Here is a 288,358-nt window from a genome sequence, read left to right on the forward strand (position 1 = left end):
GTCACCCTGCTGGTTTAACAGGACCTCCTCATTCCCTTGCTGGTTTAACAGGACCTCCTCGTCACCCTGCTGGTTTAACAGGACCTCCTCGTCACCCTGCTGGTTTAACAGGACCTCCTCATTCCCTTGCTGGTTAAACAGGACTTCCTCATCCTCTTGCTGGTTTAACAGGACTTCCTCATTCCCTTGCTGGTTTAACAGGACCTTCTCATTTCCTTGCTGGTTTAACAGGACCTCCTCATCCCCTTGCTGGTTTAACAGGACCTCCTCATCCCCTTGCTGGTTTAACAGGACCTCCTCATCCCCTTGCTGGTTTGACAGGACTTCCTCGTCACCTTGCTGGTTTAAAAAGGACCTCCTCGTCACCGTGCTGGTTTAACAGGACCTCCTCGTCACCCTGCTGGTTTAACAGGACCTCCTCGTCACCCTGCTGGTTTAACAGGACCTCCTCGTCACCCTGCTGGTTTAACAGGACCTCCTCGTCACCCTGCTGGTGTAACAGGACCTCCTCGTCACCCTGCTGGTGTAACAGGACCTCCTCGTCACCCTGCTGGTGTAACAGGACCTCATCACCCTGCTGGTTTAACAGGACCTCCTCATCATTGGAGCTTACATCACACCCCGCTAAACACCCCCCAGTCGTACCTGACCCCCCCCCCCCCCACAACCCACACAGCCAGCCACCCCTCTCACAACACACACAGCCAGCCACCCCTCTCAACACACACAGCCAGCCACCCCTTTCTCCCTCACAGCACACACAGCCAGCCACCCCTTTCCCCCTCACAACACACACAGCCAGCCACCCCTCTCCCCCTCTCAACACACACAGCCCCCCCCCCCCCACAACACACACAGCCAGCCAGCCACCCCCCCCCCCCCCCCACCCCACAACACACACAGCCAGCCACCCCTCTCCCCCTCACAGCCAGCCACCCCTCACAACACACACAGCCAGCCACCCTTTTCTCCCTCACAGCACACACAGCCAGCCCTCCCACAACACACACAGCCAGCCACCCCTCACAGCCAGCCACCCCTCTCAACACACACGACACAACTGTCCGTAACTTCTTTAAGATACACCTATGGAGGGGTCAGACTACTTTAAAAGACAGGGAGGGTCACCATGGACAGAGTAAGCCTGGTCAACATCAACATCATGTTTGAAGCTGGTGTACAAAAACCGAAAGTAAAACACGCAAAACGAAACATAAGAATAGAAATAGCATAAATAGAAAAAAATCTACCACTTTTTAAACTTGCTTTCAAGGACAATGACAAATCTATAACACACAATTTCTACGTGAATTTGGTTGGTTCGCCCAAAAAGTTGAATATTGCAGCTAGTTTAGCCTAATCAAACACCCGTCTCAAACAGAAAGGGATGCTATGTTAGCTAGCTGACTATAGCTATCCAACACTGGAACTCTTTCCAAGTAAAAATAAGCTTTTGGTTTTTATAAATGTATTGAAACCAGGGCCTGCATGTGTTACTGCTAAATTGCTTTCTGTACACTGTACTGCATGATTGTAGCTGGTTTAGCAACACGTTAGTCCTAGTAGCTATGTTGACTGTGACATTAGCTAATATGGTGACGAAGAAGTAGGCCGTGTGTAGCGGTTAGCGGTTAGCGGTTATGGAATGCAGGTTTGGCGTGGAAAGGTTTTTTCACCTGGTCACAGAATAGCGCTTAAGATCCGGGAAGGAATTATACAACGAGCAAAGATCATGCTGTTTACTCTTACATGCCAATGGCATGTACCAGATGCTCATCAGGCTCTGCTCACACTTACTGGTCTGAGGCCCAACCCCCACTCTTACACTAGTCCAAACCAATGACATGTACCAGATGCTCAGCAGGCTCTGCTCATGGAAGGCAACAGTGTTTGGGGGGTGATCAGGTATATTCATTCTGCCGATTCTGTTAAAATGTTTCTTAAAACGGAAGCAAACGGAACAAAAACGAGGATAAACCTACCTACATTTGTCCAATAGAAACTCTCATTAGCAACTGTTTTGGATGAATGATTACACCCTAGGTCAGCTAGATGCAGGCTAGATACAGGTACAATACACAGGTTTAAGGACATCATTTTCCTTCCTGTTGCATCATGGGGCACGGCGGGCCGCGTGATCAAATCAAACTCGATCACAGAAAAGTTGCAGCTAGCAGGCTGAAGGATGAAATGTGTATTCCTGTAAAAGTTGCAGCTAGCAGGCTGAAGGATTAAATGTTTATTCATGTAAAAGTAGCAGCTAGCAGGCTGAAGGATGAAATGTGTATTCCTGTAAAAGTAGCAGCTAGCAGGCTGAAGGATGACACGTGTATTCATGTAAAAGTAGCAGCTAGCAGGCTGAAGGATGAAATGTGTCTTCCTGTAAAAGTAGCAGCTAGCAGGCTGAAGGATGACATGTGTATTCATGCGGCAGGCTGTACATTTGGCTGTGTGTGTGTTTATTTAAAACTACGAAGCACGTTCCTCTAGTGCCTCAAAGGGTCTTCAGTCTGGAGCTTCAGGACCGCTGCACCGCTCGCTGCCAAGTCCCACAGACCTTCTCTCGCTCGCACCCCACTCTCTCTCAGCTCTGAGGCTCTGATCGCACGGCCAGCTTTGAAACCTGAGAAACCTGGACAAACCAACTCTGAAGGTATAGGCTGTGTCCAAAATTGAACCCTGTTCCCTAGATATGCACTACGAAGGGAATAGGGTGTCATTTGGGACAAGTCTCATAGGCCAGGCGCTCGCTTTCACAAGAAAAGAGGGTTGTTAAATCAAAAGCTTTTTCTGCTTCAACTTCTTTAAAAAAAAAAAAAAAACTTTTTCTTTCCACTGTAAAGTGTGTATTTTGAAGAAGCTCAAATCTCCTTCAAAGTTCCACAGTGTGTTCTCGACAAGGGGGGTATGAAATCTCACCGGATTAGTTGAGGGACTTTTATTTTGAAAAAGCCTCTGCTGCTGGAACGAGAGTCACTTCCCTGCCCCCACTGACTACCGCTTCGTTCTCCCTCTGGGTTGTTTCAAGCAGTGTGGCAGTAAGACAAAAAGTTGTGTGTAGCACCACCATCATTACTCACCACACCAGGGAAAGTCATTGTTGTTGGCAACAACAAAATCCGTTTCATTAAAATGTTTATGAATGTGAATAAACTTTGATATGCAAGAAAAAACGCAAGCAACTAGAAGCTTTCTCCTGACTAGTAACTAGTTAGCTTTACATTTACAGTTTAGTAATTTTTTAGCTGTGTCAGGGTTTTTTTAACTAGCTAACGCTGGGGAATACTGGCTGTGTGAAAATCTGATAGTGAATGTTTTGAAGAATACTAGCTAGCTATAGAATTACTTGCACAATCAATGTCTGTCTTCATCATAGTTAGCAAGGCATGTTGCACCAGTCAAGTTTGTGGTGACATCCCTGTCCCTGTTCAGTATGGGGTGATATCCCTGTTCAGTATGGGGTGATATCCATGTTCAGTATGGGGTGATATCTATGTTCAGTATGGGGTGATATCCATGTTCAGTATGGGGTGATCTATATGTTCAGTATGGGATGATATCTATGTTCAGTATGGGGTGATCTATATGTTCAGTATGGGGTGATCTATATGTTCAGTATGGGGTGATATCTATGTTTAGTATGGGGTGATATCTATGTTCAGTATGGGGTGATATCTATGTTCAGTATGGGGTGATCTATATGTTCAGTATGGGGTGATATCTATGTTTAGTATGGGGTGATATCTATGTTCAGTATGGGGTGATCTATATGTTCAGTATGGGGTGATATCTATGTTCAGTATGGGGTGATATCTATGTTTAGTATGGGGTGATATCTATGTTCAGTATGGGGTGATATCTATGTTCAGTATGGGGTGATCTATATGTTCAGTATGGGGTGATCTATATGTTCAGTATGGGGTGATCTATATGTTCAGTATGGGGTGATCTATGTGTTCAGTATGGGGTGATCTATATGTTCAGTATGGGGTGATCTATATGTTCAGTATGGGGTGATCTATGTGTTCAGTATGGGGTGATCTATATGTTTAGTATGGGGTGATCTATATGTTCAGTATGGGGTGATCTATGTGTTCAGTATGGGGTGATATCCATGTTTAGTATGGGGTGATCTATTTGTTCAGTATGGGGTGATATCCATGTTCAGTATGGGGTGATCTATATGTTCAGTATGGGGTGATATCCATGTTTAGTATGGGGTGATATCCCTGTTCAGTATGGGGTGATATCTATGTTCAGAATGGGGTGATCTATATGTTCAGTATGGGGTGATATCCCTGTTCAGTATGGGGTGATATCTATGTTCAGTATGGGGTGATATCCCTGTTCAGTATGGGGTGATATCCCTGTTCAGTATGGGGTGATATCTATGTTCAGAATGGGGTGATCTATATGTTTAGTATGGGGTGATATCTATGTTCAGTATGGGGTGATATCCCTGTTCAGTATGGGGTGATATCTATGTTCAGTATGGGGTGATATCCATGTTCAGTATGGGGTGATCTATATGTTCAGTATGGGGTGATCTATATGTTCAGTATGGGGTGATATCCATGTTTAGTATGGGGTGATCTATATGTTCAGTATGGGGTGATATCCATGTTCAGTATGGGGTGATCTATATGTTCAGTATGGGGTGATCTATATGTTCAGTATGGGGTGATATCCCTGTTCAGTATGGGGTGATATCCATGTTCAGTATGGGGTGATATCCATGTTCAGTATGGGGTGATATCCATGTTCAGTATGGGGTGATCTATATGTTCAGTATGGGGTGATCTATATGTTCAGTATGGGGTGATCTATATGTTCAGTATGGGGTGATATCCCTGTTCAGTATGGGGTGATATCTATGTTTAGTATGGGGTGATATCTATGTTCAGTATGGGGTGATCTATATGTTCAGTATGGGGTGATCTATATGTTCAGTATGGGGTGATATCCATGTTCAGTATGGGGTGATATCCCTGTTCAGTATGGGGTGATATCTATGTTTAGTATGGGGTGATCTATATGTTCAGTATGGGGTGATATCTATATGTTCAGTATGGGGTGATATCTATGCTCAGTATGGGGTGATATCCATGTTCAGTATGGGGTGATATCCATGTTCAGTATGGGGTGATCTATATGTTCAGTATGGGGTGATATCCCTGTTCAGTATGGGGTGATCTATATGTTCAGTATGGGGTGATATCCATGTTCAGTATGGGGTGATATCTATGTTCAGTATGGGGTGATATCCATGTTTAGTATGGGGTGATATCCATGTTCAGTATGGGGTGATCTATATGTTCAGTATGGGGTGATATCCCTGTTCAGTATGGGGTGATCTATATGTTCAGTATGGGGTGATATCTATGTTCAGTATGGGGTGATCTATATGTTCAGTATGGGGTGATATCTATGTTCAGTATGGGGTGATATCCATGTTCAGTATGGGGTGATATCCATGTTTAGTATGGGGTGATCTATATGTTCAGTATGGGGTGATATCCATGTTCAGTATGGGGTGATATCTATGTTCAGTATGGGGTGATATCTATATGTTCAGTATGGGGTGATATCCATGTTCAGTATGGGGTGATATCTATGTTCAGTATGGGGTGATATCTATGTTCAGTATGGGGTGATCTATATGTTCAGTATGGGATGATCTATATGTTCAGTATGGGGTGATATCCATGTTCAGTATGGGGTGATCTATATGTTCAGTATGGGGTGATATCTATGTTCAGTATGGGGTGATATCCATGTTCAGTATGGGGTGATATCCATGTTCAGTATGGGGTGATATCCATGTTCAGTATGGGGTGATATCCATGTTCAGTATGGGGTGATATCTATGTGTTCAGTATGGGGTGATATCTATGTGTTCAGTATGGGGTGATATCTATGTTCAGTATGGGGTGATATCTATGTGTTCAGTATGGGGTTATATCCATGTTCAGTATGGGGTGATATCTATGTGTTCAGTATGGGGTTATATCCATGTTCAGTATGGGGTGATATCCATGTTCAGTATGGGGTGATATCTATGTGTTCAGTATGGGGTGATATCCATGTTCAGTATGGGGTGATATCTATGTGTTCAGTATGGGGTTATATCCATGTTCAGTATGGGGTGATATCCATGTTCAGTATGGGGTGATATCTATGTGTTCAGTATGGGGTGATATCTATGTGTTCAGTATGGGGTGATATCCATGTTCAGTATGGGGTGATATCTATGTTCAGTATGGGGTTATATCCATGTTCAGTATGGGGTGATATCCATGTTCAGTATGGGGTGATATCTATATGTTCAGTATGGGGTGATATCTATATGTTCAGTATGGGGTGATATCCATGTTCAGTATGGGGTGATATCTATGTTTAGTATGGGGTGATATCCATGTTCAGTATGGGGTGATATCCCTGTTCAGTATGGGGTGATATCCATGTTCAGTATGGGGTGATATCTATGTTCAGTATGGGGTGATATCCATGTTTAGTATGGGGTGATATCCATGTTCAGTATGGGGTGATATCCATGTTCAGTATGGGGTGATATCTATGTTTAGTATGGGGTGATATCTATATGTTCAGTATGGGGTGATATCCATGTTCAGTATGGGGTGATATCCATGTTCAGTATGGGGTGATATCCATGTTCAGTATGGGGTGATATCCATGTTTAGTATGGGGTGATCTATATGTTCAGTATGGGGTGATATCCATGTTCAGTATGGGGTGATATCCATGTTCAGTATGGGGTGATATCCATGTTCAGTATGGGGTGATATCCATGTTCAGTATGGGGTGATATCTATGTTCAGTATGGGGTGATATCTATGTTCAGTATGGGGTGATATCTATGTTCAGTATGGGGTGATCTATATGTTCAGTATGGGGTGATCTATATGTTCAGTATGGGGTGATCTATATGTTCAGTATGGGGTGATCTATATGTTCAGTATGGGGTGATCTATATGTTCAGTATGGGGTGATATCTATGCTCAGTATGGGGTGATATCTATGTTCAGTATGGGGTGATATCTATGTTCAGTATGGGGTGATATCCATGTTCAGTATGGGGTGATATCCATGTTCAGTATGGGGTGATATCCATGTTCAGTATGGGGTGATCTAAATGTTCAGTATGGGGTGATATCTATGTTCGGTATGGGGTGATATCTATGTTCAGTATGGGGTGATCTATATGTTCAGTATGGGGTGATCTATATGTTCAGTATGGGGTGATATCTATGTTCGGTATGGGGTGATCTATATGTTCAGTATGGGGTGATATCCATGTTCAGTATGGGGTGATATCCATGTTCAGTATGGGGTGATATCTATGTTCAGTATGGGGTGATATCTATGTTCAGTATGGGGTGATCTATATGTTCAGTATGGGGTGATATCCATGTTCAGTATGGGGTGATATCCATGTTCAGTATGGGGTGATATCCATGTTCAGTATGGGGTGATATCCATGTTCAGTATGGGGTGATATCCATGTTCAGTATGGGGTGATATCTATGTTCAGTATGGGGTGATCTATATGTTCAGTATGGGGTGATATCCATGTTCAGTATGGGGTGATATCCATGTTCAGTATGGGGTGATATCCATGTTCAGTATGGGGTGATATCCATGTTCAGTATGGGGTGATATCCATGTTCAGTATGGGGTGATCTATATGTTCAGTATGGGGTGATCTATATGTTCAGTATGGGGTGATCTATATGTTCAGTATGGTTAGGTGGAGGTCACAGGGGACAATAGAACACATCTTACATAACCTAATCCTATAACCCGTGTTTCCATCACGCCTGTAAAGAGTGCATACTGAACTAAATCGACCAATCTCTAGATGTGTGTGTGTGTAACAGCATCACAGTCTGTTTCCATAACCATGTACAGGATACAGGCTCCACAAATCGCTTAATGGAGAGACCGATCGACAGACCAATCTCTAGATGGGGTGGGAGTTAACGCCCAAGTAAAAGCCAAAACAGTAGCTTAGCCTCAGAACATTAAGTGTTTTTTTTCCCCCCTTTTAAAAAAAGGGAGGCAGTTTTTTTTCTTCTTTTTTCTCACCATAAAAGAAAACCCCAGAAAACAACACGTGGTAAACCTTGCCACAACGCTGGAACAAATTAGGCCCTAACTGCAGTAGCTAATCAACCCGGCCACAATTTACAGGAGACACACAATCTGGAGTTTGTGTTCCAAACCAACGGCTCTCAATCTCAACACACGAGACGACTGGATGGCTTTAGAAAGACCCAATCTGGGATATTTTATTTGAGAGTAGTTACATTTCACCAGCCCGGTGTCTCAACTTAAGTGGTGGAGGCCAGGGCTTGAGAAATGTAACCCCTCTCAAATTAAAAATTGTCAAAATATCCCAGATTGTGCCTTTAAAAGTTGCTGAGCTGTTTCATGTGTTGAGAGATTTTCCTTCTTTACGGCGAAGAGCTGTTGGTACTACAGTCACAGGCTGCTGGGACACAGACACCATGTAGTTGAGTGACTTCGCGCTGTCATGCTGGAAAACGCACCACATGAGTCCTAAATGGTTTCCCCTATATAATGCTCTAGTTGAGACCAGAGCCCTATGGATCCTGGTCTGAAGTAGTGCATTATAGGTAGCACGACTATAGGGTGCCACTCGAGACACCGTGTAGCTTAGCAACAAACTTGTCACACTGGAAAGCAGACCACATGAACTACCCTATAGATCAGGCCTGGGCAACTCCTGTCCTCTGGTGGCCTGATTGGTGTCACACTTTTACCCCCAATTCCAGCTAACACACCTGACTCCAATAATCAACTAACATTGATCTTCAGTTTAGTTTAGTTTGATTTAAAACGCAGTTAGTTTAAATCAGGTGTGTTTCTAGGGATGATGGGGGAATTTTTGTGACACCAATCAGGCCCCTGAGGACTGGAGTTGCCCAGGACTGCTATAGATAGAAGGCGATTATGAAAGCTAACGACAAGTGAAAGGGGAGGGAGGATTTCCTTCAAGATGGCACTGACTCTGCTAGGTCCAACAGAACAGAGTGGTAGGTAGGATATGCTACTATGGTATATTACCATCAAATTAAAATCTGGACCTTAAAGCCAGTTCCACTGCTTTTTAAAATATTTTTTTTTTTACGTTCTTCCTGTCTAGTCAGGGATGGATTTTTGACCTGGGACACCATGTTGGTGCAATTAATTATTAGGTAGAACAGAAAAGCAGCAGTAGGTAAGATTTGAATTCTCCTGGTATCAGAGGAGGCTGGTTGGAGGAGCTATAGGAGGATGGGTTAATTTTAATGGCTGGAATGGAATCAATAGAATGAACAAATGGTTTCCATTGGTTTAAAAAAGTGTTCAATTTATTCCGTTCCAGTCATTACAATGAACTCATCCTCCTATAGCTCCTCGCACCAGCCTCCTCTGCCAGGTATATGCTATATATTAACTTACAGCTGTTCAAACACAGAATGAAACTTTGGAAACTCAACAAAAAACAAATCCCAGTGGGATTTTCGTTCTCTTTTCTGGGAACTGGGTGAATGTGTGACAAGTTGTGTCACATGGGGCGCTGGTCAAAAGTAGTGGACCATCTAGGGAATAGGGCTCTGGTCAAAAGTAGTGCACCATCTAGGGAATAGGGCTCTGGTCAAAAGTAGTGCACCATCTAGGGAATAGGGCTCTGGTCAAAAGTAGTGCACTATATAGGGAATAGGGCTCTGGTCAAAAGTAGTGCACCGTCTAGGGAATAGGGCTCTGGTCAAAAGTAGTGCACCGTCTAGGGAATAGGGCTCTGGTCAAAAGTAGTGCACTATATAGGGAATAGGGCTCTGGTCAAAAGTAGTGCACTATATAGGGAATAGGGTGCCATTAGGGAGGCAACCAGTAGCAGGGACTTACTGTTACCAACCACATCCCTCTGGCACAGAGCCAGATCACCACTCACTGTCACTTCTGAGACTCCAAGTCCACAACGCTCAGTGTGAAGACCGACATGACCAATCATTTGAGAGTTAAAATGTCTTAATTTATTTCATTTATTCCTCCTTTCGGGTTCACTCTTTTTCTCCTACATTTTCTCTAATTCCTTATCCGTCTCTCCCTCTCATCTGTCATACCGCCCCCCCCCGCCCCCCTCTGTCCTGCTTATGTCCAGCCCAGCACCAGGCCAGGCGTGTACAGTACAGCTCTCAGCCAGCACCATCAATCCCTGCCCTGCCGCTGTTTGAACAGGCAACACAAACTAAGCTCCTTCCGGGCTCCATGATATGCTGGTCCAGCCCAGCTCCTCTACCCTACCACAGAGCTCCTCTCCCTGGGTATATCCTCTCACGGTCTCCCCCTTACCCTGGAGATTTTTTTTATTTTTTTTTATTTCACCTTTATTTAACCAGGTAGGCAAATTGAGAACACGTTCTCATTTACAATTGCGACCTGGCCAAGATAAAGCAAAGCAGCTCGACACATACAACAACACATAGTTACACATGGAGTAAAACAAACATACAGTCAATAATACAGTGAAAAATAAGTCTATATACAATATGAGCAAGTGAGGTGAGATAAGGGAGGTGAAGGCAAACAAAATACACTGCTCAAAAAAATAAAGGGAACACTTAAACAACACAATGTAACTCCAAGTCAATCACACTTCTGTGAAATCGAACTGTCCACTTAGGAAGCAACACTGATTGACAATAAATTTCACATGCTGTTGTGCAAATGGAATAGACAAAAGGTGGAAATTATAGGCAATTAGCAAGACACCCCCAATAAAGGAGTGGTTCTGCAGGTGGTGACCACAGACCACTTCTCAGTTCCTATGCTTCCTGGCTGATGTTTTGGTCACTTTTGAATGCTGGCGGTGCTTTCACTCTAGTAGTAGCATGAAACGGAGTCTACAACCCACACAAGTGGCTCAGGTAGTGCAGCTCATCCAGGATGGCACATCAATGCGAGCTGTGGCAAGAAGGTTTGCTGTGTCTGTCAGCGTAGTGTCCAGAGCATGGAGGCGCTACCAGGAGACAGGCCAGTACATCAGGAGACGTGGAGGAGGCCGTAGGAGGGCAACAACCCAGCAGCAGGACCGCTACCTCCACCATTGTGCAAGGAGGAGCACTGCCAGAGCCCTGAAAAATGACCTCCAGCAGGCCACAAATGTGCATGTCTGCTCAAATGGTCAGAAACAGACTCCATGAGGGTGGTATGAGGGCCCGACGTCCACAGTTGGGGGTTGTGCTTACAGCCCAACACCGTGCAGGACGCTTGGCATTTGCCAGAGAACACCAAGATTGGCAAATTCGCCACTGGCGCCCTGTGCTCTTCACAGATGAAAGCAGGTTCACACTGAGCACATGTGACAGACGTGACAGAGTCTGGAGACACCGTGGAGAACGTTCTGCTGCCTGCAACATCCTCCAGCATGACCGGTTTGGCGGTGGGTCAGTCATGGTGTGGGGTGGCATTTCTTTGGGGGGCCGCACAGCCCTCCATGTGCTCGCCAGAGGTAGCCTGACTGCCATTAGGTACCGAGATGAGATCCTCAGACCCCTTGTGAGACCATATGCTGGTGCGGTTGGCCCCGGGTTCCTCCTAATGCAAGACAATGCTAGACCTCATGTGACTGGAGTGTGTCAGCAGTTCCTGCAAGAGGAAGGCATTGATGCTATGGACTGGCCCGCCCGTTCCCCAGACCTGAATCCAATTGAGCACATCTGGGACATCATGTCTCGCTCCATCCACCAACATCACGTTGCACCACAGACTGTCCAGGAGTTGGCGGATGCTTTAGTCCAGGTCTGGGAGGAGATCCCTCAGGAGACCATCCGCCACCTCATCAGGAGCATGCCCAGGTGTTGTAGGGAGGTCATACAGGCACGTGGAGGCCACACACACTACTGAGCCTCATTTTGACTTGTTTTAAGGACATTACATCAAAGTTGGATCAGCCTGTAGTGTGGTTTTCCACTTTAATTTTGAGTGTGACTCCAAATCCAGACCTCCATGGGTTGATAAATTTGATTTCCATTGATAATTTTTGTGTGATTTTGTTGTCAGCACATTCAACTATGTAAAGAAAAAAGTATTTAATAAGAATATTTCATTCATTCAGATCTAGGATGTGTTATTTAAGTGTTCCCTTTATTTTTTTGAGCAGTGTATATATATAAATAAATAAAAATATAAAAAGGCCATGGTGGCGAAGTAAATACAATATAGCAAGTAAAAAATAACACTGGAATGGTTGGTTTGCAGTGGAAGAAGGTGCAAAGTATAGATAGAAATAATGGGGTGCAAAGGAGCAAAATAAATAAATACAGTAGGTAAAGAGGTAGTTGTTTGGGCTAAATTATAGATGGGCTATGTACAGGTGCAGTAATCTATGAGCTGCTCTGACAGCTGGTGCTTAAAGCTAGTGAGGGAGATAAGTGTTTCCAGTTTCAGAGATTTTTGTAGTTCGTTCCAGTCATTGGCAGCAGAGAACTGTAAGGAGAGGCGGCCAAAGGAAGAATTGGTTTTGGGGGTGACCAGAGAGATATACCTGCTGGAGCGCGTGCTACGGGTGGGCGTTGCTATGGTGACCAGCGAGCTGAGATAAGGGGGGACTTTACCTAGCAGGGTCTTGTAGATGACCTGGAGCCAGTGGGTTTGGCGACGAGTGTGAAGCGAGGGCCAGCCAACGAGAGCGTACAGGTCGCAGTGGTGGGTAGTATATGGGGCTTTGGTGACAAAACGGATGGCACTGTGATAGACTGCATCCAATTTATTGAGTAGGGTTTTGGAGGCTATTTTGTAAATGACATCACCGAAGTCGAGGATTGGTAGGATGGTCAGTTTTACAAGGGTATGTTTGGCAGCATGAGTGAAGGATGCTTTGTTGCGGAATAGGAAGCCGATTCTAGATTTAACTTTGGATTGGAGATGCTTGATGTGAGTCTGGAAGGAGAGTTTACAGTCTAACCAGACACCTAGGTATTTGTAGTTGTCCACATATTCTAAGTCAGAGCCGTCCAGAGTAGTGATGCTGGACAGGCGGGCAGGTGCAGGCAGCGATCGGTTGAAGAGCATGCATTTAGTTTTACTGGTATTTAAGAGCAATTGGAGGCCACGGAAGGAGAGTTGTATGGCATTGAAGCTCGCCTGGAGGGTTGTTAACACAGTGTCAAGAGAAGGGCCAGAAGTATACAGAATAGTGTCGTCTGCGTAGAGGTGGATCAGAGACTCACCAGCAGCAAGAGCGACATCATTGATGTATACAGAGAAGAGAGTCGGTCCAAGAATTGAACCCTGTGGCACCCCCATAGAGACTGCCAGAGGTCCGGACAACAGACCCTCCGATTTGACACACTGAACTCGATCAGAGAAGTAGTTGGTGAACCAGGCGAGGCAATCATTAGAGAAACCAAGGCTGTCGAGTCTGCCGATGAGGATGTGGTGATTGACAGAGTCAAAAGCCTTGGCCAGGTCAATGAATATGGCTGCACAGTACTGTTTCCTATCGATAGCGGTTAAGATATCGTTTATGACCTTGAGCGTGGCCGAGGTGCACCCATGACCAGCTCTGAAACCAGATTGCATAGCGGAGAAGGTATGGTGGGATTCGAGATGGTCGGTAATCTGTTTGTTGACTTGCTTTCGAAGACCTTAGAAAGGCAGGGTAGGATAGATATAGGTCTGTAGCAGTTTGGGTCTAGAGTGTCTCCCCCTTTGAAGAGGGGGATAACCGCAGCTGCTTTCCAATCTTTGGGAATCTCAGACGACACGAAAGAGAGGTTGAAAAGGCTGGTAATAGGGGTGGCAACAATTTCAGCAGATAGTTTTAGAAAGAAAGGGTCCAGATTATCTAGCCCGGCTGATTTGTAAGGGTCCAGATTTTGCAGCTCTTTCAGAACATCAGCTGACTGTATTTGGGAGAAAGAGAAATGGGGAAGTCTTGGGCGAGTAGCAGAGGGGAGGGCAGTGCTGTTGACCGGGGTAGGGGTAGCCAGGTGGAAAGCATGGCCAGCCGTGGAAAAATGCTTATTGAAATTCTCAATTATAATGGATTTGTCGGTGGTGACAGTATTTCCTATCTTCAGTGCAGTTGGAAGCTGGGAGGAGGTGTTCTTATTCTCCATGGACTTTACAGTGTCCCAGAACTTTTTTGAGTTTGTGTTGCAGGAAGCAAATTTCTGCTTGAAAAAGCTAGCCTTGGCTTTTCTAACTGCCTGTGTATACTGGTTTCTAGCTTCCCTGAAAAGTTGCATATCACGGGGGCTGTTCGATGCTAATGCAGAACGCCATAGGATGTTTTTCTGTTGGTTAAGGGCAGTCAGGTCAGGAGAGAACCAAGGGCTATATCTGTTCCTGGTTCTAAATTTCTTGAATGGGGCATGCTTATTCAAGATGGTGAGGAAGGCATTTAAAAAAAATATCCAGGCATCCTCTACTGACGGGATGAGATCAATATCCTTCCAGGATACCTCGGCCAGGTCGATTAGAAAGGCCTGCTCGCTGAAGTGTTTCAGGGAGCGTTTGACAGTGATGAGTGGAGGTCGTTTGATCGCTGACCCATTACGGATACAGGCAATGAGGCAGTGATCGCTGAGATCTTGGTTGAAAACAGCAGAGGTGTATTTGGAGGGCAAGTTGGTTAGGATGATGTCTATGAGGGTACCCGTGTTTACGGAATTGGGGTGATACCTGGTAGGTTCATTGATAATTTGTGTGAGATTGAGGGCATCAAGCTTAGATTGTAGGATGGCTGGAGTGTTAAGCATGTTCCAATTTAGGTCGCCTAGCAGCACAAGCTCTGAAGATAGATGGGGGGTAATCAGTTCACATATGGTGTCCAGAGCACAGCTGGGGGCAGAGGGTGGTCTATAGCAGGCGGCAACAGTGAGAGACTTGTTTTTAGAGAGGTGGATTTTTAAAAGTAGGAGTTCAAATTGTTTCGGAACAGACCTGGATAGTAAAACAGAACTCTGCAGGCAATCCTTGCAGTAGATTGCAACACCGCCCCCTTTGGCCGTTCTATCTTGTCTGAAAATCTTGTAATTAGGGATGAAAATGTCAGAATTTTTGGTGGTCTTCCTAAGCCAGGATTCAGACACGGCTAAAACATCTGGGTTGGCAGAGTGTGCTAAAGCAGTGAACAAAACAAACTTAGGGAGGAGGCTTCTAATGTTAACATGCATGAAACCAAGGCTATTACGGTTACAGAAGTCATCAAAAGAGAGCGCCTGGGGAATAGGAGTGGAGCTAGATACTGCAGGGCCTGGATTCACCTCTACATCACCAGAGGAACAGAGGAGGAGTAGGATAAGGGTACGGCTAAAAGCTATGAGAATTGGTCGTTTAGAACGTCTAGAACAGAGAGTAAAAGGAAGTTTCTGGGGGCGATAAAATAGCTTCAAGGAATAATGTACAGACAAAGGTATGGTAGGATGTGAATACAGTGGAGGTAAACCTAGGTAATGGGTGATGATGAGAGAGATATAGTCTCTAGAAACATCATTGAAACCAGGTGATGTCATCGCATATGTGGGTGGTGGAACTGAGAGGTTGGATATATAGTGAGCAGGGCCACTACAGTGAAATAAGACAATAAACACTAACCAGAACAGCAATGGACAAGGCATATTTACATTAAGGAGAGGCATGCTTAAATCGAGTGATCATAAGGGTCCAGTGAGTAGAGGTTGGTTGGGGTCACGGCGATCCAGACAGCTGGCCGGGTAGCTGGCTATCGGTAGCAAGATAACATAGGATGGAGGTCTGTTTTTTTTTGTTTTTTTTTTGTCACCTCGTTCGTTTCCGTCGGTAGATTAGTGGGGTTCCGTGTGGTAGAGGGGATCGATCCAATTGGCAAAATAGATATAGTGACCCAGGAAAAAAGAAAAAAAAAATTGTCCGGTATATTTATTTAGATAGCAGCCGACAAGACAGCTAATAATTAGCAGATGGGTATTCAGAAACGTCGCAATGGAAAAGCCTGTTGAAACCACCTCGGACAATTACGTCGGCAGACCAGTCGTGATGGATCGGCGGGGCTCCGTGTCGGCAATAAAGGGTCCAGTCCAATTGGCAAAAGAGGTATTGTAGCCCAAGAATTCGCTGGTAGACCTCTTCGGCTAGCCGGCAGATGGGCCTAGCCCGAGGCTAGCTCAAGGCTAACTGGTGCTTGTTTCGGGACAGAGGTATTAGCCAGTAGTAGCCACTTGGTTGCAGCTAGCTAGCGACGATGATCCGGTGTAATTGTCCAGAGCTTGCGTCAGGAATCCGGTGATGTGGTAGAGAAAAAGCAGTCCTATATTCTCTGGGTTGATATCGCGCCTGCAGACTGGCAGGTATTGGCCCGAGCTGAAGCTGGCTGGTGTCCGAGTTAAGGGTGAAGACCGCAGCAGTGGCTAACTAGCTAGTAGCTAGTTATCTGGCTAGCTTCTGATTGGGGTTACGGTTCTAAAGTATAAAAAATAGCAGATCCGTACCACATTGGGTGAGGCGGGTTGCGGGAATGTATATTCAGTTCCAAGATGGAAAGTGAAATTAAAATATATATGAAATGTATACAAAAAATACGAGGACTATTTACGCGGGACAAGACAAGACAAGACAAACACACGTCCGACTGCTACGCTATCTTGGAAAAATACCTGCCTCATTGCTACCAGGCTTTGATATAACCACCTGACATGGATTTGTTCTCAAATACAAGGCACCTGCATCTAACAGCGCTGTTGATGGGAAAAATCACACACAAATCACACACACTGTTTACTGTCTCCAATAGACATAACAGGCCCCTGACCGGTCAATGTTATGACTGGAGATGGGTCTGGATCAGGGAGGGAGGGGCTAGGTCTGGGAGGGAGGGGCTAGGTCTGGATCAGGGAGGGAGGGGTGTGGGATGGGTCTGGATCAGGGAGGGAGGGGGGTGTGGGATGGGTCTGGATCAGGGAGGGAGGGGCTAGATCAGGGAGGGAGGGGCTAGGTCTGGATCAGGGAGGGAGGGAGGGGTGTGTGGGATGGGGCTGGCTCAGGGAGGGAGGGGCTTGATCAGGGAGGGAGGGGGTGTGGGATGGGCCTGGATCAGGGAAGGAGGGGCTAGATCAGGGAGGGAGGGGCTAGATCTGGATCAGGAAGGGAGGGGTGTGTGGGATGGGGCTGGCTCAGGCAGGGAGGGGGGTGTGGGATGGGTCTGGATCAGGGAGGGAGGGGGGTGGGAAGGATCAGGGAGGGAGGGGGGTGGGATGGTGCTGGCTCAGGGAGGGAGGGGCGTGTGGGATGGTGCTGGCTCAGGGAGGGAGGGGCGTGTGGGATGGGCCTGGATCAGGGAGGGAGGGGCGTGTGGGATGGGCCTGGATCAGGGAGGGAGGGTGGTGTGGGATGGGCCTGGATCAGGGAGGGAGGGGTGTGTGATGGTGCTGGCTCAGGGAGGGAGGGGTGTGTGGGATGGGCCTGGATCAGGGAGGGAGGGGTGTGGGATGGGGCTGGATCGGGGGGGGGGGGGCTAGATCAGGGAGGGAGGAGTGTGGGATGGGCCTGGATCAGGGAGGGAGGAGTGTGGGATGGGCCTGGATCAGGGAGGGAGGGGTGTGGGATGGGCCTGGATCAGGGAGGGAGGGGGGTGGGAAGGATCAGGGAGGGAGGGGTGTGGGATGGTGCTGGCTCAGGGAGGGAGGGGGGTGTAAATATTAGTTCAAATATAAAGGTGTAAATAAAGGCATATAAATATAAATAATAAATAAATATGATAATAATACAAATAAAGGTGAAATATTTTTTTTTTAACAGAATTACAATGTCTCCACCTAGTGTTTATGAGGTACATGCGGTGTGTAAAAGGCCAGTCTGGTCATGTGATGCTAGCAGGGTGTGATGCTAAAGATGTATCTTACAGATTTCAACAGGCTCTCAAATACTTTAGGACACCAATCTTTATGACAACAAAATGTCAGACACATCTATTCAACAGGTAAATAAGCACACCATGTTCACTGAACAACATGAACTATTATACACAACTATACAATCAGTTATTTGTGTTACTATAAAAGTAACAGATTAAAAAATTGCTTAAAAAATACTCAATCCTCAATACTACCATTCATTAAGTTAACAATAATGCACCTTAGAAAAATAATCATGATTTTTTTATGTCATCAATATGTCAATTTATATTTTTTTTATACAAGCAATCAGCATTTGTAAAAACATTTCTCCAAGGGGATATGAGCTTCTTTTTTTTAAAAGACAAAGATTAGCAAAAACTAAAAGCTCAATGGATACATTTAGAAAAGTGTTCCATGTCTTTGGGATCGTTTTAGTAATACTTCGATGCTACTGAAACCTTGAGAGAAAAAAGATATACTTTATGTCGCTAAAAAACACATACGGTCTGTACACACACACACAGTACCAGTCAGAAGTTTGGAAACACCTACTCATTTAAGGGTTTTTCTTTATTTTACTATTTTCTACATTGTATAATAATAGTGAAGACAACAAAACTAAGAAATAACACATATGGAATCATATAGTAACCAAAAGAAAATGTTAAACAAATCAAAATATATTTTATATTTGAGATTCTTCTAAGTAGCCACCCTTTGCCTTGACAGATTTGCACACGCTTGGCATTCTCTCAACCAGATTCATGAGGTAGTCACCTGGAATGCATTTCAATTAACAGGTGTGAATTGTTAAAAGTTCATGTGGAATTTCTTTCCTTCTTAATGCGTTTGAGCCAATCAGTTGTATTATGACAAGGAAGGAGGGTATACAGAAGATAGGCCTATTTGGTAAAAGACCAAGTCCATATTATGCCAAGAACAGCTCAAATAAGTAACGAGAAACGACAGTCCATTCCTTTGAAGATAAGTCAATCAATAATTATTTTATAATGTTGACAGTTTCTTCAAGTGCAGTCACAAAAACCATCAAGCGCTATGATGAAACTGGCTCTCATGAGGACCGCCACAGGAAAGGAAGACCCAGAGTTACCTCTGCTGCAAAGGATAAGCTCATTAGAGTTACCAGCCTCAGAAATTGCAGCCCAAATAAATGCTTCAGAGTTTAACAGACATCTAAACATCAACTGTTCAGAGGAGACTGCAGCAATTCGACCATGAAGGCCTGATTCATGCAAAGAAACCACAACTAAAGGACACCGATAAGAAGAGGAGACTTGCTTGGCCCAAGAAACACGAGCAATGGACATTAGACCGGTGGAAATCTGTCCTTTGGTCTGACTTTTGGTTCCAACCGCCGTGTCTTCGTGAGATGCAGAGTAGGTGAACGGAGGATCTCCGCATGTGTGGTCCCCACCGTGAATCATGGAGGAGATGGTGAGGTGGTGCTTTGCTGGTGACACGGTCAGTGATATATTTAAAATTAAAAACACTCACTGAACCAGCATGGCTGCCACAGCATTCTGCAGCAATACATCATTCCATCTGCTTTGCACTTAGTGGGACTATCATTTGCTTAACAACAAGACAATGATCCAAAACACACCGCCAGGCTGTGTAAAAGCTATTTGAGAGTGATGGAGTGCTGCATCAAATGACCTGGCCTCCACAATCACCCGACCTCAACCCAATTGAGATGGTTTGAATGAGTCAGACTGCAGAGTGAAGGAATTGCTGTAAACAAGTGCTCAGCATATGTGGGAACTCCTTCAAGACTGTTGGAAAAACATTCCTCATTAAGGTGGTTGAGAGAATGCCAAGAGTATGTAAAGCGGTCATCAAGGCAAAGGCTGGCTGCTTTGAATATCAAATATATTTTGATTTGTTTAGCTTCTCTAGGATAGCGGGCAGCATTCAGAATTTTGGATGAAAAGAAATTAAACTGCCTGCTACTCATGCCCAGAAACTAAGACATGCATATTATTAGTAGATTTGGATAGAAAACTCTGAAGTTTCTTAAACTGTTTGAATCATGTCTGTGACTATAACAGAACTTATTTGGCAGGCGAAACTTGAGGACAAACCATTCAGATTTGTTTTTGTTTTTTTGAGGTGACTCTCTTTTCAATGCGTTTTCATTGGGAATCCAGATTTCTAAGGGACCTTCCTGCAGTTCCTATCGCTTCCACTGGATGTCAACAGTCTTTAGAAATTGGTTGAGGTTTTTCCTTTGAGAAATGAAGAAGTAACACTGTTCAGAATGAGGCTCCAGTGAAGTGTACTGTTTGTTAGAGGCGCGTGACCAGAAAGCATGCTACACGTTGTTTTCCTCCGGTATTGAACACAGATCATCCAGTCTTCAATTTTATTGATTATTTACGTTAAAAAATACCTAAAGTTGTATTACATAAGTAGTTTGAGATGTAAGGACAAAGCTTACAGGTAACTATTGAGATATTTTTTAGTCACGTCGCGCAAGTTGGAACCAGTGTTTTTCTGGATCAAACACGCCAAATAAATTGACATTTTGGATATATATCGACGGAATTAATCAAACAAAAGGACCATTTGTGATGTTTATGGGTCATTTTGGAGTGCCAACAGAAGAAGCTCGTCAAAGGTAAGGCATGAATTATATCTTTATTTCTGCATTTTGTGTCGCGCCGGGTGAGTTGAAATATGATGGTCTGTGTTTGGTTGCTGTCCTCAGATAATAGCATCGTTTGCTTTTGCCGTAAAGCATTTTTGAAATCTGACATGTTGGCTGGATTCACAACAAGTGTAGCTTCAATTTTGTATATTGAATGTGTGATTTCAAAGTTTAATTTGTATAGTAATTTGTTTGAATTTGGCGCTCTGCATTTTCACTGGATGTTGGCCAATTGGGACGCTACCGTCCCACATATCCCAGAGAGGTTAACACTTTTTTGGTTACTACATGATTCCATATGTGTTATTTCTTAGTTTTGATGTCTTCACTATTATTCTACAATGTAGAAAATCGTAAAAAATAAAATAAAAACCTTTGAATGTCCAAACTTTTGACTGGTACTGTATTTCAACTTTGACATTATGACCAAAAATCTAAATGTAATGGATTTTTAATGCAGGCTGTAACGCAATAAAATGTGGACAAAGGGGTCTGAATATTTTAAGCCAAGGCACTGTGTGTGTGCGAACATAACACACACACACACACAACACATACATACATTTCTCTATAAATAATAAAGAAATGGTATTTGCACAATTAGGCATAAATAGTGGAAGACTCTTAGGCAGCGTTTCCACAGGCAGCCCAATTCTTATCTTTTTCCCAGTAATTGGTATTTTGACCAATCACGTCAGATCTTTTTCAGAGCTGATCTGATTGGTCAAAAGACCACTTAGTGAAAGAAAATATCCGAATTGGGCTGCCAGTGTTAATGCAGCCTTATTGGACAGTGTTAAAGGGAAGTGGTCATAAACTAGTGATTTTTTGTGTGTGAGAGAGTGTCCAGCAGATCGTCCGTCTCTAAAACCTGGTTTCGTCGAGGACTGCAGGGGCAGAGATGTTCCCATCCTCTGGGTCTGCCGGGACCTGTCAATCAAAAAAACAATCCGCCAATCACATTCCAACTAAAAAGACTATTCTGATTAGGGTTGCAAAATTCTAATAACTTTCCCAGGTTTTCCAGCAATCTCAACTGGAGGTTTCTCTGCTTATTCCCTTCTGATTCCGAGGCATCTTACAACCGGGATTTCAGGAAATCTGGGAATTTGGAGTTACCAGATTTTTTAAATTTTTTTATCCTGATGCAAAAGCAGTATTAGTCTGAAATACAAGCAGACCAACTGTTTGAGTAACCATAGCAGATAAATAACTAAAAGAACACGCTACATTAATATACACATACAGGTACTAGGAACTACACATCAAAAAGGTTAAAGGGTTAAAAGATTATCACATACATCTTATTCAACATACCGTAGGTGAAAATAACCTGTGTCTAATCATGTAATCTGGAGCGTGGAGAGTTGAGGGAAGTGAAAATAGAACAGCAGTAGGATTCAGATGAGGGGCGGAGGGTTACGTTTTTTAATTTCCCAAAAACATCCTAGAACTTAGATCATCTAAAGTAAATTTTTAGCCAATGGGGGGGGGGGAAATTAAGATTATTTTTGCACTACAAAGCTTCCAGGAAATTCTTGGTCAAAAGCAAAAGGTGTACAGGAGAGTGAATCCTAACTTAAGACTTGACACCGATGTCGAATGGGGAGACTAAAGCTGAAGTTAGGATTCACTCCGAAGAGAATAATGACAGGGAAGCGTGTGGTGATTATTGGTTGGCTGTGCCCCCTACCTTGGCCCGTCTGAGGTTCGAGCTAAGAGTGTAGGGGTTATAGGGTATATGGGTTAGTGATCAAGCCTGAAGAGAAGCAGAAGGGCAGTCTGGCTTGTTGATTAGAGCCGTGGCCCCGTAGTCCTGCTGCTGACCAGAGAGCTCTCCGTGTTCCTGGAACATAGTGTTTTTTATATTTTTTATTCACCTTCAAATTTTACATCAGGGGTTAATTGGAAGTACTATAATGTTATGGTCGCTGTCGGGAAGAACACCTTGCATCTCCAAAAATGTTACTTCTCAGGAAAAACAACAATAAAAACAATAAAACAACAATAACAAATCCTCCATGTACGACGTTGTAAACAAACGGCAACACTTGACTTGACCCTCAGTGTCATAACACGTTACGACACGATCATAATCATGTCATAACAGCTGACATAACACTGTCATGACCCATATATTTACAATCGTTCTGACATATATTGCGTTATTTTATGGCTCTCTTACATACGGTATTTTATTAGGGTCCCCATTAGCTGTTGTAAAGGCAGCAGCTACTCTTCCTGGGGTTCCACACAAAACACAATAGAGTGACATTGTTGATTTAATCAAATAATTTGTTTCCTGCCAAGAACTTTCCTTTTGTTTGAAAGTTTGTTTCTTAAATTCGCTGTTGTTGTAATGAATACTTTAGTCATGTTTTTGTTCATATTTTAAATAAATTGTAGAAAATAACCTTTATGACACTGTCAAGAAGCATTATGACCATCATAATAATATAAGCCAGATTGGCCAATCACGTACATGACCTTATGTCAGTCATCAGTCAAGAAGAGGATGTCTTGTCCTGCTCCTGAAATCTAGTCCTGCGTTCATCCCAGTCATCAGCAACAGAGCATTGAGGTAGCATGTCTGACATCAATGTGTGCTCAATTACAATGATAATTTAATACGGGTCAATTTCAGAAAATGCTATATAAAGTAAAAACATACTGTTGAGACGAGTAGACTATGGTGCAATGGAATGTTTTGCCTTGTGTGGTAGGTTTTGACACTTTTGTCAGTGTCATAACCAGCCATAAAATAAAATTGTGCATTCTGAAAGTATTCCGACCCCTTCTCTTATTTTACATTTTGTTACGTTACAGCCTTATTCTAAAATTGATAACATTCATTTTTTTCCCTCATCAAACTACACACAATACCAATTAATGAAATACTTACATAAGTATTGAGAATCTGTGCTATGAGACTTGAAATTGAGCTCAGGTACATCCTGTTTCCATTGATCATCCTTGAGATGTTTCTACAACTTGTGGTCATTTCAATTGATTGGACATGATTTGGAAAGGAACACACCTGTCTTTATAAGGTCCCACAGTTGACAGTGCAAGTCAGAGCAAAAATCAAGCCATGAGGTCGAAGGAATTGTCCGTGGAGCTCTGAGACAGGATTGTGTCGAGGCACAGATCTGGGGAAGGGTACCAAAACATTACTGCAGCATTGAACGTCCTCAAGAACATAGTGGCCTCCATCATTCTTAAATGGAAGAAGTTTGGAACCACCAAGACTCTCCCTAGAGCTGGTCGCCCGGCCAAACTGAGCAATTAGGGGAGAAGAGTCTTGGTCAGGGAGGTGACCAAGAACCCAATGGTCACTGACAGAGCCCTAGAGTTCCTGTGAAGATGGGAGAACCTTCCAGAAGGAAAACCATCTCTGCAGCACTCCACCAATCAGGCCTTTATGGTAGGGTGGCCAGACAGAAGCCCCTCAGTAAAAGTCACATGACAGCCCATTTGGAGTTTGCCAAACGGCACTTAAAGGACTCTTAGACAATGAGAAATAAGATTCTCTGGTCTGATGAAACCAAGATTTGGTCTGAATGCCAAGCGTCACATCTGGAGGAAACCTGGCACCATCCCTACAGTGAAACATGGGTGGCAGCATCATGCATGGACTGGGAGACTACTCAGGATCGATTGAAAAATGAACAGAGCAAAGTACAGAGATCCTTGATGAAAACCTGCTCCAGAGCGCTCAGGACCTCAGAATGGGGACAAAGGTTCACCTTCCATCACGACAACAACCCTAAGCACACAGCCAAGACAAAGCAGGAGTGGCTTTGGGACAAGTCTCTGAATGTCCTTGAGTGGCCCAGCTAGAGCCCGGACTTGAACCCGATCAACATCTCTGGAGAGACCTGAAAATAGCTGTGCAGCGACGCTCCTCATCCAACCGGGCAGATCTTGAGAGGATCTGCAGAGAACTCTCCATATACAGGTGTGCCAAGCTTGTAGCGTCATACCCAAGAACCCTCAAGGCTGTAATCGCTGCTGTAAATATGATATTTCCATTTTTGTAAAGAAAATTCTGCAAAGCTGCTATTGCTTTGTCATTATGGGGTATTGTGTGTAGATTGTTTTTTCATCAAACTATTTAATCCATTTTAGAATAACGCTGTAACGTGACGAAATGTGGAAAAAGTCAGGGGGTCTGAAGACTTTCCGAAGGCACTGTGTCACAATAGGTTAAATATATGTCATGACTGTGTTATGACCATATTACGACAGGTTATGACAAGTTATGTCAGCTGTTATGATCGTGCCATAACGTTTTGACGCGGGATGTCAAGTGTTACCAAAACAAACATTTACAAAACTTCATTAGTTATTTTGAATTGAGGGGAGTTACTGCTTTCAATAAATTACTAGGTTTTCCGAGAGCGACCTGATCAGGTTGTCCTATTGAGGTCACAACACCTAGCAAAGTGGTCACATTTTACGACTTCTGACTTACTGGAAAAAACGTGCCTGTCTGAGAGATATATATTTATATAGTAAGGGGTTATTAACAGACATACACACGACACAGAGGACATTAAACCACAAAGAGGACATTAAACCACACAGACACACAGACAGACACACAGACACACAGACAATCCAGCATGAGACAAGTCATTCTAGGAGCAACAACAAAATACTGTGAGGTGAATTGAGGCGCATTACTGCACCAGACATGCTTACATAGCTACACAGAAACAGATTTAACACACTGCCATAACCCCCCCCCCACACTTACAGCAGCCTTGGCTAACTGGTTGGCCTTCTGTCTCTGCAGGTCTGACTTGATGAAGCCTGGAGAGAAGAAATACATTTCTTAGAAAGTTGACATGCATGTTTAGGGTTTATGTAAGACTAGAGAGGTGTGTGCCAGCCATTTTGATGCCTGCCTGCATCACATGACCTTTCAGCAGATCCCTCTATACAATTCCATGATCAGGTTTTTTACGGTTCAGGTCAGTGGTGTCCAATTAAGACCTAGACAACCAGGTGAGGGTTCCTAACTAATCAATTAAGACCTAGACAACCAGGTGAGGGTCCTTAACTAATCAATTAAGACCTAGACAACCAGGTGAGGGTCCCTAACTAACCAATTAAGACCTAGACAACCAGGTGAGGGTCCCTAACTAACCAATTAAGACCTAGACAACCAGGTGAGGGTCCTTAACTAATCAATTAAGACCTAGACAACCAGGTGAGGGTCCCTAACTAACCAATTAAGACCTAGACAACCAGGTGAGGGTCCCTAACTAACCAATTAAGACCTAGACAACCAGGTGAGGGTCCCTAACTAACCAATTAAGACCTAGACAACCAGGTGAGGGTTCCTAACTAATCAATTAATACCTAGAAAACCAGGTGAGGGTTCCTAACTAATCAATTAATACCTAGACAACCAGGTGAGGGTCCCTAACTAATCAATTAATACCTAGAAAACCAGGTGAGGGTTCCTAACTAATCAATTAATACCTAGACAACCAGGTGAGGGTCCTTAACTAATCAATTAAGACCTAGACAACCAGGTGAGGGTTCCTAACTAATCAATTAATACCTAGACAACCAGGTGAGGGTTCCTAACTAATCAATTAATACCTAGACAACCAGGTGAGGGTTCCTAACTAACCAATTAATACCTAGACAACCAGGTGAGGGTTCCTAACTAATCAATTAATACCTAGACAACCAGGTGAGGGTCCCTAACTAATCAATTAAGACCTAGACAACCAGGTGAGGGTTCCTAACTAACCAATTAAGACCTAGACAACCAGGTGAGGGTCCCTAACTAACCAATTAAGAACTAGACAACCAGGTGAGGGTGAAAGTTCCTAACCAATCTGTGTAGTGAAAACCCGCAGTCACTCCGCCTTCGAGGAGGGGAGTTTGATACGTGGACCAGGTGAATACATCATTTGTTTCACTGTGTTGCTTGTCAAATAGCATGAATGAATATTCCCTGTAGCAAAGACAGTAAGGTACAGCTTCCACTAGAGGGCACTCAATACAAAAAAGGTACACCGTACTATGATATAAATCCTTTAATAAAAAAGCGGGAAGGACTAATTCATAACACAATGGTTTATGACTTTGTTAATATTACAACACGACAAAGTTCATTATCTATGCCATGGCTCAGATTGACAAGTCAACTCATGATCACCAATTATTTACATGTTTAATTGAACCTTTAACTAACTATAGTTTACCTTATGTACTGCCCATGCAGTAACCCCTCTGTTGCTGACCCTTAACCCTTCTAGTCATAATATAAATAAATAATTAACATAAATGAACTTGGGACTTTGGCCCTGGTCTCCAATAACCAGTATTTACTTTTTAAGAGGAGTTTAGGGCTCATTGATTTATTACTTCAATTGTTTTATAGTTCTCCCCAAAATACTGCCACCGCAGTAACCCTCTGGACTGACCTTTAACCCTTCACATCATTAACATAATCATCTAGTGCAGGGTTTCTCAAACTGGGTCCTGAGGCCCCCACTGGGTACACGTTTTGGGTTTTTTGCCCCAGCACTACACATCTGATTCAAATAAAATCAACTAAATCATCATTCTTTGATAATTTGACCATCAGCTGTGTAGTGTAAGGGTCAAAAAATCAAACCGTGCACCCCCCTTTGTGCTCCAGAGGACGAGGTTAGGGATAGTCTATTGTCATGTTGGTGAACTTGGACTTCAGCCATGAGGTTCTCCAGTAGCCAGTATGGATGGATTTAAGGAATAACACAGCAGCTCTCTGGCGTTAAACCTTCAGGCCCAATCAGTAGGCTCACTTTCCTCTCATGTGGGTGAATGTGGACTTGGATTACAGTAGCCAATGGCACCCTATTCCCTATGTAGTGCACTACTTTAGACCAGAGCCCTATGGCAACCTATTCCCTATGTAGTGCACTACTTTAGACCAGAGCCCTATGGCACCCTATTCCCTATGTAGTGCACTACTTTAGACCAGAGCCCTATGGCACCCTATTCCCTATGTAGTGCACTACTTTTGACCATTATCATCATCATCATCAGAAAAAGGTCTTTACCTGTGAGGACCGATCCGATGAAGAGGAAGACGCAGAGGAAGATGTTTCCTGCCAGCGTCCCGTAGTTATCTATGATCTTCCCCTGGCAGATAGTGAACATGATACCAAACACCTGTGTATATATATATAGACAGAGAGAGAGAGAGCGAGACAGAAAGTGAGTTATCAATTATCTTTCCTTGACAGATAGTGAAAATGATACCAAACACCTGTCGGGGAAAGTGGCCCTCTACACCAGTAGTTCCCAAACTGTGGCACGCACCAAATGTATCACTGCCATACTTAAACTGGTTAACAGTGTTGGGTAAAGGCTATTTCCCTGACATCTGGAACCAGGGACTAATACTAAAAATATATAAAATAATAAAGACAAATTTGAACCAAACAATTATCGTGGCATTTGTGTCATCAGCAACCTGGGGGAGATATTCAGCAGATCACTGCACGTTCTGAGTGAACACAACACCCTGAGCAAAAGTCAAATTGTAGACCAAATTATCAGACCATATGTAGATCTTACACACCCCTAATTGATAAAACATGTAAATCAAAACAAAATTCTCATGCTTTGTAGATTTCCAAAAAGCATTTGATTAAATTTGACTTTAATTTAAAAGTGGTGTGGGAGGTGGAAAAAAAATGTAATCAAATCAATGTACACTAATAACAAATGCAGTCAATATTTATTTTCCCAAGGCTGAGGAGTAAAACAGCGGAACAAATTCAGTTTAAGTCTATTTAATATTTAGATAAATGAAATGGCAACAAAAGAAAAATGCTTGAGCAATCAACAGCGCCCGATCTCACTCTTAACGACACGTATGCCTCCTGTAGTCAGATGACCTGGTGCTGTTGTCCCACACAAGAGATGGTTACAGCAACCATTAGATCATCTGCTATAGTTCTGTCAGACCTGGACCCTGACAGTCAATCTCAACAAGACAAACATTCTGATATTCCAGAAAAAGGACCGGATGTCAGGGAAACTGATATACTTTTTTACTGGGCTCTACTGAACACACGTACGCATAACGGGCAACGTCAAGCTGCAGCGTCACAGGGAACTTCAACCTAGCCATGAATGAACTGAAAGACAAAGCAAGCAGGGCTTTCTATGCCATTAAACAATGTATTAAATTAGATGCACAAATTAGAAACTGGCTCATAACATTCTAATCAATAACAGAACCAATACCACTGCACGGCAGTGCAGTGGGGGGTCCACTATACGGCAGTGCAGTGCTGGGTCCACTACACGGCAGTGCAGTGGGGGGTCCACTATACGGCAGTGCAGTGCTGGGTCCACTACACGGCAGTGCAGTGCTGGGTCCACTATACGGCAGTGAAGTGTGGGGTCCGCTATATGGCAGTGAAGTGCGGGGTCCGCTATATGGCAGTGAAGTGCGGGGTCCACTATATGGCAGTGAAGTGTGGGGTCCACTACACGGCAGTGAAGTGCGGGGTCCACTATATGGCAGTGAAGTGTGGGGTCCACTATACGGCAGTGAAGTGCGGGGTCCACTATATGTCAGTGAAGTGTGGGGTCCACTATACGGCAGTGAAGTGTGGGGTCCGCTATACGGCAGTGAAGTGTGGGGTCCGCTATACGGCAGTGAAGTGTGGGGTCCGCTATATGGCAGTGCAGTGAAGTGTGGGGTCCACTATATGGCAGTGAAGTGTGGGGTCCACCATATGGCAGTGAAGTGTGGGGTCCACTATACGGCAGTGAAGTGTGGGGTCCACTATATGGCAGTGAAGTGTGGGGTCCACTATACGGCAGTGAAGTGTGGGGTCCACTATACGGCAGTGAAGTGTGGGGTCCACTATATGGCAGTGAAGTGCGGGGTCCGCTTACGAAGCAAGAATTTGACAGACGGGACAAACACCCGACTGGAACCCTGCATGTGGAATTCTGTTAGAGCATCCTCGGAGTACAGAGAAACTCCAAACAACGCAAGCAGAGTAGAATCATGCCAATTCCCCTCTGATTAATTTCCAAAAAAAGCCAACAAATTGTATAATCTTTAACTGCTGACCCCTACTCCTACCATTACTAAGTCCTCCAATGTCAAGAGGTGACCATAGAGAAGAGTCCCCTCAATCATCTGGTTCTGAGGCTTAGTTCACTAACCCCTACCAATCCAACAAAGCCACAGGACAGCACTCAAATCATCACAAATCAAAAATATCACCTATTGGAAAGACACCACAAAAAACATCTAATGCTACTTGTCTCTAAACAGACAGTACATGGTGGCAGACTATCTGACCACCGTGACTGATAGAAAACTGAGAGAAACAATGACAAATGTACAGACTCATTGAGCACAGCCTGGCCATAGAAACCGTCCGTTACAGACCGGTCCGACAACCCAGAGAGGACAGCCTGGCCATAGAAACCGTCCGTTACAGACCGGTCCGACAACCCAGAGAGGACAGCCTGGCCATAGAAACCGTCCGTTACAGACCGGTCCGACAACCCAGAGAGGACAGCCTGGCCATAGAAACCGTCCGTTACAGACCGGTCCGACAACCCAGAGAGGGCAGCCTGGCCATAGAAACCGTCCGTTACAGACCGGTCCGACAACCCAGAGAGGACAGCCTGGCCATAGAAACCGTCCGTTACAGACCGGTCCGACAACCCAGAGAGGACAGCCTGGCCATAGAAACCGTCCGTTACAGACCGGTCCGACAACCCAGAGAGGACAGCCTGGCCATAAAAACCATCCGTTACAGACCGGTCCGACAACCCAGAGAGGACAGGTTGTGCTCACTCTAACCCTCAGAGGTCCTGGCAGAGCTGTACTTTCTCCTACACTAACAGAACTATGTAGACTTACAGGCAAATTTTCTTTGCTAAAATGTTAAATATAAAAATGTTAAAACTAAAACAGAAAAGGAAAAAAATCCAATATCTATTTGGAGAAAAACACCTTTGTACCATATAAGCTGCAAAATATGTAACTTCCTGTCACACCCGCAGGGACAGCCAGTGAAACAACCAACCAGACCAATTATATCTGTGTATTTCATCATTGTCCTCATTCATGTCTTACTGTAGTGTCCTGTTAAATTGTTACTACTCACTCAGTATTATTTTTATTATTATTATCATCCATCTGTCATCGTTGATTTGATACATGTCTATATATGTTTGCTTTGGCAATGTATGTGATAACACCATCCATGCCAATAAAGCCTTTCGAATTTGAATTGAAAGGAGGTACAGAGAGCGCGAGACAGAGAGCGAGAGAGAAAGAGAGTGCACGAGACAGAGAGAGAGAAAGCAACAGAGCGAGAAATCGAGAGAGAGTGACAGAAAGGGACCGAAATAGAGAAGTTTCGGGAATTCAGAGCAACAGCAGAGATCGTGATTAAATATTTGTTTAATAATATAATACTTGTCTATTATTGAGTTAATACAAAAACAAACTCAATAGGAACTACCAGAACCAGGCTCGCCATCTTTATTTGGGGGATTTGTGTGTATCTTTTTATATTGTTTGGTATTACTGCACTGTTGGAGCTACATGAAAACATAAGCATTTCCCCGCACCTCTGATAGCATCTGCAAAATATGTGTATGTGACCAATAAAATTTGATGTCAAAGTGCTTTATTAGGCAGATGCATATCAGATCCAGGGGATGAGCTCTGTTACTGACAGACTGATCAGATTCAATAGCAGCCTCAGAGGCTGATGCTGCCTTGTATGCTGATTCATATAGACAGGCTCCTTGAAGACAGCCTCTAAAAAAGGCCCCACCCTTACATATCAGCCTCCGAGGCAGCTATTGAATCTGATCAGCCTGTCAGAAATGGAGTTCACCCGACTCTGTAAATATCATCCATAAAACGTGAAGTGTCCCTTGCAGCTATACACAAGCTAACAACCACCATAGATAACAAGAGGACCTGGCTAGCATGTCCAAGTGACACGGTATGGTCAAAATGCTTCATGACGGTGTCAAAAAGTTTTTTTTTTTTTATATGATTACTTAGCTATTTAAAATGAAAAGAAAAAAAACATGACTGTAAAGAATTCACTACAACAAAGGATTTAAGAAAGCAAACTTTCAAACGAAACTTCTTGTCAGGAAAAAACTGATTTGAAAACCATTTAGGTTTTGACAGGCTTATTGGTAGGTGTCATAACCAGCCATAAAATACAATATCTGTCACAACAGGTTTAAATATATGACACTGTTATGACCACATTAGGACAGGTTATGTCAGTGCTTATGACATTATGACATGGTTTTGACTGTCGTAAAAAGTTGACACTGGGTGTCAAATAAAGTGTTACCCAGATTGAAATCATATTTCATGTTGCCTAAAACAGTGTCAGTTCCACTTTATCTACATATCTGCATCAAAACAGACTACAAATTACACTTAGTCTTACATATTAGACATACACAAGTTGTGTATTAATAAACCAAGAACTTTGAGGGGAATACATAGTAAGTGTAAGTTACATCGAAAATTGGAACGACTAAATATGATAACAATAAGGCAATAAGATAACAATTTTGTATAGCTATCAAAGTAGACATTCACATAAAAGACATTAACAATAATTGGCTTTTAAAACTTAACTTTCTTCTGTACATACAGTCCACTATGCCTGAAGCCTAATACAAGAAGAGTCAGAATGGGAACAAATTAAACACCAATTCTGTCAACCGCTCGCTGAATCTCGACAATTTGTGCCTCCTTCAAAATTGGGCCGATGCAGTGAACTGGACAGAATTATCAGATGATATGTTCCACTCAACTCATAGATAGTTTATCCAGTGACCACCGTATTAGCTACTGAATGAAATGTAGCTAGCTAGTTGGTAAGGTGGCTCACACTGGCCATGCAGTATCCAATCCAACAAGCTAAACGTGGACGCCAAAAGACCCAGCTATCGAGACTTGGGAGCTCATGGGCGCACACAGGCTACATTAGCCAACTGGTTAGACATGATTACACCACAGGCTACATTAGCCAACTGGTTAGCCATGATTACACCACAGGCTACATTAGCCAACTGGTTAGCCATGATTACACCACAGGCTACATTAGCCAACTGGTTAGAAATGATTACACCACAGGCTACATTAGCCAACTGGTTAGACATGATTACACCACAGGCTACATTAGCCAACTGGTTAGAAATGATTACACCACAGGCTACATTAGCCAACTGGTTAGACATGATTACAGCACAGGCAACAATAACTGGCGACTAGTTCATTTTCAGACAAATATTTTCAAGTTAGTTTAGGAGGGTAACAATTACTGAAATGTACCTAGCTAGATGACTGGCCAGGCAGTAGCTACCCATTCGTGACCTATTCTTTGATACATTTGTGTTAACTTAGTCATATCAAGCAACACATACAGACCGTTTTGTGGAAATGTAAAAATAACTATTAGTGGGCTCTGTTTTGTTTTTTATGATCGGACAGTGAAACTAAAAAAGACTGGTAGCTAGCTGGTGAGGCTTTCATAACACATACATTTAAACCTGTTACGACATATATTGCGTTATTTTATTTCTGGTTATGACACCTACACAAGTGTCAAAAACCAGAAAACATACCACACAAAGCAAAACATTAAGTTACACCATAGCCTACCTGTCAACAGTGTGTTTGAGATGGAGAGATAGATATAAACAAACACCATTCGGAAAGTATTCAGACTCCTTCCCTTTTTCCACATTTTGTTACATTACAGCCATTATTTAATATTTTCGTCAATCTACACACAATACCCCATTATGACAAAGTGAAAAAATGTTTTAAATGTTTGCTAATTTATTAAAAATAAAACAAAAATACCTTATTCACATTCGTATTCAGACTGTTTTGCTATGAAATTGAGCTCAGGTGCATCCTGTTACCATTGATCATCCTTGAGATGTTTCTACAACTTGGAGTCCACCTGTAGTAAATTAAATTGACTGGACATGATTTGGAAAGGCACACACCTGTCTATATAAGGTCCCACAGTTGACAGTGCATGTCAGAGCAAAAACCAAGCCATGAAGTCAAAAATAATTGTCCGTAGAGCTCCGAGACAGGATTGTGTCGAGGCAAATATCTGGGGAAGGGTACAAAAAAAATGTCTGCGGCATTGAAGGTCCCCAAGAACACAGTGGCATTCATCATTCATAAATTAAAAGTTTGGAACAACCAAGACTCTTCCTAGAGCTGTCCGCCCGGTCAAACTGCGCAATAGTGGGAGAAGGGCCTTGGTCAGGGAGGTGACCAAGAACCCAATGGTCACTCTGACAGAGCTCTAGAGTTCCTCTGTGGTGATGGGAGAACCTTCCAGAAGGAAGCCACTCAGTAAAAAGGCACATGACAGCCTGGTTGGAGTTTGTACCTAAAGACTTGAACAAAGTACTGAGTAAAGAGTCTGAATTACTTATGTAAATGTAATTTCTGTTTTTTTTTTTTTATATATATAAATTAGCAAACATTTTTTTTAAATTTAAAAAACATGTGCTTTGTCATTATGGAGTATTGTTTGTAGATTGGTGAAGAAGAAAAAAGCTTTTTAATCCATTTTAGAATAAGACTAACATTACAAAATGTGGAAAAAGTCAAGAGGTCTGAAAACTTTCCGAACGCACTGTATTTCCATGGATACCAAAAGCTCTGATCTGCTCACTGTCTGCAGCAGCTGCTGTGTGTGTGTTCGTGTGTTCACCTGTGCAGAGCAGTTGAGCAGGCCTGAAGAGGTGCCTTCACACTCGGGGTAGGTCAGCTCCACTCCAAACTCAAAGCCCAGGGGCAGGTAGCCTGTCATGAAGAACCTGCACACACACACACTTATAATAAAGCGCTATATAGACATATGGAAATATTATAACACGTATTACTGCTGTATATACAGTACCTGTCAAAGTTGACACACCTACTCATTCAAGGGGTTTCTTAATTTTTACTATTTTCTACATTGTACTTATTAATACTTATTTTCCACCATAATTTGCAAATAAATTCATTACAAATCCTACAATGTGATTATCTGGATTTTTTTTTCTAATTTTGTCTGTCATAATTGAAGTGTACATATGATGAAAATTACAGGCCTCTCTCATCTTTTTAAGTGGGAGAACTTGCACAATTGGTGGCTGACTAAATACTTTTTTGCCCTGTACGTGTTATCTGCATACAGATGAATGCTACAGCTTTTTGCAGATAGACCAAAATTATTTATATAAATAGTAAAGAGGACAGGTCGCAAAATCTACCCCTTTGGGACACCTTTAGTAATATCGAGGTAACTTCACATAATCAGAAAGCACACATTGTATCCTGTCTGAGAGACAGTAAGACGTCTATTTCTCAAATGTCTGAAGGACTGCCAGTCAGAGGTAGAATCAGTTGATCTAGCCTTAACCCAAGCTAAGCTTTATCCTTAATATTTTAAATGGGGCATGTTGATCTAGAACAGAGTTAAACAGAAAGGTAAAACATTGAAGGGCCTGATCCGAATCAAAGATAGAGGACACACCCTCCCAATCATACAACCCCAGGTCATACAGGAAATGTTGTTCATTGAAAGTTCTGAAATGTCCAATGACTATTACGAAGAGACACGATTTAGGTAGCTTAGCATCTCTAATGCAAGCCAATGGGAACAATGGTCACTGAGCTCGTTAGCAAAGATTCCATTGGCTGTGTACTTATGAGGGGCGTTTGTTAGAATGATATGCAAATATTTTTCATGGTGTTTTAAGTTGGGGCAGCTTGGTTTAGTTGAGTTAAATTTAGCTCAATACAAATATATTTTAGTCTATCTGATACGGGCAGAGAGAGCGAGAGAGAGAGCGAGAGCGAGAGCGAGAGCCAGGTCTTACCCCAGAGCTCCAGCGGTGAGGAAGACTACCCAGAGATGTCCCAGACTGAGGGTGAAGGCATAGACCAACATCCCTACGAAGGACATGAGGTAGACCGTCAGGGTAGTCTGTCTGAAAGACACAATCAATACATCAAATCAGTCATGGTCTGGGAAACAGACGACATTACACACAATTCACAGGATCCACTGATATCCTAGACAATCCACACTGACAATTTTTATTTATTTTTTTAACCATGTAAGCTAGCTGAGATCAAGTTCTTCTTTACAACTGCGACCTGGCTAAGATAAAGCAAAGCAGTGCGACAAAAACAAGACAGAGTTACACATGGAATAAACAAGCGTACAGTCAATAACACAAAAGGAAAAAAAGAACGTCTGGATAGTGTGTGCAAATGGCGTGAGGTGGTAAGGCAATAAATAGGACATAGTAGCAAAATAATTACAATTTAGCAAATTAACACTGGAGTGATAGATGAGCAGATGATGATGAGCAGATGATGGTGTGTAAGTAGTGATACTGGTGTGCAAAAGAGCAGAAAAGTAAATAAAAACAATATGGGGATGAGGTACGTAGATTGGGTGGGCTATTTAGAGATGGGCTATGTACAGCTGCAGCAATCGGTTAGCTGCTCAGATATCCCCAGAGACAAATCCAATACACATAGATCCAAATCAACACACATGGGAGCTGTGGATGCATATCAGTTGTAATAATCCTGGCATGTCAGTTACAGAGTAGCGATGAATAACTGAATAAAATAGATCCTGTCAGCTCCATGCATTATATTTCCATCTGCAACGTTCAGAGCGAGTTTCACTTCCCTGAACACACCCACGTGGGTGTGGACAGAACCCGTGTTGTCGAACACACCCATGTACGTCTTTACACAGTGACTGCCAACCAATGAAGTGGGAGTGAACAACTCCTAGGGATGTCTCTATTTGCTGAGAGGATAAAGTGGGAGGGAACAACACCTAGGGATGTCTCTATTTGCTGAGAGCATAAAGTGGGAGTGGGGCAGGAACAAGGTAACGTAAACAATGTTGGTGAGACTAATTTTTATTTTATTAATATATTTCGGGCTACCCTACACATAGAAAATGTAAAACTGGACGACATTGTTAGGGTTGCAAAATTGCGGAAACTCTCAAAATTAGCTGAAATTGCAGTTGAGAGATATCCAGGAGTAATGAAGAAATATAAATAAAAGTATAAAAGAAAACCAGACTCCTCCAACCAGGATTTCTGAGAGAAAACAACTGAATTTGGGGAAAGTTACTGGCATTTGTCAACCCTTCTTACAGTATATGTGGTTTGCATTTGTTCTGAAACTAGGGTCTGAAAGCTTGGTATTCACATGTCTCCAACTTTAACATCCCAACTGGAGGCCAGACTGAGACAGGTGAAGGAACTAAAGGAGAATGCAGATAACATTGTCCTAATGAACTGAATCTGTTGGCATGATGGGCAGGTTCAGATGAGGACATCAAGCAAGTATAACACGTTCTCCCTCTCTATCCATCTTAGGCAAACTAAAACAAGGTGGCATTCTCAGCCGGCCACGGAACTAAACGGGAACTACGGAGCCCTCAACACAGATCCCTGCGGTCTACAGAAAGCTCCTCAACATCGGAAAAAGCTTACAGCCAGAATAGAGACATCTGTACTGTAGTAGGAACTATTACTACACCTTGTGTTCTCAGATCTCATACGTCTGTAACCATGTACTCACCTCTCTCACAGTTCTTCCTCTTCAGCGGGTATCTTTACAGCACCAGTGTGGAGTCTACCACTTCACTTACTATCATCACTATACTGGCAGCAAAGGTTCTCATGCATCCCTGTTTAAAGAACAGGCAAAGACTTGTAACTATTGCTGGTTATCTTCTTGTCAATACGGGGGCGCTGTTTTCACTTTGGAAAAAATCGTGCCCAAATGAAATGGCCTCGTACTCTGTTCTAGATCATACAATATGCATATTATCATTACTATTGGATAGAAAACACTCACGTTTCTAAAACTGTTTGAATTATATCTGTGAGTAAAACAGAACTCATTTGGCAGCAAACTTCCACACAGGAAGTGAAAAATCTGAAAACGAGGCTGTTTCAGGGCCTGCCTATTCAACTGGCTTTTATTTATCGATATGCATGCACTTCATACGCCTTCCACTAGATGTCAACAGGCAGTGGAAGGTGGAATGGGGTGTCTAGCTTGATCTGAGGCCGAACAAGAGCTTTTGGAGTGACAGGTCCGGTATTTTCTTTGTCTTCGACGGCGCGCGAGGGACCTCAACATTGTCTTCTGAAAAGCGTTTGGTATACACGGCGAATATCTCCGGCTCTGATTTTATTTGATACATATGATAATATCATAAAGTAGGTTTTTTCAACCGAGTTTTATCAGTTTATTCAACGTTTATTGGGACTTTGAGTTTTCCGTTCTTTGCGCCAAGAAAGGATGGGAATGTTAGCAACCTTGGCTAGCATTGTGGCGTGAATTCGACAGAAGAAATGGACATTCTAAAACCAAACAACGATTTATACTGGAAATAGGACTCCTTGTACAACATTCTGATGGAAGCTCAGCAAAAGTAAGACAACATTTATGATGTTATTTCGTATTTCTGTGTAATATGTTGATGTCTATTCTCCGCCGTGTTGGTGAGCACTGTCTCACAATAACCCAAGCTGTATGTTGCGGTAAAGTTATTTTTAAAAATCTAACACAGCGGTTGCATTAAGAACCAGTGTATCTTTCATTTGCCATACAACAAGTATTTTTATGTAAAGTTTATGATGAGTTCTTTGGTCAGATTAGATGAGTGTCCAAAATATCTCCGGACATTCTGGGGAAATGTTTCTACGTATTCACAATGTATAACCACGATTTGCAGCTCTAAATATGCACATCTTCGAACAAAACAAAATGTATTGTATAACATGTTATAAGACTGTTATCTGATGAAGTTGTCCAAAGGTTAGTGATTAATTTTATATATTTGGCTGGTTTTTGCGAAAGCTACCTTTGCGGTGAATAAATGCGTTTGTGTGTTTGGCTATTGTGGTAAGCTAATATAATTCTATATTGTGTTTTCGCTGTAAAACACTTAATCTGAAATATTGGCTGGATTCACAAGATGTTTATCTTTCATTTGCTGTACACCATGTATTTTTCATAAATGTTTTATGATGAGTATTTAGGTATTTCACGTTGCTCTCTGTAATTATTCTGGCTGCTTTGGTGCTATTTTTGATGGTGGCTGCAATGTAAAACTATGATTTATACCTCAAATATGCACATTTTCGAACAAAAAGTAAATGTATTGTATAACATGTTATAAGACTGTCATCTGATGAAGTTGTTTCTTGGTTAGTGACTAATTTTATCTCTATTTTGTCGGTTTTGTGAAAGCTACCTATGCGGTGGAAACATGGTGAAAATATGCGCTTGTGTGTTTGGCTATTGTGGTTAGCTAATAGAAATACTTAGTGTTTTCGCTGTAAAACATTTTAAAAATCGGAAATGATGGCTGGATTCACAAGATGTTTATCTTTCATTTGCTGTATTGGACTTGTGCTTTCATGAAAATTATATTATATGATATCCCTGTCCCGTTAGGCTAGGCTATGCTAGTCAGCTTTTTTGATGAGGAGGATCCCGGATCCGGGAGGGTGATGAAGTAGAGGTTATAATTTAAATGACCCAATGGCCAGCTTAAGGAGCTTTGAAAACCAGACGTCACGTCCTACCATGTACAGTGACAACACGTGTTACATGGTAAACATTCTTCCTGACCTAGCGACCATGTGAGGAATGGGTTCACAGGAGGAGCAAAGGACTGGACGACAAAAATCAAAATCTCATTTTATTTGCCACATGAAATACTTACTTACAAGCCCTTAACAAAACAAGTTTAAGTGTTATGTAACATTTTTACTAAAATAAACTAAAGTCAAAAAAAATAAGACCTTGGACCCCTGAGGGGGTTCTCTCTGAACTCATGGCCAGTGACCCCATGGGATCAAAGGTTAGGGGTCAGGGGTTTAGAAGAGATAAACAGGCTGCACCTGGACAAACAGAGCTGGGCCCTGTCCTGTCCCAAGCACACAGCCACACACACACACACACACACACAGCCACCACACACACACACACACACACACACACACACACACACACACAGCCACCACACACACACACACACACACACACACACACACACAGCCACCACACACAGACACACAGCCACCACACACAGACACACAGCCACCACACACAGACACACAGCCACCACACACAGACACACAGCCACCACACACAGACACACAGCCACCACACACAGACACACAGCCACCACACACAGACACACAGCCACCACACACAGACACCACACAGACACACAGCCACCACACACACACACACAGCCACCACACACACACACAGCCACCACACACACACACAGCCACCACACACACACACAGCCACCACACACACACACAGCCACCACACACACACAGCCACCACACACACACACACACACAGCAGGAAACAGAGGGACAGCCACAAACATGAAAACAACAAGCTGGAAACAAGAAGAATACCAAAATCTAACAATACAAACCAACATCCTACACAGTCAAGGAGATAGAAGTCTCACACATCCGGCCAACAACATGAAAGGATAAAACATGAACAGTACAAGAACTGAAGACAAAAGCGTCTCACACAAGTCATTGGTGAAAAAGCTTCACAGCGAGTTTCTTTCCCAGTGGGCAACACTAGCTGTGATGACATCATAATCAGCTTCGTTCACTGGATTGGATCACAGCAACTCGACCATCTTCCTGTATCTCTATACTCCTTTCCCCCATTCCACCTTCATTCTGAATGGATTTGATGTGTTGTTGTGACCCATGTAAAATGCACTTTAAAATAACCTGGACTTGACTTACTTGTATGTTTTGGTTCTGTCCAGCCAGATACCACAGATCAGTGATCCCACCATGCCAGCGATAACGATGGTGAGACCTATCCTCCCTGCATTCAACTCTTCACCCTGCGGGTCAGGACAGACAGGGGAGACTAGGGTTAGTGTGTGTGTGTGTGTTTGCACTTGTGGCTCTGGTCTAAAGTAGTGCACTATAATAGGGTGCCATAGAGCTCTGGTCTAAAGTAGTGCACTATAATAGGGAATAGGGTGCCATAGAGCTCTGGTCTAAAGTAGTGCACTATAAAGGGAATAGGGTTCCATTTGTGAAGCAGAACCATTGTGCATGCTATTCTAACCAACTACTGACTAGGTTGGAAACAGGTTTCCCTGAGCTACTGTATGTTGAGTTTTCATCAGTATTGAACGGAGGATAGTGAAGCTATACAGGTCACATCACGTGGCAGAGGGAGTGACAGTCTATCTGTAGGAGATAAGATATCATACTACATGTGCATATTACCTCAACTAACCGGTGCCCCCGCACTAACCGGTGCCCCCCGCACTCTGTACCAGTACCCCCTGTATATAGCCTCCATATTGACTCATTGACTCTGTACCAGTACCCCCTGTATATAGCCTCCATATTGACTCTGTACCAGTACTGCCTGTATATAGCCTCCACATTGACTCTGTACCAGTACCCCCTGTATATAGCCTCCACATTGACTCTGTACCAGTACTGCCTGTATATAGCCTCCACATTGACTCTGTACCAGTACTGCCTGTATATAGCCTCCACATTGACTCTGTACCAGTACCCCCTGTATATAGCCTCCACATTGACTCTGTACCAGTACCCCCTGTATATAGCCTCCACATTGACTCTGTACCAGTACCCCCTGTATATAGCCTCCACATTGACTCTGTACCAGTACCCCCTGTATATAGCCTCCACATTGACTCTGTACCAGTACCCCCTGTATATAGCCTCCACATTGACTCTGTACCAGTACCCCCTGTATATAGCCTCCACATTGACTCTGTACCAGTACCCCCTGTATATAGCCTCCACATTGACTCTGTACCGGTACCCCCTATATATAGCCTCCATATTGACTCTGTACCAGTAGCCCCTGTATATAGCCTCCATATTGACTCTGTACCAGTACCCCCTATATATAGCCTCCATATTGACTCTGTACCAGTACCCCCTGTATATAGCCTCCATAATGACTCTGTACTGTAATACCCTGTATATAGCCTCACTACTGTTATTTTACTGCTGCTCTTTAATTATTTGTTACTTTTATTTCTTAATTGTATTTTTTACTTTTATTATTATTATTTTATTTTTTTGTAAGTAAGCATTTCTTTGTAAGATCTACACCTGTTGTATTTGGCAAATGTGACAAATAAAATGTTATTTGATACTGAATTCTATACTGATGCTGATCTGGTCAATAGGTTTAGGGCAGTGGTTACCAACTGGTCCATTTCCAAGCCATTCCTAGTCGATCACCAAACATTTCTGTAAACAACTGTAAAGCCTCGTTAACAGATCTGTAAGGTGAAAGCAACATGGTGGATTGTGGAAGCCGCACCACTACACTGATTATACAGTACGTATTTCAGAGCCTTCAGATATTCAAACACTGAATGGTTAGTGCCAAGAGGGAGGGGGAGGGACTGAATTAAGACATCTATTATTTATTTTTTTATTCATTTTTCACTGTTGGCGGTAGGTGTACTTGATTCAACAGGCCTAGCGCCAGGAAGGCAAAGTGTTCCCATTTTGAACCATTTCATGTGTCTGAAGGTAGAACTCCACCTACCCAGCAGGCCCAGAGTCCAAATCAAGCGCACCTATAGGCCTACCGCTGGCCAATCACATCGTGTCTGTACAGTTTCCTCGAGCCAGACTAAAATAAAAACGCACAGCAAAGTTGAAAACGTTTAAAACCATGACCAGAGAGACTCAACAAATATAGCAAAGAGCTGCTGTTTTCATAAGTTCATGTTTAACCCCTAGCCACCAGCCACCTGGCAACAACCCCCTAACCCCCAGCCACCTGGCGACAAACCCCTAACCCCCAGCCACCTGGTGACAACCCCCTAACCCCCAGCCACCTGGCGACAACCCCCTAACCCCCAGCCACCTGGCGACAAACCCCTAACCCCCAGCCACCTGGTGACAACCCCCTAACCCCCAGCCACCTGGCGACAACCCCCAGCCACCTGGTAACAACCCCCTAACCCCCAGCCACCTGGCGACAACCCCCAGCCACCTGGCGATAACCCCCTAACCCCCAGCCACCTGGCGACAACCCCCAGCCACCTGGCGACAACCCCCTAACGACAACCCCCTAACCCCCAGCCACCTGGCGACAACCCCCAGCCACCTGGCGACAACCCCCTAACGACAACCCCCTAACCCCCAGCCACCTGGCGACAACCCCCAGCCACCTGGCGACAACCCCCTAACGACAACCCCCTAACCCCCAGCCACCTGGCGACAACCCCCAGCCACCTGGCGACAACCCCCTAACGACAACCCCCTAACCCCCAGCCACCTGGCGACAACCCCCCAGCCACCTGGCGACAACCCCCCAGCCACCTGGCGACAACCCCCCAGCCACCTGGCGACAACCCCCCAGCGACAACCCCCCGGCGACAACCCCCCAGCCACCTGGCGACAACCCCCCAGCCACCTGGCGACAACCCCCCAGCCACCTGGCGACAACCCCCCAGCCACCTGGCGACAACCCCCTAAACCCCTAACCCCCAGCGACAACCCCCTAACCCCCATTCACCTGGCAACAACCCCCTAACCCCCATTCACCTGGCAACAACCCCCTAACCCCCAGCCACCAGGCGACAACCCCCTAAACCCCTAACCCCCTGGCGACAACCCCCTAACCCCCATTCACCTGGCAACAACCCCCTAACCCCCATTCACCTGGCAACAACCCCCTAACCCCCAGCCACCTGGCGACAACCCCCTAAACCCCTAACCCCCTGGCGACAACCCCCTAACCCCCAGCCACCTGGCGACAACCCCCTAACCCCCAACCCCCGGCGACAACCCCCTAACCCCCAGCCACCGGCGACAACCCCCTAACCCCCAGCCACCGGCGACAACCCCCTAACCCCCAGCCACCTGGCGACAACCCCCTAACCCCCAGCCACCTGGCGACAACCCCCTAACCCCCAGCCACCTGGCGACAACCCCCTAACCCCCAGCCACCTGGCGACAACCCCCTAACCCCCAGCCACCTGGCGACAACCCCCTAACCCCCAGCCACCTGGCGAGAACCCCCTAACCCCCAGCCACCTGGCGAGAACCCCCTAACCCCCAGCCACCTGGCGAGAACCCCCTAACCCCCAGCCACCTGGCGAGAACCCCCTAACCCCCAGCCACCTGGCGACAACCCCCTAACCCCCAGCCACCTGGCGACAACCCCCTAACCCCCAGCCACCTGGCGACAACCCCCTAACCCCCAGCCACCTGGCGACAACCCCCTAACCCCCAGCCACCTGGCGACAACCCCCTAACCCCCAGCCACCTGGCAACAACCCCCTAACCCCCAGCCACCTGGCAACAACCCCCTAACCCCCAGCCACCTGGCAACAACCCCCTAACCCCCAGCCACCTGGCAACAACCCCCTAACCCCCAGCCACCTGGCAACAACCCCCTAACCCCCAGCCACCTGGCAACAACCCCCTAACCCCCAGCCACCTGGCAACAACCCCCTAACCCCCAGCCACCTGGCAACAACCCCCTAACCCCCAGCCACCTGGCAACAACCCCCTAACCCCCAGCCACCTGGCAACAACCCCCTAACCCCCAGCCACCTGGCAACAACCCCCTAACCCCCAGCCACCTGGCAACAACCCCCTAACCCCCAGCCACCTGGCAACAACCCCCTAACCCCCAGCCACCTGGCGACAACCCCCTAACCCCCAGCCACCTGGCGACAACCCCCTAACCCCCAGCCACCTGGCGACAACCCCCTAACCCCCAGCCACCTGGCGACAACCCCCTAACCCCCAGCCACCTGGCGACAACCCCCTAACCCCCAGCCACCTGGCGACAACCCCCTAACCCCCAGCCACCTGGCGACAACCCCCTAACCCCCAGCCACCTGGCGACAACCCCCAGCCACCTGGCGACAACCCCCAGCCACCTGGCGACAACCCCCAGCCACCTGGCGACAACCCCCAGCCACCTGGCGACAACCCCCAGCCACCTGGCGACAACCCCCAGCCACCTGGCGACAACCCCCAGCCACCTGGCGACAACCCCCAGCCACCTGGCGACAACCCCCAGCCACCTGGCGACAACCCCCAGCCACCTGGCGACAACCCCCAGCGACAACCCCCAGCCACTGTACCAGTACTGCCTGTATATAGCCTCCATATTGACTCTGTACCAGTACCCCCTGTATATAGCCTCCACATTGACTCTGTACCAGTACCCCCTGTATATAGCCTCCACATTGACTCTGTACCAGTACTGCCTGTATATAGCCTCCACATTGACTCTGTACCAGTACTGCCTGTATATAGCCTCCACATTGACTCTGTACCAGTACCCCCTGTATATAGCCTCCACATTGACTCTGTACCAGTACCCCCTGTATATAGCCTCCACATTGACTCTGTACCAGTACCCCCTGTATATAGCCTCCACATTGACTCTGTACCAGTACCCCCTGTATATAGCCTCCACATTGACTCTGTACCAGTACCCCCTGTATATAGCCTCCACATTGACTCTGTACCAGTACCCCCTGTATATAGCCTCCACATTGACTCTGTACCAGTACCCCCTGTATATAGCCTCCACATTGACTCTGTACCAGTACCCCCTGTATATAGCCTCCACATTGACTCTGTACCGGTACCCCCCTATATATAGCCTCCATATTGACTCTGTACCAGTAGCCCCTGTATATAGCCTCCATATTGACTCTGTACCAGTACCCCCTATATATAGCCTCCATATTGACTCTGTACCAGTACCCCCTGTATATAGCCTCCATAATGACTCTGTACTGTAATACCCTGTATATAGCCTCACTACTGTTATTTTACTGCTGCTCTTTAATTATTTGTTACTTTTATTTCTTAATTGTATTTTTTACTTTTATTATTATTATTTTATTTTTTTGTAAGTAAGCATTTCTTTGTAAGATCTACACCTGTTGTATTTGGCAAATGTGACAAATAAAATGTTATTTGATACTGAATTCTATACTGATGCTGATCTGGTCAATAGGTTTAGGGCAGTGGTTACCAACTGGTCCATTTCCAAGCCATTCCTAGTCGATCACCAAACATTTCTGTAAACAACTGTAAAGCCTCGTTAACAGATCTGTAAGGTGAAAGCAACATGGTGGATTGTGGAAGCCGCACCACTACACTGATTATACAGTACGTATTTCAGAGCCTTCAGATATTCAAACACTGAATGGTTAGTGCCAAGAGGGAGGGGGAGGGACTGAATTAAGACATCTATTATTTATTTTTTTATTCATTTTTCACTGTTGGCGGTAGGTGTACTTGATTCAACAGGCCTAGCGCCAGGAAGGCAAAGTGTTCCCATTTTGAACCATTTCATGTGTCTGAAGGTAGAACTCCACCTACCCAGCAGGCCCAGAGTCCAAATCAAGCGCACCTATAGGCCTACCGCTGGCCAATCACATCGTGTCTGTACAGTTTCCTCGAGCCAGACTAAAATAAAAACGCACAGCAAAGTTGAAAACGTTTAAAACCATGACCAGAGAGACTCAACAAATATAGCAAAGAGCTGCTGTTTTCATAAGTTCATGTTTAACCCCTAGCCACCAGCCACCTGGCAACAACCCCCTAACGACAACCCCCTAACCCCCAGCCACCTGGCGACAACCCCCAGCCACCTGGCGACAACCCCCTAACGACAACCCCCTAACCCCCAGCCACCTGGCGACAACCCCCCAGCCACAACCCCCCAGCCACCTGGCGACAACCCCCCAGCCACCTGGCGACAACCCCCCAGCCACCTGGCGACAACCCCCCAGCCACCTGGCGACAACCCCCTAAACCCCTAACCCCCAGCGACAACCCCCTAACCCCCATTCACCTGGCAACAACCCCCTAACCCCCATTCACCTGGCAACAACCCCCTAACCCCCAGCCACCTGGCGACAACCCCCTAAACCCCAACCCCCTGGCGACAACCCCCTAACCCCCATTCACCTGGCGACAACCCCCTAACCCCCATTCACCTGGCGACAACCCCCTAACCCCCAGCCACCTGGCGACAACCCCCTAAACCCCTAACCCCCTGGCGACAACCCCCTAACCCCCAGCCACCTGGCGACAACCCCCTAACCCCCAACCCCCGGCGACAACCCCCTAACCCCCAACCCCCGGCGACAACCCCCTAACCCCCAACCCCCGGCGACAACCCCCTAACCCCCAGCCACCTGGCGACAACCCCCTAACCCCCAGCCACCTGGCGACAACCCCCTAACCCCCAGCCACCTGGCGACAACCCCCTAACCCCCAGCCACCTGGCGACAACCCCCTAACCCCCAGCCACCTGGCGACAACCCCCTAACCCCCAGCCACCTGGCGACAACCCCCTAACCCCCAGCCACCTGGCGACAACCCCCTAACCCCCAGCCACCTGGCGACAACCCCCTAACCCCCAGCCACCTGGCGACAACCCCCTAACCCCCAGCCACCTGGCGACAACCCCCTAACCCCCAGCCACCTGGCGACAACCCCCTAACCCCCAGCCACCTGGCGACAACCCCCTAACCCCCAGCCACCTGGCGACAACCCCCTAACCCCCAGCCACCTGGCGACAACCCCCTAACCCCCAGCCACCTGGCGACAACCCCCTAACCCCCAGCCACCTGGCAACAACCCCCAAACCCCCAGCCACCTGGCAACAACCCCCTAACCCCCAGCCACCTGGCAACAACCCCCTAACCCCCAGCCACCTGGCAACAACCCCCTAACCCCCAGCCACCTGGCAACAACCCCCTAACCCCCAGCCACCTGGCGACAACCCCCTAACCCCCAGCCACCTGGCGACAACCCCCTAACCCCCAGCCACCTGGCGACAACCCCCTAACCCCCAGCCACCTGGCGACAACCCCCTAACCCCCAGCCACCTGGCGACAACCCCCTAACCCCCAGCCACCTGGCGACAACCCCCTAACCCCCAGCCACCTGGCGACAACCCCCTAACCCCCAGCCACCTGGCGACAACCCCCTAACCCCCAGCCACCTGGCGACAACCCCCTAACCCCCAGCCACCTGGCGACAACCCCCTAACCCCCAGCCACCTGGCGACAACCCCCTAACCCCCAGCCACCTGGCGACAACCCCCTAACCCCCAGCCACCTGGCGACAACCCCCTAACCCCCAGCCACCTGGCGACAACCCCCTAACCCCCAGCCACCTGGCGACAACCCCCAGCCACCTGGCGACAACCCCCAGCCACCTGGCGACAACCCCCAGCCACCTGGCGACAACCCCCAGCCACCTGGCGACAACCCCCAGCCACCTGGCGACAACCCCCAGCCACCTGGCGACAACCCCCAGCCACCTGGCGACAACCCCCAGCCACCTGGCGACAACCCCCAGCCACCTGGCGACAACCCCCAGCCACCTGGCGACAACCCCCAGCCACCTGGCGACAACCCCCAGCCACCTGGCGACAACCCCCAGCCACCTGGCGACAACCCCCTAACCCCCAGCCACCTGGCGACAACCCCCTAACCCCCAGCCACCTGGCGACAACCCCCTAACCCCCAGCCACCTGGCGACAACCCCCTAACCCCCAGCCACCTGGCGACAACCCCCTAACCCCCAGCCACCTGGCGACAACCCCCTAACCCCCAGCCACCTGGCAACAACCCCCTAACCCCCAGCCACCTGGCAACAACCCCCTAACCCCCAGCCACCTGGCAACAACCCCCTAACCCCCAGCCACCTGGCAACAACCCCCTAACCCCCAGCCACCTGGCAACAACCCCCTAACCCCCAGCTACCTGGCAACAACCCCCTAACCCCCAGCTACCTGGCAACAACCCCCTAAACCCCTAGCGACAACCCCCAGCCACAACCCTCTTTAGGTAAGGGAGAACAGGGCTTTGTTAAATAACTTCACCCTTCAGTAATGTAATCTCTCCTGACCTTTTACTATACTTCTAGAATGTTTGTACTGTTAACCAAATAACACACTCATTATTGTATTCTAGAATGTTTGTACTGTTAACCAAAGAACACGCTCATTGTTGTATTCTAGAATGTTTGTACTGTTAACCAAAGAACACAGTCATTGTTGTATTCTAGAATGTTTGTACTGTTAACCAAATAACACAGTCATTATTGTATTCTAGAATGTTTGTACTGTTAACCAAATAACACACTCATTATTGTATTCTAGAATGTTTGTACTGTTAACCAAATAACACGCTCATTGTTGTATTCTAGAATGTTTGTACTGTTAACCAAAGAACACGCTCATTGTTATAGTGTTGTCAATGTGTTTCAGTGCCCACATACTGCACTGTAGGACTTACAGGGCAGTGTAGGACTTACAGGGTAGTGCTCGATGATCATGCGGTTCAGTAGCGTGCCCACAGCATAAAAGCAGCCCACGTTCAGTCCTGTTGGTGAGAGAAAGAGCAAGTGAGGCACAGCCGACAGGGACTTTCAGAGAGCTTTCTTAGAGAGCACCCACAGCAGGTTATTGTCACGATCGTTGTATGAGTGAGACCAAGGTGCAGCGTGAGTAGAGTTCCACATATTTTTAATAAACTGAAAACTCACCAAAACAATAAAGCACAAATGAAACGTGAAGCTATACAAAATAGTGCAGACAGGCAACTAAACATAGTCAAGATCCCACAAACACAAAAGGGGAAATGGCTACCTCAATATGATCCCCAATCAGAGACAACGATAAACAGCTGTCTCTGATTGGGAACCATATCAGGCCAACATAGACATACAAAAAACCCTAGATTTACATTTAAGTCATTTAGCAGACGCTCTTATCCAGAGCGACTTACAAATTGGAAAGTTCATACATATTCATCCTGGTCCCCCCATGGGAATTGAACCCTGGTCCCCCCGTGGGAATTGAACCCACAACCCTGGCGTTGCAAGCGCCATGCTCTACCAACTGAGCCACACGGGACCTAGATAACCCACCCTAGGCACTATCACGCCCCAACCACAGAGATAATAAACAGCTTACTACGGTCAGGGCGTGACAGTTATAGTATTACTCTACTATTACTGTGGACTTCTCACACAGCAGGAGACAGTAAAATCCCTGTTGTCTTTGTTCCAGATGGGCATGTTTGTTGACGTTCACGTGTGTGCTAACCCTATTACAGGGGCTGAGTCACTGGCTTACTGGTGCTCTTTCATGCCGTCCCTGGGAGGGGTGCGTGAGTGGGCTGAGTTGAGTGGGCTGAGTCACTGGCTTATTGGTGCTCTTTCATGCTGTCCCTAGGAGGGGTGTGTCACTTGAGTGGGTTGAGTTACTGACGTGATCTTCCTGTCTGGGTTGGCGCCCCCCCTCCCCTTGGTTTGTGCTGTGGCGGAGATCTTTGTGGGCTATACTCGGCCTTGTCTCAGGATTGTAAGTTGGTGGTTGAAGATATCCCTCTAGTGGTGCGGGGGCTGTGCTTTGGCAAAGTGGGTGGGGTTATATCCTTCTTGTTTGGCCCTGTCCGGGGGTATCAATGGATGGGGCCACAGTGTCTCCTGACCCCTCCTGTCTCAGCCTCCAGTATTTATGCTGCAGTAGTTTGTGTCGGGGGGCTAGGGTCAGTTGGTTACATCTGGAGTACTTCTCCTGTCTTATCCAGTGTCCTGTGTGAATTTAAGTATGCTCTCTGTAATTCTCTCCTTCTCTCTTTCTTTCTCTCTCTCGGAGGACCTGAGCCCTAGGACCATACGTCAGGACTACCGGGCATGATGACTCCTTGCTGTCCCCAGTCCACCTGGCCTTGCTGCTATTCCAGTTTCAACTGTTCTGCCTGCGGTTATGGAACCCCTACCTCTCCCAGACCTGCTGTTTTCAACTCTTAATGATCGGCTATGAAAAGCCAACTGACATTTATTCCTGATTATTATTTGACGATGCTTGTCACTTATGAACATTTTGAACATCTTGGCCATGTTCTGTTGCAATCTCCACCCGGCACAGCCAGAAGAGGACTGGCCACCCCTCATAGCCTGGTTCCTCTCTAGGTTTCTTGCTAGGTTTTGGCCTTTCTAGGGAGTTTTTCCCAGCCACCGTGCTACTACACCTGCATTGCTTGCTGTTTGGGGTTTTAGGCTGGGTTTCTGTACAGCACTTCGAGATATTAGCTGATGTACGAAGGGCTATATAAAATAAACTTGATTTGATTTGTGTTGTCGCTGTATGTTGTAGTACTTCGAGGCCTTGGTGATGTCTATGGCCCAACGTCAGATCCAGAGCGGTAAATTCAAGCGGTCTAGAAAACAACATCTTTCCTCTGCCTCCTTCCACCACACAGTTGAGACTCTGGGTGACATGAGGCATACGCATGTTCACCAGAAGTACCAGGACAAATTGGGACACAGCCTGCCATACCAATCACAGTCTGGGTGTGCCACGATTGGATTAGAAACAACAAAAAAATGGTGGTTTGATTCATTCAGAAAATTTCCACCTTCAGTTATATGGTAATGTTATTTTGTGGCTATGACGACTGAATGCTACAATAAGCTAAATAAATATGTTACAATCCTTTCATTCAAGTGTTTGTGAATTGCCCCCATTTTAACAAACTATATTATTGCGGTTTCTGGTGCAATATAGAAACTATTTGCTAGTCATGGACAAACTGTATGCTGTTCTATTAAATGAAGTAGCTCTGATTGTGGTGTTTATCAGTAAGGTACACAGCAACTAAGGCGAAAGTAACACAGCAACTAACAGTGAGGTACACAGAAACTAAGGTGAAAGTAACACAGAAACTAACAGTGAGGTACACAGAAACTAAGGTGAAAGTAACACAGAAACTAAGGTGAAAGTAACACAGAAACTAACAGTAAGGTACACAGAAACTAACAGTAAGGTACACATTTTTAGGATGGCCCACATACAGCATAAGTGAAAGTTCCCAGTAACAGTAAGTGCCTTAATACATATATCCTCTATTATCGATTGTTTTTCAGTAACAAACAGTTGTTCCTACCAGGATAATTTGTCACTTCATAGTTGTTCCTACATAACCAGGATAATTCGTAATTCTTTATAATAGTTGTTAGTCCAGATGTGACCCTACTCTTTCAGCACCGTAAAATACAGTGCTTCCATTAATATATGAGACTGATTAGTAAAAAAATTAAAATAAAATAAAAAACATTGTTTTACACGTTGACATGCGACCAATACATTTCCTTGTGGATCTGGGAACAGCCAATCACGTCCTAGCCGGCACAGAGTCCTTTCCCATAGGATAACACATTAATGGTGCACCTGTGATGCAGAGTGGGAAAAATAGACACATTGCTGAGCGGCAGGTAGCCTAGCAGTTAAACGTGTTGGGCCAGTAACCAAAAGGTTGTTGGTTCGAATCCCTGAGCCAACTAGGTGAAACATCTGTTGATGTGCCCTTGAGCAAGGCACTTAACCCAAATTTCTCCTGGAAGTCACTCTGGATAAGAGTGTCTATTAAATGACAAAAAAAAAAATGTAGTTCACTAGGTAACTGTAGGTCAGGTGGAACAGGTAACACACTGGCAGACAGTTCACAACTAGCATGCCTACTTGAAACATAATACCCGAGACAGCACGGGATGTTTTCACATTGTCCTCCAAAAACTATGATGACTGCATAACCAGGATGGCTCAACTCAACTCAGTAGTGATACAAGGGGTTAAGTACTGACCGTATGTGAGAATGAGGAGGAGGAAGGGTTTGTTTCGGAGCAGCCTGAGGATGGAGGCGGTGTAGGAGTACTGTTCTGGAGGGATACAGCGAGCTGTGGCCTGGGCCTGGGTAGGAGGGAGTTCCGGACGCTCCTGGAACGCTGAAGAGAGAGACAGATGGAGACATGAGTAACATAGTCAAAAAGAACGTAACGGGATATTTAAGAATTAGAGTGAGTTATACAGAGAAGATTGACTGTGACATAGACAAGTAGTTGTAGGATATTCTATGAGTCCTAAAAGTGCATTGAAATGACTTAGGAACTGTGCACACTTCGAAGAGGCGTGTGGCCACTTGGAAACACCAGTTAGACCTCACTCTCAAACCCTTGTCCTTTATTGGTATGATGTTGCACCTACTCCAAACGTTCCATGAATATTCTTATCATGTACGAAGAGTATATTCATTTTTATTTTTTAGTTTGTCATCACCTTTTTGTCCTGCCATGTTTAAGTATTTCCATAATTTTCCCTTCAAGAAACATTTCAAATGTAGCCGTATCCGTATAGGCTAACTCCCACAAGAGTAAGGGATTCAGATCAGCTTCATATAGCCTCTAGACGGGGCTGCCCAACCCTCTTCCTGGAGATCTACCGTCCTGTGGGTTCAGTCCAACCCCTAATTTAACACACCTGATTCTACTAACTAGCTGCTCAACAAGACCTTAACTAGCTGAATCTGAACTGCTAAAGTAAAGGGTCTGAATACATGTAAATGTGACATCCAGTTTATTTATTTTGTATAAATTTGCAAACATGGTAGACCTCCACAAGTCTGGTTCATCCTTGGAAGCAATTTCCAAACGCCTGAAGGTACAGGGTGGTGGTTCATCTGTACAAACAATAGTACGCAAGTCTAAACGCCATGGGACCACACAGCCGTCATACCGCTGTCATGACGTTGGCCAGTGGGTAAGGTTTAAGACCACCCCATAAATACCTTTCTCCCTTCCCTCTCTCTTGACTCTGAGGGACTCTTCAATAGCCTTGGTTAAACATAGAGTCTGGGAACATCAAACAAGTTGAGGGAAAGGAACCATATTCCGGTAATAGAACCAGTTGAAAATATGCGTTGGTACTTAATGAATATGATGTCATTTCAGTTGTCATCTGAGACATTATGACTGATTACAGGAAGACCTAAACTGTATCTGGGAAAGTCTACACATTATAGATGTCAGATTGACATGGAATTGTTGTGCAATTCAAATGTTTAAATATACAATTATTTGTGAAAAGATTAAATGTAATTTTAGCTTCCAAATGAGAGATTTGGGTTTTCATAAGGTTAGGGCTCTGCTCAATCAGTGGCCCGCCCCTGTGAAGAGACATGGGTTATAAACTATGAAACACACTCGTCTCCCTCCACTATATAAGCCCTTGACAAAAATGTAACCTCCGGTTCCGGGTACATTAGGATGATGGTCTGATGTCAGAAGGATTCAGATAATAACTACAGAATGAAGCCAACCTCAGCGTGAGCTTTGGTTGCGAATGGTATGAACTTTGAACTCTTATTCGCTACAGAAGTGATACCTCCGTTGAGTTAGCAGCGGCCGCTGTAAACGTGGGCTAGGAAAGGACGGAGAGTATCCCGTCTACCACATGACGACACGTTTCCCGTTCACCAGAGACACTCTTCAAAGGACTCTGATGGGCAACACGGCCTTCCATCTACCACCAACCTATTGAAGTGCAGCTCCGAGTAAATATTTATTGCATTTTCCTTTTCCAAATGTGCGGTAATTTAGAATGCATAAGATTCTGTATTTACGATAGAGTAGCTGCCTACGGCCCGATAGAGACATCGCTTCTCCCTTTGTTCTTCAGTCTTCCCGCTCTTTCACTCAAACTCCTTTTCTTTGTGTAACCAGCTGTCATATATGTTCCCTCCGCTAGAGACGTTTTCCATTATGACATATTTTGTATTCATTCTGTGTATATGTAATTCTGTGCGATTAGTTAGGTATTTAGTAAATAATAAACCCAATTTTGTATTGCTGATTCAACTTGTTAGCCAGGGTTCGTGAAGATAACCAGGAATTTACAACTTTCAGATGAGACTGAAATAAGGTGACGATTAATATTGACTGCTATTGATGTAAAATATGACTAGGTCTTTAAGAGATTATTCGGAAGAACTGCTCTATAAATATTATTTCTTCAGTGGTGCCCCGACTTTCTAGTTAATTACATTTACATGATTAGCTCAATCAGGTAATATTATTACAGAGAAAGGATTTCATAGAATAGCATGTCATATCACTTAATCCGGCACAGCCAAAGACACGGCACCGCTCAGGAAGGAGACGTGTTCTGTCTCCTAGAGATAAACGTACTTTGGTGCGAAAAGTGCAAATCAATCCCAGAACAACAGCAAATGACCTTGTGGAGATGCTGGAGGAAAGAGGTACAGAAGAATATGTTGTCACGAACCGGCTCGAAGCCCATAACAAAAAAAGGGAGACAACGTGGAGATAAGGAATAACAAAAAATATTTATTAACTAAGGTAAACAATAGTGTGTCTGCATGGAGAGAGTCTCTCAATGAATATGGAAGAGGTCTATCCTGGGACACACCCGGGCCCAGGTGTTTCCCATGTCGCTGACGACCCTCCCGGCCCACCGGCATCCTAATAAGGAAACAAGAGCAAAGAGAGAATATGGCAGACAGAGTGGCAGGGTCGTCACACTATATCCACAGTAAAACGAGTCCTATAATCGACATAATCTGAAAGGCCTATCAGCAAGGAAGAAGCCACTGCTCCAAAACCTCCATAAAGAAGCCAGACTACAGCTTGCAACTGCATGTGGGGACAAAGATCGTACTGTTTGGAGAAATGTCCTCTGGTCTGATGAAACAAAAATCTAACGGTTTGGCCATAACGACCATCATTATGTTTGTAGGATAAAGAGGGAGGCTTGCAAGCCAAAGAACACCATCCCAAATGTGAAGCACAGGGGTGGCAACATCATGTTATGGGGGTGCTTTGCTGCATGAGGGACTGGTGCACTTCACAAAATAGATGGCATCACAAGGAAGGAAAATGTGGATATATTGAAGCAACATCCCAAGACATCAGTCAGGACGTTAAAAATGGGTCTTCCAAATGGACAATGACCCCAAGCATACTTCCAAAGTTGTGGCAAAATGGCTTAAGGACAACAAACTCAAGATACTGGAGTGGACATCAAGCCGTGACCTCAATCCCATAGAAAATGTGTGGGCAGAACTGAAAAAGTGTGTGCGAGCAAGGAGGCCTACAAACCTGACTCAGTTACACCAGCGGTCAGAAGGAATGGGCTAAAATTCACCCAACTTATTGTGGGAAGCTTGTGGAAGGCTACTCGAAACATTGGACCCAAGTTAAACAATTTAAAAAGGCAATGCTACCAAATACTAATTGAGTGCATGTAAACTTCTGACCCACTGGGAATGTGATGAAAGAAATAAAAGCTGAAATAAAATCACTCTACTATTATTCTGACATTTCACATTCTTAAAATAAAGTGTCGATCCTAACTGACCTAAGACAGGGAATTTTTACTAGGATTAAAATGTCAGGAAAAAACGGAGTTTAAATGTATTTGGATAAGGTGTATGTAAACTTCCGACTTAAACTGTAGATATGAATAGGGGTAAGGTGACAGGGATACTGGAGTGATGGAGGTAGATATGAATAGGGGTAAGGTGACAGTGATACTGGAGTGATGGAGGTAGATATGTATAGGGGGAAGGGGACAGGGATACTGGAGTGATGGAGGTAGATATGAATAGGGGTAAGGTGACAGGGATACTGGAGTGATGGAGGTAGATATGTATAGGGGGAAGGGGACAGGGATACTGGAGTGATGGAGGTAGATATGTATAGGGTTAAGGTGACAGGGATACTGGAGTGATGGAGGTAGATATGTATAGGGGTCAGGTGACTAGGCATCAGGATAGAAATAAACAGAGTAGCAGCAGTTTGTATAGTAGTGGGTGTGTAGAGTCAGTATAAATGCATATTATGTGTGAGTGATCAAATGATGGAGTGTGTGTGTGTGTGTGTGTGTGTGTCACCACTGCTCCCATAGGAGATACAATTCATTCAGAAAGTATTCACACCCCTCTACTTTATCCAAATTGTTGTGTTAGCCTGCATTTAAAAATGTGTCACTGTCCCACATTACAAAACCCCATAATGTCCAAGTGGAAACATGAGGCCAATGGTGACTTTAAAACAGCCCGGGACCTAATTGACAGAGTTAACAGAAGGAAGCCTGTACAGAATAAAAATTATTCCAAAACATGCATCCTATTTGCAACAAGGCACTAAAGTAATAATGCAAAAAAAATGACATGTTTGTCCTGAATACAAAGCATTATGTTTGGGGCAAATCCAATACTTTACTGAGTACCACTCTCCATATTTTCAAGCATAGTGGTGGCTGCATCATGTTATGGGTATGCTTGTAATCGTTAAGGACGGAATGGAGCGAAGCACTGGCAAAATCATAGGAGGAAAACCTGGTTGTCTGCCTTCCACAAGACACTTGGAGATGAATTCACTTTTCAGCAGGACAATAACCTAAACACAAGGCCAAGTTACAGTTTTGACTTAAATCTGCTTGAAAATATATGACAAGACTTGAAGATGGTTGTCTAGCAATGATAAACCACAAATGACAGAGCATGAATACTTTTTTTAAAGAATGGGCAAATATTGTACAATTCAGGTGTGCAAAGCTCGTAGAGCCATCATCTCTGCCAAAGGTGACTCTAACATGTATCGACTCAGGGGTATGCATACTTCTGTAAATGAGATTTCTGTATTTAAATTTTCAATACATTTGTTTGTATTTTTTTTTTATATCACTTTGTCATTATGGAGTATTGTGGGAAATCTATTTCATCCATTTTGAATTCAGGCTGTAACAACAAAACGTGGAGTAAGTCAAGGGGTATGAATACTTTCTGTAGGTCAAACACGTCCAGTTCACGACTCCTGTCAGCAGGTGTTTAACTATGAAGATACAAAGTCTACAAAGACCGTCGCTAGGGGCTATTTCTATAGTGTGCAGGCCACAAGGACGTTCATTTTGGGCTCCTGAGTGGCGCAGCGGTCTAAGGCACAGCATCTCAGTGCAAGAGGCGTCACTACAGTCCCTGGTTCGAATCCAGGCTGGATCACATCCGGCCGTGATTGGGAGTCCCATAGGGCGGGGCACAACGTTTGGCCGGTGTAGGTCCTCATTGTAATTAAGAATGTGTTCTTAACTGAATTGTCTAGTTAAACAAAACGTTACATTGATTCTTTTTTTATTTTTAAATCATGGCTTTCAAGGGTCTAAAAGACACAGAGCAACAGTAACAAATACATGTCTGTGTCCAGAATGGCCCCCTATTACCCATGGGTCCAGGGCAAAAGAAGTGCACTATACAGTGAATAACGTGCCATGTCGGACTCTGCCTTAGTCGTCGACCCAAAGGAATGTCGACTGTGGAATCCTGACTGTGACGTGCCTCAAGCTGACTTTCTCTTGACAGAGCAGGCTTTCAGCGAGGAGTCTGGGGGTGAAGAAATGCTGCAGATGTCTTTGTGGTTCTTATCTCGGAGTTAACCCTCCCTGGGGGGGGGGGGGGGGGGTCTCAACCAGCAGGGGTTATCAGTGAACTAGCCCTCCCTGGGGGGTCTCAACCAGCAGGGGTTATCAGTGTACTAGCCCTCCCTGGGGGGTCTCAACCAACAGGGGTTATCAGTGTACTAGCCCTCCCTGGGGGGTCTCAACCAGCAGGGGTTATCAGTGAACTAGCCCTCCCTGGGGGGGGGGTCTCAACCAGCAGGGGTTATCAGTGTACTAGCCCTCCCTGGGGGGGGGTCTCAACCAGCAGGGGTTATCATTGTACTAGCCCTCCCTGGGGGGGGGTCTCAACCAACAGGGGTTATCATTGTACTAGCCCTCCCTGGGGGGTCTCAACCAACAGGGGTTATCAGTGTACTAGCCCTCCCTGGGGGGTCTCAACCAGCAGGGGTTATCAGTGAACTAGCCCTCCCCAGCACGAGTCTACTCCAACTCTAACCTAGACTGTACTCACTGAACTGGAACCCACAGCTACACAGACCCAAGACAACACACTCCCAATGCAACACACTGGCTACTGGGACCTATCTGTGTGTGTACACCTTCCCTGGAGACAGCAGCAGAGACAGCTGTCTACAGGACAATCAGAAAGTTGATAGTCTTGGCGCCGTCTCTCTAGGAATGGGTGAACACAAGTCAATAACACCTCCACTTACCTCAGACCCAAGACCCTCACTAACCACAAACCCTCACTAACCCCAGACCCTCACTAACCCCAGACCCTCACTAACCCCAGACCCAAGATCCTCACTAACCACAGACCCCAGACCCTCACTAACCCCAGACCCTCACTAACCCCAGACCCTCACTAACCCCAGACCCTCACTAACCCCAGACACAAGATCCTCACTAACCACAGACCCAAGATCCTCACTAACCACAGACCCTAACTAACCACAGACCCTAAAGGCCCTATGATAGACTAGTGTCCTGTCCAGTGTTCTTGTACATCAAACAGAAACAGGAAATAGGGGATGTTCTAACTTGGACAAGGCTACTTACAAGACATTGAAACTAAAAGGTTTGTTGGAGAGGAATCACACGATCTTAGAAATGGCCTCCCGAGTGCTGCAGCGGTCTAAGGCACTGCATCACTACAGTCCCTGGTTCGAATCCAGACTATCACAACCGGTCGTGATTGGGAGTCCCATAGGGTGGCGCACAATTGGCCCAGCGTCATCCGGGTTTGGCCGGCATTGTAAATAAGAATTTGTTCTTAACTGACTTGCCGAGTTAAATAAAATAGACTTACCCAGAAAGACTGATCTGTAATCACTGTCGAAAAGGTGATTCTAACATGTACTGACTCAAGGGTGTAAATACTTATGTAAATTAGATATTTCTGTATTTCAATGTACTTAAATCCCTGACAAAGCCCGGAAAATGCGATGCATTATTTCGCGTCAACATATTACACTCTTCCAGATAAACATAACTGACCTTCATCCATTTAGAGAGAGAGATTCATAGACCTAGAGGCCATTGTCTGAACAAGCAAATATTGGAAGGTTTTTAAATGGGTTTTGCCTCAGTCTTGTAATTGGTTCTTTCAAAAACTTATAGGACAAACAAGTACATCTTACCATTCCTGTCAGGCTATTAGTCTTCAGCTAGCTGACAAAAATAAAGAAAGTCTTTCAAGGATAAAGATTAAAAAAAGAGACAAAAATAAATAAATCTCAGACCCAAAAGGAATGTCAACTGTGGAATCATGACTGTTACATGACTTGCGTAAAGCTGACTTTCAGACTAGAGTCAGGGGGCAGATATCTTTGTGTACAGATGTCTCTGTTCTTATCTCTAATCTTCCCTGGGGTGTCTCAGCAAAGAGTACACTCCTGCTGGTTAAGTACTGTCAACTAAAAAAAAAAAAAGAAATTTCAGTCCTCACTGAACAGGCACCCCGAGGTACACTCAAACTCAAGACACTGAAGGCCCTACGATAGACTAGCGTCCAGGGAGTGTACTTGTACACGCTATAGGAGATAGGCTTCCTGCCCTGTGTACCATTCCGGCTTGTACAAGGCTACTTATAAGACATTGAAACTCGTTGGAGTGTAATGAAGCTGTTCTAGATATACACAGTTCCCTAGTACTCAGCTACTGTAGTATCCATGTAAAGTACTGAGAGTCAAATGGACTGAAAACCATGGCAAGGTAAATGCTACATTCAGGCTAATATTCACATCTTAAAACTCATTGTTGTCCTCTTCCAGATTCACACACATATATATAAAACACCTGAAACATGCCTGTCAACGATTTCTGTCCTCTTTCATCCATTGAGAGACACAGCATGAATCTAGACAGCCGTCTCTGGCGTCCCACAACATTCTCCAGCTAGACAGCCGTCTCTGCCGTTACACAACATTCTCCAGCTAGACAGCCGTCTCTGGCGTCCCACAACATTCTCCAGCTAGACAGCCGTCTCTGGCGTCCCACAACATTCTCCAGCTAGACAGCCGTCTCTGCCGTTACACAACATTCTCCAGCTAGACAGCCGTCTCTGGCGTCCCACAACATTCTCCAGCTAGACAGCCGTCTCTGGCGTCCCACAACATTCTCCAGCTAGACAACCGTCTCTGCCGTTACACAACATTCTCCAGCTAGATAAGACTGTCGCACAAAATTCCACACCTGGCACACACTTTGCAGGGCATAACTCAGGCTCCCAGATGGACCAGACAGACAGAGACAGACAGACAGGGCATCTAGCAGCCAGACAGGGCATCTAGCAGCCAGACAGGGCATCTAGCAGCCAGACAGGGCATCTAGCAGCCAGACAGGGCATCTAGCAGCCAGACAGGGCATCTAGCAGCCAGACAGGGCATCTAGCAGCCAGACAGGGCATCTAGCAGCCAGACAGTCTCTAGTGACCAGTAAATATTCACTAGGTAGCGCACAACAAGAAGCCAAAAAAGGCAGCAGAGCCTTGCTCAGACAGCATTAACCCTCAGTCCAATAGATCCTCTCTGTGCAGACTACCTGCAGGCTACATCCTCCTTTATCATCAGATCCTTTATATAGCACTTCACTAGCAAGACATTATTCGAGTCCCAATCAGCACCCTATTCTCTATATAGTACACTACATTGGACAAGGGCCCACAGTGAACTAGGTATGGAATAGGGTGTAATTTGGGACAAAAGACTGTAACAGCTATTGAATGAAATCAGGTCATATGAAAAGAAAATAAACCTCAGAATGAGTAGGCTTAAATTGCACAACGTTAGCTGAACAGGTCATAGTGCAACCTGTATGTAGGTTACAGTGATAATGGTTTGTGATGGGGGGGGGGGGGGGGGGGGGGAGCTATATTTTGCAATATTATATAGTTATGTTGACACCAAGTATCGACTAGTAAAAAATATTTTTGATTCATACAACGTTTTGCTAGGTAGCATTAGCTAGCGCTAGTCGGCTGTACCTGCGCCAAAACTCTATTGGTCTATCCTATAGCTTGTTCTCCATCTTCTTTTGAAATACAGACATGTTTTCAGCGTTTTAGCTTCCATGACTGATCAAAACAAAAATAACTCTCATGCTCTCTCGTCTCTGTAGCAGACATGCCGTGAGCAATTTGGACCGTCAAATCCCAATAAAATACCAGTAGCAAATCTCAATAGATAAAGAATCGTGAGAGTAGCAATAATATTGTGAGGTCCCCTGGCAATTCCCAGGCCTAGTATCACAGCGCTGCACTACCGTAGGTTACAAGGTCGCTGTTCGTTCAAGTAGCTGGTGATCCGACGTCTGCATCTAGAAAGCAGAGATATCCCCACGTCAGATTAAAGCGGAATTTCCACCGCTTTTCGTATTCATCTCCAGAACCAGATCAGAGTCTACATGTTTCACATAACGTTCCTGATCTTGCCCTTTAATTCAGATCTATTGATGAATCACCAGTGCCTCATTGGAATAGGGCCTACAGGAAGTGAGTGTAGATCCATGCCTGTCACTACATGTACACCTGTAGGCTACATAGTGCATTATAATAAGTGTATAATAGTTACCCATGACGACCAGTATGAAGAGCAGCGTAGCAACTCCTGCTGTGATGTAGAACATGATACTGATGTGATAGGCCAGCTGATCCATGTCCTCACTGTTAGGCACCAGGATGGGAGGGACCAGGAAGCCAATGGCTATACCCAACTGGAAGAGAAGACAGACAGTACAGCTTTAACAGAAAACACAAACGTGTATAGTGAATATGCATGTTGGAGACAGACATAATTTGGCAGACAGCTTTTCATTCAATCTAGTTACAGTAGCACTACACCAGTGTAAAATTAACCTGGCTCAAACGTGATACTACACAGTGCATGTTGGTCCATCCCTTCCAAAAATGTCCAGAAGTGACATCTAGTTTTTGAAAAGCCACAAAGTGATATAACCATAGAGACTCTATATGACCAACACATACTGTACACATGTTGAGCGATTAGGCCTGGCTCGCAGTCTGCGTTCCAATTCATCCCAAATGGTCTTCGATGGAGTTGAGATCAGGGCTCTGTCCAGGCCAGTCAAGTTCTTCTACACTGATCCTGACAAACCATTTCTGTATGGACCTCGCTTTGTGCACGGGGGCATTGTCATGCTGAAACAGGAAAGGGCCTTACCCAAACTGTTGCCACAAAGTTAGAAGCACAGAATCGCCTAGAATATCATTCTATGCTGTAGTGGTAAGATTTCCCTTCACTGGAACTAAGGGTCCTAGCCTGAACCATGAAGCCCAGGACCATTAATCCTCTTCTACTAAACTTTACAATTGGCACTATGCATTTCGGGCAGCTAGTGTTTTCCTGGCGTCCGACAAAACCAAATTCGTCCATCGGACTGACAGATGGTAAAGCGTGATTCGTCACTCCAGAAAACCATTTCCATTGTTCCAAAGTCCAATGGCAGAGAGCAATAGAAAGGCAGAAAGTTGGTTTACTGACTTGTTGGAAAGATTGCATCCTATGACAGTGCCATGTGTAAAGTCACTGAGCTCTTCAGTGAAGCCAATCTACTGTCAATGTTTGTTTATGGAGATTGCATGGCTGTGTGCTTTTATACACCTGTAAGCAACGGGTGTGGCTGAAATAGCCAAATCCACTAATTTGAAGGAGAGCCCAAATACTTTTGACCATGTAGTGTTGTATCTTGAACAGCAAGTCATCAACAGGTAGTTGAATGGAGAAAGCCATGTGGAAAGACATTTGCAACACAAACATGGAGAGTGAGCGTGACACAGAGCCCAGAGACACAGAGCCCAGAGACACAGAGCCCGTACCTAAAAGAGGGGCTACTTCGGTCGCATGGACGTGGTTTGGGTAAGAAAAGTCTGACAGACCAAAAAACCGACCTCTGCAAAATATGCCGCAGGCCGGTCCCGACAACAGGCTCAAACCACTAACCTCTTACCACCTACGCAAGAATTATGTGAAACAGTACAGATGAGAGTCTACGGATGAGACCCAAAAGTATAGCCGAGAGCTCTAAACAAACCCGACTCAGACGTTTGCAAGAGGCTTTTGCCCGCGGCACACAATATTGCAAAGAATCACGAAGATGGAAAGAGTTAACAGCTGCCGTTGCAACTTAACATGGCCCCAATTTACACGGTGGAGAAACGGGGGTTTCGTGAGTTGGTGCTAACACTCGATCCAAGGTACCAAATGCAAATTGATAAGACCATGTATTAATGCCAAAATAACATGCAAAACATGCAAGCCCCCAAAAATAAATAAATTAAGCCTGTATTTATTTAATTTGCAACTACCGTCGTCGCCAAAAGTTGAGAACGGCACAAATATGAATTTCCACAAAGTTTGCTGCTTCAGTGTCTTTAGATATTTGTCAGATTTTACTATGCAATATTGAAGTATAATTACAAGAATTTCAGTGTCAAAGGCAAAGAGTCAATATTTTGCAGTGTTGACCCTTCTTTTTCAAGACCTCTGCAATCCGCACTGGCATGCTGTCAATTAACTTCTGGGCCACATCCTGACTGATGGCAGCCCATTCTTGCATAATCAATGCATGGAGTTGGTGGGTTTTTGTTTGTCCACCCGCCTCTTGAGGATTGACCACAAGTTCTAAATGGGATTAAGGTCTGGGGAGTTTCCTGGCCATGGACCCAGAATATCGATGTTTTGTTTACATTTACATTACATTTAAGTCATTTAGCAGACGCTCTTATCCAGAGCGACTTACAAATTGGTGCATTCACCTTATGACATCCAGTGGAACAGCCACTTTACAATAGTGCATCAGATCTTTTAAGGGGGGGGGGGGCAGAAGGATTGCTTTATCCTAGGTATTCCTTGAAGAGGTGGGGTTTCAGGTGTCTCCGGAAGGTGGTGATTGACTCCGCTGTCCTGGCGTCGTGAGGGAGTTTGTTCCACCATTGGGGTGCCAGAGCAGCGAACAGTTTTGACTGGGCTGAGCGGGAACTGTACTTCCTCAGTGGTAGGGAGGCGAGCAGGCCAGAGGTGGATGAACGCAGTGCCCTTGTTTGGGTGTAGGGCCTGATCAGAGCCTGAAGGTACTGAGGTGCCGTTCCCCTCACAGCTCCGTAGGCAAGCACCATGGTCTTGTAGCGGATGCGAGCTTCAACTGGAAGCCAGTGGAGAGAGCGGAGGAGCGGGGTGACGTGAGAGAACTTGGGAAGGTTGAACACCAGACGGGCTGTTCCCCTAGCCAATTAGTTATCACTTTTGCCTTATGGTAAGGTGCTCCATCATGCTGGAAAAGGCATTGTTCGTCACCAAACTGTTCCTGGATGGTTGGGAGAAGTTGCTCTCGGAGGATGTGTTGGTACCATTCTTTATTCATGGCTGTGTTCTTAGTTAAAATTGAGTCAGCCCACTCCCTTGGCTGAGAAGCAACCCTACACATGAATGGTCTCAGGATGCTTTACTGTTGGCATGACACAGGACTGATGGTTGCACTCACATCGTCTTCTCCGGACAAGCTTTTTTCCAGATGGCCCAAACAATCGGAAAGGGGATTCATCAGAGAAAATTACTTTACCCCAGTCCTCAGCAGTCAGACCCCTGTACCTTTTGCAGAATATCAGTCTGTCCCTGATGTTTGTCCTGGAGAGAAGTGGCTTCTTTGCTGCCCTTCTTGACACCAGGCCATCCTCAAAGTCCTCGCCTCACTGTTCGTGCAGATGCACTCACACCTACCTGCTGCCATTCCTGAGCAAGCTCTGTACTGGTGATGCCCCGATCCCGCAGCTGAATCAACTTTAGGAGACGGTCCTGGCGCTTGCTGATCATTCTTGGGCGCCCTGAAGCCTTCTTTACAACGTTTGAACCACTCTCCTTGAAGTTCTTGATGATCCGATAAATGGTTGATTTAGGTGCAATCTTACTTGCAGCAATATCCTTGCCTGTGAAGCCCTTTTTGTGCAAAGCAATGATGACGGCACATGTTTCCTTGCAGGTAACCATAGATGACAGAGGAAGAACAATGATTCCAAGCACCACTCTCCTTTTGAATCTTCTAGTCTGTTTTTCGAACTCAATCAGCATGACAGTGATCTCCAGCCTTGTCCTCGTCAACACTGACACCTGTGTTAACGATAGAATCACTGACATGTCAGCTGGTCCTTTTGTGGCAGGGCTGAAATGCAGTGGAAATGTTTTTGGGGGATTCAGTTCATTTGCATGGCAAAGGGGGACTTTGCAATTGTTTGCAATTCATCTGAAAACTCTTCATAACATTCTTTAGTATATGCAAATTGCCATCATACATACTGAGGCAGCAGACTGAAAATTAGTGTTATTCTCAACTTTTGGCCACGACTGTAGTAGCTAGACAGTTAGCACTATTGACTTATGATCTATGGTACGTAGGCAGGTAAACATGGCAAAAATAACACAGCATGTATTTATTAATGTATCTAGATAAGATATTGTAGTCAGGCAGCAAATGAGATGTCAAATCGGCAACATTTCATTCATTCAGTCAGTGTATTTTATCATTATTATTATTTATAATTATCATCTCGCTTCAGCTCAAATAATGGCCGACATCGATTTCAAGAAATGTTGCGTACATTGTTTTACGTGGTTGCATCATATTTCTTTGCATACTTTCCTTTGAAGCTTCCATCGAATGCGTGCTTCAAAATACGTTCAAACAGAGAGTACGTATTCAAGAAGTGCCCTCCGTGCTCCGTTTGGAATACTTTGATTTGGACTCATGCTCCAATTTGCGTGCTTGAAGCGTGGCAGTACGCATTTTGAGCAACACCCACTGTTAGTCTGCAACACCTATTTTTCTCTCTGCGTTGTTGGGAAGAGCCGTCAGTAAGCGTTTCACTGTTAATCTACACCTGTTGTTTACCAAGCATGTGATTTGAATTGATTTTAGCTGATAGCTTTAAATGACTGACATCAGACGCTTTCCCAGCCGACGGTGTGAAGGCAGTTGGAAATACTCTGTGGTGGATAAGGATCAAATGATACATCTTTATGCTTTGGGACCGTCACCCGTTTAGGGGATCAAATATCCACTCACTAGTGGACTTGGAGCTCATGGATTAGCTCAATGCCGATTAGATACAACATGTGACCCTTGGTCCAAAGAGTAAAAACACACATTCTATTCAGAAAGCGGATGACGTCACAGAGTTCTTGCCACTGTGACCTATTCAACCCAACTCTAACTCTCTAGGTATTTAAAATACTAACGATCCAAAACCACTTGCAGTTGGCTGAGTGAAAACTGGACAGGTTAGGTTTATATGGATGAGATGGATTTCAGAGTAAGATCATTTTTCATTTGTTAAATTGGCAGCTAAGCACCAACCATCATGTCACAAAATGAAGACATTGATATTTACTGGAGATAAATAGATCTCAGGATCATCATCATGCACATTCAGCACCACGTAGCCACCAAGTCACAGTGGGAGGACCAGACAACATAACAAGTACCTTAAGTATCTGTGTTCATCAATCATTTAAGAAAATAATTGTGAAATCTATCATTCATTTGGATGTGTTGTCAGGGCTCTAATGGAGGGGATGAGGGGGCATCCCACAAAAATATTTAGCAGTGCGACAAGGAGTTTTATTTTGTGCGACTATGAAAATATAAATTGTTGTAATGATAAGGGCTCGCTGTACCGTTGTTTCAAAAGTACCCATTACTAAAGTGAAAACAGCTTGCGTCTAGCTCAAAAGATCCCATTTTACCGGCGCAATACTTTATCTTCCAGTAGAGGATCGCCGGGAACGCTTTCTCCATCCATGTTGTGGGCAGTTCTAAAACTACTCGCACAGCGACGTTGTTAACCTTTTCTTTTACACTTTATTAGAGCATGTTACCTCATTGGCTAGCTAGCTAACAACCTGTTAACTTTACTAGTATATCCAAACATTTGAGGGCACAGAAAGATAGCATCTTACGGAAATCAATGATCATAGATTAGCGATGTGCAGTTTAAGTTATGATTCGTTTTTCTGAGGGATGTGTTAATTTGAGTTGTTACTTTGACCTACAAGTGCTGGCTGCAATAGAGTAGCACAGTACGAGTCATAATACCCATAAAACCTAGTGGTCAAAACAGGGAAATGGCTCCAATCGTTTTTTCCACCATTAATTTTTCCCAATAGGGGATTTTAGAAACACTTAAGGGCTATGTTGTGTGGAGGCTCACCCTGGCGTGACGTTTTGATAACCGTGTAAATCTCTCACGGACAAGTTAACTTATCTATTTAAGGCTCTACTATTAGCTGATGTACGAAGGGCTATATAAAAAATAAACTTGATTTGATTACTTACTGATTTTGAAAATAATAATTAGGTAGGCATCAGGTGGACCTTGTGTTGGGGACAATAAAATGTGCAGTTGTCTCAACACAATGCCACAGAAGTCAGAATTGACATGCTGACTGCAGGAATGTCCACTAGAGCAGTTGCCAGAGAATTATGTTAATTTCTTTATCATCCCTCCAATTTTGTTTCAGATAATTTGGCAGTACCTCAAACCAGCCTCACAAACGCGTGTAACCATGCCAGCCCAGGACCTCCACATCCGGCTTCTTCACCTGCGGGGTCGTCTGAGACCAGCTAACCAGACAGCTGATGAAATGTCAGTCTGTAATAAACCCCTTTTGTGGGGGGAAAAAAAAAATCATTCTGAATGTCTGGGTCTGGCTCCCAAGTGGGTGGGCTTGGAAGTGGGTGGGCCTATGCCCTCCCAGGCCCACTCATGGCTGTGCCCCTGCCCAGTCATGTGGAATCCATAGATTAGGGCCTAACGAATTTATTTCAATTGACTGATTTCTATATATTAACTGTAACTCAGTAAAATCTTTGGAAATTGTTTATATTTTTGTTCAGTACATTTACAGCATTACATTTTCATTTTTTAGGGCACAATATGTGCTTCTAAAGTAGTTACAGCCTATTTGAGTTCTATATATATATCATTTAGAGAATAATAATATAATTGAGAATAATATCAAGATAAAATAAAAACATAAAAAGAAAAGTGTTCTGTATAACAGAGGTCATCAATGTGGTCAATTCAGAATCACAAAACATTGAGGGGGGAATAGATTTTCTCATGGGTTAAAGTAAATATTCATATGTTTGCTATTTATTTAATAAGTAGTTGTATGATGGGAGTATCCATAAACAATTACTTTTATTGAAAAGAGGAAAGGGACAGCTTTATTTCAAGCCTATTTAAGTTTAGGTCAAGCCATGTGCTATCGAGCATCTTACTAACTAATGCTAACTAGCATTAGCATTGGAGGGCTGGTTGTCACAATCTGACAATCAACCCCATTGTAACAATGTACCCAGTAAGCTAGAGGACGTTGGAAAGACACTTAGAATAATTTTTGGGGACAACACAGTACAGTTTGATTCAGTTAAATACAGTACAGCTGATTTTAACTCTATTGTATATTAGAGTACAGTGCAGTTGCAATCAGAGTACAGTAGGGTTTCATTCAGGATAGTACAGTAGGATACACTCGACATTACTGCATTGTACTCAGCTGTGCTCTACTGTATCTTAATTTATTTTAAAATGTAACCTTTATTTAACTAGGCAAGTCAGTTAAGAACAAATTCTTATTTACAACGACAGCCTACCCCCAGCCAAACCCGGATGATGCTGGGGCAATTGTGCGGCCCCCTATGGGACTCCCAATCATGAGCCGGATGTGATCCAGCCTGGATTCGAACCAGGGTGTCTGTAGTGACGCCTCTTGCACCGAGATGCAGTGCCTTAGACCGCTGCGCCACTCGGGAGCCCAATGTGTGGTCCAAAATTGTGAAACGGACCTTTAAGATTCCTTCAGGTATGGTCCAATCTGGACCTGTTGGCCAAAAATGCTGTCAATTGACAACGACTGAGTAAGCAACATTCTCTCACACACACTTGAAAAAGCAATCAATGTTTTCAACAAAAACAATTTAGTTAACAAAAATTGTTAACAACTTTACTTTTCTCTTTATGAAATTATAAAATGTCTATTCAAATTTCAGATGGTTAGTTTCTTTTATTAAGCATTGATACGACAAATTGTAAAAACCACTATCAAAGCAAATATTCAAACATTTCAGCACAAAGTTTTAGAACACCTTGTCGTGTCTGACTATTAAATGTGAAGACTTATTTTATTTTATCAAATAATTCTGTAATTATTATTATATGATTAGTTTAATCACGTTAACTTCAATTGAGTTGGGGCACCACGGGAAAATGTATATAGAGTCTACTTCCGAATTGACTCCTCAGATATTTACAATTAGTCTTCTATTAACGTATCAATATTCCCTCATCAGTTCTCATTACTGAACGTCGCATACCTTTGGATATCTGCACGAACCCTAGCCTAAATGATGAATCCGCTATACAAATTGGCTTAATTATTTACTTACTAACTAACCACAGATACATAAACAGTGGATATTGGTTACTAACAACGTATTGATAAGACCCTATTGGGCTAAACTGGTATGACGCTTGGTAGACAATGGAAAGGGGTGGGACAGAAAGAGCGGGAAAGACTAAATGGATTCACTACACAGTTGATAATTATATTAATTGAAGTGCTAATCCGTCGCACATGAACAGCCGCTCATTCGAAAATAATTGCAATGTATATACACTGCTCAAAAAAATAAAGGGAACACTTAAACAACACAATGTAACTCCAAGTCAATCACACTTCTGTGAAATCAAACTGTCCACTTAGGAAGCAACACTGATTGACAATAAATTTCACATGCTGTTGTGCAAATGGAATAGACAAAAGGTGGAAATTATAGGCAATTAGCAAGACACCCCAAATAAAGGAGTGATTCTGCAGGTGGTGACCACAGAACACTTCTCAGTTCCTATGCTTCCTGGCTGATGTTTTGGTCACTTTTGAATGCTGGCGGTGCTCTCACTCTAGTGGTAGCATGAGACGGAGTCTACAACCCACACAAGTGGCTCAGGTAGTGCAGCTCATCCAGGATGGCACATCAATGCGAGCTGTGGCAAGAAGGTTTGCTGTGTCTGTCAGCGTAGTGTCCAGAGCATGGAGGCGCTACCAGGAGACAGGCCAGTACATCAGGAGACGTGGAGGAGGCCGTAGGAGGGCAACAACCCAGCAGCAGGACCGCTACCTCCGCCTTTGTGCAAGGAGTAGCACTGCCAGAGCCCTGCAAAATGACCTCCAGCAGGCCACAAATGTGCATGCGTCTGCTCAACCGGTCAGAAAGAGACTCCATGAGGGTGGTATGAGGGCCCGACGTCCACAGGTGGGGGTTGTGCTTACAGCCCAACACCGTGCAGGACGTTTGGCATTTGCCAGAGAACACCAAGATTGGCAAATTCGCCACTGGCGCCCTGTGCTCTTCACAGATGAAAGCAGGTTCACACTGAGCACATGTGACAGACGTGACAGAGTCTGGAGACGCCGTGGAGAACGTTCTGCTGCCTGCAACATCCTCCAGCATGACCTGTTTGGCGGTGGGTCAGTCATGGTGTGGGGTGGCATTTCTTTGTGGGGCCGCACAGCCCTCCATGTGCTCGCCAGAGGTAGCCTGACTGCCATTAGGTACCGAGATGAGATCCCCAGAGCACTTATGAGACAATATGCTGACACATGCACCCTTGTAGATTTTTTGCTAGATAATCCCCCGTTAAATCTCCTGGAGGTAAGGAATGTTTTTCAGCTAAACTAAGACAACTCTGAGTAGTTTCACATGAACAGTTGGGCCTCAGTGATTCACCCCATTTGGTTAATACATTTCCATACTGGCTGAATAACTTAGCCGTCAAAGGATATGTAAACTTTATTGTATATATTTTTTTAAATAGGGAAAGAACTTGATCTGAGGTTACTTGTTGCGGTGCGTGGTGAATTAATTCATGATAACTTAAGAGAATGCAGTGTCCTGGTTATTATTTATTTATTTATTTTTTATTTATTTTTTTACACTTCCTTATTTGGAAAAGGCACCGACACTTCTGAGACACCTTGTTGCATGGTAACAATGGGATAACGTGAAATAAGAGAAAACCCGTCTCATTATTTAATTACCAGTCTCAAAGTTAATTTGTGGGCCTGAAAATGAGTGTTATCACTAACTAGGAATAAGTAAAGGAAAACCAAAACAATACTTATGAAAATAACAAACTGACGTGAGAAGAAGCAAAGTCTCCATGAACACCAGCTAGAGGTCAGAGGTTAAATTACTCTGTGTTTCAAGACAACATGTGATGAATTAAGACAACTCTGTTAATGTGCAACAACTCAGTAGTTAGCTATAGCTGGTGTTCCAGTCCATTTGCCTAACATATTACCATATTAGCTGAATAACAGTCTACACTGGTGTACACTTCCTTAGAGAAACGCAACTGTGAAAAAGTACTACGCTCTCATCTGGGTTTTAGCCAGATTGTGTATTTATATAAATAACACAGTAAAAAGTTTAGACACCTACTCATTCAAGGGTTTTATAATAAGAATAGTTAAGACTTCAAAACTATGAAATAACATTTGGTTACTACATGATTACATAAGTGTTAACTCAAATTATATTTTATATTTGAGATTCTTCAAAAATAGCCACTCTTTGCCTTGACAGGTTTGCATACTCTTGGCATTCTCTCAACCAGCTTCATGAGGAATGCTTTTCCAACAGTCTTGAAGGAGTTCCCATATGTGCTGAGCACTGGTTGGCTGCTTTTCCTTCATTCTGCGGTCCATCTCATCCCAAACCATCTCAATTGGGTTGAGGTCGGGTGATTTTGGAGGGAGTGGCTTCCATCTGGCCACCCTACCATAAAGGCCTGATTGGTGGAGTGCTGCAGAGATGGTTGCCCTTATGGAAGGTTCTCCCATGTCCACAAAGGAACTCTGGAGCTCAGTCAGAGTGACCATCAGGTTCTTGGGCCTTGGTCAGGGAGGTGACCTTCTCCCCAGATTGCTCAGTTTGGCTAGGCAGCCAGCTCTAGGAAGAGTCTTGGTGGTTCCAAACTTCTTCCATTTAAGAATTATGGATTGGATGCCATGGTGTTCAATGCTGCAGACATGTTTTGGTACCCTTCTCCAGATCTGTGCCTCGACACAATCCTGTCTTGGAGCTCTACGGACAATTCCTTCAACCTCATGGCTTGGTCTTTGCTCTGACATGCACTGTCAACTGTGGGACCTTATATAGACAGGTGTGTGCCTTTCCAAATCATGAGCAATCAATTTAATTTACCACAGGTGGACTCCAACTAAGTTGTAGAAACATCTCAAGGATGATCCATGGAAACAGGATGCACCTGAGCTCAATTTCATGTCTCATAGCAAAGGGTCTGAATACTTATAAAAATAAGGTCATTTCTTTTAGATTTGTGATTCTTTTTACTATTTTCGCTTTGTCATTATGGGGTATTGTGCTAGATATTTATTTATTTTTTACGAATCCCCAGCAATTTAAGGATAAGGCTGTAACGTAACAATGCGGAAAAGTCAAGGGGTACGAATACTTTCCGAAGGCAAGGTATATGGCCTCTATACATTTACATTAGTCATTTAGCAGACGCTCTTATCCAGAGCGACTTACAGTAGAGTGCATACATTTTATTACATTTTACATACTGAGACAAGGATACCCCTACCGGCCAAACCCTCCCTAACCCGGACGACGCTATGCCAATTGGGCGTCGCCCCACGGACCTCCCGGTTGCGACAGAGCCTGGGCGCGAACCCAGAGACTCTGGTGGCGCAGCTAGCACTGCCCTAGACCACTGCGCCACCCTATACGGGGCCTTGTACAGCAAGGCTGAAATATGAAGTGTCAACGTCGCTGTAACATAATGTCAGGTTATATATTTTTTTTAAACATGTAAATAGGCCTACTGTAGATTCATATCCTTTAGAAGTGTTACGCTGAGATGTCGACTTCCCTGTAACAAGAAGGTTAAGACTAAGGATTGTCTCTAAGGCCCATGTTTTTTTGACTGGTCCTCAGAAACGTCTCGTCTTCCTCACACAGCTTTGTGAGTCTCTCACTCCAGTGCTACTTTGAGTGTACCCGCACGTGCGTTATAAAGAGATATGAGAATCCCTTATTCAGCACCTATGGATCTCAAACACAGCACGGAATGAAGAAGCAAGCGTGACGTCCAAACTTAGAACTTCAACAACACAGGAACCTTACTTGGCAAATGGTCATTGGACTTGAGAGTTGTAAATGGAAATGTTTAGTTTCCCACTTCCATTGAAATTGTTATGGTGCCCTGAGGGCTTATGTCCTGTGATTATGCTATGGTATAGATAACCCTATACATTGATCTCTCAAGCCAGGCCAGTTGGTCAGTGGGACAAATACATCTGTACCTGTGACGTTCACCTTTCAGGCCCAGAGATAAAGAGATTATCCATGGTGGCTTGAACTTGTGACTAGACTCACACTGTACACTGTTCTCTCAGTCTCGTCAGTGGAACAAATGAATATGTACGTGATGACATTGACCTTTCACCTTTGAGGGCAGAGGATGCGAGATTACCAACTGGCCAATATAGGCCAGCGGTGGCTTGAGAATCTTGCGTCATTGCGCAATTCCCAACTGGGCCAAATGGACACATGGGTGGAGTAATCTTTAACATTCCGATAAGTGACTTATCATTCATTAAAAGTGCAAAATGACTGACAACATAAACAAATAGCTACATCTGCAATTACTTTTGAATATATTGGACCTTAGACAACATAACATACCTGGTTTCCGAAGACCCCGATGGAGCAAGCGGTGGACACCTCCTCCGATCCGAACCACACCGAGGCGATCTTCGACGGCATCCCGAGGATAAACACCTGCGCAAAGGAGCAGCAGAACTGTCCGAACATGGTGACCGCGAACAGGTCGGGTCTCACACTGGTCACTTTGATCCAAGTCCCCGCGCAATTCATGGCTGTAGCAACCAGCGCAATGACACGGAGCCCCTTCTTATCCAGTAACCAGGTGACCGGGAATATGAAGGGAATGTAAGTCAACATGTATATCATAGACATCCAATCTATAGTGAAAGAATCTACCCCGTAGAACTTCATGAAAATGTTGTTGATAATTCCGTACTGGATCCATTGGAACGAGTTACAGAGAGAATACGAGCTGAACAGCAACACGATGAACCATCGCCGCTTGTATAGTTTGATGGTTTGGTTTGTATCGTCGCTGTTCTGGAGTCGTATCTTGTGCTCCATGCGCACGTCCTCGCTGTCAACGGCATACTTCATAATTGTAATTTTTTCCAGATCTAACACATTTTGATTGTCGTTGATTTCGCCATAAACCAAGGCGGGTTTTTCATTTTCGCCACTCATGTTGAAGTTTAATTAAGGACGGGCAGGTGAATACAATACAGACACGTATGCCTCTTACATTTTAGTGAGAGTTCGGACCAGCCTGGCTATGCGACAGCTCCAGATCTTTTGACAGTACTCTAGTACACAAGCCAAACCAGCTACACCACCTCTCGAAGTTCACCAATCAGAAACTACAACCGACACCACTTTCTATTTGATGCCACGTTAGCAAACAAAGTAGTTTAAAGCAAAGGCATTCCCTGAGAAGAAAATGTGAAGTTTCAGTTCGCTAAACAACTATTAAATAACTCGCTGTGCAAAGGGTAAACTAGACAAGCCACTCAGACTACATGTACAAGTAGCCTGCATAGGGGCACTTTCTGTTCCCGTTGTGCTGAAATTGACACAAAAAAAAAACAGTAGCCTACTTTCACAAGCAGTTCAAACTCAACAAATGTAGCCCTACATTTGTTTTTAAATAATATATGGAGATGTCATTCTGTTCAGCGTCGAGGGAAGTATCAATGGGCCAGTTGGTTTAACATGGCCAGCTGTCTCGGGTGGGTGGAGATTTCTCTTAAGGACCAATAATGGGATGGTTTAAAACAGGCGTGACAGCTTGGCCTATGGGCTGCAAGGTTTAGTTTTTCCCCTTTCAATTTCAGCCCAAGTCCACCAGGTGTGAGGAATTCCTTACTAATTACGGACCTTAATTCATCACTCAAGTACAAGGGAAGAGCGCAAACCCACCGACACTCGGCCCTCCGTGGAATGAATTTGGCACCTGTGTTTTTAAAACGTTTAAACTCCACTGAGACGGACCACCGGGCCATGCAAAACGAACATGTCCAACGTAAACGCCCGCTTACGTCACCACGTAGGTCCAACCAACCCACTACCCAATGAACCCTCACTGCCGTCTGTGTTGAAATTGGGCACGATGGAGGAGGAGCTACATTTTGCAACCGAACATCCCAACTGTGGTTGCCGACTAAAAATGAAGCTTCCACGATGCACGTTTAGTTAACACTATTAACGTTTCCCTTTACTGTGGCAATTGTGATCGAAATGACACAATTTTAGCCACGTTCAATGCAACATTCTGAAACATGCAAGATATTTTGTTGTAAGCAGAACGTATAGGAATATAATTATATTGTGAATGTCTCACCACATACTCCAGACCGGTGAGGAATAGACAGTTGTGTGCGTGCGCGCGCAGGGAAGTCAGGCGCAGGAGAATCAAAATTGGTGGAATGGAGTAGTTAAATAACTTAAAAATAAAAATAAAAAAACTCCAAAACCATGAATACAATAAAACAAACTGTGTACGAGGACCCGTTGCACACCAACACGAATACTGAACAACAAACAATCTCTGACAAAGACATGAGGGGAAACAGAGGGTTAAATTCACAACAGGTAATGAATGGGATTGAAACCAGGTGTGTAAGAAGACAAGACAAAACCAATGGAAAATGAAAAATGGATCAATGATGGCTAGAAGACCGGTGACGTCGACCGCCGAGCACCGCCCGAACAAGGAGAGGCATCGACTTCGGAAGAAGTCGTGACACATTTTTGGGGGTATCTGTACTTTACTTTACTATTTATATTTTTGACAAATTTTACTTTTACTTCACTTACATTCCTAAAGAAATGTATGTACTCCATACAATTTCCCTGACACAAAAAAGTACTCGTTACATTTTGAATGCTTAGCAGGACAGGAAAATGATCTAATTCACACACTTATCAAGAGAACATCCCTGGTCAACCCTACTACCTCTGATCTGGCGGACTCACTAAACACTGGCCTCATTTGTAAATGATGTCTGAGTGTTGGAGTGGGCCCCTGGCTATCTGTAAATGATGTCTGAGTGTTGGAGTGGGCCCCTGACTATCGGTAAATGATGTCTGAGTGTTGGAGTGGGCCCCTGACTGTCGGTAAATGATGTCTGAGTGTTGGAGCGTGCCCCTGGCTATCTGTAAATGATGTCTGAGTGTTGGAGTGGGCCCCTGGCTATCTGTAAATGATGTCTGAGTGTTGGAGTGTTCCCCTGGCTATCTGTAAATGATGTCTGAGTGTTGGAGTGTTCCCCTGGCTATCTGTAAATGATGTCTGAGTGTTGGAGTGGGCCCCTGGCTATCTGTAAATGATGTCTGAGTGTTGGAGTGTTCCCCTGGCTATCTGTAAATGATGTCTGAGTGTTGGAGCGTGCCCCTGGCTATCTGTAATGATGTCTGAGTGTTGGAGTGTGCCCTGACTATCTGTAAATGATGTCTGAGTGTTGGAGTGTTCCCCTGGCTATCGGTACATTTAAAAAAATAGAAAATGGTGCCATATGGTTTGATTAAGGAATTTGACATTTTTTATACTTTTACTTTGATACCTACGTATATTTTAACAATTTACTTTTTACAAATGTACAATTTGCTGACATTTACTTTGGTACTTAAGTTGATTTTAAACCCAATACTTTGGGATTTTTACTCAAGTAGTATTTTACTGGGTGACTTTCCTTTTTACTTGAGTCATTTTCTATTACAGTATCTTTACTTTTACTCAAATATGACAATTGGCTACTTTTTCCCACCAATGGGCATAGCCAATCAGAGCTGCAGTAGGCCTATATGCAAATAAACTATTGCCATTTATGGATCTGTGTCGTATACTTTGAACTGGATTGTGTTTACAGCTGTGATCATAAGTAGATTTGTTTTATTTATTTTTAATTTAACCAGGCAAATCAGTTAAGAACAAATTCTTATTATAGAATGACGGCCCACCCTCCCCTTCTCTGGTTAAACCCTCGCCTACCCTGGTCAAACCCCCGCCTACCCTGATCAAACCCTCGCCTACCCTGGTCAAACCCTCGCCTACCCTGGTCAAACCCTCGCCTACCCTGGTCAAACCCTCGCCTACCCTGGTCAAACCCTCGCCTACCCTGGTAAAACCCTCGCCTACCCTGGTCAAACCCTCGCCTACCCTGGTCAAACCCTCGCCTACCCTGGTCAAACCCTCGCCTACCCTGGTCAAACCCTCGCCTACCCTGGTCAAACCCTCGCCTACCCTGGTAAAACCCTCGCCTACCCTGATCAAACCCTCGCCTACCCTGGTCAAACCCTCGCCTACCCTGGTCAAACCCTCGCCTAACCCGGACAACACTGGGCCAATTCTGCACCGCCCTATGGGACTCCCGATCACAGCCGTTTGTGATACAGCCCGCGATCGAACCAGGGTCTGTAGTGATGCCTCTACCACTGAGATGCAGTGCCTTAGACCACCGTGCCACTCGGGAGCCTTATGATGCATTTGTTTTGAGATCAAAGCGAGAGCTGCATGCAGCCACGTGGGCACATTGTGTTCATATTCTTTGCTAGTTAGTGAGTTATTAGCCCAGTTATATATAATGTGTAGTCAGCAATAGGGGAGTGATTGCTTCCTACAAGAGCACATTACGTGTACATTTCTAGACATCTTTGAAAAATAAGTCAGATAAACAGATTTTTGGGGGGGGTCTTAAAGGGGCAGTGTTGTATTTTAAGACAGGCTTGAATAAGCTTAGTAGCCAATAGGCAGAGGGTAGCATAATTGGTCTGATTCTCTGTATTAATAGTATGGGAATAATAATGTATTATATTTTGTAAAGAGGTTTCTTGTATCAAACAACACAATGTTTTCAGTCACCTCCTTGTCTGAAGGACAAATGGATAAACAGGTTCATGTCAAGCCCTGCATGTTATTTTCTCTCAGAAGTCTCGTGGAATGTAGGCCTGCATTGAACACCACACATTGGCTGCTACTGTAGGCTGAATGATAGAACAGCTATTTCCATGTTAAAATGTTATGGGATGCATTTTCTCCATTGTTTTTCGATGGTAGGCCACTCTGGTAGGGCTACATTGTGATCAAATAGCCACAGTAGCCTACTTGACCACTGTTATAACTCTAACTTAAAGCAGCTACAGCCTCAGTGTTCACAGTAAAACTGTAACTTAAAGCAGGTCCAGCCTCAGTGTTCACAGTAAAACTGTAACTTAAAGCGGGTACAGCCTCAGTGTTCACAGTAAACTGTAACTTAAAGCAGCTACAGCCTCAGTGTTCACTGTTATAACTCTAACTTAAAGCGGCTACAGCCTCAGTGTTCACAGTAAAACTGTAACTAAAAGCAGGTCCAGCCTCAGTGTTCACAGTAAAACTGTAACTAAAAGCAGGTACAGCCTCAGTGTTCACAGTAAACTGTAACTTAAAGCAGCTACAGCCTCAGTGTTCACTGTTATAACTCTAACTTAAAGCGGCTACAGCCTCAGTGTTCACAGTAAAACTGTAACTAAAAGCAGGTCCAGCCTCAGTGTTCACAGTAAAACTGTAACTAAAAGCAGGTACAGCCTCAGTGTTCACAGTAAACTGTAACTTAAAGCAGCTACAGCCTCAGTGTTCACTGTTATAACTCTAACTTAAAGCGGCTACAGCCTCAGTGTTCACAGTAAAACTGTAACTAAAAGCAGGTACAGCCTCAGTGTTCACAGTAAACTGTAACTTAAAGCAGCTACAGCCTCAGTGTTCACTGTTATAACTCTAACTTAAAAGCGGATACAGCCTCAGTGTTCACAGTAAAACTGTAACTAAAAGCGGATACAGCCTCAGTGTTCACAGTAAAACTGTAACTTAAAGCAGGTACAGCCTCAGTGTTCACAGTAAAACTGTAACTAAAAGCGGATACAGCCTCAGTGTTCACAGTGAAGGCACGCTGGAAGTTGCACAGAATTTTCACAATGTTCATGTTTGCCCTCAGCAGACCTGATATTTGCTCAGGGACGAAAACATTGCTTCCACCCCAAAAATGCACTATTTTGCATTTCAAAACAATTTCTAAGTTTCTATCTTTATTTTTAAATGTACAGTAAGACAACATTTAAAAATATATATTTTTTAATACAACATTCAAAGAAATTCATTCAAAAAAGTACAAGCACTATACTACTGATTGTAAACTAAACCATGTATTTATTTTATTTATTTATTTATTTCACCTTTATTATGTCCTGTCTCAGTGCCAGTCTATAAGATAATCATCTACATCAGAGCATACAATGCATACTGTACCTTAACAAGGCTTACCCTTAATTACTTATAGGTACACGACTCCACCTTGTGACCATTAAATAATAGAAAAAAAGAATTCAAGATGATTCGAATGTAGACTCTTGAGTTAACAAAGTTATTTTTCAAACTGTTTCACTTTTAGGCAGAATGTACATGTATTCAAATCAGACTAGAAAAGCAGCTGTTTCGTGAGAAGACAGTAAAATAATGTACACATCATTGAGTAATCCAAAGCAATTTTCCAATGTTCCAATCAGTCATATGCAATAGTGGTAGTCCTGAACGTGAGAAATGTACACAAAAAAACCTAAAGGCTGGGATGATACCAGTATTGCGATATTTGTTTCTATGGCAAAAAAGGAAAACACGAACCAGATCAGATTATTTGGTCCTTTAAAAACCTGCTGTATATATGTTGTGATATAGCCTGGTCCTAAACCTGCTGTATGTAACACATGTTGTGATATAGCCTGGTACTAAACCTGCTGTATGTAACACATGTTGTGATATAGCCTGGTCCTAAACCTGCTGTATATATGTTGTGATATAGCCTGGTCCTAAACCTGCTGTATATATGTTGTGATATAGCCTGGTCCTAAACCTGCTGTATGTAATACGTTGTGATATAGCCTGGTCCTAAACCTGCTGTATGTAACACATGTTGTGATATAGCCTGGTCCTAAACCTGCTGTATGTAACACATGTTGTGATATAGCCTGGTACTAAACCTGCTGTATGTAACACATGTTGTGATATAGCCTGGTCCTAAACCTGCTGTATATATGTTGTGATATAGCCTGGTCCTAAACCTGCTGTATATATGTTGTGATATAGCCTGGTCCTAAACCTGCTGTATGTAATACGTTGTGATATAGCCTGGTCCTAAACCTGCTGTATGTAACACATGTTGTGATATAGCCTGGTCCTAAACCTGCTGTATGTAACACATGTTGTGATATAGCCTGGTACTAAACCTGCTGTATATATGTTGTGATATAGCCTGGTCCTAAACCTGCTGTATATATGTTGTGATATAGCCTGGTCCTAAACCTGCTGTATATATGTTGTGATATAGCCTGGTCCTAAACCTGCTGTATATATGTTGTGATATAGCCTGGTACTAAACCTGCTGTATGTAACACATGTTGTGATATAGCCTGGTACTAAACCTGCTGTATATATGTTGTGATATAGCCTGGTCCTAAACCTGCTGTATGTAACACATGTTGTGATATAGCCTGGTCCTAAACCTGCTGTTTATATGTTGTGATATAGCCTGGTCCTAAACCTGCTGTATATATGTTGTGATATAGCCTGGTCCTAAACCTGCTGTATGTAACACATGTTGTGATATAGCCTGGTCCTAAACCTGCTCTATATATGTTGTGATATAGCCTGGTACTAAACCTGCTGTATATATGTTGTGATATAGCCTGGTCCTAAACCTGCTGTATGTAACACATGTTGTGATATAGCCTGGTCCTAAACCTGCTGTACGTAACACATGTTGTGATATAGCCTGGTCCTAAACCTGCTGTATGTAACACATGTTGTGATATAGCCTGGTACTAAACCTGCTGTATATATGTTGTGATATAGCCTGGTCCTAAACCTGCTGTATGTAACACATGTTGTGATATAGCCTGGTACTAAACCTGCTGTATGTAACACATGTTGTGATATAGCCTGGTCCTAAACCTGCTGTATATATGTTGTGATATAGCCTGGTCCTAAACCTGCTGTATGTAACACATGTTGTGATATAGCCTGGTCCTAAACCTGCTGTATGTAACACATGTTGTGATATAGCCTGGTCCTAAACCTGCTGTATGTAACACATGTTGTGATATAGCCTGGTCCTAAACCTGCTGTATATATGTTGTGATATAGCCTGGTACTAAACCTGCTGTATATATGTTGTGATATAGCCTGGTACTAAACCTGCTGTATGTAACACATGTTGTGATATAGCCTGGTCCTAAACCTGCTGTATATATGTTGTGATATAGCCTGGTCCTAAACCTGCTGTATATATGTTGTGATATAGCCTGGTCCTAAACCTGCTGTACGTAACACATGTTGTGATATAGCCTGGTCCTAAACCTGCTGTATATATGTTGTGATATAGCCTGGTCCTAAACCTGCTGTATGTAACACATGTTGTGATATAGCCTGGTCCTAAACCTGCTGTATATATGTTGTGATATAGCCTGGTCCTAAACCTGCTGTATATATGTTGTGATATAGCCTGGTCCTAAACCTGCTGTATATATGTTGTGATATAGCCTGGTCCTAAACCTGCTGTATGTAACACATGTTGTGATATAGCCTGGTCCTAAACCTGCTGTACGTAACACATGTTGTGATATAGCCTGGTCCTAAACCTGCTGTATATAACACATGTTGTGATATAGCCTGGTTCTAAACCTGCTGTATATATGTTGTGATATAGCCTGGTCCTAAACCTGCTGTATATATGTTGTGATATAGCCTGGTCCTAAACCTGCTGTATGTATGTTGTGATATAGCCTGGTACTAAACCTGCTGTATATAACACATGTTGTGATATAGCCTGGTACTAAACCTGCTGTATATATGTTGTGATATAGCCTGGTCCTAAACCTGCTGTATATATGTTGTGATATAGCCTGGTACTAAACCTGCTGTACGTAACACATGTTGTGATATAGCCTGGTACTAAACCTGCTGTACGTAACACATGTTGTGATATAGCCTGGTCCTAAACCTGCTGTATACATGTTGTGATATAGCCTGGTACTAAACCTGCTGTATGTAACACATGTTGCTATATAGCCTGGTACTAAACCTGCTGTATGTAACACATGTTGTGATATAGCCTGGTCCTAAACCTGCTGTATGTAACACATGTTGTGATATAGCCTGGTCCTAAACCTGCTGTACGTAACACATGTTGTGATATAGCCTGGTACTAAACCTGCTGTATGTAACACATGTTGTGATATAGCCTGGTACTAAACCTGCTGTATACATGTTGTAATATAGCCTGGTACTAAACCTGCTGTATATATGTTGTGATATAGCCTGGTACTAAACCTGCTGTATATATGTTGTGATATAGCCTGGTACTAAACCTGCTGTATATATGTTGTGATATAGCCTGGTCCTAAACCTGCTGTATACATGTTGTAATATAGCCTGGTACTAAACCTGCTGTATATATGTTGTGATATAGCCTCGTACTAAACCTGCTGTATATATGTTGTGATATAGCCTGGTCCTAAACCTGCTGTATATATGTTGTGATATAGCCTGGTCCTAAACCTGCTGTATATATGTTGTGATATAGCCTGGTACTAAACCTGCTGTATATATGTTGTGATATAGCCTGGTCCTAAACCTGCTGTATATATGTTGTGATATAGCCTGGTCCTAAACCTGCTGTATATATGTTGTGATATAGCCTGGTCCTAAACCTGCTGTATATATGTTGTGAAATAGCCTGGTCCTAAACCTGCTGTATATATGTTGTGATATAGCCTGGTACTAAACCTGCTGTATATATGTTGTGATATAGCCTGGTTCTAAACCTGCTGTATATATGTTGTGATATAGCCTGGTTCTAAACCTGCTGTATATATGTTGTGATATAGCCTGGAAAATAACTATATGTGACTCTGGATGATAACATAATGAGGGTTGTTTCCAGGCTGTTTTACTAAAGAAGTTACATCTGCTTTGTGTTTTGTTCCCTTGCCACAATACTAACAAGTATTGCAATACTAGTATCGTCCCAGTCCTAGCGTCAAAACGTTGTAATAGGCCTATATAAATTACGTGAAACGTAAAAACGGAATAATTTCATTGTTGTGTAAATCTCAATAGTACAATAAAAAATCATTCAATCGTGCTGGTTTTATGTCCTGTAGATGTGGACTATTGGCATAGTCGAGGCATTGATTCTATGGTCGAGTCATAAATGTGAAATTACCATCTATGTGCTTTTTTACACAATTCTTTTGTCATAATTTTTTTTTTTTTTTACCTATCAGACATTTTGACAATAATTGGGCAAAAGATCAGAATTTGGCTGCCTGTGTAAAAGAAGCCTTTGTCATCTTTTAAATATCAGAAAATTGTTGATCTGATGCAAAGACATCATTCATGAGTGCTGCCTGTTCCGTTGAAACAAAGAAACCATTCATTAACTTCATCCTGTTCAAGTGTCGCCTCTTTAAACCAGGCTGACCTGGTTTAGCGAGGCTAGTTCAAGTGGCTCTCTTCACCCACTTTATCAAGGTCAGTAAACCTCTCCAGTTTCTCTTCAGCACCCCCTGGTGGCCGGTGGTGATCAGTGCTGGTAGTGCGACACAGCGATGCTGTGCTGGTGGTGGAAGACGTTGCTCCCGTGATGGTGGGGGGAGACGGAGTGATGATGGGGGGAGTAGATGAGGTCAGGGGTCATCTGGGGGGGCAGGCCAGTGCAGAGAGGCTCATGGGTAGTCAGGACAGAGGAGAGATACTTGGCCTCTTCTTTGAGTTTCTTCACCTCCTTCCTCAGAGCCGCGTTCTCCTTCTCCAGGTTCTCACTCTCCTGAAGCAACAAGAACCAATCAGTCAATGAAATGAACGTATAAAGGACCTTTTACATCACTAGGAATTGCAAAGTGCTTTACAGTAACCCAGCCTGCTTTACAGTAACCCAGCCTGCTTTACAGTAACTCAGCCTGCTTTACAGTAGCCCAGCCTGCTTTAGAGTAACCCAGCCTGCTTTACAGTAACCCAGCCTGCTTTACAGTAACCCAGCCTGCTTTAGAGTAACCCAGCCTGCTTTACAGTAACCCAGCCTGCTTTACAGTAACCCAGCCTGCTTTACAGTAACTCAGCCTGCTTTACAGTAACCCAGCCTGCTTTAGAGTAACCCAGCCTGCTTTACAGTAACCCAGCCTGCTTTACAGTAACCCAGCCTGCTTTACAGTAACCCAGCCAGCTTTACAGTAACCCAGCCTGCTTTACAGTAACTCAGCCTGTTTTACAGTAACCCAGCCTGCTTTACAGTAACCCAGCCTGCTTTACAGTAACCCAGCCTAGACCCCAATTAGCAAGCTGCAGCACAGTAGCAAGGAAGAAACCTGCAGAGGAATTAGACTCAGGGAAGGCCCATTTCTTCTTTGGAATCAGTCAAACTTGAATAAATAAATGAAAGGAGCTAATGACCTCATAATCAAATGGTCGCAACTGAAATTTCAGTATGAATTCTTCTCTGTACAGCGAAAGTACACAATGCAACTGTTTTGTGGCCCTGCTATGCTGAATACCAATGACCTGTATGGTTCGACCATGGGTTGCCCGGGTTACAACTCAGGCCATCGTTTAAAAAAAAAAACCAAGGCATCATCAGTCTCTCTAACTACAGCTTTGGTGGGAAAAATAATCTTCTCGTCTTTTTTTGTGCAGCAAGGCGTCGTTCTTCTGAACTCAATCAGATCAGATTTCAGAGTCAATGACCTTTGTGAAAAACCCAGTATGTGGGTGGTGGTGCTGTGGTGGTGGTTGGTAGATCCAGTCTATGTCATTATTCTATGTAAACCAACTGGTCTAGTTCTGTGAGACTGCTTATTCACCAGCTCTGGTTTCCTCGCAGAGCGTATTAGGGAGGATGGACCAATGATGGCTCAGCACAGGCCTCCTTGCAGAGCGTGTTAGGCTCAGCATATTTTGTGGTTTTATGAGTTCTTCAACTCGTTTGATAAACAGGAAGTTGAATTTTCCCTCGCTGTGACACGTTTCCTGTTTCCTGAGTAGTAGTCTGTCTCGCTCTCTCTCTCTCTCACTCTCTCCTGTGTAAATGAGGTTTAGTAGTAAACCGTGGGCAGTAGGGGAGAGAACGGCTGTCATTTCTGGTAAAGGACCCGTGTCAGTGGGTTGTTGGCCTAAGTGACGTGAGCCCTGGGGTTTACCCAGGCCTGTCTCTGACAGGAAGGCCACACTGCGCAACACTCTCTATCTTCTCTCCTCTAACCCTGGCCCTGTCTCGACCTTTAGAGGAACACAGTGGAACCTTTTCTGTCTAACTTGTTTTGTTTCCCACATCTCTGGGAGTAAAAGGCCATGGTCGTCCCACGAACACGCAGAGCTCATGTCTGACAGGCCTGATCATCTGGCCCTGTGCAGGCCCACACTGTAATGGAACATTTACAAACGTACCTGAGGACCTCAGAGGAAAAAGACAACAGAGAAAAAAATACAATGTCGAATTGTAGATTAACAAAATTGTCTTTCTAAACCAACTGAAAAAAAATTCTGAAGAGTTTGAGGTGTCTTCTGGCAGCTCTAAATACATTGATTTTCATTTTGACACCATAGACCTTATGAAGAAAGCATCCTCAGCAGAACTGCACGGTATCCCATTGATAAACTCGACTCTCTTCAGAACTGCACGGTGTCCCATTGATAAACTCTACTCTTCAGCAACACTAACCGCTAAGACTAAATGTATTTGTAGCTTCTACAAACGGAAATAGGTGTTCTTTACTAGACTCTGCCAAGCGACAGAAGTGAAAGTCAATGACTAAAAGCTAGCCAGTCAATGAACAGAAAGAGACGTTGAATTGAAAGTGATTGTGTGCTTTTCACTTTGACTATTACCTGAAATATCTTCAGTCACGTGCTGAATTACTGCTGTATTACTGCTGTATAACCTGCTGTATTTCTGCTGTATTACTGCTGTAAAACGTGCTGTATTTCTGCTGTATTACTGCTGTAAAACGTGCTGTATAACCTGCTGTATTACTGCTGTAAAACGTGCTGTATAACGTGCTGTATAACCTGCTGTATAACCTGCTGTATAACCTGCTGTATAACCTGCTGTATAACCTGCTGTATTACTGCTGTATAACCTGCTGTATAACCTGCTGTATTACTGCTGTATAACCTGCTGTATAACCTGCTGTATTACTGCTGTATAACCTGCTGTATAATCTGCTGTATAACCTGCTGTATAACCTGCTGTATTACTGCTGTATTACTGCTGTATAACCTGCTGTATAACCTGCTGTATTACTGCTGTATAACCTGCTGTATAACCTGCTGTATAACCTGCTGTATTACTGCTGTATAACCTGCTGTATTACTGCTGTATAACCTGCTGTATTACTGCTGTATAACCTGCTGTATAACCTGCTGTATTACTGCTGTATAACCTGCTGTATAACCTGCTGTATTACTGCTGTATAATCTGCTGTATAACCTGCTGTATAACCTGCTGTATAACCTGCTGTATAACCTGCTGCATAACCTGCTGTATTACTGCTGTATAATCTGCTGTATAACCTGCTGTATAATCTGCTGTATAACCTGCTGTATAACCTGCTGTATAACCTGCTGTATAACCTGCTGTATAACCTGCTGTATAACCTGCTGTATTACTGCTGTATAACCTGCTGTATAACCTGCTGTATTACTGCTGTATAATCTGCTGTATAACCTGCTGTATTACTGCTGTATAACCTGCTGTATAATCTGCTGTATAACCTGCTGTATAATCTGCTGTATAACCTGCTGTATAACCTGCTGTATAACCTGCTGTATTACTGCTGTATAACCTGCTGTATAACCTGCTGTATAACCTGCTGTATAACCTGCTGTATAACCTGCTGTATAACCTGCTGTATTACTGCTGTATAACCTGCTGTATTACTGCTGTATAACCTGCTGTATTACTGCTGTATAACCTGCTGTATAACCTGCTGTATTACTGCTGTATAACCTGCTGTATTACTGCTGTATAACCTGCTGTATAACCTGCTGTATAACCTGCTGTATAACCTGCTGTATTACTGCTGTATAACCTGCTGTATAACCTGCTGTATTACTGCTGTATAATCTGCTGTATAACCTGCTGTATTACTGCTGTATAACCTGCTGTATAACCTGCTGTATAATCTGCTGTATAACCTGCTGTATTACTGCTGTATAACCTGCTGTATTACTGCTGTATAATCTGCTGTATAACCTGCTGTATAACCTGCTGTATTACTGCTGTATAACCTGCTGTATTACTGCTGTATTACTGCTGTATAACCTGCTGTATAATCTGCTGTATAATCTGCTGTATAACCTGCTGTATTACTGCTGTATAACCTGCTGTATTACTGCTGTATAATCTGCTGTATAACCTGCTGTATAACCTGCTGTATTACTGCTGTATAACCTGCTGTATTACTGCTGTATTACTGCTGTATAACCTGCTGTATAACCTGCTGTATAATCTGCTGTATAACCTGCTGTATAATCTGCTGTATAACCTGCTGTATAACCTGCTGTATTACTGCTGTATAACCTGCTGTATAACCTGCTGTATAACCTGCTGTATAACCTGCTGTATAATCTGCTGTATAACCTGCTGTATAACCTGCTGTATTACTGCTGTATAATCTGCTGTATTACTGCTGTATTACTGCTGTATTACTGCTGCTAACGTGCATCCTAAATTACACAGTATTCCTCTATGAAGTGCACTACTTTTGAGCAGAGCCCTGGTCAAAAGTAGTGCACTACATAGGGAATAGGGTGCCATTTAATACCAACTGATATTAACATTCAGTGTAATAATCATTAGTGCTGGTCAGTGGGTTTCTGACGCCCACGTGTGATAATGAATACTCAGTACCGCAGCAAACACACACAGGCAGAGATATGGCCACGTTTGTATCCCAAATGCACCCTATTCTCTATTTAGTGCACCAGGGCTGATATGTATCACAATCAGAAGTAGTGCACTATATAGGGAATATGGTGCCATTTGGGATGAGCCCTAAGTGATGAGCCCAACAGAAGCCATGATGACACATCACCACATGGTCCATCAGCGCTTTGTCAATACCATCTTATACAGACCAACACTGACCAACACTGACCAACACAGACCAACACTGACCAACACTGACCAACACTGACCAACACAGACCAACACTGACCAACACCGACCAACACTGACCAACACTGACCAACACTGACCAACACCGACCAACACAGACCAACACTGACCAACACTGACCAACACCGACCAACACCGACCAACACCGACCAACACCGACCAACACAGACCAACACAGACCAACACTGACCAACACTGACCAACACTGACCAACACCGACCAACACCGACCAACACAGACCAACACAGACCAACACTGACCAACACTGACCAACACCGACCAACACCGACCAACACCGACCAACACCGACCAACACAGACCAACACTGACCAACACAGACCAACACTGACCAACACTGACCAACACTGACCAACACTGACCAACACAGACCAACACTGACCAACACTGACCAACACCGACCAACACCGACCAACACCGACCAACACAGACCAACACTGACCAACACAGACCAACACTGACCAACACTGACCAACACTGACCAACACTGACCAACACTGACCAACACTGACCAACACTGACCAACACCAACCAACACCGACCAACACTGACCAACACTGACCAACAGAGACCAACACCGACCAGCACAGACCAACACAGACCAACACAGACCAATACAGATTTCCAACAACACAGCTTTTTCTTTACAACCTTATCATAGTGGTTCACTGGAGAAATGGTCCCTGTGATTTGAAGGACTTGAACATGAAGCTTTGCTGAGTTCCATTTACATTACATTTAAGTCATTTAGCAGACGCTCTTATCCAGAGCGACTTAGTTCCCCCGGCCTAATAAATCAATAATCAGTCTGGCTGTCTGATTGGTTATGTAGTAGTCTGTTACTGACTTGTGGTAGCCTGAGTGCCAGTCTGTTTGTGCTATCATGCCCGTAGTAGCCTGAGTGCCAGTCAAACAGATCTGGGACCAGTCTATAGAAGGAGACAACAGAACTGGGACCAGGCTATTGAAGGAGACAACAGATCTGGGACCAGGCTATTGAAGGAAACAACAGATCTGGGACCAGTCTATAGGAGGAGACAACAGATCTGGGACCAGGCTATAGGAGGAGACAACAGATCTGGGACCAGGCTATAGAAGGAGACAACAGATCTGGGACCAGTCTATAGGAGACAACAGATCTGGGACAAGGCTACAGAAGGAGCCAACCGATCTGGGACAAGGCTATAGAAGGAGACAACTGATCTGGGATCAGGCTACAGAAGGAGACAACAGATCTGGGACCAGGCTACAGAAGGAGACAACTGGTCTGGGACCAGGCTACAGAAGGAGACAACTGGTCTGGGACCAGTCTATAGGAGGAGACAACAGATCTGGGACAAGGCTATAGAAGGAGACAACAGATCTGGGACCAGGCTACAAAAGGAGACAACAAATCTGGGACCAGTCTATAGGAGACAACAGATCTGGGACCAGGCTATAGAAGTAGACAACAGATCTAGGACCAGGCTATAGAAGTAGACAACAGATCTAGGACCAGTCTATAGGAGGAGACAACAGATCTGGGACCAGGCTACAGAAGGAGACAACTGGTCTGGGACCAGGCTACAGAAGGAGACAACTGGTCTGGGACCAGGCTAGACTTTTAGAGGTTATAAATCGGCTTTTGGGGTGACCCTGACAAAGTTTGCAACTTCACCATGCAGGTTTTGGGAACACTGCATGTGTGGACTGTGTATTCATTTTATTCAGGCCACAACCGACTCACTGCTAGTTTGACAAGTCCAGTCGTACTTGGATATGGTGCCACACATTTGGCCTGGTGGATAGTCATCCCAACTCATAGCCAGACATGGTGCACGCCTCAGTGTGTTGCATTGTGGGTAGTCATCCTCACCAGGTGTAGACTGTCTGCCTTCTGGGTCTGTCTCATCCTGCTCTTCTGGGCAGCGATACGGTTCTTCTCTCTTCTCATTACCTTCTTGATGTTGTCTGAGGAGCCCTGGGGAGAGATACGAGGCCAGTCATCTTCCTGTCAGGACGCTAACTGTCGCTCACCCTAACTAACTTACACTAAATGGGTGGAGTATCAGGGTTAATTCCAGTATACAGTAGATATTGTAGATTGAAAATGTATAACCATGCAGAACAATGTTTAGACAGTTCTAGGATTGAGACATCTCTTTGGTGCATGACTTGACCCGATGCAGCATTTCTACATAGCTGAGTTATTCTGATACCATGAGAACTGAAGTATTCAGGACATGAAACAAGGCGTGATCTGAGACCAACCCAACCCGACCCAACCCACCCCGACTCAACCCTTCCCCCGCTGGTGCAATATTGCAATGTTAAGTCTATCAGCTCATCCCTTCATCGAACGGCCTTGATGCCCAGAACACACCTGAATTTACAAACAACTGTCGTCAAGGAAACTCCTCATTGTTGTCATGTATGATTCTACATTTGTACATGATTCTAAATGTGTACATCATTCTAAATGTGTACATCATTCTAAATGTGTACATGATTCTAAATGTGTACATGATTCTAAATGTGTACATGATTCTAAATGTGTACATGATTCTAAATGTGTACATGATTCTAAATGTGTACACGATTCTAAATGTGTACATGATTCTAAATGTGTACATGATTCTAAATGTGTACACGATTCTACATTGCTACGTGATTCTACATTTCAATCTAAAGCAAAATACTACGTAAGAAAGACGTCCTGGATGCCCAGTCATAAAAGAACATCCAGACCCGCCAAAGCATGTCATTTAACAAGCCATTGAGAGACGAGAGTTGAAAGTGACCCGATTTAAAGACAAGAAGAGGGATAACCCCATACAGAGCATATGATAGAGTACGATTGTGATGACTACTCCCCGACAATATGTAACTGAAAACGTGATTACAATGCCCCCACATCCCAATGATTACACTTCATAACTAAATAAATGCGACAAAGAGAGAGAAGGTAGTAAATAGAGAAACGGTTGTCCTTACCCGCCTGCTGCCCGTTGGCGAAGGAGACTTAGTGTAACTGGAGTCATTGCTGTCAAAGCCGTGAGCCATAGCCAACCACGTTGCGCCAAACCCTGTGCCTCTCTCCACTTCTGCTTTTTATTTGTGTGTGTGTGTGTGTCGCTGTGTGTGTGTTCGGCAGAGTGTGTGTGTTCGGCAAAGTGTGTGTGTTCAGCAGAGAGTGCTAAGCTGAACTTGGTTGGTCGCTTAATGAGAAAGAACTTCTCTCTCTCACTCCTCTATTCTCACACTCTCTCTCTACCTCTCTCTCTCTACCTCTCTCTCTCTCTCTCTACCTCTCTCTCTCTCTACCTCTCTCTCTCTATACCTCTCTCTCTCTCTCTCTCTCTCTCTACCTCTCTCTCTCTCTCTACCTCTCTCTCTCTCTCTACCTCTCTCTCTCTCTACCTCTCTCTCTCTATACCTGTCTCTCTCTACCTCTCTCTCTCTCTCTCTCTCTCTCTCTCTCTCTCTCTCTACCTCTCTCTCTCTCTCTACCTCTCTCTCTCTCTACCTCTCTCTCTCTATATATATATATACACCTCTCTCTCTCTCTTCCTTCCTTCCTTCCTTCCTCTCTCTCTCCCTCTCTCTCTCTCTTGACCTCTCTATCCCGCCTGCCCTCCCTCCTTCCTTCCTTCCGCTCTCTCTATTTCACACACACACACACACACACACACACACACACACACACACACACACACACACACACACACACACACACACACACACACACACACACACACACACACACACACACACACACACACACACACACTGTGTCTGCCTAATTATCAGCCAGCGTCTGTGGTGGTTTCTGGTTAAAAAAAAAATATGTAAAAAAAAAAACTGGGTTAGTACTTTACAGACTGGAAGTCACATGACCCTTGGAAAGTTTGCACCTATAGGGGCATATCTACTACCAAGCAAACCCCCACAGGAAGTCCATTCTTCTGTTTACAAGGGGGATACATCATATTATCAGTAAATGGACTGATAATAGCCTGTCTGGAATATTAGAAGGTAGAATGCTAGAATGAGACACTTACCAGTGGAGGCGTCTGAGGGGAGGACGGCTCATAATAATGGCTGGAACGGAGCGCATGGAATGGCATCAAACACCTGGAAACCATGGAAACCCTGTGTTTGATACCATTCCACTGATTCCACTCCAGCCATTACCACAAACCCGTCCTCCACCAATTATTGGTGCCCCCAACCTCCTGTGAAGTTTCATAGATAGGGATGGTGATTTATGAAATGAGAATACAGCAATTAAAGTGACCAGGAATTGAAGAAATCTAATTGTAGCCATATTAGATATAAATACTTATCCTGGTCCCAGATCTGTTTTGTGCTCTCGCACACTCCACTGTGGTCGTTGTCAAGGCAAACAAACACAGATCTGACAGCAGCCTAACGCATACTGGCTATAAGAAGAAGAAGGATGGGCATTCCTTCACCTACTAACAGAGCATCAACCATAGTGCAGTTTAGACACACACTCCTCATGGATGACTGGGTCCTCACACATTTGCACATAGCTTTGGGGTTTCCGCCAGCCTACTCGACTCCTAGCTCAGCAGCCACTTCACCAGCTGTAGGGGCATAGTCACAAGGTGGTGAACATTGTGGGGTTTCCACCGGCCTACACAACTCCTATCTCAGCAGCCACTTCACCAGCTGTAGGGGGATAGTCACAAGGGGGTGAGACCTAGCACGCATTCCAAACGACACCCTATTTCCATTTATAGTGCCCACTACGTTTGACCAGGGTCCTATGGATTCTATGAACCTGGGTCAAAAGTAATGGCACTATAAGGGGAATAGGGTGCACTATAAAGGGAATAGGGTGCCAGTTTTGGAGATGAGACCCAGCCAACCATCCAGGTATGTATGAGGAGAACTAGTGGGGCTTCCCACACCCCCCCCCAAAAAAACTTACTGTAATGGGTGGGCAATGTGTAAGGTAACTGGAAGCCATCGATAAGAAACTCCTCTCTGCTTTACTGTAATGGGCGATGTGTAAGGTAACCAACTGGAAGCCATAAATGAGAAACTCCTCTCTGCTTTACTGTAATGGGCGATGTGTAAGGTAACCAACAGGAAGCTATGTAGATACTTAAAGTCAGGAATTTTTGGGGCAAATTTCAGATATTTTTTATTTCAAAATGTACCGTTTCTATGACCAGAGTTTACTAAATTGGTAAATACTGGAATGTGTGTGTGTGTGTGTGTGTGTGTGTGTGTGTGTGTGTGTGTGTGTGTGTGTGTGTGTGTGTGTGTGTGTGTGTGTGTGTGTGTGTGTGTGTGTGTGTGTGTGTGTGTGTGTGTGTGTGTCATCATCTTTTTGTTACTGTGTATTTCATCAGAAAGCTACACCATGAAATACTGTATTTTCTACTGTCCTTTAGTCTAGTACACATGGCAACATGTAACCTGCACTTCATAATGTGTCCACCATTTTGAAGTTATTGCATGCTGTTGTTTTGGGTTGTTGTTGTTTCACACGGTGGCATTTGATGTCATGAAAAGAGAGGACCCCCCCACCCCAGAGAAACATGGTAGAGTCCACCCCAGAGAAACATGGTAGAGTCCACCCCAGAGAAACATGGTAGAGTCCACCCCAGAGAAACATGGAAGAGTCCACCCCAGAGAAACATGGAAGAGTCCACCCCAGAGAAACATGGTAGAGTCCACCCCAGAGAAGCATGGAAGAGTCAACCCCAGAGAAACATGGAAGAGTCCATCCCAGAGAAACATGGAAGAGTCCACCCCAGAGAAACATGGAAGAGTCCACCCCAGAGAAACATGGAAGAGTCCACCCCAGAGAAACATGGAAGAGTCCACCCCAGAGAAACATGGAAGAGTCCAACTCAGAGAAACATGGACGAGTCCACCCCAGAGAAACATGGAAGAGTCCACCCCAGAGAAACATGGAAGAGTCCACCCCAGAGAAACATGGAAGAGTCCATCCCAGAGAAACATGGAAGAGTCCATCCCAGAGAAACATGGAAGAGTCCACCCCAGAGAAACATGGAAGAGTCCACCCCAGAGAAACATGGAAGAGTCCACCCCAGAGAAACATGGAAGAGTCCACCCCAGAGAAACATGTTCTGGAATTCAGAAGAGCTTAATGGACAAGACCAGAATCTAACCCAGAAGGCAGCCGTTTTTAATGCCCTACTGACCAGGGCCCATAGTGAGAGTAGTACTGCACTATATGGAATGTGTCAGGCCCTGGTTAGTGTTGATTTGTATGGAAACTGAAGCCCCCCCCTCCCCTTCAGAGAAAAGTCCCTGTGCTGTGGTCATTCCATTCCTAGGAAATTCCTGCAGGAGGCATCCAAACTTTTCAAGTAACCACAACCAGAATATTCACTATAGAGACTTGAATCATTGACTGGTAGATTTTTAAAAAGAAAGGTCTGGTTTTAACTCCATTTAATTAATTTAGGCCTAATAATTGACCCTTCGCTAAGCCCCACCGCAGAATGTTGGGTAACCAATCGCAGTGTTCCAATTAATTGCAACTGTCGTGAAGTCCAATACCTCGGACATAAAGGGGAATGGAAACCCGGGCAGTGCTATCCGGGATTCTTGGGACATCCATATCCTAAACCCTACCCATAACCATAACCCTAAACATAACCTTTTTACCTTAACCATTTTCAATTTCAACTTTAGTGGGGTAGGGACGTCCAAAGGATACCGGATAGCAATGGACCATGGAAACACTAAGCTTTAGAACACCAACTAACTGTAAATCGCCATATTGCCATTGTTTCATCTCTGACACCTTTTTTTAAATTATAACCAAACAACTGTCATTTACACAACTTCCTAATGAAGATAAGAGTATAACACATTTTTATTTTGGAAAGATTGAAAATCAGTAATCAGATTTTACTGCGAATGAGTTTTAGTGAACGGTGGTATTTTTCAATAAACTTATCAGCATGTTCTATTATCAGACATTTTCTTATCTGGATTGTATATTAAACAAATACACAGTGTATCCAAACCATTAAGAACACCTTCCTAATATTGTAGCTGCACCGCCCTCCTTTTTGTCCTCAGGACAGCCTCAATTCGTTGGGGCATGGACTCTACAAGGTGTCGATAGCGTTCCACATGGATGCTGGCCCATGTTGACTTCAATGCTTCCCACAGTTGTGTCAAGTTGGACCCAGCGACGTTGCAGTTCTTGACGCACTCAAACCGGTGAGCCTGGCACCTACTAACATACCCCGTTCAAAGGCACTTAAATATTTTGTCTTGCCCGTTCACCTTCTGAATGGCACACATAGACAATCCATCTGTCAATTGTCTCAAGGCCTGAAAATCCTTCTTTAACCGGTCTCCTCCCTTTTCATCTACACTGATTTGAAGTGGATTTAACAAGTGACATCAATAAGGGATCTTAGCTTTCACCTGGTTGTAATATTTGTGTTGTGGAGAAATGACCAGGCAGGAGACGGGAGTACAGTTAGATTTCGTTTCGTCAAAACCTCCTCGTGCTCTACAGTTCCCGGGCACACTAGTGTGCATGTGCATTTCCTATTAGGTGTAGTAACGTAACACTGTCGTAATACATCACCGCTTAGTAACAGCATAGTAACTAATATAAACAGATGTAGATCCCAGATAATACATCACCGCTTAGTAACAGCATAGTAACTAATATAAACAGATGGAGATCCCAGATACTACACTGGTAGTATGTCATGGAATGTCCAGGTGTTCCTAATGTTCTATACACTCAGTGTATCTGCATCAAAACATTACAAATGACATTTATAAGGAAAGAGATACACAACTGATATCATATTAATAAATCAAGAACTGTGAGTGGAATACATTGTCTAATTCAAAATCGGGAATGACAAAATATGAAAAAAATAAGGTATATATATATATATATGTACAATAATTGGCTTTTACAACTTTCTTCTGTACATACAGTCCACTAGGCCTGAAGACTAATACAGGAAGAGTCAGAATGGGAACAAAGTAAAAGCATGCAGGGGAGGCTAAATGACCAGTGACAATCTGAGCTACTGGGTGAAGACGAGGAGTCTCTTTACTTGTGCCTATGTCTGCAGTGAGTCACACTCACTGCAGTACCACAACCCTGGCACAACTTCAGTCCCCTATGATGCATAACTGCTTTCCCTTGTATTCTAGGGCAACACAAAACAAACCACGTCATAGCCTCCTGTCTTTCCTGTAACAAAGCCAACCATTTCTAGAGCAGTACTTCCAGCACATTGAAGTTCACCTGGGCTGTGAGAGTGACGGTGTGATTGTTCCTCGGCAGCACGTTGTCCAGTCTCTCCGGCCCCTCTGTCCTTGACACTGTGGGGACAGCTTCTACTGACTGCCTGGTGCACAGGTGGCATGTCTACAGTGTCGTCCCCCTTACAAAGGTCTGAGAGCTGACAGTCCACCAGTGTCAGAGAGAGAGAGAGAGAGAGAGAGAGAGAGAGAGAGAGAGAGAGAGAGAGAGAGAGAGAGAGAGAGAGAGAGAGAGAGAGAGAGAGAGAGAGAGAGAGAGAGAGAGAGAGAGAGAGAGAGAGAGAGAGAGAGAGAGAGAGAGAGAGAGAGAGAGAGAGAGAGAGAGAGAGAGAGAGAGAGAGAGAGAGACAGAGACAGAGACAGAGACAGAGACAGAGACAGAGACAGAGACAGAGACAGAGACAGAGACAGAGACAGAGACAGAGACAGAGACAGAGACAGAGACAGAGACAGAGACAGAGACAGAGACAGACAGTGAGTGATGAAAACACAGACCTAATATTTAGGCCTTACGGTACACAACAATAATACATAATTGGCAGTTACCAGCAAGACCAAGATGATTTAGTTACCAAGCTGACTACCAGCTATTAGCTAGCTATCATCATAAGGGTTAACTGAAGCATGCTGATGCCTTGAGGGTTAGGCTACCTTGCCTCGTTTTTGGCTGACTGGCTGAACTTACGGTGTGTCAGTTTATCAGAAGTTTTCGCGGATTTATCGGTGGTGACAGTGTTTCCTTGCCTCAGTGCAGTAGGCAGGAGGAGGTGCTCTTATTGTCCATGGACTTTACAGTGTCCCAGAACTTTTTGGAGTTTGTGCTACAGGGTGCAAATTTCTGTTTGTAAAAGCTAGCCTTTGCTTTCCTAACTGCCTGTGTATATTTGTTCCTAACTTCCCTGAAAAGTTGCATATCGCGGGGCTATTCGATGCTAATGCAGTACCCCACAAGATGTTTTTGTGCTGGTCAAGGCAGTCAGGTCTGGAGTGAACCAAGGGCTATATCTGTTCCTGGTTCTACATTTATTGATTGGGGCATGCTTATTTAAGATGGTGAGAAAAGATTAAAACAGGAGGAGTAGGATAAGGGTACGGCTAAAGGCTATAAGAACTGGTCATCTAGTGCGTTCGGAACAGAGAGTAAAAGGAGCAGGTTTCTGAGCACGGTAGAATAGATTCAAGGCATAACATACAGACAAAGGTATGGTAAGATGTGAATACAGTGGAGGTAAACCTATGCACTGGGTGACGATAAGAGAGATATTGTCTCTAGACTCATCATTTAAACCAGGTGAGGTCACCGCATGTGTGGGAGGTGGAACTAAAGGGTTAACTAAGGCATATTGAGCCTTTCTTGGCCTATGGATGAGTTTTACTCTAGCTTCAACATAAGTGAAAACAGTAATTGGTGTTTGTTGAGGTGAGTTTATCCTCCATACAACGTAAAGCAGTTATAATAATGCTGTGATATATTTATTCGATACAAATACATTATGTTTTTATTCATTTAACATTTATTTAACTAGGAAAGTCATTAAATGTCTATTGAGCTATAAGCCCAACTCTTATGGAAGTTATGACAATTCGAATAGTAGACTATGATGACGTTGAATGTATTTGTACAGAGTACACAAATGTGGAAAGATTAATCAAGGAGATAATTATTTAATTAATTGCACCCACCTGGTGTCCCAGGTCCAGAGTTGAGTTTGAGGGAGATAGACGATCATCCACCAAACCCACAAATAGAAGTCTTTACCAGGTCGACGGTCAAATAGCGGCCCCTTTTGGACATTTGAAGTAATTCTAAGTAATTCTGATTATTAAACCTTAATTCCAGTAGGAGGCAATATAGATGCGGTAGTCTTTCCATAAAAACAACGTTATTTCAGTAGTTTAAGAACGTTTATTTCAATAGTTTAATGAGCTGAAAAACAGAAAACAATTAAAGTATACTAGAGACATTGTCGTCTAAGGAGGGGTGCACCAGGTCTGAAACGAAACGGAGCGTTTCACACACGTTTTATGGACAGCTCCATTTCCTTGACACACGTTCAAACTCGAAGAAATAATAAATATTTTGCCCCCCCATTTAACAGCTTAAAAAGACTGGGTCCCGCTGTATTGCTCAGGCTGCACTACAGCGTCTATTCACAGGCGCGATCCCACTACTGAGCGGCACGGGGGCTTTGGCCTGCTCCGTTTCCGACCTGGGCCGGTGCACCCCTCCTTAGACGACCTGGTGGTCCCGGGCTCCCCCAGGAGCACCATATCGATACCGAACTTAGTGCGGACACCCGATCGGCATAGTCCACTGGAGCTCAGAACTCCTGAGCTCAAACGATCCGCCAGCCTAAGCCTCCCAGCAACTTGGATTACAGGCGCACGCCACTGCACCCGGCGAGAGAAGAGACGATTTGTAGGGCATTTCAAGTTAAATTCGTGACGTCACACAATTCGTCACATGACTCCCAGTGTGGTGTGTAGCGCCGTCCTGTGATTATGAAATTGTTTGCAACAATTTCGAATACGGCACTTGTGATTTATTTCATGAATATTTGAATTGTATTCCTACTTGAAAAGTCAATAAATATGTCGTGGATATATAAATATAGCACAGAGATCTATAACCCTAGCCAGGCAGACTTTTAATAGCTACCATGTTGGATTTCTGACCAAACCTGCCCATAGGTTCACACTAAATCCAGGAGTTTAGTTTACTTTTACATGATAAACACGTTTTCAGTGTAAATGTTTTCAACTGTAGTGTCCTTGCTCAACTCATGTTATGTTTACACTTCAGGCAATATTCAGATAAATTGGAAAGAATTACCTACCCAGCAGCGAATCATCCATCTGGGATCAAGCATATACGGACAAGACATACACTCAATTGAACTAAATGTGTACACATTCTCTTACTACAGAGCGCTACTAGCTGAGAATCTAATTGCAGATAGTTCCATGTTTTATCTGAACATGTCCCCTTCTTCCTGTAAACATTACGTAATGTTCCACATAGGGTTGGAAAAATTACGTTAACTTTGCCAAAAAATTCCCAGATTTTCAAGAAATCCTGTTTGGAGGAGTCTATAAAGGGCTGAATATATGAAACCAAGCCATTCTTCAGTAAAAAGGCACCCTAACATCTGCTTGGAACCGGCCTAGTGGTATCAAATCCACCAACTTGAAGGACTTTATCATTCTGTTTTAATGTAACATTGTACATTTTGTCATAATAAAGTGATAGTGTTTCTTTAAGTAGAGCTTTTCATTATGTCTCAAAATGCTTTACATCCTACAGGGTCACACACCCCTTCAGCACCGTAGAGGTAGAGACTGTAGTCCCAAACGGCACCCTATTCCCTCTGTATAGTGCATTACTTTAGACCAGATCCCTATGGCACCCTATTCCCTATATAGTGCACTACTTTAGACCAGATCCCTATGGCACCCTATTCCCTATATATAGTGCACTACTTTAGACCAGATCCCTATGGCACCCTATTCCCTATATATAGTGCACTACTTTAGACCAGTGACCTATGAGCTCGCTGTATTTCTCAAGGCTGCACTACGGCGTCTATTCACGGGCGCGATCCCACTGCTGAGCGGCATGGTGGCTTTGGCCTGCTCCGTTTCCGACACTGGGCCGGTGCATCGCTCCTTAGACGACCCGGTGGTCCCGGGCTCCCCCAGGTCAGACACCATGTGGTGAATAGGATGCCATCTGGGGCACATCCTGTGCCAGTTATGATTCGAACTGTCTGTTATCTCACATGAGAAACTTTAGCTCCGTCTCTGGAGGCGGTTGCTCTTGGAGGCAGGCTGAGTGCCAGCGAGGCCCAGGAGGAAGAGCTAGGAGTCAGGCTGAGAGCCAGGCTGATGACTAAGGTTGAGATCCAGGCTGATGACTAAGGTTGAGATCCAGGCTGATGACTAAGGCTGAGAGCCAGGCCGATGACTAAGGCAGAGAGCCAGGCTGATGATTAAGGCTGAGATCCAGGCTGATGACTAAGGCAGAGAGCCAGGCTGATGACTAAGGCAGAGAGCCAGGCTGATGACTAAGGCTGAGAGCCAGGCTGATGACTAAGGCAGAGAGCCAGGCTGATGACTAAGGCTGAGAGCCAGGCTGATGAATAAGGCTGAGATCTAGGCTGATGACTAAGGCTGAGATCCAGGCTGATGACTAAGACTGAGAGCCAGGCTGATGACTAAGGCGGAGAGCCAGGCTGATGACTAAGGCTGAGAGCCAGGCTGATGACTAAGGCTGAGATCCAGGCTGATGACTAAGGCAGAGAGCCAGGCTGATGACTAAGGCTGAGAGCCAGGCTGATGACTAAGGCTGAGATCTAGGCTGATGACTAAGGCAGAGATCCAGGCTGATGACTAAGGCTGAGATCCAGGCTGATGACTAAGGCTGAGAGCCAGGCTGATGACTAAGGCTGAGATCCAGGCTGAGATCCAGGCTGATGACTAAGGCTGAGATCCAGGCTGATGACTAAGGCTGAGATCCAGGCTGATGACTAAGCCTGAGAGCCAGGCTGATGACTAAGGCTGAGACCCCAGCATCACGATGCCTTCTTCAGGGTGATGTCATGAATGCTTGAAATCAGACAAACTACGCAACTAGCGCAACCAATGACAAGAGAGGGGGGCATGTCATCGTAAATGGCCTGACACAACCACGCTGCAGATATTGTGATAGTAGTACCCGTCATGCAAATAGATCAAGAAATAGAAGTCGTAGCGTAGTTTGACAAATATAATTTATATATGGGGGTAAGAAAGTCATACATAAGTCATTGAGAGATATTGCTCAGCTGTTAACTGAACAATTCTTCTTTTCACAGCTGCTAAACAGCGCAAAATTCATATAGAAAAATAGAACTGAACAGACTGACAGATGTAAAAATGCTAAATCACATCAAGTGATTGGAATACAGAACATTTCACAATAATACATGTCATTTATATATATATATATATAAAGCGGTATAAAATAAGCACATTGCAAGACAGACATTGACGTAACAATGCCTTTTTTTTTATAAACAGGAGTGTAAACATTATTTCATATAGTTTTATATGTGCTTTTATTTATGACGCCAGCGTCACCACAAATCGGATCAACCGGATAATGCCATCGTCAAGGCAGAGGATATAAAAAAAAATTAAAAAAGGTTACATTTTTTTTTACATTTAAAAAGAAAATCTGCATTGTAATATAAAATACAAAACAACTATGTCCTAACTTTAGTATAGACTGAATGCAGTAATATCCTAGAATATTACTACGGCTGTATATTTAAACGTGGTATGCAGTACACTGGCGACCCGCAGCACGCTGGCTGGCTACACCTGTGTGTCTCTACCGTTATACAGGTTTAGAATATTAAAAAAACAGCCCCTTTTGTTTGTCTCAGTGCTGATAAGTGCCAGTAACAGAAGCATTAGAATGATTGACCTTAGTGTTTCTTTCTTCAACATTATAGTTTCCACTTTATACCTTCTTCTATTTTGTCCTTTGTTGTAAGTGATGGTTGTGTGCAGTAAGTTAAACTTGAGGCACTGACTGGGTTTCAGAACAAACAGCACTTATGATGATGCAGAGAGAACTGGGCTGGGCGTAAAGGCAGTACGTCCCTCAGAGCCCACTCAGGTAACATTACCACGGTGTTACCGAGGCAACGGAACCTTTAAAAACAAACAGGTCTTCGGGCAAAGACAGACAAGAGTCTCAACAAGTCTCCAGCTTTGAGGTCAAGACAGTACATACTGTATGTGCTTCAACAACAAAAACGGCAGTTGATTTTTTTTTATTTTATCCAAAATGTCCACCATTCACGATGATGACGACAGCTGTTTTTTTTTGGCGGATCTATCTTTGTCGACCTTCGGTTTCTTGTTTCCCCTTGTGGTTTCATTTGGAGGCGGTCAGCTTTTCGGCAGCCAGGTGTTCTAGCAGGGGGTTGGCCTCGCTCTCGGGGGTCTTGACGCTGTCGGTGCGGACGATGCAGGTGGGGCGGTGGAGGTTGAGCATCACCATTAGCTGCTGTCTCTCCATCCTCAACTCCTCAATCTGGGACTTCAGGTCAGAGTTCACCACCTCCAGACGCTCCGACTCCTACAGGGAGGACAGATAGGGGAGGGTGTATACTGTTAAGCCATTTATTTAACCTTTATTTAGCCAGGCAAGTCAAGAAGACTTTCTCTTTTTACAATAACCACTTGAGGTCCCACTTTAAACAAACTAGAACATAAATGCTTTACAGAGCATTCATAATGCCTTCATAAACACTATATAGCTGCTTTACAGAGCAGACATAATGTCTTCATAAACACTATACAGCTGCTTTACAGAGCAGACATAATGTCTTCATAAACACTATATAGCTGCTTTACAGAGCAGACATAATGTCTTCATAAACACTATATAGCTGCTTTACAGAGCAGACATAATGTCTTCATAAACACTATACAGCTGCTTTACAGAGCAGACATAATGTCTTCATAAACACTATATAGCTGCTTTACAGAGCAGACATAATGTCTTCATAAACACTATATAGCTGCTTTACAGAGCAGACATAATGTCTTCATAAACACTATATAGCTGCTTTACAGAGCATTCATAATGTCTTCATACTATCTAGTCCATCTTCTACAGCCAATTCACAAAGAACATCCCAGGTATAAATAAAGAACTCTGCTGCCATTGTGAAAAAGAACACGCGACTGACCCTTTGGAGGAAGTCCGTTCTCTCCTTCTTCCTGTTCCGACACCGTGCTGCTGCCACTTTGTTCTTATCTCTCCTCCGTCTCCTCCGCTCATCGTCCTCGTCCATCTGCAGGGAGAAGAGGTGTTGTGATTAGCTAATGGGGACCTTTTCCAAGGCCTGTATATTATTAAAACATCGTGATGACAACCATGGGCTCTATCTTTCCTGTATGTTTTACTCCTGCTTTTTCATACTTTCTGTTTTATTGTGAACTTCAGATAACTGTGGCTCAGTTTGATACATATGCTTGCCATCTTGGAGGCAAAAGTGAAGAGTTGAAGAGAACCCAGATTGAAAATGGTTACGTTGTGTAACATCTAAACTACTTCTGAAATTGCCCACTTGGTGGAGCTAAAACTTAGTAGGCTGGTCCAGTTTTCAACAGACCATCATACATAAAAAAACAGAACATGGCCTCAAAATGACTAACATCCACCTCCATTCCTCGTCAAGCTCTTCTTCCTCCTTCATCTCCCTCCCCACCAATCTACCCCTCCCTCCTCACCTCTCCCTTGATAGCAGTGAGCGGCCTCTTCCCCAGCCGTCCAAGGAAATGCAGCGGTGACAACATGGCGCCCAGGTTCCTGAAGTCCTGTGCAAGTTTGAGCTGACCGGTGAGTGTAGTGGCAGAGATGCCCGCCAGTGGGCCCAGGCTGGGCAAGGAGCCGGCCGTCAGGGAGGGGTCAAGGATCTGGCCGGGCATCATGTCAGACCCAGCCACCATACACCACAGCTATGGAGGGAGAGAGGAAGAGGGGGAGAGAGGAAGAGGGGGAGAGAGGAAGAGATGGAAGGTCATTGATTGTCAGGTCCAGCTACTTTATTGTCCATTGCTATAGGGTCTTCTTACATGCCTTATTCATGTCCCTGTGTCCTTCTCCTTTCCCCTCACAGTTTTAAAGCTATTTCCTCATATCCTCGACAGGCAGCTTTAACAGAATGGATTTTGCTGAATCCTACTCTGGAATGTTCGTCTACATTTGTAAGTTGGCTCCATGTTCAGGCTATGATTCTTCATGCATTGCATACACACCGTATATTTTTTTTCTTTTAATGATTGCGGGCAATTTTCAAGAGTTTGCACTGGGAAGTTCTGTGGTCAATCAAAGAAAAATGAAAGGAAGAGAGAGAGAGAGAAGAGAGAGACAAAGAGAGAGAGAGAGAGAGAGAGAGAGAGAGAGAGAGAGAGAGAGAGAGAGAGAGAGAGACAGAGAGACAGAGAGAGAGAGATAGGGGGGAGACAAAGAGAGAGAGAGAGACAAAGAGAGAGAAGAGAGAGAGAGAGACAAAGAGAGAGAGACAGAGAGAGAGAAACAGAGAGAGAGAGGTAGAGAGAGAGAGAGAGAGACAGAGAGAGAGAGAGACCGAGAGGGGGAGAGAGAGAGAGAGAAACAGAGCCTGTATAGACCAGGCCTAGAGGAAGTGACAGCAGAATTAATATATTTCTGTAATGACTGTTAGAACCAAACCTGTGCTGTGGAAAACTCCTGATGGCCAAACAGAAATGTTGCTCATGGAACAGTGCAACAGATCGGATTGGAGGTTGAAGAGGAGAGGGACGGTACAGGACAACAACTTTATCTGGTGATGAAGTGCGTTCTTTCAGCCATGACGTGTATTATGAGCTGAGTATGTGTCAGAGTATGTGATGAAGAGGACCAAGAGCAAGAGAGGGAGTGCTGGGATGTAGTGTCCACAACTAAAGAGGCATTGTGGAATCTTAACAGAGACACATCCTGAAAGTAGCACGATGCTGTACTTTACTACATGGACATGCTAACAGAAAGGTGGCTAGCTAGCTATGTGTGTCAATGTAGCAAAGTATTTATAAACAACAACAAAAATCTGATATCTGAAAAGTTTAGTTCATTTTCATTGTATTATCTATACAATAGGCCATCATTGATTCTGGCCCAATAGGTCTGATATATTACCTCTGTCCTGGAGCTTTCTGTTTTGATAGGGTTATTTTACCTACAATCCATCCATTAGGCCTACCTACAAAAGGTTTTTAATATGCTGAGAGGGTTTTCTCCACTGCTGGCCTGCTCTCCAGATGCCGTCGTCTGAGCCTGAAGCCACAGGCCGAACTCGTGTTTCTAAAAAGGAATTCAAAAGGCACTGTAGATGGAGCCTAATAAGGCATTTTTAGTTTCATTTTGTATTTAATTCTAAGTAAATCACAGTCTACATGTACAATTTATAGACTATAATGACTTAATACAACAAAACGTTGTTTAAATGCTGAGCGCTTTATGTCCCTACCAACCTAGTGTGTCGCACTCCCAAATGCATTTCTTTGTTATAGCCATGAAATAATAAATCCCTTCTGTCTATCTGACCTATTTAGAGTGTTTATATGCTGTTTAATATGACATGTAGCCTATTTGAAATAATGAGTGCTCCTTAGTCATCTTTTCCTGTTGTTGGTAAAAAAAATATTAAAAAATAATTCAAATCATATGGTTTGGTTTCAATACTTGGAGCAGCATTTTTTCATCTTCCTGTGAGCGCAGAACGGTTTTTAGCAGAGCAGTTGGAAAGGATGTGGAGCCCCAGAGCTGCACACCGCTTCATGAGGGGATGAGCGGGATTTCCCCGACCTCTCAACTCAACCACCGATTGTGAGGTGAGCAGGACAGGACAGCTGCCGGTGGGGCTGACCAACTGACTGCCTGCTGCCGGTGGGGCTGACCAGCTGACTGCCTGCTGCCGGTGGGGCTGACCAACTGACTGCCTGCTGCCGGTGGGGCTGACCAGCTGACTGCCTGCTGCCGGTGGGGCTGACCAGCTGACTGCCTGCTGCCGGTGGGGCTGACCAGCTGACTGCCTGCTGCCGGTGGGGCTGACCAGCTGACTGCCTGCTGCCGGTGGGGCTGACCAGCTGACTGCCTGCTGCCGGTGGGGCTGACCAACTGACTGCCCGCTGCCGGTGGGGCTGACCAACTGACTGCCCGCTGCCGGTGGGGCTGACCAACTGACTGCCTGCTGCCGGTGGGGCTGACCAACTGACTGCCCGCTGCCGGTGGGCCTGACTGCCTGCTGCCGGTGGGGCTGACCAACTGACTGCCTGCTGCCGGTGGGGCTGACCAACTGACTGCCTGCTGCCGGTGGGGCTGACTAACTGACTGCCCGCTGCCGGTGGGGCTGACTAACTGACTGAGTGTATGTGTCCCAACGGGCACCCTATTCCATATATAGTGCACTACTTTTGACCAGGGACAGTAGTCAAGAGTAGTGGACTATAGAGAATAGGGTGCCAGTTGGAACACACCCCATGTTCCTGACTGACTACACTCGTAGGCTGGTTTCCTTTCTTAAGAAAATAATCGGAACCGTTTATTACAAAAGCCAGAAAGAAAGAAAGAAAGAAAGAAAGAAAGAAAGAAAGAAAGAAAGAAAGACAGCGGGAGAAGAGGTTACAAAAAAAAAAAAAACAGTCATGTAAGCCCTATTCTAGGTGACTCCACCCAGCCAAAAGCTGGTCTCACAGCGTTTTTGTGTTTGGACTGAGTGAGGAAGTTACTGTCGGAAAAATGGTCCGAGACCAAGTTGGCACAGTATACCGATTACCCGTTGTCTGATTCCTCCTCTCAGGAGATTATGAATGAATAAATATTTTATAAATGTATAGACGTTAGTTTCCTTTCCTTATCTCATACCATCCATTATCACTGATTGCTGAAACAACTGGGCAAGCCTAAACACCTAGCCAGGCCTACAGCAGGGCTAAACACCTAGCCAGGCCTACAGCGGGGCTAAACACCTAGCCAGGCGTACAGCGGGGCTAAACACCTAGCCAGGCCTACAGCGGGGCTAAACACCTAGCCAGGCCTACAACAGGGCTAAACACCTAGCCAGGCCTACAACAGGGCTAAACACCTAGCCAGGCCTACAGCAGGGCTAAACACCTAGCCAGGCCTACAGCGGGCTAAACACCTAGCCAGGCCTACAGCAGGGCTAAACACCTAGCCAGGCCTACAGCGGGGCTAAACACCTAGCCAGGCCTACAGCAGGGCTAAACACCTAGCCAGGCCTACAGCGGGGCTAAACACCTAGCCAGGCCTACAACAGGGCTAAACACCTAGCCAGGCCTACAGCAGGGCTAAACACCTAGCCAGGCCTACAGCAGGGCTAAACACCTAGCCAGGCCTACAGCAGGCCTAAACACCTAGCCAGGCCTACAGCAGGGCTAAACACCTAGCCAGGCCTACAGCAGGCCTAAACACCTAGCCAGGCCTACAGCAGGGCTAAACACCTAGCCAGGCCTACAGCAGGCCTAAACACCTAGCCAGGCCTACAGCAGGGCTAAACACCTAGCCAGGCCTACAGCAGGGCTAAACACCTAGCCAGGCCTACAGCAGGCCTAAACACCTAGCCAGGCCTACAGCAGGGCTAAACACCTAGCCAGGCCTACAGCAGGGCTAAACACCTAGCCAGGCCTACAGCAGGGCTAATCACCTAGCCAGGCCTACAGCAGGGCTAAACACCTAGCCAGGCCTACAGCAGGGCTAATCACCTAGCCAGGCCTACAGCAGGGCTAAACAGCTAGCCAGGCCTACAGCAGGCCTAAACACCTAGCCAGGCCTACAGCGGGGCTAAACACCTAGCCAGGCCTAAAGACATCTCCCTCCTGTTTTTAGCTGTTGGTCATATTACCATTGCTAGAAATATTGTATTTTAGGGATGCACAATATAATCGGTGAACATATCAGAATCGGCAGATATTAGCCAAAAATGGCAACATCGGTATCGGTCGATGTCTAGTTTAACACCGATGTTAAAGCTACCATCCACACGTATCTAACGTAGGTACATGACGTAATAACGCCACGTAAAATGTTGCACTGCACGTGCAACACAGCATTCCTAACCTAGCCCACAATGTCTGCTGTGTGGATCGAGCAGTCAACAAGTTGAGCAGTCATTTGAAAGAGTAAGTACATTTCAGAGAGATAACTCAAAGGCGACATCCATTAAAGCCAAGATAATGGAATTCATTGCCCTCGACAATCAACCGTTCTCTGTCGTGGGTGAAGTTGGCTATCGCGTGTCAAAAAAGATACAGTAGCACTGTCAAAGCTGTACAAAAAAAGTCTGCAAACAAGCAAACACCGGCCACGGACGATGTGTTTACAATACCGCGTTGGTAATAAAGCATGATTTATAAGAAATCCCGCTATGCCCTCAGACAAACCATCAAACAAGCAAAGCGTCAATACAGAATTAAGACTGAATCCTACTAACCGGCTCTGACGCTCGTCGGATGCGGCAGGGCTTGAAAACCATTACGGACTACAAAGGGAATTACAGATACAAGCTGCCCAGTGACGCTTATGCTCGCTTTGAGGCAAGCAACACTGAAGCATGCACGAGAGCACCAGCTTTTCTTGATGACTGTGTGATCACGATCTCTCGGTAGCCGATGTGAACAAAACCTTTAAACAGGTCAACATTCACAAAGCCATGGGGCCAGACAGATTACCAGGACGTGTACTCAAAGCATGCGTGGACCAACTGTCTAGTGTCTCCACTGACATTTTCAACCTCTCTCTGACCGAGTCTGTAATACCTACATGTTTTAAGCAAACCACAATAGTCCCTATGCCCAAGAACACTACGGTAACCTGCCTAAATGATTACCGCCCCGTGTCACTCACGTCAGTAGCCATGAAGTGCTTTGAAAGGCTGGTCACAGCTCACATCAACAGCATCCTCCCGGACGCCCTAGACCCACTCCAATTCGCATACCACCCTAACAGATCCACAGATGATGCAATCTCAATCGCACACCACACTGCCCTTTCACACCTGGACAAAAGGAACACCTATGTGAGAATGCTGTTCATTGAATACAGCTCAGAGTTCAACACCATAGTGCCCACGAAGGTCATCACTAAGCTAAGGACTGTGGGACTAAACACCTCCCTCTGCAACTGGATCCTGGACTTCCTGACGGGCCGCCCCCAGGTGGTAAGAGTAGGCAACAACACATCTGCCACGCTGATCCTTAACACTGGGGCCCCTCAGGGGTGTGTACTTAGTCCCCTCCTGTATTCCCTGTTCACTCACGACTGCTTAGCCAAACACGACTCCAACACCATCATTAAGTTTGCTGGCGACACAACAGTGGTAGGCCTGATCACCGACAATGATGTGACAGCCTATAGGGAGGTCAGAGAACTGGCAGTGTGGTTCCAGGACAACAATCTACCTCAATGTGGTCAAGACAAAGGAGCTGGTCGTGGCAGGCCGGCCCGAACAGGCCCCCATTAACATCGACGGGGCTGTAGTGGAGCGGATCGAGAGTTAGGTTCCTTGGTGTCCACATCACCAACGAACTATCAAGGTCCAAACATACCAAGACAGTTGTGAAGAGGGCACAACAAAACCTTTCCCCCTCAGGAGACTGAAAAGACTTGGCATGGGTCCCCAGATCCTCAAAAGCTTCTACAGCTGCACCATCGAGAGCATCCTGACCGGTTGCATCACTGCCTGGTATGGCCACTGCTTGGCATCTGACCGTAAGGCGCTACAGAGGGTAGTGCGAACGGCCCAGTACATCACTGGGGACAAGCTTCCTGCCATCCAGGACATATATAATAGGCGGTGTCAGAGGAAGGCCCATAAAATTGTCAAGACACTCCAGCCACCCTAGTCATAGACTGTTCTCTCTGCTACCGCACGGCAAGCGGTACCGGAGCGCCAAGTCTAGAACCAAAAGGCTCCTCAACAGCTTCTACCCCCAAGCCATGAAACTGCTGAAGAATTAATAAAATCGCCTCTGGACAATTTAGATTGACACACCTCCCCCCCTCCCTCTTTCGTACACTGCTGCTACTCACTGTTATCTATGCCTAGTCACTTAACCCCCACCCACATGTACAAATTACCTCAACTAACCTGTACCCCTGCACACTGACTCAGTACCGAACCCCTGTATATAACCTCATTAGTTATTCTTATTGTGTTACTTTTTAATTTAGTCTAGTTGGTAAATATTTTTTTTTTAACTCTTATTGAACTGCACTGTTGTTTAAGAGCTTGTAAGTAAGCATTTCACGGTAAAGTCTACACTTGTTGTATTCGGCGCATGTGATAAATAAAGTTTGATTTGATTATTTGTTTGACCGCAACTTCTGGGGTAGCTAGCTTTAGCTTAGTACCTAGCTAGCACCAATACAACCAGCCTGAAATCAATGACCAGTAGAAACTGCAGTCATTTTCAATTTTCTTAGCAATGATTTAGGAAACCTTGAGTAAGTATTAGCTAGGTTGCCACTTGTTTTTCGCCTATTGAAATTGAACTTCAGTTCATTGAAAATAAATAGCTAGCCAACTACTTAACCCTGTTGCCCAAAGCTAACGTTATAAACAGCCAGCTAGCTTCATCTGGCTTTTGATGCTCGACTGGATCGGGTTGTGTTGTGAAGCTAGCCACAATAAGAATTAGGCACAATAGTGGAATTTGCGATTTGCCTTCAAATTTAAAGTATGCCATTGACAGTGATGCAAATGAATACAAATAGTAGAATTATGCAATACTTTTATTTTGAAGAATTAACCGCAAAGTCCACTATTGTGGCTAATCCTTATTGTGGCTAGCTTCACATAGATGGTTCCGACTACCATTAATCAAATAAGAACTGTCTTGTAAATTAGGGTTATTTTAGATGATGACACCTAGCTATATAGTTAGCTAGCTAACTATAGCTACTGAAACAGATTGTCGTGTTAGCTAGCTAACTATAGCTACTGAAACAGATTGTCGTGTTAGCTAGCTAACTATAGCTACTGAAACAGATTGTCGTGTTAGCTAGCTAACTATAGCTACTGAAACAGATTGTCGTGTTAGCTAGCTAACTATAGCTACTGAAACAGATTGTCGTGTTAGCTAGCTAACTATAGCTACTGAAACAGATTATGTGTATCTTTTTCGACATGCAAAGACAAACGGCGTTCCATAGAAATCCTGGTTGAGATTGAAACTGAACAACAAAACAGCACAGCAAGTAAGAGAAAGAAATCGGTTTTGATCATGTTTCTGGAAATGAGGACATACGTAAACGCCAACAAAATAACTTTTTGGTCAGTATGGTGTGTAATCTTTATTTAACTAGGCAAGCAAGTTTAAGAACACATTCTCATTTACAATGACAGCGCAGAAGACGACGGGCCAAATGTGTGCCGCCCTACGGGACTCCCAATCACGGCCGGATGTGATACAGCCTGGATTCGAACCAGGGACTGTAGTGACGCCTCTTGCACTGAGATGCAGTGCCTTAGACCGCTGTGTCCATGTGTGTTAACTATTTACCTGTACTAGAATCGGTTATCGGTATCGGGGTTTTTTTGTCAGGGAAAATATCGGATATCTGTATCGGGCAAAAATGTAATATTGGTGCATCGCTATTTCTATTTTTGTATATAATAGTAATATTAGTAGTATTAGTAATAGTAGTATTAGTACTATTAGCATAAGTAGTGTTGTCTGTTCCATTAATTGGCTAGCTAGTTAGTGTCTTCAAATTCTCCAGTCTGTCATTCTACTCTTTCCTTGCCGACGATGAGCTACGAAAGAAATGGGTGAACAACATCCGACGAGACAACTTCACCGTGAGCAACAGCTCCAAGGTCTGTGGCTGGCCTTTTCTTCAGCTCCAAGGTCTGTGGCTGGCCTTTTCTTCAGCTCCAAGGTCTGTGGCTGGCCTTTTCTTCAGCTCCAAGGTCTGTGGCTGGCCTTTTCTTCAGCTCCAAGGTCTGTGGCTGGCCTTTTCTTCCGCTCCAAGGTCTGTGGCTGGCCTTTTCTTCCGCTTCAAGGTCTGTGGCTGGCCTTTTCTTCCGCTCCAAGGTCTGTGGCTGGCCTTTTCTTCAGCTCCAAGGTCTATGGCAGGCCTTTTCTTCAGCTCCAAGGTCTATGGCAGGCCTTTTCTTCAGCTCCAAGGTCTATGGCAGGCCTTTTCTTCCTGAAGGCGTATTGGAGCCTAATCCGGAAGAGGGCTACGTTGTCTGGGGAAGGGAGCTGAGCCACTTCTGTTCCAATGGAACAATTAGGTTATTCAGTCACAGGGAATCCCATCCCTACGCTAAACAGGCTATGGGCTGATTCATATAGGAGACATGAGATTATACAACCTCTACAACAGAGGAGCTGCATTGGCCGGAGGGTGTCAGAGTACAGACTGAACTAGCATACAGCAGAACTACTCCTTACAACTATTAAAAACTACACAAGAAACTCCTTCCATCTATAAGAACTACACAAGAAACTAATTCCAACTATTAAAAACTACACAAGAAACTAATTCCGACTATAAAAACTACACAAGAAACTAATTCCAACTATTAAAAACGACACAAGAAACTAATTCCAACTATAAAAACATTCAAACTAGATCCAGATGTTTATCAAACTGATCAACAAGATGTTTAACTCTGTCTGCAGAGTTTGGAGGTTTGAGGCAAAGGACCAAAAAATATCCACTGGGTAGATCAACAACCTTTCCAACAACGAACACACAGTTAAGACCAGAAAACCCCCCTCAGAGACATTTCTTTCTGTGAACACCCTCGATTGTTTTACACATGAAACAGTTAAGACAAGAAACCCCCCCCCTCCGGAAGACATGAAAGCTAAACTGTACATTTTCTGCAGCAAGTAGTGGTTCCTAAAAGCAAGAGGGTCAAAAGGGGCTTTACCACTCCCTTTTCAAAGGGGGGGGGGGGGTTCTCGTATTTTCTCAGTTTGTGTCGCCGGGCTGGCGGGCAGACGTTTGCCAGGATTAGTGGTCAGTGTTTGATGATGCAACACACTCTGTATTCTCGCAGTCAAGCAGAACAGCCAGTCAGTGCCATACACAGCCAATATACTGTACCCCCAGACAGACAAAGACAGTCACACAGAGCAGGGCACGGCAGGACAGGGTAGAGCAGGACAGAGCACAGCATGGTAGGACAGGGCAGGATAGAGCAAGACAGGGCAAAGCAGGGCAGGACAGGCATTTCTGCTTTACAGAACCGCCTAGTCGACTGAAGGGCCTCAGGAGAAGCCAAACACACAGCACAGTCAGGGTGGGAGAGGAAATGTCATGTATTAGAACTGCACTCAATGCAGGTCCTGGCTAGCTGGCACATGGCCAAGACCAATGGCATATGAGCCGTGGCTGTGTGTAGGTCTAATGTGCCTGCGTGTGTGTTCATAAGTCTGCGTGCACTCAGACAAATGTGCCAGTGTGTGTGTGTGTGTATATTTATATATGTCTGGAAACCCTGGTTTTCTCCACTCACATACTTCATCCGTCTTCAGGTCGACAAAATGGGTCCATTTCCTGCACCATTCCTGAGGCCAATTATCTGCTCCAATCCAAGGCTGAGGAATTCAACCTCTATGTCCCAAATGGCACCCTATTCCCAACATAGTGCCCTACCTTTGACAAGTACCCATAGGGCTCTGGTCTAAAGTAGTGCACTATAAAGGGAATAGGCTGCCATTTGGGATGTAGTTCCACTCTCCTATCATCAATACCCTAGCAGCTCCAGACTCTCCTACCATCACAGGGGACTCCTCTCCTACCACCACAGGGGGAAAAGAGGCGTTCCCCGCCACAGGGGGAAAAGAGGCGTTCCCCGCCACAGGGGGAAAAGAGGCGTTCCCCGCCACAGGGGGAAAAGAGGCGTTCCCCGCCACAGGGGGAAAAGAGGCGTTCCCCGCCACAGGGTGGAAAAGAGGCGTTCCCCGCCACAGGGTGGAAAAGAGGCGTTCCCCGCCACAGGGTGGAAAAGAGGCGTTCCCCGCCACAGGGTGGAAAAGAGGCGTTCCCCGCCACCGGGGGGAAAGAGGCGTTCCCCGCCACAGGGGGAAAAGAGGCGTTCCCCGCCACAGGGTGGAACTTGAAGCAGCCATGCTTCTCATCCAGAACACGCTTTAACGTATCTTGTTGTAGAACAACACTCTTTGGCCTCAGCATATTTGCCTGCTCGCCTCACATATCATCTTGCACAACTCTTAGTGACATGCAAACAGCCCAACCTATCTCTGGGCTGGAGAAAGAATAACATCGTGACATTGAACAATGATAGTGATGCTCCTCTCCTCAAGACCTGAGCCATGGCTCCATTACTGCCTGGATGAGTCCCAAATGACATTCCTTCTATAGTGCACTACTTGAAAACATAAAGCTCTGGTCAATAGTATTGCACTATAAAGGGTATAGGGTAGTATTTGGAACACAGCCTCTGCACTCAGTCAGTCATACTATGCTACAGTATGTAATGTTGAGTTTCTGACCCAGGCTTTCTTAAAACTCTCTGGGGAGAAGAAGAATTTGATCAACGGAATTACACTGAGACGCCAATTTCTCACTTTAAAATGAATGCCAAACAAAAACCATAGATTTCTAAGTTTAACAAACCATACTCTATGCACAATGATTACTTTGAACAATTTACACACAAAATAAAAGTAAAACTTGTAATTAAAATACTGGATATGCAGATGCAAAGTTTGGTGATAGAGTTAGTATTAGTTAGTTATTAGCATTAGTTCGCTATTAGCATTAGTTAGTTATTAGCATTAGTTCGTTATTAGGATTAGTTAGTAGAGTTAGTAAAATCTTCCTCAGTTTTATTCTGTCACCAAACTTTGTATCTGCAACAGTTCTTCCTGTAAATGTGTTTTTTGTAATAAAAAAAAATATTCTGTGGAAATGGATAAAGTAGTTCTGGTGCATAGAGTTCTACAGGTTGTTAAACTTTTGAAATCAAATGGTTTCGTTTAGTATACAGCGTAACTCCGTTACCATGGAATTGTCCTTCAATCTACACAAGGACAGTTAGGCCAACCTTACACAAACCCTCATTCTTTTGACTTTGGAGGGATCGGACAGTTAGGATAGACGGCACAAAAGTGGACTCCTAAAGGCCAGGGCCCAGAGGTACTGTACGGTACTGTGCTGTCCAGGGCCCAGAGGTACTGTACGGTACTGTGCTGTCCAGGGCCCAGAGGTACGGTACGGTACTGTGCTGTCCAGGGCCCAGAGGTACTGTACGGTACTGTGCTGTCCAGGGCCCAGAGGTACTGTACGGTACTGTGCTGTCCAGGGCCCAGAGGTACTGTACGGTACTGTGCTGTCCAGGGCCCAGAGGTACTGTACGGTACTGTGCTGTCCAGGGCCCAGAGGTACTGTACGGTACTGTGCTGTCCAGGGCCCAGAGGTACTGTACGGTACTGTGCTGTCCAGGGCCCAGAGGTACTGTACGGTACTGTGCTGTCCAGGGCCCAGAGGTACTGTACGGTACTGTGCTGTCCAGGGCCCAGAGGTACGGTACGGTACTGTGCTGTCCAGGGCCCAGAGGTACGGTACTGTGCTGTCCAGGGCCCAGAGGTACTGTGCGGTACTGTGCTGTCCAGGGCCCAGAGGTACGGTACTGTGCTGTCCAGGGCCCAGAGGTACTGTACGGTACTGTGCTGTCCAGGGCTGTGATGTGGTACGTTATGGTGCTGTGATGTGGTACGTTATGGTGCTGTGATGTGGTACGTTATGGTGCTGTGATGTGATGTGGTACGTTATGGTGCTGTGATGTGGTACGTTATGGTGCTGTGATGTGGTACGTTATGGTGCTGTGATGTGGTACGTTATGGTGCTGTGATGTGGTACGTTATGGTGCTGTGATGTGGTACGTTATGGTGCTGTGATGTGGTACGTTATGGTGCTGTGATGTGGTACGTTATGGTGCTGTGATGTGGTACGTTGTGGTGCTGTGATGTGGTACGTTATGGTGATGTGGTACGTTATGGTGCTGTGATGTGGTACGTTATGGTGCTGTGATGTGGTACGTTATGGTGCTGTGATGTGGTACGTTATGGTGATGTGGTATGTTATGGTGCTGTGATGTGGTACGTTATGGTGATGTGGTACGTTATGGTGCTGTGATGTGGTACGTTATGGTGCTGTGATGTGGTACGTTATGGTGCTGTGATGTGGTACGTTATGGTGATGTGGTACGTTATGGTGCTGTGATGTGGTACGTTATGGTGCTGTGATGTGGTACGTTATGGTGATGTGGTATGTTATGGTGCTGTGATGTGGTACGTTATGGTGCTGTGATGTGGTACGTTATGGTGCTGTGATGTGGTACGTTATGGTGATGTGGTACGTTATGGTGCTGTGATGTGGTACGTTATGGTGCTGTGATGTGGTACGTTATGGTGCTGTGATGTGGTACGTTATGGTGCTGTGATGTGGTACGTTATGGTGCTGTGATGTGGTACGTTATGGTGCTGTGATGTGGTACGTTATGGTGCTGTGATGTGGTACGTTATGGTGCTGTGATGTGGTACGTTATGGTGCTGTGATGTGGTACGTTATGGTGCTGTGATGTGGTACGTTATGGTGCTGTGATGTGGTACGTTATGGTGCTGTGATGTGGTACGTTATGGTGCTGTGATGTGGTACGTTATGGTGCTGTGATGTGGTACGTTATGGTGATGTGGTATGTTATGGTGCTGTGATGTGGTACGTTATGGTGCTGTGATGTGGTACGTTATGGTGCTGTGATGTGGTACGTTATGGTGATGTGGTACGTTATGGTGCTGTGATGTGGTACGTTATGGTGCTGTGATGTGGTACGTTATGGTGATGTGGTACGTTATGGTGCTGTGATGTGGTACGTTATGGTGCTGTGATGTGGTACGTTATGGTGCTGTGATGTGGTACGTTATGGTGCTGTGATGTGGTACGTTATGGTGCTGTGATGTGGTACGTTATGGTGCTGTGATGTGGTACGTTATGGTGCTGTGATGTGGTACGTTATGGTGCTGTGATGTGGTACGTTATGGTGCTGTGATGTGGTACGTTATGGTGCTGTGGTACGTTATGGTGCTGTGATGTGGTACGTTCTGGTGTTGTGATGTGGTACGTTATGGTGCTGTGATGTGGTACGTTATGGTGCTGTGATGTGGTACGTTATGGTGATGTGGTATGTTATGGTGCTGTCCAGGGCCGTGTTGTACTCTGCTCTGTTGTGGTTCATCTTGGGTCGTTCAACTCAGAGGAAAAACATGTGAGAAGAGCACGTTGTGAACAGAAAACAGGAACTCAGCCCACAGCTTTCATTTCTCCTTATTTTCTGCTCCCGGTTTGATCAGGCTTTATGAGCATGCTGCATGTAACCTGTCTTTGCCCGATGTTGAGAAACTTGCGTCTCAAAACCACATCGAAGACGTGGTGACTAAACATTCCCATCCCCACCAGTCATTACCAATGGTAGTCTGGTCCCAGATCTATTTGTGCTCTCTTTCAAACTCCTATGGTAATTGACATGCATGAGTTGGCAGGACAGCACAAACAGATCTGGGACCAGGCTATATCGATGAAGAGAGAACAGTACCTCAACAACATGGTCAGTGAGTGTGGGTATATGCATACAATAATGTGATTATTGTGGATAGTCAGATTAATATAATAGTTTGATTAAAACATTTAAATGCTTCGCAGGAAGAACAATTCCCCTAATGATCCTGATCTGAAATCAGGCTACCTGATCCTGTTTCCATGGACACATCTGAAATCAGGCTACCTGATCCTGTTTCCATGGATACATCTGAAATCAGGCTACCCGATCCTGTTTCTATGGACACATCTGAAATCAGGCTACCTGATCCTGTTTCCATGGACACATCTGAAATCAGACTACCTGATCCTGTTTCCATGGACACATCTGAAATCAGGCTACCTGATCCTGTTTCCATGGACACATCTGAAATCAGGCTACCCGATCCTGTTTCCATGGACACATCTGAAATCAGGCTACCCGATCCTGTTTCCATGGACACATCTGAAATCAGGCTACCTGATCCTGTTTCCATGGACACATCTGAAATCAGGCTACCTGATCCTGTTTCCATGGACACATCTGAAATCAGGCTACCTGATCCTGTTTCCATGGACACATCTGAAATCAGGCTACCCGATCCTGTTTCCATGGACACTACCTGATGGCACTCTGATAAATGTAGAAAATAAATGTTCTACCACAGCGAACATGTTATTTTTGGGAAGAATTTGGGAAGAAAACGACTTCTACTACGACGCTCCATTCAGCTGGGAGGCTCCTCGACCAATCGGTGCCCCCGCTCCTCGACTAACCAGTGCCCCTGCACATCGACTCTGTACCGGTGCCCCCGCTCCTCGACCAATCGGTGCCCCTGCACATCGACTCTGTACCGGTGCCCCCTGTATATAGCCTCGCTACGGGTTATTTTACTGCTGCTCTTTAATTATTTGTTACTTTTATTTCTTATTCTTATTTTTAAAAAAATTATTGTATTTTTTATTTATCTGCATTGTAGATAAGTAAGCAAGTAAGTAAGCATGTAAGTAAGCATTTCACTGTATTCGACGCATGTGAAATAACATTTGATTTGATGGCACATGCTGCAGATCAAATACACCGATTAAGGTTTTTACATATGCTAATAATTTGAAAGATTAAAGCAGCTGCTTTTCTAAACAATCGGCGTATGCTTCCCTGGATTATGTCCTTACGCAGATTAAGATAAGCAGAGTAAGGTGTTTACATGACTAATGCCATACTCAGCCTACTGCCTTCAATTAGTTTAATATCAAATTATTACTGTGCATGTAAATCTACTCAATGAGTCCTTTAGGTTACGATCATGAGCTAGCTATCATTAGCCAAATGTCAGCCTGGCTCTGTGGCAGGGAGGTAGAGGGTTTGGTATTCGTTAGCCTGGCTCTGTGGCAGGGAGGTAGAGGGTTTGGTATTCGTTAGCCTGGCTCTGTGGCAGGGAGGTAGAGGGTTTGGTCATCGTTAGCCTGGCTCTGTGGCAGGGAGGTAGAGGGTTTGGTATTCGTTAGCCTGGCTCTGTGTCAGGGAGGTAGAGGGTTTGGTATGCGTTAGCCTGGCTCTGTGGCAGGGAGGTAGAGGGTTTGGTATTCGTTAGCCTGGCTCTGTGGCAGGGAGGTAGAGGGTTTGGTATTCGTTAGCCTGGCTCTGTGGCAGGGAGGTAGAGGGTTTGGTATGCGTTAGCCTGGCTCTGTGGCAGGGAGGTAGAGGGTTTGGTATGCGTTAGCCTGGCTCTGTGGCAGGCAGGTAGAGGGTTTGGTCATCGTTAGCCTGGCTCTGTGGCAGGGAGGTAGAGGGTTTGGTATTCGTTAGCCTGGCTCTGTGGCAGGGAGGTAGAGGGTTTGGTCATCGTTAGCCTGGCTCTGTGGCAGGGAGGTAGAGGGTTTGGTATGCGTTAGCCTGGCTCTGTGGCAGGGAGGTAGAGGGTTTGGTCATCGTTAGCCTGGCTCTGTGGCAGGGAGGTAGAGGGTTTGGTATTCGTTAGCCTGGCTCTGTGGCAGGGAGGTAGAGGGTTTGGTCATCGTTAGCCTGGCTCTGTGGCAGGGAGGTAGAGGGTTTGGTATTCGTTAGCCTGGCTCTGTGGCAGGGAGGTAGAGGGTTTGGTATTCGTTAGCCTGGCTCTGTGGCAGGGAGGTAGAGGGTTTGGTATTCGTTAGCCTGGCTCTGTGGCAGGGAGGTAGAGGGTTTGGTATTCGTTAGCCTGGCTCTGTGGCAGGGAGGTAGAGGATTTGGTATTCATATGAGTGAAAATGCAGATGATCACATGATGTAAGAGACTACAGGATGTGGTTAATATCCAAGAGAAGAACTTCATCCCAAATACAATCCTATTACCTAAGTAGTGCACTACGTTTGACCAGAGTCCTATAAGTAGTGCACTACATTTGACCAGAGTCCTATAAGTAGTGCACTACGTTTGACCAGAGTCCTATAAGTAGTGCACTACGTTTGACCAGAGTCCTATAAGTAGTGCACTACGTTTGACCAGAGTCCTATGGGTCCTATAAGTAGTGCACTACGTTTGACCAGAGTCCTATGGGTCCTATAAGTAGTGCACTACATTTGACCAGAGTCCTATGGGTCCTATAAGTAGTGCACTACGTTTGACCAGAGTCCTATGGGTCCTATAAGTAGTGCACTACGTTTGACCAGAGTCCTATAAGTAGTGCACTACGTTTGACCAGGGTCCTATGGGTCCTATGAGTAGTGCACTACGTTTGACCAGAGTCCTATGGGTCCTATAAGTAGTGCACTACGTTTGACCAGGGTCCTATGGGTCCTATAAGTAGTGCACTACGTTTGACCAGAGTCCTATAAGTAGTGCACTACGTTTGACCAGAGTCCTATGGGTCCTATAAGTAGTGCACTACATTTGACCAGAGTCCTATGGGTCCTATAAGTAGTGCACTACGTTTGACCAGAGTCCTATGGGTCCTATAAGTAGTGCACTACGTTTGACCAGAGTCCTATAAGTAGTGCACTACGTTTGACCAGGGTCCTATGGGTCCTATGAGTAGTGCACTACGTTTGACCAGAGTCCTATGGGTCCTATAAGTAGTGCACTACGTTTGACCAGGGTCCTATGGGTCCTATAAGTAGTGCACTACGTTTGACCAGAGTCCTATAAGTAGTGCACTACATTTGACCAGAGTCCTATGAGTCCTATAAGTAGTGCACTACATTTGACCAGGGTCCAATGGGTCCTATAAGTAGTGCACTACGTTTGACCAGAGTCCTATGGGTCCTATAAGTAGTGCACTACGTTTGACCAGGGTCCTATGGGTCCTATAAGTAGTGCACTACGTTTGACCAGAGTCCTATGGGTCCTATAAGTAGTGCACTACGTTTGACCAGAGTCCTATGGGTCCTATAAGTAGTGCACTACGTTTGACCAGAGTCCTATAAGTAGTGCACTACGTTTGACCAGGGTCCTATGGGTCCTATAAGTAGTGCAATACGTTTGACCAGAGTCCTATGGGTCCTATAAGTAGTGCACTACGTTTGACCAGAGTCCTATGGGTCCTATAAGTAGTGCACTACGTTTGACCAGGGTCTTATGGGTCCTACAAGTAGTGCACTACGTTTGACCAGAGTCCTATGGGTCCTATAAGTAGTGCACTACGTTTGACCAGAGTCCTATGGGTCCTATAAGTAGTGCACTACGTTTGACCAGAGTCCTATGGGTCCTATAAGTAGTGCACTACGTTTGACCAGAGTCCTATAGGTCCTATAAGTAGTGCACTACGTTTGACCAGAGTCCTATGGGTCCTATAAGTAGTGCACTACGTTTGACCAGAGTCCTATAAGTAGTGCACTACGTTTGACCAGAGTCCTATAAGTAGTGCACTACGTTTGACCAGAGTCCTATAAGTAGTGCACTACGTTTGACCAGAGTCCTATGGGTCCTATAAGTAGTGCACTACGTTTGACCAGGGTCCTATAGGTCCTATAAGTAGTGCACTACGTTTGACCAGGGTCCTATGGGTCCTATAAGTAGTGCACTACGTTTGACCAGGGTCCTATAGGTCCTATAAGTAGTGCACTACGTTTGACCAGGGTCCTATGGGTCCTATAAGTAGTGCACTACGTTTGACCAGAGTCCTATAAGTAGTGCACTACGTTTGACCAGAGTCCTATAAGTAGTGCACTACGTTTGACCAGGGTCCTATGGGTCCTATAAGTAGTGCACTACGTTTGACCAGAGTCCTATGGGTCCTATAAGTAGTGCACTACGTTTGACCAGAGTCCTATAAGTAGTGCACTACGTTTGACCAGGGTCCAATGGGTCCTATAAGTAGTGCACTACGTTTGACCAGAGTCCTATAAGTAGTGCACTACGTTTGACCAGGGTCCTATGGGTCCTATAAGTAGTGCACTACGTTTGACCAGGGTCCAATGGGTCCTATAAGTAGTGCACTACGTTTGACCAGAGTCCTATGGGTCCTATAAGTAGTGCACTACGTTTAACCAGGGTCCTATGGGTCCTATAAGTAGTGCACTACGTTTGACCAGGGTCCTATGGGTCCTATAAGTAGTGCACTACGTTTGACCAGGGTCTTATAAGTAGTGCACTACGTTTGACCAGAGTCCTATGGGTCCTATAAGTAGTGCACTACGTTTGACCAGAGTCCTATAAGTAGTGCACTACGTTTGACCAGAGTCCTATAAGTAGTGCACTACGTTTGACCAGAGTCCTATAAGTAGTGCACTACGTTTGACCAGGGTCCTATGGGTCCTATAAGTAGTGCACTACATTTGACCAGAGTCCTATGGGTCCTATAAGTAGTGCACTACGTTTGACCAGAGTCCTATAAGTAGTGCACTACGTTTGACCAGGGTCCTATGGGTCCTATTAGTAGTGCACTGCGTTTGACCAGAGTCCTATGGGTCCTATAAGTAGTGCACTACGTTTGACCAGAGTCCTATGGGTCCTATAAGTAGTGCACTACGTTTGACCAGAGTCCTATAAGTAGTGCACTACGTTTGACCAGAGTCCTATGGGTCCTATAAGTAGTGCACTACGTTTGACCAGAGTCCTATGGGTCCTATAAGTAGTGCACTACGTTTGACCAGGGTCCAATGGGTCCTATAAGTAGTGCACTGCGTTTGACCAGGGTCCTATAAGTAGTGCACTACGTTTGACCAGAGTCCTATGGGTCCTATAAGTAGTGCACTACGTTTGACCAGGGTCCAATGGGTCCTATAAGTAGTGCACTACGTTTGACCAGGGTCCTATGGGTCCTATAAGTAGTGCACTACGTTTGACCAGAGTCCTATGGGTCCTATAAGTAGTGCACTACATTTGACCAGAGTCCTATGGGTCCTATAAGTAGTGCACTACATTTGACCAGAGTCCTATGGGTCCTATAAGTAGTGCACTACATTTGACCAGAGTCCTATGGGTCCTATAAGTACTAAACCATGTAGAGAATAATGTGACATTTGGAACGCAGTCCAAGCATCATTGCAATTAATTTTCCAGTCAAGTCCTGACTACGGCAAAGCACTGGGCCATATGATTATCAGTGGCTGAGTCTTTTCCCAATTGTCCCCATGTCTCTCTCTCTACAGACACTGACATAATATCTGTGGGATGGTCTAGGAGTGGAGAAGACTGACAAAAACCAGTGGTTTACACTCATCTCAATTGGCTTGGTCAGATACACCCATAACCAGACTTGCGTGAATAGCTACATTCAGGTATGGAGTAATGAGATCGCAGCCGCTGCAGTACAAGATAAACAGCCACCTGACTGTATGAAGTTCCCCGTAGGTCTATACAACATAACCTAAGACAATTTGAGCAATGCTTGACATGAACACATTGGCCAAAAACCCCAGCCAGATGTAATGCCGTCTCTCTCTCTCTCACTCTGTTTAAGCAATCAGTCGATTATGTAACTCTGGCCAAGGAGGATTCCATGATGTTTTCATAATTAGTCTCTAATATTTCCTAATCTAGACTGTCCTCCCCACATCTCTCATACACATATCTCTCTCACACACACATCTCTCTCACACACACATCTCTCTCACACACACATCTCTCACACACACACATCTCTCTCACACACATATCTCTCTCACACACATATCTCTCTCACACACATATCTCTCTCACACACACATCTCTCTCACACACACATCTCTCTCACACACACATCTCTCTCACACACACATCTCTCTCACACACACATCTCTCTCACACACACATCTCTCTCACACACACATCTCTCTCACACACACATCTCTCACACACACACACACACACACACACATCTCACACACACACACACACACACACACACACGACTAAACCACAGAGGACTGAGACTGCATAATGGTGTGGTCAGTTGCGAAAAAACAGAACTCATAGTGCGTGTCCCGAAATGGCACCCTATTCCCTATGGGCCCTGATCAAAAGTAGTGCACTATATAGGGAATAGAGTACAATTTGGACCAGGTTATAGCACTACGAAACAGAAGCAGGTACTGTATTGTTGACACAAAGGAATTGTGAAATCTGGATATAGTTCTAGAAGTGTTGTTGCTGTCTCAGGACGTTTCATTACCGCTCAATGGCTTTCTGTCTCTTGCCGTCTCGGTTGTCTCTTTCATTTCTTTTTTCTATTAAAGATTCTGTTCCACTATATAGTGCACTACTTTAGACCAGGGATATATGGCACCCTGATCCCTATATAGGGCACTACTTTAGACCAGGGCCCATAGGGAATAGGATGCCATTTCGGAAGCACCCTATGATACAATGTTTATACATACCACGTGGATTGACTTAGAAAACACTAGTCAGGGGTCGAGTAGAGCTCCAACTCACTCCTAGAGCATGCATCCCAAACGGAACCCTATTCCCTGGTCAAAAGTAGTGCACTATAAAGGGAATTGGGTGCCATTTTGGGACAGTCCTATACTACTCCTACAGTATTCATGAGTCGTAAGTGAGTCGCCTCCTGCCTGCTAGCTAGGTCTAGTTGTGGCATGGCTAGCTGCTAGCTAGGTCTAGTTGTGGCATGGCTAGCTAGGTCTAGTTGTGGCATGGCTAGCTGCTAGCTAGGTATAGTTGTGGCATGGCTAGCTGTCAGCTAGGTCTAGTTGTGGCATGGCTAGCTGCTAGCTAGGTCTAGTTGTGGCATGGCTAGCTAGGTCTAGTTGTGGCATGGCTAGCTGTTAGCTAGGTCTAGTTGTTTTATGGCTAGCTGTCAGCTAGGTCTAGTTGTTGCATGGCTAGCTGCTAGCTAGGTCTAGTTGTGGCATGGCTAGCTAGGTCTAGTTGTGGCATGGCTAGCTGCTAGCTAGGTATAGTTGTGGCATGGCTAGCTGTCAGCTAGGTCTAGTTGTGGCATGGCTAGCTGCTAGCTAGGTCTAGTTGTGGCATGGCTAGCTAGGTCTAGTTGTGGCATGGCTAGCTGTTAGCTAGGTCTAGTTGTTTTATGGCTAGCTGTCAGCTAGGTCTAGTTGTTGCATGCTAGCTGCTAGCTAGGTCTAGTTGTGGCATGGCTAGCTGCTAGCTAGGTCTAGTTGTGGCATGGCTAGCTAGGTCTAGTTGTGGCATGGCTAGCTGCTAGCTAGGTATAGTTGTGGCATGGCTAGCTGTCAGCTAGGTCTAGTTGTTGCATGGCTAGCTGCTAGCTAGGTCTAGTTGTGGCATGGCTAGCTAGGTCTAGTTGTGGCATGGCTAGCTGTTAGCTAGGTCTAGTTGTTTTATGGCTAGCTGCTAGCTAGGTCTAGTTGTGGCATGGTTAGCTAGGTCTAGTTGTGGCATGGTTAGCTAGGTCTAGTTGTGGCATGGCTAGCTGTTAGCTAGGTCTAGTTGTTTTATGGCTAGCTGTCAGCTAGGTCTAGTTGTTGCATGGCTAGCTGCTAGCTAGGTCTAGTTGTGGCATAGCTAGCTGTCAGCTAGGTCTAGTTGTTGCATGGCTAGCTGTTAGCTAGGTCTAGTTGTGGCATGGCTAGCTGCTAGCTAGGTCTAGTTGTGGCATGGCTAGCTGTCAGCTAGGTCTAGTTGTTGCATGGCTAGCTGCTAGCTAGGTCTAGTTGTGGCATGGCTAGCTAGGTCTAGTTGTGGCATGGCTAGCTGTTAGCTAGGTCTAGTTGTTTTATGGCTAGCTGCTAGCTAGGTCTAGTTGTGGCATGGTTAGCTAGGTCTAGTTGTGGCATGGTTAGCTAGGTCTAGTTGTGGCATGGCTAGCTGTTAGCTAGGTCTAGTTGTTTTATGGCTAGCTGTCAGCTAGGTCTAGTTGTTGCATGGCTAGCTGCTAGCTAGGTCTAGTTGTGGCATAGCTAGCTGTCAGCTAGGTCTAGTTGTTGCATGGCTAGCTGTTAGCTAGGTCTAGTTGTGGCATGGCTAGCTGCTAGCTAGGTCTAGTTGTGGCATGGCTAGCTGCAATGAGTCTAGTGTCGGGGAGGGAGCAGGCTTGGCTATCCCCTCTCTCCAGAGAGAAAGGCATTTCTACTTAAAATAAACCCAGAGAGAGCAAGAGAAATCCGTGCTGCTTGCCAACCCTCTCCCTTAATCAAATTCAAAAAATAAAATAAAATGTTATTTGTCACATGCGCCGAATACAACAGCTGTAGACCTTGCTGTGAAATGCTGAATACAACAGCTGTAGACCTTGCTGTGAAATGCTGAATACAACAGCTGTAGACCTTGCTGTGAAATGCTGAATACAACAGCTGTAGACCTTGCTGTGAAATGATGAATACAACAGCTGTAGACCTTGCTGTGAAATGCTGAATACAACAGCTGTAGACCTGACAGTGAAATGCTGACTACAACAGGTGTAGACCTTACAGTGAAATGATGAATACAACAGGTGTAGTAGACCTTACAGGGAAATGCTGAATACAACAGGTGTAGACCTTGCTGTGAAATGCTGAATACAACAGCTGTAGACCTTACAGTGAAATGCTGAATACAACAGGTGTAGACCTTGCTGTGAAATGCTGAATACAACAGGTGTAGACCTTGCTGTGAAATGCTGAATACAACAGGTGGAGACCTTGCTGTGAAATGCTGACTACAACAGGTGTAGACCTGACAGTGAAATTCTGAATACAACAGCTGTAGACCTTACAGTGAAATGCTTACTTACAAGCCCTTAAACAGTGCAGTAAAGAAAAATAAGAGTTAAGAAAGTATTTACTAAAAGAATCTGAAGTTAAAAATAAATACAAATGGAAAAATGTATAATTAAAGAGCAACAATAAAATAACAGTAACGAGGCTATATACAGGGGGTACCGGTACAGAGTCAATGTGGAGGCTATATACAGGAAGTACCGGTACAGAGTCAATGTGGAGGCTATATACAGGAAGTACCGGTACAGAGTCAATGTGGAGGCTATATACAGGGGGTACCGGTACAGAGTCAATGTGTGGGGGGACAGGTTAGTCAAGGTAAATTGTACATGTGGTAGTGGTAAAGTGACTATGCATAGATAATAAACAGAGAGTAGCAGCAGCGTAAAATGGGGGGGGGGGGGGGGTCAATGCAAATAGTCCAGGTAGCCATTTGATTATCTGTTCAGGAGTCTTATAGCTTGGGCGTAGAAGCTGTTAAGAAGCCTTTTGGACCTAGACTTGGCGCTCCGGTACCACTTGCTGTGCGGTAGCAGAGAGAACAGTCTATGACTAGGGAGGGTGCAGATAAACCATAGCAGTGTTCCATTTACGTGGAAACCATCCCACGGATGAGCCCGGGCAGGCAGTCAGGTAGGTACTGTAAGTAGGCAGGTAGGTAGGTAGGTAGGTAGGTAGGTACTGTAAGTATGCAGACAGGCAGGCAGGTACTGTAAGTAGGCAGGCAGGCAGGTACTGTAAGTTGGCAGGCAGGTAGGTAGGTTGGTAGGTACTGTAAGTATGCAGACAGGCAGGCAGGTACTGTAAGTAGGCAGGCAGGCAGACAGGCAGGCAGGCAGGTACTGTAAGTAGGCAGGCAGACAGGCAGGCAGGCAGGTACTGTAAGTAGGCAGGCAGACAGGCAGGCAGGTACTGTAAGTAGGCAGGCAGGCAGGTACTATAAGTAGGCAGGTAGAAACTAAGTAGGCAGGCAGGTAGACAGGTGGGTACTGTAAGTAGGCAGGCAGGTACTGTAAGTAGGCAGTCAGGCAGGTACTGTAAGTAGGCAGGCAGGTACTGTAAGTAGGCTGGCAGGCAGGTACTGTAAGTAGGCAGGCAGGCAGGCAGGCAGGTACTGTAAGTAGGCAGGCAGGCAGGCACTGTAAGTAGGCAGGCAGGCAGGCAGGTACTGTAAGTAGGCAGGCAGGCAGGTAGGCAGGCAGGTACTGTAAGTAGGCAGGCAGGCAGGCACTGTAAGTAGGCAGGCAGGCAGGCAGGTACTGTAAGTAGGCAGGCAGGCAGGTAGGCAGGCAGGTACTGTAAGTAGGCAGGCAGGTGCTGTAAGTAGGCAGGCAGGCAGACAGGCAAAGTAGAGACAACCAGTCACCTCTGGCCTATATAGACACAATGACACAATCGTATAGAGATCTACCAATATTAGTTACTCCATAGACAGGAGTGGGTTGTAGGAACCTATTACAGTCAAATAAGTTACTTAAAAAACGAAGAGGAGCATGAGCCTGTCTATTACTGTGATGGGTTCTGATTTCTTAACCTTTGAAATATACTTATTAATTTCACTGAGGGGGAGAGGATAATGTATAACGTTTACATTATGTCAGGATGTGTTATTGTTAACCATCAGGGATCCTATGGGAGGAGAAGAGACACAGTCTGGTACCAGTCACCATGACAGCCGTGAGTTGTGGGAGGAGTGAGGAATTTGGGCAGAGGTCAGGTTAGATGAAGTGAGGAAGAATGTATATCACTAATCTGCTGGATAGCAACAGAGGTATATTATTGGCTGTTCAGATGTGTCAGGAGGAGGCTCAGCATTGGAGAAAGGGTTAAATACCAGCGCTTGTGTGAATATGTTCGTTGTCTTATGCAGCTGTATGACCCAGTGGGTGAATAAACTTGGTTGGAGCTTGATTAAGCGTCCGTGAGTTTTTTTTACTCTGTTTATTTAGAACCTACTGTAACAACTGTTTTTCCACTAGGTCCCTCTTGGTCTTTTGGGGCACACAATAAGCTCGGCTTGGCTCATGTAATAGTATAACTTTAGTACGTCCCCTCGCCCCGACACGGGCGCGAACCAGGGACCCTCTGCACACATCAACAACAGTCACCCACGAAGCGTCGTTAGCCATCGCTCCACAAAAGCCACGGCCCTTGCCGAGCAAGGGGCAACACTACTAATAGGTTTCAGAGAAAGTGACGTAACTGATTGAAACGCTACTAGCGCGTACCCGCTAACTAGCTAGCCATTTCACATCCGTTACACTCACATGCTGAACGTGTGCGGGTCCAAAGAGAATGTCCCCCTCCCTGTGTGTCTCCACTGCATTCAGACCAGGCCATATAAGTGTCAGGTCCACTGATATGAAATGTTATCAGATATAATGACAAATCTAACCAGACTAAAGGCGTTCGGGTTTGCTCCTAGCAGAACTCGGCTAGGTGAATCGAACATCTGTGCACGCATATTCCCTAAAGACCTTCGCTTGAATTTTTTTTTAAATGCCAAAACTTTACTGTTGTTTGTCCCTCTTGAGCCACCACAGCCAGTACATTTCCTTAAAATAGCCCAAATTAATCTAAAATAAATCAAGAAATCTGTCATGAGTTTCAACGTTTTTGCCAAAGAAATCTTAGTCAAGCAAATTTACATCTAACTGAAATGTATGTTGCATAATTTTTCAAGTGAACAAATTTGTATGAAAACTAGTCATCTCTTGTTGAATGACAACAAATACTTAATTGAAAAATCCCGTCCACAGTTCCCACCCTATATAGTTCCCTACATTTGGCAAATCTGACCTTAACTCTATCCTCCTGATTCTTGCTTACAAGCAAAAAGTCAAACAGGAAGGACCAGTGACACGCTCAATACCAAAGTGCGGTCAGATGAAGTGGTTGCTAAGCTACAGGACTGTTTTGCTAGCACAGACTGGAATATGTTCTGGGATTCATCCAATAACATTGAGGTTAGCACATCAGTCGCTGGCTTCATTAACAAGAGCAATGACCTCGTCGTCCCCACAGTGACCGTACGTACATATCCCAACCAGAAGCCATGGATTACAAGCAACAGCTGCAGTGAGCTAAAGCTTTCAAGGAGCTTGACACTAATCTGGAACGCTTATAAGAAATCCTGCTACGCCCTCCGACGAACCAATCAAGCCAGCTAGTAAGTGTCATTAATAACATTTTCTACCTCTCCCTGACCCAATCTGTAATACCTACAGGTTTAAAGCAGACCAACATAGTCCCTGTGCCCAAGAACTCCAAGGTAACCTGCCTAAATGACTACCGCCCTGTAGCACTCCCATCTGTAGCCATGAAATGCTTTGAAAGGCTGGTCATGGCTCACATCAACACCATCCCAGAAACCCCAGACCTACTCCAATTTGCATACCTCCCCAACAGATCCACAGATGATGCAATCTCTATTGCACTCCACCCTGCCCTTTCACACCTGGATAAAAGGAACTACAGTTCTACAGCTGCACCATCAAGAGCAGCCTTACTGGTTTCATCACCGCCTGGTATGGCAACTGCTCGGTCTCCGGTCGCAATGCGCTACAGAAGGTAGTGCGTACGGCCCAGTACATCACTGGAGCTGAGCCTCCTGCCATCCAGGCCACCCTAGTCATAGACTGTTCTCTCTGCTACAGCACGGCAAGCGGTACCGGAGCGCCAAGTCTGGTACCAAAAGGCTCCTGAACAGCTTCTACCCTCAACCCATTAGACTGCTGAACAGTTAATCAAAATGGCCACCCGCACTATTTACATTGACCCCCTTATTTTATTCATATTATTGTCACTGACTCTCTTGCACAGGCTCGACGTACACTCACTGGACTCTAACCACACACTCACACATATAACCCTGACACTGCAACACACACAGACACCCTTTCACACTCTGCTGCTAACTCTGTTTATTACTTCTACTGATTGCCTAGTCACTTTACCCCTACCTATATGTACAGTACCAGTCCAAAGTTTGGACACACCTACTCATTCAAGGGTTTTTATTTTTTACATTGTAGAATAATAGTGAAGATATCAACACTATGAAATAACACATATGGAAACATGTAGTAACCAAAAAAAAAAAAAAAGAAAAGTCAAACAAATCTAAATATATTTTATTTATATAGCTTCTTCAATCTAGCCACCCTGTTATTTGATTAAAAAAAAATGTTTTACCTCTGTATGGAACACCCTATGGGCCCTGGTCAAAAGTAGTGAACTATATAGGGTATAGGGTACCATTTCAGACACAGCCAGTGACTGAGAACATTTCCAAGATGTACTACTGCACCAGGCAGTTTGTTTCCCTGATGGAACCCTAACAGCCCTATAAAACACTGTATAACCAAGCCCTATAAAACACTATATAACCAGGCCCTATAAAACACTGTATAACCAAGCCCTATAAAACACTATATAACCAGGCCCTATCAAACACTGTATAACCAAGCCCTATAAAACACTATATAACCAGGCCCTATCAAACACTGTATAACCAAGCCCTATAAAACACTATATAACCAGGCCCTATCAAACACTGTATAACCAAGCCCTATAAAACACTGTATAACCAAGCCCTATAAAACACTGTATAACCAAGCCCTATAAAACACTGTATAACCAGGCCCTATAAAACACTACATAACCAGGCCCTATAAAACACTGTATAACCAAGCCCTATAAAACACTATATAACCAGGCCCTATCAAACACTGTATAACCAGGCCCTATAAAACACTGTATAACCAGGCCCTATAAAACACTACATAACCAGGCCCTATAAAACACTGTATAACCAGGCCCTATAAAACACTGTATAACCAAGCCCTATAAAACACTGTATAACCAAGCCCTATCAAACACTGTATAACCAGGCCCTATCAAACACTGTATAACCAGGCCCTATAAAACACTGTATAACCAGGCCCTATCAAACACTACATAACCAGGCCCTATCAAACACTGTACAACCAGGCCCTATCAAACACTGTATAACCAGGCCCTATAAAACACTATATAACCAGGCCCTATAAAACACTATATAACCAGGCCCTATAAAACACTATATAACCAGGCCCTATAAAACACTATATAACCAGGCCCTATAAAACACTATATAACCAGGCCCTATCAAACACTGTATAACCAGGCCCTATAAAACACTGTACAACCAAGCCCTATAAAACACTGTATAACCAGGCCCTATAAAACACTATATAACCAGGCCCTATCAAACACTGTACAACCAGGCCCTATAAAACACTATATAACCAGGCCCTATCAAACACTGTATAACCAGGCCCTATAAAACACTGTATAACCAAGCCCTATCAAACACTATATAACCAGGCCCTATCAAACACTGTACAACCAGGCCCTATAAAACACTGTACAACCAGGCCCTATAAAACACTATATAACCAGGCCCTATCAAACACTGTACAACCAGGCCCTATAAAACACTATATAACCAGGCCCTATCAAACACTATATAACCAGGCCCTATCAAACACTATATAACCAGGCCCTATAAAACACTATATAACCAGGCCCTATCAAACACTGTATAACCAGGCACTATAAAACACTGTACAACCAGGCCCTATAAAACACTGTAATATGGTTATGTCAGGAAGAGAGCGAGAGCGAGAGACAGAGACAGAGACAGAGCGAGAGACAGAGAGAAAGAGAGAGCAAACACAGCTTGTCTGCAGCCTTTTTATAAGGTAATTTTGATAAAGACGATGAGACTTGAATAGGCTACTTACTCACAAGTTGGACTGCAATCCTCTTCTACCAATGGTGGAGCAGTGTTTTGGCCACTGCAAAGACATATGAATAATAGTTATTTTAACTCGTATAACCTTCGTTTCAAAATAGGACAAACATGCTTCAGATAGATAGATACAGTTGAAGTCAGAAGTTTACATACACTGAGGTTGGAGTCATGAAAACTCGTTTGAAAACCACTCCACAAATTCCTTGTTAACAAACTATAGTTTTGGCAAGTCGGTTAGGACATCTACTTTGTGCATGACACGAGTAATTTTTCCAACAATTGTTTACATACAGATTATTTCACTTATAATTCATTGTATCACAATTCCAGTGGGTCAGAAGTTTACATACACTAAGTTGACTGTGCCTTTAAACAGCTTGGAAAATTCCAGAAAATTATGTCATGGCTTTAGAAGCTTCTGATAGGCTAATTGACATCATTTGAGTCAAGTGGAGGTGTACCTGTGGATGTATTTCAAGGCCTACCTTCAAACGCAGTGCCTCTTTGCTTGAAATCATGGGAAAATCAAAAGAAATCAGCCAAGACCTCAGAAAAAAATTGTAGACCTCCACAAGTCTGGTTCATCCTTGGGAGCAACTTCCAAACGCCTGAAGGTACCACGTTCATCTGTACAAACAATAGTACGCGAGTATAAACACCATGGGACCATGCAGCCGTCATACCGCTCAGGAAGAGACGCGTTCTGTCTCCTAGAGATGAACGTACTTTGGTGTGAAAAGTGCAAATCAATCCCAGAACAGCAAAGGACCTTGTGAAGTTGCTGGAGGAAACAGGTACAAAAGTATCTATATCCACAGTAAAATGAGTCCTATATCGACATAACCTGAAAGGCCGCTCAGCAAGGAAGAAGCCACTGCTCCAAAACCGCCATAAAAAAGCCAGACTACCGTTTGCAACTGTACATGGGGACAAAGATCGTACTTTTTGGAGAAATGTCCTCTGGTCTGATGAAACAAAAATATAACTGTTTGGCCATAATGACCATCATTATGTTTGGAGGAAAAGGGGGATGCTTGCAAGCCGAAGAACACCATCCTAACCGTGAAGCACGGGGGTGGCAACATCATGGTGTGGGGGTGCTTTGTTGCAGGAGTGACTGGTGCACTTCACAAAATAGATGGCACCATGAGGAAGGAAAATTATGTGCATATATTGAAGTAACATCAAGACATAAGTCAGGAAGTTAAATCTTGGTCACAAATGGGTCTTCCAAATGGACAATGACCCCAAGCATACTTCCAAAGTTGTGGCAAAATGGCTTAAAGACAACAAAGTCGAGGTATTGGAGTGGCCATGACAAAGCCCTGACCTCAATCCTATATACAAAGCGTGTGCGAGCAAGGAGGCCTACAAACCTGACTCAGTTACACCAGCTCTATCAGGAGGAATGGGCCAAAATTCAGCTTGTGGAAGGCTACCTGAAACGTTTGACCCAAGTTAAACAATTTAAAGGCAATGCTACCAAATACTAATTCAGTGTATGTAAACCTCTGACCCACTGTGAATGTAATGAAAGAAATAAAAACTGAAATAAATGATTCTCTCTACTATTATTCTGACATTTCACATTATTAAAATAAAGTGGTGATCTTAATTGACCTAAGACAGGGAATTTTTACTAGGATTAAATGTCTGGAATTGTGGAAAAGTGAGTTTAAATGTATTTGGCTAAGGCGTATGTAAACTTCCGACATCAACTGTATAGATAGATATAATATGAAGGTTCTAAATGGTGAGGAGGGATGAGGCTGATAATGATTCATAATGATAATAAACATAGCATAAACGCAATCGAATGAATTCCCATGAACATGGAAATGAGTTTACAAATTAACCCTTGTAACATCAAGTCAAACAAATATCCGACTGTCTGTGTGAAACACTTGAGTGTGCTTCTACTCTGCTACAGTAGCCTAACAAAGCAAAGTGAAACAAGTGCGAATTGCAATTTTGCTAATTTCATTGCCCACACAAATAAAATAATCAAGAAAACTAAAGCAAAAAGTTTCTCCCCATCCTACGAAAGAATGTATTTCGGTCTATTCTAGACGTTATGTTCTAAATAGGCCACTGTCGATAGCCCACAGTAATGTCTCGTCTATAACAAACTTACGTAACGTTGAAATTGGCAGCGTGGACAATATTCAGACTTCCACCGCTTCGTTAATGTAACAGCGAAAAATCTATTTTCGCACATTTCTACAATAGTGTTCAAAACTGCACGGGATATTCATTCGATACTTAGTATCCATTTGATGGAGATTTAAAACGCAGTTGTAACAATCTAACGTTACCTAACAACAAAGAGATATTGTACACATGAAATAAATAAAAAATCCACGACAAAAAAAATTACAATAGTAGTAGTGCTATAAATCTCGGGATTGCAAGCTAAAACTCGTAAAATATCCTAGTTGTAAAATAATACAATTATGAAAACGATAAAAACAAAACTTTTTCATAAATGTTTTTATTATGTATAACAAAAATGAACTGTTAATCGACTTAGTCGAAGGTTCATAAACCAAGCCAGAAGTAATTGGTTAATTTACCTTTATTAGGTCCAATATCCGAGGTGATATAATATGTGTCTGTAATTTGTGAATCGGACGTAGCTACGTTTTGAGACTAAAAATCGAAAAATCGTTGCGTCAGTCCGTTTAAATACTGATCAGTATCTGGGAGGGTACGGGAATGCGGAACTTGCTGTCCCAGACGTAAGCGTGGATAGAAATAGACCGCAGGGCTAAATGGAAGGGGAAAAAAATAAATAAGCATTGTTCGCTCCACCCCTAGCAACCAAAAAACACACAACATTCTGATGTGAGGAAACTTTCAGCTTCCGCTGTTGGAGTGTGTCGTCACTAGTTGCCATAGCCACAAAGTCATAGACCCCGCCTATTTCTACAATTTCTCTTCTTATTCATGTCATTTTAAAACATACATTTTACCTTAACCCTAACCTTAACCACACCGCTAACATTATGCCTAACACAAACATTAAATGAAGACCAAAAAGCGCATTTTTGGTTTCATGTTCATTGTTTTAACGCCAAATTGTTTTTATAAACATACATGTATTACTTATTTATACATTTGACATACATATGTACAAGCAAAGAAAGTGAATTTGGAAAGATGATGGACTATAATTAGTGCTTTGTTGTTGTTGTTGACACAGTTTTCATGTCTGTGTTGTGCGCGCGCACGCACGCACACAAGAGACCGCAACCGGAGAGCGAGAGCGAGATCAGTTTCATATAGATTTCCCTTCAGCATGTCGCACTATGGTCGCACCTGCTCTTATTTGGTGTTCTTGGGTCCTATTTAAGGGGTTCAGGAATTCTATTGGTGCCCTCTTACGACTCCAGGGGATAGATTTCAACTGTTACTAATAAGATATTTAGGATGTCGATGTTTTGCAACAGATGTTTTGACCCGCTAACCTTTGCTTTATTACTACAAGAGGCTACTTTAACTTAACCTTAGCTCACGTATACTTCATGATATATACATGTCACAGACTAGATCTGATATAGTGTATTCTATTCTAATGTAAGACCCTGAAGGGCTGGGCATCTTCAAGGGAAATGTGCAAGGCAATTTAATAAGCAAATAAATCAATAAATGAATTGGTTGGTTGTGACAACACTGGTTGTTTATTTGAAGAGCCACTCAGGAATATTCCTTGTAGTATTAGCGTCCTCTAGTGGGACAATATACACTGCTCAAAAAAATAAAGGGAACACTTAAACAACACAATGTAACTCCAAGTCAATCACACTTCTGTGAAATCAAACTGTCCACTTAGGAAGCAACACTGATCGACAATAACATTCACATGCTGTTATGCAAATGGAATAGACAAAAGGTGGAAATTATAGGCAATTAGCAAGACACCCCCCAAAACAGGAGTGATTCTGCAGGTGGTGACCACAGACCACTTCTCAGTTCCTATGCTTCCTGGCTGATGTTTTGGTCACTTTTGAATGCTGGCGGTGCTCTCACTCTAGTGGTAGCATGAGACGGAGTCTACAACCCACACAAGTGGCTCAGGTAGTGCAGTTAATCCAGGATGGCACATCAATGCGAACTGTGGCAAAAAGGTTTGCTGTGTCTGTCAGCGTAGGGTCCAGAGCATGCAGGCGCTACCAGGAGACAGGCCAGTACATCAGGAGACGTGGAGGAGGCCGTAGGAGGGCAACAACCCAGCAGCAGGACCGCTACCTCCGCCTTAGTGCAAGGAGGTGCACTGCCAGAGCCCTGCAAAATGACCTCCAGCAGGCCACAAATGTGCATGTGTCAGCATATGGTCTCACAAGGGGTCTGAGGATCTCATCTCGGTACCTAATGGCAGTCAGGCTACCTCTGGCGAGCACATGGAGGGCTGTGCGGCCCCACAAAGAAATGCCACCCCACACCATGACTGACCCATCGCCAAACCGGTCATGCTGGAGGATGTTGCAGGCAGCAGAACGTTCTCTATGGCGTCTCCAGACTCTGTCACGTCTGTCACATGTGCTCATGTGCTCAGTGTGAACCTGCTTTCACGCCAGTGGCGAATTTGCCAATCTTGGTGTTCTCTGGCAAATGCCAAACGTCCTGCACGGTGTTGGGCTGTAAGCACAACCCCCACCTGTGGACGTCGGGACCTCATACCACCCTCATGGAGTCTGTTTCTGACCGTTTGAGCAGACACATGCACATTTGTGGCCTGCTGGAGGTCATTTTGCAGGGCGCTGGCAGTGCACCTCCTTGCACAAAGTCGGAGGTAGCGGTCCTGCTGCTGGGTTGTTGCCCTCCTACGGCCTCCTCCACGTCTCCTGATGTACTGGCCTGTCTCCTGGTAGCGCCTGCATGCTCTGGACACTACGTTGTACCTGTATCCATGTTTATATGTACTATTATTACTACTACTGAAATTAACTGGATTTCAAGAGAGAGTCAATGCCCAGGTCTACTCACTCCCTATCTCACTGGCTCTAGTCTACCTCCCTATCTTACTGGCTCTAGTCTACTCTCTATCTGACTAGCTCTAGTCTACTCTCTATCTAACTGGCTCTAGTCTACTCCCTATCTGACTAGCTCTAGTCTACTCTCTATCTAACTGGCTCTAGTCTACTCTCTATCTAACTGGCTCTAGTCTACTCTCTATCTGACTGGCTCTAGTCTACCTCCCTATCTGACTGGCTCTAGTCTACTCCCTATCTGACTGGCTCTAGTCTACTCCCTATCTGACTGGCTCTAGTCTACTCCCTATCTGACTGGCTCTAGTCTACCTCCCTATCTGACTGGCTCTAGTCTACCTCCCTATCTGACTGGCTCTAGTCTACTCCCTATCTCACTGGCTCTAGTGTACTCCCTATCTGACTGGCTCTAGTCTACTCTCTGTCTGACTGGCTCTAGTCTACTCTCTATCTGTCTGGCTCTAGTCTACATCCCTATCTGACTGGCTCTAGTCTACTCCCTATCTGACTGGCTCTAGTCTACCTCCCTATCTGACTGGCTCTAGTCTACCTCCCTATCTCACTGGCTCTAGTCTACTCCCTATCTGACTGGCTCTAGTCTACTCCCTATCTGACTGGCTCTAGTCTACTCCCTATCTCACTGGCTCTAGTCTACTCCCTATCTCACTGGCTCTAGTGTACTCCCTATCTGACTGGCTCTAGTCTACCTCCCTATCTGACTGGCTCTAGTCTACTCCCTATCTGACTGGCTCTAGTCTACTCTCTATCTGACTGGCTCTAGTCTACTCTCTATCTGACTGGCTCTAGTCTACTCCCTATCTGACTAGCTCTAGTCTACTCTCTATCTAACTGGCTCTAGTCTACTCCCTATCTGATTGGCTCTAGTCTACTCCCTATCTGACTGGCTCTAGTCTACTCCCTATCTGACTGGCTCTAGTCTACTCCCTATCTGATTGGCTCTAGTCTACTCTCTATCTGACTGGCTCTAGTCTACTCTCTATTTGTCTAGCTCTGGTCTACTCCATATCTGACTGGCTCTAGTCTACTCCCTATCTGATTGGCTCTAGTCTACTCCCTATCTGACTGGCTCTAGTCTACTCCCTATCTGATTGGCTCTAGTCTACTCTCTATCTGACTGGCTCTAGTCTACCTCCCTATCTGACTGGCTCTAGTCTACCTCCCTATCTGACTTGCTCTAGTCTACTCCCTCTCTGATTGGCTCTAGTCTACTCTCTATCTGATTGGCTCTAGTCTACCTCCCTATCAGACTGGCTCTAGTCTACCTCCCTATCAGACTGGCTCTAGTCTACCTACCTATCAGACTGGCTCTAGTCTACCTCCCTATCTGACTGGCTCTAGTCTACTCTCGATCTGACTGGCTCAGGTCTACTCCCTATTTGTCTAGCTCTAGTCTACTCTCTATCTGACTGGCTCTAGTCTACTCCCTATCTGATTGGCTCTAGTCTACTCTCTATCTGACTGGCTCTAGTCTACCTCCCTATCTGACTGGCTCTAGTCTACTCCCTATCTGACTGGCTCTAGTCTACTCCCTATCTAACTGGCTCTAGTCTACTCCCTATCTGACTGGCTCTAGTCTACCTCCCTATCAGACTGGCTCTAATCTACTCTCTATCTGACTGGCTCTAGTCTACTCCCTATCTGATTGGCTCTAGTCTACTCTATCTGATTGGCTCTAGTCTACCTCCCTATCAGACTGGCTCTAGTCTACCTCCCTATCTGACTGGCTCTAGTCTACCTCCCTATCTGATTGGCTCTAGTCTACCTCCCTATCAGACTGGCTCTAGTCTACCTCCCTATCTGACTGGCTCTAGTCTACCTCTCTATCTGACTGGCTCTAGTCTACTCCCTATCTGACTGGCTCTAGTCTACTCCCTATCTGCCTGGCTCTAGTCTACCTCCCTATCTGATTGGCTCTAGTCTACCTCCCTATCAGACTGGCTCTAGTCTACCTCCCTATCAGACTGGCTCTAGTCTACCTCCCTATCTGACTGGCTCTAGTCTACTCCCTATCTGACTGGCTCTAGTCTACTCCCTATCTGCCTGGCTCTAGTCTACCTCCCTATCTGCATCCCAAATGGCAGCCCTATTCCCTATATAGTGCCCTGGGCTATGGTGAAAAGTAATGCATTCTATAGGGGATAGGGCGTCATTTTGTAGGCAACCAGAGAGTCAAGACTCTGTATTCCCTCTCTGTCTGTCTGGGCCTTTAAACAGATGAGGAGGGAGGCAGCCCAGCCAGAGATATCAATCAGTAGAGGATCACACATGGTCCGTGTGCAGAGTCAGCACTGTAGGGTCTCACTGGGGAGAAGCCCTATAGTATACCATTATGCTGCCAAAAAACAGTAAGCTTTCAAGAATGACATTTCTGTGAAAATATACCACTCTCTTTGAGCGTGATGAAGTTCATATACCCCACCAGTTCATTCATATACATTTGTTGAATCTAAATAGAGATCAATCAAAGTAATATGAACCGGTGTTAATTTATCAGACTTCCATTGATTATATTACAGTGTAGAGAGATTCTCACATCTCTTGCAAAAACCAGAAAAATGAATTGAACCATTTTCATTCAAATGTAGAGAAAAAAAAATCCGTCTAGGAATCAGAAATGAAAAAACGACTGTTTAAAGAATGCATTTCCTTTTCCCACTTTAAAAGCATCTGCTCTTGACGTCTTTCTGCACTACGATCAAGGCTGTGGTGTGAGATTGCCTTATGTCCCAAATGGAACCCTATTCCCTATATATAGTGCACTACTTTAGACCAGAGCCTTATGGCACCCTACTCCCTAAATAGTGCACTGCTTTTGACCAGAGCCCTATGGGTCCCGTTTTAAAAAATAGTGCATTAAATAGGGAATAAATAGGCTGGCATTTGGGATTCAACCTCAGGTTGAAAATACCTCTATCTACGAGGTCGGCTGCTCTCGCCGGCATCTGTGGATGATGGATGAGAATCTCAACCTGTGGTTCTATAGGAAGGCGTAAAACCAAATTCGTTTGCGTTTCGTTCTGTGTGGGTGTGAGAGAGTAGATAGAACCAAGGTAGAAACTGTAAGTGAAATGTTGTTTTAACTTCAGGAAATGTACCTTTATTATTAATTATTATTAATTGAAATTATGATGCATTCATTCACAAAATGCTCTAAAAAAAAAAAAACTGACGTTATTGCTCATAAATGTAATAGTTCCAGGTTTATGTTCAAGTTATGTGCCTTACTGCCCAGCACACTCAATGAACCCATGAGTCGTGATATGATATGGTACTTCTGCATTAATGCATTCTGCATGCTGATGTTGATTGGCTGCAGCTATATCTGTGTATGTCTCTGGGGTGTACCCCATATAACACAAACCTCCAGCCCAGACACTTCTCTGACTCACTCTCTTGTCCATCTATCATCACACCAGCTGCAGCTACAACAGACGGACGGACCTCTTTATTTATGTCACTCTTCCATAATTCACTCCTTCCTTCCCTTTTCTTCCACTAAAATACATCCCAGACATCTGTCTGTCTGTCCGTCAGGTCAACACATCTGTCTGTCTGTCCGTCAGGTCAACACATCTGTCTGTCTGTCCGTCAGGTCAACACAGCTGTCTGTCTGTCAGTCACATCAACACATCTGTCTGTCTGTCAGTCACATCAACACATCTGTCTGTCTGTCAGTCAGGTCAACACATCTGTCTGTCTGTCCGTCAGGTCAACACAGCTGTCTGTCTGTCAGTCACATCAACACATCTGTCTGTCTGTCAGTCACATCAACACATCTGTCTGTCTGTCAGTCAGGTCAACACAGCTGTCTGTCTGTCAGTCAGGTCAACACATCTGTCTGTCTGTCAGTCACATCAACACATATGTCTGTCTGTCAGTCACGTCAACACAGCTGTCTGTCTGTCAGTCAGGTCAACACAGCTGTCTGTCCGTCAGTCAGGTCAACACAGCTGTCTGTCTGTCAGTCAGGTCAACACAGCTGTCTGTCTGTCAGTCACATCAACACATCTGTCTGTCCCTCAGTCACATCAACACATCTGTCTGTCTGTCCGTCAGTCACATCAACACATCTGTCTGTCTGTCAGTCAGGTCAACACATCTGTCTGTCTGTCAGTCAGGTCAACACACCTGTCTGTCTGTCACGTCAACACATCTGTCTGTCTGTCAGTCAGGTCAACACAACTGTCTGTCTGTCAGTCAGGTCAACACATCTGTCTGTCTGTCAGTCAGGTCAACACACCTGTCTGTCCGTCACGTCAACACATCTGTCTGTCTGTCAGTCAGGTCAACACAACTGTCTGTCTGTCAGTCACGTCAACACATCTGTCTGTCCGTCACGTCAACACATCTGTCTGTCCGTCAGTCACATCAACACATCTGTCTGTCTGTCAGTCACATCAACACATCTGTCTGTCTGTCAGTCACATCAACACACCTGTCTGTCTGTCAGTCACATCAACACATCTGTCTGTCTGTCAGTCACATCAACACATCTGTCTGTCTGTCAGTCACGTCAACACATCTGTCTGTCCATCAGTCACATCAACACACCTGTCTGTCTGTCAGTCAGGTCAACACATCTGTCTGTCCGTCAGTCAGGTCAACACATCTGTCTGTCTGTCAGACACATCAACACATCTGTCTGTCTGTCAATCACATCAACACATCTGTCTGTCTGTCAGTCACATCAACACACCTGTCTGTCTGTCAGTCACGTCAACACACCTGTCTGTCTGTCAGTCACGTCAACACACCTGTCTGTCTGTCAGTCACATCAACACATCTGTCTGTCTGTCAGTCACGTCAACACATCTGTCTGTCTGTCAGTCACGTCAACACATCTGTCTGTCTGTCAGTCACATCAACACATCTGTCTGTCTGTCAGTCACGTCAACACATCTGTCTGTCCATCAGTCACATCAACACACCTGTCTGTCTGTCAGTCACATCAACACATCTGTCTGTCTGTCAATCACGTCAACACATCTGTCTGTCTGTCATTCAGGTCAACACAGCTGTCTGTCTGTCAGTCACATCAACACACCTGTCTGTCTGTCAGTCACATCAACACATCTGTCTGTCTGTCGGTCAGGTCAACACAGCTGTCTGTCTGTCAGTCACATCAACACATCTGTCTGTCTGTCAGTCAGGTCAACACATCTGTCTGTCTGTCAGTCACGTCAACACATCTGTCTGTCTGTCAGTCACATCAACACATCTGTCTGTCTGTCAATCACGTCAACACACCTGTCTGTCTGTCAGTCACATCAACACATCTGTCTGTCTGTCAGTCACATCAACACAGCTGTCTGTCTGTCAGTCACATCAACACATCTGTCTGTCCCTCAGTCACATCAACACATCTGTCTGTCTGTCCGTCAGTCACATCAACACATCTGTCTGTCTGTCAGTCAGGTCAACACATCTGTCTGTCTGTCAGTCAGGTCAACACACCTGTCTGTCCGTCACGTCAACACATCTGTCTGTCTGTCAGTCAGGTCAACACAACTGTCTGTCTGTCAGTCAGGTCAACACATCTGTCTGTCTGTCAGTCACGTCAACACATCTGTCTGTCCGTCACGTCAACACATCTGTCTGTCCGTCAGTCACATCAACACATCTGTCTGTCTGTCAGTCACATCAACACATCTGTCTGTCTGTCAGTCACATCAACACACCTGTCTGTCTGTCAGTCACATCAACACATCTGTCTGTCTGTCAGTCACATCAACACATCTGTCTGTCTGTCAGTCACATCAACACATCTGTCTGTAAGGATGAGTCTTCTCAGACATTTTTATTTCAGTCTCTGTCTGCACTATTAACAGCAGTTCTATATTTGACCATTCTTAGCTGGGCATGATGACAAACGTCAAATTCTAATATGATATTAAGGAACTGAGAATAAGTAGTGGATAACAGTAGGCCTTAAGTTAATAAGATGTTCAAACCTGTCAAGGATTCAAGTGCACGGACGGACCTTTCAATTTCATCAATTTTAAGATAGGAAAAAACAAGATATGAACATAATAAATGCAAAGATATATTGGAATTTGTCCATCCGTCCTCCCTCAAACATGTTTGGTGCATGGCGCCCCCGCTCAGCATCTATTCTTCTGGTTAGAGACCTCCGTGAGGTACATGAGTCCTTCCGCTCATTGCTCTAGCATATTCTATCTAGCTTCAGTTATCAAGCAAAAAGCTGAAGTAGTTGGGGAAAACAGATGGTAAACGTTTTTTTGCCACCCACCTGTGCCTATTAATCTCCTAATACAGTTGTCTAACTGATGTTGCTTTAAGGGTGACCATAAAGATTTCATTCAAAGTTAAATTAGGGTCTGGAAAAACAGTTTTACATGTAGCTTACGACAACAGAGACGTTGCAGTATATTGCTTTGCCCATCCCTCTCCGCTTACTATATCATCTGATTCCATTACACCGTCTCATTCCACACACAAGGTTGTTCTCAGAGCTGTGGCGTCACCCCGTCTCTAGTGACGATACCTTGCAAACTCAAATGACTTTGATTTATACCTGTAAGTATAGCATATGGTTTACGAATATCACAATAAGAGACTAATCATGAGGAATGGGAAGGTGAAATCATACAGACTGTATGTAATGGGAACACTATTCCAGTATGATAGGACTGTGTGTAATGGGAACACTATTCCAGTATGATAGGACTGTATGTAATGGGAACACTATTCCAGTATGACAGGACTGTGTAATGGGAACCCTATTCCAGTATGATAGGACTGTGTAATGGGAACACTATTCCAGTATGATAGGACTGTGTAATGGGAACACTATTCCAGTAGGATAGGACTGTATGTAATGGGAACACTATTCCAGTATGATAGGATTGTGTAATGGGAACACTATTCCAGTATGATAGGACTGTGTAATGGGAACACTATTCCAGTATGATAGGACTGTATGTAATGGGAGCACTATTCCAGTATGATAGGACTGTGTAATGGGAACACTATTCCAGTATGACAGGACTATGTAATGGGAACACTATTCCAGTAGGATAGGACTGTATGTAATGGGAACACTATTCCAGTATGATAGGTCTGTGTAATGGGAACACTATTCCAGTATGATAGGACTGTATGTAATGGGAACACTATTCCAGTATGACAGGACTATGTAATGGGAACACTATTCCAGTATGATAGGACTGTATGTAATGGGAACACTATTCCAGTATGACAGGACTATGTAATGGGAGCACTATTCCAGTAGGATAGGACTGTATGTAATGGGAACACTATTCCAGTATGACAGGACTATGTAATGGGAACACTATTCCAGTATGATAGGACTGTATGTAATGGGAACACTATTCCAGTATGATAGGACTGTGTAATGGGAACACTATTCCAGTATGATAGGACTGTGTAATGGGAACACTATTCCAGTATGATAGGACTGTATGTAATGGGAACACTATTCCAGTATGATAGGATTGTGTAATGGGAACACTATTCCAGTATGACAGGACTGTATGTAATGGGAACACTATTCCAGTAGGATAGGACTATGTAATGGGAACACTATTCCAGTATGATAGTACTGTATGTAATGGGAACACTATTCCAGTATGACAGGACTATGTAATGGGAACACTATTCCAGTAGGATAGGACTGTATGTAATGGGAACACTATTCCAGTATGATAGGACTGTATGTAATGGGAACACTATTCCAGTATGATAGGACTGTATGTAATGGGAACACTATTCCAGTATGATAGGACTGTATGTAATGGGAACACTATTCCATTATGATAGAACTGTATGCAATGGGAACACTATTCCAGTTTGATAAGACTATGTAATGGGAACACTATTCCAGTATGATAGGACTATGTAATTGGAACACTATTCCAGTATGATAGGACTGTGTAATGGGAACACTATTCCAGTATGATAGGACTGTATGTAATGGGAACACTATTCCAGTATGATAGGACTGTATGTAACAAGAGTTTGACACTATTGAGACACCTGTCTAGATTTCAAGGTGGAATTTAAGAGGGTGGCAGGCAGGCTAGCGGTTCGAGCGTTGGACCAGTAACCGAGAAGTTGTTAAATTGAATCCCCGAGCCGACAAGGTGGAAAATATGTCCTTTCGCCCTTGAGCAAACCTCTTAAGGATCCGCCCCTTTTTTTTCAATTTTCGCCAAAAATGACATACCTGTAGCTCAGGACCTGAAGCAAAGATATGCATATTCTTGATACCATTTTAAAGGAAACACTTTGAAGTTTGTGGAAATGTTAAATTAATGTAGGAGAATATAACACATTAGATCCAGTAAAAGATAATAAAAAGAAAAAAACATGCATAGTTTTGTATTTTTTGTTGTTGTATCATCATCTTTGAAATGCAAGAGAAAGGCCATAATGTATTATTCCAGCCCAGTCAAAATGTAGATTTTGGCCACTAGATGGCAGCAGTGTATGTGCCAAGTTTTCAACTGATCCAATGAACCATTGCATTTCTATTCAAAATGTTGTATCAAGACTACCCAAATGTAGCTAATCGGATTATTAATTCATTTTCAAGTTCATAACTGTGCACTCTCCTCAAACAATAGCATGGTTTTCTTTCACAGTATTAGCTACTGTAAATTGGACAGTGCAGTTAGATTATGTCTATGTCCTGGGAAGTGTTCTTGTTACTTACAACCTCATGCTAATCACATTAGCCTACGTTAGCTCAACCGTCCCGCGGTGGACCCACCGATCCTGTAGAGGTTTTAAACCCCCACAATAACAGCTCTCTGGGTGCCCAATGTGGCAGCCCCCCACATCTCTCCAATTCAGAGGGGTTGGGTTAAAAGCTGAAGTCAGGTTTCGGTTGGACCTTGTCATACTCTTGTTACATACAGACGTATCATACTGGAACAGACGATACAAAGTAATTGCTTTTTAAAACTTTAATTAGGTCATATTTCCACCTATCCCCTAACGTCTACGATGTACAGTATTTGAAAATGTAGAATACTGAATAGTATATAGAATACTGAATAGGATATTGAATAGTGAATTTTATATAGAATGCTGAATAGGATATAGAATACTGAATAGGATATAGAATACTGAATAGGATATAGAATATTGAATAGTATATAGAATACTGAGTAGGATATAGAATACTGAATAGGATATAGAATACTGAATAGGATATAGAACACTGAATAGTATATAGAATACTGAGTAGGATATAGAATACTGAGTAGGATATAGAATACTGAGTAGGATATAGAATACTGAATAGTATATAGAATATTGAATCGTATATAGAATCCTGAATAGTATATAAAATACTGAATAGGATATAGAATACTGAGTAGGATATAGAATACTGAGTAGTATATAGAATACTGAATAGTATATAGAATCCTGAATAGTATATAGAATACTGAATAGGATATAGAATACTGAGTAGGATATAGAATACTGAATAGTATATAGAATACTGAATAGGATATAGAATACTGAATAGGATATAGAATACTGAACATGATATAGAATACTGAATAGTATATAGAATACTGAGTAGGATGTAGAATACTGAATAGTATATAGAATCCTGAATAGTATATAGAATACTGAATAGTATATAGAATACTGAGTAGGATATAGAATACTGAATAGTATATAGAATACTGAATAGTATATAGAATCCTGAATAGTATATAGAATCTGATGACTTTCCACCATTCTTTCACCTATACTAAATTACCCTTACATTACATCCATCCAAGTGCAACCGTTTCATGACCCGCCAAATTTAAACACGTTTGACTGGCTGTGGTGTGTGTAAAATGCCCCATCCATACCTTCCTACCAAGGGTTCCATATAACACTAATTTAATATAGACATTTATGCCCAGTATAAAAAGAGGTCACTGCTTCATGACAGTTTAATGTGGAATATATCCAGGGCTGTGTCCAGGGGGCGGACTTAGTGATTCGGAGGCCCCGGGCAGAGGCCAATCTAAGGCCCAGTCCCCAACCTGTCAGTGGGCCCCTCCCAACCTGTGGAAACTTTTCCAATAAGCCTCACTCCTCACTCCACTCTTAGAACGGAAGGCTGTGGGTTTGGGTGTGGTGGTTGCCCCGGTAACTGTCTGTGGGGTATTTGTACAGTAGAGGTAGGTTGACCATGTTGGTGGGCTACTAGCTAGAGTATAATTCCCCTGTAGTAGCCCAGTAGTAGGACTACTTACATTAAGAAAATATTAGTGGTAGAACAGAATCCCCTTCACAGCTCCTTCTACTGCTCTTATTTGAAGCTAACTGAATCAGAAAATGCACAGACACACAAACACACACACACACACACACATACACACTATGTTATGGCATATAGACAACCTCATGCACATCAGGGAGATGTCAGGGACTGGAATGGGCATCAGAGACTGTGAATAAAGATGACGGCCGCGGGGAGATGTCAGGGACTGTAACGGCAGTCTAAGTCGTCCTCCTCCTCAGACGAGGAGAGGCGAGAAGGATCTGAGGACCAATGTGCAGCGTGGTAATTTTCCATTATTTAATAAACACAAAACAAGACACTATAGAAAATGACAAAACAAACTAACCGTCACAGTCCTAGCTGGTGCAGACAAAACACAAAGACAGGAAACAACCACCCACAATCCCCAACACAAAACAAGCCACCTATATATGATTCTCAATTAGGGACAACGATTGACAGCTGTCTCTGATTGAGAACCATATTAGGCTGGACACAGAAACAGACAAACTAGACACACAACATAGAATTCCCACCCAGCTCACGTCCTGACCAACACTAAACAAGCAAAACACATAAGAACTATGGTCAGGACGTGACAGGGACTGGAATGGTCATCAGAGACTGTGAATAAAGATGACGGCTGCGGGGAGACGTCAGGGACTGGAATGGGCATCAGAGACTGTGAATAAAGATGACGGCCACAGGGAGACGTCAGGGACTGGAATGGGCATCAGAGACTGTGAATAAAGATGACGGCCACAGGGAGACGTCAGGGACTGGAATGGGCATCAGAGACTGTGAATAAAGATGATGGCCGCGGGGAGACGTCAGGGACTGGAATGGGCATCAGAGACTCTGAATAAAGATGACGGCCGCGGGGAGACGTCAGGGACTGGAACGGGCATCAGAGACTGTGAATAAAGATGACGGCCACAGGGAGACGTCAGGGACTGGAATGAGCATCAGAGACTGTGAATAAAGATGACGGCCACGGGGAGACGTCAGGGACTGGAATGGGCATCAGAGACTGTGAATAAAGATGACGGCCGCGGGGAGACGTCAGGGACTGGAATGGGCATCAGAGACTGTGAATAAAGATGACGGCCACGGGGAGACGTCAGGGACTGGAACGGGCATCAGAGACTGTGAGTAAAGATGACGGCCACGGGGAGACGACAGGGACTGGAATGGGCATCAGAGACTGTGAGTAAAGATGACGGCCGCGGGGAGACGTCAGGGACTGGAATGGGCATCAGAGACTGTGAGTAAAGATGACGGCCGCGGGGAGACGTCAGGGACTGGAATGGGCATCAGAGACTGTGAGTAAAGATGACGGCCGCGGGGAGACGTCAGGGACTGGAACGGGCATCAGAAACTTTGAATAAAGATGACGGCCGCGGGGAGACGTCAGGGACTGGAACGGGCATCAGAGATTGTGAATAAAGATGATGGCCGCGGGGAGACGTCAGGGACTGGAACGGGCATCAGAGACTGTGAGTAAAGATGACGGCCACGGGGAGACGTCAGGGACTGGAACGGGCATCAGAGACTGTGAGTAAAGATGACGGCCGCGGGGAGACGTCAGGGACTGGAACGGGCATCAGAGACTGTGAGTAAAGATGACGGCCGCGGGGAGACGTCAGGGACTGGAATGGGCATCAGAGACTGTGAGTAAAGATGACGGCCGCGGGGAGACGTCAGGGACTGGAATGGGCATCAGAGACTGTGAGTAAAGATGATGGCCGCGGGGAGACGTCAGGGACTGGAATGGGCATCAGAGACTGTGAGTAAAGATGACGGCCACGGGGAGACGTCAGGGACTGGAATGGGCATCAGAGACTGTGAGTAAAGATGACGGCCACAGGGAGACGTCAGGGACTGGAATGGGCATCAGAGACTGTGAGTAAAGATGACGGCCGCGGGGAGACGTCAGGGACTGGAACGGGCATCAGAGACTGTGAATAAAGATGACGGCCGCGGGGAGAATTCAGGGACTGGAACGGGCATCAGAAACTTTGAATAAAGATGACGGCCGCGGGGAGACGTCAGGGACTGGAACGGGCATCAGAGATTGTGAATAAAGATGATGGCCGCGGGGAGACGTCAGGGACTGGAACGGGCATCAGAGACTGTGAATAAAGATGACGGCCGCGGGGAGACGTCAGGGACTGGAATGGGCATCAGAGACTGTGAATAAAGGTGAAGTATTTTCACTCTGTTGCATAATTGCTCAGCTCTGCAGAATTTCATGCCCAGATGACAGTCTTCTGGCACGAATACCATTGAGCTCTGAGATATAAATACGGATGCCTTTTCTAACTATATAACATAGTCCCAACACATGAAGATACATTCTTCAATATGGCTTCACTATCTCGTGGCCTCGACATTGTCAGTCAGTCAATGATGATGAGTTTACAGATATGCAGAACTAAACATAATGTATAACATGCAATGACGGTTGAAGAAGAAGAAGAAGAAGTGATATATATTAGACAGAAATGTGCATTAATTTTATTTAGGAAGAAACATATGTTTAGTTGTCTGACACTGTCTGTATTAGGTTGCACGGCAAGAAGAGGCAATTCTAAAACAAAATAGGCTAGAATAGAATAGAACAGAATAGAAAATGAAATTCTATTTTTGCATGGGTAGGAGCAGGCAGACAAGCTAATAATAAAACTACAGCCAGCATAAACGCGTACAGCTACAGGCAATGTAAAATGAATTCCACAGCACTCTATTATGATGGAATTCCTGTGAAGGACTGTTTGTTTCCTGATAACAACGGTTCTCTCGGGTTCTCCCTCCACTCGCTCTGCCTGCCCTGCTTTGTCTTTTTTTTTCCGGGAAAATCTTCCAGAGAGAAACCCGACACTGCCAAAACATCTCCATGGAGACAAAACGTCTGAACTCTCCAAATATGGACATGGAAGTGCAACGCAATCGTGTGCAGCGTAAACACGTCGTGATGTAAAACACTGCAACCGTACACTCCGTGCTGTGTGCTGTGTGCTTATCTGAAATTGCCTTGACAGTGAGAATATTTGCAAGAGATTAACGATAATGAATAATTAACATGATCTCGTTGTTTAAAAATACATGTTATCCTTGATGAATTTATATAGTTCCAATATTACAATTATTTATGGAAAGAGTATTTGACATAGCTGTAGGCTTTCATATAAGAAGTAGGCTATATGACCTATTCTGGCAGAAATATCATTATAGGCCTATGCAGACCTGAACAATAGCCTATATATGAGAATGCAATGTATTCCATTAAAACAGTCAACAATTAAGATTTGTCAATGGTATATTTTTATTTGTCTGTGTTCTACTTTTTTGTTGTTGCATTTGACCAACAGTTAGTCAAAACTTTGAATGTAAAAAAAATAAGCTATGTCATAAAATACATCTTAATAAAATACATGTCACTGTGTTTTCAGCGAAAACCTGAAAGAAATCTCACCTTACAGTAAAATAATGTCCACATTATTTAAACTGTAATTTCACCTGTTCAGACACAATCTGATAACGGCATCCACACAAACCACAGTCTAGTTTCACATTTATATTTAAGGATGAAACACAAAAATGTAGCACCATTTTGAATCAAATGGTATGATTTTTCATGCATTTAATTTTGATACAACGCCAACAATATACACATGTATCTCTCTCAAGAGCAGTGGTGTAAAGTACTTAAGTAAAAATACTTTAAAGTACTTCTTAAGTACTTTTTTGGAGGTATCTGTACTTTACTATTTATCTTTTTGACTACTTTTACTTCACTACATTCCCCCCCCCCAAAAAAGTGAGTTTACTCCATACATTTCCCCTGACACCCAAAAGTACTAGTTACATATTTAATGCTTAGCAGGACAGGAAAATTGTGGAATTCACACACTTATGAAGAGAACATCCCTGGCCAGCTCAACTGCCTCTGATCTGGCGGACTCACTAAACACAAATGCTTGGTTTGTAAATGATGCCTGAGTGTTGGAGTGTGCCCCTGGCTATCCGTAAATAAATAAAAAAACAACAAGAAAATGGTCCCGTCTGGTTTGCTTAATATAAGTAATTATTTCTACTTTTACTTTTGATACTTAAGTACATTTTTTTTAGAAATTACATTTACTTTTGATACTTAAGTATATTTAAAACCTAATACTTTTAGATTTTTACTCAAGTAGTATTTTACTGGGTGACTTTCACTTTTACTTGACTCATGTTCTATGAAGGTATTTTTACTTTTACTTAAGTATGACAATTGGGTACTTTTTCCACCATCACTACTCAAGAGAGTGAACAGCCCTCACAGGTGCACCAATATATCTGGAAGAAGTTAACACTGTTACAGTCACAGTAACCATTTAATTTGGTGTTAAAGGTTAACAAAACATCAGGGGATAGATAGATAGATAAATAGACCATAGCTTATTGATTCAATATCAACCTCATGGACCCGTTTACCGGACACAGATTTAGTCCTAGTCCTGGACTAGGAAAGCACTTTCAATGGAGAATCATTATTGAACATGCTATTATTACTTTTTAATAAGACTATGGTTTAATCTGTGTGTGGGGAACTGGCCCTATTTCTTCAACCAGTTCATAACAGATTCACAAGGCCAACAGAGTGGGAGAATTGAGATTACCGTTAATCAAATCAGATCTACCGCCAACAACTCCTTTGAGACCCTCGGAGATCTCACAACAGCCCTTCTCCTCAGCCACATGATCTATCTCGGAGTAATTGAACGAAAACACAGAGCGGTAATAACTGCTACATGTAGGACTGTCACTGGAAGACATCATCGTGGCGGTGCAGAGGGGCTCCAGATCATTGGCCACAGACTTGTACAGGGTCTCCCAGTCTGAGAGGCAGAAGGGGCCCCCGAGGAGGTCGATGTCGGGAACGGACGGGGCGGTCTCAGGGGCCACAGCCATGTTGAGTTCCAGGCTGGGGACCAGGTCCTGTAGGTCACCCTGGTCGAAGTCTAGATCATCCATGGGTTCTTCCTCAGCACTGGAGCACAGTAGGAGGTTGGAGTTACCCAAGATGGCCGAGGCAGAGATGGAGATGCTTGGGACGGGGACGGTGTCCATTTCTTGGAACAAGGGGCCCTTGGACACAGTCGCTACTGTTGCATTGCCTTCTGGGAGTTGGAGTTTGTCTGCATTCTCCAAGATGGAGAGCAGCTGGGCAGAATCTGGGGCGTCTTGTAGAATACCTTCAATGTCATCGTCGATCTCATTTTCGACATCGTCCTCAGCGACGGCTAGTTTGCAGGCTGGTTGGTGGGTGGATAGGATCTGTTCCAGCCTCTCTTTCTCTTTCAGGAGATGGGTGATCTCTGTCTGCAAGGCCTCTTTGTCCCCCTCAAGCTGATCAGTTTCCTATAAGGGGAGAACCACACATCAATTAATTAACACATTTATGAAATGACAATTAAAAGAAGATACTTGGTCTAGTACGACGTATGGAGAGCCTCAATCACTTTGGGTAAAATCCATTCTGCTAAGCATCTCCATAAGGACATAACAGTAGTTTTTTTCAGATGAGAACAAGGTGCGCTTACGGCTTGCAGGGTGTCAGTGAGCTCCCTCCGTCTGTTGCGACACTTGGCTGCAGCGACTTTATTCCTCTCTCTCCTGATATTTCTCCTCTCGTCCTCTTCTGACGAAGGCTAGATCAGTCTCAACAAATGAGAACCCTGTCAATGCATATCCTGACCTGCATCAGGAATCTTGCCATCTCATCACGTGGCTAATTCAACATTTGGCAAAGGGTAGCCCTAAAAAAAGCCTACACATCCTTCAATGCAGTGTCAGAAAATATGTTACAGAATGTAGACTCTCCTTGGCTAGGATATAAATGTAATGCGTAGTAACAGGCTCTACACCCAATCAATCACTGAGACGTGCGTAAAATGCTACAACATTGGCACAGTCTATCTGGTCAGTCACGTGCACGCACATCAGACATTCAAGACTATTTTTTAAAAGATGTATCAAAATTCTCCTTGATATTTAACAAGGCTTGCCTGTTTTTTCCCTTTCTTGCTGCCTTCCACTCTGGAAGACAACTGGGTTGCGCCATGCGCTCTGCTAAGCTTTGCACGTCCACTGGAGGAGGAAGAGGAGGAAGAGGAGGAGGAGGAGGAGGAGGAGGAGGAGGAGGAGGAGGAGGAGCAGGAGGAGGAGGAGGAGGAGGAGGAGACTGATGCTGATGTGATGACGGTGGTCTGTTGGAACATCCAGTGCAGATCCAGGGAGGTTGAGATTGCAGTCACCGTTGGAACAAAGGGAGACTGCCATGGAGAGTCTGTTTCTCCACAGACATCCTGCAAAAACGATACGAGGAATGTTGAATTTATTGAATCGAATCAATTGAATCCAATGACGTGCAAGGTTGACCTTTCCAAAAGGGGTGTGATGTGCATCAGTGATTTGGTTATTGGCGTACAATTTATAGCACTATTTATGGTGTATCTACTAAGATAATTCTGTACTAATTCACAACATTTAGAATGTTTTTTTATTAGCATTTTAAATGGTTTCTAACATCACACATAATTAATCAATGACAGTCCATCTCATGATGCCAAAAATAGCTACACCAATCATCACCATCATCACCATCATCATCTATTGGCATGATGGCATCAGTCAAGTCTTAAATTATAACATGGTCAACATGGACCTTCTATACCACGCTGGGAATGTCAGGAATTTGAAGGTGATCAGTCAACAGTCTGACGGTGCCATGTAGGCTTAGACTGTACGGTACCTACCTACCTACCTACCCAATAAAGGCATTTTCAACATGCCATAAACATCTGAATAGGTCATAGGTAATGGTGCTGACAATGCTACATTTCACAGGAGCGGTTCACGATCTAGTTGGCTAGAATCACCGTGTCTTATTAGTTAGGCCTAATATGCAATTATTATTATTTTTTTGTTAATAAATGATTGATTTTGCCACAAACTCAATGCAACACAAAAATAATGAATATTTTCAAAAATGCCAACGACAATTCCATTCAAATGTTTTCCTTTTGTTTCTAATAAGATTGTTTTTTAAATACCTGCGACATGTTGCTGTCCATTGACGATACGTTCGTGTGTGAATCTAGAGATCGCTGGCTACACCGGGGGATATCTCTGGTAGGCGATGCTGCGCAGGTGCTGCTCGTGCTGCTGCTGCTGCTGCTGCTGATAGACGAGCTCGAGGAGTCATCGTAGTCTGGGCTCGAGTCCGGATACATGATGATGCCTTATCAACAAAATGTATTAATAATAAAGCTTTACAAAATAAATCACTATCCTTATTAAATTATCGTATTCTATAATCTACGGTCCTGCTGTTGTCACCTCTGTGCATTACTTTCACCGCTTTCAAGTGAATGGTAGTAGCTGCAGATAGTGGAGCGCGCCTCCTTTTATTGTGAGCTTGAATTTTATTAATGAAATATGTGTGGAGAGACGGTACCATTCCACAAAGAGGGTAGGGTGTTATAGGCTAGAATAAACAGGCTGGTTTTAGCAACGGAGCTGCAATATTACCCACACACATTTGAAACTGAAATGATAGCAGTCTCAATGTAATTCAGATTAATTGTACCACTCAAATATGACCACATTGTTTGTATGTTGAGGCCCTCTTCAAGAAATTGATGCCTACATTGTAACCACCACCCGTGTGAATGAACTACGTCACATCATAGGCTATATCCTGTGCAGCAGTTTGCATTACACACGTTATAACCTGTTCCCTTTGTAAAAACATTGTTTCATAATACACACATGGCTACGTTTTAGATAATGCACAGAACATATACTGTATGTACCACGCTATATATAGCCTATACTGATATAGCTTTGAAAATAATTTGCCACTCTTGTATTTCCTATAGACTACAGCAGTGTTTCTCAAACCTCTCCTGAGGGACCCCCAACCATTCCAAACCTCTCCTCAGGGACCCCCAGCCTTTCCAAACCTCTCCTCAGGGACCCCCAGCCGTTCCAAACCTCTCCTCAGGGACCCTCAGCCGTTCCAAACCTCTCCTCAGGGACCACCAGCCTTTCCAAACCTCTCCTCAGGGACCCTCAGCCGTTCCAAACCTCTCCTCAGGGACCCCCAGCCGTTCCAAACCTCTCCTCTGGGACCCCCAGCCGTTCCAAACCTCTCCTCAGGTGAGCTAGTTCAGGGGTAAAACAAAATTGTGAAACATCTGGGGGTCCCTGAAGAGTGGTTTGAGAACCACTGGCTACAGCTCTGACCTACAATGTCCTCCAAAACACAGCAATCCTCTGTTGGCTTCTGTATCCACACAACCTAGTATTATAATATTTGATAACCTGTGTTCTTTGTTATAATCATTCAATAACATCTGTATGATTGTGGATGTATCTGAATAGAATAGCAGATGTTTTCTGCATCCACTCAGGTAATTATGTTTTTTTAACAGCAACTTAATAAAGTGTTATTCATGTTAGAACATACATTGAAAAGTCTTTGGATGAGGTGTTGTACCTTCACACCCCTGCTACAGAGACGCCTCTCTAGTTGTGAGATTTTAGCTGTGATAATTATTAATGCATGGCCCACAAACTTGAAATGTAGCTCCAGCAACAGACTTTACGCTGCAGACAGATAACCAATCAGAGAGGACACCATTAAGGACCATGTGTGGAGTTTCCGGTTCACACGTTGCGTCATACTTGAGTGATGGGCTAAAATTCGACCATTCAAACACTGTAGCATAGCCTAGAGAAAAAAAGAAATTAAATTATGCCTTGAAATGAACCCGTGTCCGTCATTCATTCTATAAATAGAGGCGTCATAACGTTGTATAACATATTCATATAATAATGATTAAATCTTATTCTTGCAATTTCGTGACAGCTACTATAGACTATTATTATCAAGGAGTTGGAGGCAACGTGTCCTGGAATACGTCCCAAATGGCACCCTGGGATAGTAGTGCAGCACTAGGGAATAGGGAGACATTTGGAACGTAATCCTTTTTACATTTACATTTACATTTAAGTCATTTAGCAGACGCTCTTATCCAGAGCGACTTAGAAATTGGTGCATTCACCTTATGACATCCATTTTTCATTCTTCTTGCACATTAATGGTCTTTTTCTAAACAGGCACTTCAATAAATATTACGGACAGCTATTATTTTCTTCTTCGGGTGACCTCACAACTCCTCTAAAGTAGTGGCCCGGGGCGATAGAACCATGAAACGATGGAACGTGAGAATAGAATAAAGAGACAGACAGACGGGGCCTCCCTGTGAATGAGGGTCTGCCTAGCGCTTCCCGGCAACCACGCCCCCTCTATATTTACTGGTAGTTCATTAGGGCGGTCTGCACTCTCTTTCATTCTGTCACCAGATCGCTGGTCGGTTTAGGGACTGAGATATGAGCTTCAGACAATTATAGACCCCTGCCCTAAATTCAGGTCAAATAAATGTTTTCACTGGGGTCACTCAAGCGTGAATGTGGGAAATGCTTTGGAACTTTGGAACGCTATATTTAGATCTAGAGCTTATTAGGGATCAATAGATGACATCACCGGGATTTTGGGAAACAGAGTGACAGATCACAACCTTAAGCCGACCCGTTGATGGGAGAGAAGCCTGAATAGGCAACTTTTTGTGCAATGTTGAAAAGAAGCTACACATCAAAGGACTTATTTTTCCGATTACTTTAAGTTGCATTTGTGGGAAAGCTAATTCTGATATAGGCTAAATAACACTTGAATACTCACAACCAATGCATAAACATTTAATTTTCCCATTATAGCCTATAACTCAAGCATTTCATCTCAGGCATTTGATCGTGTGGCCTACAATGAGCTTGCTCTGATGTGTACAACAATTTCATAAAGCTGTCTGAGTGACTATAAAGTAGGCTCCGCTTGTGTAAAACCTTGACAACATACATTGTATTTAGGCCTATACAACGACTGGCAATATAGCCTAAATAAACTGCAATTGACTGTAAATTCATAGCATCTGAAATCCGCTCAAAAATAAACATTGCGTTAATGCAAGCCCTGTAGTCCGATGTTGTGCAGGCCTATATTGAGTCTTGCCAACCACTCTGGCTACCTAAATAAACAGTTGTCAAGTAACTATGCCTTCCTTTCCATTTGCTCCGCTCTGAAAGACTGCTATGCAAAGCCAGAGCGTCACTGGCGCGAAGGGGTGGAGCGTTGCCGGGACAACGCAGACTTGTTCAACAAAACATGAGCCGGTGAAACACCGCCAAGCACCAAGTTTATAGCCCCGCCGAGAGGACGCTTATAGGGCATATTTAAATGCGTGGGGGGTGGAAGAGGGAACCCTTTTGTAGACTACTGGTCTATTAGAGTGACGTTTTCCATATTTAAACATGTTTATTAAAAGCAGAATAGAAGCAAAACAATAGTTTGTTTTGTACATTATGCCAATGAATAATAGTTTGAGATGTTCTTTAGCTACATTCATGCCTATCCAGGATTTATTATCATAATCCCCCAAATAATTAAGTCCATATTAAAAGGCCCAGCTGTCTACATTGTTACATTTATTTACTTCTGTGTGTTTTGATCTGATGATACACATCGTTTCACCACATGCCGTCCTACTACAATCACTAGTAGTTCTAAAGACCAGGGATCCCGACAGTCACTACTAGGCTACTGTATATAAAGCATTCCTAGGGAACACCTTTGTTATGACCATCTAAGCGAGGTAAGACTACCGTACTCAACCACAACAATGGAAAAGTACTTCCTGGCTGACTTGTTGCTTCACTTGCTGCCATGCCCTCGCATCACCTCACCTGGAACCGATTGGTACAAACATTGCCTCGGGCCAAAGTACATGCTGTTGGCTTCAGTTTCAGCAGCTGTATGGTATTATTATTGCTCTCTGTTTATGATTTGTGCAATAGTTCTAGAATGGCCGTATGTCTATAGACCTATTATATATGCATTGACGTAATTTATCCGTTTTTCAGGTATTAGTAACACCTGTACATTGTTGAATTAGTTTACACTCGTGAGGAACTTTAGCATATTTTCAATGACCTAACTGAAATCATATGTAATGTTAAATACTACATATGCATCTGGAACCTCCTAAATTCTACCCGTTGTGTTTACAATGTCAAGTTGTTCAATATTTTCTTCCAAAAATAGGGAAGTTGCGTATATATATATATATAGATATATATAAATAATTTAACCTTTCTTTAACTAGGCAAGCCAGTTAAGAACAAATTACTATTTTCAATGACGGGGAAGAGTGGGTTAACTGCCTTGTTCAGAGGCAGAACGACAGATTTTTACCTTGTCAGCTCGGGGATTCGATCCAGCAACCTTTCGGTTACTTGCCCAACGCTCTAGGCTACCTGCCTTATATCCCTTATCATCAATAATTCTGGGGTCTAGATTAGGACTAACGTGTGCACCACATTGGTATTTAAAATAGGCATAGGGCCTATAGGCTGTGAAACTAACCTGGATAGGAGAATTAGCCTATATTCCACATCAACACCATGGGACAATATGGGTCCTCTGGTAAAACACAAATAACACAGCATTAAATCCTATAGAAACTATAGCATTGTTGTTGAAAGTAACTATAAATATGGTTAACCTTAAATAGCTTTACTTTGTTGTATTCTGCCATAGCTGACCATTAGTATCCCATATTCCAGCTTTCACAACAGCTGTGTTGTCTTTCCTTAACGTCATGTTCCTGTCTAGGTTCAAAATATACAGGTTAAAACAGGAGGATTCTAATATCCCAGAACTCTTTGCAATTCATGGGACCAGCGTCGCTAGTTAGCAACGGCGCTGTAGTTATCAATGGAACTGGTCCTATGAATTAGTTTCTTTTCGGACGCTTCTGTATGGAATTACTTCATCGTCTTCAACCTTCCCATCTTCAATAGTTCTGCGTTTCCCAGCAGGGCCCGCCCATTTAACAGGATGCACCATATAAGGTAAATTACGTTGACGGGATCTCCTTCTGGAACGTTCCATTTCTTGGGAAATGGAACTTAGAAGTTCTAACTTTTTATCTTATGCCAATAAACACACAATAAAAGCCCTTTTAAGCACACAATTAATTTATTCGATAGTTAAAAATGTGTTACAAGTCTCATAATTTGTGTTTAGTATGTTCATAAACCGTTGTTATGTTGTGCTCCTCACCCATTCAAGGAAGGTACGTCCCATCCTACGTCACGATTATTTCCTTGCCAGACGGTTAGCAAGCCTATAAAAACCATGCGAACTGTCAGAGTCGGTAGTCAAACTTCCCGCAGCAGAAGAGAGATACTGCAACAAACGAAAGAGACATCAGCTAACCTGCCAAAAGGATCACTTGACTTTGACAGCTGTAGCCGAAGCTTACTTTCGTTTCACTTGATTTGGAATTTTATCGAGTTTCTTCGTGATCTCCTGAAACGATGATGTACTCCGCTTTCAACACCGATTGTGACTCTTCTTCTCGCTGTAGTACAGCTTCTCCATCCGGGGACAGGCTGGTTACTTTCAACTCTCCTGAGGGATCTTACTCCAGCATGGGTTCTCCCCAATCTCAGGTATATACATCAATCAATGTGGCGCATTGCCTTTACAATTTCATTAAATACCTGTTTTTATAAGTGTAATAACCACGTAGTAATGGTGGATTATAAACCATGCAATTCCAGCGATACCGTATGCAGCTAAACCTTTATTAATGTCGTATCTTAAACTTTAACATGTTATAACAGTGCATGAATGTGCATGGTAGATGTTGAAGCATATAAAGCTAGACGCTTCTAAAGTATCACTGTTTTGCTCTGCAACAGAGCACTGACTACACGCGCCTGTAGTTCATTCATTTAACAAGCAGCGAGGAAACTCCAGAGAGGTTGAGCGTCATAGTCTACATCACTAGGGATATTTATGAACACTATGGCTTTTAATAGACCGACCAACCAACTGGCTTCATTCATATGCATGAGTGAAATGATGCTTATGCATTGCTTCAGCAGCATCGCCCACCCTCCTTGGTAGTTGACCCTCTTGTCTATATACATTCTACTGTACTGACTGATTTTTACCCTCCTTCTGCAACAGGACTTCACAGACCCAAATTCAGTGTCCAGTGGTCCATCCTTCATCCCTACTGTTACAGCCATCTCTGCCAGCCCAGACCTGCAGTGGTTGGTCCAGCCACTATCCTCTGTGGCACCTTCTCACAGAGCCCATCCCTACAGCGCCAGCCCCCCAACATACACTAGAGCCATGAGGAACAAGGGCTACAGCTCTGGGCGCAGAGGCAAAATGGAACAGGTAATTCTCCTTACTGATCTTAAAGCTGGTCTATGGGACTAGTGTTGCAACAATTTATGTACACTGCTTTCATTTTGAATATGGAAAACCGTGCATGTAGGGTTTAATGATGACATTTGCATTAAATTGGAGAACTGCAGGGACTTAATTTTCTTAATTTTTTCTTCTATAGCTTTCGCCTGAGGAGGAGGAGAAGAAGCGAGTCCGTAGAGAGAGGAATAAGCAGGCAGCAGCTAAATGCCGCAACAGGAGGAAGGAACTCACCGACACTCTGCAGGGCGAAACTGACGAGCTGGAGGAAGAGAAGTCCGCTCTCCAGAACGACATCGCCAACCTGCTCAAAGAGAAGGAGAAGCTAGAGTTCATCTTGGCAGCCCACCAGCCCATCTGCAAGATCCCCTCTGATATGGACATAACTTTCCCCTCCATCTCTCCCTCCCATGGGGTCTCCATCCAGCTGTCCCCACCTCGGCGCATGGTATCCAGCTCCACCTGCTCCGCCACTCCCCTCACCTCCACCCTCTCAACCTCTGCCTCCATATTCTCCAGCAGTCCCTTCCTGTCCACTGCCTCCATCTCCGTCTCCGACGTCAAGATGGCCGACCTGGACACAGCCTGTCTGGAGTCCCTGTCTCTCCTCGCCAAGACGGAGATGGAGACGGCCCGGTCGGTGCCCGAGGTCGATCTGACCAGCTCCCTGTACACCCAGGACTGGGAGCCTCTCTACAGTACAGCCAATAATGACTTTGAGCCCCTGTGCACCCCTGTGGTCACCTGTACCCCATCCTGCACTACCTATAAGTCTTCATTCGTCTTTACCTACCCAGAGGCTGAGTCTTTCCCTACCTGTGGTGTAGCCCACCGGAGAGGCAGCACCAGCAATGACCAGTCCTCTGATTCCCTCAGCTCCCCTACCCTCCTAGCCCTGTGAGGAGAATTTCAAGTTGAGTCCCAAATGGTTCCCTATATAGTGCACTGCTTAGGGCTCTGGTCAAAAGCAGTGCACTTGGGGACCCCCCCCCCCTCCCTTCTTCCACACAACACGACTTCCTCTAGAGCACATTTGGCACTTCGTGTACAGTGTTAGATGTGCAGAATGATCGCAGGGCTATGGACTTGGACACACGACCAGGAAGCAACGTATTTGATTTGTTTACCAAGTTTTCTCGACTATAATAGGTTATTACTTGCCTCTTTCAACTAATGTAGCAAGTTAAAGCATGTTTAACTTATAACACATAATAGTTTGGGTTTACAAACCGTATATTGATTTTATGGCACTAGATAACAAAGTTGTTGACTTGTTCTTCAGTGCAATATAGTTATCTTGACCAGTTTGTTTTCTGGTTGCTGGAATGTGAACTTGTTTGTGATATATAAAAAAACAAAAACATGATGAGCTTCTCTAACCATGGTCTGTGTGGTCTATATCTTAGTATGAGAGTTTTCTGTGAAAACGTTAGTATTTAATTTATGAAATGTAAATGTGTTTTTATTTTTTTTAATTTAAATGAACTACAAAGCAAACGACCTTTGCAAACCTTGTAACAAATAAAAATGAAATATTTAAAAAGATCTCTTTGCTTCTTCCACCATTGTCTAAATAAACACACAATTTGCACTGAAATACTTTATATAGAAAATCAAATCATTGTTCTATAGGGGCATTTACACAATTGTCTAAAATTGGACCATAAAAAGATGGCAATTACTTTAGAAAGCCCTTTTTACATAAGCAGATGTCACAAAGTGCTATACAGAAACCCAGCCTAAAACCCAAACGGCAGGCAATACAGCTGTAGAAGCGCGGTGGCTAGGAAAAAACCTAGAGAGGAACCAGGCTCTGAGGGATTGGCCAGTCTACACCTCTCCAGGATCTCCATGCGTTGTCTATTTAATGTTCCATCGCTCTGTTGCCAAGGTCGACTCAACGTCAGAGCGCTCTGACGTCAGTGCGTGCTTACCCGTTTTTTTCTTTCTTCACTGGGCAACGGAACGCTGCGCGGTGACCTCCACTTCCGTGCCCAAATATAGATGTTGCTGCCTCAACGGCTGATAAATATTTCTGGAACATACTCGGCATAAACCGCGTTGACAATCAATTGCTTTCCACTTTATAACCCGTTTACATTAGCAACTGTATGTCAATCAGAAGATTTATATATTCTCTTATGCATCACAGGATGCTCTCTCTCGCTGTCGGGATGCATGCAACAGCATACAGCATTTGGAGCTAATTAGGGTTTAGCTAAATGTCTGACAATGCAATAACTAGATGCAATCTTGTGTTTATATTATGAAGGACTTGCTTATCACTATTCGATCCCTCTGGACTGCTTACGCAACTGAAGGCTACTGAAACAGCTGGAGAGTTCAGTCTGGGAAATGTTTGATAAGATTGCAACAATATATAGGCTAAAGCTTTTGCATGAAACAATCCTGAAATTAAAAAATGGCAGGATTTTTGTCATCTCATCGCCAGCAACATTAGTGTATCATGCTTTAGTCTGTGCACCTGCAGTATGTTGAGGTCTGTATCTGACACTCTAAAAGCGATTTATGTCATGTGTTGAATAGATTATCCACTTGTATTTTGTGAAGAAAATCAATCAATCAAGTTTATTTTATATAGCCCTTCGTACATCAGCTAATATCTCGAAGTGCTGTACAGAAACCCAGCCTAAAACCCCAAACAGCAAGCAATGCGGTGTAGAAGCACGGTGGCTCGGAAAAACTCCCTAGAAAGGCCAAAACCTAGGAAGAAACCTAAAGAGGAACCAGGCTATGAGGGGTGGCCAGTCCTCTTCTGGCTGTGCCGGGTGGAGATTATAACAGAACATGGCCAAGATGTTCAAAATGTTCATAAGTGACAAGCATGGTCAAATAATAATCAGGAATAAATGTCAGTTGGCTTTTCATAGCCGATCATTAAGAGTTGAAAGCAGCAGGTCTGGGACAGGTAGGGGTTCCATAACCACAGGCAGAACAGTTGAAACTGGAATAGCAGCAAGGCCAGGTGGACTGGGGACAGCAAGGAGTCATCATGCCCGGTAGTCCTGACGTGTGGTCCTAGGGCTCAGGTCCTCCGAGAGAGAGAAAGAAAGAGAGAAGGAGAGAAGTAGAGAGAGCCAAGATTTTCAAAATGTTCATAAATGACAATCATGGTCAAATAATAATCAGGAATAAATGTCAGTTGGCTTTTCATAGCCGATAATTAAGAGTTGAAAGCAGCAGGTCTGGGACAGGTAGGGGTTCCATAACCGCAGGCAGAACAGTTGAAACTGGAACAGCAGCAAGGCCAGGTGGACTGGGGACAGCAAGGAGTCCTCATGCCCGGTAGTCCTGACGTATGGTCCTAGGGCTCAGGTTCTCCGAGAGAGAGAAAGAAAGAGAGAAGGAGAGAATTAGAGAGAGCATACTTAAATTCACACAGGACACTGGATAAGACAGGAGAAGTACTCCAGATATAACCAACTGACCCTAGCCCCCCGACACATAAACTACTGCAGCATAAATACTGGAGGCTGAGACAGGAGGGGTCAGGAGACACTGTGGCCCCATCCGATGATACCCCCGGACAGGGCCAAAGAGGAAGGATATAACCCCACCCACTTTGCCAAAGCACAGCCCCCGCACCACTAGAGGGATATCTTCAACCACCAACTTACAATCCTGAGACAAGGCCGAGTATAGCCCACAAAGATCTCCACCACAGCACAAACCAAGGGGGGGCGCCAACCCAGACAGGAAGATCACGTCAGTAACTCAACCCACTCAAGTGACGCACCCCTCCTAGGGACGGCATGAAAGAGCACCAGTAAGCCAGTGACTCAGCCCCTGTAATAGGGTTAGAGGCAGAGAATCCCAGTGGAGAGAGGGGAACCGGCCAGGCAGAGACAGCAAGGGCGGTTCTTTGCTCCAGAGCCTTTCCGTTCACCTTCACACTCCTGGGCCAGACTACACTCAATCATATGACCTACTGAAGAGATAAGTCTTCAGTAAAGACTTAAAGGTTGAGACCGAGTCTGCGTCTCTCACATGGGTAGGAAGACCGTTCCATAAAAATTGAGATCTATAGGAGAAAGCCCTGCCTCCAGCTGTTTGCTTAGAAATTCTAGGGACAATTAGGAGGCCTGCGTCTTGTGACCGTAGCGTACGTGTAGGTATGTACGGCAGGACCAACTCGGAAAGATAGGTAGGAGCAAGCCCATGTAACGCTTTATAGGTTAACAGTAAAACCTTGAAATCAGCCATTGCCTTAACAGGAAGCCAGTGTAGGGAAGCTAGCACTGGAGTAATATGATCAAATTTCTTGGTTCTGGTCAGGATTCTAGCAGCCGTATTTAACACTAACTGAAGTTTATTTAGTGCTTTATCCGGGTAGCCGGAAAGTAGAGCATTGCAGTAGTCTAACCTAGAAGTAACAAATGCATGGATGAATTTTTCTGCATCATTTTTGGACAGAAAATGTCTGATTTTTGCAATGTTACGTAGATGGAAAAAAGCTGTCCTTGAAACAGTCTTGATATGTTCGTCAAAAGAGAGATCAGGGTCAAGAGTAACGCCGAGGTCCTTCACAGTTTTATTTGAGACGACTTTACAACCATCAAGATTAATTGTCAGATTTAACAGAAGATCTCTTTGTTTCTTGGGACCTAGAACAAGCATCTCTGTTTTGTCCGAGTTTAAAAGTAGAAAGTTTTCAGCCATCCACTTCCTTATGTCTGAAACACAGGCTTCTAGCGAGGGCAATTTTGGGGCTTCACCATGTTTCATTGAAATGTAAAGCTGTGTGTCATCCGCATAGCAGTGAAAGTTAACATTATGTTTTCGAATAACATCCCCAAGAGGTAAAATATATAGTGAAAACAATAGTGGTCCTAAAACGGAACCTTGAGGAACACCGAAATGTACAGTTGATTTGTCAGAGGACAAACCATTCACAGAGACAAACTGATATCTTTCCAACAGATAAGATCTAAACCAGGCCAGAACTTGTCCGTGTAGACCAATTTGGGTTTCCAGTCTCTCCAAAAGAATGTGGTGATCGATGGTGTTAAAGGCAGCACTAAGGTCTAGTAGCACGAGGACAGATGCAGAGCCTCGGTCTGACGCCATTAAAAGGTCATTTACCACCTTCACAAGTGCAGTCTCAGTGCTATGATGGGGTCTAACACCAGACTGAAGCATTTCGTATACATTGTTTGACTTCAGGAAGGCAGTGAGTTGCTGCGCAACAGCTTTTTCAATTTTTTTTGAGAGGAATGGAAGATTCGATATAGGCCGATAGTTTTTTATATTTTCCGGGTCAAGGTTTGGCTTTTTCAAGAGAGGCTTTATTACTGCCACTTTTAGTGAGTTTGGTACACATCCGGTGGATAGAGAGCCGTTTATTATGTTCAACATAGGAGGGCCAAGCACATGAAGCAGCTCTTTCAGTAGTTTAGTTGGAATAGGATCCAGTATGCAGCTTGAAGGTTTAGAGGCCATGATTATTTTCATCATTGTGTCAAGAGATATACAGTGATCCCTCGCCACTTCGCGGTTCACTTATCGCGGATTCGCTATTTCGCGGATTTTCATAATGCATTTTTTTTTTTTTTTTGGTGCATTGTGCTCTGCATTCTGATTCGCTAAAAACTCACTCCCGCTTCTTGTATCAAAACATGCTACGAATTGTGCTATCATTTTGTCGTCTCGTGCAGTTATGTGTACGTACATAAAACAGCTTGGCAAATTTACATTAAGTTGGCCAAATTATCTTGTAATTTCGAACATCTCCTAAACCCATAATGTCGACGAAACATGGATAGAGGCTGGTTATATGGATAGGGATAAAAAAGTTATATGGATATAAAAAGTTATATGGATAAAAAAGTTTTCTATTTCGCGGATTTCATTTATCGCGGGTCATTTTCGGAAGGTAACCCCCGCGATAAACGAGGGATTACTGTAGTACTAAAACACTTAAGTGTCTCTCCCGATCCCAGGCCCTGGCAGAGCTGTGCAGATCCAGGACAGCTAAGCCCTGGAGGAATACGCAGATTTAAAGTCCGTAATATGCTTTCTAATGATCATGATCTTTTCCTCAAAGAAGTTCATGAATTTATTACTGCTGAAGTGAAAGCCATCCTCTCTTGGGGAATGCTGTTTTTTAGTTAGCTTTGCAACAGTATCAAAAATAAATTTTGGATTGTTCTTATTTTCCTCAATTAAGTTGGAAAAGTAGGATGATCGAGCAGCAGTGAGGGCTCTTCGATACTGCACGGTACTGTCTTTCCAAGCTAGTCGGAAGACTTCCAGTTTGGTGTGGCGCCATTTCCGTTCCAATTTTCTGGAAGCTTGCTTCAGAGCTCGGGTATTTTCTGTATACCAGGGAGCTAGTTTCTTATGACAAATGTTTTTCGTTTTTCGGGGTGCAACTGCATCTAGGGTATTGCGCAAGGTTAAATTGAGTTCCTCAGTTATGTGGTTAACTGATTTTTGTCCTCTGACGTCCTTGGGTAGGCAGAAGGAGTCTGGAAGGGCATCAAGGAATTTTTGTGTTGTCTGAGAATTTATAGCACGACTTTTGATGCTCCTTGGTTGGGGTCTGAGCAGATTATTTGTTGCGATTGCAAACGTAATAAAATGGTGGTCCGATAGTCCAGGATTATGAGGAAAAACATTAAGATCTACAACATTTATTCCATGGGACAAAACTAGGCCAGAGACAATTACTCGATGCCGACACATCTTTCTAGCTGATTTACACGCTGAAGCTATGTTGTGCTTGGTGACCTCTGACTGTTTCATCCTAATGTCTCTATGGGAGGAAATATTCAATTCGATTATTTTGTCATCTTTACCCCCATACAGAAAAGGTATTGTAAAATATATATGTCTAACTTTTGAACTAAGGAAGAAAGATGCTCAATAAAATGGTGAAAACATGGAGCTGCTGATATGGGCTATATTTGAAAGCAGAACCCTTTAGACTAGCCCTTTAGACTAGGTCTACTGTTCTGGGCAATAATGGACATAGTAGGGCCACAGGCCACAGACAGCTATAACAGGGAACAAGAGTGGTGGTGTGGTGAGAAGACTCACGTTTTTAAGAGCAAAGCGATGTTATATTAAATTATTCATATACCCCCACAATCGTACTCTACTCTGATGCTAAACTCGGCGTTTTAAGGTACAGAGCACACAGTCTGGTCACACTGTAGAGAATGAGTACAGAGCACACAGTCTGGTCACACTGTAGAGAATGAGTACAGAGCACACAGTCTGGTCACACTGTAGAGAATGAGTACAGAGCACACAGTCTGGTCACACTGTAGAGAATGAGTACAGAGCACACAGTCTGGTCACACTGTAGAGAATGAGTTTTCATTCATAGGGGGAAAATAGTAACTTGTTGGGAAGACATCAGGAGGAGTGATGGTGGTCTGGAAGAGAAGGGGTTCAAGCTCAGGCAGGTCTGTAATGGTCTTAACTGACAGGTGGGATCAGATTGTCTTTAGAGATCTGTACCATGATCATGACGAGGTTAATTATGCTATACTTGACCACTATGCCTAAGCCTATTTATCTCACATCTCTGTCACTACAGTATATTATATTCAATTTACAGTATCACTCACATGTTATAAGAGACAGGCCCAAGATATGGGCGTTCGCCGCTTATCATATCCTCTCATCCACCCCCTTCCCTTCCCACCCCATCCCAATCCCAGTTAAAATAAAAGTAAAATTAAAAAACAGTCATTTATCAAACCCATTCGCTCATTTCCTATGTCCTCATATTTCCCTTGTATAGACTAGATGGCGTCAGTTTAATCTATGACTGTACTCAGGAAAGGCTTAGTGTGTGATCTAGTGAATGAGAGGAGGGCGGGTCGTGATAAGGAAGTCAGCAATCACACACTGAAAGACACAATGAACTTCCGCTCTCACTCTGACTGGTCTATCATAGACACACCCTTTTTCGTGCAATAGTTTTGAAAGTATCACAGCTGTTACACATTGGTTCTTTATCTCCTGATCTTTAACTCCCTTCGTGTGAATTCTTCCTAGAATGTGTTTCAAAACCCCCAGAGGAGTTAAGGGTTAAAACTGCACCAATATTGATGTTTTTTTTTTTTTTACCCTGTTGCTGTAATCAAAATCTTTGTTCAAATCTCTTGCTGGAACTCATGTTCACAATCACAAGCATCTTGTTTTGACGTATGTGTGAGAGAGAGAGAGAGAGAGAGAGAGACTAGTCTTACTGGCGCTATCCTCTTCATGTCGTAAGCATTCAGCGCCCCACACTCAACACCTTTAAGATCTGACAAAATACCTGCCCCCCCCCCCCCCCCCCCCCCCCCCCCTCGACAAAAGTAGATATCTCTTTGGAGCTTTTTAGAGCATTTTTTCTATCAGCCGCGAGTGATGCTCCAATGTTTCTCTCAGCTCAAACAGTGTGTTAGTAATAACTGTCACTATTAATATGCCTTGCCAGCTCCAGGGAGAAGGAGCGGAGGCAGGAATAGCAGGTGCTCGTCGCTTCTTTTAACATCAGCATCAACAGCAGTAAAATTAGAACTCTGTGACGCCAACCTGCGTCGATGCTGCAACCCAGGGGAGGAAGCAGGCAGCAGTGTATGTCTGAGAATAAAGAACAGAGGGAGGGAGGGAACAAAGGATAAGAAGGAGGGAGATAGAGATGTAGAGAGAGGGAGAGAGAAAGGGAAAGAGAGAGAGGAAGAGGTAGAGAGAGAGAGAGAGGAAGAGGTAGAGAGAGAGCAGAAGGATGGAGAGGGAGAGGTAAAGAGCGGAAGTATAGAGAGGGGGAGAGAGAGAGAGAGAGAGGGAGAATAAGCGGCTGGATGTAATTCTGAGTGCAGTAATGATGGAGAGGGGGAGAGCTGAGTTCGTCTCCCTGCCATCTCCATTTTCATTGGTAGACCCATCCTCATCCTTTGACACCTCCTAACTCCCAGGAGTCAGGACATGGAATTCTTTTGAAATCCAAGAAAAAATGATTTACATCTCCTCTGTCTCTTTATTTTCTGACTCAATCACAAAATAATACAGTTTGCTTATTATATCAAATAGACACAGACACAGAAAAATCTCCACAGGCCACCGTTGGTAATGTCTCATATATAAATGTATAATGACACAAATGTGAATGACCTATTTCTCATACACACTGTCAAGGGAGCGGATGTCTGTGTCATATTTGATACCTGTGATGATATTTATCTATAGGCCTATATAAAATAAAACTTTCCATGCTGTCACTAAGCAATGACCACGCATGACCAGTCTGACATCTGGTGTTAAAATACATTCTAGGTAAATACAGCATCCACAGCACATGGCGTAATCGCAGTTAACTAACACATTTGCTTTAGTTTGATCAGATGCACGATACCAATTGTGCTACGTAGTCTGTCAATGAGAGATGACGTCATGAGTGACATATACAGTATCAATGACTGGAGTCTATAATAGTTGTTTGTACAGGAGCTCCAGTAATAAAGCTCATTGACTCAGACAAGGGAGGGCAATATATCTGGAGGGTGTGGAGACATGATTGCGTCATCCCGCCATCTATTCCTTGTGGAAGAGGAACACATACACTGAGTGCCCTTAAACATCAGGAACACTTTTCTAATATTGAGTTGCATGCTCCCCTTTTGTCCTCAGAATAGCCTCAATTCGTCGGGGCATGGAATCTACAAGGTGTCGAAAAAGCGTTCCACAGGGATGCTGGTCCATGTTGCCTCCAATGCTTCCCACAGTTGTGTCAAGTTGGCTGGATGTCCCTTGGGTGGTGGACCATTCTTCATACACACGGGAAACTGTTGAGTGTGAATAACCCAGCAGCATTGCAGTTCTTGACACATTCAAACCGGTGCGCCTGGCACCTAATACCATACCCTGTTAAAAGGCACATAAATATTTTGTTTTGCCCATTCACACTCTGAATGGCACACAATCAAAATCCATGTCTCAGTTGTCTCAAGGCTTAAAAATCCTTCTTTGACCTGTCTCCTCCTCTTCATCGACACTTATTAAAGTGGATTTAACAAGTGACGTCAATAAGGGATCATAGCTTTCACTTGGATTCACCTGTTCAGTCTATGTCATGGAAAGAGCTATGTTTTGTACACCCAGTGTAGGTGAGAACGCTGTTCATTTACTACAGTTCAGCATTCAACATTATTGTTCCCTTCAAGCTCGACTCCAAGCCCTGGGTCTGGACACCACCCTGGGTCTGGACACCACCCTGGGTCTGGACACCACCCTGGGTCTGGACACCACCCTGGGTCTGGACACCACCCTGGGGTTGCTTGAGAATCCTCTCCAAATACTACCGTTCCACAATCGAGAGCGTCTTGAACGGTTGCGTCACGGCCTGGTACTGGAATTGCTCCGTCCACAACCGCAAGGCCCTCCAGAGGGTGGTGAAGACTGCCCAGTACATCACTGGGACCGTGGCCCTCCAGCGTGTGGTGAAGACTGCCCAGTACATCACTGGGACCGTGACCCTCCAGAGGGTGGTGAAGACGGCCCAGTACATCACTGGGACCGTGGCCCTCCAGAGGGTGGTGAAGACTGCCCAGTACATCACTGGGACCGTGGCCCTCCAGAGGGTGGTGAAGACGGCCTAGTACATCACTGGGACCGTGGCCCTCCAGAGGGTGGTGAAGACTGCCCAGTACATCACTGGGACCGTGGCCCTCCAGAGGGTGGTGAAGACTGCCCAGTACATCACTGGGACCGTGACCCTCCAGAGGGTGGTGAAGACGGCCCAGTACATCACTGGGACCGTGGCCCTCCAGAGGGTGGTGAAGACGGCCCAGTACATCACTGGGACCGTGGCCCTCCAGAGGGTGGTGAAGACGGCCCAGTACATCACTGGGACCGTGGCCCTCCAGAGGGTGGTGAAGACTGCCCAGTACATCACTGGGACCGTGTTCCTCCAGAGGGTGGTGAAGACTGCCCAGTACATCACTGGGACTGTTTCCCTCCAGCGTGTGGTGAAGACTGCCCAGTACATCACTGGGACCGTGGCCCTCCAGAGGGTGGTGAAGACGGCCCAGTACATCACTGGGACCGTGGCCCTCCAGAGGGTGGTGAAGACGGCCCAGTACATCACTGGGACCGTGGCCCTCCAGAGGGTGGTGAAGACGGCCCAGTACATCACTGGGACCGTGGCCCTCCAGCGTGTGGTGAAGACTGCCCAGTACATCACTGGGACCGTGGCCCTTCAGAGGGTGGTGAAGACGGCCCAGTACATCACTGGGACCGTGGCCCTCCAGCGGGTGGGGAAGACGGCCCAGTACATCACTGGGAACGTGGCCCTCCAGAGGGTGGTGAAGACTGCCCAGTACATCACTGGGAACGTGGCCCTCCAGAGGGTGGTGAAGACTGCCCAGTACATCACTGGGACCGTGGCCCTCCAGCGTGTGGTGAAGACTGCCCAGTACATCACTGGGACCGTGGCCCTCCAGAGGGTGGTGAAGACTGCCCAGTACATCACTGGGACCGTGGCCCTCCAGAGGGTGGTGAAGACTGCCCAGTACATCACTGGGACCGTGGTCCTCCAGAGGGTGGTGAAGACTGCCCAGTACATCACTGGGACTGTGGCCCTCCAGCGTGTGGTGAAGACTGCCCAGTACATCACTGGGACCGTGGCCCTCCAGAGGGTGGTGAAGACTGCCCAGTACATCACTGGGACCGTGGCCCTCCAGCGTGTGGTGAAGATTGCCCAGTACATCACTGGGACCGTGGTCCTCCAGAGGGTGGTGAAGACTGCCCAGTACATCACTGGGACTGTGGCCCTCCAGCGTGTGGTGAAGACTGCCCAGTACATCACTGGGACCGTGGCCCTCCAGAGGGTGGTGAAGACTGCCCAGTACATCACTGGGACCGTGGCCCTCCAGCGTGTGGTGAAGACTGCCCAGTACATCACTGGGACCGTGGCCCTCCAGAGGGTGGTGAAGACTGCCCAGTACATCACTGGGATCGTGGCCCTCCAGAGGGTGGTGAAGACTGCCCAGTACATCACTCGAACCGTGGCCCTCCAGCGGGTGATAAAGACGGCCCAGTACATCACTGGCAACGTGTTCCCACCCATCCAGGACATCTACTCGAAACGGTGCCTGAGGAAGGAACACAGCATCATCAGGGACCCCACACCCTCCAGCCGTTCACTCCTTTACTGCCAGGCAGACGGTATCGGAGCATGAGGTCTGACACCAACAGGCTCAGAGACAGTTTCTATCTACAAGTCATCAGACTGCTGAACAGTTGAACTGGACTGACCACCTGCTCTGATTCTCTGCACCTTAGCACACACTCAATCACTCATTCATGCTACACACACTATCACATTTAGATAAGACCCAGATACAGACGGTGTAGAAGTAACAAGAGTTTATTACAACAACAGGGGCGGGCAAACGACAGGTCAGGGCAGGCAGGGGTCAATAATCCAGAACGGTGAGGTAAGGTACAAAACGGCAGGCAGTCTCAGGGTCAGGGCAGGCAGGGGTCAATAATCCAGAACGGTGAGGTAAAGTACAAAACGGGCAGGCAGTCTCAGGGTCAGGGCAGGCAGGGGTCAATAATCCAGAACGGTGAGGTAAGGTACAAAACAGCAGGCAGTCTCAGGGTCAGGGCAGGCAGAACAGTCAAAACCGGGAAGGACTGGAAACCAGGAGCAGGAAAACAGGCAGGAGCAGGAAAACAAAGACTGGTAGGTTTTAACGAACAAGAACGAACTGGCAACAGACAAACAGAGAACACGGGTATAAATACACAGGGGATGGGCGAAGGAAGTACACTGAAATTCCAATTTTCTTCAATGATTTTCATTTAGGAAATGTTGGGAATTTGTAATTTGGTTTTCTTTCTGAATTGTCTGGAATTGAAATGGAATTGGTCCCAATCCAGATCTATTGTGGTAATAGATTGGATCTCAGTCAGTGAGACTAACCTAAATAAATAGTGGTTAAAAAAACATCAAACATGTGGTTAATGTCACTTCAGAAAACTGTCAGGGAGAGTGACATTCAGAGGGTTTGTTTGACGTACTAAGCGGGGGGTAGTGCACTGAATAGAGCATAGGGTGCCATTTGAGAAGCATCCTGAGTGGAGTGATGTGTTCTCTCGAGGGGATCCGGAAGGGGAGGTTTCCCTGGAAACGAATAAACTCCATCAAACCGAATTGGTTAATCCCTGAGCTGCTGCTGACGAGAAAATAATAGTTTTTGGGATCTTCAGAATACCCCAGTAACTGTGAATGTGATATGGCCTGTTACATAATGCTGTTGAGGATTAAACACTTACTGTACTGTCTGGTTAGGTCCTTGTGTAATCTATCTGTCTATCGATCCATCCATCCGTTCAACCACGGTCGTCACTAGTTACCACAGCCACAAAGTCTTAAACCCAATTTCTACAAGTTATCTTTTTAAAATATGATTTAAACCTAACCCTGACATGAACCCTACCCTTAACCACATTTATAACATCATGCCTAACTCCATCCTTGAATACATTTTTAAGATGTAACCAATTTTGACTTAGTGGCTGTGGTAACTAGTGGAAACATCCATCCATTTGGTCTCTCACAGACCTCCTTTGCGGTTGCGGCGCTATGGAGAGATCCGAGGCGTAGAGCGAGTTCTTTAAGCCAAGCTGCAGTAGTTTGCTAGCGGTTGCGCATGTTTGTTTCGGCTAGTAGCCATGGCTCGGTTCGCTACCCTGCTGCTTTTACCGGTTCTCATTGAATCGGTATTATCAATTTCGTTCTTTTTACCGGTAAATTCAAGGAAATGTTTACGGGAAGAGATCCACAAAGACGTGCTCGTCACGGGGGAGTATGAAATCAGCGACCAGTCCAACACAAAAACCAACCTGAAGGTGAGTTTGATGCTGCTGGCAATACGGTACTGACGGCAAAGCTAAACTAACTAGCTACTAACTGTTAACAGTGAAGGCCCAAACGCAGTTTGGTCATATCATTTTCGGATGAGAAGTGACTTTAAAACAATACGTGGAAATGCAACCGTATTCATATAAATTGCTATTCATAACAGCTGGCTAGCTAAAAGTCTTGTTGACAGCTGCTGTTATCTTGCTAACTAATGTTAGCATGGTAGCTAACGTTAGCCTGGTTGGGCCTGTGACAGGTCTTTCCTGGTTCTTGCGCTTTTAAATGGTTTTGATTGAAATAGCAGAATTTTACATTTTATCAAACGAAGTGTGTATAATATTACATACGTAAAGGAATTTAAACTTAACTATTTTATTTCAATGTTTTAGTATCAGTTGAGTTGGTGAAAACTCATTCAGGATGTTACACGTCAGTCTTAACTCCCCTATCTACTTTGTGATACGTGTAGCTACTAAGTTAGCTAGCGATGTTAGCATGCTGTAGAATCTTGCTCATGACGGTGATGTCAACAAAGTGAATGCAGGGTTAGAATAAGACTTGACAACTCATACAAATCATAATCATACAAGTCTATAATTTGCTTACTACATGGACAAAGTTAGCTGATGTTGTGTGAGAGAGTTTATATTACACGCCATTGGGTAAACATTGCCCGTTGCAACACTCATGCAACAGCTGTCAATACACGTGTTGTATTTTCTGCCTTTTTTATGTTGTTGTATTATCATCTGTGTTTAACGTTAGATCACAGACTCGTCGGGACACATTCTATACTCAAAGGAAAGTGCAACGAAAGGGAAGTTTGCTTTCACGACAGAGGATTATGACATGTTTGAAGTGTGCTTTGAGAGCAAATCGCCCATGGGTAAGTCAAAGTGAATAGTATGTATTTTGTGGTACTTAAAGTGATGGTAATCCTTAACCTAGATGTTTGCAAGGAGCAGGCATTGTTCAATGCAATTGATAGCTTAACTGCATTACACCACAAGTAGTGGGTACCCATCTGTTCTGGATTTCAGGCTATCGCTGGTCAGCACATGCAACATTTGGGTCAGGGTTTTGAGAACACTACTCTGTTTACATTTACATTTTAGTCATTTAGCAGATGCTCTTATCCAGAGCGTCTTACAGTAGAGTGCATGCATTTTATTACATTTTACATACTGAGACAAGGATATCCCTACCGGCCAAACGCTCCCTAACCCGGACGACGCTATGCCAATTGTGCGTCGCCCCACGGACCTCCCGGTTGCGGCCGGCTGCGACAGAGCCTGGGCGCGAACCCAGAGACTCTTAATGGAGGCCAGTCAGTCAGCAACCAATAAGTGAATGAAGCAGCAGGGGATAAGTTAGGACGAGATAGGTTTATAGCTGGGTCACATTCAGGACCCAAACTCTGTTTCAGATAGAAATGGGAACATTGTTTGTTCTACATAGCATATTTCTATCTGAATGAAACAAAACATTGTTTGTTCTACATAGCATATTTCTATCTGAATGAAACAAAATATTGTTTGTTCTACATAGCATATTTCTTTCTGAATGAAACAAAACATTGTGTCCTGCCGAACACGGTCCATGTGACCTGGAAGGAGTCCTTCCAACTTGTATTATTGCTTGCTGTTATTGAATGAGCTGAGTAAAGCCATCCATGCCTTGAAAATGATGTGTGTGTTCTGTCACCCAGGAACTGGGAGGATCCCCGACCAGCTGCTTAATCTGGACATGAAGCACGGAGTGGAGGCCAAGAACTATGAAGAGGTGAGTCGCTGGTACTGCTTCAAAGTGAAACTGAAATGCATGTACTCTTGCACCACAAAGGGATTGCTTATTTGCTTTGCAGGCCCAGTGTCTTGGAAATGTCAAATGATAGTTGAAATTGTTTAAAGAAGCCCCTCTGCACACTGGGCTGGAATAGTATGACTTGTTAATTTGGTGCCAACATTTTGGTAGGGACTTAGGAAGCATTTCATCAGATTTTGAGGGACAAAATATTTAATGTAAGGTGCCGCCACAAAAAAAAAAAGTCTAAATAATTTTGGGGATGGCAGAATGTTTTCAGTAACCAGGTTTCCTTTAAAAAAATGTTTAATGCGAGTTAAGTACGTCGGATAAAAATGCCACGACGGGCCTGATGGAAACAGCAAATTTCACTGTAAACATTCCCTTATTTCGACAAAACAATATATATATGTTAGACAAGGTGGGATTTTTTTTTTTGTGTCTGTAAAATTAATTCTGAGTGAAATGGCGGTGGAAGCGTCTTTATGCGCAAATATTGATATAATAACGAATATTGAAGTAAACTTGGGAGTCACGCGATGACATGGTGTGTGGTCCTACCACTACGACTCGGGGAAAGGCATGCAGTTTATTAGATTACAGATTAAATAAATGATGATGATTTTCACAAGGTGGTGAAAGTGCACGGTGATGATCGAGGGTCTTATTCTGGTGATGATCGATGGTTGACTGCCGTTTTGACAAATAAAAATGATCTAGCTCTTTTGTCCATAATAATCTCCTGTACTGTAGGTAGTTTACCCGCACTGTATCAGCGAAGCTGTTGGCTAGAGCGCACATGCCAAGACCAGAGTGGGCACATTAGCTATATAACGCAGTAGAGTTAAATTAGATGGAAACCCATTTAACTTGTTTAAATTTAAAAAAAAAATATTAAAATGAAGAATTGAATCACTAAAGTTATTTTTACTACGTCATCACGCGCAGCTTTTTATCCGCAAAAAATCAGTTTAATGGAAACAACATGGTTGGAAAATGCTCATATTGTTTTTAATGTAGATTTTTAGAATATTCACATGAAAAATCTGTCGTCATTTGGATGTAAACCTAGCTAATGTAAAGTAAACGGATATAAAGTACGTCAAAAAAGTTAATGGAGATATACAATATATTTATGAGATCATCTTCTTTGAGAACAAACAGCCACCAAAAATAAAAACTAGACAATCTAAAAAATGAAGGAGAAAAAAAGGTCATGTCATGGGGCTCCCATTGATTGTTATGATGATTGAGTCACTGGGCTAGTATTAGAACATGGTGTGTTGGCCCTTCAGAAAGTATTCAAACCTATTGACTTATTCCACATTTTGTTGTTACAGACGGAATTCAAAATGTATTAAATTAAAATTAAATTCTCATCCATCTACACACAATACCCCATAGTGACAAAATTGGAAATGGTTACAATTTTTTAAAGTTTTTGGGGGGGGGGGGGGGGGGGGGGGGGCAAATGTATTGAAAATAAAAATACAGAAATACCTAATTTACATAAGTATTCACACCCCTGAGTCAATACATTTTAGAATCACCTTTGGTAGCGATTACAGCTGTGAGTCTTTCTGGGTACTTATCAAAGAGCTTTACACACCTGGAGTGTACAATATTTGCACATTATAAAAAATAAAAAAAAATTCAAGCTCTGTCAAGAAGATGGTTGTTGATCATTGCTACACAGCCATTTTCAAGTCTTGCAGTATATTTTCAAGTAGATTTAAGTCAAAACCGTAACTCGGCCACCAGTGCTTAAATTGAACATCTGCCAAATGTGGGTAGATTTTGGCGGCTAAGATGTCTATTTCACCAGCCATGTTGGTGGGAAGTGAGGGCTCCGCTGTGTGAGCGTTTCACTCGCATTTGTGAAAAAGAAAAAGAAAAGTCATATCACATTTATAGTAACATAACTGCTGCGGTAGCTGTTTGCAAAGTATTTCCGCTGTTTTGTTTCATAGCTGGTATGTCAATCGCCCAAAGTCAAAAGAAGTAGGAATCCTATATAGCCTATTCCACCTCGTGCTGCAGCTCTGCCTGGCTGGGAGCTGTGCGCACCTGAAGAGCTGAGTGGAAGATTGATTTTTAGAAGCGCTGCGCACAGGCATAAAAAAATAGGTTTAATTTACTTGAAACGAAAGTGAGACTTTGTCCTTGTGTTTCTTGGCTATTTACATTATTTTGTTCACAAGCTAGATTGTTTTTCTATGTTTGAGTTTCAACTGCTAGAGAAGAGACGGCGTTTCTACTAGTCAAACTCAATCTCACAGGTACAAACATGACTGGAGTCACGTTACCACGGTAACCTTAAAGGGGCAGGTGAATTTGTTTTGGGGGGGGTTAAAAGACCCACGTCACAAAAGATGAAATTAAACAATATACCACATTACTTCTTACTAGTAATACATATATTGTTTTAGAAACATTATAAAGCATGTTCATCTGTTTTTGTGTGTTTTGTCGGTGTAATTTTCGTGGGCAAAAAATATTTTGTCCGTGAAAAAAAAATCTGAGTGGCTGGTAGATTAAAAAGAATAATAATCTACTTCCCAAAGTGGCTGGTGGACCAAAAAAAAAAGACTTAATTTGATGCTCTGTCAGCCACTCGGGAATATTCACTGTCTTCTTGGTTAACCACTCCATTGTAGATTTGGCTTTGTGTTTTAGTTCATTGTCCTGCTGAAAGGTGAATTCATCTCCCAGTGTCTGGTGGAAAGCAGACTGAACCAAGTTTTCCTCTAGGATTTTTCCTGTGCTTAGCTCTATTCCGTTCCTTTTTTCAACAACAAAAAAAGCCTCCCTAGTCCTTAACGATGACATGAATACCCATGAAATGATGCAGCCACCACCATGTTTGAAAATATAGATTTGCCCCAAACATAACACTTTGTATTTAGGTCATAAAGGTAATTTCTTTGCCACATTTTTTTGCAGTATTATTTTAGTGCCTTATTGCATGTTTTGGAATATTTATATTCTGTACAGGCGTCCTTCTTTTCACTCTGTCATTTAGGTTAGTATTAAGGAGTAACTACAATGTTGTTGATCCATCCTCAGTTTTCTCTTATCACAGCCATTCAACTCTGTAACTGTTTTAAAGTCACCATTTTACCTCATGGTGAAATCCCTGAGCGGTTTCCTTCCTCTCCGGCAACTGAGTTAGGAAGGACACCTGTATCTTTATAGTGACTGGGTGTATTGATACACCATCGAAAGTGTAATTAATAACTTCACCATGCTCAAAGGGATATTCAATGTATGCTTTCTTTTTACCCATCTACCAATAGGTGCGCTTCTTTACAAGGCATTGGAAAACCTACCTGGTCTTTGTGGTTGAATCTGTGTTTGAACCCCCCCCCCCCCCAAAAAAAATATATTATACTTTGACGTTAAGGGGTATGGTGTATAGGCCAGTGACACAATTCATTTTAAATTCAGGCTGTAACACAACAAACTGTGGAAAAAGTCAAGGGGTGTGAACACTTTCTGAAGACACCAGAGTTAACACTGCACACACTGTTCTACTGACTTGTATTGTGAATTGATAATCCACTCTACCCACACCCCACACATAGTGATTGAGCCCGAAGCCCATGCGTGGGTTGGAGGACTAGGCCAGCTACTGGTGTCTGTGTTAATGTGGGCATGCCTATGTGGGTGAATACTGTACAGTACGTGCGTACTTAGCTACGTAATGCCAACGTGTTGTGTTAGAGTAGAGCCTAGTTGGAAAGGAAACCAGGAAGTGCAACTTGGCTAGAATCCCTGTCTTGTCTGTAAACAAAGCAATGGCCTGCTACTGTGACGTCTGCCTGGTCTGTCTGGTCACCTGGTCTGTCTGGTCACCTGGTCTGTCTGGTCCGTCTGGTCACCTGGTCCGTCTTGTCTGTAACCAAAGCAATGGCCTGCTACTGTGACGTCCGTCTGGTCCGTCTGGTCCGTCTGGTCCGTCTGGTCCGTCTGGTCCGTCTGGTCCATCTGGTCACTTGGTCACCTGGTCCGTCTGGTCACCTGGTCCGTCTGGTCTGTCTGGTCTGTCTGGTCTGTCTGGTCTGTCTGGTCCGTCTGGTCCGTATGGTCCGTCTGGTCCATCTGGTCACCTGGTCCGTCTGGTCACCTGGTCTGTCTGGTCACCTGGTCCGTCTGGTCTGTCTGGTCCATCTGGTCTGTCTGGTCTGTCTGGTCCATCTGGTCTGTCTGGTCCATCTGGTCACCTGGTCCGTCTGGTCACCTGGTCCGTCTGGTCTGTCTGGTCACCTGGTCCATCGGGTCACCTGGTCTGTCTGGTCCGTCTGGTCACCTGGTTCGTCTGGTCACCTGGTCCGTCTGGTCACCTGGTCCATCTGGTCCATCTGGTCAGTCTGGTCCGTCTGGTCACCTGGTCTGTCTGGTCCGTCTGGTCACCTGGTCCGTCTGGTCACCTGGTCCGTCTGGACACCTGGTCCGTCTGGTCACCTGGTCTGTCTGGTCCGTGTTTGAACCCCCCCCTCCCCCAAAAAGAATATATTATACTTTGACGTTAAGGGGTATGGTGTATAGGCCAGTGACACAATTCATTTTAAATTTAGGCTGTAACACAACAAACTGTGGAAAAAGTCAAGGGGTGTGAACACTTTCTGAAGACACCAGAGTTAACACTGCACACACTGTTCTACTGACTTGTATTGTGAATTGATAATCCACTCTACCCACACATAGTGATTGAGCCCGAAGCCCATGCGTGGGTTGGAGGACTAGGCCAGCTACTGGTGTCTGTGTTAATGTGGGCATGCCTATGTGGGTGAATACTGTACAGTACGTGCGTACTTAGCTACGTAATGCCAACGTGTTGTGCTAGAGTAGAGCCTAGTTGGAAAGGAAACCAGAAAGTGCAAGTTGGCTAGAATCCCTGTCTTGTCTGTAACCAAAGCAATGGCCTGCTACTGTGACGTACGTCTGGTCGGTCTGGTCGGTCTGGTCGGTCTGGTCGGTCTGGTCACCTGGTCCGTCTGGTCACCTGGTCGGTCTGGTCACCTGGTCGGTCTGGTCACCTGGTCGGTCTGGTCACCTGGTCGGTCTGGTCCATCTGGTCACCTGGTCCGTCTGGTCCGTCTGGTCACCTGGTCCGTCTGGTCACCTGGTCCGTCTGGTCACCTGGTCCGTCTAGTCCGTCTGGTCACCTGGTCCGTCTGGTCACCTGGTCCGTCTGGTCCATCTGGTCACCTGGTCCGTCTGGTCCATCTGGTCACCTGGTCCATCTGGTCACCTGGTCGTCTGGTCACCTGGTCCGCCTGGTCACCTGGTCGGTCTGGTCACCTGGTCGGTCTGGTCCGTCTGGTCACCTGGTCGGTCTGGTCCGTCTGGTCACCTGGTCCGTCTGGTCCATCTGGTCACCTGGTCCGTCTGGTCACCTGGTCCGTCTGGTCACCTGGTCCATCTGGTCACCTGGTCCGTCTGGTCACCTGGTCCGTCTGGTCACCTGGTCCGTCTGGTCACCTGGTCCATCTGGTCACCTGGTCCGTCTGGTCCGTCTGGTCACCTGGTCCGTCTGGTCACCTGGTCCGTCTGGTCACCTGGTCCGTCTGGTCACCTGGTCCGTCTGGTCACCTGGTCCGTCTGGTCCGTCTGGTCACCTGGTCTGTCTGGTCCGTCTGGTCCGTCTGGTCACCTGGTCTGTCTGGTCAGCTTGATTTCACTTGTTCTCTTTTATTCTTACGCCTCGATCAGACCGACAACGTCATTGCGTTTTGGTACAGGAAGTACATCATTTCCAATGTGTTTTGGTACAGGAAGTACATCATTTCCAATGTGTTTTGGTACAGGAAGTACATCATTTCCAATGTGTTTTGGTACAGGAAGTACATCATTTCCAATGGAATGTGGCGTCGGTACAAAGTTATTCATTTGATTTACTTGGTTGAGAAATGTGATTTTCCAGTTTTTATGACATTATTCGTATATATATTTGAAACTGCCCTATCCCCTAGCCAAAACCCTGATTTTTAATATTGTCTTGATCCAATTTCTTTATAAACTTAGCAAAAAAAGAAACGTCCCTTTTTCAGGAACTCTGTCTTTCAAAGATAATTCGTTACAATCCAAATAACTTCACAGATCTTCGTTGTAAAGGGTTTTAACACCGTTTCCCATGCTTGTTCAATGAACCATAAACAATTAATGAACATGCACCTGTGGAACGGTCGTTAAGACACTAACAACTTACAGACGGTAGGCAATTAAGGTCACAGTTAAGAAAACTTAGGACACTAAAGAGGCCTTTCTACTGACTCTGAAAAACACCAAAAGAAAGATGCCCAGGGTCCCTGCTCATCTGCGTGAACGTGCCTTAGGCATGCTGCAAGGAGGCATGAGGACTGCAGATGTGCAACGGGCAATAAATTGCAATGTCCGTACTGTGAGACGCCTAAGACAGCGCTACAGGGAGACAGGACGGACAGCTGATCGTCTCGCAGTGGCAGACCACGTGTGACAACACCTGCACAGGATCGGTACATGCGAACATCACACCTGCGGAACAGGTACAGGATGGCAACAACAACTGCCCGAGTTACACCAGGAACGCACAATCCCTCCATCAGTGCTCAGACTGTCCGCAGTAGGCTGAGAGAGGCTGGACTGAGGGCTTGTAGGCCTGTTGTAAGACAGGTCCTCACCAGACATCACCGGCAACAACATCGCCTATGGGCACAAACCCACCGTCGCAGGACCAGACAGGACTGACAAAAATGCTCTTCACTGACGAGTCACGGTTTTGTCTCACCAGGGGTGATGGTCGGTTTTTGTGTTTATCGTCGAAGGAATGAGCGTTACACCGAGGCCTGTACTCTGGAGCGGGATCGATTTGGAGGTGGAGGGTCCGTCATGGTCTGGGGCAGTGTGTCACAGCATCATTGGACTGAGCTTGTTATCATTGCAGGCAATCTCAACTCTGTGCGTTACAGAGAAGACATTCTCCTCTCTCATGTGGTACCCTTCCTGCAGGCTCATCCTGACATGACCGTCCAGCATGACAATGCCACCAGCCATACTGCTCATTCTGTGCGTGATTTCCTGCAAGACAGGAACATTAGTGTTCTGCCATGGCCAGCGAAGAGCCCGGCCCTCAATTCCATTGAGCACGTCTGGGACCTGTTGGTGAGGGCTAGGGACATTCCCCCCAGAAATGTCCAGGAACTTGCAGGTGCCTTGGTGGAAGAGTGGGGTAACATCTCACAGCAAGAACTGGCAAATCTGGTGCAGTCCATGAGGAGGAGGAGATGCACTGCAGTACTTAATGCAGCTGGTGGCCACACCAGATACTGACTGTTACTTTTGATTTAACCCCCCCTTTGTTCAGGGACACATTATTCAATTTCTGTTAGTCACATGTCTGTGGAACTTGTTCAGTTTATGTCTCAGTTGTTGAATCTTATGTTCTTACAAATATTTACACATGTTAAGTTTGCTGAAAATAAACGCAGTTGACAGTGAAGACGTTTCTTTTTTGTTGTTGCTGAGTTTATATGTTTTAGCTGTAGCTTGTGGGAAGAGAAATTCTGTAAAACTAGAGAGAGGAGGGGTAAAGCGTTCTGCATACCAGACCGATTGCACTGTGTTCCTGTTCATGTTGCACTACTAGGAAAACTGGCACTGCTACTGCATAGCTCGAGAGTGACACCTACTGGACAAACTGGGACACAGTCCAAGCTTCTATCTAGAATTTCCTTATTTATAAATGTTCATCCCTTTCCTGCTGCACTATCCACCGGAACAAGTTTAGATCTTAACTCCAATAAACACCTACCTGCATTTGTTTTTTTTTGATTGGCGGCTCTCTCGTCCACTCAGATCGCCAAAGTGGAGAAGCTGAAGCCCCTGGAGGTGGAGCTAAGGCGACTGGAGGACCTATCAGAGTCCATCGTCAATGACTTTGCCTACATGAAGAGGAGGGAGGAGGAGATGAGAGATACCAACGGTAAGAAGAGCATAGTACTGATAGTAGTAGTTCCGTTTACTAGTCCGACATGGACCTCTGTTGTGTGATTTGTGAACTTCTCAGTCTGTCCATTTGAGAAATCTTCCCCTTGAACATCAATACATGTTTTATGCAGAATTAAGTTATACATGTGATTATTCTAATGCATAGTCGTTGCTCATCGTCAACACATTTTTTTACATTACATTACATTACTCAAATCAAATTTATTTATATAGCCCTTCGTACATCAGCTGATATCTCAAAGTGCTGTACAGAAACCCAGCCTAAAACCCCAAACAGCAAGCAATGCAGGTGTAGAAGCACGGTGGCTAGGGAAAAACTCCCTAGAAAGGCCAAAACCTAGGAAGAAACCTATAGAGGAACCAGACTATGAGGGGTAATTTTCACTATCGTCAATATTTCTACCTCTGTTCTCCTCCTTCCAGAATCCACCAACACACGCGTCCTGTACTTCAGCATATTCTCTATGTGCTGTCTGATTGGCCTGGCCACCTGGCAGGTCTTCTACCTGCGACGCTTCTTCAAGGCCAAGAAGCTGATCGAGTAGAGAGAGGCATCACCACTACACCCAGGAGGAGAAGCCAATGCTACCCGATCAACCATCACCCTCATCGGACTAGCTTCAGCAAAAACTATGGCTTTGTCCGAAATGGCACCCTATATAGTGAACTACTTTTGACCAGAGCCCCATAGGCTGAAGTTTTTGCCGAAGGCCCGTAGACTCTGGTCAAAAGTAGTGCACTATACAGGGAATAACCAGGGCACCGTTTCGGACCTATCCAATAATGACAAAACAAAAGGTGGAGCAGAACTCTCTACTAGTTTCGGTGGTGTGAGAGGGCACAAAGGCCTATTCTCTGAAAACTATATACACCTGGGGCTCATTCAGCAGAGTGAAATATTTGTTTGTTTTTTTAAAGCTAGAAATGTAGAATATACACAGATTTATCTTCAAAGAGAGCGAGAATGTTCCATGTGTTATTTACATTTCTCAGATTGTCCTTTAATGTGTACAGTTTGATTTGGAGTTATGTTTTATTTTGTTGGGATGAATGGTTGCCCCCTTTGAGAGAATGTACAACAATATAAAGGGCCATAGACAAAGTCTTGGCCATGCCAAGCGAGCTATAGTGTGCTGTACGTCGCCAATGGCACCCTATTCCCTATATAGTGCACTACTTTTGACCAGGTCCCATAGGACTCTGGTCAAAGTATTGCAATAGGGTGCCATTTGAGATGTCCCTTTTATATTGTCCTTTTTAAGTGAAGCCTTCGATGAACAGCAGGTGGAATGTGGTATAACTCAAAAGAGAGAAACTATGGCAACCACTGAACTTGTGTGCTTTGTTGCTTAATTAATTTGAATACATGTTTTGGTAACAAAATCTGACAGCGTCTTTTAGTTTGTTTTGATTTTGTAAAATGCTATCGCAGGGCAGGTATTTTAGGGGAGAGGGTTTCATAAGTTATCAGGGAATGAATGGTTGGTTGTCTTAAATGGCACCCTATTCCATATTAAAAGTGCATTGGGCCTTGGTCAAAAGTAGTGCACTATTTAAGGAATAGGCTGTAATTTTGAACGCAGAAAAAATATCATTTTGAAAACTAGGTCATTTCTAGCAGAACACTTGTTGCTAGTTCTTAAGTTTTTATTTTATCTTAAAGATGTACAAAAGATAACAGCCACACATCTACATTGCCATCTGAATGTGTTTTAAGCCAAGTAGTGGTCCCCTGTATGAATTCCTCTCCTGAGAACCCTTGAATCTGCCTATTAGAACCTGACTCACAAATGCATGTCAAACCTTATTACTGAAAAAATGGCAGACATGTTATTCTATCATCAACATCAGGATAGTAGTATTGTACTGCCATTTTACATGCCAACTTTGCGTCGGTGGTAGTTTTGTAGTAACATGGAAAATATCCTAACTCTTCCTTGGATGTATTCCATTTGAGTAGGCTAGTGTATTTTTTTTATTTTTATTGCAATTTCAGGGGAAATTATTTGCTTCTTTAGCCTGGTCCCAGATCTGTTTGTTTGACAACAGTGACAATGGGAGTTGGCAAAGCAAGACAACACAAACAGATCTGGGACCAGGCTATTGCTTATTGATTTTTGGGAATCAATTTTAAATTACAACACTTACAGCCAAGATCCTAGCCTGAGTTGCCACTCTCTTTGGTCCAATCATGGCAACTCCTTGTCAGGTTTGGCGTGACAAGGACGGCAATGGAGTTAGTGAGAGTACAAAAACTGATCTGCGACCAGGCTTTCAAGATCCATCCAACATTCGTTCGGAGATAATTATGGGGTCTGAGTTACATGAGGGTTTGGAGTTGGTTAAAAGATATTCCAACTATTTTTTTGTCACTGTTATTAAAGCTACTGCAATAACCAATTATGTGGGGTACATACATTTAACAGTGAACATTTGCTATGTTTTTCAGTCAATGATTTCTATGTTGATTGATATCAATTTGGAAAAGGTTTATTTAGGCTTTTATTCAATAAAAATATTGGATGGATTTACAAAAAAATGTTGCTTGAGATTTTGTGATGGGATGACCAAAGGACATTCACGCAGCGTTATCACAGAACAATGAGCCAAATATTTCACCGGATGTATAAATGTGAAAAATCCAATTGGCGTTTCCACTCACTACCAAATCTGGTGACGAGAGGAAGCCAAGTGTCCGGCAGTGGGTTTTGGCCGACATTCTGCATGTTCTCATCGATTAAACATTTTAATTCCATATATCTTTCTGTTTCCAAAACTAAAATATGTAACGGTGGAGCGCATTTTGTAGACTTCGCCAACGTTTCTACAAAGAGCGTTGTTTAGAAAGAGTGCATGGGCGAATTGAGTTACTGCACAAGCGCTTCACAGAGGAGTTCCCTAAGGCACCAACAGGATCTCACTAGCTCCTGCTTGGCTGTAAAAATCTTTGTCATTATGGCATCTTTATAAGTGGATCATATATATAATTTTATAAAGGTTACACTAGTATTGTCTACCTGTTACTGTCTACCTAATAAAATGATTATGAATAAATGATGAAATCTATGAAAATACTGCAAGATGTGCGTTTCTAATAATTTGGTCCAATCAGCGTTGGACTAATATGATGACCCGGAAGCGCCTTCCTTCACGCGCAATGTATTTCCGGTTCAATTTCCCTCTTAAGTAAATCTGTGACAACACCAAATTGTTTTTTTTATACAGCATCTAGCAAGTGAATTTAGAAAAGAATATGCCTGGGGCAGACAAGGAAACAGATCTTACGGAACGAATCGAGGCTTTTCTTGCCGATTTGAAGCGGGGAGGCAGTGGGACAGGACCCCTCCGAGGGTCGGGGGAAATGGCCAGAGAAACCACATATTTGCTTCGGAGAATAACAGCCCAAGCACGATGGAGCAGCGCAGGTATACGTTATAACAGCAGAACTCTAGGTAGTTTATTCGATGGCTAGATTAATGGTTTTCTAGTTCTCAAGCTAGCTGTAAGTGTTTTTGTAAATTACATTTAGCATTTGTGACTAACTTTTTATCCGCTATTAGACGATAGTAACTTTAGCCAGCTGTCAAAATCTGAACTGCCACGAGAAACTGAAGTAATTTTGAAACTGGTCAATGGTGTGACCGCGCTATGTCTGAACATAATAGCAAAGATAGAACAATTACACAGATATTTCACCGGATTTATAAATGTGAAGCATCCGGTTGACGTTTCTACTCACTACCAAATATGGTGATGACAGGAAGCCCAGTGGGAGAAGATGGCGCGAAATGGATTTTGCGCCAATAGGAGCTCACTATCTCCTTGCTTGTTCTGACCACTATGATTTAATTTGCTCCCATTGGAAACGACAGGCTGTGGTCTATCTTAGGTTATTTCTAAAAGTCTTTGATAACAGAGCTCGCCAGTTTGTCGTCCTAAAACCCGGAAATAAGTTAACTCTGGCTCATTCAGACATCCCTATAGGGAAAAATGAATGAGGAATTAATAATAAATGCCGAAAATAAGGTCTGAGGTTAACACAGTCTTAGGAGCACTACCAGTCAGCTAACATGACCTTTATGAATTATGAAGCCTTTATTTTTTATTTTAATTTTTTTATTTTACCGGGTAAGTTGACTGAGAACACGTTCTCATTTGCAGCAACGACCTGGGGAATAGTTACAGGGTAGAGGAGGGGGATGAATGAGCCAATTGTAAACTGGGGATTATTAGGTGACCATGATGGTTTGAGGGCCAGGTTGGGAATTTAGCCAGGACACCGGGGTTAACACCCCTACTCTTACGATAAGTGCCATGGGATCTTTAATGACCTCAGAGAGTCAGGACATCCGTTTAACGTCCCATCCGAAAGACTGCACCCTACACAGGGCAGTGTCCCCAATCACTGCCCTGGGGCATTGGGATATTTTTTAGACCAGAGGAAAGAGTGCCTCCTACTGGCCCTCCAACACCACTTCCAGCAGCATCTGGTCTCCCATCCAGGGACTGACCAGGACCGACCCTGCTTAGCTTCAGAAGCAAGCCAGCAGTGGTATGCAGGGTGGTATGCTGCTTATGTGCTTTGAGTTTTTTTAATCATTACATAAATTCTTCAAAATTCACAAAAAGGGACTTTCGCTGATGAAGATTCTCATATAACAAAACAAGATAAGATATCCTAAGCCTGTGTTTACCACAGACTTTATTTTCAGCGTTTTTTTCCGAAACCCCTAAAAGAAACGCTAATAATTTCCCCCATATGTTTGTCCAACGAACCATGGCAGAGTGGGTTCCTACAAAAAGACACCATTACTATTTCTCTATTCACTGACTATGAATGATGTATGACAAAGAAATCCTCTTGTATGTCATAACAGGCGACCTGATGGAGATCATTCGCAACGAGGGAAGGAGAATGACGGCCGCCCAACCGTCCGAGACCACCGTGGGAAACATGGTACGGCGCGTGCTCAAGATCATCAGGGAGGAGTATGCCAGGTGAGAGAGATGGGGGGGAGTCTGGGGAATATTCCTTCAAAGAACAGGCTGACGCTTTGTAATCAACATTGTTCATCTGGTGTCTGATACACTTGTTATGGTTGGCCATATCATAGGCTAGTCTGGGTACCAATCTGTTTAGCTATCGTTCCACTCCTTACCAACCCCGTCATGCTAAACATCTTTTTGAGCATATGCCATGGAGTACAACGAGTGGAACGTTAGCTAAAACAGAATCTGGTTAATTATGTAATAGATGGACTTGTTGAACATCTCTCTGTTGCCACTCTATTCATGTTAAAGCTACCATCTGTACAATGTCTTGTTGTTCTATGATCATTTCAATGAAATATACCCAGCTTGTCACTCTCTTCTCATGTCAACTATGTTTTTTTGTTTCCTCAGGTCCCGTGGTAGCAGTGAGGAGACCGAGCAGCAGGAGTCCCTCCACAAGCTGCTGACGTCGGGGGGGCTGAGTGAGGAGAATTTCAGACAACAGTTTGTTCATCTCAAAGCCAACGTCATAGAGGCCATCAATGAACTCCTCACAGAGCTAGGTAAGAGTCCCACTGATAGCACACACACATTAACACCAACTGTTATCAAATACTTTCCAGCAGCTTTTAAACTTTTTCATTTATTTTATATTTCACCTTTATTTAACCAGGTAGGCCAGTTGAGAACAAGTTCTCATTCACAACTGCGACCTGGCCAAGATAAAGCAAAGCATTGCGACGAAAAGAACAACACAAAGTTACACATGGAATAAACAAAACATACAGTCAATAACACAGTAGAAAAGTATATATACAGTGTGTGCAAATGTAGTAAGATTAGGGAGGTAAGGTAATAAATAGGATGTAGTGGCGAATTAATTACAATTTAGCATTAACAATGGAGTGATGGATGTGCAGAAGATGAATGTGCAAGTAGAGATACTGGGGTGCAAAGGAGCAAAAAAATAAATAACAATATGGGGATGAGGTAGTTGGGTGGGCTATTTTCAGATGGGCTATGTACAGGTGCAATGATCTGTAAGCTGCTCTGACAGCTGATGCTTAAAGTTAGTGAGGGACATATAATCATGTCGCTTAACTGAAGCATAAGGCAAATAACATCTCAGACTGTATCTCTGTATCATCTGGAGGATCTCTGTACCATCTGGAGCATCTCTGTATCATCTGGAGGATCTCTCTATCATCTGAAGGATCTCTGTATCATCTGGAGGATCTCTGTATCATCTGGAGCATCTCTGTATCATCTGGAGCATCTCTGTATCATCTGGAGCATCTCTGTATCATCTGGAGCATCTCTGTATCATCTGGAGCATCTCTGTATCATCTGGAGCATCTCTGTATCATCTGGAGGATCTCTGTATCATCTGGAGCATCTCTGTATCATCTGGAGGATCTCTGTATCATCTGGAGCATCTCTGTATCATCTGGAGGATCTCTGTCATCTGGAGGACGTAGTCGGCATTAGCTGAAGTCGCCTTTCAGCCCCCCCACTGTTCTCTAGTGCTTTTCATCTGTACACTGCTTATTCCTAAAGATCCTATGAGAATATTATCCTTGGTCAAGCAGCACTGAGCTTACTGTTATATTCTCCTTCTTGTCGTCTTCCTCTCTCCCAGATGGCACCACAGACAACATCGCCATGCAGGCCCTGGAACACATCCACTCCAACGAGGTCATCATGACTGTCGGCCGCTCACGTACCGTCGAGGCCTTCCTCAAAGACGCAGCGAGGAAACGCAAGTTCCACGTCATCGTGGCCGAGTGTGCCCCCTTCTGCCAGGTATACGCCATCCTTTCATCCCTCATTCGCTCCCATCATCCTACCATCCAACTATACCTCCATTCCTATCTATCCCTCTCTCCCTGTATGCCTCTATCCATCCATCATCCCTCTATCCATCCATCATCCCTCCCTCCCTCTATCATCCCTCCCTGCCTCCCTCTATCCATCCATCATCCCTCTATCCATCCATCATCCCTCCCTCCCTCTATCATCCCTCCCTGCCTCCCTCTATCCATCCATCATCCCTCCCTGCCTCCTATCATACTTCTATCTATTTATATGTATATACAGTAGTGCTAAAGGAAGCACACATCTATTTATTTAATTAGTTCTCTCCATAATATTTCATTATTTAATATGCTACAGTAATGACCTTTGTCCCTCTCCCAAGGGTCATGAAATGGCTACAGGTCTCTCCAAAGCGGGCATCGAGACCACTGTAATAGCAGATGCTGCCATATTTGCAGTGATGTCCCGAGTGAATAAGGTGAGTTCGATTTTTACATTTTTTATTTTTACTATGATGTTGCTTATTTTAGAACAGGCTCTTACTAAACTATTGATAGCTTGACTACTGTTAATGGACCAGATGTGGTGTTTTCCAGGTCATCATCGGCACACAGACAGTTCTAGCCAATGGCGGGCTCAGGGCGGTCAATGGAGCCCACTCTGTAGCTCTAGCAGCCAGGCACCACTCTACTCCCCTCATCGTCTGTGCTCCCATGTTCAAGCTCTCGCCTCAGGTATTCACAACCATATTCTGGCCTTTCTAGGGAGCCCCCCCCCCCCCCCCCCCTAGTCACTGTGCTCCCATGTTCAAGCTCTCGCCTCAGGTATTCACAACCATATTCTGGCCTTTCTAGGGAGTCCCCCCCCCCCCCCCCCCCCCCCCCCCCCCTAGCCACCGTGCTTCTACACCTGCATTGTTTGCTGTTTGGGGTTTTAGGCTGGGTTCCTGTATAAGCACTTTGAGATATCAGCTGATGTAAGAAGGGGGCTATATAAATTTGATTTGATATTCAGTATGAACATCTTCTGGATTCAGTATGAACACTTTCTGGATGGAGATGGATGTCAGTGAGCCCTTTCTTCAACTGAAAGCTCCTTGTCATTGAATGAGGGACATAGTTGTTTTCCTGTTCTCAGTTCCCCAATGAAGAGGACACATTCCATAAGTTTGTCTCGCCACATGAGGTGCTTCCCTTCACAGCAGGTAGTACTTTAATTGAGATCTTATTTCATGTTTTATACTCTTGAGACTCTTAACCAAAGTGTCAACGCTCGTCTGTGTAAAAGCTAGCAATGACTGATTAAAAAAAAAATATATAATGTTTTTCTCTCATCTGACTCATCCGTTTGTCTCTGTAGGAGAGATTCTATCCAAGGTGAACGTGCACTGTCCCGTGTTCGACATGTGACTTTACTCTGTTTGTCTCCTATAGGAGAGATTCTATCCAAGGTGAACGTGCACTGTCCCGTGTTCGACTACGTTCCTCCTGAACTCATCACTCTGTTTATCTCTAACATCGGCGGCAACGCTCCCTCCTACATCTATCGGCTGATGAGTGAGCTCTACCACCCCGAGGACCACGAACTGTAATCAGTGTACACAAAATGCTAATCATAATAAATAAAATAAAAAAAGGTTTATGTATTTGGTTTGTTTTATTCTTTTCAAGGATTTGTGAAACCACTGAGTTTATAGTATGATTTGATATATCAGCTGATGTAAGAAGGGCTATATAAATACATTTGATTTGATTTGCTGTAAGTTTAACTTTTTTTTGTTTCAGACTTCATTGTAATTTAATAGAATTTACAGAATGTTATTTCAAAGAAGAAAATCAATTCTTTACAATGATATTGCTTACAAGTATGAAGCCAGAACAGCGCCCACTACTGGAACTCGCGATGAAGTATTCAGAAAGATAGTTGTAGTTACGCCGGATCACCAGCAGGAGGCAGCCTCGATGTTTGTCACATCGTGGCTAAATCAGAGAAACGGGCGAAAATGAGGCAAATAATAACATGAAAATGAAGCAAATAATAACATTATTATAACATTATCGTTATAAATTGTTGTCACTGGTTGAATCAACGTTGTACTTTCAATGGATATTATACATTGACGTCTGCTCTGTGGATTTCTTCACGGTACCGTTTGCATATTTCTGTTACATATGCAAACCAAAAGATTCATAAAGATGTTTGGAAGAAAAAAAAAAACTCAAAAAGACTGGGTCCCGCTGTATTGCTCAGGCTGCACTACAGCGTCTATTCACAGGCGCGATCCCACTACTGAGCGGCACGGGGGCTTTGGCCTGCTCCGTTTCCGACCTGGGCCGGTGCACCCCTCCTTAGACGACCTGGTGGTCCCGGGCTCCCCCAGGAGCACCATATCGATACCGAACTTAGTGCGGACACCCGATCTGCATAGTCCACTGGAGCTCAGAACTCCTGAGCTCAAACGATCCGCCAGCCTAAGCCTCCCAGCAACTTGGATTACAGGCGCACGCCACTGCACCCGGCGAGAGAAGAGACGATTTGTAGGGCATTTCAAGTTAAATTCGTGACGTCACACGGCGCCTAGTGTGGTCAACAGCGACCTCTTACGGTGGCATACGAAATTGCAGTGGTGTTCAAATTTTGCTTGCCTTCCGTGTTGAAATCCTGCCCTAGTTGTTGTGGGTGACCCTTTAGTACATCTATTTATGTAATAAAAAATACAAAAAAAGAACTAACACTCGCACTTGTATTTTCCTATTAGCACAGACTTGACAAATAATTACTTTATTGTTCAAAATATACTTACTATGACCGTGATATCTATGTGGTTGTCCAAGCTACCGTGTGGTGAATCCACTAACTGTAATAAGTTGCTCTGGATAAGAGCGTCTGCTAATTGACTGAAATGTAAATGTATTGTATAACTATGAAAAAGCTTAATGCACTTTTGTCTCAGTAAACTCAATCAATCAAATGTATTTATATAGCCCTTCTTACATCAGCTGATATCGCAAAGTGCTGTACAGAAATCCAGCCTAAAACCCCAAACAGCAAGCAATGCAGGTGTAGAAGCACGGTGGCTAGGAAAAACTCTCTAGAAAGGCAGGAATCTAGGAAGAAACCTAGAGAGGAACCAGGCTCTGAGGGGTGGCCAGTCCTCTTCTGACTGTGCTGGGTGGAGATTATAACAGTACATTGCCAAGATGTTCAAACATTCATAGATGACCAGCAGGGTCAAATAATAATAATCACAGTGGTTGTAGAGGTTGCAACAGGCCAGCACCTCAGGAGTAAATGTCAGTTGGCTTTTCATAGCCGATCATTCAAAATTAGAGAGAGCAGGTGCGCTAGAGAGAGTCGAAAACAGCAGGTCTGGGACAGGTAGCACGTCCAGTGAACAGGTCAGGGTTCCATAGCCACAGATAGAACAGTTGAAACTGGAGCAGCAGCACGGCCAGGTGGACTGGGGACAGCAAGGAGTCATCATGTCAGATCGTCCTGAGGCATGGTCCTAGGGCTCAGGTCCTCCGAGAGCAGAGAGAAAGAAACTCTGGTGCTAAGCTAAGTCTTGTGTCTCGTAACAGTTAATTGATTTTATTGAAGGACAAAGATGATAAATGATGTACGTTTTACTTGGTGTGAACTGGGTTCTGACATTAAGTGATCCTGAAAAGGACATGGTTTCCATATGAATGATTTCCATAGTAATCGTTTCTATATTATAGGTTTCCATATTATGCAATGGTGTACAATAGCTTAGAGTGGCAGTCTGAGATACACTACATTACCAAAAGTATGTGGACACCTGCTCATCCAACATCTCATTCCACAATCATGGGCATTAATTTTGAGTTGGTTCCCCCTCTTTGCAGCTATAACAGCCTTATTCCCTCTTCTGGGAGGGATTTGCATCCATTCAGCCACAAGAGCATTACTGAGGTCAGGCAATGTTGGGTGATTAGGCCTGGCTCGCAGTCGGTGTTCCAATTCATCCCAAAGTTGTTCGACGGGGGTTGAGGTCAGGGCTCTGAGCAGGCCAGTCAAGTTCTTCAACACCGATCTCAACAAACCATTTCTGTATGGACCTCGCTTTGTGCACAGGGGCATTGTCATGCTGAAACAGGAAAGGACCTTCCCCCAAACTGTTGCAACAAAGTTGGAAGCACAGAATCGTCTAGATTGTCATTGTATGCTGTAGCGTTAAGATTTCCCTTCACTGGAACTAAGGGGCCTGGACCATGAAAAACAGCCCCAGACCATTATTCCTCCACCAAACTTCACAGTTGGCACCATGCACTCGGGCAGGTAGCGTTCTCCTGGTATCTACCAAACCCAGATTTGTCCTTTGGACTGCCAGATGGATGGTGAAGCGTGATTCATCACTCGAGTCCAATGGCGGCGAGCTTTACACCACTCCAGCTGACGCTTGGCATTGGGCATGGTGATCTTTGGCTTCTAGGCCATAGAAACACATTTCATGAAGCTCCCGACAAACAGTTAATGTGCCGATGTTGCTTTCGGAGGCAGTTTGGGACTCAGTAGGGAGTGTTGCAACCGAGGACAGACAATTTTTACACGAAACTCACTTCAGCACACAGCGGTCCCGTTCTGTGACCCGGATCCACTAATTTGAAGGGGTGTCCACGTGTGTGTGTGTATATATATATATATATATTTACACACACACACAAAAATACAACAATTCCAAAGATTTTACTGACGGTTCATAGAAGGAAATCAGTCAATTGAAATAAATTCATTAGGACCTAATCTATGGATTTCACATGACTGGGCAGAGGTGCTGCCATGGCCCACCCATTGGGGAACCAGGCTCCTCAGCACCCACCCATTGGGGAACCAGGCTCCTCAGCACCCACCCCTTGGGGAACCAGGCTCCTCAGCACCCACCCCTTGGGGAACCAGGCTCCTCAGCACCCACCCCTTGGGGAACCAGGCTCCCCAGCACCCACCCCTTGGGGAACCAGGCTCCCCAGCACCCACCCCTTGGGGAACCAGGCTCCCCAGCACCCACCCCTTGGGGAACCAGGCTCCCCAGCACCCACCCCTTGGGGAACCAGGCTCCTCAGCACCCACCCATTGGGGAACCAGGCTCCCCAGCAGGATTTCTATATAAAGCACTTTGTGACATCTGCTGATGTAAAAAGAGACTTTACAAAAGACATTTGATTGCTGTTCAGTGTGGAAACAGCAGGTCCAGACAGATCAAAGGGATGGCACCCAGTCAGTCCAGCAGCGTAATGATCCGTCTCTCCCTCAACTGAGCCTGGGGACGAGGTTATGCAAATACACAAACACCAGCAAACTTGACATGGGAGTATTTTAATATACTTTCAACATTATCAAAACAAAATATGCAGTACAACAACTTTACAAAACCCTGTAAGTTTTGTCTGGTTAAAAAAAAAAAAAATGTCAGTTTCACAAAATGAAATAAAAACAAATAAAAGGACTGACCAGATCGTTGATAATTAAACCGTAAGAGAATAAAAGAATAACTGAACAGTATCATCATATCTTCTACAGGAAGGGATCAAAAACTAGATTCACGGGCAACACAAAATTCTAAAGAATGTTCAGGGGGCCAGAACATAATAAAAATTGTAGACTGTAAATTGACAGCAAGAAGCCCAAACGGATATATTTGACTAAAACAATTACTTCAAACTTTGCTTACATTTGTATACAATCAAATCTCTATTATGCATGGGAATAGTTTGGAACACAATCCCAAAGTTAAAATTTCACTTGAAGCTGAAATGCTGGTGTTTTTACAGTCTTACGTCCAACAATAATAAACACTTTATTTTGCTCAGAAAACTTGGGGGCGGAGGGTTGGGGGGGCAAATAAAATCACCTGCGGGCCAAATTTAGCCCGCGGGCCACCAGTTGGGGAACCCTGTTCTATAGCTTCACATCATCTTGACTCGGTCAGTCTCAGGTACTCTTGTAGTCTAGCTAGGAAGATACAAGGAAAATAAAGAGGAGCATTAGGACCAAATAGGACACAGTTTGGAGATTGACAACGGAGATTGAAATGACGTCTCATGAAAGTTACTTGGACTCGAACAAAATACCAGTAAAAGATGTTGCATAACAAATGATAATGAAACGTGTTAGAACTTATAAAAACACACCACGGAAGTTATGAGAGGAAACGTTAAGTACGTAGAGTTTGTTCTGGGAAAGTAAGACTGGGATTGTGTAATGCTTGGTTACCTGCTCTGGGTAGGTAAGACTAGGTATGTAATGCTTGGTTACCTGCTCTGGGTAGGTAAGACTAGGTATGTAATGCTTGGTTACCTGCTCTGGGTAGGTAAGACTAGGTATGTAATGCTTGGTTACCTGCTCTGGGTAGGTAATACTAGGATTGTGTAATGCTCGGTTACCTGCTCTGGGTAGGTAATACTAGGATTGTATAATGCTCGGTTACCTGCTCTGGGTAGGTAATACTAGGATTGTGTAATGCTCGGTTACCTGCTCTGGGTAGGTAATACTGGGATTGTGTAATGCTTGGTTACCTGCTCTGGGTAGGTAAGACTAGGTATGTAATGCTTGGTTACCTGCTCTGGGTAGGTAATACTAGGTATGTAATGCTTGGTTACCTGCTCTGGGTAGGTAATACTAGGTATGTAATGCTTGGTTACCTGCTCTGGGTAGGTAATACTGGGATTGTGTAATGCTTGGTTACCTGCTCTGGGTAGGTAATACTAGGTAAGTAATGCTTGGTTACCTGCTCTGGGTAGGTAATACTAGGTATGTAATGCTTGGTTACCTGCTCTGGGTAGGTAATACTAGGTATGTAATGCTTGGTTACCTGCTCTGGGTAGGTAATACTAGGTATGTAATGCTTGGTTACCTGCTCTGGGTAGGTAAGACTAGGTATGTAATGCTTGGTTACCTGCTCTGGGTAGGTAAGACTAGATATGTAATGCTTGGTTACCTGCTCTGGGTAGGTAATACTAGGTATGTAATGCTTGGTTACCTGCTCTAGGTAGGTAATACTAGGTATGTAATGCTTGGTTACCTGCTCTGGGTAGGTAATACTAGGATTGTGTAATGCTTGGTTACCTGCTCTGGGTAGGTAATACTAGGTATGTAATGCTTGGTTACCTGCTCTGGGTAGGTAATACTAGGTATGTAATGCCTGGTTACCTGCTCTGGGTAGGTAATACTAGGTATGTAATGCTTGGTTACCTGCTCTGGGTAGGTAATACTAGGTATGTAATGCTTGGTTACCTGCTCTGGGTAGGTAATACTAGGTATGTAATGCTTGGTTACCTGCTCTGGGTAGGTAATACTAGGTATGTAATGCCTGGTTACCTGCTCTGGGTAGGTAATACTAGGTATGTAATGCTTGGTTACCTGCTCTGGGTAGGTAATACTAGGTATGTAATGCCTGGTTACCTGCTCTGGGTAAGTAATACTAGGTATGTAATGCCTGGTTACCTGCTCTGGGTAGGTAATACTAGGTATGTAATGCCTGGTTACCTGCTCTGGGTAGGTAATACTAGGTATGTAATGCTTGGTTACCTGCTCTGGGTAGGTAATACTAGGTATGTAATGCTTGGTTACCTGCTCTGGGTAGGTAAGACTAGGTATGTAATGCTTGGTTACCTGCTCTGGGTAGGTAATACTAGGTATGTAATGCTCGGTTACCTGCTCTGGGTAGGTAAGACTAGGTAAGCAATGCTTGGTTACCCGCTCTGGGTAGGTAATACTAGGATTGTGTAATGCTTGGTTACCCGCTCTGGGTAGGTAATACTAGGATTGTGTAATGCTTGGTTACCTGCTCTGGGTAGGTAATACTAGGTATGTAATGCTCGGTTACCTGCTCTGGGTAGGTAATACTAGGATTGTGTAATGCTCGGTTACCTGCTCTGGGTAGGTAATACTGGGATTGTGTAATGCTTGGTTACCTGCTCTGGGTAGGTAATACTAGGATTGTGTAATGCTCGGTTACCTGCTCTGGGTAGGTAATACTGGGATTGTGTAATGCTTGGTTACCTGCTCTGGGTAGGTAATACTAGGTATGTAATGCTCGGTTACCTGCTCTGGGTAGGTAATACTAGGATTGTGTAATGCTCGGTTACCTGCTCTGGGTAGGTAATACTGGGATTGTGTAATGCTTGGTTACCTGCTCTGGGTAGGTAATACTAGGATTGTGTAATGCTCGGTTACCTGCTCTGGGTAGGTAATACTAGGATTGTGTAATGCTTGGTTACCTGCTCTGGGTAGGTAATACTAGGTATGTAATGCTTGGTTACCTGCTCTGGGTAGGTAATACTAGGTAAGTAATGCTTGGTTACCTGCTCTGGGTAGGTAATACTAGGATTGTGTAATGCTTGGTTACCTGCTCTGGGTAGGTAATACTAGGATTGTGTAATGCTTGGTTACCTGCTCTGGGTAGGTAATACTAGGTATGTAATGCTTGGTTACCTGCTCTGGGTAGGTAATACTAGGTATGTAATGCTTGGTTACCTGCTCTGGGTAGGTAATACTAGGTAAGTAATGCTTGGTTACCTGCTCTGGGTAGGTAATACTAGGTATGTAATGCTTGGTTACCTGCTCTGGGTAGGTAATACTAGGTATGTAATGCTTGGTTACCTGCTCTGGGTAGGTAATACTAGGTATGTAATGCTTGGTTACCTGCTCTGGGTAGGTAATACTAGGTATGTAATGCTTGGTTACCTGCTCTGGGTAGGTAATACTAGGTAAGTAATGCTTGGTTACCTGCTCTGGGTAGGTAATACTAGGTATGTAATGCTTGGTTACCTGCTCTGGGTAGGTAATACTAGGTATGTAATGCTTGGTTACCTGCTCTGGGTAGGTAATACTGGGATTGTGTAATGCTTGGTTACCTGCTCTGGGTAGGTAAGACTAGGTATGTAATGCTTGGTTACCTGCTCTGGGTAGGTAATACTAGGTATGTAATGCTTGGTTACCTGCTCTGGGTAGGTAATACTAGGTATGTAATGCTTGGTTACCTGCTCTGGGTAGGTAATACTAGTTAAGTAATGCTTGGTTACCTGCTCTGGGCCTTAGTCCACTTGAGGGCGTGTCTGGGAGGGACCGAGGCAGTGGGGTGGTAGAAGGTGCAGCCAGTACGTTTACACTGGGCTCCAAACCGACACGGCTGACAGAGAAAAGAAAACGGTCTTCAACATCATCATCTATACAGCAACATTTTGATCAGCACTCAAAACATTCATTATTTCCTTACTATGATAACAAACAGCTCAAACAGGTATTTGAGGACAAACTCCTTTCAACCTCATGGTTCGAGAGTATTGTTCTGACCTTGGGGTGGTAGAAGAGACAGTCCATCTTCTTACACTCTGGGAAGAAACGGCAGACACTGCTGGTCTGGACTGGAGGTACTGTAATTAAACGAACACCAGTTAAAACCCTGCTGTTAGATACAAAGGTAGAAGACATCAAATAAAAAAGGTAACATCTCAACTGATATTTACATATTTAATAACAAACATCCTAATCTAATGCTTCGCTCATAACATCTCGTAAAATATATATATATTTAAACATTAGAATAGGAGTATGACAGTTGTACTTTGAGTTTATGGTTGACCCAGCTTGTTCGCCGATTAGTAATCGGCGTTCAAATCGGGTTCAAAGCAACTCGTTGCTTCCAGTTTACAAGTCGTATTTTCTGAGTTTCCCCACGTGCCATGAATGCAGCGTTACGTTCTAATCTAATGGGGGAGGTGCTTAAAAGGGGTGTGTCTGTACCTGGTCTGACTGGGGGGGCGTAGGGGGCAGGTCCTCTGCGGCTGACGTGAGTGAAGGGACAATCTGGTTTGGAACACTTGCCGTCAAACTTACAGTTAGGATGGACGAACAGGCATTTGTCCCCAAACTTACAGCTGGGGAAGGTTCTAGTCACAGAGAGAGAGAGAGAGAGGGGGACGGAGGAGGGAACAACATATTAGTCAAGTCAATAAAATTAAATACATTTATGTAGCTTTAGGGTTTAAAACGACCCAGAATTCCACAAAACAGACTAAAAAACGCAGACATTGCTTTGATTTTAAAATTCACGGGAGTGTCTATTGGTCTTTATTCAACATTCTAGAGGCTAAAGGGAAAAAGATTTGCATCAGGCTGTTCTTACTTGCACTGAGTGGTAGGGTGGTGGTAAACACACTCATCTCCACTCTTACAGACGGGCCAGAACTTACACCTCTCCAGAACCTTCTGTCTCTTCACAGGACCCGCCTCCTCCTCCTCGGTCTCCATCCCTAACTCTGAAACCCGTGGAATGACGTGATTAGAAGGATGACAGAGTTTAGATGAAGCACGGCTTTCCAGACCAGAAACGACTCCGTAGAAAGATATCCACCTAGCTCTCTGGGTGTTTCTTACAAACAACCAGTTGACTCGTCCCCTATCCAGCACTGTGTCAACGCTGGCTAGTGAGAACCTTGCTCAGCCCAAAGTCTCCTTACCTCACCAGAATCTCTTTCCATTGAAAAATACAGATTTCTTGTAGTTTGGTCACTGACAGTAATGACTGGTGAACATCCCCAGTCAGGTCACAGACTAGCACAGAAAACTGGTCACTTAAAGACAACATTGAAATCCTAGAGGAGCTGTAGTGTAGTTGACAGAAAGTGTCAGTGTGACTGACTGGTGTGGAAGCCTCAGCTGTTATACAGAGACAGCCAATCAGAACATCTGGTGTGGAAGCCTCAGCTGTTATACAGACAGCCAATCAGAACAACATCTGGTGTGGAAGCCTCAGCTGTTAAACAGAGACAGCCAATCAGAACATCTGGTGTGGAAGCCTCAGCTGTTATACAGACAGCCAATCAGAACAACATCTGGTGTGGAAGCCTCAGCTGTTAAACAGAGACAGCCAATCAGAACATCTGGTGTGGAAGCCTCAGCTGTTCTACAGAGACAGCCAATCAGAACATCTGGTGTGGAAGCCCCAGCTGTTCTACAGAGACAGCCAATCAGAACATCTGGTGTGGAAGCCTCAGCTGTTATACAGAGACAGCCAATCAGAACATCTGGTGTGGAAGCCTCAGCTGTTAAACAGAGACAGCCAATCAGAACATCTGGTGTGGAAGCCTCAGCTGTTATACAGAGACAGCCAATCAGAACATCTGGTGTGGAAGCCTCAGCTGTTATACAGAGACAGCCAATCAGAACATCTGTTGTGGAAGCCTCAGCTGTTAAACAGAGACAGCCAATCAGAACATCTGGTGTGGAAGCCTCAGCTGTTCTACAGAGACAGCCAATCAGAACATCTGGTGTGGAAGCCTCAGCTGTTATACAGAGACAGCCAATCAGAACATCTGGTGTGGAAGCCTCAGCTGTTCTACAGAGACAGCCAATCAGAACATCTGGTGTGGAAGCCTCAGCTGTTATACAGAGACAGCCAATCAGAACATCTGGTGTGGAAGCCTCAGCTGTTATACAGAGACAGCCAATCAGAACATCTGGTGTGGAAGCCTCAGCTGTTATACAGAGACAGCCAATCAGAACATCTGGTGTGGAAGCCTCAGCTGTTAAACAGAGACAGCCAATCAGAACATCTGGTGTGGAAGCCTCAGCTGTTAAACAGAGACAGCCAATCAGAACATCTGGTGTGGAAGCCTCAGCTGTTATACAGAGACAGCCAATCAGAACATCTGGTGTGGAAGCCTCAGCTGTTAAACAGAGACAGCCAATCAGAACATCTGGTGTGGAAGCCTCAGCTGTTAAACAGAGACAGCCAATCAGAACATCTGGTGTGGAAGCCTCAGCTGTTAAACAGAGACAGCCAATCAGAACAACATCTGGTGTGGAAGCCTCAGCTGTTATACAGAGACAGCCAATCAGAACATCTGGTGTGGAAGCCTCAGCTGTTATACAGAGACAGCCAATCAGAACATCTGGTGTGGAAGCCTCAGCTGTTATACAGAGACAGCCAATCAGAACATCTGGTGTGGAAGCCTCAGCTGTTATACAGAGACAGCCAATCAGAACATCTGGTGTGGAAGCCTCAGCTGTTATACAGAGACAGCCAATCAGAACATCTGGTGTGGAAGCCTCAGCTGTTCTACAGAGACAGCCAATCAGAACAACATCTGGTGTGGAAGCCTCAGCTGTTCTACAGAGACAGCCAATCAGAACAACATCTGGTGTGGTCCATTATGATCAGTCACTAGTAATAACGATGAATCAAGTGCTGACAGGTCGAAGTGCTTAACCACTGAAAAAGCCTTCACAATTGTAATACCCGAGTGTCAAGGCTCACACCCTAATACTAATTATAGAAGCAAAAAATCATGCATTTTATTTATAACCATTTTGCCAATAAATAAATCCCTTTACCATCAGGGTATTGTGGTTCCCCCTGCAGTCTGTGGTGGATGCTGAGTTTGGGTTTTGTTCCGAGGTGGATGGAGGGGTCAGGCATGGTGGTCTTGGTTGGTTTAGGATAACTGTCGTCTGCCTCCATGTCACAGTCTCCTAGGTTACCCAGGGGGCTAGGAACCCCATCCAGAGTCACAATGAATTTAGGACTGGCTGACCCCGCGGCTTCAGCCTTCTCACTGCTAGGAGGGAGGAAGGCAGAGGAGGGAAGAAGGCAGATGCAGAGGAGGGAGGAAGGCAGATGCAGAGGAGGGAGGAAGGCAGATGCAGAGGAGGGAGGAAGGCAGATGCAGAGGAGGGAGGAAGGCAGATGCAGAGGAGGGAGGAAGGCAGATGCAGAGGAGGGAGGAAGGCAGATGCAGAGGAGGGAGGAAGGCAGATGCAGAGGAGGGAGGAAGGCAGATGCAGAGGAGGGAGGAAGGCAGATGCAGAGGAGGGAGGAAGGCAGATGCAGAGGAGGGAGGAAGGCAGATGCAGAGGAGGGAGGAAGGCAGATGCAGAGGAGGGAGGAAGGCAGATGCAGAGGAGGGAGGAAGGCAGATGCAGAGGAGGGAGGAAGGCAGATGCAGAGGAGGGAGGAAGGCAGATGCAGAGGAGGGAGGAAGGCAGATGCAGAGGAGGGAGGAAGGCAGATGCAGAGGAGGGAGGAAGGGAGAGGGAGGCAGAGGAAGGGAGAGGGAGGCAGAGGGAGGCAGAGGGAGGCAGAGGAAGGGAGAGGGAGGCAGAGGGAGGCAGAGGAAGGGAGAGGAAGGCAGAGGGAGGCAGAGGGAGGCAGAGGGAGGCAGAGGGAGGCAGAGGAAGGGAGACAGACAGACAAAAAGCATGACAATTTTGTTTACTTAGCTTGTTTTCAGTGAGCCATGCTGCTGCAACAACGTATAAAGAAAGAATCTGAGCCAGCACACAGGAAGAGGGTAGTCAGTATGATATACCTGGCTGGCTGCACCATACGTGGAGTAGCTGGCTGGATCTCCTCCTTGACCATGGCTCCCAGCCTGCTCCTCATAGGCACTGCGGTCTCCTCCCGTCTACTCCTCATAGGAGGTGGCACTTCCTCCAGTCCACTCCTCATAGGAGGTGGCACCTCCTCTAACCCCAGCCTACTCGTCATAGGCACCTAACAGGACCACAGTGGAAAATAAGATATTCTGGTTGTGTTTTTATAAAAATACAGTTGTTACTCTCTAGGAGATGACAATAGAGTGGTTACGTGTATCTTCATGTCTCAATCCATCTGCCTAGGTCTCACGAAAACACTTTGACCAACAAAACTAATATGACACCTCTATGAACAGATGACTCACGAACACGAATGGTGTTCTCCATTTTGCTCTACGACCCTCACAAGTGTCACGGGACTCGTCTGAATGTAACCACGGTACCGGTTTAAAAAAAAAAATGAATTATAGTAGTTTTGAGATCCCTCAAACAACTCTGGACCTCAAAGACAATTCCACTGCGGGTTTACATTGTTCCCCTCATCAGGGCCTGATTTAGACCTGAGACACCAGGTGGGTGGTTCCCCCTCTAAATCAGGGCCTGATTTAGACCTGGGACACCAGGTGGGTGGTTCCCCCTCTAAATCAGGGCCTGATTTAGACCTGGGACACCAGGTGGGTGGTTCCCCCTCTAAATCAGGGCCTGATTTAGACCTGGGACACCAGGTGGGTGGTTCCCCCTCTAAATCAGGGCCTGATTTAGACCTGGGACACCAGGTGGGTGGTTCCCCCTCTAAATCAGGGCCTGATTTAGACCTGGGACACCAGGTGGGTGGTTCCCCCTCTAAATCAGGGCCTGATTTAGACCTGGGACACCAGGTGGGTGGTTCCCCCTCTAAATCAGGGCCTGATTTAGACCTGGGACACCAGGTGGGTGGTTCCCCCTCTAAATCAGGGCCTGATTTAGACCTGGGACACCAGGTGGGTGGTTCCCCCTCTAAATCAGGGCCTGATTTAGACCTGGGACACCAGGTGGGTGGTTCCCCCTCTCATCAGGGCCTGATTTAGACCTGGGACACCAGGTGGGTGGTTCCCCCTCTCATCAGGGCCTGATTTAGACCTGGGACACCAGATGGGTGGTTCCCCCTCTAAATCAGGGCCTGATTTAGACCTGAGACACCAGGTGTCTGCAATGAATAATCAGGTAGAAGAGAAAAGCAGCAGGCTCCGGACCTCACAGGGTCAGAGTTGAATACCCCGGTCCTAGATTCAGGACAGACACTTCAAAACCTTATGATTCGTTTGTTCTATTTTGTTATTTTATTCATGTTATTCAATGCGTTTCTCTGGTCTATAGTAGTAAAGGCCAAATTCTATAATTTTTCATATAATAAAGTAAAACAATTGTAAATGAGAACTTGTTCTCAACTGGCCTACCTGGTTAAATAAAGGTGAAATAAATACCTAAAGGGGTTCTAAAATACTAAATCAAAGAGCTAAATGATCCATGGTATGACCATCTTAAAACAATTCCACATGGCCATCTTAAAACCTTTTCTCAATAGGGGGGCGCCATTTTCACTTTGTAAAAAATCGTTCCCAAATTAAACTGCCTCGTACTCAATTCTTGCTCGTACAATATGCATATTATTATTACTATTGGATAGAAAACACTCTCTAGTTTCTAAAACCGTTTGAATTATATCTGTGAGTAAAACAGAACTCATTTTGCAGCAAACTTCCTGTCAGGAACTGAAAAATCTGAAATCGAGGGCTCTGTTCCAGGGTCAGTTTATTAATTTGCATGGAATCTATTGTTCTACATGCACTGCATACGCCTTCCACTAGATGTCAGTAGGCAGTGAGAGTTGGAATGGGGTGTCTAGCTAGATATGAGGCCGAACAAGACGTCTTGGAACGGAAGGTCTGGTCTTTTCATCGTTTTGCCTGACGCGAGAAGGAGCTCTGCATTGCGCTCTGAAAAGATTTTGTTTTAGAAGTTAGATATCTCCGGCTCTGATATGTGTTAAAAATATCATAATGTAGTTATTTTGAACCGAGTTATATCAGTTTATATATTGCGATTTTATTGTATATTGCGATTTTCGGTATTTTCTTTGTTTTGCGTTATGGTGAAGCATGGCTAGCTTTGTTAGCTAATTCCACAGATGAAGACGACATTCTACAACGATTATTCTGGACAAAGGACAACTTGTAAAAGATTCTGATGGAAGCTCATCAAATAGTAGGAACAATTTATGATGTTAATTCGTATTTCTGTCGAAAATGTTTAGACTAATATTCCAGCATTAATTTCGGGGCTGTCTCGCTATAACGTAAGCTGTATGTCGTAGTAACGTTATTTAAAAAAAATCTAACAGTGGTTGCATTAAGAACTAGTGTATCTTTAATTTGTTGTCCAACCTGTATTTTTTAAGTCAAGTTTATGATTAGATTAGGTGCCTCTCCAAGATATCTCCGGACAAATTTTGAATTTTGGCTACTTATTCACATTGTTCAACCACGAATTGTACCAATAAATATGCACATTTTCGAACAAACCATATATGTATTGTGTAATATGATGTTATAGGACTGTCATCTGATGAAGTTTGAGGAGGTTAGTGAAAAAATTAATATCTTTTGCTGGTTTATTCGCTATCGCTAACGTTATGTTGAATGAATGGGGTAGTGTGGTAGGCTATTGTAGTAAGCTAATATAATGCTATATTGTGTTTTCGCTGTAAAACACTTAAATCAGAAATATTGGCTGGATTCACAAGATGTTTGTCTTTCATTTGCTGTACACCGTGTATTTTTTATAAATGTTTTATGATGAGTATTTAGGTATTTCACGTTGGTTTCTGTAGTTATTCTAGCTGCTTTGGTGAGACTACTGCAATGTAAAACTATGATTTATACCTGAAATATGCACATTTTTCGAACAAAACATATGCTATACAATAAATATGTTATCAGACTGTCATCTGATGAAGTTGTTTCTTGGTTTGTGATTATTTATATCTTTATTTGGTCGAATTTGTGATAGCTACCTATGCAGTAAAAAAATTGTGAAAATATGCGGTTGGGTCTTTTGCTATCGTGGTTAGCTAATAGAAATACATTGTGTTTTCCCTGTAAAACATAAAAAAAAAAAATCGGAAATGATGGCTGGATTCACAAGATGTGTATCTTTTATCTGGTGTCTTGGACTTGTGATTTCATGATATTTAGAAGCTAGTATTTACTTGTGGCGCTATGCTAGGCTATGCTAGTCAGCTTTTTTACTGATGAGGGTGTTCCCGGATCCGGGATGAGTACCAAGTAGAAGTTAAAACAATGCCACATGGTCATCTTAAAACAATGCCACATGGTCATCTTAAAACAATGCCACATGGCCATCTTAAAACAATTCCACATGGCCATCTTAAAACAATTCCACATGGCCATCTTAAAACAATTCCACATGGCCATCTTAAAACAATTCCACATGGCCATCTTAAAACAATTCCACATGTTAGCCTAGTAGAACCCCCCCTCCCCCCAATAGCTTAGATTTCAGTCAGTCTAAATGTATTTCCATGCTTATATGGAAAACGTTTTTTTTGGGGGGGGCTAAATGGATACAATTCATGTTATGTTCATCATCATCACCTTGTCCAGTTGTCCCAGTCTGCTCCGGACAGGAACCAGCTCCTCCTCCAGTTCAGGTCTCCTCACGATGAAGGAGCGTGTGTCAAATGGCTTCAGAACACTCCCCTCAGCCACCTCCAGAGCTACACAAGGATGATGTGAGAAAACCAATATTTTGTTAGTTAATCCTATACAAAGTCAGACGTGAAGGAGTTGGTCCTGAGTTAAATAGTCCTACTCTCCAGTGTGTTAGTAGCGGTGAGCGATTAACCAAAATGTAGGTAAATGTTTTTATTTGTTATTAAAAACAACTAATTGACCGACGTCAGCTACATTACTTGAATTCCATTTAGTTGTTATTTTTGTGAGCCCAACGTGCCCGTTTTTCTAGAGAGAAATCAAATCATTCATGAGAGAAATCGAATCAAGAACTATGTGGGACGCTGGGCCGAAGGTAGTTGTAGTTTTCACTAAGCAAATATTCAACCTAGTTCAGCGCAGAAACGTGGTCATTAACTACAATGACCATAATCCATTGTGCCGGTTCTTTCCAGGTCAGACCGAGATGGATACTCTGTTATGGCTGCTACTTTAAGTTCGATACACACAGACCGTATGAGAGAGGAATGTACACAACAGGGAGGGATAGAGAGTTTGAAAGTCTATTTTGAAGAACTAGTCAAATTATTCCATCAGACAGCATGTTTAGGCTAGGCTAATAGGATGACTAAAAACAGTACCGTATGGGGAGCAGGGAGAGAACATGGTCTGGCTGGCTGATACTTCCCGAGGAGAAACGAGAAAAATTTAAGGATGAAAAATAATAAAGTAACGCGAGAGAAACTTAATATACACAAATGAAATTATTTTATTATTTCATAGTAATTAATTATTTTTCTATTGATGTCGTCTATCCAATGTGGACCTGGACAGAGACAATGTAATATTTGGCAATTGAATGTATATTTTTTGGCTTCTCCGTTAAAAAAAATCTGAAATAGTCTTTATTTCATAATGTATTTTATAGAAACCCATAATTTTTTTGAATTATTTTCTAATTGAACCGACCTCAAAAAGCACTAGTCACGCAGCGTTGGACAGAACAGTCCTCCATCCACACACAATACCCCATAATGACAAAGCGAAAACAGGTTTACATTTTTATGAAAATGTATTCAAATAGAAATAGCTTATTTACATAAGTATTCAGACCCCATGTAATGAGACTCGAAATTGGGCTCAGGTGCATCCGGTTTCCATTGCACAGTTGGCAGTGTGAGTCAGAGCAAAATCCAAGCCATGAGGTCGAAGGAATTGTCCTTAAGAGCTCCGAGACAGGATTGTGTCCAGGCACAGATCTGGGGAAGGTTACCAAAACATTTCTGCAGCATTGAAGGTCCCTAAGAACACAGTGGCCTCCATTATTCTTAAATGGAAGAAGTTTGGAACCACCAAGACTCCTCCTAGAGCTGGCCGCCCGGCCAAACTGAGCAATCTGGGGAGAAGGGCCTTGGTCAGGGAGGTGACCAAGAACACGATGGTCACTTTGACAAAGCTCCAGAGTTCCTCTGTGGGGATGGGAGAACCTTCCAGAAAGAAAAACCATCTCTGCAGCACTCCACAAATCAGGTCTTTATGGTCCAGACAAAAGCCACTCCTCAGTAAAAGGTATATGACAGACCACTTGGAGTTTGCCAAAAGGCACCTAAAGGATTCAGACCATGAGAAACAAGATTCTCTGATCTGGTGAAACCAAGATTGAACTCTTTGGCCTGAATGCCAAGCGTCACATCTGGAGGAAACCTGGCACCGCTCATCACCTGGCCAATACCATCCCTACGGTGAAGCATGGTGGTGGCAGCATCATGCTGTGGGGATGTTTTTCAGCTGCAGGGACTGAGAGACTAGTCAGGATCGAGGGAAAGATGAACGGAGCAAAGTACAGAGAGATCATTGATGAAAACCTGCTCCAGAGGGCAAAGATTCACCTTCCACAAGACTACGACCCTAAGCACACAGCAAAGACAACGCACGAATGGCTTCAGGACAAGTTTCTGAATGTCTGAGTTGCCAAGCCAAAGCCAGAGCCCGGACCTGAACCCAGACGTGAACCCGATCGAACGTCTCTGGAGAGACCTGAAAATAGCTGTGCAGCGACGCTCCCCATCCAACCTGACAGAGCTTGAGAGGATCTGCAGAGAACAATGGGAGAAACTCGCCAAATACAGGTGTGCCAAGCTTGTAGCGTCCTACCCAAGACTCAAGGTTGTAATCACTGTCAAAGGTGCTTCAACAAAGTACTGAGTAAAGGGTCTGAATACTTATGTAAATGTGATCTGTTTTTTAAAATTTCAAACATTTCTAAAAACCTGTTTTTGCTTTGTCATTATGTGGTAATGCATGGAGATTGATGAGGGGAAAAAAAACAATTTAATACATTTTAGAATAAGGCTGTAACGTAACAACATGTGGAAAAAAGTGAAGGGGTCTGAATACTGACAATAAAAAGGCCACTAAAAGTTGAGGGATAAATTGGCATGCTGACTGTAGGAATATCTACAAGAGCTGTTAGCAGAGAATTGAATGTTCATTTCTCTACCATAAGCAAAACTGTACATTTTACAGTGGCCATTTATTGTCCCCAGTACAAGGTGCACTTGTGTAATGATCATGCTGTTTAATCAGCTTCTTGATATGCCACGCCTGTCAGGTAGATGGATTATCTTGGCAAAGGAGAAATTCTCACTAACAGGGATGTAAACAAATTTGCGCACAATATTTGAGAGAAATAAGCTTTTCATTCGTATCGTAACATTTCTGGGATCTTTTATTTCAGCTCATGAAACATGGGACCAACACTTTCCATGTTGTGGCAACATTTTTATATTTTAGTTCAGTGCATTCCACACTCAGACATTGTGCGTTCTGATATTTCTAAAAATGTCTTTATTTTTGGGGGATTTGTGTGTATTTGTTTTGTTCGGTATTACTGCTGATGGAGCTATATAGAAACATCAGCATTTCACTGCACCTGCGATAACATCTGCAAAATACGTGTGTACGCCACTAATAACATTTGATTTGATAATATCAAGAGAGCCGACCCAGACCCGTGACATGATTGCGAAATTCTGGATCCGAACCCTCTAGAGTCTTGGTGGATCCATAAAGACTTCTAGTTAGGATGTGACAGACTCACCTAAATAGTCACTGTGCTGTGCGCTCATGGTGTCTTCTGGCACGTCTAACTGCAGCCGAGAGGCCAGGGACCGAGACTGAACTACTGGGAGAGACCAGTACAGTTATAGTCAGGACAATGCAAGTAATATTGATCATTGCATTGTTGGATTTGGAGCTTGCAAAAAAAAAAAGAAAGAAGCCATTTCACTGTAATAGTGCACGTGACACTGAAACATTCATGCTCCTTCTGCAATGAGAAGCCATGGGCCCAATTCCAATTCCAACTCTAGACCCTATGCGGAGAGAGCTGAGTGGATATGAAAAGTGTACTCAATATAAAAGTAGCTACACCTTGCTCTCTGATAGGCTAGGTGGAGGATACACAATATTGCTTATAGCAATCAAATCCAATTTTAGTTGCCACATGCGCCAATTACAACAGGTGAAAAACAATGAAATGCTTACTTACAAGCCCTTTAAACAACAATGCAGTTAAGAAAAAGAAGTTAAGCAAAAAATAAAATAATTAAAGAGCAGCAGTAAAATAACAGTAGCGAGGCTATATACAGGGGGTACCGGTACAGAGTCGATGTGGAGGCTATATACAGGGGGTACCGGTACAGAGTCAATGTGGAGGCTATATACAGGGGGTACCGGTACAGAGTCAATGTGGAGGCTATATACAGGGGGTACCGGTACAGAGTCAATGTGGAGGCTATATACAGGGGGTACCGGTACAGAGTCAATGTGGAGGCTATATACAGGGGGTACCGGTACAGAGTCAATGTGGAGGCTATATACAGGGGGTACCGGTACAGAGTCAATGTGGAGGCTATATACAGGGGGTACCGGTACAGAGTCAATGTGGAGGCTATATACAGGGGGTACCGGTACAGAGTCAATGTGGAGGCTATATACAGGGGGTACCGGTACAGAGTCAATGTGGAGGCTATATACAGGGGGTACCGGTACAGAGTCAATGTGGAGGCTATATACAGGGGGTACCGGTACAGAGTCAATGTGGAGGCTATATACAGGGGGTACCGGTACAGAGTCAATGTGGAGGCTATATACAGGGGGTACCGGTACAGAGTCAATGTGGAGGCTATATACAGGGGGTACCGGTACAGAGTCAATGTGGAGGCTATATACAGGGGGTACCGGTACAGAGTCAATGTGGAGGCTATATACAGGGGGTACCGGTACAGAGTCAATGTGGAGGCTATATACAGGGGGTACCGGTACAGAGTCAATGTGGAGGCTATATACAGGGGGTACCGGTACAGAGTCGATGTGGAGGCTATATACAGGGGGTACCGGTACAGAGTCGATGTGGAGGCTATATACAGGGGGTACCGGTACAGAGTCAATGTGGAGGCTATATACAGGGGGTACCGGTACAGAGTCGATGTGGAGGCTATATACAGGGGGTACCGGTACAGAGTCAATGTGGAGACTATATACAGGGGGTACCGGTACAGAGTCGATGTGGAGGCTATATACAGGGGGTACCGGTACAGAGTCAATGTGGAGGCTATATACAGGGTGTACCGGTACAGAGTCGATGTGGAGGCTATATACAGGGGGTACCGGTACAGAGTCGATGTGGAGGCTATATACAGGGGGTACCGGTACAGAGTCGATGTGGAGGCTATATACAGGGGGTACCGGTACAGAGTCAATGTGGAGACTATATACAGGGGGTACCGGTACAGAGTCGATGTGCGGGAGCACCGGTTAGTCGAGGTAATTGAGGTTATATGTACATGTAGATAGAGTTAGTGACTATGCATAGATAATAACAGAGTATCAGCAGCGTAAGAGATGGGGGGGGATGATGCAAATAGTCTGGGTAGCCATTTGATTAACCATGCCACATCGGAGCCAGTGTAGTACAATTCAATCTTGGTCCTGTATTGATGCTTTGCCTGTTTGATGGTTCGTCGTAGGGCATCAAGCGTCTGGGTTAGCGTCTCTTACGCTGCCATCGAAAGAACCCCGGAACATATTCCAGTCTGTGCTAGCCAAACAGTCCTGTAGTTTAGCATCTGCGTCATCTGACCACTTCTTTATCGATCGAATAACTGGTACTTCCTGCTTTAGTTTTTGCTTATAAGCGCAAATCAGGAGGATAGAATTATGGTCAGATTTGCCAAATGGAGAGCGAGGGAGAGCTTTGTATGTGTCTCTGTGTGTGGAGTAAAGGTGGTCCAGTTTGTCCCCTCTCTGGTTGCACATTTAACATGCTGGTAGAAATGAGGTAAAACAGATTTAGGTTTCCCTGCATTAAAGTCCCCGGCCACTAGGAGAGCCGCCTCAGATTTTTTTAAATTTAGCTAGGCAAGTCAGTTAAGAACAAATTCGTATTTACAATGACGGCCTAGAAACAGTGGGTTAACTGCCTTGTTCAGGGGCAGAACGACACATTTTTTTTACCTTGTCAGCTCGGGGGATTCTATCTAGCAACCTTTCGGTTACTGGCTCATCGCTCTAACCGCTAGGCTACCTGCCTCTAACCCCTAGGCTACCTGCCTCTAACCCCTAGGCTACCTGCCTCTAACCCCTAGGCTACCTGCCTCTAACCCCTAGGCTACCTGCCTCTAACCCCTAGGCTACCTGCCTCTAACCCCTAGGCTACCTGCCTCTAACCCCTAGGCTACCTGCCTCTAACCCCTAGGCTACCTGCCTCTAACCCCTAGGCTACCTGCCTCTAACCCCTAGGCTACCTGCCTCTAACCCCTAGGCTACCTGCCTCTAACCCCTAGGCTACCTGCCTCTAACCCCTAGGCTACCTGCCTCTAACCCCTAGGCTACCTGCCTCTAACCACTAGGCTACCTGCCTCTAACCACTAGGCTACCTGCCTCTAACCACTAGGCTACCTGCCTCTAACCACTAGGCTACCTGCCTCTAACCACTAGGCTACCTGCCTCTAACCACTAGGCTACCTGCCGCTACTTTTCCTGTTTGCTTATGGCCTTCTACAGCTCATTGAGTGCGGTCTTAATGCCAGCATCGGTTTGTGGTGGTAAATAGACAACTACGAAAAATATAGATAAAAACTCTTGGTAAATAATGTGGTCTAAAGCTTATCATGAAATACTCTACCTCAGGCGAGCAAAACCTAGAGACTTCCTTACTACTACATTTCGTGAACCAGCTGTTGTTTACAAATATACACAAACCGCCACCCCTCTTCTTACCGGAGGCAGCTGTTCTATCTCGCCAATGCAGCGTAAACCCAGCCAGGTGTATGCTACTCATGTCATCGTTCAGCAACGACTCGATGAAACATAAGATATTCAAGTTTTTAATGTCCCGTTGGTAGGATATTTGTGATCGTAGCTCTATTTTGTTATCCAATGATTGTACGTTGGCTAATAGGACCGATGGTAATGGCAGATTACCCACTTACAAGGCACCCCAAAACCTACGTCCCCGATATCTCCGTCCCCGATATCTCCGTCTCTGTCTCATGCGAATCACAGGAGTTTGGGTCTTGTCAGGTGTCGGAAGTAAATCCTTCGGGTCTGATTCGTTAAAGAAAATAATCTTTGTCCAGTACGAGGTGAGTAATCGCTGTCCTAGAAGCTCTTTTCGGTCATAAATGACAGTTGCAGAAAATGATGTACAAAATAACTTACAATAGCACAATTGGTTAGGAGACTGTAAAAACGGCAGCAATCTCCTCCGCCGCCATTGAACATATCTCTCAGATCTCCACAAGAACATAGGGATATTTGGGATTGTGCCTTGGAGTCTGATTTACCTAGCTGCCTGGGGGTCCTACCTGGGGTGCCGGGGCTCTTACCTAGCTGCCCGGGGTGCCGGGGCTCTTACCTAGCTGCCCGGGGTGCCGGGGCGCTTACCTAGCTGCCCGGGGTGCCGGGGCGCTTACCTAGCTGCCCGGGGTGCCGGGGCGCTTACCTAGCTGCCCGGGGTGCCGGGGCGCTTACCTAGCTGCCCGGGGCGCTTACCTAGCTGCCCGGGGTGCCGGGGCGCTTACCTAGCTGCCCGGGGTGCCGGGGCGCTTACCTAGCTGCCCGGGGTGCCGGGGCGCTTACCTAGCTGCCCGGGGTGCCGGGGCGCTTACCTAGCTGCCCGGGGTGCCGGGGCGCTTACCTAGCTGCCCGGGGTGCCGGGGCGCTTACCTAGCTGCCCGGGGTGCCGGGGCGCTTACCTAGCTGCCCGGGGTGCCGGGGCGCTTACCTAGCTGCCCGGGGTGCCGGGGCGCTTACCTAGCTGCCCGGGGTGCCGGGGCGCTTACCTAGCTGCCCGGGGTGCCGGGGCGCTTACCTAGCTGCCCGGGGTGCCGGGGCGCTTACCTAGCTGCCCGGGGTGCCGGGGCGCTTACCTAGCTGCCCGGGGTGCCGGGGCGCTTACCTAGCTGCCCGGGGTGCCGGGGCGCTTACCTAGCTGCCCGGGGTGCCGGGGCGCTTACCTAGCTGCCCGGGGTGCCGGGGCGCTTACCTAGCTGCCCGGGGTGCCGGGGCGCTTACCTAGCTGCCCGGGGTGCCGGGGCGCTTACCTAGCTGCCCGGGGTGCCGGGGCGCTTACCTAGCTGCCCGGGGTGCCGGGGCGCTTACCTAGCTGCCCGGGGTGCCGGGGCGCTTACCTAGCTGCCCGGGGTGCCGGGGCGCTTACCTAGCTGCCTGGGGTGCTGAGGCTCTTACCTAGCTGCCTGGGGGGCTGAGGCTCTGAGGGGGTGTAAGACTGCCCCCTGGGGACCAGGCCGTGGAGGTGCTCCTGAACCAGCTGGATGGCTGCGTTCATCTCGTCAGCGGTTGAACGCGTCCTGGGCGCCACCGGAACCGTCTGTCTCTGTGGTACTGGGAAACACAGGTTCAATTAATTCCTTTGACAGTGTGTTTTCATTCGTTTAGTCAGTAATAGGTGTCACGATAAACAGGACGACACATTACAGGTGATAATTTTCTAATAGTCAGATGTACTCTTGGTTTAAGGCAGATTGACAGAGTGTGAGGGGAAACGTACTAGGTGGGTAGGCTGCAGTCTTGTTGATAGAGATCTGGGCCTCAGACATAGCCCTCAGTAGCAGGTTCTTGTTGGCTTGTTTGGCCGGGGGCAGGGAGGGTCTAGAAACGCACCGAGACATGGGTCAATACACAGACAAACCCCTGGGGGTACCAACAGACCAGTAATGTGAAAGGAGGGACGTTGAAAACAGTTCTGATGCTGTTCTAAGATGTTCACTTTAACTAACTGGAATCAAGAGTTGCTAGTCAACACAACAAGAAGCAAAACACACAGAGTAGATGAACATGTGGAAAGGAGAGTAACAGAGGTAGAGGGATAGTGGGTGTGCGTTCCCTTACTTGCGTTCTGGTTTGGAAGGCAGGGACACTCTGCTGGACAGGTTCTTGACCCCGTATCCTTCATCTTCATCATCATCATCCTCCTCCTCCTCACTGTCTCGACCCCCGTCTGCTGCCTGGTTCACCCGCACCACGGAGCTCACCACCGGGGCTTTGCGCTTCCTCGAAGCCTCCTCCTGCTGCTGGAGACAACAAGAACAGAGATGATTGGCGACAGACACGGGATAAGCCGCACTGACCGGCGACAGACACGGGATAAGCCGCACTGACCGGCGACAGACACGGGATAAGCCGCACTGACCGGCGACAGACACGGGATAAGCCGCACTGACCGGCGACAGACACGGGATAAGCCGCACTGACTGGCGACAGACACGGGATAAGCCGCACTGACTGGCGACAGACACGGGATAAGCCGCACTGACTGGCGACAGACACGGGATAAGCCGCACTGACTGGCGACAGACACGGGATAAGCCGCACTGACTGGCGACAGACACGGGATAAGCCGCACTGACTGGCGACAGACACGGGATAAGCCGCACTGACTGGCGACAGACACGGGATAAGCCGCACTGACTGGCGACAGACACGGGATAAGCCGCACTGACTGGCGACAGACACGGGATAAGCCGCACTGACTGGCGACAGACACGGGATAAGCCGCACTGACTGGCGACAGACACGGGATAAGCCGCACTGACTGGCGACAGACACGGGATAAGCCGCACTGACTGGCGACAGACACGGGATAAGCCGCACTGACTGGCGACAGACACGGGATAAGCCGCACTGACTGGCGACAGACACGGGATAAGCCGCACTGACTGGCGACAGACACGGGATAAGCCGCACTGACTGGCGACAGACACGGGATAAGCCGCACCGACTGGCGACAGACACGGGATAAGCCGCACCGACTGGCGACAGACACGGGATAAGCCGCACTGACTGGCGACAGACACGGGATAAGCCGCACTGACTGGCGACAGACACGGGATAAGCCGCACTGACTGGCGACAGACACGGGATAAGCCGCACTGACTGGCGACAGACACGGGATAAGCCGTACTGACTGGCGACAGACACGGGATAAGCCGTACTGACTGGCGACAGACACGGGATAAGCCGTACTGACTGGCGACAGACACGGGATAAGCCGTACTGACTGGCGACAGACACGGGATAAGCCGTACTGACTGGCGACAGACACGGGATAAGCCGTACTGACTGGCGACAGTTTGATCCTTTTCAAATGATTAAGAAATGCATCCTTACATTCCTTTAAGTAATCAGAGATCTCATTGGTTGGAATGATTAAAGTAATACGGTGGTTTCACCAATCTAAATCACTTCTTGATCTCTGATTATGTCAAGAAAATGAGGAAGGATGCATTTTTGTTGTATTGGAGCAAGGCCCTTGACTTAATAAAGGTCATAAGTAAACAATCTGTACCCTGCTGCTGCCTCCATCTCTGTATGTCCTGCTGTCTCTGCTGCTCCTACTGTCCAGGTGATAGCTGCTGTGCTGCTGCCTGCTGTGAGACCCCGAGGACCCTTCTGAGGACCTATAGGCGTCCGCCGACCTGCCTGTCCCCGAGGAGGACCTGCCCTGGGGTGGCCTGTAGATCTGAGCTGATGCCCGCCCTCCTCCGGAGGTGGATCCACGCAGGCGACCTGGGAGGACGCCCATGTCCACGGGGTCCTCGCCGATGAGGTCATCGTCTAGCTCGGGCTTGATGTCGATGACGGCCTCAGAGGAGGGAGGGTCCATCAGGGGCTTGACCGCGGAGGTGAGGCGGGACAAGGAGGTTTTGTCTGAGGAGACCCTTCTGGACAGAATGACAGTGATGTTAGTGTGTGCGAGTATGAGCTGGGCTGTTTCACCCTGTTTGGTTGCAATAAAATGCTGAAGCTTCATGTCAACTAATTGATCCACATGTAGGTGTTGAGGTCTCGTCTGAGGAGCTACTTCTGAATTAAATAAATGTGTTACGGGTGTGTTGCATATGATCCAAGCCAACCTGAACCGTGCTGATTTCAGTGAACATGGCATGGCCTTTCTTTTCAATATATAGCTAATCAATGTTTGAAAATCAAACCTTACCTGTGCTCATGGGCGGAGCTTGACACACGGGCCTCTGTCCTATCAGAGCGTGAGCTGGACACCGCAAGGCCCTTTGACTCCTCCCCCTTCCACTCACTCTTCCCTGACGAGGTGCCAGTGTCGGAGTACAGCTGAGGCCTCAGGGACGCGGGTTCTTGATACACACAGAGATTTTAAATTTAGCTATACAAGGGTAGAGATAGAATACTGTCAATGCCAGCTCTACAACATAATCAAATAGCTAGACTACTTTATGCTATAGTGTTGTAACGTTCCTAGCCTTGATAAGACTGTTTACAATCCTTTCTTAGGGGTTGTTTGTTCCACTAGGGTGGGAATCTAGTGGCGCAGCAGGCTCCCGAGTGGTGCAGTGGTCTAAAGCACTGCATCTCAGTGCAAAGGGCGCCACTACAGTCCCTGGTTCGAATCTAGGCTGTATAACATCCGGTCGTGATTGGGAGTCCCATAGGGCAGCGCACAATTGGCCCTGCGTCGTCCGGGTTTGGCCGGTGTAGGCAGTCATTGTAAATAAGAATTTGTTCTTAACCAACTTGCCTAGTTAAATAAAGGTTAAATAAATATAGGGTGATATACTCTGTTCAATACTGTATATTTTGACTTTTCAGCTAGGGAGCTGGTACTCCTTTGTGGTCACTGGAACTTAGCCACTGACCTCAGCTTCTCCAGGACTCCATGTAACCTGAACTTACCTACAGCCACAGACTTCAGCTTCTCCAGGACTCCATGTAACCTGAACTTACCTACAGCCACAGACCTCAGCTTCTCCAGGACTCCATGTAACCTGAACTTACCTACAGCCACAGACCTCAGCTTCTCCAGGACTCCATGTAACCTGTAACAACAACACACCATACTTAGAACCATTGAAATAGAAAATACAAAGTTACACCCAAACAATCCTCTCAAGACACTTGCTGTAGCTGCCAAACAGCAAGATGTGGACTTTAGAGTTTCTGGGACCAGGCCTAGCTGATTGCATACGTACCAGACAGTAAACTTGATGGTATTGTTGCCGAGGAAGAGGGACAGGTCATCAGACATCTGCTGTGAAGTCTTCTTGTTGGCCACCATCACCATGATATAGTCTGGTAACTCTTCGTCTGGGGGGAGAGAGAAGAATCAGAATAACGTATTATATTCTAGAACCCTTGGTAGAAGGTCAACATCCATAGAAATATTATAATTGTATTTGTATATATATATATATATTTCTAATGTCAACAGCAGTCAGATTAATTTCTGCAAATCAGAAGCTGATGTCAATATTCATACTTACCAACATAGGCACCGAGTTCTTGAAGCTTTCCCTTGATAGCAGCCTGGAAGAAAATAACAATATATTGTCAATTGCTAGCCTTGGGCCAGAAAACAGCTTAGTTACGAGGTACCAGTACCGGTTGAAAAGGTAAAGCAGCAATCAGTAGTAGAAACAGTAACAGTTTATATTCCCCACCTCTGTTTGGGTAATAAACTCAGATATTAAATTCAGCCATAGCTGAACCAGTATATGTGCGTTAGAAACCCAATTTACGGCCAGAAAGCTCCGATTCAAACTCCCATTCTACACACTCCCGGTGTTGGGTCCCAAAGCTACAGTTCTGCAAGAGTTAATGTCAAAATGTGTTCGTTACTCACCCAATATGGAGTTTTGCAGAGCAACTAACCTTAGCTATCATTATTTACCACCGTTACGTCCGGTATGTAGTTAACTAACGTTACTTCTAAACAAAAGGTCTAAATAAAAATTTACAAAAACACCTATTCGGCACCTCAGAGCTGTTGTGGACTTCCAACATGTGAGTTGCAGTACTGGGTGCCTAATAGGCATATTTTTGGGTTGCTTGTAAATTTGTACAAATTCTCTCAAAGGTTAGCTAGCTAGCTACCGTCACTTGAGCTAATAGCAAGGTAGCACCGTTAGCTAGCGTTAGTTACTCTAACTAGATAGTTAATAAGACAAATAGCTAGCATTGAAATGACCTCACCCGTATTTTCTTGCTTATCTCTGTGCCGATCTCCATGTTTGCGTGTGCTGTACTTAATACACTAAGAGTCGTTATTAATATAAAAAAAGTAGGTTATTCACTAAACCAACATGTCCTGCCTACAAAAACACTAACGCCACTGAATGTTAAACGCTAATGCTAGCAAACACATTCGCAATGCAATGTGGGATGGTGGAGTCTCCGGTAGCAAGAGGCGGGGCACAGCCCAACCGACTGTCTTGTCAGGTTTCTTTTATTGTGGGTGAAAAAAAATACAATAATGAGCTACCATTACTTAGGCTTTATTTTATCCCTAAATCACTCGCGATATTATTTTCATTTGTTTGCTCTGCTCTCTATCCCGAGGAGGAAGTCCCGTTCTCATTATACATCAATGAGGAAGACCCTTAATGTCCGGAATTCATTTAGCCATTCATTGTAGTCATTGTGATCTATAGACTTGCTATATCTCGAGTTTTATCGTGTTCATTAACTGGTGACATTCGTGGATTACTCATATTAATGAAGTCCGATTTAATTAACAAATATTATAGTCCGTTGATAACAGTTTATAAATCGGGCTGTGTTGGCAAAATCACTATATCTCATCGAGCAGAGCTGGGTGAGGTTGCCGGTTTGTCACAGTTCAGAAACGTCCAGCTACGTCTAAAGAGCCCCAGAGTTGAGGTGTCATAATACCCATAAAACCTAGCGGTCAAACAGATATGGTTACAGTCGTTTTTCTACCATTCATTTTTCCAACAGGGGATTTTAGAAACGCTTAAAATAAGGTCTTTGTGTCGGGTAGTCTTACCCTGGCATGACGTTTTGATAACAAGGGGACTTTTATCAATATATTCGGCTCTGTTTACTCTCAGGTTCAAGAATACCAGTTAGCTTTAAAGTAGACATCGCGCATATCCCAGCAAGCTCCTGCATGTCTTCTCTCGCGGACACCTTCCCTAACAGGAATTGTGTCAATTTAAAACTTGCACATGACAGTTCACAAAATTGTCCATTTAAAGACATACAGTATAACCAATGTATTAATTACTACGTTTAGCTAACATTAGATAGTTAATCGAGAGAGATTCATACTTTTGCCTCGATTTGGCAGTCTCATCCCGATCATCATGGCATTTGTAGTTCTTTATGATAGCCACGTTAGTGTAACAGTATAACTTTAAACCGTCCCCTCGCCCCGACCCGGGCGCGAACCAGGGACCCTCTGCACACATCAACAACAGTCACCCACGAAGCGTCGTTACCCATCGCTTTGCAACATCGCTCCACAAAAGCCGCGGCCCTTGCAGAGCAAGGGGCAACACTACTTGTAGGTTTCAGAGCAAGTGACGTAACTGATTGAACCGCTAGTAGCGCGTACCCGCTAACTAGCTAGCCATTTCACATCCGTTACATTAGCAGCTAATTAGCGTTTAATTTTGGGGGGATAAATAGAGACGAATATATTAATAAAAGTTACCATGTCCTAGAGAGATTTGCATGGTTATCAAAACGTCACGCCAGGGAAAGCCATTTCTTTTTTATAGTTATTACATTTTTTTATTAATTATATTTGTTTTATTATTTGTATTTTACCCTCTTTTTCTCCCCAATTTTTAGATCTTGTCTCATCGCTGCAACTCCCCAACGGGCTCGGGAGAGGCGAAGGTCGAGTCATGCATCCTCCGGGCTCAGGAGAGGCGAAGGTCGAGTCATGCATCTGTAACGGATGTGAAATGGCTAGCTAGTTAGCGGGTACGCGCTACTAGCATTTCAATCAGTTACGTCACTTGCTCTGAAACCTAGAAGTAGTGTTGCATCTTGCTCTGCAAGGGCCGCGGCTTTTGTGGAGCAATGGGTAACGACGCTTCGTGGGTGACTGTTGTTGATGTGTGCAGAGGGTCCCTGGTTCGCGCCCGAGGTCGGGGCGAGGGGACGTACTAAAGTTATACTGTTACATTGGTGCCGTGACCTGGATCACTGGTTGCTGCGGAAAAGGAGGAGGTTGAAAGGGGGGTGAGTGTAACGGATGTGAAATGGCTAGCTAGTTAGCGGGTACGCGCTACTAGCATTTCAATCAGTTACGTCACTTGCTCTGAAACCTAGAAGTAGTGTTGCACCTTGCTCTGCAAGGGCCGCGGCTTTTGTGGAGCGATGGGTAACGACGCTTCGTGGGTGACTGTTGTTGATGTGTGCAGAGGTTCCCTGGTTCGCGCCCGTGTCGGGGCGAGGGGACGGTTTAAAAAGTTATACTGTTACATTGATGCTGTTGACCCAGATCACTGGTTGCTGCGGAAAAGGAGGAGCTTGAAAGGGGGGTGAGTGTAACGGATGTGAAATGGCTAGCTAGTTAGCGGGTACGCGCTACTAGCATTTCAATCAGTTACGTCACTTGCTCTGAAACCTAGAAGTAGTGTTGCACCTTGCTCTGCCAGGGGCCGCGGCTTTTGTGGAGCGATGGGTAACGACGCTTCGTGGGTGACTGTTGTTGATGTGTGCAGAGGGTTCCTGGTTCGCGCCCGAGGTCGGGCGAGGGGACGTACTAAAGTTATACTGTTACACATCCTCCGGGCTCGGGAGAGGCGAAGGTCGAGTCATGTATCCTCCAAAACAAAGCTCCTTAACATCCGAACCCGCTTAACTCGGAAGCCAGCTGCACCAATGTGTCGGAGGAAACACTGTTCAACTGACTACCGAAGTCAGACTGCAGGCGCCCGGACTGCCACAAGGAGTCGCTAGAGTGCGATAAGCCAAGTTTTATGCAGTTTTTAGAATATTAGCATGAATTATCTGTCACAAATGTGATGGAAACCTAGCTAGTGATATCCTTCACCACCGTCATTTTATGAACGATATCTCGAACCAGTCATGACTATTCAATAAAACAATACATCATTTAAGTTTCTTTCCAGCAAATGTCTTATTTACATGATTGTATAACTAGCAGAGGACTTGTAGTTAAGGTTGCTGTATTTATTAAGTTTAGCAATGAGGGTGAAAACTAGCATAGTTCAGCTAGCCAGCTAGTTTAGGGTTGTCACTAGTTACCACAGCCACAAGGTCAAATGGACTATATTTTAGAAATCCATGAAAACAAAAAGGTTAGGCATAAGGTTAGCAGTGTGTTTAGGGTTTAAAATCAGATTTTAAGAAGATACATTGTAGAAATAGGTGGAGTAGCGATAATTATGACTTTGTGACTGCGGTAACTAGTGAAGACTAGTTTAGCCAGGGAAAACTGGGGGAAATGAGCTCGGGCCTAGTGTGGATGTGCACCAACTAGGCTAATTCAGGAGATGGATTGTAGTTTTTAGGTCCTGATATCAGGAGTTTGCGGCGAAAAGTTTGATTGAACAATTTAGAGACTAACCAGGTTTCCATCCAACCTTTTTATGCGAGTAGTCGAAAATGTAATAGCATTCTTGATGTAAACAGAACATTTTGTCGGTAAACTTTCCAAATGTCGACAAAACAAAATACGTTAGAAGAGGTGGGATTTAGTGACGGTAAAATGAATTATGCGAGAAGTGACGGCGGAAATGCTTTAATGCTCAAACATTGATATAATAACCATCATATTGAAGTAAACGTCGAGTCACACGATGACATGTTGTGTGGTCTTCCCACTGCGACTCTTCGGGAAAAACATACAGGTTATTAGGCTACAGATTAAATAAATGTTGGTGAAAATAAAAGGTGATGATCTTGATGCTCCTTTCCAATAAATATCGGGGGTCTTATCTTGGTTACATGATAATCGATGCTTGGCTGCCGTTTCACAAATAAAAATAATCTAGCTCTTTTGTCCATAATAATAATGTCATCATGTAGGCTACACGTGTTCTTCTGTAGCCAACCGCTCGCAGATAGCGCTGTTGACTAAAGCGCATGTGCCAATACCAGAGTGGGCTCACTCGTTATATTACTCAATTTTTGTGTGTGAGGAAACCAGTAGAGTTGAAAATGCGATGGAAACCCACTTTCCATGTGTTTTTAAAAAATCCGGTACATGGCAATTTTAACCGCAAAAGGTATGTCATCACGCACAGCCTTTTATCTGCAACAAGTCAACTTGAAGGAAACACATCTTTGTGGGGGGGAATGCGCATATATTGGTTTTATGCTGGTTTTAGAATATTCTGTCGCCAATTGGATGGAAACCTAGCTTCTGAAAATAATAAATCCGATGACTTATATTGAAGCAAAGCAAATCGATATACAATCCCGAATATCAATAGTAAAACAAAGCTTAAAATGATGTTTGAGTGAACCCTAAATACAGGAAATGAATGAGAAATGAATGAGGAAGTCGCTTCTGGACATGGTGACTCCTTCTTTTCACCACCCTATTCAAGAGAATGTTGTGTCTTTGTCTATGGTCTCAAATCAAATTGTATTTTGTCAGATGCTTCATAAACACAGGTGTAGACTAACAGTGAAATGCTTACTTACTGGCCCATCCCAACAATGCAAGAAGAAACATAGAAAGACAATAACAAGTAATAATGAAAGGAATAGTAAATACACAATGAGTAACGATAACTTGGCTATATAAACTGAGTATCAGTACCGAGTCGATGTGTAGGGGTACGAGATAGTTGAGGTAGATATGTACATATAGGAAGGGATAAATTGACTAAGCAACCGGACAGATAATAAACAGTAACAACAGCTTATGTGATGAGTCAAAAAGGTTAGTGCAAAAAGGGTCAATGCAGATTGTCCAGGTAGCTATTGGTTAACTATTTAACTAACTATTTAGCAGTCGTATGGCTTGGGATTAGAAGCTATTCAGGGTCTTGTTGGGTCCAGACTTGGTGCATCGGTACCGCTTGCTGTGAGGTAGCAGATAAAATAGTCTATGATTTGGGTGGCTGGAGTCTTTGACAATTTTCATTGTCTTCCTGTGACACCGCCTGGTATAGATGTTCTGGATAGGAGGAAGCTTGACCCCAGTGATGTACTGGGGCATACGCACTACCCTCTGTAGCGCCTTTGCGTGTCGGATGCCAAACAGTTTCCATACCAAGCGGTGATGCAGCTGTATAACATTTTGAGAATCATGATGCCCCATAAAAAGTATTTTCAGCCTCCTGAGGGCGACGAGGTGTTCTAGTGCCCTCTTCACAACTGTATTGATGTGTGTGGACCATGATAATTCCTTAGTGATGTGGACATCAAGTAATTGATGTTATAGTTTGTTTTCCAGAAGTTACAAAATAAAAGCTTTAAAATGATATAAATCTGAACCTTTTATCTTTTCCATCGATGAAGATGTGGATGTGTCATGGTATGGCACGGTATGCTTAAATGTTTATCTCTTGAGTGTTTTTAGCATTCAGGTATCCCCCCCCAAAAAAATATTTCTGAGCATTTCTACAATGGACAAATGTGTATGGAAGGTTTCGTTCAAATTAAAAAGGGGGTGCTGTCAAAAAAGTGATTGAATTCATACGGATTTACTCTAGTGAGGCTACGTCAACTGCAAGGGTGTGTTTGACCATGTGCCAGCACTAGAAGTGTCAGCCTCCCTCTATGCTTATACGCTAGTGATTTCGGAAAACGATTTCACATACAAACTTTATATGTCCGAACTCAGAATCAAATAGAATTTCCCCCCCAAAATAACATGGTTTCTGTGGTTGAACGTTTATTTTGTTTGTCAATTTTTGTGCATATGTCAAAATCCATCAGGTAGCCTGATTTCAGATGTGTCCGTGGGAACAGAATCAGGTAGCCTGATTTCAGATGTGTCCATGGAAACAGGATCAGGTAGCCTGATTTCAGATGTGTCCATATAAACAGGATCAGGTAGCCTGATTTCAGATGTGTCCATGGAAACAGGATCAGGTAGCCTGATTTCAGATATGTCCATGGAAACAGGATCAGGTAGCCTGATTTCAGATGTGTCCATAGAAACAGGATCAGGTAGCCTGATTTCAGATGTGTCCATGGAAACAGGATCAGGTAGCCTGATTTCAGATGTGTCCATGTAAACAAGATTATTAGGGAAATTGTTCTTCTTGCAAAGCATGTAAACGTTTCAATCGAACTGCTATATTTATCTGACTATTCACAATGATGATATTATTGTGTGCATACTCACTGCCGGTGTGGTGAGATAACTGACAACCGTGTCAAGATGTTAGACACGCATATTATTTTAAAGTTTACTCTGTAAACCACGCCCCAATGGGCGGAGCTAAGCATGTTATTACTCATGCACTAGGACACATTATTACGGAGCCAGGCCTCTCATTTTACAGTGGGTCTGTGAAGGTTCTGCAGTGTATTGCAGTAAATTATGTCTATTTAATAAGTAAAATATCTTTGAGTAGCAAACAGGGAAACAACGAATCACAGACGAAAAATGTTCTGCCTGAGGAGGGTCGTTTGTTTACCTGACTGTTCTGCCTGAGGGTCGTTTGTTTACCTGACTGTTCTGCCTGAGGAGGGTCGTTTGTTTACCTGACTGTTCTGCCTGAGGAGGGTCGTTTGTTTACCTGACTGTTCTGCCTGAGGAGGGTCATTGTTTACCTGAATGTTCTGCCTGAGGAGGGTCGTTTGTTTACCTGATTGTTCTGCCTGAGGAGGGTCGTTTGTTTACCTGACTGTTCTGCCTGAGGAGGGTCATTGTTTACCTGATTGTTCTGCCTGAGGAGGGTCATTGTTTACCTGAATGTTCTGCCTGAGGAGGGCGTTGTTTACCTGACTGTTCTGCCTGAGGAGGGTTGTTTGTTTACCTGACTGTTCTTCCTGAGGAGGGTCATTGTTTACCTGAATGTTCTGCCTGAGGAGGGTCGTTTGTTTACCTGACTGTTCTGCCTGAGGAGGGTCGTTTGTTTACCTGATTGTTCTGCCTGAGGAGGGTCGTTTGTTTACCTGATTGTTCTGCCTGAGGAGGGTCATTGTTTACCTGAATGTTCTGCCTGAGGAGGGTCATTGTTTACCTGATTGTTCTGCCTGAGGAGGGTCGTTTGTTTACCTGACTGTTCTGCCTGAGGAGGGTCATTGTTTACCTGATTGTTCTGCCTGAGGAGGGTCATTTTTTACCTGAATGTTCTGCCTGAGGAGGGCGTTGTTTACCTGACTGTTCTGCCTGAGGAGGGTTGTTTGTTTACCTGACTGTTCTGCCTGAGGAGGGTCATTGTTTACCTGAATGTTCTGCCTGAGGAGGGTCGTTTGTTTACCTGACTGTTCTGCCTGAGGAGGGTCGTTTGTTTACCTGATTGTTCTGCCTGAGGAGGGTCGTTTGTTTACCTGATTGTTCTGCCTGAGGAGGGTCGTTTGTTTACCTGATTGTTCTGCCTGAGGAGGGTCGTTTGTTTACCTGACTGTTCTGCCTGAGGAGGGTCGTTTGTTTACCTGACTGTTCTGCCTGAGGAGGGTCATTGTTTACCTGAATGTTCTGCCTGAGGAGGGTCATTGTTTACCTGAATGTTCTTCCTGAGGAGGGCGTTGTTTACCTGAATGTTCTGCCTGAGGAGGGTCATTGTTTACCTGAATGTTCTGCCTGAGGAGGGCATTGTTTCGTCATGGAGATTTCTAGTGGCTCCATATTTCACTCTCCATATTTTGTTATGCATATTTAGTGGTTCACACACAGCGGCTGTTTTTAGCTGGAGTGGTATTTACACGTTTACATTGTAGTCATTTAGCAGATGCTCTAATCCAGAGCGATTTACAGGACCAATTAGGGTTAAGTGCCTTGCTCAAGGGCACATCTACAGATTTTTCACCTAGTCGGCTCATATGTCTCCTGGAGTGAATGGTGATACTTTAGTGCAGGAAGATCAACGACTTACATCCAGGAGAAAAGCATGGATTTAACCATTAACTGATAGCAAGCGGATTAATACCAGTACATCACAGGACTACTGCTAAGAGCTGGGATGATAAACCGAAAATTATCGACTCCAACCATACCAATCACTTATGGGCAGGCATTTTACTGATATCGTTCATTATGATAAGTAGCCTATACTAGAGAAATGTGAAGTTTGAAATGAAATAATTTTGCTAATATGGGTGATTTGTTAAGGGGAGAATTGATGCCTACAACCATCAAACTAGTAGAAGCAGTTTAAAGGATAATAAATAAAAACTGGGGTCCACATTGATGTTATAAACTTATACTTCTATTTATAATTTTCACATCAATTCAGGCAATTTATTATGATACGGATTGTTGTCCATAAACCCAGCTCTAACTCCTACCCATAATAATACATGTTGTCTATATGTCCCAGCTCTAACTCCTAACCAGAATAATACATGCTGTCTATATGTCCCAGCTCTAACTCCTACCCAGAATAATACATGTTGTCTATATGTCCCAGCTCTAACTCCTAACCAGAATAATACATGCTGTCTATATGTCCCAGCTCTAACTCCTACCCAGAATAATACATGCTGTCTATATGTCCCAGCTCTAACTCCTACCCAGAATAATACATGTTGTCTATATGTCCCAGCTCTAACTCCTACCCAGAATAATACATGTTGTCTATTTGTCCCAGCTTTAACTCCTACCCAGAATAATACATGCTGTCTATATGTCCCAGCTCTAACTCCTACCCAGAATAATACATGTTGTCTATATGTCCCAGCTCTAACTCCTACCCAGAATAATACATGTTGTCTATATGTCCCAGCTCTAACTCCTACCCAGAATAATACATGTTGTCTATATGTCCCAGCTCTAACTCCTACCCAGAATAATACATGTTGTCTATATGTCCCAGCTCTAACTCCTACCCAGAATAATACATGTTGTCTATATGTCCCAGCTCTAACTCCTACCCAGAATAATACATGCTGTCTATATGTCCCAGCTCTAACTCCTACCCAGAATAATACATGCTGTCTATATGTCCCAGCTCTAACTCCTACCCAGAATAATACATGTTGTCTATATGTCCCAGCTCTAACTCCTACCCAGAATAATACATGCTGTCTATATGTCCCAGCTCTAACTCCTACCCAGAATAATACATGTTGTCTATATGTCCCAGCTCTAACTCCTACCCAGAATAATACATGCTGTCTATATGTCCCAGCTCTAACTCCTACCCAGAATAATACATGTTGTCTATATGTCCCAGCTCTAACTCCTACCCAGAATAATACATGTTGTCTATATGTCCCAGCTCTAACTCCTACCCAGAATAATACATGTTGTCTATATGTCCCAGTTCCAACTCCTACCCAGAATAATACATGTTGTCTATATGTCCCAGCTCTAACTCCTACCCAGAATAATACATGTCTATATGTCCCAGCTCTAACACCTACCCAGAATAATTGTCACTCCCTGACCGTAGATTGCTTTGTATGTTTCTATTTTTAGTTTGGTCAGGGTGTGATGTGGGTGGGTATTCTATGTTGTAGGTCTAGGTTATCCTTTTCTATGTGTTTGGCCTGGTATGGTTCTCAATCAGAGGCAGCTGTCTATCGTTGTCTCTGATTGAGAGCCATACTTAGGTAGCCTGTTTTCCCATTTTGAGTTGTGGGTGATTATTTTCTGTTTAGTGTTTTTTTGTCACTTTACAGGACTGTTCGTTTGTCGTTTTTGTTGTTTTGTTCAGTGTTCAGGTGTTTTATTAAAAATATGAACACTTACCACGCTGCACCTTGGTCCTCCTCTCCTTTTCCCAACGACAATCGTGACAATAATACATATATTGTTTTCAAATTTTGACGTACACATCACTAATTGCCTTCAATGTATTCTAGAAGACACTGGCAAACTTCCTCGGTCCAAGTATGTTTTGGCCAATTAATACTTCCTATTAGATGACAAGATTAACAAGTGGCATTTAAGAGTCCGACATGGAATACTACACCTAACCCTCGCCTGTAATCTGTGTAAGAAGGCAATATTTAGTGAGAAATTATCATTTGTTACACATTTGGCTAATGTTTTCAGCCTTCTATCAAAATTGTACAAGTCCTATGAGCTTAAAAAGGGTTAATTGACAACATTTGGGGTCAAAATGGCATTGAAGAGTCTGACATGAAATACCATGCCTAGCCCTAACCTGTGTCAAATGGATGTACTACCACAATATCCTATCCTACCCACAATTCAGTAGTGGTCTTCAGGGAGGGGCACAGCTGTTTCTGTCCTCCATGACTGGGAAAAATACCAGAAGACCCTACATCCATCTCATTAGATTAGAACAGGATGGATCAACAGCGATTCATATTTCTGGTTTACATCCTAAAATATATATTGTGTTAATTGTTTTCACAGCCCTTTCTGTCATGAGAATAAGGACAGGTGTCACATGATGGATTAAACATGTTGGGAGACTCTGACATAGTTGTTCCCAACTTGACTTATTTGAGACATGCTATACATCATGAGAAAAATGCAGTTAAAAGACATTCATCTTTGAATAAAATTTTTCCTATATCAGTCTACAAGATTTTCATTGGAATCCATTAGGGAGTCATATGATGACTGTGACCCTATGAATAAACCTGCTATTCAACATGTTTGGTTTGCAGTATGTTTGACTTGGAGTCTTCCATCGGCAGTTACCTGGCTGCTGTGGTGATGGCAGTAATGCTTGAGGAGGTCCTTGGTAAACCACTCATAATGGAAGAGGCCCTTGGTAAACCCTTCATACTGGAAGAGGCCCTTGGTAAACCACTCATACTGGACGAGGCCCTTGGTAAACCACTCATAGTGGAAGAGGCCCTTGGTAAACCACTCATACTGGAAGAGACCCTTGGTAAACCACTCATAGTGGAAGAGGACCTTGGTAAACCACTCATACTGGAAGTGGCCCTTGGTAAACCACAGGATATAGAGTTAGTATTTTGTCAGGCTTTATCTATTCAGATTCACCAATGTCCCCCTTTCTGAGACAAAAGGTTGGTTGAACCTCACAAAGCAATCGGTCTATGAATGAACAATATATTTTTCAGGGATTCAACAGTTTTAGTCAATGGTTTCATTAAACTAGTTTTATTTAATCAGGTCATTTTTCATACAGTATATGAACTGGTCTCACACACAACGCATACGCGCACACACACACACACACACACACACACACACACACACACACACACACACACACACACACACACACACACACACACACACACACACACACACACACACACACACACACACACACACACACACCTGTTTATATTGTTTATGGGGAACCACCTTTCCCATGGTCCTATCAATGAAATTTACTTTTGTTTTTTATGTGGAAGACACAACTGACTTCTGATTGGTTCATAGGATCATACTGAAGTAACATGTAAACACACACACACACACACACACACACACACACACACACACACACACACACACACACACACACACACACACACACACACTTGATTTGATATCATTCACCTCACTCCTACTCTTGATGAGGGCTGGATGGAGGGAACTGAAAAACAAACACACATTGCCCACATACCCTGTCAGGTTGTACAATACATTTAACACAACAGTTGTTTGGCACTAAATATTGACACAACCGTTGTGTCAAATGCTTCGGGAAAAAATAAACTGAGTACAAGCTGTCATTTACACTTCTCTTTTGGAGCATATGGTCTCAACAGCCTCCTGGTGGAGAATAGGGCCTCAACAGCCTCCTAGTGGAGAATAGGGCCTCCACAGCCTCCTGGTGGAGAATAGGACCCCAACAGCCTCCTAGTGGAGAATAGGACCCCAACAGCCTCCTAGTGGAGCATAGGGCCTCAACAGCCTCCTGGTGGAGCATAGGACCTCAACAGCCTCCTAGTGGAGTATAGGGCCTCAACAGCCTCCTGGTGGAGCATAGGGCCTCAACAGCCTCCTAGTGGAGCATAGGGCCTCAACAGCCTCCTAGTGGAGTATAGGACCTCAACAGCCTCCTAGAGGAGCATAGGACCTCCATAGGGCCTCAACAGCCTCCTAGAGGAGCATAGGGCCTCAACAGCCTCCTAGAGGAGCATAGGACCTCCATAGGGCCTCAACAGCCTCCTAGAGGAGCATAGGGCCTCAACAGCCTCCTAGAGGAGCATAGGACCTCCATAGGACCTCAACAGCCTCCTAGAGGAGCATAGGACCTCCATAGGGCCTCAACAGCCTCCTAGTGGAGCATAGGGCCTCAACAGCCTCCTAGAGGAGCATAGGACCTCCATAGGGCCTCAACAGCCTCCTAGAGGAGCATAGGACCTCCATAGGGCCTCAACAGCCTCCTAGTGGAGCATAGGGCCTCAACAGCCTCCTAGTGGAGCATAGGGCCTCAACAGCCTCCTAGTGGAGCATAGGGCCTCAACAGCCTCCTAGTGGAGAATAGGGCCTCAACAGCCTCCTGGTGGAGCATAGGGCCTCAACAGCCTCCTAGTGGAGCATAGGACCTCAACAGCCTCCTAGTGGAGCATAGGGCCTCAACAGCCTCCTAGTGGAGCATAGGGCCTCAACAGCCTCCTAGAGGAGCATAGGGCCTCAACAGCCTCCTAGTGGAGCATAGGACCTCAACAGCCTCGAAGTGGAGAATAGGGCCTCAACAGCCTCGAAGTGGAGCATAGGGCCTCAACAGCCTCCTAGTGGAGAATAGGGCCTCAACAGCCTCCTAGAGGAGCATAGGGCCTCAACAGCCTCCTAGAGGAGCATAGGGCCTCAACAGCCTCCTGGTGGAGCATAGGGCCTCAACAGCCTCCTAGTGGAGCATAGGACCTCCATAGGGCCTCAACAGCCTCCTGGTGGAGCATAGGCCCACAATAGCCTTCTGGTGGAGCATAGTGCCTCAACAGCCTCCTAGTGGAGCATAGGGCCTCAACAGCCTCCTAGTGGAGCATAGGGCCTCAACAGCCTCCTAGTGGAGCATAGGGCCTCAACAGCCTCCTAGTGGAGCATAGGACCTCAACAGCCTCCTAGTGGAGCATAGGGCCTCAGCAGCCTCCTGGTGGAGCATAGGACCTCCATAGGGCCTCAACAGCCTCCTGGTGGAGTATAGGGCCTCAACAGCCTCCTAGTGGAGCATAGGGCCTCAACAGCCTCCTAATGGAGCATAGGACCTCAACAGCCTCCTAGTGGAGCATAGGGCCTCAACAGCCTCCTAGTGGAGCATAGGACCTCAACAGCCTCCTAGTGGAGCATAGGGCATCAGCAGCCTCCTGGTGGAGCATAGGACCTCCATAGGGCCTCAACAGCCTCCTGGTGGAGTATAGGGCCTCAACAGCCTCCTAGTGGAGCATAGGGCCTCAACAGCCTCCTAGTGGAGCATAGGACCTCAACAGCCTCCTAGTGGAGCATAGGGCCTCAACAGCCTCCTAGTGGAGCATAGGGCCTCAACAGCCTCCTAGTGGAGCATAGGGCCTCAGCAGCCTCCTAGTGGAGCATAGGACCTCCATAGGGCCTCAACAGCCTCCTAGTGGAGCATAGGGCCTCAACAGCCTCCTAGTGGAGCATAGGGCCTCAACAGCCTCCTAGTGGAGCATAGGGCCTCAACAGCCTCGAAGTGGAGCATAGGGCCTCAACAGCCTCCTAGTGGAGAATAGGGCCTCAACAGCCTCCAAGTGGAGAATAGGGCCTCAACAGCCTCCTAGTGGAGCATAGGGCCTCAACAGCCTCCTGGTGGAGCATAGGGCCTCAACAGCCTCCTAGTGGAGCATAGGACCTCCATAGGGCCTCAACAGCCTCCTGGTGGAGAATAGTGCCTCAACAGCCTCCTGGTGGAGAATAGGGCCTCAACAGCCTCCTGGTGGAGAATAGGGCCTCAACAGCCTCGAAGTGGAGAATAGGACCTCAACAGCCTCCTAGTGGAGCATGTGGCCTCAACAGCCTCCTGGTGGAGAATATGGCCTCAACAGCCTCGAAGTGGAGAATAGGACCTCAACAGCCTCCTAGTGGAGCATAGGACCTCAACAGCCTCCTAGTGGAGCATAGGGCCTCAACAGCCTCCTAGTGGAGCATAGGGCCTCAACATCCTCGAAGTGGAGCATAGGGCCTCAACAGCCTCCTGGTGGAGAATAGGGCCTCAACAGCCTCCTAGTGGAGAATAGGGCCTCAACAGCCTCCTAGTGGAGCATAGGGCTTCAACAGTCTCCTGGTGGAGCATAGGGCCTCAACAGCCTCCTAATGGAGCATAGGGCCTCAACAGCCTCCTAGTGGAGAATAGGGCCTCAACAGCCTCCTAGTGGAGCATAGGGCCTCAACAGCCTCCTAATGGAGCATAGGGCCTCAACAGCCTCCTAGTGGAGAATAGGGCCTCAACAGCCTGCTAGTGGAGCATAGGGCCTCAACAGCCTCCTAGTGGAGCATAGGGCCTCAACAGCCTCCTAGTGGAGCATAGGGCCTCAACAGCCTCCTAGTGGAGCATAGGGCCTCAACAGCCTCCTAGTGGAGAATAGGGCCTCAACAGCCTCCTAGTGGAGAATAGGGCCTCAACATCATGGAGGGTTCAGCTGACAGGGTCATGGAGACAGGTGATTCATGCTGCCCCACCACCACAGCGTACAGTCAGGTCCAAAAAGTATTGGCACCCTTGATAAAGATGTGCCCAACGGCATGATGAATTTTACCCTGCAGCAGGACATTCTTCCCCCCAAAACGGGATGCCTCTGTTAGGAAGCTGACACTTGGCACACATCAAACAAATAGTTAATTGACTACAAGATCAGAATTTTGCAATTGCCATCTCAGTCTCCGGACTTGGAACTCCATTAAAAACCTTTTGGTTTGAGGTGAAGAGGGCAGTCCATAAGACTAGAGGAAGGATATCGAGGATCTGGAAAGATTGTGTACGGAGGAAATGCTAAAAGCATAACGTTTTTGCAGAAGAGGTTGTGGAAGGAGAAGAACTCAACAAGCCCAGGGGCAACAAAGAGAGAGAGTTGAAATCAAGGCTAAATGTACTGCAGATGCTGTAGTATATTGTCCATTATTAAACCCTAATCTACGTGTCAAACTCATTCGACGGAGGGCCGAGTGTCAGCGGCTTTTTCACTCCTCCCTTGTACTCGATTGATGTATTAAGGTCACTAATTAACTCCACTCATCTGGTTGTCTAGGTCTTAATTGAAAGGAACCCCCCCCCCCCCCCCCCCCCCCCAGAAAAAAACGCTGATACTCGGCCCGAGGTGGAATGTGTTTGACACCCTTGCCCTTAAACCCTCACCCCAATAATGATGATCATGACATAATAGAAATAAGTTGAAGAAATATGTGACTGCTAATCCTTTTCTACATGACCAAAAAGGGGAATCTTTAGACCTCAAATACCCTGTTTATCATGAACGATGCCCGGATTGAAAAAAATGACATGAACAGATCGAACATTGCCGTATGAACAACTGCAAAATTAAAGTCATTGCACTTGGCAAAGACAATCTAATTTACTACAGCACTTATTTGGGTTAAACAAAGTATGCTATTTGGGTAAATGTTGACTTGACTTTCCACGTGAAATGTGTATCTAATGATTGTCAAAAAATACTTGAGATCAAAGAAAAGTACAGGTTAAGGTGAATTAACTTAGCAGGTTAGGAGAATTAGGTTAAGGTTAGGGAAAGGGTTAGGGTTAGTGCAAAAAATGTTCTACTTCTGACATTAATTTGTCAAAAAGCTGGATCCCTTCCAGCCAGGACCCCAATGTTCTTAAAAAGGAAATGTCACTATAAAAATGTAACCAATGGCCACCAGGGGGCAGACTGTGACTGTCTTATATACGACTGTGTTGAATTTGTATGTTTACACAAGGGTCTTGTTAGCTCACTTCAACAGAACAGCAAATCTCTGTCAGCTCACTCCAACAGCTCAACCGAGCAGCACATCTCTGTCAGCTCACTCCATCAGCTCAACAGAACAGCACATCTCTGTCAGCTCACTCCAACAGCTCAACAGAACAGCACATCTCTGTTAGCTCACTCCAACAGCTCAACAGAACAGCACATCTCTGTCAGCTCAACAGAACAGCACATCTCTGTCAGCTCACTCCAACAGCTCAACAGAACAGCACATCTCTGTCAGCTCAACAGAACAGCACATCTCTGTCAGCTTACGTCAACAGCTCAACAGAACAGCACATCTCTGTCAGCTCACGTCAACAGCTCAACAGAACAGCACATCTCTGTCAGCTCACGTCAACAGCTCAACAGAACAGCACATCTCTGTCAGCTCACGTCAACAGCTCAACAGAACAGCACATCTCTGTCAGCTCACGTCAACAGCTCAACCGAGCAGCACATCTCTGTCAGCTCACTCCAACAGCTCAACAGAACAGCACATCTCTGTCAGCTCACTCCAACAGCTCAACAGAACAGCACATCTCTGTCAGCTCAACAGAACAGCACATCTCTGTCAGCTCACTCCATCAGCTCAACAGAACAGCACATCTCTGTTAGCTCACTCCAACAGCTCAACAGAACAGCACATCTCTGTCAGCTCAACAGAACAGCACATCTCTGTCAGCTCACGTCAACAGCTCAACAGAACAGCACATCTCTGTCAGCTCAACAGAACAGCACATCTCTGTCAGCTCACTCCATCAGCTCAACAGAACAGCACATCTCTGTTAGCTCACTCCAACAGCTCAACAGAACAGCACATCTCTGTCAGCTCAACAGAACAGCACATCTCTGTTAGCTCACTCCAACAGCTCAACAGAACAGCACATCTCTGTCAGCTCAACAGAACAGCACATCTCTGTCAGCTCACTCCAACAGCTCAACAGAACACACCAGTCATCTTGTCTAAAACAGTGAGTCAAAGTTGTCAACAAAAATGTATTAAAAGCCATAATATACTCATTGGAAATATGTAGGCTAATATATAAAGTTTATAAAGTTTAAAAGTTTATATACTCACCAGACAGTTTATTAGTTACACCCATATAGTACTGTGTTGGACCCCCTTTGCCTCCAGAACAGTCTGAATTCTTCGAGGCGTGGATTCTACAGGTCAGAAGCGTTCCACAGGGATGTTTGTCCATGCTGATGCGATAGCATCACACAGTACGTGCAGATTGGATGACGCTACACCACCGTCAACAGCCTGTACTGTTGACACCAGGCAGGATGGGGCCTTGGACTCATGCTGCTTACACCAAATCCCGACTCTGCCGACAGCATGACGCAACAGGAACCAGGATATTGTCGGACCAGGCAGTGTTTTTCCTTTCCTCAGTTGTCCAGTGTTGGTGATGGCGTGCCCACTGGGGAGCCGCTTCTTGTTTTTAGTTGATAGGAAGTGGAACCTAGTGTGGTCGTCTGCTGTAATAACCCATCCCTGACAAGGACCGACGAGTTGTGTGTTCTGAGATGCCGTTCTGCAAACCACCGTTGTACTGCGCCGTTATTTGTCTTTTTGTGGCCCACCTGTTACCTTGCCCTGTTACCTTGCCCTGTTACCTTGCCCTGTTACCTTGCCCTGTTACCTTGCCCTGTTACCTTGCCCTGTTACCTTGCCCTGTTACCTTGCCCTGTTACCTTGCCCTGTTACCTTGCCCTGTTACCTTGCCCTGTTACCTTGCCCTGTTACCTTGCCCTGTTACCTTGCCCTGGTACCTTGCCCTGTTACCTTGCCCTGTTACCTTGCCCTGTTACCTTGCCCTGTTACCTTGCCCTGTTACCTTGCCCTGTTACCTTGCCCTGTTACCTTGCCCTGGTACCTTGCCCTGTTACCTTGCCCTGTTACCTTGCCCTGGTACCTTGCCCTGTTACCTTGCCCTGTTACCTTGCCCTGTTACCTTGCCCTGTTACCTTGCCCTGTTACCTTGCCCTGGTACCTTGCCCTGGTACCTTGCCCTGTTACCTTGCCCTGTTACCTTGCCCTGTTACCTTGCCCTGGTACCTTGCCCTGTTACCTTGCCCTGGTACCTTGCCCTGTTACCTTGCCCTGTTACCTTGCCCTGTTACCTTGCCCTGTTACCTTGCCCTGTTACCTTGCCCTGGTACCTTGCCCTGTTACCTTGCCCTGTTACCTTGCCCTGTTACCTTGCCGTGTTACCTTGCCCTGTTACCTTGCCCTGTTACCTTGCCCTGTTACCTTGCCCTGGTACCTTGCCCTGTTACCTTGCCCTGGTACCTTGCCCTGTTACCTTGCCCTGTTACCTTGCCCTGTTACCTTGCCCTGTTACCTTGCCCTGGTACCTTGCCCTGTTACCTTGCCCTGTTACCTTGCCCTGTTACCTTGCCCTGTTACCTTGCCCTGTTACCTTGCCCTGGTACCTTGCCCTGGTACCTTGCCCTGTTACCTTGCCCTGGTACCTTGCCCTGTTACCTTGCCCTGGTACCTTGCCCTGTTACCTTGCCCTGTTACCTTGCCCTGGTACCTTGCCCTGTTACCTTGCCCTGTTACCTTGCCCTGTTACCTTGCCCTGTTACCTTGCCCTGTTACCTTGCCCTGGTACCTTGCCCTGGTACCTTGCCCTGGTACCTTGCCCTGGTACCTTGCCCTGTTACCTTGCCCTGTTACCTTGCCCTGTTACCTTGCCCTGTTACCTTGCCGTGTTACCTTGCCCTGTTACCTTGCCCTGGTACCTTGCCCTGTTACCTTGCCCTGTTACCTTGCCCTGTTACCTTGCCCTGTTACCTTGCCCTGTTACCTTGCCCTGTTACCTTGCCCTGTTCTTGCCATTCTCCTTCGACCTCCCATCAACAAGCTGTTTTCGCCCACAGGACTGACGCTGACTGGCGTGTGTGAAAAATCTCTAGAGGCCGTTTCTGAGATGCTGGATCCGGCGTGTCCTGCACCGGCGAACATACCACGCTCAAAGTCTCTTAGGTCGCTCGTTTTGCCCATTTTAACGTTCAATCTAACAGTAACTGAATGTCTGGATGCCTGTTTTATATAGCAAGCCACGGTGATCCATTTTCATAAACGGTGGGGTGTACCTAATAAACTGTGTGTGTGTGTGTGTGTGTGTGTGTGTGTGTGTGTGTGTGTGTGTGTGTGTGTGTGTGTGTGTGTGTGTGTGTGTGTGTATATATACAGTATATATATACTGTACATATATACTCTACATTATCAAAAGTATGTGGACACCTGCTAATCATTCCAAAATTATGGGCATTCATATGAAGTTAGTCCCCCTTTGCTGCTATAACAGCCTCCACTTTTCTGGGAAGGTTTTCCACAAGATGTTGTAATATTGCTGAGGGGACTTGCTTCCATTCAGCCACAAGAGCATTATTGAGGTTGGGCAATGATGTTGAGCGATTAGGCCTAGCTTGCAGTCGTTCCAATTAATCTCAAAGATGTTCGATGGAGTTGAGGTCAGGTTTCTATGCAGGCCAGTCAAGTTCTTCCACACCGATCTCGACCAACTATTTCTGTATGGACCTCGCTTCGTGCACGGGGGAATTGTCATGATGAAACAGGAAAAGACCTTCCCCCAAACTGTTGTCACAAAGTTGGAAGCACGGAATCGTCTAGAATGTGCTGTAGCATTAAGATTTCCCTTCACTGGAACTAAGTGGCCCAAACCAATGAAAAACAGCCCCAGACCATTATTCCTCCTCCACCAAACTTTACAGCTATAGAAACCCATTTCATGAAGCTTCTGATGAACAGTTCTTGTGCTGACGTTGCTTCCAGAGGCAGTTTGGAACTCGGTAGTGAGTGTTGCAACCGAGGACAGGCGATTTTTACGAGCTACTCGCTTCAGCACTCGGCGGTTCCGTTCCGTGAGCTTGTGTGGCCTACCACTTCACGGCTGAGCCGTTGTTGCTCCTAGACGTTTCACTTCACAATAACAGCACTTACAGTTGACCAGGGCAGATCTAGCAATGTAGCATTTTGACGAACAGACTTGTTGGAAAGGTGGCATCCTATGACGGTGCCACATTGAAAGTCACTGAGCTCTTCAGTAAAGCCATTCTACTGCCAATGTTTGTCTATGGAGATTGCATGGCTGTGGGCTTGATTTTATACACCTGTCAGCAACAGATGTGACTAAAATAGCCTCATCCACTAATTTGAAGGGGTGTCCACATACTTTTGATAAACTCTCAAGAATGGGCAAGTCTTTGGTGTTTCATGCTCCTGAGCCTACTGATAAGAGGCATCGTCTGAGCTGAAGTGTTTTCGTCACCACAAATATCAATCAATCAAATTTATTTATAAAGCCTTTATTACATCAGCTGATATCTCAAAGTGCTGTACAGAAACCCAGCCTAAAACCCCAAACAGCAAGCAATGCAGGTGTAGAAGCACAGTGGCTAGGAAAAACTCCCTAGAAAGGCCAAAACCTAGGAAGAAACCTAGAGAGGAACCAGGCTCTGAGGGATGACCAGTCCTTTACTGGCTGTACTGGGTAGAGAGTGGCCAGGCTCTGAGGGGTGGCCAGTTCTCTACTGGCTGTACTGGATAGAGAGGAACCAGGCACTGAGGGATGACTAGTCCTCTACTATGTGTACTGGGTAGACCAGAGGAACCAGGCTCTGAGGGATGACCAGTCCTCTACTAGCTGTACTGGGTAGAGAGTGACCAGGCTCTGAGGGGTGGCCAGTCCTCTACTGGCTGTGCCTGGTGGAGATTATAACAGTACATGGCCATTAAGGCCAGATCGTTCTTCAAGATGTTCAAACGTTCATAGAGGACCAACAGAGTTGAATAAAAGTCACAATGGATATAGAGGGTGCGATAAGTCAGCACCTTAGGAGTAATTGTCAGTTGGCTTTTCATAGCCGAGCATTTAGAGGTCAAGACAGCAGGTGTGGTAGAGAGGAAGAGGGAGAGAGAGTCAAAAATAGCATGTCCGGGATAAGGTAGTACATCTGGTGAACAGGTCAGGGTTCCATAGCCGCTGGCAGAACAGTTGAAACTGGAGCAGCAGCATGACCAAGTGGACTGTGGACAGCCAGGAGTCATCAGGCCAGGTAGTCCTGAGGTATGGTTCTAGGGATCAGGTCCTCCGGGAGAAGAGAGCAAATTAGAGGGAGCACACTTAAGTTCACACAGGACACCAGATAAGACAGGAGAATTTCACCAGATAGAACAGACTGACCATAGCCCCCCCCAGCACATAGGCTATTGCAGCATAGATACTGGAGGCTGAGACGGGGTGGGGGGGGGGACACTGGCCCCGTCCAACGATAACCCCCGGACAGGGCCAACCAGGCAGGATATAACCCCAAACCACTTTGCCAAAGCACAGCCCTCACACCACTAGAGGGATATCAACAGACCATCAACACTACCCTGCGACAAGGCTGAACTCAAGAATATCTCCCCCCACCGCACAATCCTGATGTGGTGCAAAACCGGACAGGATGATCACGTCAATCACTCAACCCACTCAAGTCGAGTATTAGCGAGAAAAAAATCCTGGCAAGACGTGATGCACCCCTCCTAGGGACTGCATGGGAGAGCACTAGCAAGCTAGTGATTCAGCCCCCCGTAATAGATCAGAGGCAGTGCCTTGCCATTCACCTTCACACCCCGGACAGACTACACTCAATCATAGGACCTACTGAAGAGATGAGTCTTCAGTAAAGACTTAAAGGTCGAGACCGAGTCTGCAACTCACATGGATTCTATTTTTACTTTTATTTAACTAGGCAAGTCAGTTAAAAAATTAATAAACTGACTTCTTAACAAATTCTTATTTTCAATGACGGCCTAGAAACAGTGGGTTAACTGCCTTGTTCAGGGGAACAATGGGTTAACTGCCTTGTTCAGGGGAACAGTGGGTTAACTGCCTTGTTCAGGGGAACAGTGGGTTAACTGCCTTGCTCAGGGGAACAGTGGGTTAACTGCCTTGTTCAGGGGAACAGTGGGTTAACTGCCTTGTTCAGGGGAACAGTGGGTTAACTGCCTTGCTCAGGGGCAGAAGGACAGATTTTTACCTTGTCAGCTCGTGGATTCAATCCTGCAACCTTTCGGTTACTAGTCCAATGCTCTAACCACTAGGCTACCTGCCTCTAACCACTAGGCTACCTGCCCCTAACCACTAGGCTACCTGCCGCTCTAACCACTAGGCTACCTGCCTCTAACCACTAGGCTACCTGCCTCTAACCACTAGGCTACCTGCCCCTAACCACTAGGCTACCTGCCTCTAACCACTAGGCTACCTGCCTCTAACCACTAGGCTACCTGCCTCTAACCACTAGGCTACCTGCCCCTAACCACTAGGCTACCTGCCTCTAACCACTAGGCTACCTGCCCCTAACCACTAGGCTACCTGCCTCTAACCACTAGGCTACCTGCCTCTAACCACTAGGCTACCTGCCTCTAACCACTAGGCTACCTGCCTCTAACCACTAGGCTACCTGCCCCTAACCACTAGGCTACCTGCCTCTAACCACTAGGCTACCTGCCTCTAACCACTAGGCTACCTGCCTCTAACCACTAGGCTACCTGCCCCTAACCACTAGGCTACCTGCCTCTAACCACTAGGCTACCTGCCTCTAACCACTAGGCTACCTGCCTCTAACCACTAGGCTACCTGCCTCTAACCACTAGGCTACCTGCCCCTAACCACTAGGCTACCTGCCTCTAACCACTAGGCTACCTGCCTCTAACCACTAGGCTACCTGCCTCTAACCACTAGGCTACCTGCCTCTAACCACTAGGCTACCTGCCTCTAACCACTAGGCTACCTGCCTCTAACCACTAGGCTACCTGCCTCTAACCACTAGGCTACCTGCCTCTAACCACTAGGCTACCTGCCCCTAACCACTAGGCTACCTGCCTCTAACCACTAGGCTACCTGCCTCTAACCACTAGGCTACCTGCCTCTAACCACTAGGCTACCTGCCTCTAACCACTAGGCTACCTGCCTCTAACCACTAGGCTACCTGCCGCTCTAACCACTAGGCTACCTGCCCCTAACCACTAGGCTACCTGCCTCTAACCACTAGGCTACCTGCCTCTAACCACTAGGCTACCTGCCCCTAACCACTAGGCTACCTGCCTCTAACCACTAGGCTACCTGCCTCTAACCACTAGGCTACCTGCCGCTCTAACCACTAGGCTACCTGCCTCTAACCACTAGGCTACCTGCCGCTCTAACCACTAGGCTACCTGCCTCTAACCACTAGGCTACCTGCCTCTAACCACTAGGCTACCTGCCTCTAACCACTAGGCTACCTGCCTCTAACCACTAGGCTACCTGCCTCTAACCACTAGGCTACCTGCCGCTCTAACCACTAGGCTACCTGCCTCTAACCACTAGGCTACCTGCCTCTAACCACTAGGCTACCTGCCTCTAACCACTAGGCTACCTGCCTCTAACCACTAGGCTACCTGCCGCTCTAACCACTAGGCTACCTGCCCCTAACCACTAGGCTACCTGCCTCTAACCACTAGGCTACCTGCCTCTAACCACTAGGCTACCTGCCTCTAACCACTAGGCTACCTGCCTCTAACCACTAGGCTACCTGCCTCTAACCACTAGGCTACCTGCCCCTAACCACTAGGCTACCTGCCTCTAACCACTAGGCTACCTGCCTCTAACCACTAGGCTACCTGCCTCTAACCACTAGGCTACCTGCCTCTAACCACTAGGCTACCTGCCTCTAACCACTAGGCTACCTGCCTCTAACCACTAGGCTACCTGCCTCTAACCACTAGGCTACCTGCCTCTAACCACTAGGCTACCTGCCTCTAACCACTAGGCTACCTGCCCCTAACCACTAGGCTACCTGCCTCTAACCACTAGGCTACCTGCCCCTAACCACTAGGCTACCTGCCTCTAACCACTAGGCTACCTGCCCCTAACCACTAGGCTACCTGCCTCTAACCACTAGGCTACCTGCCTCTAACCACTAGGCTACCTGCCCCTAACCACTAGGCTACCTGCCTCTAACCACTAGGCTACCTGCCTCTAACCACTAGGCTACCTGCCTCTAACCACTAGGCTACCTGCCTCTAACCACTAGGCTACCTGCCTCTAACCACTAGGCTACCTGCCTCTAACCACTAGGCTACCTGCCTCTAACCACTAGGCTACCTGCCCCTAACCACTAGGCTACCTGCCTCTAACCGCTAGGCTACCTGCCCCTAACCGCTAGGCTACCTGCCTCTAACCGCTAGGCTACCTGCATCCTCTAACCGCTAGGCTACCTGCCTCTAACAACTAGGCTACCTGCCTCTAACCACTAGGCTACCTGCCTCTAACCACTAGGCTACCTGCCTCTAACCACTAGGCTACCTGCCCCTAACCACTAGGCTACCTGCCTCTAACCACTAGGCTACCTGCCTCTAACCACTAGGCTACCTGCCTCTAACCACTAGGCTACCTGCCCCTAACCACTAGGCTACCTGCCTCTAACCACTAGGCTACCTGCCTCTAACCACTAGGCTACCTGCCTCTAACCACTAGGCTACCTGCCTCTAACCACTAGGCTACCTGCCTCTAACCACTAGGCTACCTGCCCCTAACCACTAGGCTACCTGCCTCTAACCACTAGGCTACCTGCCTCTAACCACTAGGCTACCTGCCTCTAACCACTAGGCTACCTGCCCCTAACCACTAGGCTACCTGCCTCTAACCACTAGGCTACCTGCCTCTAACCACTAGGCTACCTGCCTCTAACCACTAGGCTACCTGCCCCTAACCACTAGGCTACCTGCCTCTAACCACTAGGCTACCTGCCTCTAACCACTAGGCTACCTGCCGCTCTAACCACTAGGCTACCTGCCGCTCTAACCACTAGGCTACCTGCCTCTAACCACTAGGCTACCTGCCCCTAACCACTAGGCTACCTGCCTCTAATCACTAGGCTACCTGCCTCTAACCACTAGGCTACCTGCCTCTAACCACTAGGCTACCTGCCTCTAACCACTAGGCTACCTGCCTCTAACCACTAGGCTACCTGCCTCTAACCACTAGGCTACCTGCCTCTAACCACTAGGCTACCTGCCTCTAACCACTAGGCTACCTGCCTCTAACCACTAGGCTACCTGCCTCTAACCACTAGGCTACCTGCCTCTAACCACTAGGCTACCTGCCTCTAACCACTAGGCTACCTGCCTCTAACCACTAGGCTACCTGCCCCTAACCACTAGGCTACCTGCCTCTAACCACTAGGCTACCTGCCTCTAACCACTAGGCTACCTGCCTCTAACCACTAGGCTACCTGCCCCTAACCACTAGGCTACCTGCCTCTAACCACTAGGCTACCTGCCTCTAACCACTAGGCTACCTGCCTCTAACCACTAGGCTACCTGCCCCTAACCACTAGGCTACCTGCCTCTAATCACTAGGCTACCTGCCTCTAACCACTAGGCTACCTGCCTCTAACCACTAGGCTACCTGCCTCTAACCACTAGGCTACCTGCCTCTAACCACTAGGCTACCTGCCTCTAACCACTAGGCTACCTGCCTCTAACCACTAGGCTACCTGCCTCTAACCACTAGGCTACCTGCCTCTAACCACTAGGCTACCTGCCTCTAACCACTAGGCTACCTGCCTCTAACCACTAGGCTACCTGCCTCTAACCACTAGGCTACCTGCCTCTAACCACTAGGCTACCTGCCTCTAACCACTAGCCGAAGTGTTATTGTGAGCACCAGCATACTGAGTACCACTACATTGTAGGAACGGAAGTCAATGGGGGCTGTTACAATACAACCTGGCTTTGTTTTTTGGTCTTTCAACACCTTTTCAAATCTTACCCCTACACTAGGTCTGGTGTACTACTGATTTTACCTGATGATTAATTTCACCCACCTGGTGTCCCAGGTCTAAATCAGTCCGTGATCAGAGGGGAAGAATGAAAATCAGCAGTGGAACTGGCTTGGAGATCCAGATTTGAATTTGAAGGCCCTATGGCATAAGGTATAAGCCTTTGTTGTAGAAGCAGCTTGTACAGTAGTAGGACAGGGAATGTCAAACAGAGTCCAACTGTAGCGTTACAGCCCACTGCTTTTCTTCAGAGGTTTACGGCTGTTTTCTGTTTTTCCTCAGGGATAGCTTCCTGTTTTGCAGCCGCTCAATGCCACCTAACAATAACGGGAAGGATCTTGCTCTCTCCGTCTAGACAAGCGTCGGTCTAACACACTCTCTCTAGTTAGTCCATTCATGTGTTCATGTTGTTGTTGCCACCGTCAGAGTTTGCGATGTACACTGGTCCTTGTTCTGTGACTGACACACAGGGAAGGTTAGTGGGTGTAATCTCAAATGTTGTAGATATCTAACCAGTAGCCGAGGGCACAGAAACAATGTGAAATCTCAATTCATTTACGGTATTTTATTTTCTAAACCCATGCGGTTCATTGTGAAATCTTATCTCAGTCAGATTGATTACAGTAACAATACAGTTGTATGAAACCAGTGAACTTAAAACAATGTTCATCAAGACAATGTGTTTCTCAGTTGTTTATTGTGGTAATGAACACCAGTCTTTCACTTCAGATTGGGGGGGGGGGGGGGGGGTAAGAGCTTGGTCAAAGGCACAACGGTAAGCAATGGCGTCTAGGATTTGATACCACCAACTCTTCAGTTGCCAGTTCACTTCCTGACAGATTTTTCCCGTCGGACCAGGTATTTGAACTTGCAAGTCTCCGGATGCTGGCCAAGAGTATCAGTCATAAATGACAGTCATAAATACCTCCCCCCCACCCCCCCCCCATTCCTCTCCCTACTCTACTGATGTGACATTAGAAAGCCCCTGTCAAACATCACCATATCAAGAATTTGAATGGGGAGGCTAGGAGTCCCTTATAGGTAAAGTGAATTAAGACATCTCAGTCATAGAGGATCAGGTGAACCTAAGCCATTCTTCTGTTTGGATCTGGCACAACCAGGGAATGAAGATGCCAGTGGACCTCTTCACTATAGAAACATCTTCGCTATCTCTGCCGCTGTCACGGAGCGAAGACATTTAGGGACCAGGGAGAAAATGCAATAACAACAACAACAAAAAAATGTAAAGATTTTATGTGCGAAAAATGGACCAGTTGTAAGGAAATAGAAAGCTGTGAAAACGACCCAACATGTTTCTGATAAGATTTCAGTTCTGCTTGGATGCATATTTTATGTGGTTGAAATACTATCAGCTGTTATGATGCTGATAAAGATAGCAGCTTTACAGACGGTCCCTAACTGCACATTCACATTCTCTCAAGATGCTGAAATAAATAAATCATATTTCTCCATTCCTGTTCCTGTCACGCCTGCTCCCGCTGCCCTGCATTACGCACTCCTACCACCTTCAGAGGGGGGTACTGTCACGCCTGCTCCCGCTGCCCTGCATTACGCACTCCTACCACCTTCAGAGGTGGGTACTGTCACGCCTGCTCCCGCTGCCCTGCATTACGCACTCCTACCACCTTCAGAGGGGGGTACTGTCACGCCTGCTCCCGCTGCCCTGCATTACGCACTCCTACCACCTTCAGAGGTCGGTACTGTCACGCCTGCTCCCGCTGCCCTGCATTACGCACTCCTACCACCTTCAGAGGGGGTACTGTCACGCCTGCTCCCGCTGCCCTGCATTACGCACTCCTACCACCTTCAGAACGGGGTACTGTCACGCCTGCTCCCGCTGCCCTGCATTACGCACTCCTACCACCTTCATTTACACACACCTGCCTTCCCTCGTCACGTGCGTCAGCGATATTGGGCCCACCTGGACTCACTCAATCACCTGTTTATTACCTCCCCTATATTTGCCAGTTCCCCAGCTCTGTTCCCTGCTGCTGCATTGATTGTAATTTGTCTGTGATAACGTGTGCTGACGCTGTCCTGTCTCGTTCTATGCCCGTTCCCTATTAAATGTTTGACTCCCTGTACCTGCTTCTCCTCTCCAGCGTCATCCCTTGGCAGAATGCAGCAACCATCACACGAAGCATCGGGGAGTACTGGCGTTCCGGTTGGTGGTGACGTCGGCCCTGGGTCGCCGCCGATGGAACCCGTGGGTGCCTAGCCAGCTTGTCGGGCTTCCACGCCCTTGCTGGCTCGAGAGGTTTCCTTGCCCCGGTTGGCTTGGAAGGCGCCCATCCCACGTCGGGCCTCAGCCGGATCGTCAGGTCTTGTTCGCCCAGCCGGGCCAGGAGTTTTTTTTGTTTTGTTGGTGACGTCGGGTTTGGATTCCGCCGCCGATGGATCCGGGGGTGCCTAGCCAGCTCGTCGGGCTTCCACGTCCTAGCTGGCTCAAGAGGTTTCCTTGCCTCGGTTGGCTCAGCAGGTTTCCATCCCACGCCATGCTCCACCGGATCATCGGGCTCCCAAGCCTCAGCGAGATCGACAGGCTCCTATGCCTCAGTCTGCTCGCCAGGCTCCCACGCCCCTGCCGGTTCGCGGGGAGTGCCCAGCGCCCATGTCTCGGCCAGTTCGCCCAGGTGGGACGTCGGAGGGCGCCCCTAGAGGGGGGGAGGGGGGTACTGTCACGCCTGCTCCCTCTCTTCCCCCCTGGCGCTCGAGAGAGCCAAGCTGCCGTGCATAACGCACTCCTGCCACCTTCATTTACACACACCTGCCTTCTCTCGTCACGTGCATCAGCGATATTGGACTCACCTGGACTCACTCAATCACCTGTTTATTACCTCTCCTATATTTGCCAGTTCCCCAGCTCTGTTCCCTGCTGCTGCATTGATTGTAATTTGTCTGTATTACCCGTGTGCTGACGCTGTTCCTGTCTCGTTCTATGTCCGTTCCCTATTAAATGTTTGACTCCCCGTACCTGCTTCTCCTCTCCAGCGTCATCCCTTGACAGTTCCCGAGTCATTTTCGATTCAACTCGTCTTTCATTCATATAATATTTAATGACCATAAATCATAGCCGCGGGATGTAGGGGCGCTTAGGGTGCTGCAGCACCCCCTGAAAAAATCATTAAAATGATCTATATATAAAAAAAGACATCACTAGTGTGCTACTTTTGACCAGGTCCATATGGGCCCATGGGCTCTCCCTATGGAGTAGTAATCTAATCTGAATACGAACTCAATAATACCACATTATATCCTACAGCTTTCCTTGGCCAATGATTCATTGGCTTTTGAGGTGTTGATATATTTAAAGTATCCTCAGCACTACTCGAATGACCCCTCTCGAATGACTTCTCTCGAATGACCCCTCTCAAATGACCCCTCTCGAATGACCCCTCTCAAATGACCCCATCTCGAATGACCCATCTCAAATGACCCCTCTCGAATGACCCCTCTCAAATGACCCCCCTCGAATGACCCCTCTCAAATGACCCCTCTAAAATGACCCCTCTCGAATGACCCCTCTCGAATGACCCCTCTCGAATGACCCCTCTCGAATGACCCCTCTCGAATGACCCCTCTCAAATGACCCCTCTCGAATGACCCCTCTCGAATGACCCCTCTCGAATGACCCCTCTCGAATGACCCCTCTCGAATGACCCCTCTCGAATGACCCCTCTCGAATGACCCCTCTCAAATGACCCCCTCGAATGACCCCTCTCGAATGACCCCTCTCGAATGACCCCTCTCGAATGACCCCTCTCGGATGACCCCTCTCGGATGACCCCTCGCTGATTTAGATCACTCTTATTTAAGCAGAATCTGGCTTTGACCGTGCCTCCATCTGCAAAAACATTGTGTGTGTGTGTGTGTGTGTGTGTGTGTGTGTGTGTGTGTGTGTGTCTGGTGTGTGCAGTGTGTGTGTCTGGTGTGTGTGTGTGTGTGTCTGGTGTGTGTGTGTGTGTGTGTGTCTGGTGTGTGTGTGTGTGTGTGTGTGTCTGGTGTGTGTGTGTGTGTGTCTGGTGTGTGTGTGTGTGTGTGTGTGTGTGTGTCTGGTGTGTGCAGTGTGTGTGTCTGGTGTGTGTGTCTGTGTGTCTGGTGTGTGCAGTGTGTGTTCATACGTGCGTGTTTACTTGGTCAGATCTGCAGCTGATTGTCATCAAGCTGTGTGTTTGTGTGGTGTGTGCAGTGTGTGTGTGTCTGGTGTGTGTTTGTGTGTCTGGTGTGTGCAGTGTGTGTGTGTGTGTCTGGTGTGTGTGTGTGTGTGGTGTGTGTGTGTGTGTGTGTGTCTGGTGTGTGCAGTGTGTGTGTGTCTGGTGTGTGTTTGTGTGTCTGGTGTGTGCAGTGTGTGTGTGTGTGTCTGGTGTGTGTGTGTGTGTGGTGTGTGTGTGTGTGTGTCTGGTGTGTGCAGTGTGAGTGTGTGTGTGTGTGTGTGTGTGTTTGTGTGTGTGTGTGTGTGTGTGTGTGTGTGTGTGTGTGTGTGTGTGTGTGTGTGTGTGTGTGTGTGTGTGGTGTCACAGGTCTTTACAGTAAATCTTTCACCAACATCACAGTCACACCGTCATCAATCCCTCAGGAGGTTCTGCAGTGTTTTCACTGCCTTTTCACACACACACACACGCACACGCGCGCGCGCACGCACGCACGCACACACACACACACACACACTCTCTTCGATAGCCTCTGTCAGCTGAAACCGAGCCTCAGCTGAGGATGTTTCCGACAATTCAATCAAGACAGTAGATCTTCCTACCGTATTGTGCATGACCCAATAACACCTGCCCTTTTCTGGACCGTGTACACTGTCAACGAAAGTGATACTCTGCAGTGTGTGTCGGACTGGCAGGGTCATGTTTTTATAAGAAGACCCGTTTTTGGGATCCTCCCCTTGTCTCACAAACAACGCTCTAGCTCAGCCCCCTGTCAATCACACAGGCTAATGGTTGCTATCGGCGAATGCAGAAGAAGTAGACGAATCCAATGCAAAGTCTGTATCTGAAACACACAATAAGGGTTAGAAGCGCTAACTGGTGTGATGGTGGGACTCAAGAGGAGCATCTAGTAAATGACAAAAATATGAATGCAAAATAGTGTACACAATGGTCAGTTGTTGTCTAATGGGTAAGATAATGTTTAACGACATTTTAGGAATTGGGCGTTACATAGGCCAGAAGTATTTGTATAAACTCAGAAAGTTCAAGGGGTTTGGGAAGAGCGTTCTACCTTTAGAAGAAACACTGACTTAGAATGTATGTGAGGTAATTTGGACTTGGAGGTCGACTGAGGACAGCCCTGTTTGGACCTGGAACCCTCGAATGGTTAAAACTATCGAACTATTAATTGGTTTACGTTTGTTCAGTGAGGCTGTGTTCCTATAGGTCGGTTACCAAAACAGACTGAATAGTGTACTCCCTCCTCCATTGCGAAACAACATATTCAGTCTGGTCGAACCACATTATCGTTTAATTAACCTGGCAGAGAGATGACACACGTCAGATTTACAACTGGTCCTCCTGCTGCTGCCAAACCCTGGGGGGAGACGTGTGTGTTGGATAACCTTACGCCTTTAACCCTCCAGTCAGGATAAATCAGCAGATGATGGATGGTTCAAGGCCTTGGTGAGAACACTGTGTTACCTAGTATATAGACAGTGGATGGTTCACAGTCTTGGTGTGAACACTGTGTTACCTGGTATATAGACGATGGATGGTTCATGGCCTTGGTGAGAACACTGTGTTAACTAGTATATAGACAGTGGATGGTTCACAGCCTTGGTGTGAACACTGTGTTACCTGGTATATAGACAGTGGATGGTTCACAGCCTTGGTGTGAACACTGTGTTACCTAGTATATAGACGATGGATGGTTCATGTTATCCCAGTGTCTTTCCTGCCGCCAGGACAGCTTTGTTCAGAGAGTTGGAAAGAAACAGCTGCGTCTCGTAGAAATCAGAGAGTGGAGAGCTTCAGATCTCTTAGAGACCACGCCTCCTACTATCAAGACGAGGAGCAGCTACATATCACAGACACACGTTAACGCGATTTGTTTTTGAATAAAAAAATCATATTTTTTGTATTGAACAAATAGTTGCGGACACCTCTTTCTGGAGAGTCGCAGTTACAAAAACAGATGTAAAAAGAAATCAAACCCCAGTTCTGCCATAACAATATCCCCTGGCTCGAAATTGTCAAGTAAGTCACTCTGTTCTGCCAGCTGTTTGTCACTTACTCTGTCACCCCATGCTACAGAAATATATGACACGCAACCTTGCGGAGTAATACCTATTAGAAATGTTGTTGTGCTGTTGTGTTGTTGTGTTGTTGTGCTGTTGTGCTGTTGTGTTGTTGTGTTGTTGTGTTGTTGTGTTGTTGTGTTGTGTTGTTGTGTTGTTGTGCTGTTGTGTTGTTGTGTTGTTGTGCTGTTGTGCTGTTGTATTGTGCTGTTGTGTTGTTGTGCTGTTGTGCTGTTGTGTTGTTGTGCTGTTGTGCTGTTGTGCTGTTGTGTTGTTGTGTTGTTGTGTTGTTGTGCTGTTGTGCTGTTGTGTTGTTGTGTTGTTGTGTTGTTGTGTTGTTGTGCTGTTGTGTTGTTGTGCTGTTGTGTTGTGTTGTTGTGTTGTTGTGTTGTTGTGTTGTTGTGTTGTTGTGCTGTTGTGTTGTTGTGCTGTTGTGTTGTTGTGTTGTTGTGCTGTTGTGTTGTTGTGTTGTGTTGTTGTGTTGTTGTGTTGTTGTTGTGTTGTTGTGTTGTTGTGTTGTGTTGTTGTGCTTGTAGTTAGACCATGTTTGTGCTCTGGCCAGTAGGTTACATGGTCTCTCTGTAAAGCCTTGACATTCTAGCTCTCGTCATTGTGTGTTTGGGCTTCTCATTGAGCAAACTCAGCCAGCAGTACATGACAGAGACCCACATCCTACCGACTGTCGTAACTGAAACCCCAAAATGATCTTGATTTTGATTTGGAATCTAAAGGCAAGGTCTTGAAGAGAGAGGCTTTAGTCGAAGTCTCATCAGAGACATGATAAAACTGTTGACATTTTCCCCAGCACGGACCTACGCGTCTGAGACACATGCACCTCACGCGATGTGAACACCTGCATCAACACAAAGGCATCTGGGAGGCCACTATAGGACCTTGTTTTGTTAACATTATACTGGAAAGATTCCTGATTAAATTCAGGCCATTTTGTTCGGGGTGGGGGGGGGGGGGGGGGTGATCTACCCCCCCCTCTACGTAAGTGAGCATTTCTTCCTCCATTTCACTAATGGCAGTGCTGATCAGGTCTGTCTGGCATGCGATGCTGGCGGATATACCTATGGACAACAATATAACATATACAATTATCTTAATATGACTTTGCAATTACTGTCAAGTGTATTACACAAGGCCTAATATGCAGTAGAACTCTGACTACACATTTACCACACTGGTGACCAACTAATCTATTGGACAATTAAATAACAGCCTAGTCAAAGAACCATGTTAAAACTGAAATAACAGCCTAGTCAGAGTACCATGTTAAAACTGAAATAACAGCCTAGTCAGAGTACCATGTTAAAAACTGAAATAACATCCTAGTCAGAGTTAAAACTGAAATAACAGCCTAGTCAGAGTTAAAACTGAAATAACAGCCTAGTCAGAGTTAAAACTGAAATAACAGCCTAGTCAGAGAACCATGTTAAAACTGAAATAACAGCCTAGTCAGAGTACCATGTTAAAAACTGAAATAACATCCTAGTCAGAGTTAAAACTGAAATAACAGCCTAGTCAGAGTTAAAACTGAAATAACAGCCTAGTCAGAGTTAAAACTGAAATAACAGCCTAGTCAGAGAACCATGTTAAAACTGAAATAACAGCCTAGTCAGAGAACCAAGTTAAAACTGAAATAACAGCCTAGTCAGAGTTAAAACTGAAATAACAGCCTAGTCAGAGAACCATGTTAAAACATAAATGAAAAAATCTCTGCTGCTCGTACCTAAGACTTTTGTGTCAGAGACACTGGCTGCCTTTTCCTCATGCAGCTCCGCCCTCTCCAAGACTCTGCCCTCTGCTACCGGCGCTGTGGCGCGACCATGATTAGCGGAGCGACTAGCTGCCCTCTCGCTCCTCCTCAGAGCACCATCGGTTGTATGCAGTGCTTGACTTGGGCAGGAGCTGACTATAGCTGAGTACCGGCACCTCAACTTTGCTGCTGTTAGAGCTCCTGTTCCTCCTATAGATTATTAGCCCAACAGTACTGTGACACTCTTGCACCTCAATATGAACAGTACTGGCACTCAAAAAATGAGTCCTGGCACCTATTTCAGTCCAAATCAAACACTGGTAGTAGGTTTAAACTTCTTCTGGTCCGAGATGAATCGTGGGGACCCAATCTATGACGCTCTCGTTCAAAAGAAGGTTTATCTCAGACAGCCTGTTGTTCAAATAAAACTTCATTCTCTGGAAAGTGGTGAACACAACTAACCCGGTTAGCTATTGCTACACAGCTACCGTTAGCTAACTATCCAATCAAAAGACGATATACATCTGATCCAACACTCCCTCTCATTAGTTATTATTACCATACATTAGTTGATTTAAAGAGACCAAAAGTTAATCATAAGTGAGTAAGCAGGACTAACATCAAGCTAGCTAGCTAGCTTTCATGAAGTGGTCAGTGCATACACAACTGTTGGGAGACACGGCGCCCTTGGAGCTGAGGGAGAGATTTGATAGCAATTTCTTAAGCCTACGAGAAGTTTGATCCTTGACTATGCCACCCCTGTTGCTCACTACACTTGGGATCTGGTTCGAGCAGTTTGAACAACCAAACACAGAATGTCTTGGTCGTTTTCTATGCACTTAGATAGTCAGTGCAAACTGCCTTCCCCTCAGCAGGCAAATCAAACGCTCTGCACCGTATTGTGATGTTTTTTTTAAAAATGAAGACCTATAGAGAACAGCCTGTTCTCTCTGACTGGTCCAATGCTATATAGAGAACAGCCTGGCCTCTCTGACAGGTACTATGGTATATAGAGAACAGCCTGCCCTCTCTGACAGGTGCTATGGTATATAGAGAACAGCCTGGCCTCTCTGACAGGTACTATGGTATATAGAGAACAGTCTGGCTACTCGGACAGGTGCTATGGTATATAGAGAACAGCCTGGCCTCTCTGACAGGTCCTATGGTATATAGAGAACAGCCTAGTCTCTCTGACAGGTGCTCTGGTATATAGAGAACAGCCTGGCCTCTCTGACAGGTACTATGGTATATAGAGAACAGCCTGGCCTCTCTGACAGGTGCTATGGTATATAGAGAACAGCCTGGCCTCTCTGACAGGTCCTATGGTAAATAGAGAACAGCCTGGCCTCTCTGACAGGTGCTATGGTATATAGAGAACAGCCTGGCCTCTCTGACAGGTACTATGGTAAATAGAGAACAGCCTGGCCTCTCTGACAGGTGCTCTGGTATATAAAGAACCGCCTGGCCTCTCTGACAGGTGCTATGGTATATAGAGAACAGCCTGGCCTCTCTGACAGGTCCTATGGTATATAAAGAACCGCCTGGCCTCTCTGACAGGTGCTATGGTATATAGAGAACAGCCTGGCCTCTCTGACAGGTACTATGGTATATAGAGAACAGCCTGGCCTCTCTGACAGGTCCTATGGTATATAAAGAACCGCCTGGCCTCTCTGACAGGTGCTATGGTATATAGAGAACAGCCTGGCCTCTCTGACAGGTGCTATGGTATATAGAGAACAGCCTAGCCTCTCTGACAGGTCCTCTGGTATATAGAGAACAGCCTGGCCTCTCTGACAGGTACTATGGTATATAGAGAACAGCCTGGCCTCTCTGACAGGTACTATGGGATATAGAGAAGAGCCTGGCCTTTCTGACAGGTACTATGGTATATAGAGAACAGCCTGGTCTCTCTGACAGGTGCTATGGTATAAAGAGAACAGCCTGGCCTCTCTGACAGGTCCTATGGTATATAGAGAACAGTCTGGCTACTCGGACAGGTGCTATGGTATATAGAGAACAGCCTGGCTTCTCTGACAGGTGCTATGGTATATAGAGAACAACCTGGCCTCTCTGATAGGTACTATGGTATATAGAGAACAGCCTGGCCTCTCTGACAGGTACTATGGTATATAGAGAACAGCCTGGCCTCTCTGACAGGTACTATGGTATATAGAGAACAGCCTGGCCTCTCTGACAGGTACTATGGTATATAGAGAACAGCCTGGCCTCTCTGACAGGTACTATGGTATATATAGAACAGCCTGGCCTTTCTGACAGGTACTATGGTATATAGAGAACAGCCTGGCCTCTCTGACAGGTACTATGGTATATAGAGAACAGCCTGGCCTCTCTGACAGGTACTATGGTATATAGAGAACAGCCTGGCCTCTCTGACAGGTACTATGGTATATAGAGAACAGCCTGGCCTTTCTGACAGGTGCTATGGTATATAGAGAACAGCCTGGCCTCTCTGACAGGTGCTATGGTATATAGAGAACAGCCTGGCCTCTCTGACAGGTACTATGGTATATAGAGAACAGCCTGGCCTTTCTGACAGATGCTATGGTATATAGAGAACAGCCTGGCCTCTCTGACAGGTACTATGGTATATAGAGAACCGCCTGGCCTCTCTGACAGGTACTATGGTATATAGAGAACACCCTGGCCTCTCTGACAGGTACTATGGTATATAGAGAACAGCCTGGCCTCTCTGACAGGTACTATGGTATATAGAGAACAGCCTGGCCTCTCTGACAGGTGCTATGGTATATAGAGAACAGCCTGGCCTCTCTGACAGGTACTATGGTATATAGAGAACAGCCTGGCCTCTCTGACAGGTCCTATGGTATTTAGAGAACAGCCTGGCCTCTCTGACAGGTACTATGGTATATAGAGAACAGCCTGGCCTCTCTGACAGGGATTTGAAGAATCCAAAGGCCAGCTGCTTCCTTCTGACAGGGTTGATGTGACCCACACTGGTATCTTATCGCTGGGATAGATCTGACGTTCAGAAAGATAGATCTTAAATGGGCCCCAAATGGCACCCTATTCCCTTTATAGTGCGCTACTTTTGACCAGAAATGTAGCACACTATGTTGGGAATAGGTGGCCATTCAGGAGACATGCATCCAGTCGTCCTGTGGTTTATTAAATGCACCGTTTTGACCCAAATGGGCTGACGATTTTAAAGCTTTGCTTTTCTTTCTGCACCTGCAAGTAACTGTATATCCCTCCCTGCCGTATGGATCCATTACTTCTGAAGAATCTGACCTTGCTATTCTGCAAGAAAGCAGTGTCATCACTGCAGCTGTCTACCGTGACCCCTTCTAAACATAGTCTGAGTCCAAAATGGAACCCTAGTCCCTATTTAGTGCGCGGGTGACAGTTAGTGCACTATATACCATACTTAGGTGCCGATACGTTATGTATTGCGATTCTCACGATTCTACATGTTTTGCGATTCGATACCTTGATTTTATTGAGATTCCATGTTCCAAACATATTGCTCACCATATATCTGCCGCAGAGAGACAAGAGAGAGCCCTGAGAAAACAAGTTTTGATCGGTCATGGAAATAAAAGAGCTGAAAACATGGTTGGCTCACTGTTTAAAAAGAAGATGGAGAACAAGCTACGAAAGGGGAATGGGGGGTACCTAGTCATTTGTCCAACTAAATGTATTCAACTGAAATTTGTCTTGCGCATTTAACCCTCTCTGAATCAGAGAGGTGCTGGGGTCTGCCTTAATCGACATCTACGTCTTTGGCGCCCGGGGAACAGTGGGTTAACTGCCTTGCTCAGGGCCCGGGGAACAGTGGGTTAACTGCCTTGCTCAGGGGTAGAACGACAGATTTTTACCTTGTGAGCTCAGGGGATTCGATCCAGCAACCTTTCAGTTACTAGTCCAACGCTCTAACCACTAGAAGGAAAGATACTGAAGTTTTGGTGTAGGTACAGCCAACTAGCCCAAGATAATATTGCGATATTGTCAATACGATACGATATAGCGTCAGAAATATTATCCCGATATGTTAGTATATCTTTACTTTTTTATTTGTATCACTACTATCTATCTTGGGAATAGGGTGCCATTTGGGTCAACAAGCCAAAAACTCCACTACCTGTAATGCACAATAGCTTTACAGGTAAAACCCCTATGGCTTGATATAAATCATATTCTGGTCAGTGCCAACTTCTAGATAACACCTTGGTTAATGTTTACAGTAAACTACTGGATAACACCTTGGTTAATGTTTACATTAAACTACTGGATAACACCTTGGTTAATGTTTACAGTAAACTACTGGATAACACCTTGGTTAATGTTTACAGTAAACTACTGGATAACACCTTGGTTAATGTTTACAGTAAACTTCTAGATAACACCTTGGTTAATGTTTACAGTAAACTACTGGATAACACCTTGGTTAATGTTTACAGTAAACTACTGGATAACACCTTGGTTAATGTTTACAGTAAACTACTGGATAACACCTTGGTTAATGTTTACAGTAAACTACTGGATAACACCTTGGTTAATGTTTACAGTAAACTTCTAGATAACACCTTGGTTAATGTTTACAGTAAACTACTGGATAACACCTTGGTTAATGTTTACAGTAAACTACTGGATAACACCTTGGTTAATGTTTACAGTCAACTACTAGATAACACCTTGGTTAATGTTTACAGTAAACTTCTAGATAACACCTTGGTTAATGTTTACAGTAAACTTCTAGATAACACCTTGGTTAATGTTTACAGTAAACTTCTAGATAACACCTTGGTTAATGTTTACAGTAAACTACTGGATAACACCTTGGTTAATGTTTACAGTAAACTTCTAGATAACACCTTGGTTAATGTTTACATTAAACTTCTGGATAACACCTTGGTTAATGTTTACAGTAAACTACTGGATAACACCTTGGTTAATGTTTACAGTAAACTACTGGATAACACCTTGGTTAATGTTTACAGTAAACTACTGGATAACACCTTGGTTAATGTTTACAGTAAACTACTGGATAACACCTTGGTTAATGTTTACAGTAAACGTCCAGATAACACCTTGGTTAATGTTTATAGTAAACTACTAGATAACACCTTGGTTAATGTTTACAGTAAACTACTGGATAACACCTTGGTTAATGTTTACAGTAAACTTCTAGATAACACATTGGTTAATGTTTACATTAAACTTCTGGATAACACCCTGGTTAATGTTTACAGTAAACTACTGGATAACACCTTGGTTAATGTTTACAGTAAACTACTGGATAACACCTTGGTTAATGTTTACAGTAAACTACTGGATAACACCTTGGTTAATGTTTACAGTAAACTACTGGATAACACCTTGGTTAATGTTTACAGTAAACTACTGGATAACACCTTGGTTAATGTTTACAGTAAACTACTGGATAACACCTTGGTTAATGTTTACAGTAAACTACTGGATAACACCTTGGTTAATGTTTACAGTAAACTTCTAGATAACACCTTGGTTAATGTTTACAGTAAACTACTGGATAACACCTTGGTTAATGTTTACAGTAAACTACTGGATAACACCTTGGTTAATGTTTACAGTAAACTTCTAGATAACACCTTGGTTAATGTTTACAGTAAACTACTGGATAACACCTTGGTTAATGTTTACAGTAAACTACTGGATAACACCTTGGTTAATGTTTACAGTAAACTTCTAGATAACACCTTGGTTAATGTTTACAGTAAACTACTGGATAACACCTTGGTTAATGTTTACAGTAAACTACTGGATAACACCTTGGTTAATGTTTACAGTAAACTTCTAGATAACACCTTGGTTAATGTTTACAGTAAACTACTGGATAACACCTTGGCTAATGTTTACAGTAAACTACTGGATAACACCTTGGTTAATGTTTATAGTAAACTACTAGATAACACCTTGGTTAATGTTTACAGTAAACTTCTAGATAACACCTTGGTTAATGTTTACAGTAAACTACTGGATAACACCTTGGTTAATGTTTACAGTAAACTACTGGATAACACCTTGGTTAATGTTTATAGTAAACTACTGGATAACGCCTTGGTTAATGTTTACAGTAAACTACTGGATAACACCTTGGTTAATGTTTACAGTAAACTACTGGATAACACCTTGGTTAATGTTTACAGTAAATGTCCAGATAACACCTTGGTTAATGTTTATAGTAAACTTCTAGATAACACCTTGGTTAATGTTTACAGTAAACGTCCAGATAACACCTTGGTTAATGTTTACAGTAAACTACTGGATAACACCTTGGTTAATGTTTACAGTAAACTTCTAGATAACACATTGGTTAATGTTTACATTAAACTTCTGGATAACACCCTGGTTAATGTTTACAGTAAACTACTGGATAACACCATGGTTAATGTTTACAGTAAACTACTGGATAACACCTTGGTTAATGTTTACAGTAAACTACTGGATAACACCTTGGTTAATGTTTACAGTAAACTACTGGATAACACCTTGGTTAATGTTTACAGTAAACTACTGGATAACACCTTGGTTAATGTTTACAGTAAACTACTGGATAACACCTTGGTTAATGTTTACAGTAAACTACTGGATAACACCTTGGTTAATGTTTACAGTAAACTACTGGATAACACCTTGGTTAATGTTTACAGTAAACTTCTAGATAACACCTTGGTTAATGTTTACAGTAAACTACTGGATAACACCTTGGTTAATGTTTACAGTAAACTACTGGATAACACCTTGGTTAATGTTTACAGTAAACTTCTAGATAACACCTTGGTTAATGTTTACAGTAAACTACTGGATAACACCTTGGCTAATGTTTACAGTAAACTACTGGATAACACCTTGGTTAATGTTTATAGTAAACTACTAGATAACACCTTGGTTAATGTTTACAGTAAACTTCTAGATAACACCTTGGTTAATGTTTACAGTAAACTTCTAGATAACACCTTGGTTAATGTTTACAGTAAACTACTGGATAACACCTTGGTTAATGTTTACAGTAAACTACTGGATAACACCTTGGTTAATGTTTATAGTAAACTACTGGATAACGCCTTGGTTAATGTTTACAGTAAACTACTGGATAACACCTTGGTTAATGTTTACAGTAAACTTCTAGATAACACCTTGGTTAATGTTTACAGTAAACTACTGGATAACACCTTGGTTAATGTTTATAGTAAACTACTGGATACCACCTTGGTTAATGTTTACAGTAAACTACTGGATAACACCTTGGTTAATGTTTACAGTAAATGTCCAGATAACACCTTGGTTAATGTTTATAGTAAACTTCTAGATAACACCTTGGTTAATGTTTACAGAAAACGTCCAGATAACACCTTGGTTAATGTTTACAGTAAACTACTGGATAACACCTTGGTTAATGTTTACAGTAAACTTCTAGATAACACATTGGTTAATGTTTACATTAAACTTCTGGATAACACCCTGGTTAATGTTTACAGTAAACTACTGGATAACACCTTGGTTAATGTTTACAGTAAACTACTGGATAACACCTTGGTTAATGTTTACAGTAAACTACTGGATAACACCTTGGTTAATGTTTACAGTAAACTACTGGATAACACCTTGGTAAATGTTTACAGTAAACTACTGGATAACACCTTGGTTAATGTTTACAGTAAACTACTGGATAACACCTTGGTTAATGTTTACAGTAAACTACTGGATAACACCTTGGTTAATGTTTACAGTAAACTACTGGATAACACCTTGGTTAATGTTTACAGTAAACTTCTAGATAACACCTTGGTTAATGTTTACAGTAAACTACTGGATAACACCTTGGTTAATGTTTACAGTAAACTACTGGATAACACCTTGGTTAATGTTTACAGTAAACTTCTAGATAACACCTTGGTTAATGTTTACAGTAAACTACTGGATAACACCTTGGCTAATGTTTACAGTAAACTACTGGATAACACCTTGGTTAATGTTTATAGTAAACTACTAGATAACACCTTGGTTAATGTTTACAGTAAACTTCTAGATAACACCTTGGTTAATGTTTACAGTAAACTTCTAGATAACACCTTGGTTAATGTTTACAGTAAACTACTGGATAACACCTTGGTTAATGTTTACAGTAAACTACTGGATAACACCTTGGTTAATGTTTATAGTAAACTACTGGATAACGCCTTGGTTAATGTTTACAGTAAACTACTGGATAACACCTTGGTTAATGTTTACAGTAAACTTCTAGATAACACCTTGGTTAATGTTTACAGTAAACTACTGGATAACACCTTGGTTAATGTTTATAGTAAACTACTGGATACCACCTTGGTTAATGTTTACAGTAAACTACTGGATAACACCTTGGTTAATGTTTACAGTAAATGTCCAGATAACACCTTGGTTAATGTTTATAGTAAACTTCTAGATAACACCTTGGTTAATGTTTACAGTAAACGTCCAGATAACACCTTGGTTAATGTTTACAGTAAACTACTGGATAACACCTTGGTTACTGTTTACAGTAAACTACTGGATAACACCTTGGTTAATGTTTACAGTAAACTACTGGATAACACTTTGGTTAATGTTTACAGTAAACTTCTAGATAACACCTTGGTTAATGTTTACAGTAAACTACTGGATAACACCTTGGTTAATGTTTATAGTAAACTACTGGATACCACCTTGGTTAATGTTTACAGTAAACTACTGGATAACACCTTGGTTAATGTTTACATTAAACTACTGGATAGCACCTTGGTTAATGTTTACAGTAAACTACTGGATAACACATTGGTTAATGTTTACATTAAACTACTGGATAGCACCTTGGTTAATGTTTACAGTAAACTACTGGATAGCACCTTGGTTAATGTTTACATCAAACTACTGGATAACACCTTGGTTAATGTTTACAGTAAACTACTGGATAGCACCTTGGTTAATGTTTACAGTAAACTACTGGATAACACCTTGGTTAATGTTTACAGTAAACTACTGGATAACACCTTGGTTAATGTTTACAGTACACTACTGGATAACACCTTGGTTAATGTTTACAGTAAACTTCTAGATAACCCCTTTGTTAATGTTTACAGTAAATGATGACATTTCTCTCAGTGTGTCCCAGATGTCCCCTTATTCCCTATGTAGTGCCATAGGACTCTGGTCAAAAGTAGTACACTCTATAGGGAAAGGGGTGTGATTGGGGATGTAACCCTGAATTCTGATCCTGAAATGTCTTTGTGTGCCTCTTACTCTTTATTTCTCCTATTGAAACCAGTTCTGTGGCGGTGAACTGATCAGTATCAACCTGAAACCAGTTCTGTGGCGGTGAACTGACCAGTATCAACCTGAAACCAGTTCTGTGGCGGTGAACTGATCAGTATCAACCTGAAACCAGTTCTGTGGCGGTGAACTGATCAGTATCAACCTGAAACCAGTTCTGTGGTGGTGAACTGATCAGTATCAACCTGAAACCAGTTATGTGGTGGTGAACAGATCAGTATCAACCTGAAACCAGTTCTGTGGCGGTGAACTGATCAGTATCAACCTGAAACCAGTTCTGTGGTGGTGAACTGATCAGTATCAACCTGAAACCAGTTCTGTGGCGGTGAACTGATCAGTATCAACCTGAAACCAGTTCTGTGGCGGTGAACTGATCAGTATCAACATGAAACCAGTTCTGTGGTGGTGAACTGATCAGTATCAACCTGAAACCAGTTCTGTGGTGGTGAACTGATCAGTATCAACCTGAAACCAGTTCTGTGGTGGTGAACTGATCAGTATCAACCTGAAACCAGTTCTGTGGTGGTGAACTGACCAGTATCAACCTGAAACCAGTTCTGTGGTGGTGAACTGACCAGTATCAACCTGAAACCAGTTCTGTGGTGGTGAACTGATCAGTATCAACCTGAAACCAGTTATGTGGTGGTGAACAGATCAGTATCAACCTGAAACCAGTTCTGTGGTGGTGAACTGATCAGTATCAACCTGAAACCAGCTCTGTGGTGGTGAACTGACCAGTATCAACCTTAAACCAATTCTTAGGTGGTGAACTGATCAGTATCAACCTGAAACCAGTTCTGTGGTGGTGAACTGACCAGTATCAACCTGAAACCAGTTCTGTGGTGGTGAACTGATCAGTATCAACCTGAAACCAGTTCTGTGGTGGTGAACCGATCACCATCCTGACCCCCCTAGCTAACACAACGTCCCATTCGAACACAGGAGTGATGTTTGCTGATAATGGGCCTCTGTACACCTATGTAGATATTCCATTAAAAATCAGCCGTTTTCAGCTACAATAGTCATTTACAACATTAACAATGTCTACTCTGTATTTCTGACCAATTTGATGTTATTTTAATGCACAATTTTTTTTTGTTGCTATTTCTAAGAGACCCCAAACTTTTGTATGGTAATGTAGATGTTCCAAAGGTCTGCATCGGTGGCTTGTAGGTTATGAATGGAAGCCAAGGGGATGTTAGAGTTGTTTATGTTAATTACAGTCAATTACAGCGAGACCGGCAGTTATTTTGCTTTGCAATCACCAGCTGACACCATTTCATGACCGGCACAGCCCTAGTCTGGATTCATATACTTTCTAACCAAATAGCAACGTGGACAATGGTTTTTTTTTTTTAAATGTCCTAAATGGCACCCTATTCCCTTTATAGTGCACTACTTTTAACCAGAGCCCCATAGGTATATGTAGAGAATAGGGTTCCATTTGGGATGCACTCTTTGTCTTCCTGATTTGTGAATCGAGTCACGTTTCGTCCATTTTCATTTATAGTAATCTCCTTATAATGGGGAGAAGAAGAAAAAAAACAGATTATGAGAGAGCATATGTTGTGTGGTAGTACCTCTGTAATTACAGACAGACACAGACACAGACACAGACACAGACACAGACACAGACACAGACACAGACACACAAACTACCACCGCCCCCCCAGAGCTGGTTTATCAGTAATGCCGATTATACTAATCTCCTTCACTGAGCGGTAAGATATGAATGTCATTTGTCTTATATAATTAGTGTCATGCTGTGCTGGTTGAATGTAGTGTATTATAAAATCAATCCCTGTGTGAATATCCAAACCTCGCTACTTTCTTCGGTTCCTTTGTCAGTCTTGTGGTAAAGAAGAAAGCGTGGCTGTGGTATTCATTGGCTGACATTTTGAAGTGCGTCCTGACCCTAGCGTTGGTTTCACACGCCCACTTCCTAGTCTCCCATGAGGAAATCTTTCTTATTTATGACCAAGTCTTCATTATTTATGATTGATCTGTCTAGGAGTCGTAGAATCACTGACGGTTTTGATATTTTCCAATAACGTTAAGTGTTAAATGAAAGTGAAGGGAGGGATGGTTGAGTATGTCTCTTTCAGATCTGACCTAAAACACTCTGACTCTTTAGGCCTGTAAATCTTCAGAGACGTCTTCTGGCCCAGTCATCCTCCTCAGATCCACTTCCTTACCCTGTGTAGAGAGCGGCCAAATTCCCTCAAACTCCCATCACTACGAGAGTGAGTCTAGCACAGAAGCGAGGGAGGCAACAAAAAAAGAAGGGGTGTGCATCACCATTAGACAAATACATAAATCTAACCAGGAACAATCTTTCTACTTAGGTCTGTAAATCTACCTGAGGGAGACATCTCTTGGCCAAGCCAGAGCCTGTTATTGCGCAATACAAAAAACAAATGATCCTCCTCCTCGTTCAGATTTAACCTGAAACACTATGACTGTCTATAAGTTGAACAGAGATACATTTCCTCTGGGCCCTATCGCCTTCCACTTCCTCCATCTGTTTAGAGAACTGCTAAACTCCCTTCGCAGGAAACATTTACTCAGATGCAGATAGTGATAAGTCTCTGACTGCCTGGGGCATTGTGTGTGGGGGGGGGGGGGCTGTCAGGGCAGGAGGGACTAGAAAGAGAATAGTGATAAGTCTCTGACTGCCTGGGACATTGGAGGGGGGGGGGGGGGGCTGGCAGGGCCGGAGGGACTAGAAAGAGGATAGTGATAAGTCTCTGACTGCCTGGGACATTGCAGGGGGGGCTGGCAGGGCAGGAGGGACTAGAAAGAGTTGCATTATCAGACAAGTTCCCGAAACCACTAATAATTGACAAGCACAATCACCAGTAATCTCTTTGATTTCAACATTTTGACACCCCTTTAACATGATCATCATGTCTCCATGACCTCATGTCCCCCCCCCCCCCCCCCCCCCCCCGACCTTGTCTGTCATATGGCTGGCGCAGTCTCTCATCAGCACGTGCTGAAGACATGTTTATACACAACTTATCATGTCGTTTATAACTTTACAAAGGCGCCACATTTGTCAGACACCAATCCGCTTTTGATGGCTGTTGGTGTTTCACAGTCAAGGCTAACGGAGCAACAATCACTATCGGAGCCCATTTGAATTGTTTTAGTCACATGATGCCGAATACAACAGGTGTTGAACTTACAGTGAAATGCTTTACGAGCCCCTTAACCAACAACGCAGTTAAAAAAACCCCAGATAAGAATAAGCGATAAAAGTAACAAGTAATTAAAGAGCAACAGTGAAATAACAATAGAGAGACTATATACAGGGGGGTACCGGTACAGAGTCAATGTGCGGGGGCACCGGTTAGTTGAGTTAGTATGTACATGTAGGTAGAGTTAATTAAAGTGACTATACATAAATGACAACAGAGATTAGTAGTGGTGTAAAGAGGGGGGAGGGGGGGGCAATGCAAATAGTCTGGGTAGCCATTTGACTAGATGTTCAGGAGTCTTATGACTTGTGGGGTAGAAGCTGTTTAGAAGCCTCTTGGACCTAGACTTTGCGCTCCTGGTACCACTTGTTGTGCAGTAGAAGAGAGAACAGTCTATGACTAGGGTGGCTGGAGTCTCTGACAATTTTTAGGGCTTTCCTCTGACACCGCCTGGTATAGAGGTCCTGGATGTCTGGAAGCTTGGCCCCAGTGATGTACTGGGCCGTACGCACTACCCTCTGTAGTGCCTTGCAGTCGGAGGCCAAGCAGTTGCCATACCAGGCAGTGATGCAACCAATCATTATGCTCTTGATGGAGCAGCTGTAGAACCTTTTTGATGATCTGAGGACCCATGCTAAATCTTTTCAGTCTCCTGAGGGGGAATAGGTTTTTGTCGTGCCCTCTTCACGACTGTCTTGGTGTGCTTGGACCATGTTAGTTTGCTGGTGATGTGGAAACTCTCAACCTGCTCCACTGCAGCCCCGTCGATGAGAATGGGGACATGCTCGGTCTTCTTTTTCCTGTAGTCCACAATCATCTCCTTTGTCTTAATAGGCTATGTGCTTGTAGATGGACTGAGGTGAATGAAGCTACTGCAGCCAAGGAAATAATGGCTGGGGTCATTTAGTTTTTAAGCAGGTATGACACCAATCCATGCTTTGGTCTTTTGTTCCCTTGCACTGTTTACAAATGCTAACGTTTTAGCATTTATGGCACAAATCCCATTCAAGTCATGGGAATGATAGTAGCGTTTTTCACACATTGTCACGGCCGATGAAAGAACTGGACCAAGGTGCAGCGTGGAGAGCGTACATAGTCCCCTTTTTGTTAGAAATGACGCCAAAAAAAACAATAAACGATACAAAACAACCGTGAAGCTTAAGGGCTCTGTGCCACAAACAAATTTAACTTCCCACAACCAAAGGAGAGAAAAAGGGCTACCTAAGTATGGTTCCCAATCAGAGACAACGATAGAGAGCTGTCCCTAATTGAGAACCATAGAAATACCCCACATCTGCTTGGAGTTTGCCAAAAGACACCTAAAGAACTCTCAGACCATGAGAAACAAGATACTCTGGTCTGATGAAACCTTTTTTGCCAGAATGAAAAGCGTCACGTCTGGAGGAAACCTAGCACCATCCCTATGGTGAAGCATGGTGGTGGCAGCATCATTCTGTGGGGATGTTTTCAGCGTCAGGGACTGGGAGAATAGTCAGGATCGAGGGAAAGATGAATGGAGCAAAGTACAGAAATATCTTGATGAAAACCTGCTCCAGAGCACTCAGGACCTCAGACTGGGGTGAATTTTCACCTTCCAACAGGACAAAGACCCTAAGCACACAGCCAAGACAACGCAGGAATGGCTTTGTCTCTGAATGTCCTTGAGTGTCCCAGCAGGAACCCGGACTTGAACCCAATCTAACTTCTCTGTAGAGACCTGAAAATAACTGTGCAGCAACACTCCCCATCCAACCTGACAGAGATTGAGAGGAGAATGGGAGAAACTCCCCAAATACAGGTGTGCCAAGCTTGTAGCGTCATACCCAAGAAGATTCAAGGCTGTAATCGCTGCCAAAGGTGCTTCAACAAAGTATTGAGTAAAGGATCTGAATACTTATGTAAATGTCATGTTTTTTAAAGATTTGCTAACAATTCTAAAAACCCGTTTTTCTTTGTCCTTGTGGGGTATTATGTGTATATTGATGAGGAAAACAAACAATTGAATCCATTTTAGAATAAGGCTATAACCTAACAAAATGTGGAAAAATACTTTCCTAATGCACTGTATGTAAGATCCTCTCTTAGCATCTCTGTCCCTAAAATGTGTGAGCTGTTGGTTAAAGAAGTGGCCATAAGCCAAACATATTTATTGCTGCGGCAGAGGCTGTTGGTATTATTTCTGACTATTTTAAAACCCTTTCTGGTATCTGAACTGGTTGTGCTAGGAGATCTAAGTCTTGATTGGCTTACACATGTCTCAGATCAGTTTAAGATTATCTGTTCAATTTGACTCAGCTGATAACGAAACCCAGAGTACTGTAAAAAAACCTAGCAAACTCCCCGTTGATTGACCTTATCCTGACTAACCGTCCCCATTAGTATTTGGCTAGTGGTGTTTTTTTGCAAATGATATCAATGACCACTCACCATTGTGTTTGTATCAAAAAATGAATGTAACAAGAGACCAGCATGTTCTTGTTTATTTTTTGTGAAATTGTATCTTTATTTAACTAAGGCAAGTCAGTTAAGAACACATTCTTATTTTACAATGACGGTCTGTAGTGACGCCTCTAGCACTGGGATGCACCACCCAGGGTCTTTAGTGACGCCTCTAGCACTGGGATGCACCACCCAGGGTCTGTAGTGATGCCTCCAGCACTGGGATGCACCACCCAGGGTCTGTAGTGACGCCTCTAGCACTGGGATGCACCACCCAGGGTCTGTAATGATGCCTCTAGCACTGGGATGCACCACCCATGGTCTGTAGTGACGCCTCTAGCACTGGGATGCACCACCCAGGGTCTGTAATGATGCCTCTAGCACTGGGATGCACCACCCATGGTCTGTAGTGACGCCTCTAGCACTGGGATGCACCACCCAGGGTCTGTAGTGACGCCTCTAGCACTGGGATGCACCACCCAGGGTCTGTAGTGACGCCTCTAGCACTGGGATGCACCACCCAGGGTCTGTAGTGACGCCTCTAGCACTGGGATGCACCACCCATCGTCTGTAGTGACGCCTCCAGCACTGGGATGCACCACTCTGGAGCTTTGTTTATCTACAAAGCACTTTCTATGTATATATCATAATTTTATCATAATTTATTTAATTTAGACTTACAAATGACCAAACCCGGTCTCAAGTTAGGATGACACTGGAGGCCCCTTCGGTGTGTGTGCCCTTTATGTGGAACAATTTACAAACTGCCTCTGGAAGCAACATCAACACAAGAACTGTTTGTCGTGAGCTTCATGAAATGGGTTTCCATGGCCGAGCAGCCACACACAAGCCTAAGATCACCATGCGCAATGCCAATCATCGGCTGGAGTGGTGTAAAGCTCGCCACCATTGGACTCTGGAGCAGTGGAAACGCGTTCTCTGGAGTGATGACTCACGCTTCACCATCTGGCAGTCCGACGGACGAATCTGGGTTTTGCGGATGCCAGGAGAACGATACCTGCCCCAATGCATAGTGCCAACTGTAAAGTTTGGTGAAGGAGGAATAATGGTCTGGGGCTGTTTTTCATTGGTTCGGGCCCCTTAGTTACAGTGAAGGGAAATCTTAACGCTACAGCATACAATGACATTCTAGACGATTCTGTGCTTCCAACTTTGTGGCAACAGTTTGGGGAAGGCCCTTTCCTGTTTCAGCATGACAATGCTCCCTTGCACAAAGCGAGGTCCGTACAGAAATTATTTGTTGAGATCAGTGTGGAAGAACTTGATTGGCCTATACATAGCCCTGACCTTAACCCCATCGAACACCTTTGGGATAACTTTGAATGACTACCCGACCTCACTTGTGGCTGAATAGAAGCATGTCCCGCAGCAATGTTCCATCATCTAGTGGAAAGCCTTCCCAGAAGAGTGGAGGCTATTATAGCAGCAATGTTCCAATATCTAGTGAAAAGCCTTCCCAGAAGAGTGGAGGCTATTATAGCAGCAAGTGGGTACCAACTCCATATTAATGCCCATGATTTTGGAATGAGATGTTCAACGAGTACATACTTTTGGCGCAGCGGTCTAAGGCACTGCATCTCAGTCCTAGAGGCGTAACTACAGATCCTGGTTCAAATCCAGGCTGTATCACAACAGGCCGTGATTGGGAGTCCCATAGGGCGGCGCACAATTGGCCCAGCGTCATCTGGGTTAGGATTTGGGCCGGGTAGGCCATCATTGTAAATAAAAATGTGTTCTTAACTGACTTGCCTAGTTAAATAAAGGCTAAATAAATAGAAATAAAATAAAAATGTAGTGTATTGTGCAGGGCTCATCTGTAAAAGAGATTCTAGTCTCAGTAGGACTTCTCTGTCAATTAAAAATAATAATAATAGTAATAATAATAATACTACTACAATAATACTACAAATAATAATAGTAATGTAACAATAATAATATTATAATAGTAATATAATAATAATGATACTATATTAGTAATAACAATAATAATAATATAATAGTAATAATAATATAATGGTAATAATATAATAATATAGTAGTAATAATAATATATGAGTAATAATAATAACAATACTAATAGTAATAATAATATAACATATTTGTAACGGCTTTCCTCCTCCTCTTCATCCGAAGAGGAGGAGCAGGGATTTGACCAAAACGCAGCGTGTGAATAAGACATAATGAATTTATTTAAAGACGAAGACGAACACGAAAAACACTTGGAAAATTACAAAACAAAATAAACGATGTAGACAGACCTGGATGACGAACTTACATGAAACACGAAGAACGCATGAACAGAGAAAACTGACTACATAAAAGAACGAACATAGAAACAAACCGAAAACAGTCCCGTGTGGCGCAACGACATACACAGACACAGGAGACAACCACCCACAACAAACAATGTGAAACAACCTACCTTAATATGACTCTCAATTAGAGGAAACGCCAAACACCTGCCTCTAATTGAGAGCCATACCAGCACAAAGTTTAGGGGAGGGTCTGGGTGGGCATCTGACCACGGTGGTGGCTCAGGCTCTGGGCGAGGTCCCCACCCCACCATAGTCAATCCCAGCTTTCGTCTCCCCCTACGAATGACCACCCTCATATTACACCCCCTAAATTTAAAAGGTAACCTTAAGATAAGGGGCAGCACCGGGACAAGGGGCAGCACCGGGATAAGGCAGCTCAGGACAGAGATATAACTAAGGACAGAGAGGTAGGTCAGGATAGAGAGGTAGCTCAGGATAGAGGGGCAACTCCGGACTGAAGGGCAGCTCCGGACAGAGAGACAGCTCTGGACTGAGGGGCAGTTCTGGATAAATAGCCGCTCTGGGCTGAGGGACAGCTCATGGCTGGCTGACGGCTCTGGACGCTCATGGCTGGCTGACGGCTCTGGACGCTCATGGCTGGCTGACGGCTCTGGACGCTCATGGCTGGCTGACGGCTCTGGACGCTCATGGCTGGCTGACGGCTCTGGCAGATCCTGTCTGGTTGGCGGCTCTGGCAGATCCTGTCTGGTTGGCGGCTCCGGCAGATCCTGACTGACAAATGGCTCTAGCGGCTCCTGACTGACTAACGGCTCTAACGGCTCGGGACAGACGGGCGGCTCTAATGGCTCGGGACAGACGGATGGCTCAGACGGCACTGGGCAGACGGATGGCTCAGACGGCGCTGGGGAGACGGATGGCTCAGACGGCGCTGGGGAGACGGATGGCTCTGGCCGGATGAGGCGCACTGTAGGCCTGGTGCGTGGTGCCGGAACTGGAGGCACCAGGCTAAGGACACGCACCTTCAGGCTAGTGCGGGGAACAACAACAGGGCACACTGGACTCTCAATGCGCACTATAGGCCTGGTGCGTGGTACCGGAACTGGAGGTACCGGGCTGAGGGCACGCACATCAGGGCGAGTGCGGAGAGAAGGAACAGTGCGTACAGGGCTCTGGAGACGCACAGGTGGCTTAGTGCGTGGTGCCGGAACTGGAGGCACTGGGCTGGAGACACGCACCATAGGGAGAGTGCGTGGAGGAGGAACAGGGCTCTGGAAACGCACTGGAAGCCTGGTGCGTGGTGTAGGCACTGGTGGTACTGGGCTGGGACAGGAAGGTGGCGCCGGAAATACCGGACCGTGTAGGCGTACTGGCTCCCTTGAGCATTGAGCCTGCCCAACCTTACCTGGTTGAATGCTCCCCGTTGCCTGACCAGTGCGGGGAGGTGGAATATCCCGCTCCGGGCTATGTAGGCGAACCGGGGGCACTATGCGTAAGGCTGGTGCCATGTAAGCCAGCCCGAGGAGACGCACTGGTGGCCAGATATGTAGGGCCGGCTTCATGACATCCGGCTCAATACTCAATCTAGCCCTGCCAGTGCGGGGAGGTGGAATAACCCGCACCGGGCTATGCACATGTACAGGAGACACCGTGCGCTCTACTGCGTAACACGGTGTCTGCCCGTACTCTCGCTCTCCACGGTAAGTACAGGGAGTAGGCACAGGTTTCCTACCTGAATTCGCCACTCTCCCTTTAAGCCCCCCCCCCCCCCCCCCAAGAAATTTTTGGGTTTTTCTCACAGGCTTCCTACCGCTTCGTGCTGCCTCCATACGCCGGTATCCCTCCTTGCACTGCGCCAGAGAATCCCAGGCGGGCTCCGGCACTCGCCCTGGGTTGATCGCCCACCTGTCAATCTCCTCCCACGTAGTGTAGCCCAGATCCTTTTCCTGCCTCCGAGCTAGCTCCTCATATCGCCGCCTCTCTGCTTTCGCTGCCTCCAGCTCAGCTTTGGGGCGGCGATATTCTCCTGGTTGAGCCCAGGGTCCCTTACCATCCAATATCTCCTCCCATGTCCACGAGTCCTGGTTCTTTTGTTGCGCTCCCCCAAGCTGCTTGGTCGTATATTGGTGGGTGGTTCTGTAACGGCTTTCCTCCTCCTCTTCATCCGAAGAGGAGGAGCAGGGATTTGACCAAAACGCAGCGTGTGAATAAGACATAATGAATTTATTTAAAGACGAAGACGAACACGAAAAACACTTGGAAAATTACAAAACAAAATAAACGATGTAGACAGACCTGGATGACGAACTTACATGAAACACGAAGAAAGCATGAACAGGGAAAACCGACTACATAAAAGAACGAACATAGAAACAAACCAAAAACAGTCCCGTGTGGCGCAACGACATACACAGACACAGGAGACAACCACCCACAACAAACAATGTGAAACAACCTACCTTAATATGACTCTCAATTAGAGGAAACGCCAAACACCTGCCTCTAATTGAGAGCCATACCAGGCAACCCTTAAACAAACATAGAAACAGAAAACATAGACTGCCCACCCAAACTCACGTCCTGACCAACTAACACATACAAAAACTAACAGAAACAGGTCAGGAACGTGACAATATTAGTAATAATAATAATATAATGGTAATAATAATATAATAATATATTAGTAATAATAATATTATATGAGTAATAATAATAATAATAATAGTAATAATAATATAATAATATAATGGTAATAATAATAATAATATATTAGTAATAATAATAATAATATAATGGTAATAATAATAATAATATATTAGTAATAATAATAATAATATAATGGTAATAATAATACTATATTAGTAATAATAATACTATGTTAGTAATGATGATACTATATTAGTAATAATAATATTATAATAGTAATAATATAATAATAATATAATGGTAATAATAATAATAATATATGAGTAATAATAATAATAATATAATGGTAATAATAATAAATCTGTGCCATTATAGTGACAGCATGGACAGCGCCATTCAGACGATATCTGTGTTTTTGCATTGATTGGTTGATTAATCTTGTACTACACAAAGATAAATATATTTCTCCCCCTTTTTTTTAAACTAATCTAATCTGTTAGTAGTTGGAGTTATTGCACCCGTTACTGAGATGGTTGTTCCAGTTGAGATGATTTAGGTAGTCTCACTAATCAATCCTCCCTACCCTGGCAGTCATTCTGAATGCAGGTTGCGGGTGATTAAATGTTCCAATTGTTGAATATCCTCGCTCTGGCTGGATTCCAATAGAAATTACACATCACTTTGCAAGCCAGCATACTGTGACTTTGCAGGCCTGATGTTGCCTGTAAACCAGGAGTTTCCAAACACCAATGTGTTACCGTATAACTAGGCCTCATGATATTATTTAGTGTATTGTCATAAAGAGTTTAACTTGAAAGGCTTTAAAGGCTGCTGGAGCTATTCATAGAACCCTTTTCAAAGATCACAGGGTTCTCAGTGGAAGTAGAGGGTTCTAGGAAAAACCCTTCAAAGATTACAGGGTTCTCAGTGGAAGTAGAGGGTTCTAGGAAAAACCCTTCAAAGATTACAGGGTTCTCAGTGGAAGTAGAGGGTTCTAGGAAAAACCCTTCAAAGATTACAGGGTTCTCAGTGGAAGTAGAGGGTTCTAGGAAAAACCCTTCAAAGATTACAGGGTTCTAAGTAGAACCTTGGTAAAGGGTTCTAGGTAGAACAATTTACAGGGGGTTGTAGGGACCAGTGGTATTCGTGGCAGAGGTTTTAAGCTGTTCTAGGACCAGGCAGAGGTTAGAGGTCAGATACCGTCCGAACAACAATTGACAGTTCAGTGGGTAAAAGTGCAATTAAAGGTTAGGGCTGCCGAGTGTGAACTTTAACCTTCGAACTTTGAACCTTGTCCTTTTAGGACGTCTGTCTGCCGGCATCATTATTAACACCCTTACCCACAATCCCTTTCAAACCCCTCCGGCCTTCCACCTGGCCCCCCCCCACCTAACCCCTGACCATGAAAGTGTGTGTGTGTGTGTGTGTGTGTGTGTGTGTGTGTGTGTGTGTGCGTGCGTGCGTGCGTGCACGCGTGCGTGCGCGCGTGTGTGCGTGTGTGTGTGTGTGTGCGTTGGGTTGGGGTTGGTTAGGTAGTCTCAGATTTAACTACGTCTCTCCACACTTGTGTTTCCCTGCCCCCTAACAGCCTCTGGATACAATTACCAGTCTAATGCATTGTGAACAAAGAGCAGGTTTAGGCTTCCAGATTAATAACATGTGTCTGGAGGGACTGCACGGCTCGCTGTATCGCTATATACACTTAGAAAAAAAAGAGTTCCAAAATGGTTCTTCGCCTGTCCCAATAGGAGAACCATTTTTGGTTATAGGTAGAACCCTTTCTTTGGTTCAATGTAGAACACTTTTGGGTTCCATGTAGAACCCTCTGTGGAAAGGGTTCTACCTGGAAGAAAAATGGAATCTTCAAAGGGTTGTCCAATGGGGACAGCCGAAGAGTCCTTTTGGGTTCTAGATATAACCTTTTTTTTTATAAGAGTGTACTAGTCCTGTGTGTCTATGAGTCTTTGTGTTTGTGTGTAGACAGACTCCACCAACGCTGGTGTTATCACAGAAACAAAACTCCTGGACACACTACACCTGACTGGGTGGAAAAGTGAGGGGGCTGGAAGGGTCTGGTGGATGGCTGGAGGAGGATGGAAGAGGAGTAGGAGGCTGGAGAAGGATTAGGAGGCTGGAGGACTGGAGGAGGAGTAGGAGGCTGGAGGAGGAGTAGGCGGCTGGAGGAGGATTAGAAGGCTGGAGGACTGGAGGAGGAGTAGGAAGCTGGAGGAGGAGTAGGATGGAGGAGGCTGGAGGAGGAGTAGGATGCTGGTGGAGGCTGGAGGAGGCTGGAGGAGGAGTAGGATGCTGGTGGAGGCTGGTGGAGGCTGGAGGAGGCTGGAAGAGGCGGGAGGAGGAGTAGTTGGCTTGGTTCTAGAGATATCCCCTCTCCTTGATTCAAAGGGTCCCATGGTTCTAGAGGTATCCCCTCTCCTTGATTCAAAGGGTCCCATGGTTCTAGAGGTATCCCCTCTCCTTTATCCAGAGGGTCCCATGGTTCTAGAGGTATCCCCTCTCCTTGATCCAGAGGGTCCCATGGTTCTAGAAGCATCCCCTCTCCTTAATCCAGAAGGTCTTAGAGGAATATATTTCCCTCATTGATTATGGGGGTTCTTAGGGAAATTTCCCTAGATTGGTTGTAAAGTATTTTGTCTGTAATGTATTTTTGGTTATGTGTCGTACCCCAGTAAGACTAGCTGTCTTCATTAACGTCGGCTAATGGGGATCCTAATAAATCACTTCATGACCAGTCTGTGTAGCGTTCAGCGTGGTTGACCTTGAGAAAAGGCTTCCATTAGCCATCACACATCATTATCTTCTGGGAATCATCTTTCCCTCATTGATTGTAGGCAGAGCCATAATGAGTCCATACAGTATATTATTGCCTATAGATTGGACTCTGCTGTATATATTCCTAGCTGTGTTCTTGGGGGATTTCCTCCATCATTGGTCACATGTAATCATAATCACAAGCCCAGCATGTCCAATGGCACTGAGCCAGAAAGAGTCTCTAGCTCAGTTGATTACTGCTAATAAAACAACCGGGTGATCATTTGGCTAATTTGTTTACTGCCTTTGAAACCCTGCTATAAGTTACTAATGTTATTAATACCACAATACAGACTGTTAATTCACTATCGTTCACAGCAACCCCTTGTGTCTTAATGTTTTGGTGTACTATGGGTGCAGTGTTTGTGTACAGCTGTGTGTCTACACGCCCTGGTTGAGAATAAGCTTCAGGCATAGATTCTGTTTGTTTTAAAATGGACATGAAGTAAACAAAGCATATATGTAAAACCTAATTTATGCACAAAAAAAGTGTTTATTTGACCTAGGGGTGTGTGTGTGTGTGTGTGTGTGTGTGTGTGTGTGTGTGTGTGTGTGTGTGTGTGTGTGTGTGTGTGTGTGTGTGTGTGTGTGTGTGTGTTTGTGTTCATGGGTGTGTCTGTCTGCCTCCGTGCCTATGCTTGTGCGTGGGTGCTTCAGCCGAAGGGCTGAGTGTGACTTCAGTGTGTGTGTGTGTGTGTGTGTGTGTGTGTGTGTACCTACCCACCCAGGCTGTTCCATGGGAAACCTAATGACCCTAGTAACCTTCATAACCCTACTACTACCACAGTGGTGTCCCAGAGCTGCTGGGTTATATAATGGTGGGGTCCCAGAGCTGCTGGTTATATAATGGTGGGGTCCCAGAGCTGCTGGTTATATAACGGTGGGGTCCCAGAGCTGCTGGTTATATAACGGTGGGGTCCCAGAGCTGCTGGGTTATATAATGGTGGGGTCCCAGAGCTGCTGGGTTATATAACGGTGGTGTCCCAGAGCTGCTGGGTTATATAACGGTGGGGTCCCAGTCCCAGAGCTGCTGGGTTATATAACGGTGGGGTCCCAGAGCTGCTGGGTTATATAACGGTGGGGTCCCAGAGCTGCTGGGTTATATAACGGTGGTGTCCCAGAGCTGCTGGGTTATATAACGGTGGTGTCCCAGAGCTGCTGGGTTATATAATGGTGGGGTCCCAGAGCTGCTGGGTTATATAATGGTGGGGTCCCAGAGCTGCTGGTTATATAACGGTGGGGTCACAGAGCTGCTGGGTTATATAACGATGGGGTCCCAGAGCTGCTGGGTTATATAACGGTGGGGTCCCAGAGCTGCTGGGTTATATAACGGTGGGGTCCCAGAGCTGCTGGTTATATAACGGTGGTGTCCCAGAGCTGCTGGGTTATATAATGGTGGGGTCCCAGAGCTGCTGGGTTATATAATGGTGGGGTCCCAGAGCTGCTGGTTATATAACGGTGGGGTCCCAGAGCTGCTGGGTTATATAACGATGGGGTCCCAGAGCTGCTGGGTTATATAACGGTGGGGTCCCAGTCCCAGAGCTGCTGGGTTATATAACAGTGGGGTCCCAGAGCTGCTGGGTTATATAACAGTGGGGTCCCAGAGCTGCTGGGTTATATAACGGTGGTGTCCCAGAGCTGCTGGGTTATATAACGGTGGGGTCCCAGAGCTGCTGGGTTATATAACGGTGGGGTCCCAGAGCTGCTGGGTTATATAACGGTGGGGTCCCAGAGCTGCTGGGTTATATAACGGTGGGGTCCCAGAGCTGCTGGGTTATATAACGGTGGGGTCCCAGAGCTGCTGAGTTATATAACGGTGGGATCCCAGAGCTGCTGGCTACTATAACGGTGGGGTCCCAGAGCTGCTGGGTTATATAACGGTGGGGTCCCAGTCCCAGAGCTGCTGGGTTATATAACGGTGGGGTCCCAGAGCTGCTGGGTTATATAACGGTGGGGTCCCAGAGCTGCTGGGTTATATAATGGTGGGGTCCCAGAGCTGCTGGTTATATAACGGTGGGGTCCCAGTCCCAGAGCTGCTGGGTTATATAACGGTGGGGTCCCAGAGCTGCTGGGTTATATAACGGTGGGGTCCCAGAGCTGCTGGTTATATAACGGTGGGGTCCCAGAGCTGCTGGTTATATAACGGTGGGGTCCCAGTCCCAGAGCTGCTGGGTTATATAACGGTGGGGTAACAGAGCTGCTGGGTTATATAACGGTGGGGTCCCAGAGCTGCTGGGTTATATAACGATGGGGTCCCAGAGCTGCTGGGTTATATAACGGTGGGGTCCCAGAGCTGCTGGGTTATATAACGGTGGGGTAACAGAGCTGCTGGGTTATATAACACTGGGGTCCCAGAGCTGCTGGGTTATATAACGGTGGGGTCCCAGAGCTGCTGGGTTATATAACGGTGGGGTCCCAGAGCTGCTGGGTTATATAACGGTGGGGTCCCAGAGCTGCTGGTTATATAACGGTGGGGTCCCAGAGCTGCTGGTTATATAACGGTGGGGTCCCAGTCCCAGAGCTGCTGGGTTATATAACGGTGGGATCCCAGAGCTGCTGGGTTATATAACGGTGGGGTCCCAGAGCTGCTGGGTTATATAACGGTGGGGTCCCAGAGCTGCTGGTTATATAACGGTGGGGTCCCAGAGCTGCTGGCTACTATAACGGTGGGGTCACAGAGCTGCTGGGTTATAACAAGTGGCAACTGTCCCGCTCGTTATAATGAGTGGACCAATATGCCGCGTGGTATGTTTCCATCCTCTTTATTTGGAAGTGAAACTCAAAGAAAACAATAAAGCGCAAAAGGAAACGTGAAGCTCAGAGTAGTGTTCGCAGGCAACTATACATAGACAAGATCCCACAAAGCACAATGGGGAAATGGCTGCCTAAATATGATCAGAGACAACGGAGACAACGATAAACAGCTGCCTCTGATTGGGAACCATACCAGGCCAACATAGATATATATAATTACCTAGATAACCCACCCTAGTCACACCCCGACCTAACCAACATAGAGAATAAAAGGCTCTCTATGGTCAGGGCGTGACAGCCACGAAATGAACTTTTTGTCCTGAATTTAAAAAAGGCTTATGTCGGGGTCAAATCCAACACATCACGGAGTACTACTCTTCATATTTTCAAGCATGGTGGGGGCTACGTCATGTTATGGGTATGCTCGTCATCGGCAAGGACTAGGGAGTTTTTGGGGGGATAAAAAGAAACTACACACAGGCAAAATCCTAGGGAGATGAATTCACCTTTCAGCAGGACAATAACCTAAAACACAAGGCCAAATATACACTGGAGTTGCTTACCAAGAAGAAAGTGAATGTTCCTGAATACAGTTTTCACTTAAATCTTCTTGAAAATCTGACAAGACTTGAATTTTTTTGTCTAGCAATGATCAACAACCAATTTGATAGAGCTTGAAGAATTTTAAAAATAATAATGGGCCAATGATGTACAATCTAGGTGTGGAAAGCTCTCAGAGACTTGCCCAGAAAGACTCACAGCTGTAATCGCTGCCAAAGGTCATTCTCATATGTATTGACTCAGGGGTGTGAATACTTATGTAAATTATATAATTCTGTATTTAATTTTCAATAAATTTGCAAACATTTCCAAAAAACATGTTTTCATTTTGTAATTATAGGGTATTGTGTAGATGGGTGACAGAACAGAAAAACAATATATTTAAACCATTCAGAATTCAGGCTGTAACACAACAAAATGTGCAATAAGTCAAGGTGTATGATTAATTTCTGAAGGCACTGTAATGGGACTGACAGGACTGCTGAGTGGAGAGCCCACGGCAACATAACACTCTCTCTGGCTGACAGACCTGCCTGCACATCCCATGGCAACAAAGCAAGAACAGACCCCATCGACCAATCAGCACCCTCGATAGGTGACAGACCTGGTCAGGTCTTCCTCTCGCTATCTGTCGCTGTGGTTGCTAATGGGGTTTTGTTTTAAAGAGTGCGGAGGGGGGGGGGGGGGGAGAAGAGAGAAGGAGGTGGGGAGAGAAAGAGCGAGAGAGAGAGACAGAGAGAAGGGGGGAGAGAGAAAGTGACAGGGAAAGAGAGAGAGAAGAGAGGTGGGGAGAGAAAGAGCGAGAGGGAGAGACAGAGACAAGGGGGGGAGAGACAGGAAAAGAGAGAGAGAAGAGTAACAGGGAAAGAGAAAGAGAAGAGACTGACCATTCAGCAATGAGAGACTGTTACCTCAACTCCCTCAGGGGGGATAGATTCAAAATCTACTCTCAAAGTGTTTCTGTAATCGTGTCTGACACAACACTTCATAACTTTCACATTGTTCATATTTGAAGACAGTCAATATCCGTGATCATCGTTATGTCTCTTGTGGCTATTAAGTCAGTATATCTAGTTGTGTGAAAGTAGTGATTGTAGACAGAGGATGTTGTATATGTCTGACAGAACGGGAGAGCATCTGTGATCGTGAGAGTCAGTCCTTCCGCCCGTCCGCCCGCCCGTCCGTCCGTCCGTCTGTCTGTCTACGTCTGCTATTCTTCCTCGCTGTAAATGGAAATTCATTTTGTAATAATCCGTCACTTTCTTTTCAAAGTCCTTTAGTCAGCACAAAACAATGTATTAAAAGTTTCAACAGAGTCGAGCTCTGTGTCTTTACATTGCATTCCATTACACGCTGTGTTGTACTGAAGGTCTGCTCTGTGTCTTTACACCTTCAGCTGTGTTGTACTGAAGGTCTGTTCTGTGTCTGGATTTTAGACTCTTGCCTGTTCTCGCTGTCATTCTCCTCAGACTGGGCCCGGTTTCCGCTAGCTTTTGAATTTAGGTTTGACAGTTTGTTTTAACAATGCGTCTTTCCTACATCGGCCCGAAGACGTAACACAAGTTTCCCAAAACACATCACACATGTCATTCTCCTCAGACTGGGCCCGGCTCCCGCTAGCGTTTGAATTTAGGTTTGACAGTTTGTTTTAAACAATGCGTCTTTCCTACATCAGCCCGAAGACGTAACACAAGTTTCCCAAAACACATCACACATGTCATTCTCCTCAGACTGGGCCCGGTTTCCACTAGCGTTTGAATTTAGGTTTGACAGTTTTGTTTAAACAATGCGTCTTTCCTACATCGGCCCGAAGACGTAACACAAGTTTCCTAAAACACCACGCAGAGAAAACGTTTCAGAAGTGAGCCGTTGAGGCTGAATGGAGAGACAGAAAGGAAGAACTGTTCCCGGATCAGTGTTCTCCATTCAACTCTTACATTAACATTAGAACGATTCCACAATACTGACAACAGATCAGATCCTAGATAGATATTATCACCTATGGCTGCAAATATTGAGTCGGCTTATTATAATGCTTACCCTATAATAATGCACTGTCTAGATTTGGCACATCATGTCAGTCTACACATCATGTCAGGCTACACATCATGTCAGGCTACACATCATGTTAGGCTACATCATGTCAGGCTACACATCATGTCAGGCTACACATCATGTCAGGCTACACATTATGTCAGGCTACACATTATGTCAGGCTACACATTATGTCAGGCTACACATTATGTCAGGCTACACATCATGTCAGGCTACACATCATGTCAGGCTACACATCATGTCAGGCTACACATCATGTCAGGCTACATCATGTCCGGCTACATCATGTCAGGCTACATCATGTCAGGCTACATCATGTCAGGCTACATCATGTCAGGCTACACATCATGTCAGGCTACATCATGTCAGGCTACATCATGTCAGGCTACATCATGTCAGGCTACATCATGTCAGGCTACACATCATGTCAGGCTACATCATGTCAGGCTACATCATGTCCGGCTACATCATGTCAGGCTACATCATGTCAGGCTACATCATGTCAGGCTACATGATGTCAGGCAACACATCATGTCAGGCTACACATCATGTCAGGCTACACATCATGTCAGGCAACACATCATGTCAGGCAACACATCATGTCAGGCTACATCATGAAACATATTGAAACAAATGACAGACAATAACCAACAAGTAGCAAAAGAGAACAATGTCAGATGTTTAGTTAACACATTCGTCTGGTGTATATATTAACAAAATATCTGACATTTTATTCCCATTTTAACTTTTGTTCTGCATTTAAATGGTTGAAAGCACAGTGATAATTTATACACCACATGAAATGTGTTATCACTGTGCTTTCAACCATTTAAATGCAGAACAAAAGTTAAAATGGGAACACAATGTCAGATACTTAGTTAATTTATACACCACATGAATGTGTTATCACTGTGCTTGGTGAGAACCTAATGACCTGGGTTTCAGTTGAGAGTCCATTACAAATACCCGGTGCCAGTGATTAACGCTGTTGGTATTACAGCAACTGTGAAGATCTCCTCAGACCTGAGACCTATGCATGCTATCGGGAACATGCATGTTTCATATGATTACAAGACCTCTTTATGTGATTACAGGACCTCTTTATGTGATTACAAGACCTCTTTATGTGATTACAATATCTCTTTTATATGATTACAATATCTCTTTATATGATTACAAGACCTCTTTATGTGATTACAAGACCTCTTTATGTGATTACAAGACCTCTTTATGTGATTACAATATCTCTTTATGTGATTACAAGACCTCTTTTATATGATTACAATATCTCTTTATGTGATTACAAGACCTCTTTATGTGATTACAAGACCTCTTTATGTGATTACAAGACCTCTTTATGTGATTACAATATCTCTTTATGTGATTACAAGACCTCTTTATGTGATTACAAGACCTCTTTATGTGATTACAAGACCTCTTTATGTGATTACAATATCTCTTTATGTGATTACAAGACCTCTTTATGTGATTACAAGACCTCTTTATGTGATTACAAGACCTCTTTATGTGATTACAAGACCTCTTTATGTGATTACAATATCTCTTTATGTGATTACAAGACCTCTTTATGTGATTACAAGACCTCTTTATGTGATTACAAGACCTCTTTATGTGATTACAAGACCTCTTTATGTGATTACAATATCTCTTTATGTGATTACAAGACCTCTTTATGTGATTACAAGACCTCTTTATGTGATTACAAGACCTCTTTATGTGATTACAATATCTCTTTATGTGATTACAAGACCTCTTTATGTGATTACAAGACCTCTTTATGTGATTACAAGACCTCTTTATGTGATTACAAGACCTCTTTATGTGATTACAATATCTCTTTATGTGATTACAAGACCTCTTTATGTGATTACAAGACCTCTTTATGTGATTACAAGACCTCTTTATGTGATTACAAGACCTCTTTATGTGATTACAATATCTCTTTATGTGATTACAAGACCTCTTTATGTGATTACAAGACCTCTTTATGTGATTACAAGACCTCTTTATGTGATTACAATATCTCTTTATGTGATTACAATACCTCTTTATGTGATTACAAGACCTCTTTATGTGATTACAAGACCTCTTTATGTGATTACAAGACCTCTTTATGTGATTACAAGACCTCTTTATGTGATTACAATATCTCTTTATATGATTGTGATTACAGAAGAAGAAGTCAGAAGTATTGGAGACTTTGGAAGTCTAGTTTTGTCTCCTTTACAACTTCAGTTGAACCAATGTAATTGAAGCAACAGCCTATCAAATGCTGGAACCTTACATGATCACATACACAACCATATACGTCTGACCATGTGTTTGGTCATGGTCCCATAATGTCTAACCACCACTCATAATGTCTAACCACGACTCATAATGCCTAACCCCCACTCATAATGTCTAACTACACCACTCATAATGTCTAACTACACCACTCATAATGTCTAACTACACCACTCATAATGTCTAACTACACCACTCATAATGTCTAACTACACCACTCATAATGTCTAACCCCCACTCATAATGTCTAACTACACCACTCATAATGTCTAACTACACCACTCATAATGTCTAACCCCCACTCATAATGTCTAACTACACCACTCATAATGTCTAACTACACCACTCATAATGTCTAACTACACCACTCATAATGTCTAACTACACCACTCATAATGTCTAACCACCACTCATGTCTAACTACACCACTCATAATGTCTAACTACACCACTCATAATGTCTAACTACACCACTCATAATGTCTAACTACACCACTCATATAGTCTAACTACACCACTCATAATGTCTAACTACACCACTCATAATGTCTAACTACACCACTCATAATGTCTAACTACACCACTCATAATGTCTAACCCCCACTCATAATGTCTAACTACACCACTCATAATGTCTAACTACACCACTCATAATGTCTAACTACACCACTCATAATGTCTAACTACACCACTGATAATGTCTAACTACACCACTCATAATGTCTAACTACACCACTCATAATGTCTAACTACACCACTCATATAGTCTAACTACACCACTCATAATGTCTAACTACACCACTCATAATGTCTAACTACACCACTCATAATGTCTAACTACACCACTCATAATGTCTAACTACACCACTCATAATGTCTAACTACACCACTCATGTCTAACTACACCACTCATAATGTCTAACCCCCACTCATAATGTCTAACTACACCACTCATAATGTCTAACTACACCACTCATAATGTCTAACTACACCACTCATAATGTCTAACTACACCACTCATAATGTCTAACCACCACTCATGTCTAACTACACCACTCATAATGTCTAACTACACCACTCATAATGTCTAACTACACCACTCATAATGTCTAACTACACCACTCATATAGTCTAACTACACCACTCATAATGTCTAACTACACCACTCATAATGTCTAACTACACCACTCATAATGTCTAACTACACCACTCATAATGTCTAACCCCCACTCATAATGTCTAACTACACCACTCATAATGTCTAACTACACCACTCATAATGTCTAACTACACCACTCATAATGTCTAACTACACCACTGATAATGTCTAACTACACCACTCATAATGTCTAACTACACCACTCATAATGTCTAACTACACCACTCATATAGTCTAACTACACCACTCATAATGTCTAACTACACCACTCATAATGTCTAACTACACCACTCATAATGTCTAACTACACCACTCATAATGTCTAACTACACCACTCATAATGTCTAACTACACCACTCATGTCTAACTACACCACTCATATAGTCTAACTACACCACTCATAATGTCTAACTACACCACTCATAATGTCTAACTACACCACTCATAATGTCTAACTACACCACCCATAATGTCTAACCACCACTCATAATGTATAACTACACCACTCATAATGTCTAACCACCACTCATAATGTCTAACTACACCACTCATAATGTCTAACTACACCACTCATAATGTCTAACTACACCACTGATAATGTCTAACTACACCACTCATAATGTCTAACCCACCACTGATAATGTCTAACCCCCACTCATAATGTCTAACTACACCACTCATACTGTCTAACCTCCACTCATAATGTCTAACCCCCACTCATAATGTCTAACTACACCCCTCATAATGTCAAACCCACACTCATATTGTCTAACTACACCACTCATAATGTCTAACTACACCACTCATAATGTCTAACTACACCCCTCATAATGTCAAACCCCCACTCATAATGTCTAACTACACCACTCATAATGTCTAACTACACCACTCATAATGTCTAACCACCACTCATAATGTCTAACTACACCACTCATAATGTCTAACAACACCACTCATAATGTCCAACTACATCACTCATAATGTCTAACTACACCACACATAATATCTAACTACACACTCATAATGTCTAACTACACCACTCATAATGTCTAACTACACCACTCATAATGTCTAACTACACCACTCATAATGTCTAACTACACCATTCATATAGTCTAACTACACCACTCATAATGTCTAACTACACCACTCATAATGTCTAACCCCCACTCATAATGTCTAACCACCACTCATAATGTCTTACTA

At 44.8% G+C, this 288,358-nt stretch overlaps 8 protein-coding genes and 1 long non-coding RNA gene across 20 annotated transcripts; 3 read left to right on the forward strand and 6 right to left on the reverse strand.

Moving 5' to 3' along the window:
- Positions 1-17,933: 17,933 nt before the first annotated feature.
- On the reverse strand, positions 17,934-75,413 carry LOC129825564 (feline leukemia virus subgroup C receptor-related protein 2-like). Of its 3 annotated transcripts, XR_008754908.1 has the most exons (11): positions 74,270-75,413; positions 62,056-62,197; positions 52,378-52,518; positions 49,042-49,109; positions 40,465-40,568; positions 35,503-35,613; positions 34,347-34,452; positions 27,642-27,753; positions 25,334-25,389; positions 22,268-22,420; positions 17,934-21,504 (listed from the first exon to the last, which is right to left on the reverse strand). XR_008754908.1 is itself a non-coding variant. In XM_055885748.1 (10 exons), the coding sequence occupies exons 1-10, from the start codon at positions 74,873-74,875 to the stop codon at positions 22,328-22,330; spliced, it is 1,539 nt and encodes a 512-aa protein (XP_055741723.1). In that variant the 5' UTR covers positions 74,876-75,413; the 3' UTR covers positions 17,934-22,327. The 3 variants fall into 3 exon arrangements, 2 of the variants coding, with proteins under 2 accessions (XP_055741723.1, XP_055741724.1); XM_055885748.1 differs by having other exon boundaries at positions 17,934-22,420; XM_055885749.1 differs by lacking the exon at positions 22,268-22,420 and having other exon boundaries at positions 74,270-75,412.
- Positions 54,896-62,047, reverse strand: LOC129825565 (uncharacterized). Its single transcript, XR_008754909.1, has 2 exons — positions 61,748-62,047; positions 54,896-55,050 (listed from the first exon to the last, which is right to left on the reverse strand). It is a non-coding gene; the product is annotated as an uncharacterized LOC129825565 (long non-coding RNA).
- Positions 75,414-83,846: 8,433 nt separating the features above from the next.
- LOC129825722 (basic leucine zipper transcriptional factor ATF-like) lies at positions 83,847-92,119 on the reverse strand. The gene is made up of 3 exons (XM_055885903.1): positions 91,876-92,119; positions 90,758-90,862; positions 83,847-84,540 (listed from the first exon to the last, which is right to left on the reverse strand). The coding sequence occupies exons 1-3, from the start codon at positions 91,942-91,944 to the stop codon at positions 84,298-84,300; spliced, it is 417 nt and encodes a 138-aa protein (XP_055741878.1). The 5' UTR covers positions 91,945-92,119; the 3' UTR covers positions 83,847-84,297.
- A 9,824-nt stretch (positions 92,120-101,943) lies between these two features.
- Positions 101,944-135,972, reverse strand: LOC129825566 (jun dimerization protein 2-like). Of its 3 annotated transcripts, XM_055885752.1 has the most exons (6): positions 135,807-135,972; positions 133,719-133,860; positions 133,223-133,276; positions 104,479-104,706; positions 103,935-104,039; positions 101,944-103,318 (listed from the first exon to the last, which is right to left on the reverse strand). In XM_055885752.1, exons 4-6 carry the CDS (start codon positions 104,695-104,697, stop codon positions 103,115-103,117), a joined length of 528 nt encoding a protein of 175 aa, XP_055741727.1. In that variant the 5' UTR covers positions 104,698-104,706; positions 133,223-133,276; positions 133,719-133,860; positions 135,807-135,972; the 3' UTR covers positions 101,944-103,114. The 3 variants fall into 3 exon arrangements, with proteins under 3 accessions (XP_055741727.1, XP_055741726.1, XP_055741725.1); XM_055885751.1 differs by lacking the exon at positions 133,719-133,860 and having other exon boundaries at positions 133,227-133,276; XM_055885750.1 differs by lacking the exon at positions 133,719-133,860.
- A 15,850-nt stretch (positions 135,973-151,822) lies between these two features.
- LOC129825567 (protein c-Fos-like) lies at positions 151,823-155,976 on the reverse strand. Its single transcript, XM_055885753.1, has 4 exons — positions 155,616-155,976; positions 154,569-154,868; positions 154,104-154,211; positions 151,823-153,921 (listed from the first exon to the last, which is right to left on the reverse strand). The coding sequence occupies exons 1-4, from the start codon at positions 155,793-155,795 to the stop codon at positions 153,145-153,147; spliced, it is 1,365 nt and encodes a 454-aa protein (XP_055741728.1). The 5' UTR covers positions 155,796-155,976; the 3' UTR covers positions 151,823-153,144.
- A 4,854-nt stretch (positions 155,977-160,830) lies between these two features.
- Positions 160,831-163,450, forward strand: LOC129825568 (protein c-Fos-like). Its single transcript, XM_055885755.1, has 3 exons — positions 160,831-161,136; positions 161,660-161,875; positions 162,048-163,450. The coding sequence occupies exons 1-3, from the start codon at positions 161,002-161,004 to the stop codon at positions 162,804-162,806; spliced, it is 1,110 nt and encodes a 369-aa protein (XP_055741730.1). The 5' UTR covers positions 160,831-161,001; the 3' UTR covers positions 162,807-163,450.
- A 12,067-nt stretch (positions 163,451-175,517) lies between these two features.
- Positions 175,518-188,659, forward strand: tmed10 (transmembrane p24 trafficking protein 10). The gene is made up of 5 exons (XM_055885766.1): positions 175,518-175,780; positions 176,559-176,679; positions 177,502-177,575; positions 185,433-185,559; positions 186,009-188,659. Exons 1-5 carry the CDS (start codon positions 175,604-175,606, stop codon positions 186,128-186,130), a joined length of 621 nt encoding a protein of 206 aa, XP_055741741.1. The 5' UTR covers positions 175,518-175,603; the 3' UTR covers positions 186,131-188,659.
- Positions 188,660-188,717: 58 nt separating this feature from the next.
- Positions 188,718-194,031, forward strand: LOC129825570 (translation initiation factor eIF-2B subunit beta-like). 4 transcript variants are annotated; one of them, XM_055885761.1, is made up of 8 exons: positions 188,718-189,010; positions 190,463-190,583; positions 190,989-191,140; positions 192,217-192,380; positions 192,775-192,870; positions 192,989-193,126; positions 193,530-193,596; positions 193,826-194,031. In XM_055885761.1, the coding sequence occupies exons 1-8, from the start codon at positions 188,839-188,841 to the stop codon at positions 193,981-193,983; spliced, it is 1,068 nt and encodes a 355-aa protein (XP_055741736.1). In that variant the 5' UTR covers positions 188,718-188,838; the 3' UTR covers positions 193,984-194,031. The 4 variants fall into 4 exon arrangements, with proteins under 4 accessions (XP_055741736.1, XP_055741737.1, XP_055741740.1 ...); XM_055885762.1 differs by having other exon boundaries at positions 193,752-193,919; XM_055885765.1 differs by lacking the exon at positions 193,530-193,596.
- Positions 194,032-197,713: 3,682 nt separating this feature from the next.
- Positions 197,714-222,612, reverse strand: zc3h14 (zinc finger CCCH-type containing 14). 5 transcript variants are annotated; one of them, XM_055885757.1, is made up of 18 exons: positions 221,990-222,612; positions 221,281-221,323; positions 220,990-221,104; positions 220,745-220,836; positions 219,984-220,137; positions 219,333-219,708; positions 217,877-218,058; positions 217,536-217,636; positions 217,214-217,369; positions 212,562-212,642; positions 209,384-209,505; positions 205,724-205,908; positions 204,750-204,973; positions 202,540-202,672; positions 202,158-202,303; positions 201,708-201,787; positions 201,437-201,543; positions 197,714-198,365 (listed from the first exon to the last, which is right to left on the reverse strand). In XM_055885757.1, the coding sequence occupies exons 1-18, from the start codon at positions 222,023-222,025 to the stop codon at positions 198,362-198,364; spliced, it is 2,337 nt and encodes a 778-aa protein (XP_055741732.1). In that variant the 5' UTR covers positions 222,026-222,612; the 3' UTR covers positions 197,714-198,361. The 5 variants fall into 5 exon arrangements, with proteins under 5 accessions (XP_055741732.1, XP_055741734.1, XP_055741733.1 ...); XM_055885759.1 differs by having other exon boundaries at positions 212,562-212,645; positions 219,333-219,705; positions 221,990-222,611; XM_055885758.1 differs by having other exon boundaries at positions 212,562-212,645; positions 217,877-218,055; positions 221,990-222,610.
- Between the last annotated feature and the right edge of the window lie 65,746 nt (positions 222,613-288,358).

The sequence above is a fragment of the Salvelinus fontinalis genome, chromosome 27, assembly GCF_029448725.1.
Source record: "Salvelinus fontinalis isolate EN_2023a chromosome 27, ASM2944872v1, whole genome shotgun sequence".
Classification (NCBI taxonomy): domain Eukaryota; kingdom Metazoa; phylum Chordata; class Actinopteri; order Salmoniformes; family Salmonidae; genus Salvelinus; species Salvelinus fontinalis.

Bases quoted from the DNA above. Each gene is read 5' to 3' on its own strand.
- tmed10 (XM_055885766.1), top strand. From the start codon at position 175,604: ATGGCTCGGTTCGCTACCCTGCTGCTTTTACCGGTTCTCATTGAATCG. The intron at 175,781-176,558 runs GTGAGTTTGATG...GTTTAACGTTAG, and splicing joins ACACAAAAACCAACCTGAAG to ATCACAGACTCGTCGGGACA. The intron at 185,560-186,008 runs GTAAGAAGAGCA...TCCTCCTTCCAG, and splicing joins GGAGATGAGAGATACCAACG to AATCCACCAACACACGCGTC.
- LOC129825564 (XM_055885748.1), bottom strand. From the start codon at position 74,875: ATGAGTGGCGAAAATGAAAAACCCGCCTTGGTTTATGGCGAAATCAAC. The intron at 49,110-52,377 runs GTCAGTACTTAA...TCTCACCAACAG, and splicing joins CCTCCTCATTCTCACATACG to GACTGAACGTGGGCTGCTTT. The intron at 27,754-34,346 runs GTGAACACACGA...ATATATACACAG, and splicing joins TGCTCAACTGCTCTGCACAG to GTGTTTGGTATCATGTTCAC.
- LOC129825570 (XM_055885761.1), top strand. From the start codon at position 188,839: ATGCCTGGGGCAGACAAGGAAACAGATCTTACGGAACGAATCGAGGCT. The intron at 189,011-190,462 runs GTATACGTTATA...ATGTCATAACAG, and splicing joins AGCACGATGGAGCAGCGCAG to GCGACCTGATGGAGATCATT. The intron at 193,127-193,529 runs GTATTCACAACC...TCCTGTTCTCAG, and splicing joins TGTTCAAGCTCTCGCCTCAG to TTCCCCAATGAAGAGGACAC.
- LOC129825568 (XM_055885755.1), top strand. From the start codon at position 161,002: ATGATGTACTCCGCTTTCAACACCGATTGTGACTCTTCTTCTCGCTGT. The intron at 161,137-161,659 runs GTATATACATCA...CTTCTGCAACAG, and splicing joins TGGGTTCTCCCCAATCTCAG to GACTTCACAGACCCAAATTC. The intron at 161,876-162,047 runs GTAATTCTCCTT...TTTCTTCTATAG, and splicing joins GCAGAGGCAAAATGGAACAG to CTTTCGCCTGAGGAGGAGGA.
- zc3h14 (XM_055885756.1), bottom strand. From the start codon at position 222,025: ATGGAGATCGGCACAGAGATAAGCAAGAAAATACGG. The intron at 220,138-220,744 runs GTAAGTTCAGGT...GTGTGTATCAAG, and splicing joins GCTGAGGTCTGTGGCTGTAG to AACCCGCGTCCCTGAGGCCT. The intron at 205,909-209,383 runs GTGATGATGATG...TGGTCCTGTTAG, and splicing joins GACTGGGACAACTGGACAAG to GTGCCTATGACGAGTAGGCT.
- LOC129825722 (XM_055885903.1), bottom strand. From the start codon at position 91,944: ATGGCTCACGGCTTTGACAGCAATGACTCCAGTTACACTAAGTCTCCT. The intron at 90,863-91,875 runs GTAAGGACAACC...ATCTCTCCCCAG, and splicing joins CGCCAACGGGCAGCAGGCGG to GGCTCCTCAGACAACATCAA. The intron at 84,541-90,757 runs GTGAGGATGACT...TTGTTGCTTCAG, and splicing joins AGGCAGACAGTCTACACCTG to GAGAGTGAGAACCTGGAGAA.
- LOC129825566 (XM_055885751.1), bottom strand. From the start codon at position 104,697: ATGGTGGCTGGGTCTGACATGATGCCCGGCCAGATCCTTGACCCCTCC. The intron at 104,040-104,478 runs GTGAGGAGGGAG...TTCTCCCTGCAG, and splicing joins TCACTGCTATCAAGGGAGAG to ATGGACGAGGACGATGAGCG. The intron at 103,319-103,934 runs GTCAGTCGCGTG...TCCTCCCTGTAG, and splicing joins GAACGGACTTCCTCCAAAGG to GAGTCGGAGCGTCTGGAGGT.
- LOC129825567 (XM_055885753.1), bottom strand. From the start codon at position 155,795: ATGTATCCGGACTCGAGCCCAGACTACGATGACTCCTCGAGCTCGTCT. The intron at 154,869-155,615 runs GTATTTAAAAAA...TCGTTTTTGCAG, and splicing joins TGGACAGCAACATGTCGCAG to GATGTCTGTGGAGAAACAGA. The intron at 153,922-154,103 runs GTAAGCGCACCT...CTCCCCTTATAG, and splicing joins TCACTGACACCCTGCAAGCC to GAAACTGATCAGCTTGAGGG.